This window comes from Pleuronectes platessa, chromosome 9, assembly GCF_947347685.1.
Source record: "Pleuronectes platessa chromosome 9, fPlePla1.1, whole genome shotgun sequence".
Taxonomy (NCBI): Eukaryota; Metazoa; Chordata; class Actinopteri; order Pleuronectiformes; family Pleuronectidae; genus Pleuronectes; species Pleuronectes platessa.
Window position 1 is genome coordinate 8,540,017 of NC_070634.1, and position 280,213 is coordinate 8,820,229.

Here is a 280,213-nt window from a genome sequence, read left to right on the forward strand (position 1 = left end):
ACAGATGAACAGAGATATAAAATCACGGGGTGGCAGCAGGCAGAGCGACTGAGACGGAGGTCAGGGAGGATGAGGAGGAGGAAGAGAGGGATGAACGGATTAGAGCGGTCGATACTTTGGCTACTCTCCCAGACTAAATCTGTTAATTCATTCCCCCTCCCAACGCCTGCCTCCTCCTTCACATACACTTGTTGCTCTGATTCTCCTGCAGGATTATGATGTTTTACTTTGACAAACTCTTTAACGTTAACATTTTTACTGTTTCACTTTTACAACTTTGCATTTGAAATAGGAATTTACTGGTTCTTCAGAATTTAGAAGTTATTCACAGGGCGATCTAAGAAATGTTCAGTGATAGATAAATTTTGCAGGCCAATGTCGCTGGGATTGGCCTAGCGATCTTACAGGATAAACGGTAGTGGTGGTTTCTCTATTTAGTTAAAAAAAAGTCTGTATATATTTTTTATTTTTTATCTACTTATTCTTTGGTATATGTTTAAAATATTTTTTTTCAACTAATCAATAAAAATAGTAGAATTGGGACTCATTCATGATGATGTAGTAAACTGTTGCATTAGGGAATAGGCTACACTCTGCAAGTACTTTTGATAGTTTAAATATATTTAAAGTGCTGCTGATTTATTTTTAATCAAGTAGAAAAGTTAACTTTTACTTTTACAACATTTTGTCAATTATGTTTACTTACGTAAAAAAGGTTTGAGTGTTTCCTCCACCACTGATGGATGGATGAATTGATGCATGGAGGGACGGATATATGGATGAAGATGAAGGGATGGATGCATGGAGGGATGGATGGATGGAGGGATGGATGGATGCATGGATGCATGGAGGGATGGATGGATGCATGGATGGATGCATAGATAGATGGAATGAGGCATCGATGGAGAGATAGATTGGCTGAATGGATGGATAAATAAAGTATAAAGTTTAGCTGAGATGCAGTAACTCTTCCTTCTTCACTGCTTACCGTCACACTCAAGTGTGTAGTGTGTATTCTCATTACTTGTATATGTTCAGGTGTGTATGCTGTTAATAAGAAAGTGTGTGTGTACAAGTTGCTTGAATGACTGTGAGTGTTTATTGGGGCTACAGCAGTAAGGTCTTTGGAACTGGTTTATTATTATCACAGTTAATTATATCTATGTCACAATCTGCCCCTCTGTGTGTCTGCATGTCTTATTTTGTCGTCACTGTGTTTTTGTTTGTACTTCCTGTTTTTTTTTTTTTTTTTAATTCTGATTCCCTGCACCGCCTCGATTAGTTTCTCCCTATTTTCCTGTCATGTGAATAGAATGCTACAGGGATGATGTATTTTTGTCTCCTAATCCAGAAGCATTACCCTGGACCCTTTTGACAAGTAAGCTCTTTGACAAGCACACTGTTTTGACACTTACAGATTTTCTTCTTTCATCTTTCAGTTCTTCAACTTGTGTGCTCGAAAACACACAAAAACCTTGTACACTTGTAGAATGGCTAGACTGAGCCACCAAACAGTTTCAAAATCAAGGCCCCCTGCTTTAACTTCGCCATAGATGTATACAATTTAGCAGACACATCCAATAGTCTCCTGGAGCCTTAATCTAAACCCAACAGGAAATCTGCCATTTTGAATCTACTGGTCAAATGTTGGTCTTTATTGCCATTTCCAGGCCTCACAGGCATTCTGATTGTCTTCCCATTTTGTCAGTCTAATCTTTTGACCTTGACAATGTTAAATTGCAAATGATTGAACAGCAGGTTCATGTTATGAAATATATACACATTTCTTTGATTATCAGTGAAACTGAATGGTAATAACCTGTACAATAAAGTGCTTTGAATTCAAAACTAAATATCTTCTATATAAATACAGACCATTTACCATTTAAAAAACAGGAAGCTGTTGGCCTCACATGTTTAGAAAAGAGACCTTTTTTCTGGAGTTTCGTCTCCTGTATTTTCAGTTCATTGGTGTTTTGGGATTTTGCTACTGCCAACTTTAATGCAGCTCAAGACTTCAAGTTCCTTTAGCACGACAGCTAGGCTCTGCAGTTTTGTTCTGAGCTCCTGTCACTTCCATTGCATTAAGTTGAACACATTTTTATATAATCATCCAAATCACCAATCGTTTGCTCAGCAATCACACTGTCCTCTGGAAATGTGTCATTTCCTGCTTTAGAATACATCGTTCTGAACCGCAGTTTTTTGCCATTCGATAAGAGATGCTGTAGATCTCATTCCCATAAACCAATTTTTTTAAATACTTCAATGCTACACCAGCTACTAACTGTAATTATGTGATATAGTTAGTGTCTATACTCCTGGTTAGCTGTAACTTGTAGCTGTACAGGCGTGTGTACATGTTGCTGTTAAAGCCACTCAGTCTAAAAAATAGAGCCATAAAGACACTCAAAAGTCCCCGCCCCCTGTCAAAGATTAGCCAGACAGTTTCCATGACGACCCAGCCGAACAGCTCACTTCTGACCTTTTGTCGGCATGGTTGTAATTGCATTAAATTACAGTGCATCTTTTCATTGTCTAGTTTCATGAGTCATTTCCCATGTGGCACCAATATGATCCAGCAGGCCTGCTGCGAGGTGTCACGTCCAAATATGCTTTCACAGCTTGTCCAGACTCTGACAGCCCTTTCTCACAGCATGGAGGACGGCGTTAAACACCCTCATTCAGGATCATCATGAACTGATGGCTGCACGAGTCACAGCGACCTTTTCTCTCTCGATCCCTCAACTCAGAGGGAGGAGGATTTGGATTTTAAAGGGGTATTGTGTGTGCACAGTCGTGCCCATTTCTCTGGACTGCCTGCATCCTTTTATTTTCACACATTTTTCTCCTCTACCCACACATGTTCTCTCCCCGGCTCCTCTCTTCCCTCGGCCTTTATGTGATCATGTTGCTTGGTAACAGCAGAAGAATGACGAGGAGAGTGGGATATGTTCGGGTGCTCCCTGTCTGATGTGATGTGTCTTTACATCAGCAGTACAGAAATACGGAAGAGCGTTGCCAAACTAAGAGCAGCATGAAACTTATTGTAACCTGTTTCTGTTCACGTTTCAGGTGTGAAGATGCAGAAGAATCTTTATCCTCATTAACTGAATTAACAGTACATCTTAACTTCTCTGTTTGTGTCTTCCCTGCATGAGTCTACCTCAGTCTACCATCCACCTTCTCTACTCATCTCATCTCATCTCATTATATGCCGAGCCACTGTCCATCCCTTTACTGGCTATACTAGCCCCATGCACAGACTTTACCACTTACATATTTTTATATACTTTATATATATATATATATATATATATTTTTTTTTTTATATATATATTTGTTTTTGTACTGTCCACTCCAGCAGCACAAGAACACTTTCCTGCTGGACACTGACACAATCATTGCATTCTGTACCATAGGGTCAGACCCATTCCTGTATCTGTAATATGTTCTCCCTATGTGATTTATGTAAGTGTCGGTGAGGTGTATAAGTGTAAAAGTGTATAAGCTACTGGATGACCTAAATTTCCCACGGGATTAATAAAGTATCTATCTATCTATCTATCTATCTATCTAATTAGTTTGTAGTTAAAAATAATGATGAGAGAGCTGGGCCGTAATGATCTTTCTTCCTTTAAGGAAGAAAGATCCTTGAGATGTTGAGATGCACCAGAGCAGCCGACTTACCTTCTTTGCATTGGGGCACAACCCATATGAAAGTAGTTCCACTTCAAGCCTATTTAAGCAAAAAAGGGGCTAAAAACCTGCTTTATCTTTGTGTTTATTGAAAAATGTATTCAACAATCTGTGTATCAAAAGTCTCTAAGCTTCATCTTCAGCAGCTGCTCTTCACAATTCATCAATAACAGTGGGCACATTCATTTCAAAGGAATATTATTACATGAGAGAACTCATCGCTGTAGATTCCACATTTCATTCGAGGCAGAGTGGGAGTAGAAGTTTAAACCCAACACTGAGGTTATATTTCACTGTGTTGTCATGAAGTCATTGTTGCAAAGCCTGCCAATGCACAGACTCTAATCTCTTCATAAATCAAAGTATGAGATGTTAAATGGCTCCAGGAGCGACTCAGTCTGGAGTGACTGGGCCGAGAGGGGATATTAAATCATCTCTTATCTGTAAAAATTCTGCGAATAATTCAATGTGAAATAGAAGCTGAATGACTCATTTGATCAATTTAAGTTCACACATTAAGAAACATCTGGGGGGGGAAAAATCAAAGTCTGTGGCAGAGATGCATTTTTTTTAAATGTGCGAACACACGTGTGTAACATTTAATGATCACAGCAATTACAGGAAACTGAAAATCCTCTTTAGTGTTTCCCCAGAGGCTGTCGGCTCAGTAATAGTCACTGAAAAACAGCCTCTCTCTGATTTCAGCAGCGTTCCCTCACGCCGTGGCTTTCCTCTAACTCGAATCTGAGTCATTACAGCATCTTTGGATAAAAGGTCACGGCACGGTTGCTAATGACAACCTGCGAGATTGCTGCTCTCCTCCAATCATGCTTGTATGTGTGTGTGTGTGTGTGTGTGTGTGTAGACCGGTGGCTGCCTGATTTGTAGGGATCAGTCGCCCCCTGCTGTTTCACACATTCTTTGCCGTGAATATATGTGGTTGCCATGTCAACTGGAGGGGACATTTCTGGAGTTAGGAAGTAAATTCAGCATCCACTTGTTTCCACTGAAATCAAACCAGTCAGTCAGATGCATGTACCTGTAAAATCATACTGGATTAACTGGTATGGACGGTGAACTAAGAGAAGATGATTTATTAGAAATAATTAAAACAATTGCAGTTGAACATGCATCAAATTTACTGTATTCAGACTGCAATAACATATTTGTGGTCACTAGTGGAATTCATCTCAAAACACCCACCTATCACCTGAGTCTAGAACTGCAACACAAAGCCGGAGTCACAGCTGTTTTTCCATTTGTGTTTTATTCATACAGTGAGGGTGCTCATACACACATCATTTTTTTTCTATAAAATATATTACTTTTCAGTTCTGAAAAGGAAAACTAGATATAAATCATCATCAAGTTTCATTTGATAAGAAGCAACTCATTTTCAAGTGCCAACCAAGGCGGTCGACTGTATCAGCAGTCAAAAATGCATCGCAGGTTTAAGAAATCACATTCTAAGAAACACAGGTTCTTTTTTCTTATGTCTAGCAAAGCCACAATGTTTGAGCGCTCGGCCCACTGTCTCCACCGACACTAAAGGCAATGATCATTTGGGTTTTCTAAAGAAGCAAATACTGTTAAAATACTGTAGCCACATAAGGGTTTTCACGTGAGAGGAAGGCAAAGACAGAAACACGGTCAGCGTGAAGCTGAAGCCGACATGAAGGATAAAAAGGGAGTGTTTCAACAGAAGCAAGTGACTGATGCTTAATGATTTCTGTCGCGCCGAGCTGTTAGGACGTCTTCTCTCCGGCTCTTCCCCCTCCTCACACGCTCCTCTGTATTTCCTCTTCGGGTGATATGCTCCGCGGCAGGTGAACTGCTCGGGCATCACAACAGCTCGCTGTGACCAGGTGCAGAGTTGATGCTGTCTGTGAAGTCAAACAGGACCATCACAAATAACACAAATAAATATTAGTTCCAATGAGTTACACAGATGAAATGTCTATAGTAAAGTTAGTTTTATACAAATAATCATTGTATTAAGTATTATTATTATTTTAGTATGTCTATTAATCTCTTTAGTCAATAACAATAAAAATTTTCCACGACAGTAACACATAGTCTGTTTACTACATGACTCACACGCTGTAACATCTGCTACACACACACACACACACAGACACACACACACACACACCCACACACACACACACACACACAAAGAAAACAGAAAGACGTGTACCAGACATGTCCAGTGACTTATTTCTGTTTTGGGGGAGTCTAGGTTTTTTCACAGGGGGTTTGCGATTTGGGGGCTTCTCAACATTATTAGGGCTTTCCCTGTCAGTGCCTGAGTTCAGTGAGGACAGAAAACATAGTTTGACAGTTAGACACACACAGATATAGTTGGTGAAAAAGTCCTGTTAGTTTCATGATAACCGTGCACAGAATAATGCAGGAGAAAACCGTTCCATCTGTACCTGCGTCACAGGACATGGCCTTTCTGTTCCTCTGTGGTTTCACTGGTGCCTGAGGTCGCAGCCCTTCTTCACCTGATCAAGAACATTCAGCAAAACAACATGTTTACATATAAAGAATAACAGATATTATGTTTTTTTCAAAATATGTTTTGTTGATATCTTCGATGTTTAGCATTAGCATGTATACTGTAAGTCATATGTAAATATAAAATGGTCCCTGACTTAACTGGAGCCAACACACACATCAACCCTTTAACAAGTCTTAACCATAGACTGTATAAAGATGGACAACCCATCTTCAATTCATCCCACTATTCAGAAATTCTTATGTTATAGCACATTCTGATTCTCAACCAGTCTCTTCTAGGTGATTGTGTGTATTGTGGCTGCAGGTACCTTGACTTGCAGCTCTGTCTGGGAGTCCATGAACTGGTTTAATAACAGGAGGCGGCACAGGAGGAGGAGGTAAGTTTCTCTCATTGGCTGATTCTTTTGGAAAAGTCACATATGAGGGCTGCTTGTCCGAAACATAAACAAACCACAAGAACATAGAGGACATAAGCAATTAGAAAACGTATTGTAACCAATGGATACTGCACAACAAAGAAAATTAAAAACAGCGAAAAATCACAAATCACAAATCATGACTTTAAAATACACACCTTTTCTGGAATCGGAGGAGGGTGACTCTCCAAATCTCGTCTTTTTTCAATGTCCTTCTTTTCCATCTTTCCAGGATCCCTCTCCACATCTCCTTCCTCCTCTGTACCTACAAATTAAAAAGGAGTTTTTCTTATGGGTTTACACATTGAGGCAAAACCTCTGTGACAGCACGTTAGCGCGGATGACAGTACCTGGTAGAGCTGGCAGAGCTGGGAGAGCGTCTGAGCTCTCCAGCCGATGTCTCTGCCTCAGCTTAGACATACTGGGTTTACTGCTTTGTGGCGGGGGATCAGGTTTAGATGCAGTGGGAGCAGCTCGACCTCCCCCTGCTCCTCCTATGCCTCCTCTCCATCCTTCTGTAAACCCTCCAACAGCATCAGGACACATGAGTCTGTCTCCCTGCGTTTCCTGCTGAGGCCACTCTGTCGCCTCTGTGGCTTTCGGAGCATCCGTTTCCTGTTTCGGTGACGGTGTCCTGTCCGATGGGTATGGCGGCAGCGGCCTTTGAGCCAATTGAAGCGTTTGCACTTGTCTGTCGGTCCTCCTGCTCTGCTGTCTGCCCTCAGTCCACTGATTGTCCAACTGTATGTCCATCGGCCTGTTCTCTGACCACGACCTGTCTAGTTGCCTCCCGCCCATCCACTGTCTTTCTATCTTTCTGTCAATCTGCCGCTGGGTGTGTCTGTCAACTGTCCACTGTCTGTCCACATGTCTGTTTGGATGTCTGCTCTCAGTCTTGTACCTGTCCGCTTGTCTGTCGGTCGCTCTCGCCTCTCCAAAAGTTATTTCTTGCAGCTTGTCGTCAGCCCGCTGTCTCTCTGCATGCTGTTCACTCTGCTCCGCTTCCAACCGCGGCTTGTCTACTTGCACCCCCTCCGTTGATCTCGGTTTGTCGTCCACCCAGTACTTGTCCGTCTCCAGCGGCAGATCGAACACAGCATCTGCTTCAGGTTTCTATCAAAACAAGAAAAGAAGAGGCAAGAGAACGAGTGCAAACTGTGAAAGACTTTCAGCACAGACAAAAAACAGAGGCGCGTCACACTGACTGTACCTCTCTGGGAGAATAGAAGGGGTGTTTGCTTCCTCCCACGCCTGGGTGAGGGATGCCCGGCACTGGGGTTGGACTCAGGACGAGGGTGCTTTTCCCGTGGTGATCGATCGTTTTCCCATCAGCCCCTTCACCAGGAGATCCAGCTCTGGCGGCGGACCTCGGAGGCTGCAGGAGTGTGTACACGTTCTCTGTGGCCGTTCTGAAAGTGGGAGTAAGACACTGAAGATGAAGGAGAAGATTTAAAACTAAAATATCACAAGCTTTGAGAGCAGTGCAATTATAAAAGTATCACTTTTCTGGTTAAAACTCTTACTGTCCTAATCTGTGTGACGTGCCGTGTGTTCATTTCTAATCATTTGGCTCACTATGGGATCCAGAGTCGGAGCCACCGGCTGCCACTGACATCTGTGTATACTCTGGTATCACCGGGCCTAGGCTTTGGCAGCTATCGGCCATTTACCGAATCAACAAAGAAACGAGGGAGATTTAGGTTGATATTTGTCCGAGTGCTTATGGAGTTCAGTGCTGTGGATTGTTTGAGAAAGAGAAAACCACAGAAGAACGGAAGGGACGCGAATGTGTCCTTTCTGATGAGCTGTTTCGTGATGATCTGGTTCATTGTGTTCGATGTTCAAGGCCACGCTTTTCTTAACATTATTGTTTTGCAGCAGCGGCAGATCGAATATTTTTCTAAATCAGGGGCCATAAAGGGGCCACAATTTACAAAAAGGGACCAATTATATGTACAACATCCTTGAACAACTCCTGATTCAGTCTGGTTCACATTTAAGTCATTCCTTGTTAACTGTTAGTTCTGTAGCTTTGAGCAAAGCCACAAATTGTCATATTTATTGTTAGTAAGTGACTAGTTTATGGCAAAACAGACAAGATTACATCAAGGATCATTTCAGCTGGCCACTACCCTGCACCTGTAGTGTACATCGTGTGTTGGTGTGCTTGCGTGTGGTCATATACAAACCCAGTGGGTGCTGTAGAAACAGTGTGACACCCATCTCCATAGCTCTCTGCTTCAGACTCCTGAGGCCCCTGAGTGGGCAGAGTTTGGTTGCGGTTCTTGCGGAAACTGAAGATGGCGAGCATGTTTCTCCTCTTCTTCCTCCGCAGAGAGTGAGCTTTGTGCAGAGATGAGAGCTGACTGAAAGAGGTGAGAGAGGTCGAGTGTCACACACACGGTCTGGTCCAGAGCAGCCATCGTGTGTGTGTCTGTGTGTGTCCACACATGAGTCATCTCTGTGTGGATGTGATATATCCATCACAGTCGTCTAAGTCGAGGGTTTATCCACTCTGCTTCTACACTATGAGCATGGAGGTTACATCTCTTGATTTAAAAGTGCACTTGTTTATATTATATAATAGATGCAATCCTATTAAAAATACTGAGATGAAAAATAAACACTCACCAAACTGCTGTAACTAGATTTTAAAGGGTCACCCTGTTGGCTCCACTTGTTGAAGCTCATTCATTCTAAAGTGAGTAGACTTTAAAATACTGCTGACTGACCAAACATTGATTTAAAAGCAGATTTACTACACATCTAATGAAATCCTGCATCAATGAACCAGTCAGGCCTAGTAAGAACCACACCAGCAGCTCCACCCGCACTAACCAGTGACTTAGTGTAGGTTTAAACTGAGGAGGACAGAATCAACTAAAACCTTCTAAATATAAATACGGTCTGGCCAAACAATCCAGACCTTGCCATGAGATTAATTCAAAGGGTGACAAAACTCAGGGGAAACAGCCTTCTTGAATTATGAAGAAAGATGAACTTGACAGAGCCAGTTAAAATAAGGCAAATGTAAAGATCTGTCAGAGCTCAGGGTTCTGACGCCAAATTAATGAATGAATTAATCAATGATTTATATGGTCTGAAATCAAACACTTCTATTGAAAATGAAACCCAAGGGAGTAAAAAATAATTAAACATGAATGCATCTTGTGTTTATTGTAAAATGTTGCTGTTCAGCTGAATCTTCTCTATTACATCCTTAAAAAAAAAAAGTGCTCAGTGTGATTGACTCTATGCGAAATTTTTCCCGATTTTCCAGACCTTTCCCTGCCCTTTTCCCTAGTAAAGACTGCAGTGAATGGAAGAGTGGCCCATGTGACAATACACCAGGGAAATGTCTGGAAAGATCACAGCGAGCAAGTGAGCATGCTGATGACATTTTTAAAACATGACAGGTGCAAAACAGAGAAAAACAAAACGATCGCAATATCTGAGGATGAAAGAGGAGCCATTTCCGCAGACTTTTCTTTTCTCCAAAGGACATACAGTTGTAAATGGCAACAATCATTTTAGAGGCAATAGTGGAACAACTCTCACCTATCAGGGAGCACTCTTTTAGTGTAGAAGTCAGGCAGTCCATCATCAAGAGGGCTGATTCCTCCATTTTCACTGCAGTGCTGCACACACACACACACACACACACACACACACACACACACACACACACACACACACACACACATTTAAGGCCCTTTTAGAGAGGTCAGATTACTCACAGCAGATTTCATTTGTAAATGTTCCATATGCAATAAAACAAATGGATTACATGACTTCAGTGAGATGACATAATCCAATTTCAGCCATCCACTTTGTATAGATTACCTCTGACACAGACAGGAACCACTGCCAGCAGGCACGGACATTAGGGAGTGGGAGAGTTATACACAGACAGACAGACAGTCAGAATGAGAGAGAGACAGACAGACAGAGAGGGAGACATACAGACAGACAGAGAGACGGACAGACAGACAGACAGACAGACAGACAGACAGACAGACAGAGAGAGGGACAGACAGAGACATAGACAGACTAACAGACAGAGAGAGAGAGACAGGATGATCAGCCTTACTGTCTCAGCGGGGACGTGTCCTCCTTTATGCCTGCGTGGCGGTCTTGGCCGAACCCGTGTCACATGAAGTAGTGGCAAGCCCTGTGTAGGTAGCTCTGACAGGCCCTCCCATGATGCCGAGCGGGACAGTGGCGATGAGTACGATGGCAGAGAGGGGGGTGGAGAGGAGCTGGAGTCGTCACACAGACCTGACAGCAAGGAAGAGGAATGAAAGGATTGCAGAGGATTTGAGTGCAAGAGACCGAGTATAGGCCCAGTGATGAAGACAAGATAGGGGAATTACAAGAAACCATAATATCCGCTTCAAAGTCAAAACAATCAGCGACCGCTCTGAGACGCAGTGACTCAGACTTGGCTCAGGCGAGATTAAAACAGCCATTAACAGACTTCTCAGATGGACTGATGGGAAACGGAAAAAATACGCTATAGAAACACACTAATGGGGCCCTGAAAGAGACAAGATGGGGTAAGAGTGAGACAGGAAAGAGGAACGGGAGGAGGATAAAAGGATAGACCGCACTACTTACTCAGTCTAGTGGAGACAGGTCGTATTCGTCTTGTTCTCGAGCTGTGCTTCTTAATGGCTATTGTGTCCTGGGAGAGAAAGAAATAAAAACGATATGAGAGTCGACTAAGACAGGCAAGCAGGAACAAGTAAACATGTCAACAAGACTCGCTTTAGGCAAATCAGAGTGGAGCTTTGTCAAATCGAGTCACTTTACTTTGTGAAACAATGCATGCTAAGTTAAGTGATCAACAAATTTCAAGCACAGGCTGACAAATGGAACATGTAAAAACAGAGAATGTAATATAACAAACACCCGCTGGGACATATAGTGGAAAGATGAAAAACACTGAAGAAACTGTATAATTTCCTCCAGGTCATGGGATGGCAGGAACAATTTATAATATGAGTTTTCCCAGTTGAAGGAAAAATAACAATTTGTTCATGAAAGCTAAGTTCATGCATATTGCTGTTCATCATCACTTGAAATCAATATCACGTGCAATATTTCAACATCTCTTCAAGTTCATGGGGTTTGATTTACCTATTCTTAGTTTTACTAAGAGATACAACAGGATATGATATTGTCAGCTTATCACTGAAAGTAAATATAAGTCATTTAAAGAGGATGCATGCAAAGCAAGAAAATAATGGGGCCTGAGACGTATCCTTGAGGGACTCCACAGAAGATACTAGCTGATGTTAACAATCAATTAAGAGTAATCAAGACCAACATCATGAGCTAAGAGCAGATTCAGATTGGTTTAATTCCCCAGAATATACAGTACTGTTAATTAAATACAGGAAAGGTAGATTTATCACATTTTCCCAGAAGACTTTACCCAGGTAATTGGTTTTCATATCAGATAAGAATTATTCAAATCTGTTTTGTAAAGTGTGGCTGATTGTATGAAACACAGCGTGAGCACCTGCTGTGAGAGACCCATAACACAGTTAACCAAAATGTTTGTTAAAAGAGATTTTGGAGGGCATAATATCAAGATCTACCAGGTGCTGGAGACACTTTTCAAATAAATCATAGAGATAAATTGGTTTTACTTGTGAATTAACAGTGTTATTCTGCAAAAAGAGCTGGGAAATAAATAAGTGCTCCGATAGATTCAGCTTTATGAAGAATGAAAATGTTTTAAATTCCACACAGGTTTCAGAGGAGACATCAAGGCTGGAGTCGTATGGGAGGGTAACGACTGAGCTGTTTGTGATGAAAAGGGCCCTGCAGGCTTTTGGCAGATTATTGAAATAGTGTCAGAGAAACTGTTTACTGCAGTTTTACTTGCTTTCTTGTAAATATTGAGCTGCTCTTTTAGTTTCTCCAGAGCTTTCCTATTAATTTGTTTTGTGGTTCACTTGGCTTTCATTCTAGCCAGAGTTGATACATTCAGATAAGAATGCTCATTCAATGTAATTGAATGAGCATGTTCCTGTCGGATTATTGTGTATCATGTAAACCAACTAATTTAACTTTAAGATATTAATAGAAACATCCTTTCCACCCTTCATTAGAAGCAGGTCTTAGACAATGTAAAGGAAGAAACTGACGATGAGAGTGATACAAGAAAATGAATGTCAGCACAACATGCATGTCACTTTAACAGTTTCAGAATGAAAACACCCACCAGCATTACCACAGGACCACACGCAAACAGCTTCTAAACTAAAGTATGTTTAGAACTGGTGCTGCACTTTTTCTGAGTGAAACTCACTATGCTGGTGCCAAGCTCCTCATCTGTGATGTCCAGAGAGTCTCTGTGTCTGTTCAATCTCCAACCGGCCCCGTCTTCACACATGCCATCCCACCGTTTAAGGTGTGATACCTGCCGTGTCTGAAACAGACAGAACTCTCAAAACCTTTTGACTCATTTACTTCGTATCTCACAAACATCTGTCCTTAGCGCTTTGTATTTACCAGGGTTTTATGGGTGGTGTAGAGCTCCTGAAGGATTTGGTCCACAATGGAGTTGGTGAGATAGGAAACGACTGACAGCTTCACTTCCCTGCAGGAGATTGGTTAGAGAAAGGGGGAGACAAGAGAGGAAAAGGTTTGGTAAAAGTGAGAGCAAATCAATAACCTGCTTATCAAATTCAGACTTATTGCTGCAATCCTTTACTGCTGCTCTCCCTCCTTTCCTTCTCCAGGTCAGCCTCTTACTCTAAAGCTCGGTGGATGTCTTGCGCTGCTCTTTCCATAAGCGCTGTCCGAATGGCAGATCGAGGGATGGACACGCGCTCTGATACGGACGAGAGAGGAGGACTCAATCTCTCCGCCGCAGAAGAAGATGAAGGACAGAGCTCGCGACACAGAGACACCATAGAGTCGACGATCACCTGCAATGGACGATGGTTATCAGACACTCACTCATCTGCTGTGGATCACAGAGTGAAAAGAAGCTGTTAGTTCTACCTGAAGCTCCTGATCTGCAGCTTTGGCAAGTTCACCAGCCAGAGAGTCCAGCCGCTGTCGCACCGGCCCGTCCACAGACAGCACATGAGCCAGCTCGCACAGTGAAGGGTAGAGCTAGCACCAGCGAACAGAGGATTAATTCAAATTCAGCGCAGCAGTAAAAGGAAAAAGCACGCTCACGCCTTTCATATCACTCACAGCGCGGGAACTCCTGGCCTCTTTAAGCACTTGTTTAGCAGCTTGAATCTCCTCCACTTCCCCGGCACCTCGTAACACACACACCTGCTGCTGCACACGCACACAGAGGCGCTCCATCACCTTGGAAACAGATGGGCAGGGAAAGGATATGAGTGCAAACGCACATGAAACATTAAATAAACGTACACAGAGGGCGCGCACACAGATTTGTGCTACCTGTTCGGCGGTGCTCGTAACCAGGCCTTGGTGCAGCCGCAGAGCCTGTCGCTGGGAGAAGCGCTGGGTCTGGTTGTTCCTCACCAGAGCGCGCTGGATCTACACACCAGGGAGGGAGAGGAGAGAGAGAATATGAGAAGGATATATGGATTAAAAAAATGATATGATGATGATGATGATGATGCAACCCGCAGATTGTAGCAGAGGGAAATCAATTAATCCATCCAACAAACCCTTACATTTAAATGATGTCTTCCAAATGAGGTTAGGAAGATTAACAGCAGATTAACGGATTCTTCCTTCACACCAGCAGAAGGCTTAACGCAGGAACACCCAGACCCGCCAAACTACATGTTTTATTTTAGTTTTTTATAGTTTGTGTTCCTTTACTTTAACCTGACCACTGACACTCTCTGTAAAGTAAGATTTGAGGTAAAATTAGGGAGCTCTATTCATTTCATAGAGCCTTAAAAAATCCAATTTGAAATACGGTTTGATGACACTTGAACAAGAACTTAGAACTCAAATCTGCCTAGAACTTTTTCTTTAACTTACTCCCTCTGGGTGTAAAGGGAAAGAAGCTGTTGGCTGCACATTAAATTTCCTTTTCATGCTGAGTAATTCTAAATATAAACATTGCTATTGTTTCTATATCCAAGAAACATGATTTTTTTCAAAAACTTTTGCAGAGAACTTCTCAGTACCTTGTTTTCTTAAAGAAACTGAAGGCTAAGATGACTCAGCCAATAGACCTACAATGGGACTGAGATAATTGTGGACAAGCTTTTAGGATCTGCACTGAGCTTCACTATGTTCTACAGTGGCAGGATTTTAGGGTAATATATATCTTTATTAAAAAGGTTGGGCTTTTAAGACATACTTCTTGTAGAGCCCAAGATTTGCTCAGTCTTTCATTTTGTTTTCTCTGTCAGAACCTTGAAAAATCTGCTCATGCATGTTCTTGATGATAGAAATGATGAAAAAAAATCTCCAACATCTTTGTTGAATTTGTTTGAATTCAACTTTTGTCTTCCTGAAATTGAAAACGTAAAAATGGCTCGTCTATGATGCCGACCTTCGTCAGTGCCTGCTCTGTCCTCTCGGGGGCGCTGCGGTACGCCTGGCTGATGTCACTTAGGGGTAGAGGCATGTATTGCAATGTGAAATTACTGAGAGAGGAAACAGAAGAAGAAGAAGAAGAAGAAGAAGAAGGAAGAAGAGGAGGTTGATTTATTGATGGAGACATAGAAAGACTAAAAGGAGAAAATAAAGTGGGTTACACAATCAAGAGTTAGTTTGGGTTAATATCCCCACTGGACAGAACCCATCCCAAAATATCCTGCCTAAGCCATGCAACGAGTGTGAGTAATACTTTGATCTGTGTAACCATGTCATCTTTAGCCTAAAGGTGAGTCTGGACCATTTTAGATAGTAGAGTGGGAAGCAACAATTTGCACAGCTCACGTTGCAAATTTTCCACGTGGTTCAATGTTCTAAACATTAATCTAACACATTCCCTTAAGTTCATTACAGCTCTTGCAGCTGGTGTATAAGGTATCTTCTTAATTAAAGCCTAGATTCCAGTGTATAAAATACACATCGATGATGCGTTCATGCTCTTACTGTTCAAGTGCTCGGGCCACGTCGAGAAATCCTGCGGCGGAGGTGTTGTTGCGATCCCAAGTCACACTCCTGCAGGAAAAAATCATCAGGTGAAATAAGCCCTCATATGGAGCAGACACTTACGTTACGCCGCAGAAATACCCTCCCTCTCTCAGTCCTGTCCTTCACCTGAGCGTGGTGTTGATCTGCAGCGCTTTGCTCAGCATCTTGGCTCCGATGTCGTCCATGTTGTTCCCGCTCAGGTCCACTTTTCTAAGGCAGGTGTTGCTGCCCAGGGCGTTGACCAGCATGGTGCCCCGGGAGCGCAGGCGCGAGTCGGACAGGGACAGAGACTGCAGGGCCTGGAGAGGGAGAGGGGGAAGTGAGCATGAAAGAGGCACATGTGTTTAAATGTGCCGTGGGGGAATTTAGGAATAAATGAGGCAGAGGGCGGGGGGGGTGGGGGGGGGGGGGTGGGGGGGATTGGGGGGCTGAGCGGTGTAGAGAAGAGGGAAAAACCAATGCGATAAAATGCAGTGAGGAAGCTTTACATGCTGTATGTATGAATTATTTACTGTGTGTGCATGTAGCGATAGAGACACCAGGCCCACAGGGATAACAGAGCAACAGTGACACATCTACTGTGAAATATAACACAAGACAGTGTCCAAGAAACCAGAGCAGAGGAGCAAGAGTAGGAAATTATCTTGTAACCTCATTTCTCTTCATTTAAAATACGGTTTGACATTATTTGGATGATTTGTTATGTAGCAAAGCCACTGATGACAAATGTGCATCTCACAGTATGTTTTTATTGGATCACTCACACATTCCTCATCCTGTATGAGTTGAACCAGCTTCTGCAGGACCTCATCCAGAACCCTGCAGAAACAAACCATGAAGACAAACACCGAGACAACGCTGTGTGAGCCAGCACGACTAATTACCTCCTGCTAGTGAGCTGTCCGCCCGAGGAGCGGCAGCCGTTTGAAAAAATTTAAGAAAAAAAAAATCGAGCTGGCACATTTGGTGCATGCACACTCGTGTTTCAGCACACACACACACACACACACACACACACACACACACACACACACACACACAACTGCAGTTAAAGCTGAGTAACAAAAAAAACATCAGCACCTGTGTTTGATGTTGAAGTTCTTGCCCAGATGAAGGTTTTTGAGGGAAGGATGTCTGGAGAGTGCTGGGATCACTGTGAGCAAGTCTGCATCCAGACCTGTCAACACACACACACACAAACACATACACACAGATATATAATGCTCAACATGACGTGATCCATTAACAACCCACTCACAGGGTCACAGTGAGATGTGCTGCATTGTGCCACTGTACCATTGTCTGAGATATCCAGAGTGGCGATGGAGGAGACCCGGGGGAAGAATTCCTGGATAACAGCAGCTCCTGCAGTCCTCAGCTGGCGAGAGAGAGACAGTAAAAAAAAGCTAACATGTGCACAGACAATGAGTCAACAATTATGGGTGTCTTTTCTATGTCTCTGCAGGCAGACTAAAGGTTTCTAAAGGTTTCTAAAGGTTTGTTGAGCAGTAAGTGCTTGGCGTGTGATCTTCAGCGGCTCGGCTCAGTGGTAGAGAAAAACACTTTGTCTTCTTATTAGCTTCACTAATACAAATAAAGATACACAGTTAGAACAAATCCCCAAAGCGAGCCTGAGCTGTTTCTGCATAAAAACCGGAGCAGAGTGGAGCTTTGAAACAACTTAATCAGCCCACTTAGTAAAATTAGAATATTCAAACAATTTCAGATTAAAAGTATTGGGCAGTTAAACCAGACATTTCTCCAGAATTTTCCATAAACATTTCACTACATTCAACAGGTGCTGCTACTAAACCACAGGCGGTAGTGGTGGAGTGAAACTCAATAGGTACATTCACTCAAGAACTGTACATTAGTCAGAAGTTTTATACGATGTTGCCACAATAACTTTACTTACTTACTTAATCACACTTTATTAAGTATGAATGATAACGTAAGACTACTCAACCGATTTTGACAACACTAGGTGGAAAGGTGGGGCACAGGTCAGGGAGGAACCCATTCAAATCGTGTGCAGATCCAGATCAGGGGCTGGATCCAGGAAGTTGTTTTTCGCTTTCTTTAAAATTGTGTGTTTTTCAACATTTTAATTGATTTCTCAAAGAATAGTTGAATACAGGTTTAGGGGACTGATATTTATGTCTTTCATGTTACATATAATGATTTGATCCAAGTTGTGCAAGGCTAAGCTCATGATTTGGGTGTCGTTTAACTGTGATAAATGAAAATAAATATATTTAAATGTTACCACTATCACTAGGGAGAAAAACACAGTCCTTTAACTTGAACTTCAAGTCGAAGTGAAAAGAGCTCCAGGGATGATCTCTCACCTCACAGCCACTGATGTCCAGATGAAGGTCGTTGATATGAGGGTTGGAGGTTAACCCTGCGAGGAGAGCCCTGTTGAGACAGGAAGTGGAGAAAGTGTGTGTCACCTTGGGAGAGGGCAATAATCACCTTGTTGACTCAGCTGAATATGTCTAAATCAAGCATGGAGTGTGGAGGTGTGTACTTAAAAGGGAGCAGATATGTAGTGGTCATAAGATGCAACACTGAAAGTACCTCAGAACATCAGAGGGCAGCTTCATAGAGGCCAGGCTGACGTGAGTGAGGCTGAAGGCCGAGCTGAAGAACTGACGGAACAACGGCAGCGTGTCCTTCACTTTCCTATTGGATTGACAAAAAAATAGAACGACATGAAAGAGAGGAGGCACAGGAGTGAAAAGATAAAAGAGAGTTGTTAGAGGGGACGTGCCCGGCCACACAAAAGAGATGAAGTCACAGTGTTTGGGTAAATATGAGAGCTGGGGCTGAGCACAGAGCACCGACACAGAAAGAGAAATGAAGAGAATATGGCTTTGGTGTAAGTGGGGTCAAATGATAGATAGCTCCGCTTTAATATTCATGAGTCTTATCTATGCAGGCGGCGGCGAGAGTTGTGGTTTTAAACGGCCGTGGACACACCCACAGATAGGAAGTACAATGTTTCAATGATTGCCACAAAGCTCATTTCTGATTTCCCATTAAGCAGGCGATGAAGATAATGACAGACAAAAACAAAAAAAGAACGAGGGAGGGAGACAGAGAGAAAGGATCAGGCTTTTAAGATGAAAGAAAAGAAGATGTGTCTTTCTAGATGTGGATTTGTCACAGGGTTTATTTTTCAGAGACTCTTAAAAGATATGACTAACCTGTGGGAGAAGGAATTTTTGGAGAGATTCAGAAAGGAGAGATCAGCGCAGCACCCCCTCAGAAGAGCCCCAAATAGCTGCATTAGACACAGGGTGGAGACGGTTAATCTTGCACACAGAGAGAGAAATGCATTTCTTTTTTAACATGGAACAGCAACATTTGATCATAACCCCAAAGCCGTTGAAAACACTCACTGAGTCTACGGAGCAATCCGTGCCTGACAGATCCAAATGGACCAGGCAGTTGGGCTGCGACAAGAAGAGATACAAGTTCTGCAAACAGAGACAGAGGGAAAGAAAGAAAGCAGCATCGTCGTGAGCAGGAAAAGTGGGGTAAAAATGGAAAGGCATGTGTGTGTGTCTTTTCCAGATGGGGTGTGTTTTTTCTGACCGAGGCATCCTCCCCCGAGAGGACACCGGGGTTCTTGCTCAGGTCCAGGTGCAGGAGAGAGTTGGAGTACTCGTCACTGGAGCACAGAGCCTGAGAGAGAGACACCACTCCTGAGAGAGAAAGAGAGAGAGAGAGAGAGGGAGAGGGGGAGAGAGGGAGAGAGGAGAGGAGGTGGGATGGGTAAAAGGGGAAAAAAGAGAGTGAGAGTGAGACAGGGATAGAGGAGTAAGTTGTACAATATTAAACGACAGAGAGCCCTTTCAAAACATTTTGTGCCTTTTCATTATTCATACACATCTGTGTAGATGTGATGGGAAGCGGAGCATCGTATCTGCCTGCTTCAATCTAATATTTAAATTCTAAACTGGGTGCATGGTAAGTTGAGACAATGACAGGAGGCACGCAGCCTGCAGGGCAGAACGAGACATCGTGAGTCAACGTGGAGGCACAGTCGTTTCCAAAGCACATGATGCAGAGCACAGAATTATCTGGGGCTTTGTGGGTCTTCGTATTCTCTAACCTCCAGTGTCTTCCGCTCTGAGCGCTGATAGGCGAATGAACTCATTTCCACGTGATGTTTGTGAATTAGTGTCTTGTGTTGTAGCAAATCCTGCAAACTCTCTTTTCTATTGAGCGACAGAGAGTGAAAACAGAGAGGGAAGAGGAGGGCGAGGGGCTCAAACCTTTGGAGGTGAGTGAGGTCTTGGAGAGGTTGAGCAGGCGGAGTCCCTTGCTGAGGCGACACACCTGCTGTATTAAGTTGGACACACCTGCAGAACGTGCACAAAGAGGTTTAAACACTGAGCTACAGAAACATTAGATACTTGGAAACGAGACAAGGAACCAATCACTTGTGTTTTTGCGTGATCTTTTCATTCACCCGTCACTAAGACATGTAATTTCCTGTTCTGTTGCAGCCTCTACTCTACAGCAACTAACTCTGCCAAGCTCTGCCAAGGAGGCTGTGGTGTCATCAGCGTTTGTTTGTTTGTCTGTCATTTCCCAGGACAACAGAAAAACTACTAAATGGATTACCAGGAAATTATTCTATCTTTGTTTAACATTGCAAAATATGTTTTTTCCAGTCTTTTATTTGTGACCCTTGATGAAAACATTATTGGGTGTGCTGGATCCAAATTCAAATGTGGATCTAGTGGATTTCAATGTGGTTTCACATGGGGTGTAGGTTTTATCAGCCACTGTATGTTAACACATTGGTCTAGAAACCTGTCACTACCAACTTAATTACTATGATGCTTGATTTAATGTAAGGGGCCTTGACAGAGGTTTAGGCTCTATTGAATGTCATTTTAGTTTTCTTAGAGATGCTAGGGACTGGTTAAATGCTGAAGTACCAAAGCAGAACACACTATTTCAAAACTAAACCTTTTTATTTTGTATTTATTAGTGTGGGACTATTTGCTTCTGATGGTTTGCATCGGACTATCTTTGGCTGTTCTGAGACAGTTTGAGAGACAGATGAGTTTTTAGTATCACCAGCAGTGAGAGTTAATTGGTAACATGCGGTCACAATATGGAAACTGATGATTGGAAACTGAAATATTAAAAAAGATTTTTTGTGTGTTTATGATCTTTTGTATAACAAAATAAACATTTAAAAACTATTAAGATTTAACAAGGTAGGATTTAGATCCACTAGTAGTCAGTAAAAGCAGGACTTTCTTCTACAGCTTGTGAGATGTAATGTGTGTGTCATGAGACAGAGAAATAGACCTGACCCTCAGGTTAAAATCAGCCACAATAATCTACAAGAGAGAGAGAGAGAAGCTGATGCTTGATTGTACCTTGGTTGTCCAGTGAGTTGTGGGCCAAGTTGAGCGAGTGGATGACAGAGGCAGGGTTCTCTGAAAGAGCAGCTGACATCTTCTGTGGGAAATCTCTGTGAAGTGGAACCACAGTTACACACCGACAGGAAAAACATACATTCTTTATTAGTATAAATTATTCTGCTGATTATTTCAAGTTAGTATGAGTGAAAGTTCCCATCACAAGTTCTGACAGCCAAAAGTCACGTCTTCAAATGTCTGCTTGTGAAAAAATATTTAATCTGCAAAAGTGTAAGACAAGGAGAGGCAGTTTTCACATTTGAAAAAAAGGAACCATTACAGCGATCTAACAATTTGAGTGAGTATCAGTCTGATGTATCTCAAATCAGTATTGGATCACTGCGTCCGGAGATTTAGCTTTGCCCTTTCAGTTTCAAAAGAAAAATGTCAAGATTGAAGCAGCAGAGGCTGAAATACCATCAGGATCATTTATCAGACGACAGAAAGTTCCCTTCAGGAGCCTCAGAAAATGTTTCCCCGATGTTCTAACCGGGTAATGTTACAGCTTAGACAATCAAACTGAGGCTAATCCATACCACTAGGTTTTCATCTGAAAACAGAATTTTCAAAACAAAAATGTTCTCAGTTGTGGCTGCTTATCATTTTTAATCCACCGCTCAAGTACACAGGGCAAGCACGTGTCAGTGTTCACAGGAATTGCTAGAATAACAGCTTGTCAACTACACATATAGGCAGTTGCATTATTGTAAAATGCAGAATTTAACTGCACAATAGCTGTAATTTATTATCCATGTCACGCTACACATGTAGCCAAGGCTAATGCTGGCTAAACGTCTCTGTTTCTGCTCGTCCAGACTAACACGCAGACCCAGGAGGACTCTGGAGTAGTGAGGACTCCAGACGTATCTGTAGCAGAGTTGATGCATTTTCAAACGAAAACATAGTAGCCCGAGCGTCATTGGTGGAGTGAACCTTTAAGATAACATTTTTTACAGAAGATTGAAAGAAGTTGCAAGAGGAATCAAAACTTACGATTTGAGCCCTGCGTTCTCCAGAGTGATCTCCTCCAGGCTGGATGATTTGCTGACTGTATGCAGGACCTGCTCTGTGACCTCTGACCCCTGAGGGGAAAAAAAAAAACTCAAACAAAAACCGCTTTTCCTTAAAGGCTTCACCTGTTATTCAGCAGACACAGTACAGCAATCGAGAGAAGCTCATACGTACTATGCGCAAGTCTTTGCAGTACAGCTTAGTAAACCAGGTGTTATACGCCATTGATGCGACAATAACTGCTAAATCCCTGGAAAAGATAGAATCGTGAGGTAGATGAGGTCAGATATTGTGGAGGTGACGGAGTCCGGCTGCCTGTCGTCCCTCACCTGCTCTCCAGGTGGCTGAAGTCCAGCAGGTTAAACTCCCGGTTGTCCTGGGAGTGATAGATGGTGTCCACGTCCTGGGGGCAACAGTACACATGAGCATGTTTGACACAGTGTGTGACCCCCCCACCCCCTCTCATGTCGTGTACAGCGCAGTATGTAAACACTCAAAAGCACTCAGAGGGAAACAGACTCAGTCCCCCTGCTCTTACCCACTGCACTTCCTCCTTGCAGCTGATGCCATTATAGTCGCACAGAGCGGCGTAGGTCTCCGAGAAGCCTCCTGAGAGAAGTGGGCGCCCGGAGGATAAAAACAGAAGACAGAGAGAGAGAGAGAGAGAGAGAGAGAGAGAGAAAGAGAGAGACAAATAATCAGAGCTGATGTGAACAGCTGCTTCCTGCAGCTATAAGAGGAAAGAAAAGAGTGCAACAAGCAGACAGGAATATTTGTCCAAATTAACAGTCTTTTATTTGTGTGACAGAGCTTTTTAAAAAGAACATCTGGAAGAGCATTTGTGAACTGAGTGAGCCGACATCCTCTTCAGTCTGACAACTGGTATGGATATGTTTGTATCTGTATCTGTGTGTGTGTGTGTGTGTGTGTGTGTGTGTGTGTGTGTGTGTGTGTGTGTATGTGTGTGTGTGTTTGTGAATGTGAATGCATGTGTGCAGATTCCCATGTTTGAAGATGATGTCTCTTTTACCACAGGCCCTCTGGGTTTCCACTGAAGTCTCGGAGCTGGGTGAATACTTCCTGCTGCCTTCAGAAAGGTCACTGTCAGAATGACAGATGGACGGGCTGCACGGATAAAAGAAACACAGACACTGTAAAGAATCATTTCTCCTCTGATAATTGCACCAATAAAGGTCACTCCTCTTCAAAGCTTCTGATAACAGATAAATGAACATATACTCAAATTTTCTCCTGTGAGACGGTGGCACTTACGCAAAAATGGAGTTGTTGAATATTCGAGAAAGGGCGTAATTAATATGGCTGACCACATGATTGACATGTTCCCGTGATTCAAACCTCAGGCAGAAGCTGGACTTATCAGTGTCGATGATGACCTGCACAGAATAGTGAAATGTTAAAACAAAAAGGCAAGACAGCTCACCGCAACACAATATTTACACACAACAAAACTGCAGCACTTGCACTCTAATACCTCCAAATTTTACTTATTTTACATTTTACAAAAAAAAAACTGATAGAATTCAAGATAATATAATATTGTATTCATTATAATATGCAAGTAATGCACAGATTAGAAGTAGAAACAAGAACCAAAAACCTCCATATCAATCGGGCTTTAATTTTGATTACACTACTTCAAATTCTTCATTTAGAGTCATTACACATAAAATAAATTTGGTGTAAGCAATGTCCCGACCATTCAGAATGAGCCGGACACTTCTAGGCACTTATCATTATAGCAAAATGCCTTGAATTGTCCCACTCTTGTGGTTAGGGATGTACAATACCTGGGACACTTGTAGGCACTTAACATTATAGCAAAAATGCCTAGAAATGTCCCGACCAATCAGAATGAGCCGGACACTTCTAGGCACTTGTCATTGAGGCAAAATGCCTAGAAATGTCCCACTCTTGTGGTTAGGGATCTGCAATACGTGGGACACTTGTAGGCACTTAACATTATAGCAAAAATGCTAGGAAATGTCCGGACCAATCAGAAAGAGGCGGACACTTCTAGGCACTTATCATTGAGGCAAAATGCCTAGAAATTTCCCATTATTGGTGTAAGGGAAGTACAATACGTGGGACACTTGTAGGCACTTAATATTATAGAAAAATGCCTAGAAATGTCCCACTCTTGGTGTAAGGGAAGTACTATATGTGGGACACTTGTAGGTACTTTACATTAAATGTTTCTTATAATCAATTTAAAAGCCTTAATGATGTAGCAGCTCCATTATACAAACGTACAGCATATCAATTAGCTCTAACAGTGGGGCAGTGTTATTGTGAAAACTCACCTGGTGATCAGGGTGTGAATTCAGAGCTCGAATCTCCAGGAAGTTGAAGGTGGATTCGACCTGTTGTCAAGGATACAGTGGGCAGGGTGTCAGTCAGCGTTGTGACAGAGAAGCTTCAAACTGAACATGGACCTCAGAGAGGTGAGAACAGAAGTACCTTAGCGGGAACCTTCGGAGCCAGGAAATAGAGACGCCATGTTGTGAGGACCTAAAAAAAGGGAATGAAACAAACCAAATGAAGATCGTGACAAAGTTCATTTGCAATCATATCCCACTGTGGAGAGAAAATAGTCCCAGTAGTTTCCATGGTAATGATGAATGGGAAATAAGTAAGGAGTCCTGTCAGTATTCACGTATCGATTCAGCTGAAAGCCCTTCATGTTAGAGACAATTTTTTTTTAAACATTAATAGATTAGCATACACGCTGAGAAATGAAGGCATGTTGTGACGTTTGAATCCCAATCTTAGACTAAAGATGTTAATTCATTAGCACTCCATTACTTCTGCTGAGGGCAAACATGAAAGTGGCTCATTTATCTACTAATTTCACAAATCTCTGTCTGTCTGTACACATTCATCTTATCAGCTTGTGGCAGGAAGTGCAGTGTTGAATTTGTTGCTATTTGTACACTGGATTTGTTAAATATTAATAGACTTTGAATTAACAGGCGACCAGCGCAATTTACAATATCAATCACGACAAAGGGCTCTTTCATGACAACAACCAGATTCTCCAGTTCGGGGTTCTTTTCATTGAACAGCTCTTTGTGCAGCAGCGGCGGTGCAGCTTCAGGGTTCTGAGGTCCAGCAGCAGGTCACTTTTACAGTTTCACAAAGAAATCTACAACCAGCATCACCACCCGCCAAAAACCGACAGCCCAGGTTTAGAACTGCACAAGTTTATATACAGTAACCTGTGCAGTGTGTCTTTTATATGAGCTGCAAATTCTATATAGTTAGATGTATCTGTCTCTACATTTTCACAATATTTGTTCCAAAAGCAGAGAAGCAGATCATGATAGGTCAGGATGCCACATTGGCATTATTTAATATTATGGGTAATTGTGACAAAAGTTTATTTTTGCATCCTCATCTGAACGAACACACAAAGCACATGTGCCTGTACCCACTTATTCTTTGGCATGGAAACATTTGTGTCGTGCAGCTGTTGGATAAATCTGTCGCTGATTCTTCTTCCTGAGCGGCAAAGTTTTTTGTGGCAAACACGCCCAGAAAAAAAGTGATCGGCCGCGAGTCTCTCCATCGAAGCAAACAAAAACAGGTGTATCTCTGCCATTTCTCCTGTTCTCCACCAGCCACTGAGAACTGCCCTCTGTTCTTTTCCTTCTCCTCTTCTGCTCTATCACTCCCAATAATTTACTCCATTGTCTCTAAAACGCTCCTTGAGGGCAACCCCTCACACACACACACCACCTTCACGTGTCTCTCCTAAATGTAAAAGCACTAATTCAATTACAGCTCTTCCACTCCACTGTTGTGTTTTTTTTGGGAGACACAAGCTTGACTCAGGCCTGTCAGAACAACACGATGACAGCCACTTACACCCACACAGCAAGTGAGGTGTCTGACACAGTCACTCACAATGTGCATGGGAAATGGAGAGAGGGAGAGAGGGAGAGAGGGAGAGTGGGAGAGAGGGAGAGAGGGAGGAAGATCTGCCCCGTCTGAAGGACTAGTTTAAAAACGACCAGATTGCATCGCATTACATTGTTGAGTCGGGTTGAGGGCGCTGGTTAACAGACAGTGTTCGAGTAAACAGGAGTAAATCTTGGAGATGCAGCGGGAGAGAGAGCAAAAGAGACTTGTTGAAGTATCCCACATCAGAGAGCGACCACACGCACGTCCTGATTAAGTAGCGTATAATATGCATGAGCGCTGGAACAGGACACATATTCTAATCTCCTCTGGTTTGACAGTTTGGGCAAAGCCTTTGTGAGTGAGTGAGATAAGTTCCCGTGACCTGCAGAACCGTGAATCACAACCTCAAACAAGCTCCAGTCAACTCCTTAATTCTGACCCTGATCTCTCTGCGAAACACCAAAACAAAACCTCAACACATTTAAGCTCAGCTTTTCCCAAAAAGTGCTAAGCCGGGGCGTTTGATCAAAATCCAATCTATCTCGCCGGCGCCTGTGCGCGCCCAGCAGGAAAGATAACTCTGGCTCTCCAGTTCAGCTTTTAAAGAGGAAGCAGCAAATGAGATATGGATTGGAGAGAGATTATTGGAAAAGATGTTTCTGGCAGATAGACATATCAAAGTGTCTGAAAATCAAAGTCTGTACATGCAGAAACTCTCCTAACTGCCTGTCCTTGCCACACGATGAATCATTAAAGCATTCATCGAGGCAAAGCACAGCTTTGCCAAGGCGAAGACGGGGGAAAGCGGGAGGTGCAAGTCAAGTCGCGAGTCTTTTAAACAGTGTAAAAGCAAGTCTGGGCTTTGAATGAGAGCGTCCTCACACAGACATGGTTTTAAAGGAGCACTCAATCAATACAGCCTGCTGTATATATGCAGCCTGTGTGGATGAACCCCCGCAGACACAGGGTGTGTGTTTGCTTGTACAAACGCTGGCATTGATCTCCAGGGTCCAGTGTAATTTCTGGTCCATAGTGGAAGAACTCATTGCCCCAGATTCTTTCCAGATAGCTGGCTGAGCCTCACTCACTCACATTGACTTTATATCTCTGTCCCATATTCTCTGATGAAAGCACCCCTGAATCAAAGGCTGTGAGCGGCTCAGCGCCCCACTGCCTCCACAGTGGGACTTGCAGACACAGAGGAATCCACAGCCGCTCCCACAGATACTGTCTATCCAGTATTCTATCCTGACAAGCCACCAGCAGCAGTGGGGCAGCAGCAGTCGTAAAGCAGCTGACCGCAGAATCCAAGACATCCACTCTCACTGTTTAATCATGGAGAGCTCCTGTCTCTGCTGTCATGGATATCATCACTAGGCTGAGATCCATTTACACTGCAAATGGGGCTAACATCAAACACAAGTGTACATACATGATGAATGGAATGCATCAGAATGCTTAGGAAGCGGGAATAATGTGTTCGGCTCCCTCAGCAACCCACTGTGTGAAACAGAGGCCGGTTAAAGGAGAGCGGGCTGAACGCAGACACTCACCAGTATCCTGTCCTCCGTTTTGCCGTTTTTGGTGTCAAGCTTAATGCCACAAACAAACTTGATAGATGATTTATCGATAATCTTCCTGATGCTTTCTGTGAATGAAAACCAGGACACAGAGACACACAGTATAAAGTTAGAAAAACACACACGAATAGGGAGTCATACAGCAACATATTAAATGTGCAACATTAACATTAAAGAAGGAAGGAAGGCTTTAGCTCACTAAAGAGATTTTTGTTTTGAAATGAAATCTTTTGAAAGGGAAAACTAACCCTGAAATGCAGGTTTTAAAAGAAATCTTTAATATGTAAATCAAATGTGCACATAAAAACAACTATTATGAACATAGTCATGTGCACGTATCATCCGAAGTTGATGACATATGGAATAACAACAAAGACAAGCGAGCAGAGGAGAGAAGGTCAACACCTCGTTAAGTTAAGTGCAGACATCGACTCTTAATGTCTCAGAGTCTGGACTAAATATTAACTTATCTGTTTCACAAACACAATTTGGTGACAGTGGATTGTATGTCCAGAGCAGCAGCAGCTCATGCTCTTACAGTACCAACCGAATAATGATTCAGTAAATCTTTTTCTGAATATGCTGCATATTTGCTCTGTAGGACATGAAAGCTCCAGAGCAAGAGTGTCGCTAGATGTTCACTGCATTGGCTTAATATTGTAACGAACAAAACCTTACAAGCTTAACACATTTAAATGAATCAAATCACACCTTGACCTTTGTGTGGATATGAGCTTGTAACTTCATCTCAAACTAATAACTGAGGAATATATCTGACTCATATGAACAGACTCCTCCTGACATTTCACTTGATGAAATAATCCACTTACCTCTGAACCTGTATTTATCCTATCATAAATGAATGACATTCCTTTGATATGCAAATTAATATTATCAGCATGTAACATAGAAGCAGGGTTTATGGTCCAGAACACATTCAGAGTGACGGTACCCGGAATTCATGCATTGATAAACAATTTGACAATTGAAACATGAGAACACTCATCTCAGCTCACCGTGATGGAATTAAAAAGCAACGGTAGCTAGTGGTGTCACCATAATAATCCCACAATATGCTCCCGTCTTTTTCTTTTGACACGTTTGAGCAACAGATGATTCACGGAGAGCGGTTCCTGTCAAACAGCATCACTGTGGCGGCTGTGACCCCGGACTTGTATATACAGCACGTAACTGCTGCAGAGGAGGAAGTGTCTCATAGAGTGAGAACACACGGCGCCAACACACATATCACAGAAACATACAGTCACTGGCAGGAAATACCTGATTCAGCCTCTCCATTACTGGGCCTGCACTGCATCCCGACTGACAAGTTTATGAGCAAAATCGATAAACCAAAGCCTGGACAGTGGAGTTTGGCTCTAGAGTTGATACAGTCTCACTGGATAGTAAAGCAAGTCGTCCTGTTTATGGAGAGGTACTTATACATATATACATACATATTTTAGGGGCACAAAAGTCTTTGAGATGGCAAATTTCAAATTTACCTACGTGCTGTTCCTACCAGTATTTTTATTTGATGCTACTTATTTATTCTACTTGTGATGCATTATGTATATCTGCCTTCCTTGTCATATGAATTGTTTTAGATTAAATCTATGAGCACCCCTTTACTCAACTAACAGAGCTAAAGTGCTTCTTCCACTATTGTTGAAAAGGTAAAGCGGCTGAGGTAAAGTGGGTGGTCAACTAAGCAGAGGTTCAGTGGTTTGATCCCCGGATCCTCCATTCTGCATTCTGAAGTGTCCTTGGGCAAGACACTGAATCCCAAATTGCCCCTGTGTCGGCTGTGTGTGGCTAATGTGTGATAGAGAACATGCTGCACATAGATGCACTGTATGAATGGTTGAATGGGTGAATGGAGAACTGTACTGTGAAGCGCTTTCATTGCTCATCAAGACTTAATACATCATGAATAAGTCATTTACAATGCAGTTATATCTTAGTGAAGCTAAGTGTGAAGTTAGATGAGATGAAGCTTTGGTTTGCTTTCCAAAACCTTGAAACACCATTATCCATCCATCCATTATCTATACTGCTTATCCACACGTTGGGCAGAGAGACGGGGCACATCCAGGACCAATCTGTCCACTCATGGACTGAGGGAGGAAGCCAGACTCCCCGGAGCAAACCCACGCAGACACAGGGAGACCATGCCCACTTGCTGTGAGGCAACAGTGCTAACCACCACACCACCATGCTGCCCAACACATCTTCCAAAAAGTATCTTTTTTTCTTTTTCCTTCGAGATCGCTGTCTGCTGTTCATCCCTCCGGAATCTGACGGCCAAAGACTGAGGCACAGACAAAAACATTAAACCGGCAATAACCATCCACTGCATCCAGGGAAGAGGTCTAGACCCCAGACTCATTCAGGTGACCTTGTGTGGCCTGCAGGCCTCCGGGGCCACAGCGGCCCCTGACCCGCTCAGTCAGGGGGGAGAGACAGAGCGGGAAGGAAGTGCAGCTGCCCGGCAGGTGACTGAATGAAGAAGCAGGGATTCCACTGGATTAATCATCACAGTGCGCCTAATAGAGCCATTAGGAGTAATTAACACAGCAGCAGAGTCCCTGCCACCCTGAGCATGTGTGCACTGGATTTCTCTGTGCGTGAGTGTCTGTGCGCATGCACGGCACTCCATTCATCTCTGTGAAAGACTCCAAAATGTGTGAGATATTGCTGTTTGAGAAAATAAAATAAATATTTGTGCATTCAGTCGGCTTTTTCTTGCCCTTGTATTTTTGTTGGCAGGAGACTGAACATCTGCCTCTGTCTGTGTCTCCTCACTTTCACATGCACACATGCACGTAAGAAGTGCAGAAACAAAATGATAGTGAATGGTGGAGAACAAGGAAAAGAAAAAGAAGAATTAATGTGTGAAAGAGGAAATACGTGAAAGGAGCAAGAGTACACAGCATCATCTCCACAACGCCCCTCTCCCCCTCTGGCCTAAGGCTGCCTGTGGTTTCTCTTCGCCTGATCCAGCCTGAGGCGCAGATGTAAAGCCTCGTACTGTATATCACAACGCACAGTAATGAATCACATGCACATTTAATTGGACATGCACATGCACGGAGGGGAGGAGGAGCAAAGCTCCGGGACAGCATGGGGAAGGTGCAGCTAATGACAATGATCCAATGCGTCTGTTCGGTCGCAGGCTCCGCCGCCCGACGCGCGGAGGAGAAGCATCCCGAGCCTGAGCTCACACACCCCGGTCACAGCCCCGCAACGAGACCCGGAGCAGAAACGCTCACACTCTCTCACACACACACACACACACACACACACACACGCAAACACACACGCACACACACAAACACACACAAACACACACACACACACACACACACACACACACACACACACACACACAAGCGAGCCGCGGTGTTTTGACCCACCTGAGATATCTTTGCTCACACTGACGAAACCAGAGGCAGTGATCTCTTTAGAAGCCATGTCTGCTCCTCTATCCTATAGCCACCCCTCCTCCACCTCCTCCTCCTGATGCTGCTGCTCTTCTCCACCTCCCTCTCTCTCTCACACACACAGGGATGGACAGGAGGGATGCTCTTGCTCTCTCTCTCTCCCCCCCTTCGCTGTCGTTGCAGAGGAGCCGACAGCCCGACGCGCTTCCTGGAACAGACCCCTTGGATGCTGGGGAGGCTGCCTGGATGTGGGGGAGGAGGAGGAGGGAAGGAGGGAAGGAGGGATGGAGGCAGGGATGAGGTGGGGAAGTGGGCGGGGATCGCTCTCAGGGACCTGCTGGCAGCTGTAGTTGTAACTTACCTGAGAAAACGGAGCTCAACCCAAACCACAGAGGATGTGGTTTTGCTCTAAAAGGAATAAAAAGTTGACAAGGTGCAATGAACACTGAAACTGATGCTGCTTCAGTACTGTTACCAAAAATAGTTTATTATGCTAGATTATAAGATTAATATTTAGGTCCTAACAGAAATGTTTGAACTAACACTGCTCATCTGAAAGATACTGTTGCGAGGATATGTGAGAATGAAGAGGTTTGCACTGAGGTATTTTTTTTTCAATACTTCACGACAACAAGCCTGATGAGTTATTTAACAGCATTAACCATATATCCGTCAAAACAGCTACACATCACCAAAACACCAACACAACAGTCCCATGAGCCCCTGCGACATGTTGTCCAATCAGACCAACCGGCTTACTGATCACTACAATACTTTCAACAACTTTATAAGGGCTAATATTTCTACTTAAATCACCAATGAACAGTAGGACAATAGATATAAAGATGGACGACACGTCTCCACTTCTTCCTATACTATCCAGAGAAGAAGCCAAGATATCCTGGATATGAACGCTGCCATCTTGCATATTTGGAGTCTAACTCAGTGGTTCTAAAAGTGAGGGGGGGGGCACTCTCCAGGGGGGGCGCAATGTCACAGACGACCTGTTACTGGTTAGTGAAAGCTCCCTCAGTGGCGAAATGCTAGGGGCTGGACTTACACAAACAAATCAAATACTGTTTCGTTCCTGATCCACCAATCAAAAGAGGAGTGGTATCATTTGAACGCGAGTTGCACGTACGCTTCCGAGTATAAAAGTAACTGCAGGCATGGTCAGCGCTCACCCTCACTGAGACGACACCCTGCAGAGTTTGTGCGATTGCTCTTGTTTCCTCTATCATTCAGATATTCATTGCTTTATAAACAGTCTTTTTAAAGAATCACTCCTTCCTTAGTAATACCTTCCTGCACTTGCAGCAGGCCTATTCGTAGCCTAATCTAAGGAGTAATTTGCTCCACAGTCTTTTTTAGAAAGCTCATAGCTCCAAGAGCTAGCCTTCTAGCTAGCTAACTTCTTCCAACTGCAAATAGCCCTTTTCTCCTTAACACCTACCTTTACATCTTCAATCATCCACCATGTTGCAACAAATAAAACACCAGCACTTGAATACTATTCTGTGCTGTCCCTGTCTACATTGTGTACTGTTCGTTTTGTTAGGAACCATCGCCTAGCACAGCCTTATTCATTATTCGTGTGCAAGTCGCTCACAGCCACACATACAAACACACTCACAAGACCATGACGTTGCAATTAGAACTTTATTAACATCACACACACTGTATCAGCAAACAAACACAACTATGGACAAGTTTCTGATTCGTAAAAGTCAGGCAATCGATGCGCCAGTTGCGAAGAAGCCAAAGCTTCGCAAATATGACGAGAGCTATTTGCAGTTTGGTGTCACTGTCACGACTGCGCAAAGTCCTCAGTGTGTTTTGTGTGCCGAGGTGCTGGCAAATGACAGCATGAAGCCATGCAAATTAAAAAGGCACCTCGACACCAAACACCCCGACTTGAAAGAGAAGCCTGTGGACTTCTTTAAAAGGTAAACGTGATGGCCTCCAGCAACAACAATGCACCATCTCCAAGCATAGCACTTCCCCAAGCTATCCATCTATCAATATATTGTGGTGTAGTTGAGGGCGAGCAGCGCGGGGGGGGGGGGGCAACTATCCCTAACCAGCTTTGGGGGGGCCCATCTTGCAAAAGTTTTAGAACCCCTTGTCTAACTGATACATGTGCTGGACGAATCACATGTCACTGAGTGACGTTTTTTTTCACCCTGTTATGATAAATAACCAGCACTTCAACAAACATCAGTCTGATGAGAACGATCCAAAATGACAGAAACCATCTCTGATTAATTTGACGTGTGCTTTGAATGTATTCTTTGGTCCATGTCCTGTATATTAACAAGGAGTAGGTGGGATTTATGATATATACTGCAGCCAGCCATCAGGTGGTGATAGAGACACGTTTCCACATTTCGCAAGCTGTTATGTCGTCTATCTTTATCTAGAGTCGATGAGTGGGAGTGATGGTTACAGTACTAATAGTTTAAAGAGGGACTTTGTCGGCCCTACACACATAATGTGTAGATATGTGTCGTCAATGTTACGGTTTAAGTAAGGTTCGGACCCCAAAGCAGACACGGAGTGGGAGTTGATAGGTAGTGGAACAAAGTTTATTGCTTGTGAGGCAGGAGTTGGCTGGAGAGGCAGGGTGCTGGCTGGCTTGAAGGTCCTGGCAGGTTGGAGGACGAAGAGCCGAGCAGGAAGGCACACAAGCGTTCTGGAGCAAAAAGCGTGTAACGGTTAGAATAATTCCAGGTGAAGCGAAAGTGGAGCGTACAGGCTGCGACTAGCTACCATAGAAGACGGAATAATCTGCCGTCGAAGTGACGAGACGACCAGGCTTATATTGCAGGGATGATTATGGGGATTGAGGCAGGTGTGCCTCATCCTGCTGCAGTCACCAACCAGCCACGCCCCCTGCCACACACAACACACAGGGAGAACACAGAAAGGCAGGAGACGACACAGCAACAAACTATAAACACAACAACACAATCACCACAGTACCCCCCCCTCAAGGGACGCCCCCTGGCGGCCGACCCGGCTTGTCCGGGAAACGTTCATTAAAGTCATTCAAAATAGACGGGTCCATGATGAGGGAACGAGAAATCCACTGTCTCTCCTCTGGACCGTAACCCTCCCAGTCCACGAGGTATTGGTAGCCTCGACCACGCTGGCGTACGTCCAACACCCTATTAACTGTGTACGCCGGGTGGTCATCAATGTCAAGGGGGGGTGGGGGGAGCTCTGCAGGAGGGTTTAGTGGACTGGTGGACACTGGCTTGAGGAGAAAGACATGAAAAGTGGGGTGAATCCTTAGCGACAGGGGGAGTTTGAGTCTTATAGCAGAAGGGTTAATGATCCGGTCAACCTCGAATGGCCCAATATACCTTGGTGTCAGTTTACGGGACTCAGTCTGGAGGGGCAGATCCCGGGATGATAACCAGACCATCTGTCCCGGCTGGTAGTCCGGGGCCGGGGTGCGGTGCCGATCACGGAGATGTTCCTCCACGGATGGCACTGCCACGCCAGTCTCCTGAGAAGGGAACAGAGGAGGCTGGAAACCATTAGCTGCCATGAAAGGAGACACACCTGTGGCGGAGCAGACCAGGGAGTTGTGAGCATATTCAATCCAGGCGAGGTGTGTGGCCAAGGAAGCAGGATGTCGAGCAGTGACACAACGCAGGGCCGCCCCAGATCCTGGTTTGCCCGTTCCGTCTGGCCGTTGGACTGAGGATGGTACCCCGATGAAAGGCTGGCTGACGCCTCCAACGCCTGGCAGAACGCCCTCCACGTTCTGGCGGAAAACTGCGGACCCCTATCAGAGACGATATCCATAGGGATGCCATGAAGGCGGAAGACGTGGGTAACCAGCAGATTGGCAGTTTCCAGTGCGGAAGGTAGCTTGGAAAGAGGGACGAAGTGGGCTGCCTTGGAGAACCGGTCAACCACGGTCAGTATCACGGTGTTGCCTTCCGAGGGAGGTAAGCCAGTGACGAAGTCGACCGCCACATGCGACCAAGGGCGGTGAGGGATGGGAAGGGGGCGCAGCAATCCGGCGGGGGCTTGATGTGAGGCTTTGCTCCGGGCGCAGACGGAACAGGCAGCAACGAATTCCCTGGTATCCGTTGTCATGGAAGGCCACCAGAACCGTTGTTGCAGGAGGGCCAGTGTTCTACGAAAACCAGGGTGGCAGGCGATCCGGGAGGTGTGTCCCCATTGCAGGACAGGAGATCTCACCACCTCAGGAACAAACAACCTGTCCGGAGGACAACCCTGTTGAACCGGCGGGTGCGGCTGGTCCCTCTGGGCCCCCTGGACCACACCCTCGATCTCCCACCCAGCTGCTTCAACCACACAGGCAGATGGCAAGATGGTGCTTCCAGCGGTGTCCTCAACCGGGAGAGCAAACTGGCGTGACAGCGCGTCCGGTTTGACGTTCTTGGATCCTGGGCGATAGGTGAGGGTGAATTGAAACCGCCCCAGGAACAAGGCCCACCGGGCCTGGCGTGAGTTGAGCCTCCGAGCCGATCTGAGGTAGGAGAGGTTCTTGTGATCCGACCACACAATGAAAGGATGAGTGGATCCCTCAAGCCAGTGCCTCCACTCCTGCAGAGCCAGGACGACCGCCAGCAGCTCCCGATTCCCCACGTCATAGTTCCTCTCTGCTGGAGAGAGCTGGCGGGAGAAAAAAGCACACGGGTGCTGCTTCTGATCAGCCGAGGAGCGCTGTGAAAGAACAGCTCCCACCCCGGAGTCAGAAGCATCCACCTCCACAATAAACTGTAGCGCGGGGTCAGGGTGAATAAGGACAGGTGCAGAAGAAAATAACAATTTCAATTTAGCAAATGAAGCCTCGGCCACAGGGGACCACACAAATGGCACTTTAACAGAAGTTAATTGCGTAAGGGGTGTGGCAACTCTGCTATAGTTCCGGATAAACCTGCGGTAGAAATTAGCAAACCCGAGAAACCTCTGTAGCTGCTTCCTTGATGTGGGAGTAGGCCAGTCGGCCACTGCCATAACCTTGGCAGGGTCGGTCTTGATTTGCCCCTTCTCCACAATGAAACCCAAAAAACTAACAGAAGACACATGAAACTCACACTTCTCCGCCTTAACATATAAACGATTCTCCAGGAGTCGTTTAAGGACTAAACTAACATGTTGCACATGCTCCTGGAGATTGCGAGAGAAAATCAAAATATCGTCTAAATAAACAAACACAAAACAGTTCAACATGTCCCGTAGCACGTCATTAATAAGGTTTTGGAAAACCGCAGGTGCATTTGTGAGACCAAAGGGCATCACCAAGTATTCGAAATGTCCCAGAGGTGTGTTAAACCCAGTCTTCCACTCGTCTCCTTTCTTGATTCTTACTAGGTGATAAGCGTTTCGAAGACCCAACTTCGTAAAGATAGAGGCCTCATGAAGGGGTCCGAACGCCGAGTCTATAAGCGGAAGGGGGTATCTGTTCTTAACAGTAATGTCATTGAGACCCCGAAAGTCAATACAGGGGCGCAGCGACTTCTCCTTCTTTTCTACAATAAAAAAACCCGCCCCTAGCGGAGAAGACTAAGATCGAATTAGTCCAGTGGCCAAGGAGTCAGTAATATATGTCTCCATGGCCACTCTTTCTGGCTTAGATCAATTATACAATTTACTGGAAGAATAAGGAGCGTCTGGAATTAAGTCAATGGAGCAGTCATAAGGTCTGTGAGGGGGAAGAGAAAGAGCGCGGTCCTTGCTAAACACCTCCCGGAGGTGATGATAGACTGAGGGCACAGAGCTGACGTCCACTGGTTTGGGGGGTGACGGTGTTGAAGACATGGTTGACGGGATGGCGGAATGTAAACAATGAGAATGACAGAAAAGACTCCAGTTGAAAATGGAGACGGAGGACCAGTCAATCTGTGGGTTATGCAACTTCAACCAAGGAAGCCCTAGCACTATAGGGGAAGCCGGAGAAGGAATTAGAAAAAAAGAAATAATCTCCCGGTGGTTACCGGATAGCATCAGGTTAACAGGCGCCGTGCGGTGGTTGACCTGAGCTAACAGCCTGCCATCTAAAGCAAAAACCCTCTTAGGGTGAGAAAGAAGCTGGCAGGGGATCTTTGCCTGAGAAGCAAAACTAGAGTCGATAAATTTGTCATCGGCCCCTGAGTCCACTAAAATGGACAGGGAACGGGAGGACTGATCCCACGAAACAGTCCCCTTAACAGTCAAACGGGAAGGAGATGAACAAACAGAGGACAGGCTCACCAACGCTCCTCCAGTGATCGGTGAGCCCCCCCCTTTTAGCAGAAGCAGGCAGTGCATTTGCAGGTGTCCGTCCTGCCCGCAGTAAAGGCAGAGACCATGGCGCTGGCGACGTTGACGCTCCCGTGGAGTGAGTCTGGTCCTTCCTAGCTGCATGGGTTCATCGGGACCGGAGGACGGAAAAGCGGTCCGGGAAAGCCTCCTGTCGGGACATGAAGGAGTAGATGGAGGAGGCACAAGCCCCCACTGAGGGGGATTCATACTCTGAATCATGGGAGGGGTGAGACTAACTTTCCCTAATCTCTCCCTGCGCCGCTCGTGGAGACGAGAATCTAAACGAATAGCTAAAGAAATTAACTCGTCTAGTGAGGAGGTCTCATCCCGAGCGGCCAATTCGTCCCTCAACTCCTCTCTTAAGAAAAACTCCCTGCAACGCTCTTTCATCCCACCCGGCCAGAACGCTTTTGTGCCTTCCTGCTCGGCTCTTCGTCCTCCAACCTGCCAGGACCTTCAAGCCAGCCAGCACCCTGCCTCTCCAGCCAACTCCTGCCTCACAAGCAATAAACTTTGTTCCACTACCCATCAACTCCCACTCCGTGTCTGCAGAGGCCACAAATATGGCAATCCTTCCCATATTTGTTGAAATATTTCAGACTGGAGCAAAGTAATGTGCCACTCGCAGGACAATAATTAAACTGACTGTGGTTTGTGGTTCTCATCGTTTCATTTAACGAAACTTTAATTGACTGTATCTGATTGGACTATACTGAATAAAATGAATTATCGCCAAAGAGGAGAAAAGAAGCATCAACAGCATGTGCTGGAAAGAAGAGCAGGATATAAATAGAGCAGAACAGGGGATAATAAAATACAACAAGCACTAAAACAAGTAGATGGATTTAGCATGAGCAGGACGCATGAAGCAGACAGAAGTCAAAGCAAAGAAAAAGGGGAAAGTGAATAAGTACTTTCGCAATAGTAGAACATTTTTGTGAGGTCACAAGTGATTTAGTTTTTTATGGGGAAGGAGTAGAACTCATTACAGTCTGGTTTGAAATCTGCCTATTACTCTATTCTGTGGTCTGATTGCTCCGCCTATTAACTGCTGGACAGAGGAAGGAAAAGCCTCCACCAAGATGACCATCTCTGTCTGTAATTTACTATGTTTGTCAGATAAAACTCCTCCTCAGGGCTATTACTCTCCGTTTCATAGTTTCCATGTAAAACCTGCTCTGGACTTCTGAAATAGAGGCTACATCCCTTTCAGTGCTGGACATCTCCAAATCAACTATTGTCACATTCTCTTTAAAAGAAAAAGAAGAGGAGTGGCACATTTAACCTTGGATTTTAAAGTTTCATCAGAATGAACATCATCTTTTTGTCTTCACTGCTGGGTGAGTACCACAGATAAAATGTGACTTACTGACGAGGCCTCTACTGAAAGAAAAGAAGAAAATCCAGGTTTCTTATATAAAAACATGTGTCTACATTAAGTTGTCAGAGCTAACGTCAACTCAAAGCTGTGCTCTGTTATTTGATGCATTTGTGTGGTGAGCTGAGTTATAATTTTACTGGGCTTTTACTGAGCAGCTGGGAGATTCAAAAGGTGAAACAATTTTAAATGATGTGCACCAGCCAGGATGTGAACAAGGCTCATGTAAATGATTTGGACAGGTCTGTCAAATCACCGTGATGACTGCTCCCTCCACGACAGCCATGAGTTATGTCGATGTTAACTGTACGACTGTACTGTGTGGATGTGTGTGAGTGTGAATGAAAATACAGGAAAATGTGTGCACATTCCTTTTGTTCCCATGGGGATGATAGCCGTCTAAACAGTCTCATTAAGGACTAGGAAATTCTCCTCTCTGTTGCACTGTGTGGCAGTAACATTACCGTGTGTGTGTGTGTGTGTGTGTGTGTGTGTTGGCTCGGATGGTATGTGACTTCAAAGCATCATAGACTGCTAGTATGTAGGGATTAACTCTTATTTTTTTTACTTTATATTGTTTTGGTTATATAATCCAAACTCAGCGGTGAACCATGACTGACTTTCTGCTGGAGGCTCAAAACCATCAGAGCCGGCTGTGGTGTTACTTCTTCTTTACTACTAAAATCAATCCTTGTGAGTCCTCCTCAAAGTCAGTTTTTTTATGTTTGGGTGCTGGGAGTTGTGTGCAGAGCTGTTTTTAAGCCGAGTGAAGTTAGAAAATGTTGTGTTCATCCTACCTGGTACCTTTAATGAGGGCATTGTGCGTCATTGACTGTTTTTTTCCCACAATCTTCAGACCCAAGTTCACAATTTTTCAAAATTAAGCTCTGTAATTCAGCTCGATATAAAACATTACAGCAACAATATGAACGTAGTGCTTTTACTTTGAAATAATAAATGCAAATTATCAAAATGATCTATTGGTTATTTGAACCAAGATTGACTCAGTTGTCAAACACTGCAGTATATTATCCGAGAAGATGTAAGGGTCGACATTTTCATCTCAGTCCAAGATGTATTTTTCTCCTGATGGCCACATATTAGACTGAACATTCTTCAAACACAATGTCACAGATGTGGCAGAATGTGATGATATGAGTTGTGTTTGTGTAAAATAATTTCTCTGTGTTTCAGGTGTAGTTCCCCATGTTGCTGCATTTAAAGGTACTGGCAGACATGATGAATCAGGGTCCACCTGTCTGACACACAGATACAGTACTAGTATTTGACACCGGCATGCAAAAGCCCATAATGTAGCCTCCCCTGTTCCTGCAGGATCTCTGGAGGCCAGTGTCTCTGTGAAGCCTCCAGGGCCAAACATCTACCTGGGTGAGAGTGTGCTCCTGCAGTGCACAGTGGAGTCCCTCGCTGCTTTCGTGAAGAGCTACCGGTGGTTCAGGTCCAAACCACACAGGGCTGCCACCCCCAGGCACCTGGTCTCTGGTGACAGCTACTTCATCACAGCGGTAACACAGGAGTACGCCGACAGGTACTGGTGCCAAGCCGAGTGTCGGGAGAACCGGACTGAGTTTGAGCTAAAGGCCCGGCTGGTCTCGCTCGGAGTGTCAGGTGAGCAGCAGCCACGACTGCAGCCTCTGCAGCCAACATCAGGTTTCTGCTTTGCACAGGACAAATCAGATGAGTACAGAGGTTGTGTATTCTCAAACTGACTAATGCAGAGACACATAGAGGCTCTTATTTTCCTCAAAACAGCCTCTGTCACTCCTCCCTATCATGGGTAAAAACCTGGTTTATACTATTTCTAATTGATCAGAAAATTGTCAGAAGATTTTTCAAAAATGTGTTTATTCATTTAAGCTTATTTTGGCTTCATGACTGATTGTGTTTAGCAACAATACAATGTTGAAAACCCCTTTGAGGGTCCCTGGAGCGAACCCTAGCTGACATTAGGTGAGAGGGTACACCCCGGACAGGTCAATCTCAAAATGTAAAACTGTCAAAAATAATGTACATTAATTATCAATAGGATATCTTCATCAGTCATAAATTTTTTTTGCCAAACATTGAATCCAAAAACAGACACAACTCTCACTGGAGTACATGATTTATTACAAAATGTTGCTGATTTGTATCTGTATATTTGTATGTCTCTTTACTATTCAGAGGTTTGTTTTTGGCATAACATGCAATAAACCAATCAGAGAGCCATCTACCATTACCTTTAAAAGTATTAGTGTCCTTGCACCAGCAAGGTTATTATAAGGGCAAGTCATCATATTTTACTACCTTTTATTACTCAATGTATTGACATTGAGTAATTTTATAATAATGAGACATATTGATGTCTCATTATTATAAAATCTTATGTCATCACTGTGAGATGTGAAGCCCTTCTCCTGCTTTAACAACAGTGAGCAGGACACAGCTGTTGCCGAGGAGCAAACAAAAGCATGCTAACATTAGATACATTGATGGTTTTATGTTGTTCATGTAGGAATTAAATAGGCAATCTGACCCCTACTGGAGAAATTCATGTTGACTGGGTTTGACAGATTATCACATGAGAAGGGGTGTTTCCTAAATGTATACTTGTTAGTGAAGTGTAGGCACAGGTGATTTTAGAGACTACAGTCGAGCAAGTATGGAGATTAGAGTGCAGCTGAAGGCAAATCACATTAAGTGAGAGCACAAGTTTCACAGACAGCGGAGATTTACAGTTAAAACTACAAGGGCATTCGGTGGAGCGCACCTCCGCCAAGGCCCATCAGTCCCCTTAAATTCAATCAAGCTGCTACACTCACTCATAGATATTAGTGCCATAAATGTGCCAGATCTTTTTTCTTCAAGATTGCTCCCTTGGAAAATGGTGAAAGTGTTGAAAAACGTAGAATCTCAAAATGTTACAGGAAGATCCAAATATAATGGCTTCTTCTATGACTCAAACCAAATTGTTCCACCAAGTTCCCTGCAAATCTGTTGGGTTGTTCTTGTGTTATTTTCCTTACAAACAAACAGACAGGGGTGAAAACATGACCTCTGACCTCGGCAGAGGTAACAATGGCAGACACATCCATGGATTGCTTTCATATGAATTTACTCATCCCTGATTGGTTGTCCAAACTTTCTGCCTATGCCAAACACATCTCTGTTTTTGTGTTGTTTCTGACATTTTGTCAAGATATGTGGCTATTTCAGTTATTGGTCAGATTGACCATTCGTCAAACCAGGATACGTCTGAAAAGCCTCAATCTCAGACTGTTTCTGTTGCTTCTCTCATCTTCTCTCCTCTTTTCTTTTTCTCTCTATCAACCTCTGTCCTAGAGTTGCCCCCTCCCTCGCTCTCTCTGACTCCTGACACCAGACAGATGTTCAGTGGGGAGTGTTTCACTCTGCAGTGCCTCACATCTCAGACTAACTCCTCAGGGTGGAAGCTGGTGCATTTCTCTCCTGACCTAAAAGCAGGGACCTCAAACCTCACCGTTCACTATTCACCACCAGGAGGTAGCATGAGCCCTTACAAGTCTGAAGCATTTGTGCTCACTGCTGCCAGTGGGACCAGTGGAGTGTACTGGTGTGAGGGCGCCAGGGGCCCCAGCAACGCAGTCAACATTACAGTAAGCTGTGAGTCTTGTGTAACAGAGAAGTTTCAGGACAAACTCAGGAAGAAACCACCGACTTCTGTGTAGCACTGAGGATTAAATAGGACTGTATTTAATACAAAGGTAACATAAAAGAAGTAGGAGTTCAATCTTGCCTTCTATTTTTCTCCCACAGATGGCGACATCATTCTGAAGACCCAAGCCTCCCCTGTGTTTACGGGTGACGATGTCACCTTGTGTTGTCAGTATCAGAGCGGCGAACACAAACAAACCAGCTTCTTTAAAAACGGAGCATTGATTGACTCTAACAGTTCGTCCGGTTCAGACCGAGTCATAAAGATGACTCTTAAGAATGTGACACGGGAAGATGAAGGCTTCTACAGGTGTGCGTCCCACGACAGACAGCTGCAGAGTCCAGAGAGCTGGTTATCAGTGAGACCGGACAGAGGTCAGCTGAACATCATCACTCTGCTGTGTGTTCTATAGAAGTGGATCAGTGTCACATATCAATTGTTGTGTCTTTTAGGAAACTTCACATCAGAGGAGACTCCAGCCTCCACTGGTATTTTTCTTATTTATATACATCTACTTGGTTTGGAGGAAATACTCAATATTAATCAACACATTTTCCATTATTGAGTGAATCCTTTTGGTTGCCAGGTTCTCCTCCTGCTCTGTCTTTTCATCAAGGTATAATTTCATCAGGAAGATCCCTCAGGATCTAATGAGATGAAAGAAACTAGAATGGAACTCAGTAGAGCGCATATTCACCAAGGCCCAGCAGTCCCCTTAAATACAATCAAGCCGCACCAAATTTCACACACTCATAGATATCGGTCTTCTACATGCGGCAGATTTTATTCATTAAGGTCCAAGAATTATTCCCTTGGAAAACGTTTTAAAAGCACAATGTTAAAGAAAGAGATAAAAAATGGCTAGATCAGCTTAATACCAAAACACAGTGGGTCCTTTCCTGACACTTACCACATCTGTCCGCCAAGTTGATTGGAAATCCAATTGTTGTTGTTATTATAACAGTTTTTATTTATTTAAACAAGTATTATGTCGTCTTGATCAGGGTCCTGGAAATGGATCATTGCTTCATGTGGGATTCTACTTCTGATCGTCATTCCTTTGACTGTTTGGCTCGTTTGTCACTACAGGTTAGTATTTATAAAATCTTCATCCGTCTTGACTTCCTACTTTCTACTGCATGAACGACAAGCCCAACAGGTGGTGAAGTAAATGATTCACTGCCTGTTTTCTTTTCTTTTTTTTTATTTTCTTGAAGGTACCAGAAGTTCTGCACTTGGAGCTGCTGGCCAGTTTCCAAACAGGAAGTTCCAGCAGGGGTGCTTCCTGCGACCAAGCTGGATGTGACGGAGGTGCAGTGGGACCTGTCCTGGATGGAGATGTCCAACCTGTTGGAAAAGGATTCTTATTGTGGCACTTAAAGGGAAACTCTCTTCTGAAGCCCAGAGAAAGTATTAACTACAGGGTCAAACCTATGAGAAAGCTCAGTCAGTGCTGCAATTTGTAGTATTTGATGGTCACATGTCAAAATAGTGCTGCCTGATAAATTTTTTAATTGAATTAAATGAGATGTTTAGTATTTATAAGTATGACTACATTTGCTGATGGTGCAGTTTGGATAGCTTCCAATACAAATGTTATCGTTTCATCTGTCACATTTGTCAATGTCAATACTTTTGCATATTTAAACGTCCCTCCTTTGAGTACATTTTGAAACTAAGAATCGTATTAGTTATATCTTATTATCTAATCATTAATATAATTGACTGTTCTAAATCATTTTACATGTATCATTTCTCCTGTGTTTGTTCGAGGTTCCATGTTGTTTGCTCCCTTTGAATCATTATTTGCTATTTCTTGTCGTCTGAAGTTATAAAAGTCATAGAAATCGTCGTGCTTGTTTTATATATTTTAAGGCAGAACAAACAACTACCAAGAAACTAAAAACAATTATAAAGATTAACCAAAAAAATACAATTTGACACAAATCCACTGCAAACAGACAAAAAAAAGACTAAGAGACACAACACAAGTCTGAAGTGGCACAAAATGGCTACAGAGAGACACACAAAAGTACTACAAACAGACAAGAAATGTAGAAAGAGAGAGAAAGAAAGAAATACTCTACATATATATTCTATATGCACATGATAATATATTTCCATTCACCTGATTGAGTAAAATAGATTTTTTAAATTTCACAATTTACTTCGATAATTTAGGCTCTGGATTTAAATGCAACATTTTTTTTGGAGAGACCCGAAACCATTATGTGTCTGTCAAGATAATTAAGACGCATGCCACACTGCATTAATCCTCATATAATACACTGTTTATCATTTAAATGAAGCACATTACTGTAAAATAAATACATGTGCATGCCTTTAGAAGCCTGCATCTTTGGTAGTAATTTAATGCAGTTGATTTTATTTTCAGTTCTTCTCTTTATTAGATTATAGGATGAAAAGGAACCTGAGAAGAATAGTTTTTTCCACTTTGTTTGATAAGCAGGGGTTTAAAGAAAAAAACACAGCTATTTCTAATAATGTTGAAGATATTGGCTGTGTCAGGGATTACATCTCTTTGCGAGGACTTCACTCTTATAATGAGTGATATAAGTCACAGTATGAGCAACAAAGTAAAGACTCAAGATCATCCAGTGCTACTGTGTGCACACAGTTTGCTAAAATACAGTATAAATATGACATGGATTTTCAGGAAAGCATTTGGTCTGAGTTACCAGAGGAGCAGAGAGGTGACGTGAGGTGCAAGACAGAGAGCAACATTAATATTACAGCCCTGCACTGTAAGACACGCTGAAGAAGAATCTGTCAAAACATCAGGTCAGAATTTTATCTCATAAAAAACTTCTCTTACATAATGAATGGTGTGTTATGTTGACAAAGAAATGAAGTACAAAAGGGTACTCCTACACTTCTTGTTATCTTTGTACAATAATACAAATTTCTAAAGAACATCTGCAGCAGACATTGGTTCTTTATTGTCGTTGATATGCTGTTCATATAAAGTTCATATATTCCAAAAGCCTCTATAGCAGGCAAACCAGTTAGGCCTCATTGATAGACCATTATAGCTGCCAATTTGTTGCATTTTGCATTAATAGATCACTACAAACAGTACACGTCTTCTTAAATAGACCTAAAATCGACTTTAGACAGAAAGATGTTAAGGATCTCCAGTACTAAGAATCTAAAACAGTAAAAATTAACTCTGAGATGTTTTTGAAATCTGACCTTCAAAATCATATTCTCATGCCATGTGTAAGGTAGGGCAGTCGGTGGATGAACAGAATGTGTATCCATTCATTGTTGAGGAAGATATCAGGAAGTCCTACAGACAAACATTGTTGTGCATTTTAAAGAACAAAGTATTTTCATGTGAGAGAACAAGCATTTCAATGAAAACTAGGGCTGCGCAAAATGATCAAAATCTCATATCCTCATGTAGAAGTCATTTCATATCCAGTTAGTCATATGTATTGTAATTGGTCATCCGTCTCCGTGATTCTTTAGGTTTTGTTTGAGCTCTGAGCTGTGTTACTCTCATCCATAGACACCTATGAAGGTATTTTCTGCTGCAAAACACCTGTGCAAAGGAATTTGTGGTTGTAGAAAATTGTCTTTTCTTAAATGTTCTCCATACAGTGTGACATGAACCTCTTGGTAAAATAAATTTAAACTATTTAAGTCTGAATTTCGTTTGGAAATATCTTCGGTTGTATAATGTTCACATGTTCGTTTGTGATGAAATACTGCGGCTAAGAGTTACACGACGAAATGAACAATAGAGAATGAAATGAAACAAAATACATTTTCTACCATCACACAATGTGTATGTGTATGTATGTATACATGCATATGTATATGTATATAAACATATATGTAAGTATATATTGTATATATATATATATATATATATATATATATGTGTATATGTGTATATATGTGTATATGTGTATATATATATATATATATATATATATATATATATATATATATATATATATATATATATATATATACACATTAATACTAAGACAAGAAGGTGATAAGACAGGAGCCATTAAAAAATCAGATGCTGCAATTAAAAGTCCACCAAAATGAAACATCCTGTCTTTATTTACCGAAATAAATGATCGCAAAACTTCCTCATCAGTAGGTGGTTCTATCACCATAGCAACCAGATGCTAAGATTTGAAATAGAAGATTATTTTGATTGACAGGGACACTCTCTCAATACCTCCTTTGATGCTTTGATGAACAGCATCAAAGTTGGTATTTTGATAGGAGACCTCTGATTGGCTGTTGATTGCTTTAAATACTGTTAAAGTTTAAGGCAGTTGCTATTGCACTCTGACCTTGACTGAGGTAAGTCATGTCTCACTCTCTCTCTGTATTTACCCAGCATGCTAACCAATACAATTCAGGCTCATTATTCAAGTTTGAAATGAAACCACTGTATAATATGAAGCTGCTGCTGTTACATTTTGATAATGTGCTGTTTTCTGTTGCTTTTATGACAAATGTGAAAATATTGTTGCTGGCTTCTTTTTTGTTTTCTGCTGCTTATCTTAATGGGTGATATGTGATAACGTGATGCTAAGTAGCGTTAGGTCGCCGAGGCCAGGCAGAGCGAGGCATTGTGGACAAAACACCTGTAGCACCAGGAAATGTTCCCATTTCACATCTTATTCTACCAAACGATGTGTTTTGTAACATTGGGAAGATTAACCCTGGTGTTTAACTTTAGTGTTTAAGACAAAGTAAAAAAACAACAACTTCCATCACTGCCAATCAAATTAAGATTCAAATTCAAATCAAAGGTGATTGATGAGGGAAGTTTTATTTTAAAAAAATGTTTACTGGTGATTATTTGGTTAATGTGTAGTTTGAATGTGTTGAAGGACAAGTTGACGGAAGCTTACGTTAATGCTAGGAGCACATTACATGAGGTGTGTAGCTCCTTTAAGGAAAAAAACAATCCCTGTCCTTTGGGTCTAATGTTATTTCAGAGAAACCTTTTCTGGAAGGAGCATCAACTCGCATAACTTGCTCACACGGTCCCATTTTTTTACTCTCACAAATTTCAAATATATCTGTGTGTCCGGCTAAGTCTTGGAATTCTCACGATGTCTTTATTTCACAGATAGGACTTATAGTTTCTGAATTATAGTTGTTTGAGTGGTGCACTCAGAGTTTAGATTTCTCTCTTCCCAGTGAGGAGGGAACAGGTGCATTCAGTTGAGTTTCCATGGCAACCAGATACACACACATAGCAGGAGGGGAGTCTCTCTCTCTCTCTCTCTCTCTCTCTCTCTCTCTCTCTCTCTCTCTCTCTCTCTCTCTCTCTCTCTCTCTCTCTCTCTCTCTCGCGCTTAAACCAGCCAGTCTGTCTCTCTCCCTCTCTCTCCTTCTCTCTGCGTGTGTCTATCTGTGTCAATTGTTTTATATTGAATGTTTGATAGATCAAATTCACCTAAATCTTACACACTATTTCATCCTGTCACCTGCAGACAAAAGCCATTTGACTTCAAGATCCAGACAAGAACGAAAACTTATTCTGAAAATAGTGCATCCACTGTTCCAACAGCTTCATCAAAAGATAGATCTACTCTCTGCTGTAAACCATGGAGAAACCAGATATTCTGAAGATCCTCAATGACGAACTCCTCACAGCCTACAGGAAGATTAATGCTCTTAAGGATGAGGTGTGGCAGCTGGAAAACCAGCTTCAAGACAGAGATGATTTCATAAAGATGGCGGTGGAGAAGGAGAAGGAGAAGGAGAAAGAGAAGGAGAAGGAGAAGGAGAAGGAGAAGGAGAAGGAGAAGGAGAAGGAGACGGAGACGGAGACGGAGACGGAGACGGAGAAGGAGAAGGATAATGAGATCCAGGCTCTGAAGGAGAAGGTGGAGCAGCTGGAAAACCAGCTGAAAGAAAAAGATGATGTCATAACAAAGGAGGTCAAGAAACGGCGCGCTCGCCTCAGGGCCTATCTTGACTGCTTGGCTGAGCTCACTGTCTGTCAGGCCAAGGTTAAGCTTATGGAAGCAAGGCTGCACCAGGAGCCACCTCAGCCTGATACAGGATGTAGCAGTGAGATGGAGGTGGAGAAGGAGAAGGAGAAGGAGAAGGAGAAGGAGAAGGAGAAAGAGAAGGAGAAGGAGAAAGAGAAGGAGAAAGAGAAAGAGAAAGAGAAGGAGAAAGAGAAGGAGAAGGAGAAGGAAAAAGAGAAGGAGAAAGAGAAGGAGAAGGAGAAAGAGAAGGAGAAGGAGAAGGAGAAGGAGAAGGAGAAGGAGAAGGAGAAAGAGAAAGAGAAGGAGAAGGAGAAAGAGAAAGAGAAGGAGAAAGACAAGGACAAGGAGAAGGACAAGGGGGAGGACAAGGAGAAGGAGAAAGAGAAGGAGAAGGAGAAAGAGAAGGAGAAGGAGAAGGAGAAGGAGAAAGAGAAGGAGAAGGAGAAGGAGAAGGAGAAAGAGAAGGAGAAGGAGAAAGAGAAAGAGAAGGAGAAAGAGAAAGAGAAGGAGAAAGACAAGGACAAGGAGAAGGACAAGGGGGAGGACAAGGAGAAGGAGAAGGAGAAGGAGAAACTTGTGACGATCTACAATGTCGAAATCCTCCGAGCCAACAGGAAGATGTTGGCTCTTAAGGATGCGGTGTGGCAGCTGGAAAACCAGCTTAAAGACAGAGATGATGTCATTACGATGGCGGTGGAGAAGGAGAAGGAGAAGGAGAAAGAGAAAGAGAAGGAGAAGGAGAAGGAGAAGGAGATTAAGATTGAGACCCAGACCGAGAGGGAGATGGAGACGGAGAAGGAGAATGAGATCCAGGCTCTGAAGGAGAAAGTGGAGCAGCTGGAAAACCATCTGAAAGAAAAAGATGATGTCATAACGAAGGAGGTCAAGAAAGGGCGCGCTCGCCTCAGGGCCTATCTTGACTGCTTGGTTGATCTCACTGACTGTCAGGCCAAGGCTAAAATTCTGGAAGCAAGTCTGCACCAGGAGCCTGCACAAGGAGCCTGAGACAAGAAGGAGCAGTGAGGTGGAGGTCAACAAGGGGAAGGAGAAGGAGAACCAGAACGAGAAGGTGCTCGCTTCAGGGCCGAAAGGAGACGAAACTGCAGCAGGAGACAACACCAACTATGGGACTGAGCTGCAGAAAGGAGGAGGCTGAGATGAGCTGGAGGAGAGAGAAGAGGTGGAGAAGCCCCCGCCCTCACCCTTTTCCTACTCCTCAAAACAAACCCCTCCCCTGTCCCCCTTTGTACATATTTGAAATGATCTAATGATGTGTTGTAAATATGTTAAACTTTTTGAATAAATATAACTAGTACAGTAACATCTTCCTCTGTCTTTCTGAATATAGATACAGGATTCATTGATCAATTAACACAGTGTTGGAGTGAAACAAATCAGTGTGATTCATTTAGTTTGCTACTATTCATACGAACACAGCACAGCAACAAGAGACAAACACTGTTTCTTAACTTTTTTACATTTGGTCAAATCTATATATTAATTATGACAACAATACAATAATAATACTATCATCTTATCTGAGGGCCCACCCATCACACGGACCACGCCCATCTGACACGCACACAAACTCACGCACACACACATGCACACACACACATGCACACACACACACACACACACACACACACACACGCACACACACACACATACATGTACACACACAAGCATTCACACACACACACACACACACACACACACACAAACACACACACACACAAGTCATTATAATTTATATATTTACTGTATAAATACACATTTATTTCAATTTATTTATGGTTGAGGTCACTATCAGATCAGAAGACGTGTTCATGGCACTGAAGTCAATGTAAAATGATTTAATTTATATAATCAATTTGTAAATTAATTATATTACAGTATGGATGTGGTGGTCTAACTATAAATACACTTCATTTTCATTAAATCGTATATATTTGATGTAATTAGTGATTTTATTTTCAAATTGTTGATTTAACGATTAAATCGTTTTTCCAATTGCACCTAAAAACTTTTTAGTTTTTCTGGTAATGATACACCTGTGTATTGATTTTTTTGAAGATCGGTCAATGTGAACACGTTCCGGGGGTCTCGGGGGGGAACCATTGAGCAATTTTGCGACGCCCATTGAAAATTCCTCCAGAATAAGTAATTTTTCACCACTTTCTAACTTTCTGAAAATGTTGGTAAGAATTTGAGCGTGTTAAAGCCCTCAAAAAGCCAATTCATTTGCCTGAATAATAATAATAATAATAATAATAATCATTACAATTTCAGTAGGGCCTCCCCCTGTCAGTGCTCGGGCCATAAATATCCATATTTATATGCCAGTTTAAATGTTGCACTTCAAAGTATTCACACTATGTAACGTACGTTGCAATATTTTGGGATAATGAGGAGGAAAGAAGCATCGATCTCATTTCAAATATTCACACCTTTATTGGTGATGTGATGTGTGATATCAAATGATGTCCAACTCATCAAACTGTTGTAAACAATATTAATTTAAAGACTTTATTTCAAAATGTAGTTAAACTAACAGCAAGTTTTTATTATCACTGACAGGAAAACTGTCCATTTAGTCTTCGGAAAAAATGTATTGATTTCAGATAATAGTCTTTTTTCGCAGGATGTTGTTTTGAAGAGTGAGTGAGCCCTTTGGACTAATCTGCATCATCTTCACTGGTGGCTGCATTGCTTCACATACTCAATAACGTATAGTTATAAATATTTATAGTTAAATAAAAATAATACAGATATATTTATTTATTTTATTCCTCTACACTTCTGAATGCAATATATTCCAGACAAAGATTATCAGGTTTCTTCTTCCTTATCAGTAGAACTCGACCCCAACAGTTTCTTGTACAAAGACATGAATAAATATAATTCCTATCAGAATCTGAATCAGAATCAGAATTATTTTTATTACCATGTATATTTGCACATACAGGAAATTGCCTTGGTGTGGTTGGTGCACTGTACAAACAACAATATAAAAACAACAATAGAACAACAATATATACAGTAAGAGAGTTATGGGCATGTGCGGTTCTAAGGTGCATAGATTGGTGATAGTGCCAATAATATATAGTTATAAATTATGTGAGGGGGGGGGGGGGGTCAGCAGAGTCAGTGTGATGCAGGGGGCTTGTTTGTGAGCCCCACTGCCATAGGGAAAAAACTGTTCAGGGGACGCAAGGTTTTAGTCCTGATGGCCCGGAACCTTTTACGGATGGGAGTCTCTGGAATAGGCGGTGACCGGGATGGGTAGGATCAGCAATGATCTTGCCTTCTCTCTTACTGGTCCTGGAGTGGAACAGGTCTAGGAGAGCCGGCAGGTCGCAGCCGATGACCTTCTCGGCTGACCGAATGATCCGCTGCAGTCTGCCGTTGTCCTTGGCAGTGGAGGCAGCAAACCAGACGGTGATAGATGTGGTGAGGATGGACTCAATGATGGCTGTGTAGAACTCAATCAATACTTTCTGCGGCATGTTGAATTTCTTCAGTTGCCGCAGGAAGAACATCCTCTGCTGAGCCTTCTTGATGGTGGAGGTGACATTCTCCGCCCATCTCAGGTCCTGTGCAATTATAGTCCCCAGGAATCTAAAAAGACTCCACTGTTTTAACTGGGGAGTCGCACATGGTGAGGGGGCGGTTTGGGCTGGGCTCCTCCTGAAGTCTGCTACCATCTCTACAGTTTTCAAAGCGTTCAGCTCCAAGTGGTTCTGGCTGCACCAGGAAGCCAGGCTGTTAACTTCCTCTCTGTAGGCGGCCTCGTCCCCATTGGAGATGAGTCCAATAAGGGTTGTGTCGTCAGCTAACTTCAGGAGTTTGACAGAGGGATGGCTGGAGGTGCAGTTGTTGGTGTAGAGGGAGAAGAGTAGAGGAGAGACCGTGTGGGGCTCCAGTGCTGATGGTCTCAGAGACAAGCTTTCCCAGCCTCACGCGTTGCTTCCTGTCGGTCAGGAAGTTAGTGATCCACCTGCAGGTGGGCTCAGGCACGCTCAGCTGTGTCAGCTTGTCCCGGAGAAGAGCTGGGGAGATTGTGTTGAATGCGGAGCTGAAGTATCCAATGCAAACGTACAGATCTTGTGAAACTAAGCATTTTAGCTTCAGTTGCTCTATTTTTGTATTGTTACAGCATGATCATGCAGAGATATTGGCAAAGACCACAGCAAAGGGCCGTGTCAGAACGAAACCTCCATATATAACTCGCTCGCTCTACAAGGCTGATTCTTTAAGTGGATGAATTAAGTGTTGATAGTGTTTTTAGAGGTAGAAAGAATATTATAAGCTCCTTTTGTTAATAATTAATGAGCCCATAAGTAAACAAAATAGATAGTTTGCTGTTTTATTTATTCCTGAACTATATATAAGTCTTATAGGTCTTTTAGATTTCTCATCACATTTTCTGTTTCAGTTGCATGTTTTTTAATCGCACAGCACAATTGACAGGAGGTGTTTGTGAGTCATGCTCATCTTCTTTCCCTCTCGCTTCTTTCAATCTGCCTCAAAAGTTGTTTGTTGTGGTTCAGGGTCATTCTAAAACTGTTCCAGCTTGTGTCTGCTATTCTTCAGACCACGAAGATGATTAATAAAGTTAAAAATAATTTTCCACAAAAACCCTGGAGGACATCCAAAGCACAGGTTTAGAAGTGCTCTCCTCTCATGTCAGTCATCTGAAGCACAGGAGACGTTGGATGTGAAAACCTTGTTACTTTAGTGCTGCTGATCTTCTCACCTTAAAAGACAGATTGTATTTTCTGACTCTGAAAGTCTCCTGAGCAATGTCGACATAACAAAATGCGTCATCCTCAAGCCAGGCAACGTCTTTCAAAAAGTTACTTAAAACATGACATTTGGGGTAAAGCTGACATTTTTCATTTCTGCAGGTCAAGTCTTCAAATGCTCTTCAGAGAACAATGATGTCGTCACGCTGCTGGAGGTCAGACTCATCCTGACTGGAGGAAGGTAGGCCAGCAGGAGTTAGTCTGCAAATCACCAAAGAGAGAAAGGAAAAGTTTGAGAACCAGATAAGCTCAGTCTGTGAAATTGTGGTGGGCAGGATGGTAATGGTAAATGGTTTTGTATTTATATAGCGCTTTTCTAGTCTTCAGGACCACTTAAAGCTCTTTACAGTACAGTGTTACATTCACCCATTCACACACACATTCATACAGTGCATCTATTTGCAGCACTTTTTTCAGCACACGCTGAAACACGACCGGGATTTGAACCTTTTTGCTGTGAGGACAACATAGCTAACAAGCACACCACCGTGCTGCCACAGGGAGCAGCTATCACATGTTTAATAACAAGGATGAAAATGATTCCTTTCAAGCCTCAGTACTGCTGGAGAAAACAGATGAAATGTTGTGTCACATCATAGAGAGTGAGTGTGAGGTAGATGAACAGACTATCACCATCAATAAAGAGAAGAAACAAGAGGTGGCTGAAAAAGAACGACAACAAATAAAAACATTGATTCCACTCAATCACACGCCTCCTATATTGTGTGGTTCTGAATCATTGTCTCAAGGCTTTAGTTTGACATTTTGCCCGCCTGCTCTGGATCAGAGTTCAGTCAATCAATCAAATTCAAATCAAATCCAACCCTCAGCCCCTGAACAAACAAGCATTCTGTGGACCTCGGCCCTGCTTCACCCCTTGTGAAACCGCAGACAAGGAACCTTGGAGTAATATTAGACTCTGCATTCAAATGTGACAAACAATTAAAATCTGTTATTCCCAAATTCAAGCCCTATAGCAGAGGCTCTAAAGTAATGATATAGTAATCCATGCTTTTATTACTGCCAGCCTTGACTAATTCAACTCCCTGTACATGGGAGTCAGTCAGGTTTCCCTCTCACAACTGCAGTATGTGCAGAATGCTGATGCGAGGCTGCTGACTGGCTGAGCATATCTCCCCTGAACTCGCCTTCCCCCCACTGGCTCCCTGTCAGTTTTAGGGTTCATTATAAAACTGCACTATTTATTTATATTGCTCTTAATGGATTGGCTCCCTCTTTCCTGTCTGAACCTTGATTTCCCCATAACCCACCAAGGTCACTCGGGTCCTCTGACCAGTCGCTGCTGGTCGCCCCTTGGGCTTGGGGGGGGAAACTCCACCACAGAATTGCCCCCTCCATCGAGATATTCAAAGCACACAGACCCACCTCTCCTCTTTGCTGTTTGACTCCTATTTAATAGTTATTTTGAATTCCTCATTGTTTTTGTCTGGATCTCTGCCTGTGTGTGAGTGTGTTTTGTAAACCACAAAAAATGTACCTTTATGGGTGTTTATCAATATTTATGCTACGCTGGCCTGAGCTAACATGGCTACATCAGATGTGAGGGTCATCAAAGTCTCAGTGATTTAACTCTGCTCTGCTGATTTCTTTAAGCTTCAAATATGTAGCCTCATAAACAGCAATAAATAAACATTGGAATATGAAATTTGATGGAATTTATAGAGAAGATATATAATAGGAGAAGGCTTTACAAACAAAAAATAACATGAACTAAATAGTATATCATATTTTAACATTTCTAACAATTATTTTACAGACAATGCTCTGACATAATTAGTAATAACGAATGACTTCATAAGCATATGCAAATTAATAATTCTCTCTAATAATGACAATAATAATAACCTTCACAATGATTAATTAAAAGATCAATTAATACAATTTAGTTTGACAATTTGCCTGTGGATCAAGCTTGAATTAGGGGAGGGAATATCTGTTCAACTTAATTAAACTTAATTTAATTTGATTACTTATTTTAATTTGCATAGTGTTGTGGTGTTAAAACACTGCCTATCCACTGCGGACCATAACGAGCTTGGGTCCTATCTTGTGAGGATAATTATCTCGGGAAAACCTTTGTAGGTGCTCTTGTTGGCCTTTGCAGGGATAAGCTGGTAAAAGTGAATAACTATTGTTGACACATCAGGTTGGTTGATGGGCTTCACTTAGCAATCAGAGAACGACAGGTGAGGTTATTCTCCATCTTCTCCTCCAGTCATCTCATTTTCTATCTTTACTGTGATTCTTGTTGGGAATCACCTGAAGCTCGACCTTCTGTCACACACAAGTGTCCATGTTCCTGCAGACTGTGTCTCAGTGTTTCAGTTGAGTGTATTTTAACCTAAACTCCAATCTCGCAAAATCTACGAGTTATAATTTCACATTTGTTGCACACTTTAGTTATTTGGGGGAAAATGTTCATCCGTATGTATGAATGTATGAAGACACAGCCTCTAATTACAGTGTTCATAACAACTGAGAAAGAGGCAGTGTTGTGCTTCAAATTCTTGATGTATATCGAGAAGAAAACTGCTTTACTGATGCCTTCTAATTACTATTCGTCTGTTAGCTAATGTATTGAATTACATTTTAATTATTGTATTCTATTGTATTGTGTTCTATTCTATTCTATTTTATTATATCTAATTTCATCTATCTTCTTGTCTGTATGTACATCTTAATATATGTTAATGTTATTGTAATTATTATTATATCTGTCCACATTGTGTGCTATTGAATATCACTAAAACGTTTTTAGTTTTTCTGCTGCTGTTTGTTACCTCCACCACTAGAGGGCTACACGCCTCCGAGGGTAGCAGCGGGCGACACTCAGTGACGTAGATCTCCAGAGCCGGAAGAGGACAATTTGTAGTTGTTATGAATCAGTGTATAAAAGCAACCACAAGCCACGAAGAGAACCAGGTGCGTGTCTCACACGATGAACAGTGCGCCGCTCGGTGTTTACCTGGAACCACACACGTTGTATATCTCATGTAATGTGTTGTCTATGTGTTTATACACGTTCTCTACCGCTGGTGACTGGTGTGTTTTTGAATGAGCTGTGAATGAGCCCAGCCCTGTGATGCCTGCTGACCACGGTGCTAGTTAGCGAGCTAACTACACTCAGCCTGTGTGTTTGACTGAATTCACACACATAAGGATGCTGAGCTCATATTGACTTGTCATAACTGCAGCGGCTGTTTGTCTATGTGTGTGTGTCTCTGTGTGTGTGTGTCATGTTAACGATACCAGGCCTGACCTTTCATCCACCTGCTTAAACAGATCTTTGAAGAAGTAACTCTTACCGACCGAGAAGATGGTAAGGACGTGTTTCATGTATTCATTAGCATGTTGTTACACTGTGCACTTGGTGTAATGAGTGATTCATTCCAGCCTCCCAGCAGCAGACTAACCTGTACCTGCTGTACCCGCCTTCCACAGCATGGACGAGTGAAGATCAAATCTACAGCCCAGCAGGAGGAGGAGAAGAGAAAGGAGCGAGAGAAGAAGCTGAAGGTTTACGTGGCCGTGCGAGATGCCTGTTTTTCTAAGGTCTGTCAGAAAGATGCACTTTTTAATCCTGGTGATATTTAATCCCTGTTAACAGATTCTTCATGAGAAAATGCAGAAACTGTAGAAGAGACTTAGGTGATATTCTGCTTTTCTCACTGTAAACAATTCAAGTGAAAAGATCAAAACCAGCAGTAAAGCTTTGGATCAGAGTTGCTCTCGGCCTCCCTAGAATTACAGAGTAAGCCCATGTGAAAATAATGTCATCAAAATTCACGAGTGGGTGTGGATGCAGTTTCCAGCATGTGACTGATGCTAAACAAACAAACAAGAAAAATAATACAAATGTATCCGGATGAAAACAGGAGATGTACACGTAGAAGACGCAGAGGAAGATGATGACTTGGAAAGACAATGAGATTTGAGAGCTTTTGGTGATAAGGGCTGTTGCCAGTGTCGATGTGGAAAAACAAATGATTTCCACGACATGATTTATATCTCATATTCTGTCTCCTGTATGCTCTACCCAGAAACAACCCTGGTATAAATGACTAATGGCGTCTTCCTGTTGTGCACATCTATGAAAATAACAATCTCCTACTCCGTTCTTCTTATGTGAACGTCCAGAGAATGTCTGAACCAAATTGTCTACACAGTTAAAGTTTGATATATATTACCACCCTGTGGCTTATTTTTGGTTCAGTCCAACAACCATTACCCTGTAACTGAAATATTCATTAGTTCAGTCTCACTAATCAGCTCAGTTAGGCCTACTTAATGCAATGTTACTCCTGTTTGAGTAATGTTTGCCAAAAACTACAGTTTTTACACAGCTGTTGCTGAAAGGAACTAAACCTTTTTAAAGTAAAAACTATACAGTATATCTTTGATATCAGAGAACAAGTGAGCCTGGAGCTGATCCAGAGTATAGGGAATTCATAAACACTTCACATTGTTTGTCTTACCCTTTTAAGTTGAGTTTGTTTAACATAAGAAAAACAGTCTTTTTAATATATGATAGTAAAAGTGTAGTTTCACAGAGTTAGTTTCACAGTAGTTATTTTCTTGAGCTCACTTCTCTTTTGTCCTTTTACCTGATTGTCTGCCACTGCTTATACATCCTCACATTCTCCTGTGTGACAGAGGAAGGAGGGTATCTGGGATGATGAAGCTCTCCAGCTGACCCAGCAGCTGCTGTCATCCAACCCAGACTTTGCAACCCTCTGGAACTACAGAAGAGAAATCCTAATGCACCTGGAGACTGTGAAGTAAAGTCACTGCCAGTTATTCTATCACTTGTAGATTTAGACTTTAACATTTGACCGTTTTTGATGTCAAAACTCTCAGATTTTACAGGAGAATAATGGTTTTGTTTCTCGATTTCCACTCCAGGGACGAGGATGAAGTGCAAAAGATTTACGTGGCCGAGCTGTCGTTTTTAGAGTCTTGTCTGAAGATTAACCCGAAGTCGTACGGCAGTTGGTACCACAGGGAGTGGGTCTCGCTCCGCTTGCCTCGACCGGATTGGGCCAGGGAGCTGAGCCTGTGTGATCGCTGCCTCAGCCTGGACGATCGCAACTGTGAGTAAACGAGAAGAAAAAGTCGGTTAATACAGATTCAGTCACTTTCCCTTTTTCTGTCAAGTTGAAGACTTATGCTAAAATAGTGTAAAGCTGATTACATGTTACCTGTTACCTAATCTGCCAAAGGCGTTTCAACTAAGTACTGAGGAAAGACTCTGAATATTTTCATCAATGTGATATTTCAGTTTTTCCTTTTCAAGAAATTTGCCAACATTTCCAAAACAACATTTTTGCTTTGTCATTGTAGGATATTATGTGAAAAATTTATGAGGGGGAAACATGATATAAACAAATTTAGCAAAAAGCTACAACATTACTAAACGTGACACATGTTTGGATACTTTCTTAATGCATTTTATGTTACATCCTGACATATATCCATCCTTTAAATGCTCTCTGTTGCATCATATTCTCTTTTTTTGGACCAGTCCATTGTTGGGATTATCGCAGGATGGTTGTTAAGATGTCTGCCGTGCCCGTGGATCAGGAGTTGCAGTTCACCGATCGTCTCATCGGCTCTAACTTTTCCAACTACTCCAGCTGGCACTATCGCAGCACCTTGCTGCCGCTCCTCCACCCGGTGTCTCCTGAGCCCTCGTCACCGTGCCGCAAGCCCCCTCCCACCTCCTCTCCACCTTCTCCGCAAACCCACTCCCATCGCGTCTGTGAAGAGCAGCTTCTCAAAGGTAAGTGTGACCACAATGCAACAATGGCAACAGACGTGGGCAGTTTGAGGATTTACAATGACTGTAGATAGCAGCACTTTGTATGTGAGGACCGATGTGTAATCAAACACATTCAGCATCTGTATCAAATTTTTTCAGAATATGAACTTGTACAGAACGCTTTCTTCACCGACCCCAATGACCAGAGTGCTTGGTTCTACTATCGGTGGCTGCTAGGCAGAGGTATGTCTGTCTGAGGTTGTGTCTGGTTGTACAAATATGGATTAAAGTACAAACCACTGTCCCAGTACATAGAGTTATGTGCTCTGCTTGATCAGGAACATTTATCAAACAGGTTTCTGTCTCTTTAACAGCCGAACGAGAGGAGATGATAAGCTGCGTGTACGTCAGTCGGGATGAGGAGAGAGTTGCTGTTGCCTTCTCCAGGCCTGTTAATGTGAGTCTGTTCATTAATGCAAACGTTATATTTGTAAATTAATGTAAGTTGAAGACTTATGTTTTCATTTCATGGGGAGACTTATAGTGTGAGTCATTAAATTATACAAACCTAATGTAGAAATAGCTTTCTTTACTGACAGTTTTTTAAGATTTCTACCTGCGCCAAGGAGGTTATTTTCACACCTGTTTTTTGCTGGTTGTATTGTATGTTAGCTAGATTATGTAGGTCAGGGGTGTCCAAACTACGGCCCACGGGCCATCTGCGGCCCGCCATCCATTTTAAATTGGCCTGCCTGAAAAAAATTTAACCTAACAATTTAGCAGCACTTAAATGGCACTTACTTTTAGCACTTTGTAGTTTTGCTCTATTTTTGAAGAAATTGTACTTTCTTGATTCTTGTTGTTCAGGGTTTGTACCCTCGGGTACCCTTGAATGCATTGATTGTGAATCGCATTGGATTAAAGTATCAGCTAAATTAATTGTAATGTAATGGACTATGGTAGCCTGGATGCCAGACGAATTTAGCCCCGCCCACAACATTTGAGGTCGGGAAGTTCGGTCTGGAGTCGCTCCGTTGGGGAGAAATTATGCCCGGTTCGAATTCGACCGGACCAATCAGATTGTCAGGGCGGGCTTTATATGATGATTGACAGATAACAGTATCAGACAGATCAACGGTAACGTAATGAACTACGTCAGCAAAGAGCGCTTGGGTTGACTTTGTTTTCCACAAACATGCCTGCCGCTGGAGAGCTGAGATGTGTAGATGGTGCCATTGAGTCTGTTTTAGGAGACATCGACAGCGCATTAATTTTGAAAGAGGAACAGAGAAACGCGATCAAGGCATTTGTAGATCGAAAAGATGTTTTTGCTGTCCTTCCTACGGGATTCGGAAAAAGTTTAATCTATCAGCTGGCCCCGATGGTCGCGAAGAAGATGGGACAAGGGAATGTCGCGTTCCAACCGTGTTATTAAGTTCTTACAGGACCGACAAATGCGATACGATTTGTTTTGATGAGTTGTGGAGCTGTAATCCTAAAAGGAGAACTTGTTCGTACGTGCATTCACCTTTACTGTAACTCACTGCTACACCTGCCACTTTATGCATACTGTTTTATTCTGTTATTTTGTGTTGGGCTTATTTTGGGTTAGGGTTACATTAACTGTTTCTCTTAATTTTTTTTACAACCCCGGCATAAATCGTTTTTATTGATCTTCTTCTACTTCTTCCAGCGTGCGTGCAGTTGAATTCTGTTGACAACAACTATGCATCGCTTTACATGCATCACATACTACGTTGCTCTGATTGGTTGTAGGTCTATCCAATTGAGCGAAGAGGAATTTTATTTCCTGGTTTGGTTGAAACACGCCCCATAATCACAGCCCAATGGAGCGGTATCAGACTCACATTCTGACTAGAATTGTGAGTATGACAACGTCAGGCTACGACTGTGGCCCACTAAATTGTACTTCTCAGTTTAGACACTAGGTGGGGCCCAACTCACCCCTGACCTGCCAGCTGTCCCTCAGAGCGGCCACGCCCCGACCTGAGCCACGCAATTGAGGCGCACTGTCAACAGTCCGCTCCAGGGCAGGGGGGCGTGGCGGCGTGAGTGGCCCAGACCTTCGAATTTTTTTCTGTATGTGACCCTCGGGATAAAAAGTTTGGACACCCCTGATGTAGGTACTACTGTGTGGATTATACGAAACTCAGTGGAAGGGTGCAGTATGGGTCAGGGTAGAACCCATTACATTTTGTTGCAGATCCAGGAATTTTCAAAATTTTTCTTTAACATTGTATGGTTCATCATTTGCACTGATTTCAAAAGGAATAATAAATGGAAAATCTGCCACATGAATAATCAGCCTCATATAGGAGACTGATATCTAAGTGTGTAAATATGGTGCAGCTGGATTGAATTTATGGGGACTACTGGGACTTGGCAGATGTATGCGCACTACTGAGTGCCATTATAGTATGACTCTGGTATAGTTCAGCACAGATGATTACAAACAAATCTACAGATGATTTTGGAGCTGATCAGTCCACGTCAGTGAAGATATGGTTAGAATTCTTTTTTTTAGACGATATCTCCCAAAAAGAATTGATTAGAGAGACAAACTGAATGCAATTATTCCATATCATGTGATGCGTTGGAATGAAGTCAGAAAAAGGCATCATCATTCATAGGTCAAAAATGGTATCTCTGCATTCTTTAAGTCTAAAGATATGACTGAAAGCTCATATAGATTGGAAAGTAATTTAAGAACATAGACGTGACATTATCACTATAAAATCTGAAAATGACATAATATTTTGTAATGAATTAACTTTTTCTGATGTCATGAAATGGCTTTATCAGTTTTTTTGCTGCTGTGTTCTGTGTGGAGAATTTCTGAAAACACAAACCTGTATTGAGGAGAAATACACTGGTGTGATGTGCATGTGGTGCCTCGCTGTGAGTCAGAAACCTTTCTCTCCGCCTTTTGTCTGTCAGGCGCTGTCGGTGGGACTGCTGCTGGTCCTTGACGGTCAGCCCCAGAGGGTGGAGTGGAGGAGTGTGCACCCCCGCTTTAAACACAGCCCTGTCTGGGTATCCTTTTCTAGTTTGACTCAGAGTTGACAGGTTACCCCCACAGGTGTTACTGCTGACTGTCACAGTGTGCCACTTATTTAACATTCAGTTCTTTTCATTCTACAAATACCATAAACTGAAAACGTGCTGTGGAGGTGCACCACAAGTTTCCTCCTCAAACTTGGATAAGTGTACAGTGGTGGAATTTGTTGTTGCCTCGAAATGAGCTCTGTGATTTTTGTCGTGTCTTGTCATGGCACATTGACACAGACAACACGGTGTATTCAGTGTATACAAAGATATTTCTAAAGGTAATATAGGACAGTGGGTTGTAAGTTTTTCAACTGTATCACATCATAGATCGCTAAGTTTTGATGGAAATGGATCTGTGTACAAGTGAGCTCAATTGCTGTGATTTCATCCGTTCATCTCTAAGGCAAAATCTGATTATGTAATCAAAACATTTCTAATTGTAAAAAAAAAAAAAAAAGGTTGATTCAGTAGTTTTTCAAAATAGAATCAAAGTGCTTATTGTTCAATTCTGATGCTACTGGTTAAAGGCTACTATGCTGTTTAAATTAATATTTAGCTACTCCATTTACAATGTGATATTATATATATTTTTTTTTTAGGGTGTAATTTGTATGGGAATGAAACTCCTATTAACTTCTGAAACAATCGGTTTGTTTTTAGCCTTAACACTGGCACAGATTTGTGATTTTGCTCCTGGAACGATAAGTGACATCAGTAACGAACACAATCTGACCGTGCACTGGACTGAAAAACCCACTCGCAGGGACTGTGCTCTCTACACAGGTCAGAAATATCATTTAAACCTAATGTCGTCCTCCACCAGTTCCTGGATTATACAAATATACTGTATTTCCCAAATCTTTATTGAAGTCTCTTTATTTTATCTTCCTCAGGTCGAACTGAGAGTTATTGTCGGGACTCTGCTACGGATCAGGAACTCTTTAGGTAAAGTCTTAGCAGCACATTGTCTATCTTTATTTTTTGAAAGAGTAAGAACTGACCGAGTTGTTTCTCTGTAGGAGTGAGCTGTCAGTAGAGAAAACCTCAGTGTTACAGTCAGAGCTACACTCGTGCAATCAGCTACAAGAACTGGAACCGCTCAATAAGTGTAAGTGCTTTTAAAACCATTCCGTCCTCGAGGCAAAATGATGTAATTTGCTGTTTTTTCACGTTGCAATTGAACCGCTCTCTCCCACACAGGGTGCTTACTGACCATTATCCTCCTGATGAGGGCGCTAGACCCTCTGGGATACGAGAAGGAGACGCTTGATCATTTCCAAACACTGAGAGTGAGCACCGCCCCTGCAGAGTCTGTGGTACTGAGCTGAAAAAAGGTGTCAAGTGACTGAATGATGTTTTTGTTTTCTCCTGCAGGATGTTGATACCATGCGCTCTGAGTATTACAGTGACCTGTGCAGCAAGTTCATGATCGAAAACACCATCATGAAAATGGAGTATGCTGAAGTGCGCGTCTTCAGCATCTCGGACAAGGTTGAGAATAATGACTACAAGTTCGAATCCTGACATGGAGTAATGTTATCCTGACCCGCCTGTCTTTTTTTATTTGAACAGAAACTGACCACCTTGTGCCATCTGGACCAGTTGTTATTGGTCACCCATATCAATCTGTCCTCGAATCAGCTGCAGCGCTTGCCTCTTGAGTTCGCTATGTTGCAGTGTCTCGAGGTGATAATCCAATTGTCTCTCCTACATGGACAGTGTTTCTTCTTTTGTGTGTGTCCAACCCTTGTAAGATAACAACAAGAAGGATTCATATTGACTTTTGTTTGTGTAATGACATGACTTCTTCACGCTTGCAGGTCTTAGAGGCTGATAACAACTCCTTAGAAAACCTGGAGGGCCTGTATCACCTTCCTAAACTGGAGGAAGTCTCATTGAAGAATAACAGTATCCTTTCAAATCCAACGTTCAGATTCTCGAGTCTGTTTGTTGGAGAACGTCCTGTTCTTGATCTGTGTCGATCCTGCAGCAAAGGACTCATACGCACAAACATTTCAATGCTCCCCTCACTGTGAACTAGTGACTCAAGAAATGTGTGAATCAGCTGCAAAACACCCCCGGTGGACTGCGGGCTCATGACAGCGTAAGGAACACACACTATACACAAGGATGGTGTTTACTGAGTACAGCAAATTGTTGCACTAACCAGCTCAATGCACAAATAATTCGTTTTTAACCTGAAACTTTACTTATGGATTGGGTAGAAAAATAAAATAAAATCGGCGCTGCAATCTCACAAAGCAAACAGCCCAATTAAGACTGGAAGAGACACTTAACAACTCATCATCGATGCACAATTCTTCCCCTTCATGCTTCACTTCCCCTGACACGCACAAGGGAAATTAATGAAGCCAGCAAGTTTTGAAACCGACACTGGTTTTTCTTACTTCTAATGACAGTTCAATCAGTTTCAGTACATTCCTGTCTAAATTTAGGCTTCCATTTTTTGTATTTAGAAAGATTAATTAATATCCCGGTGTCACATTTGACATGTGGCTCTTACTTTTACACATATTTGAAATATGTGACTCATAGCTCCTTCTATTCATTGCTACTGACATTATTCACCCCCAGCACGCAGGAAATCTTTTTCATTAACCCAACTACACAGAAATCTCGACACTGGCAGATCTTCAGCCGCTGGCCTCCTGCCCCAAGCTGAAGTGCCTCGATCTCCGTGGCAACCCCGTCACTCAGATCGCCAACCTGGAGTCAGAGTTGTCCGAGCTGCTGCCTTCAGTCACAGACCTGCTGCTCTGATCAGGCAGAGAGCGGGAGTCACTGCCACCTTCCTCCTGTCTTTCAACTGTCCTTCACTTTATCAAGTGTTTGTTTGTGAAAGAGCAAGTGGGTGTTTGTTTTTATTTTGTTCAAGTGTCTCGTGGCTCTGTGTGTTCCTGTCAATCACTGTGACCTCGAGGGTCTGAGAGCCTCATGCTTCACAGCGTGTGTCACAAACACCCGAACTGGATTGTCTAGAATAATGTGTGAGTGCTTGATAACCAATGTTGCTTTCTTCAATTGTGTGTGCGTACAGATGTCTTTAACTTAAGCAACCCACCCAGATGCATGCAGAAACAGTAATAAATAAAACGGCCTGTATGGATTGGCATGCAGCGATGCTGGCTTATTGCTTGATTAGCTTTAAAACTGTCGAATTAGTGAAAAAAAGCTATTAACTGATCATCAGAGCACTGCATAGTAGTTCTTAAGCAAATTTTTTTTAAAGGTTGTGTAATTTATGACAATATACTGTTGCACAGTATGTCACAGATCCACTAATAAAACAGCACACATTGTGTCACTGCCTTCCATAAGTTTCCTTTGTGGTTTTTATGCCTCAGTAATGACTTTTAGTTTTTTGGTTGTCGTCCGTTCCTCCTTTTTCTCTGGCCGTCCATCTCGTTCTCAAAAAAAAACAGATGCCTCATGGGAAACTGTTTAGATTTTGCACAAATGTTCACTGGGACCTAATGAACTGATGTTGGTCAAAGGTGAAGGTCACTGTGACCTTTGTGTTTAAAAAATTTCAAAAAAATGTCTGTGGTTTTGCCAGAAATATTCACTTGAAATCAAAGATGAACTGACCAGGTTTCAGTGGCCAAAGGTCAATGTCATGTTGATTTATTATAAAAACAACTGGAGGTAATTTCATTGTATGTCACTTTTGAGACTCTGCTGGTCGAGCCCATACTGTTTAAAACCACAATTTTGTATCTATGACAAAATGCCTAATAGGATATAACGATGAAGTGATGACATTTTATGACGTAATATATCCCAAAAGTCGCCTTGAGCGTGACAATGTTCTACTGAGAAACGTCTCTGGTCGTGATTTAAACCTGAATCTGTGGAACAGAAGGAGAGATTGTGACCAAATCTCCTGCAGGTCCACTGGTTGACGGAGGCAAACAACTGCGAGACGGCCATTCTTGTTCTGTTGTGAAAGAAAAATGAATGATGGATGTTAGAAGGTGTGTCGCCTCAATAGACCTTTAGTTACAACACTGTCTTTGTTGAATAGATGTGTACATACATATATGGGTCTGTGTGTGTGTGAGAGAGAGAGAAAGAGATATGTATGAATCAGGTGGATGTTTGATCTACCCTGTTGTCATGGAGAAACAAACAGGAAAACACATAAAATGGAATTTGGAAAAAGTCACACCACACAACATTACACAAAAAGAAAAACATTAATTGAGTTCATTAGAAAAAACTCATTTGCAATAGACAGAACAGCGATGAGAGCATATCAGCAGAGTTTGACTATCACTGACATGTCACGTTGGAGACTGTGTAATTAGGGCTCTGTTTTCCATTTACAATGGCACCACAAAAAAATGTATCTAATACTCTACTTCTGACTTGACACGTCTTTATTACCCACTGAATTTCTGCAGTTTAATTAGTCAGCATTGGTTCAGAGCTGACCTGTCACACAGTTTAGAAACTGGGTGAAAACCCACTCAACCAGTCTGTGTGGAATGAAATGATTCAGTGATGTAACCCTTGTCTTATCTATCGACGAGATTTTAGACAAAGACAGTTTGAAACCCACTCCCTCACAGAGACTTAGACCTTCCCAGGACCAAGGTGTGGATCATCCCACACACACAAACATTGGGTGAAACAACCTGTGACCAAATCCCTCACTCCATTGTCTAAATGCCTTCAAATATTCTCCTAAAACAACATTTGGACATGTCACATAAGGAAACGCACAGGGCGTGAACGATAGTTAATTCGTCATGGCAGAATTTCCTGTAGCAGTTTCAGTGTCCCGATGTGTGTGCATGCTGTCACGCTGCCATGTCTTACTGGGACACTTGAATAGAAAAGATGAATAAATAAATGTATTATTGAACTAGAAAGGCACTTAGAGCAAATACCTCTGCAAAGACCAAATGATCCTTCACACTTATAAAAATGTGTATTATCCTATAAACATTAAACAACAATTTTGAAAAATTGCCAGATGTTGCAATGTTGAAGAAAGTTAAAACAAAATTCCCGGATCTTTCTCTTCCCCCCCCCCCCCCCCCCCCCCCTGTGGCCCCATCCCTCCACTATATTTGGAGGAAATTGGTTTAGTAATAGTGCTAAAAAATAAAGCAACAAATAGACAAGTAGACACAAGTGAAACTGAGGTCACTCCTCCACTAAGGCCCCACAGTCCCCTCACATACCACATTTGTATTCACTGGATCCAGATTTCTATTTGGATCTGCAGCAACTTGCACTCTCTCTTAAAAACCAGCCTCCTAAACCTGCTTGATGCATGAATTCCTCTGTGAGGAAAAATAAGCCTGGATCAAAACCCAAATTTAAGAGTTTCTCTCCTGAGAAACAGCAGGTTTCATGACAGTCCGTCCGGTGGTTTCTGCAGCCGACAAACAAAGACAGACTAATACCTCCTCGTCGGAACTGAACTGAAATGGCCCACGGTAGAAGAGCGCATACAAACAAATGTTCCAGATTTTTTGCTATCATTCATTACCTGTTAAAATGTGAAAAAACTATCTTATAAAATCTCTGGCTCCATCCCTGAATCTGGATGGGTTTTTCCTTGGCGCAATGACAATGACAACATGAAACCTTTGCTGGAGGGAATCAAGGAGAAGCCTGGATTATAAGCTTAGACTTGGACTACAATCATTTTTCTGGGATATTTACAACTAGCAGTCAGACAACTTGATTGACTGGAGCTGGTATCACAAATATGGGGTTTAATATTCACTTACTGCACTAAAATAAGATACAGCATAGAACACCTGGGGAGGAAGTGTACGTTTGCCCTACCCTTAAGTGACTTAAGCGGACCTGCCTTGTGTCTGTGCAGAAGGAAGGCGTGTCCTCTCCGTCTTAGCTCACAAGTATTTAAAGGAGGCCCGAACTTGCAGCAGCGAACAGAAGAATAATTCCTCCAGTCTGCACTGTCTCGTTCCGTCTGCCATTCAACCAAGTGAGTTGGAATTAGCTGTTTCACATCTTGTCTGTATATACCGATCGTTAAGCCTTCGATCAATATGACTTTAAGTTGTTATGTAGAGTATTTAGTGACACTGTACCAATTTTTGTTTTTTGCCAAAGTGATTTCCTTGATGGATAGGATAACAAGACTGTTGTAAATGTAGCTCTGCAACAATGTCTTGCCTCAAAACCAGGATGCTGCATTCAATAGTGTTGAGTTCTAACAGTCAATTCATGCACGATTAAATCTGACTTTGTTTTTATTGGGTTTGAATAGATATGCATGACAAAGCGGTACAGTATTCAATCTGTTGGGAATCCCCTGATTCGAGTGGAGGGGATTCCTGAGGGCCGATAAATATTCTATGGGATTACGTAACAAAGTCAGCAAATCAGAAATGGGACTATGTTTTCATTCTGATGTAAACTAGACGTCTGTGAGGGCCCTTTTGTTTCTGTCTCAGTGGAGCAGCCTCAGCTGCCATGAGGAAAGCAGGTCATGAGTGTATCTGTGAGATGTTTACCGGATCATCACCCTCCTGGAGGAAATGATCCAACTGTGGTCGACAGCACTTGTGTGTATGTGCTGCTGATGTCATGCAGGCAAACTTACACTCCACTTTATTTGACCTCGGACCAAATTCCCTCGGCCTTTAAACACATGCATGTAGGATTTAATCGTGCACTGTATATATGGGCTCACGCTGCGTGTTGCACACAATCCGTCAGACTGAGGCACACAGGCCGGTGGGAGTCAGAGAAAAATTGTGCGTTGAGTTGTTAGAATGTGACATAGCAGATGATGGAGTGATGAGAGTCTAGTGTCATAGCGGGTTCAGCTGTCAGGAGTCATATCATCCGCAATGTGTCAGAGTCTCACTCTCGCTGCTGTGCACACTTGGTGAGGGTTGCACCAACTCATCTAGTTTACAGCGCAGTGCACACTGTTGATGTTTGGAACAGATTATTGGGAGGAGGATTGTTGGTCTGTGTGGGCGCCTCGCTTTTTGAGATATACTGCAATCACACTGTAACCTCAACCTTATGGAGAGTAGTTCCACACGTTCTTTCTCCTCAGCCCCTCCCTGTGGTTCTGGCACCGGGGCAGGTGTGATAGTGGATTTTCATTTTCACTTTAATGTTTTGGGAGGGTCCCACCCTGCAGTCACAGCCCACTGAGGATTCCCAGTTATAATAGTTGTGATGAAGGCTAAAGCAGTAACACATGTTGTCAAACCATTTTATTTGGTGGTGGAATGGTTTTTAGGACGAATGTTGATCAGTTGGTCCAACACGCAGATTTGGCTTATTGGCCATAGGTATATGAATGTGAGTGTGATTGGTTATTTGGATGTATAATATAAAATAATATGTTGGTCCTGTGATACACTGGTGACGCTTTCAGGCTGGAACCTGCCTCCAGCCAAATCTCAGCTGGGATTGGCTCCAGCTCCCCCCACGGCCCTCAAAGGACCGTGGGGCGAAACACGGTCCTTTGTTTCCCCCCCACGGAAACAAAGAAACTAATATTTAACAGTTTTTAAATATCTTTAAAAACTATTTAAAGATATTCAGGTTTACATTTTTTTTAAAACAGACCAAAGTGGAAACACTCTTATCTATCATATCGTCTATCGTATAACTCAAAACTAGAAAAGGGACTTAAACGATCAATCAATTTTTAAAATAATGTTACAAGTAAATTCCTTCACAAAGTCATTGTAGCTGCTAACGTTAACATTGCTAAACTGAGGAGTGAAGCAGGTGCACCTGCCAAAAAACATTAGCATTGTCACTGTGACCATGTAAGGATGCTAATGTTGTAGCACATAGCGAGCATGCAGCTGCCTCTTTATTTTAGTAAACTCTATGTTGCAGACTAGATTATTATTATAAACCCAGTCTTAGCTGCTAAAACACTGAGACAAACTTTAGCACATTGAACTACTGACTGTCATATGGAAGAAGACCAAAAGAAAGTAAATAGAAAACTACACGATTTGAAGTTAGTATTTAGTGCACACCCAGTAGAGGTTAGTGTGTTTATCAGGTTGATATTTACATATTTTCGTTGCACCTGTTTCTGTTCAGCTCTTGTCTGTCAGCAGTCACGACGCACAATCCTGAGCAGGGAGGAGGCACTTCCTCACGACAGTATCGCACATTGACATTGGCACAGTATGAATAAGTGGTGACCGCACTGGCCCTGTTCAGACATGGCGTTTTCACCCGTCATTGATGATCCGATCACAAGTGGACAGCTCACAGTGCAGGCGTGGATGCAGCCAATCACTCGGTCATGGGATCGGTGTTGCTTCCTTGAACAGTCACTGGTTCTGAGGAATGTGGGAGGGGCTGACAGTGGTTTGTTGGCATTCCTGAAAGGTGGAATTGATCGTAGAAAGATTCAAACCAAAGTTGTTGCGGAAATCACATGAGAAATGTGACTCCAGCCTCCGGGGTCAAGAGGCGACGAAGCCTGGAGCTTTGAGCTTCTACCCAAAGAGATGATTTTATTCATAGCACAGTTGTAAATCATGTGTTGACTTCCTGGATGCTCTCAATGACTCATAAATCAGACTGTAATTCAGCATCGGTGAATCAGCTCCAGATGAGTCCTGATGATATCACAGAGGCGAAGCATCCTTCCTGCTTCCTGCCACCAGGGTTGGCTCTGAATGTGTACAGGATGAGGATGACCAATTCAGAATACATGTACAACTTGTTCTGTGAAGGATAAAATTTGTATTGATAAATATGTCCTATTCCTGATGCGACAGAACTGTGCAAGTCATGTGAGGAATATTAATGCGACACTATACAACCAATTTTTTTCTCTCCTCTTGTCTATTCATATAAATCAGTGAGGGGTACCTGAGAGTAATTCTAAAGTTGTCAGTTTTCATAAACCAACAACATGACAAAATTAGAAATTAGAATTAGAATAAAAAAGTGTATATATATATATATGTTGCTTTTATAACCAGACAACATCAGTTGCACTTACAAAATCAGGCTTCTCTTCACTGGCCATTTGTTTCTTTTAGAGTCGATTCTAATATTTCCAAGGCTACCTATTAGATTTGTTGTTGCCCGATGTCCTTCCCTGCTCCCTCAGAACACAAGCATCACTCCTGGTTGTCGCTGGACTGATAAACTAAGAGGACAGAGTCTCTGTCAAGGCCCTTCTAGACTTAAAATGACCTGTCTGAGGAGATCACAGCTGCAAACTCTACCTCATCTTTTAAAACCCTGTTGAAAACCCAACTATTTAAAGTTGCTTTTAGTTGATTTAACCCTGACATTTTAAGTCACTTTGCCTTGACTTTGTTTTATTCTCTATGCTTTTAATCAGATAAAACAGTTTTTTTGGTATTGATGATTAATTACAATTTAGTAAATGATAAATTACCTATCAAACTGTTTTAAGTAGCTAAAGGGGATGTAGTGGAAATAGCTAAATTGATAAATGTTTGAAATGGAACAGAAAAAATGAAGGTCATAATGTTTTCGCAGTAGTAAGAATTTCTCTCAGTTTCAAGGATAAAGACGGAATAAAATTGTCTCCCTCTCAATCTAATTCTCAAAAATAAAAATATGGTGTTCATGGTCATCTCTGTGCTGTCAGTCCACATTTGGAGCATGTATTGATAGGACAGATTTAAAGTGATGCTACACTCAGCGCTACCATTTACACAAAGCTTGTATCAAGGAATTGAACTTGGAGATTAGTTTACTGCTTTACTTTATAACATCTGACACACAGCCAGCCATCAGATGTGCTAAATATTTTAATTAATTTTACAGGCAGCTGCATGTTAAAAATTGTGATAATCTTTTCGGATAACAGTGAATAATCTATGACAAAACTTTCCATTTCCTAAATGTGACCGTCTGCTTGTCAGGATGCCTGTTGAAACACATTCAATCCGAGACAGAGGCGCAGTGGGTCGCTTTCCATCTGTCACTCTCGGCTTAGATGGCGAAGAAGAGGAAGAACAACCCGAGGAAGACCATGTCCAGACAGATAATGCATGTCTGCAGTGGCTGCGGAAGGTCTGTCCGTGCTGCTGTCCAAAACCAAAGGACGATGACATCACCGACACTGTGGTCACAGGGATTGATGAGCCGGACAAGGAGGACGGGGTGGATGACGAGAAATCTGTGACAGGCGACAGTGAGCTTGATGGTAACTGGCATCTCGGAGGGCTCACAATCATGTTATCACACAATATAAATGCCAGGCCTGCGATAACACTTCCCTCCCCGTGTCGTTGTTTTCACAGAACTCCTCCTCAAAGTGCGAGCGATAGACCTGATGAAAAGCAAAACGGGAGTGATCCGCACCGAGCATCACACAAATCTCTACCAGAGTGAGAACTTTATTATCCGCAGAGGGCAGACCTTCCAGATGTGGATTACCCTGTCACGACCGTTTGACTCTAGCACTGACAAACTTCACCTTGAGCTCAAAACAGGTTAGTTCCTGGCAGAAACTGTGCACTGCCACACCTCACCTCGTCTGTCAGTATCACATCATCCTGGACGTTAGGATAACATTATAAAAACAGATGGTTTCAGAATGTACCAGGTCCAACAGTCCCATTGAATTCAATCAAGCTGCACCAAATTTCCCAAGTACACACAGTTCAGTTCACTTAATGGGTCTGAGTTCAGTTTGTACCTGCCATATACCACATCGGGCCGCCAAGTGTATCAGAAAGAAACCTTATAATATATAGATATATAGATATAGATAAACAGCTAGGAGCGAAAACCTGCTTGTAAGAACAAAATAGATGAAGATTAGATGGGAAACAGCCATGTATTTGAATACTCACACAGTGTATGAACTTCCAACATGACTGGCCTCTAATCGTGAGGCCTTGTGTGAAACTGGATGGGCACGATCAAGTGTGACAGCAGCACTTTCACATGCTTCCCTGACCCTTTGGGAAATCCTCTGCATAGCTGCACACGATGAGTGAGGGCTCCTCTGTCTGGGCAGGGATGGAGGAGGAATGGGTTCAGAGCTGGAACAAACGTGATGTGCCACCAACGAGTTTTTACTCTAATGCTCACGCCGCGAGCTGTTTGGAGGACACAGATTGATTCAGGGAAATTGGGCAAGAGGTTTAGATGCTATTGCTATGGTAACCGCTCTGGTTGCTAAGCTCCAGGTAGAGTGTTTTATAGATGCCTCTGTCGTGAGCTAACTAAAAAAAAGTCAAATCTATACAGACAATTCACCGTCAACACCCGCCGCCACCAACTGTCTGAGCCTCAGTCTGCCAGCTGTTCACCCTCTCTTCAATTCTGCCTCTTCTCCTCCCCTCCGTCCTTTTGTGTGGAGCGCTGTGAGGCGGGCGATATAGATCCAACAATTACCGCCGTGTGCGATAAAAAGTCAAGCTTTTGGAGGATAATTACAATGTCTATTTGACATAAAAGCTATGCATTACATTATTAATAGGCATGACAATGTTACCCTTTCTTTATTGCCTACTATTGAGGGGGGAAATGTATAGTTTAATATATGATTCTCAAAGTCACAAAGATAGACCCAGCCTCCCTTTGCCTCTTTATGGTTTACTTTAGAGAAAAATAAATGTTGTTTCAGATTACGACGTGCACAATGTTATGTAATTACAAAAAATAAGACCAATCATGAATAATCTTCAGCCATCTGTCATACCAGCAATTAGCAGAAGGACAATAGCAGCTGCAGATAATGAAAGCTTTTATGCTATTGAAAATCACGCCACTGCTCTGTATGGTGAGTAAATCCTTTCAAAACAACCTGTCAAATAGGAAAGTGCTGTTTTTCTCCTCTCGTGTCTCAGTTCAGACCTTGTTTTTCATTTGTACCGACACGGCTCTGAACTCAGTCCAAACAATGCTTTCTGAGAAGTGAGCCCCACGACACGAAAACTAATCACAGCTTGATCAGTTTAACAGCTGCAGAGCGACTAAGGTTAGGTTTCTTCAGGTGAACGACCCTGATGTTCAGAGAAACAAAAACCCGGCTCAAACACTCCATTGAGGCTTTAGGGTGTTCAAGGAGAGTAGTCTGACATCTAGGAGCTAGGCTTGGCTAGGCAATTTGTCATATGAAGATATAGATCCCATACTTACATTTGTGGGCTAAATACACAGATAAACATACAGCCAGCAGCTAGCTTAGCATAACATAACTGGCCTTGCTCTGTCTAAAGTTACCAACACTGTTAAAGCTCATGGAACGTGTTTGTTTGATACGTACGAACACCAAAGGTAAAAAAAGATACATTCAGACATGCACTGAACTCCAGATAATATCCTGAAATGTATGTTAGAACGAAACAATATCTGAGTTTGATGGTCCAGATAATTGCGGAGTTCCTCCTCATGTCTGACGGCACCTTAATTAACATTTCAGTATCTTGTTTGTTTGATTCATGCAATACACAGAGAGTTTTTGGTTTTATGGGCGGTTGTTTATTTCAGATTTCTTGGCCCGTAGCAGTGTCCTCCTGGATGCAACTAATATTTATCTTCTTATCTAAATGTCAGAAAGCATCATCCTCTGGGGACGATGAATACCTCCAGCAAATATTTAAGAATTAATATTATAAACACAGACAGTATCAACTGCGCTGCTTCACCGTCACCAGATGTCTCAGACTGCTGTGCTTGAGTCTCCGGTGGGTTTTTGGTTTCTTGGTCAGTGTAATCCAATGGCTTATTTGTTTCTCTTCACAATGGCCTTTTCTCTAAATTAAAGAGGGCAGGCTCTGGTTCCAGTTGTCACACAAAATCAGCAGTCCGTCTATCAGAATGCACCTCTCATGGTGAAATCGCAGCATTGTGACTTCTGTTATTTCTAAACACAACAACAAATAAAGACAAGGTCATACCCACAGAGGATAAATGCCAGGGTGGGTTGCGGTTATCCACATTCACTTAAAAGGCGACAAACAATTTGCCATTGTCTCCTGTCTCCTTGACAATGGCTTTGTCACCTATGCTTTCACAGAAGTCTATTCTGACACAAATTGCTCAACACAAAAGGTCTTTAACTTGCAGCCCTGATAATCTGCATACAAGCTTGTTGAAGACAATTTTTGCTGTGTAGCATCTGAATATTCCACAGTAAATAGTTCTCTTCAGTTGCAATAACCCTGAAGAGCATGGTTATCAAACGTCGTTTTAATCTAGTGTCAATGGATCATGGGAGACCAATGAAAAGGTTGTATTTCATTCAATTATTTGTGTGGTGCATCAACACTTTCACTAAGCTCTGTATTCTACATAGTTGACCAAAAGATAAATTTCAACACAAATATTGGTGTCATTATTAACTAAATTAAAGGATAGATTTTAAAATCCCTAAATTTTTTGATTTACTTGCATCAAAACCCTTCAGGGTCATCTGGTCCATGTCCCAGAATCAAACAAGAGCAGGGTGAAGCCACTTTACATGTTTTAAAGATTCCCTGAATATCTGAGATATGCCAACACTGTCAGGCGTAGTGAGATCAAGGCTTAAAACATTCTTGTTTGCTCTAACTTAACAAAGATTGCATATTTTTCCTCTTTTCAATGTTAATCATTCATTGTCCCAATTTTCTCTGTTTTATTTGTGTTTTAATATTAGTTTAATGTCTTCTTATTGATTTATTGTATATGTATTTCCATGCCTTTGTGAAACACTTTGAATAGCTTCATCTCTAAAGGCTCATCTTTAAGAAACTGGTCTTACCTTGCCTTAGAGGGGAGTGTTCAGTCGTTTCGCTGCTAAGCAACATTCTCATAAGTTTCATACGATTTGGAAAATGGTGAGTTTCTTGACTATAGAGTACACTGTGTTTGGTAGTTTCCTTCACACGTCAGGATTGTTCACGGCACACAGTGCAGGAACACCGAGGCTGAACTGCTGCCAAAGCAAAGATTCCATTTATAGTATGAGATCCGATGCTGTCATGACCTGTTTTGTGCGTGTGTGTGTGCGTGTGTGTGTGTGTGTGTGTGTGTGTGTGTGTGTGTGTGTGTTTGGTGTGTGTGTGTGTGTGTGTGTGTGTGTTTGGTGTGTGTGTGTGTGTTTGTGTGTGTGTGTGTCTGTGTGTGTGTGTGAATGTGAAAAGCTTGTCAGGACAGTACCCTCTGGATTCTTTGTATTTGGTTTCTGGTTCTTCAAACAGTGATTGAACTGTGAGGTGCTCAGCTTCTATTTGGGAAAATACTTCCACATGCTGTATATTCTCTTGTGCTGTGTGTCAACAGTGTCTCTTCTCTCCTCCACAGGGCCACTGCCAACAGTGTCAAAGGGAACCCATGTCATCATCCCATTGGTGGAAGGGTTAGAGGACGGTCGTTGGGAAGCAGCCATTGTAGAACAGGATGATGAGAGGATAAAACTGTCAGTAAATTCTCCACCCACAGCGGTCATTGGCCGGTATCAACTCACAGTGGAAACGACCAACTCACACGGCCAGGCCGTTTCCACACACAACCCTGCTAATGACATTTACATGTTGTTCAACCCCTGGTGTGAAGGTAAACAAATAAAAGAAGATATTTTTGAGCTTCAGATGGATCACTGAAAATCATTTTACAAAATGATATGATACACTTTATATGACCTACTAGGTATGATATACTAGATACTAAAAACAGAAAACGTTAAAGGATAAAACATAAAAAACGTAGACATAAAACCATGTTATTTTGTGTTTATTTGATTCATACAAAACAACTAAAGTTGACTCAAAACTGCCCAGAACAAAGGAATAGTCCAGTGAAATGTTATTTTCACTCTTTAATTTAACATTCAAACAAAATATAACATGTTATTCAATGAGGGTAAGAGATGGTGGTAGGTAGATATGTTATCGCTGAGTGCCAAGTTAATTGTTTCCTGCAGTTTTTTGTTTTTGTGCTAAGCTGAGATATCAAGCCTTATAATAAATGAGCATGACATGACAGTGATATCAATCTTTCCAATTGTCTTAAAGATAGGCTTGGTAAGTTGTTTCTCAAAGAATTTTTATTATTGGCTGAAATCCTCTTCATGTCCTGATAGCCATCGATAGATTAATATGTGTGTGGCCCTCCTACGACTATAATAAACACGACCAATCAGTTCATTCGGTCTGAATGAATGATGACCAACTCTAGCTTTAATCATTTCCTTTAATAAAATAAACCATTAAAATTATACTCAAGCAACATACTTGTCACTTTCACGTTCTTAACCTTGACAATACTAGAACAGTGTTCACAATCAAGTGTAGGAGGCAAATACATGATGAAACACTCAATAAGACATATCTACTTCATAACAATTTAAATACAGTACTCACATTTCCCCGTCTGCTCAGAATGATTCCCTGTTATTTCCATTTGAAAGCTGTACTTTCTCGCTCTCTGTCAGATGACCCAGTGTTCATGGATTCTGAACAGGAGCGGCAGGAGTACGTCCTGAACCAAAACGGACTTATCTACTATGGCACAGAGAATCAAATTGGAATGAGGACCTGGAACTATGGGCAGGTGAGTGAGCTGTGGTGTCTACCCAACTGAAGAGCAGAGACTGACTTGCTTTACTCACCTATACCATCTGTTTTTCTCTGTTTGGGGTTTAGTTGGACGATGGGATCCTTGCTGCCTGCCTTTATGTCCTGGAAAAGAGTGGAACGCCTCCATCTGGTTGGGGCGACCCGGTTAATGTAGTGCGAATTATATCAGCCATGGTGAGACTGCGCCGATTCCTTTTTCATATTCACCTGATCTGTAAAAACTGGAGCAAACAAGCAAAGTAGATCCACAAATAAAAGTCTCTACTTGCAAACAGCTCAATGTGGTCAGACCATAGACTGTTTATGAAGATGGACGACATGACGGGTTCCCCAAAAATGATCCAAAGCATCCTGATTGCCCCTAAGTGACTGGCTGCAGTCTAGATCATAAACCCGTGGGTCATGGGTATGTTGTGTCGCTCTGTTGGTCCAGATCAAAATATCTCAATAATTATGGGATGGACTGGCAAGAGCAGAAACCCAACAGAAACCCCAAATTCATTTTGCTCCTTTTAGTTTCCTCTATTGCCGCAGAAAGGTCCAGATTTCTTTCTGGGAAATGTCTCTGTATCCCTGTAGACCTGTACATCACATCAAGAATATTATATATCTACATCATTTCAAGATGATTCATCCTCAGACCTATTCTAGTAACACCATCTCTCACTAATCCTGTGAAATATCTCAACATCACACACTAAACTTCTGTTACTTTGTTCATGTTCCTGTCAGAGAAGAACGTATAGTATTTTGTTAGCGTTTGTTTGCAGACAGTGAAGCCCGTTGTTTGTGTAAATAGAGAGTGGCCGAGTATCTACACAAATGGAGCGGTTGTTTATTGATCCAGTCTGAGCACTTAGATATAAAAAAAAAAAAAAAACTTAAAAACTTAATTTATCCAGATTAATTCCCCTGATGACGGCGGTGTCGTGGAGGGAAACTGGTCTGGAAACTATAACGGTGGGAACAGTCCGACGATGTGGAGTGGAAGTGTGGAGATCCTGAAGCAATACCAGACCAGCAGCGGAACTCCCGTTAAGTTTGGCCAGTGCTGGGTGTTTGCTGGCGTATTCACTACAGGTGAGCTCATTGTCTGGACTTTGATTTTCTTATCACGGGTTAGTCTGACACGTGTTTGACCCGTGTTGTCTTGTCACTTAGTGTTACGGTGTTTGGGCATCCCCAGTCGAACTGTGACCAACTACAGCTCAGCTCACGACACAGACGTCTCCTTGACGACAGACGTGTACTTGGATGAGAACCTGGACCCTTTAGCTCACCTGAATGCCGACTCCATCTGGTGTGTTCTGCCATTGCTACACATGACAAATGTTTACTCAGCATGACACACACAGCACTCTGCAAGGTTTCTGCAGGTTTAACATTGTAGATTTTACTTCACACTTTTAAGAGTTTTTTACTACGATGAGTGAAATTTAAGACGATAGCTCCGAAGTAATATCCCTCCAATTTCAGGATTACTTACACTTCACCTAATGCAAAGATAAAGGAGCCCTTTGAAATGCTTCATTTTCTCACATACTACAGACATGGCCAGAAGGGATTCCCTAGTCTTTCCCACAGCCAAGCTGAGAACTCTCCTATCAGTCATCAGGTTCACATTAGTCTTGTTTGTAGTTTTGTTACTGCATGACAATATCTGTGTCTTTGAGAAAGAATTACACACACACAGACATTTCAAACGGCAAAACATTTCTATACATACATGAATTTTAAAGCACATGGGAGGTAGTGTTAAATGAAAGATAATTAAGCCTACGTAAACATATTCCAAATGCAGTACGTGTTTTTAACGACTTTCCAGGTCTAAAAAGTCTTTAACAATTTAAGACTCTGCAGAAACCCTGCTCTGGTTTATCAAGACTGACTTTCGGCTCTTTCCCTGAAGGAACTTCCACGTGTGGAACGACTGCTGGATGGCTCGTCCAGACTTGCCTCTGGGAAACGGAGGCTGGCAAGCTGTGGACTCCACGCCTCAGGAGACCAGCCAGGGAACCTTCCGCTGCGGCCCCGCTTCTCTCACTGCTGTGCGCAATGGTCAGGTCTACCTCAAACATGACTGTCCGTTTGTGTTTGCTGAGGTTTGTGGAATACAAAATGTCTCTTTATCCAGCACTTCAGAAATTCTGTACTACACTTTCATGAAAAGGAATGCAAAAGAATCAAAGATTTTAAAACACAGTTATTCCTCAGATACAAGAGCTGTTATGAGCGACTAGACATGAGCTCTACTGGTGTTACTAATATTCTTGATTTGTGTTTGTACACTCTGCGTGTGCCGTGTACTAATAATGAGCCATATGGTAGACATCAGAAGATGCCTGACAGTTTTCCATCTGTTATCTAATTATCTCTCTGTGTTTCTCCCCTCTGCGCACCTTCAGGTTAACAGTGATAAGATCTACTGGCAAAGGAACATCGATGGGACCTTCACTCAAATCTACAGTGAGAAAAAGACTGTGGGCCACAAGATCAGCACCAAGGCCGTTGGTTCTGATGAACGCAGTGACATCACACACCTTTACAAGCATCCAGAGGGTATCATACCACACAAATGCACACATTCAAATTTTGTATTAGCTTGACAAGTTCATACTTCATTGCTTTTTTAATTAACTTCTTGTCATTCTCAGGCACAGAGGCAGAACGCATTGCTGTGGGAACCGCGTGTCGCTACGGCTCCAAGGCCCTGGCCTACTCCTCTCCCACAGCAGAGGACGTCACTGTAGAAGTGACCATGGATGGTGAAGGCCCTAAAATGGGAGGAGATGCAGAGCTGACAATCACGTTGCGAAACAGTAGCTCAGAGCAGCGGAGGATCATCCTGCACGGCCAGGTGGCAGTCATGTACTACACCGGCGTCCACAAGGCCACGATCAGGAAGGACGTTACAGAAGTATATATGCTGCCCAATGAGGGTGAGTGGATGGGTTTCGGTGGCTTTCAGGAAGAACATGGAGGTTGTGGCATTAAAGGCTCAAATGTTCTAAAAACTGTTAATCTGTGATTGTATTTACACAGTAGAATTCTTCAAACGTAAATCAAAATCAAATAAAGAAAATTCCTCGATACTGCTCCTGTGTTGTCATCCAAGTGTCCGGAAGCCCAGACATACAAATGTGACTCAACATTAGATCATTTACAGCATGATTTTAGTCAAAATGTCAGTTGTGATCCACACGTGAACGCAGCTCAAAGAGTATATCAGACGACATTTAGGTTCAAAACACGTTGTAAGTGACGCTGTCTCGAGTTGAATGTGAATGTCGGGGCTATCAGACACTTGGATGAAACCACAGGAGCATTATGGAGGCATTTTCTGTAAATGTGTTATTTTTATACGTTTGATGAAGAGTAAGAGGACGAATACATTTTGACATGAAGTAATTCAGAAAAGTACATATAGATTAAAAGCTATATATTTAAATATATGTATCATTGCAACATCACTTCAACACTCAACACAATGAGTTACTTCCTGTTTACAGTGAATGTTTTGGAGTGGTCCCTGGAGTACAAAGACTACAAGGACCAGCTGATAGACCAGGCCGCCCTGATGCTGACGCTGTCCGGCAGAGTCAAAGAGACACAGCAGGTCCTGGCCACTCAGTTCACATTTCGGCTCAGGACTCCAAACCTCATCATAAAGGTCGGCCAATCAGCTGAACAGGAACCAATTTCCGGTAAAATGACGGAAAAATGTCATTTCAAGCCTGACATTGTTTTCTCTCTGTGTTTTGTTTTCACTCAGCCGGTAGGGAAGGCCGTGGTAGGGGAGAAGATGGCAGTGACCATTTCATTTACAAACCCACTACCACAGGTGCTGAGAGCAGTGAAATTCCACCTGGAAGGACAGGGCCTCCTAACTGCTCGGAAGGTTATTTACGGGTGAGGAGAGAAATGCACCTTACATTGTTATCTCTTTTTCCCCCGAACTACCTCGTCTGTCTTTCTGTTTTCTGACTGCCGCTGTCATTTCCTGTCCTACCCTCAGGGATATTGGTAGCCATGCCTCCGTGTCGCTCACCGAGCACTTCGTCCCCACCCTGCCCGGGCCGAGGAAATTACTGGCTTCGTTGGACTGCAGGCAGCTCACTCAGGTTCACGGTGTGACAGAGATCACCGTGGAGTAAAACAGCAATGCTGCTCTATAACGATTTAAAATCATTGTGGCATTTGTGGGATTTTATCTCAGAAGAATCAGAAGCTTTTATATTATGTGAAGACCAGTATTAGCCCACATCAACTTCTTTGCAATGTTATGTGGACAATCCTGTGACACTGTTTTACACTGTGCATGTGCATAAGGGGCACAGTTGCACAGCATGGCAGCTTAAAAGAAAGACAAAAAACTGCCTATTTTTTCAGGTCAATTGTTTTATTTATATATACCATATATTTATTTTGTTTACATTGCCATGTGTGACAGTAAGACAATTTTTTTCTAAATATCCAAATACTGCTGCGAATGTCTGTGCACTATTCAAATGCAAACAATTACAAATTGATCCTAGAGTCAGGTGACTTATTTATCTAACAAGTTTTTTTTTATAAGTGTCCCTGTGTCGTTGAATTCGTGGTTTCCAAGGAATCGACAGTGGTTGCTCTGCCATCATAGAGGGTGAACAGTGAAATATAAGAGTGATGACCAGTTAATTTGGCCAATTTCTGTGTGGTGGTAAGTAAGAAGTTGTTTGAACAGTGTAGTGAGTTCAGTCAGACACCAGGACAAAAAGAGGGGCCTGTTGACTCTAAACCTCAGAGCAGAGTGGATGCAGATGCAAAAGAGGAATAACTTAAAGCTAAAGCAGAACAGCAACCACATATGATCACCTTGTTAAAGGTTCCGTGCTTGAAATTTAGAGGCATCTAGTGGTGAAGTTGCAGAATTTAACCAACTGAACAACAACCCTCTCCTCCCCCTCCCCCTTGTGGTCGTCAGGTAACATATACATTTGAAAGTTCCTTTGAAGCAAATGTCGCTTTGGCTGTTCTGGGCTTCTGTAGAAACATGGCAGAGCAACGTGGAAGAGGATCGGCTCTAGATGTAGATATGAAGGGCTCATACTCAGGGTGATAACTCACAAATGCACCAAAGCCTGAGCTTCAGTGCTAAAATGAAACCTACACAAGGGTATTCAGCTTCCTTGTGGACAGCCACTCAACGGACAGGGTGCTGAACGTGTTCTTCTTTACCAAGCTTAATCAGTGTTTGGCAAGGTGTTACACTATAAGTAACATGTTAGCTTATTTGACATGGATTATATTTACTCTTTTGTTTGTATTGATGTTGAGGATCCAGTTAAAATATTTAGCAGTCGTTGGGATTTGGCTGCTGACCCTGTGCTTTATTGTGTTATTTATACACCTTGCTGCTACCTGTCCATTGTACTTTTGTATGTTGCACTGTTATTTTGTAAATCAAACATTTTGTATTATTGTAATGCTGTTGTGTCATGTATGTGCTTTTGGTTCTTTTTGGGAATAGGCAAAGGCCAATGTCCACTGATGTCGACAATAAAGTTGCTCCATTTATGTATCTATCTATTTTGGTTCATGTAGAGTCAGGTTTTTTTCAAAAGGTTTACTTTAGGCGTTCAACTGCTAAGACCAGCTACTGGCAGTTATTGTGTAATTGGTGTGTGTGTCACAGGACGGACATTTACATGATATGACATTGCCATGTTTTGTTTTGGCTCTGCTGTTGTAAGTTCAGTAACACAAGTAGATGGTGTGAAGTGAAGATGAATAAATAATGGTTCAGGTGATCGGCAGACAAAGGGATCCCATTAGGATGCAGCATGGCAGTCCTTGCTGATCCGTCTGTCAATAAGTGAATTGTAGGAGAGCTCAACTCTGATTTTATTACCTCCCTCCTGACTCAAAGGTGTTTTATTTGGGAATAAAATCAATGCCAGTACTTTTGGGGTTCAGCCGATAAGGCTAAAGAGATGGAGTGCAGTTTCATCATACAGATTAGTAGAAGAAGCTCTTCGGTATTGTGGGAGAAATTAAACAAGAAGTTATGAGAGTGGGAGGTGGGTGTCATGGGGGCTTTAAAATATTTCAGGGGAGGCACTGAGAATGGAGGTGAAAAAATGTTACATTATCTATTACAACATTAGTTATGAAAATGAGATGACGTATGAAATGTGTGGGATTCGTTTAGAGAGATGCAGTAATTTGGGGAAAAGGTTCCTCTGAAAAATATATTAGGACATCACTTTTTGATGTACTTTATGTATACCGCAGATAGAAGTTATTTCACACTACAGTATTAGACTCTTTGCTCAGTTGTTGAGTTTTTATGGGACCAAACATCAGAATCTGTCTCATAACATATACTGTATGGCATCTTGTTTCTCATTTCTTCTCTTTTTGGTTAGTATGTATTTTTCTATCTTATTTTTTATTTAGTATGTATTAAATAGAATAAAATTTTAATTGAATCCCTCTCCCCACTAGAACAGGTTATTTCCAAATCAGGTCTGAGGACTGCTGAGAAGGGGAAACTTCTAAATTCTGAAACGTGAAAAATTTGCGATAAATCTGAAATGAGCGACTATTATATTAAGAAAAACGAGTAATGCAAAAACAAAATAACAAAAAATTAAGGATATAACAATTACTAAAAAAGCATATTAGCTTACCTGCAATCCCGCATCGCATGACAACTCCAACAATACAAATTTGAAAAGAAAGTATGGGGAAAGCAGTTTTTTAGCTTTTTTAATCTTGTTTTTGTTTGTTTCTCATTGCATTTTCCTTTCCTCCCCTTTGGCTATTTATTTTAGATTTTTTTTACCTGGCTCTACACCTGTGCGCGCGTGCACACACAAACACACACACACACACACACACACACACACACACACACATACACACACACACACACACGCACACGCACACACACACACACACACACACAAACATACACAAACTCTTGTTTATTTCATGCTGCTGTCACATTGTATATATAGTCTCATGTTTTCCCCCTTATGTTAATTGTGCCAGCCAATTGTCTAAGGTCTGCAATGGCATTTCTCTCCTGTATGTAACATTTCATCAAATAGAAAGGGAAATAAAATCCCAAACGTAAGCAGCAACAAATTGAATGAAAATAGAAAAGTAAACCAAGGTGGCATGAGATTCTGGCCTTTGTCTGAGGGAGGGCTCATAGTCTCTGCAGTAAACCATTTCTTTTTAAAGAGGAAAGTCCAAAACAAATTAAAGACTGAACTGGAGTTGTCTCATTCATCCAAAATGGGAAAAGGGGTTTGGTTCTTTTGCCACAAGCCATTCTGCCTCTGCTGCCACCAATGTCAGGTGACTGACAGGTCAAAAGAAGCAGTATTTTCATGAAGCCTCCACAGCTCCCTCTGTCATTACATGTTTTATTTAAGACTGCTGCTTTGCAAGTAGTGGCAAAGAGCCAAAGACATTTGTTTAGACACAGTGGTGCTGTTGGAGTTTCAGTCACACAATGTTTCTGTTTCAACTGGTTTAAAACAAAAACATACAGACACATGATTGTGTTGGTGTATAATCGTGCGAAAGTGAGATGGTAATCAGTCCATCTACCCACATGACTCGCATGGATGTTGACAACATCGGCCACTCCACCTCCAGTACAGTGTGCTATTGTGTGCATGCTACTGTGAGATGATGTCAACATTTGAATTTAGAGTAAATTACAAAAGTTTTAATGAGATGGACTTTATGGATCCACACCAGTAACTGCTGTGTTGAGCTTTATCTTGGCACAGTCCTTTTTCAGGAATTCTCCCTCGTATCTGTTGAGTAGTGTCTGACACTCCTGAGCGGTGGTGTCACACACTGCTCATGTGGTGCGTGTTAAATGATGTGAAGACTTTGACTTTGGTGTTTTGCATAATGAAGCTCCATTTGAACTGTTGTTTCTGAAACTTAAAGCAGCCCAGTTTTGATGTAATACAAAAAGCTGATGAGAGATGGCTCCCACTGAGCTCAGATGAGGCTGTGACGAATGGTGGTTGCTCTGATTGAATCAGTTTTATAAAGGAGAAAAGTCACATTAGCTCCACAGTTAGATGTCAAAGCTCCTAGGGATTTTGTTTGAAAATAGTTTCTAACCATTTTTAATGAAAATATATCAAACAAATATCCAGAGCTTCTTTCAATTATCTTGTTTTGTTGATTCATCTGTTTTGTCTTTGTCCATCAAATCTACATGAAGTGCTCTGTTCTGCTGATTGTCTTTTTTCATAAAAACTAGATATTTAATAACAATACTATCAATATCTTTTATTCAATATGTTAATCATTTTATTAACTTTGTTTAAACAATTATTTATTTTCAAAAGACATTAAATGATGTCTGGCTTTGAATCAAAGTTATAGAGCTAACAGTATTCAATGAATGACTGATTGTGCCCTTTACTGATTCAGGAAGTGTGCATGGATGTTTGACAAATAATTGGACCTGTGACGCTCAGTCATTTAGGTTTCTGGTTTTCTGTCTTGTGTTTTCTATTTCCTGTTTTATTTTGTAGCCTTGCTCTCACTGTCTTGTTTCAGCTTCTCGGTGTCTCACTTCCTGTCTGTGATTGTGATCTCCAATCCTCATGTGTTTCACCTGGTGTAATTGCCCCGGCCTTCCTGCTTTGTATTTAAGCCTCTGTTTCCCTTTGTCTGGTGTCGGGTTGTACTCGTTGTTTTCTCCACACGTCGTAAGAGATGGTTTGTTTGTTCCTGCTGTTTTGTCCAGCTTCTCCTGCTTCCTCGTTCCTTGTTCTCCGTGCACCTTGTCGCCAGTGTAACTTTTGTTAGTATTGTTTTTGTCTTATTTAAGACCTTTTTGGATATTAAATCCCCTTTTGTTATAATCTCTGCATCCTGGGTCCATCTCCTCCTTCAAACCGTAACAGGACCCTATGTAATAATTTGTGGTTCCTGATTTAGAAAAATCCTCGATTCGCCAGTGGCCCAATTTGATGTACACACAACAGAAAGATATTCAATTTATGACATAAAACAAAGACAAGAAATCCAGGAACTTAGTTCATTACTAAAGAGAATATATATATTAAGGTGCTCTGCAATAACATCCTGCATGCGTCTATTAGTGTTTCCCAGATTGTGTGCAGATATTCTGTGACGGGACGACACAGACTGCATATGAAAAGAAGATTGCGCGTACTTTGATCAGGTCGGATTTTTATCGTGGCCACTGGCTTATCTTTACGTGTGATGTTTTTCAGGAGTAATAAATCAATTTACTCATGACATTGTTATTTGTTCTGAGTCTATCAGTGGCACTTTGTTCGGCAATTTCACTCCAAATTGTCTTTTATATTGAACTTCAGCAAAGACTGTTAAACTTGAACCTCTGTGGTGTCTGCACTGTGGTGTCTGTACATCACTGACTGCACAGGGGATTTCAAGTGAAGCTGGAGTCAGAGTCATTTGCAATAAAAGATATCCACCATGCATTTTCAGAAATAGATTGGGTCAGTGTTTATAAGGAGCCTGATGTATTTCCTGTTGCTATTTATCCAACACCCATGGAGTCACTGAAAGGTTTTATCTTTTGGGCTGTAGGACACATGTATAATTTTTTGTCAAGCCTGTTTCTTTGTCATATCAAGCCAGTGTTGCTCTTCTACAACTGTTCACAACCTCAGGCATCATATTTACCAGATCACATGAAAGAAGAGATATGGACCTCACCTCAGTGGCTCTTACATAGACAAGCAGAGTAGCAGGCAGTAGCCATAGGTTTTGTAAGTCTAATAGATATGAAATACCAAGGTGGTGATATTATTATTGAGAGGTGGCCCATTGCATCTGAACCCAGTGTTACTGAGGTGGGTCAGTGTGTGTCGTCCTATGGGTTGAACGATTGAAGGAGTGAGTAAATGAGTGAATTACACGGAAACCTAACATCCTGTTGTCATAGATAGGGTTAGGGTTGTTATTGATAATTTAGAGCAGTTGTTGATGATGGAGTGTGTGAGACTGATTTAAGCCTAAATAACAGAGAACACACAATCCTAAAACATGATGGAAGTGAAACAATGCAGACATTAAACCAAATTTTGTGTGGATTTTAACCTTTTATATGTTGTTGACTTTAACCTTTTATATTTTGAGTGGTTGACACTTCTAAAGGCCACCAGAAACAAAATAATATATATAATGCAAACAAGCAACCGAGGATACTCTCCCAGCCTCAGCCTTAAAAATCTAATATCCGACACATCAGGTTGGTACAGCCCCACTCATCTGTATCTCACAAGGCCACAACAAATAAATTTGCATTGACTGACACATCAGCAACTTCTAAGGAAAGTAGAGCAAAAAGACTTCAAAGACCAAACTGAGTTAGACTGTCACCAGCTTGTCTCGCTCTTACTGTTGCATCATTTCCTACTTCAAGCTTCTGCACTAACTGCAGTTTATTCCCCCATGCAGCTTGCACGTTAGCTTCATCACCGACCCGCAATGAATCCTGGGATAGGTAGGACAGAGAGGGAGCCGCTCGTTGGATCCTTCATTGTCTAGGAATGGAAGAACAGGATTTGTCAGCCGTGTTTGAGGAAGCCTTTAAAATGGTACAAGCTAATCCGCTTTGACACCATTGATCTTCAAATGCAGCGGATGAAGGACGTGAGCCATGAATTGGGACACAGCTACGGTGCCGCTCAAAGACAACTTGGTTATAAGACACTGATGCACACTCAAGATGCACAGTATGATATGCCAATGTCCTACACGTTTATATAGGTATGTACATAAGCTGGTTCGAGTCTGAATTTTCAATGTTTCAAAATAAAAAAATCCTGCCTCTAAATCAGAATACATTAATGCCCATTTAAACGCCCCTTAAAGAAATTACGTTAAAAAGTTAAGCTTCCCCATTCTCTGCATATATAACATAAAGTATTTGCATTAGAGGCATTGACTGTAATTTGCATGAGCCTTTGTAATTTGTCCCCTTCCTCTAGTGATGGATACATCCAGTGACACTTTGTGGTTTTATACCGCACTATGATGCCTCAGTCAGTCTCAGACCACTGACTACAGGGACATTTTCACCACAGTATATGGCGGGGAAAAAAGGTCAAACTGATATTGTAATAGTTTCCTGGGCTCATAAAAGAAGTCTGATTCAATTCAAATTCAGGCCAACATAAATCTTGAGACACATATTGTTTTGTCCTCAGCCTGATGTTGTTTGTGCCAGAACGCGGAGGTTGAACCCCTGTCAATATTGCAATATGCTCTTCACTGATAAAATTGAATGTTAACACACACAGCCAAACAGCAACAGTTATGCTTCGATTAGCTGGCTCTGGAATCAATACAGCCCATTCAAGGATTGTGGTTTTCTTTTTCACGCTATTCTAAACAGGTGTTTATTGACAGTGACGTCCTTTGGTGACCACCTGCTCCAGGAACCCCAGCTTGGGGCGGATGTTGTATTCAAATTCATGTTTGCTCAGCTCGCTTATCTGGTTCCTTCATTTCAATTAGAGCTCATCTTGGAGCAGAGATTTTCTCTCCACTAGCCGAGCCGTGCACTTTACGTGCTGTGCTCGCCCTGTCACCTCATACTAAGCAACGAGAAGCTGCAGTGGGTTGTGGTTGTGGAGAAGCAGGGGTGTTCTGTATTAATGATGTTTTCTGTTGCACTCCTTCGGGTGTTGCACCTGCTTCGCCGACAGGAGGCACTTTTTTCTGCAGCGGTTACACGGTGAGAGCACAGGATATGTTTTTAAGGGTCAGGGCTGTCAGAGCCGCAATACAAAGATGCCCCAAGCTACTGTTTGGCTGTGTAATACATTTTTGAATTCTGCCCAATATGAGGTCCCTGCAGATAACACATGAAAAGACTGGATTCAGGGAGCACATGTATCAAAGCACCATTCAGCTGTTTCATCTCAAGAGGACGTGACCTGCTGCTGGCTGCTGTAAACTCTGCAGACATAACATAGGTCTGTCAGCATGTCACATCTCACATCATCCTGTCAAATAAAGATAAAAAACTTACTGAATCACTGCGCCCTTGAAGATCAGAATAGTTTTATAGGGAGATCTAAATATTAAATTCCCTGACTGGTTTACAGTGAAGAAAGAGACTGCAGCCTCGAATCATACCACTAGTAGAGAAAAGAACAGGCACACACACACACACACACACACACAAACACACACACACACACACACACACACACACACACACACACACACACACACACACACACACACACACACAAATCAGATATTACCTTGAATTAGAGACTGACTCTAACTTTAACGATAGTTGCTACTGGCCTAACCTTAACCCTCACGCTAACCTTAACCTAAACCTAACCTGAAAACATGAATTTATTTTTTTGGTCATTAGAAAGACAATTTCCCATTATATCACTATCTAAACCGATTGAGTAATAACTGAACCACACAAACACAGGTCCCATCTTATTGGGACATTGCATTGACTTTCATTCATTGTGGAAAGCCTAAATAAACTCCTTATTCCTAACCTTAACTATGACCAATTCACATTTTAACACTAACATTATCCAGGAGCTCAGAAATTATGTTTTGGATCATTAGGACCAAGCTCTGGATCCTCTGAGGTCTACAGGTCCTGACAAGGTCAGTATTAATGCTGGAAAAGGTCCCACTGAGATAAATTAGTACGAGAACTTTCTTTCTCACGAACACAGACTGCAGACAGCTGCCAATGTGGTCTGACCACAGATGCCAGTTTATGATGATTCTGAACAAGCTGTGAAGCAACACTTCAGGCTCAAACAACAAAACAACAAACATGAGGGATGCTTCAATATGTCGGAGGTTAAGAGCACTTAAGTAACAAATACTGTGCTTCTCTCCTGGAACTTTATTTATGGAAAAAATGCCTTTAACAATAATAATGATAATCTTTATTTATAGAGCACTTATCAAAACATAGTTACAAAGTGCTTCACAAATCAAAGCAATCAGATAAAACACAAAGATGAAAGAACCAATCAAATTGAGTAAGAAACAGTAAAAGTCAGCTCATGTAGTGCCTAGTAGGTAACTAAAAGCACCTTAAAATCAATTTTAAAACATACTGGTAGCCAGTGTAAAGAGACTTACAGGGTGATATGTTCAAACCTGTTAGTTCTGGTTAAAACCTAGCAGCTGAGTTCTGTGCAGTAGCAGCCATTGTTTGGCTATTCAAGCATGTAAAAAGGCTGTTGCTGTAAACCAGGCATGATGAGATAAAAGAGTGTCAAATTATTTCAGTAATGTTTAATGTTATTAAATGTTAAACCACAGACATTTATTGTGTAAATCTGCAGTTGCCCTCGGCTTTACAGAGCTTTATGGTGAGCAGATCACTATTCAGCTGTCCAACTCGCAACTTTAAAGTTTTGGTTTCCTCTACCTGCTCAGCACCAAACAGCACGTAGACACAATTAGTGACAACCTGGTGAACATGGAGCAATTCCCAGTCGAGGAGCCGGATATATTACAAGGAGTTTGAGACCAATAACCGAGTGAACACTGGACTGAACCTACACCAGATGACAGGATACATGACTCTAAATGAATGTTGCTCTGTAACTGCTGGATGTGTAAATCAAACTGTTTGCCAACAAACACAGGTCTTTTTAATTTACTAGAGAGCAGAAGAAACAAGCCGTAAACACAACACTGACATAAGTTGAATGTGTTGGCAAACAGTCAGATACATCCAGCAGTCACCTAGCAGTGAGTTTAAAGATCCAGTGTGTAAGATTTAGGAGAAAGGGATCTATTGGCAGACATTTTATATGTAATAATCATAGTGATGTTTTCATGTTTGTGTTTTATCTAAATTGTAAGGACTGTTGTTTTCTTCACTCTAGAATGAGCCCTTTATATTACATTACATTTAATTAAGCTGACGCTTTTATCCAAAGCGACTTACAATAGGTGCATTCAACCGTGAGGGTACAAACCCAGAACAATAACAATCAGCTATTGAAATATTTATATTTACATTTGGAGAGGGTCACCTCTACGAAGGCCCCCATGTATTTTACAGTAGCCCAGTCAGGACAAACTAAACACCTTTTGAGTTTAAACGACACAGGTTCTCTTTCATGTTTGGAAGGGGAGGTTGAAGTGAGGGGTGCTCAGCTGCAACATGCAACTTCACCGCTAAATTCTGCACAGTGAACCTTTAAGTAAACTGCAAAGCTCCATTGAGCTAAAGTTGAATTTGTGGATAATTCTCTGTGGATTCATCACTATGATCAAACCTTTCGGGAAAAAAAGTGATCATGTAATCCGTTGTTAATTTGTTGTCATCAGTGCATATTTCCATCTTACTCTTTGCTGCACCAAAAAATAAGAACACAAATAAACTGTGTGTCTTTTTGTTTTCATTTGATGATGTATTCATGCAGATCCTCCATTCATCAGTCAACTTAAATGCAGATTTAAAAACACTTATAAGGCCACTGAGAAAATACATCAATGCTTCGTGCTCAGATGAAACGTGACAATCAGAAGGCTGCATCGGTTGTGATTTCGACCCTGTTGTGTTTGCAGTCGGAGCAGGTGTGTCCTCCTCCTCAGTGTGTGACTCCTCAGAACAGATGCCAGGCAGTGGGAAGAGAAGTGCCTCAACAACCTTAATGGCATCAGTGTATTCATGCCAGCCAGATTACTTTTCTGTCCACTCAACATGGGCGAGCTGTCTTTTTTTCTTTTTTTTTTTCTGTCACTGCTCACTTCTGTTTGGTGAATTAGCATATAAAACAAGGTCAAATGTAATCAGGCTAAATGGAGAAGTTTGTCATGACAGCATCTCGGTGAGTGAGAAGTGACAGATGAGTGAAACAAGTGAATGTAGGGCACAGACACATCCTTCTGAGTCCTGAGTCCCGAGCTCACCTCTGGATGGGAGCATTAGAGAGAATGATGCAGTAACTGCCATGACTTTTTGTAATACATTTTCATGATCTTCATAGCATTATTTTTTTGTTGTGGTCAGCGGCTGCAGCCCAACTCAATATGTCTTGGGGTGAGAGACCTTTGACACTCTTGTATTCACACTCATATCATTTTTTTACGAGTGACCACTGCAGTAGTGGTTTTATATTATTACACAGAGTTAGCTGCTTATACAACATAATTACATGTCAATGTTCAACTTTAGTTGTTCATCGAAACCCCGGCTGTGATACTGTGACGTTTGCTAAAGCTTCAGAATGACCTAGTTTTACTCTTTCAGGTGAACTTTGAATTTAATTATTGAGGACAAAGGTTGTCAAACACAGAACTATGGAACAAACCAAGTCATTATATACCTGGATACTAATCAAAATAAGCAAACATTTAAGGTAAACTTTTTTTTTAATCCAAGCATTTTAACATTGCTGTCCTCTATGTTCCGCCTAGTTCAGAGATCAGCACTGACTACAAACTGACTAGTACTGGTCTCTACACAGTGTAAAGCTGGGACACAGTAGAGAGCAGGAGGCAGTAATGAGGTGGAACCAAAGGCTCACCCTGCACCACCAGGTTATCAAATCAACATGTCAGATCAGCATGTTCTCTGTCTGAGTAAAAGAAACACAAATGGCAAATCAATAGAACATCAGTTTGTGCTGCAGATGCCAGTTTTACAATGTCTTATTTGTTCTTGAATGAGCAGGCTCCGGGAAAATGAAATATTAATGCCACACACATCAGCAGTTTATGTTATAGCTTTGGCTTTGTTTAGACACTGCTTGGCTATCACACTCATTACTTTACTGTTTGTGTATCTGTGCTCACGGGCAGTTAAGTCAAAATTTAGAAACAGGATCCGTCTGAAATACAGAGCAGAGAGCATTAGGAGCATTACATTAAAGGATCACCTTGCTTGAGCTCTCAAATCCAAACTCCCATTGAACCTGATCCATCGTAAATTGTGCCCCATTCAGGAAAAATTACTTTCAGTGAAGAGCGGAGCCAGGTGTCGCACCTGGTTGGGAGATAAAAGTGGCAGAACTCATTTTGTAAGTATTAGTATGATGGTACTGCTGATGGTAATGTCTTGGTGAACTTACGACCTAATGGTTCAAGAAGTAAGGGTCGGGCCCCACTGGGGGGTTACGCGATATGTTGGGCACAGAAAGGTTTAAAAAAAAACTGTTACAAATGGTGTGTTTTAGTCATCACACACACACAAAAAAGAAGGAATTACTTGCAAATAGAAATATATGTCCTGTCACTTGATTTTATTCGTCCTCTCATAATCCCTAATGTGGTCATTACAGAGTAGTGATAGATATTGGTGTGTGCCTGCGAACGCAGCACCAGAGGAGGATACCTGAGGACATTTAAGATAAAAACTTGGTGTAAATGAAACCGTTTCGAGTCAAAATGAATGTCGGGGCTTCTAGACATTGGATGACCCCACAGGAGCAGTAGGGAGCATTTTATGTTTTTTTCTGTTGCATATATGTTTGAAGAAGTGATCACCATTAACTTAAATTGGATTGGATTTGGCTGCAACGCTCTTTACCCCTGAATCTCCTAAAGAGTTTTGTTGACTCAAACACTTCACCCACCCCTCCGTCTGCACAGTGGTGAGTAGATAATGAGTGGATCAAATATTTTGGTGAACTATCCCTTGAAGATTTACATGATAATTCTCTGTAGCACTGATTTATTTTCATATAATGGAAAAGTGACTCATCATATCTTGTTAGTGGTAATATTATGTGAACTGAGGTCTGTGCTGGTAAACAAATATTTGAGAGTGACTTTCCACCGATGTCATAGAAAAGACAAATGGGATGTTTCCTGTCTGTGTCCTCTCAATGGACGTCACTCAGTCTGACATCGTGTCACTAATAACAGCAGAGGAAAACAAACCCTGTTCCTGGGAAACTGTTCTGACATTAAACTGTTTACTCAGAAACCTAAAAGGCAAACCTGGAGTAGAAACGCCAAGAATGAGAAATGCACAATTTTACTTCGACAAGGACAAGATGTTTGACTAATTAGACAGAAACAAAAACTACCAAATTGCTTGTATTTAAGACTGTCTAGTTGGGAGAATATTCCACATGGCATTTCAATTCTTTTGTTTCGTGTAAATGACCAGGTTTTTGCCTCTCTATAAAACAATCTTCTCTTTGACACAAAACAGAAGAAGCAGAGATCAGTGTGTTGGCCCTCCAGTGCTCGAGGATCTCATCTGTGTTTTGTGCTCAACAGAAATTTGGTTCCATAACAATCATTAACTGTCACTACATCCCAGGGCAATCCAAATGTGAACTAGAAGGATGTGAACTGCTTCCAATTTCCGTTTAGAAAGGCTGTGAATATTGGTTGTCAGGCATCCCACAGCGCTCACAAACAGTGTCAATACACCGCTGAGCATTTTGTTTTCTATTTGCAAGTCCACCTGTTTCTCTGCACAGGTCACTTACACCCGGTCTATTCATCTCATCCTCAGCTAACCTTTTCAGAAATGCCTTCACATTGACTGTTTTTGGGGGAGAGGGAGGGTGACACTTGAGCTCCTCAGCTGAGAAGTCCTTTTCCCATTTGTGTCTCATTTGTCTTACATTTTTTGGAACTGTTTAGGAAAATTATTTTCAGTTGTCAGCAGTGACTCCACACCCACAATAACTGCTATATTTAAACAAGCGTTATTAAATGGGGTCAGTGGCAGAGCAATACCACCAAATAGACAAAGAAATCTAATTTTTATTCTCAATTTAATCTCAAGAGTTCCTGGAGAGAGAACTGAAAGATGGCTGGGGAGAAAAAATGTCATTCTCTAGATGGTGTTTGAATAGAAGGAACTTTGTTTAAACAAAAGCCACTTAATGTGGTGTGTTTTATCCACAGTCAGAAGTGGAGATGGAAAGTCTGATGATGGGAGTGTTTCCAAAGTGTTACCATGATGCGGCTCACAGATGTCACTAAATGCTTGGAAGGTACCGATCTGCTGCATCTATCCCTTTGTTCAAAATGGCTGAACCCATGAACCTGCCATATAAACAATATGCATACGCTGCATGCTTTGAATTTCTCTTTGCGTACTGTATTCATGACTGTACTTGACTTAAGACATAAGGTTGCATATGTTGGCAGGAAGAAGTCAAAATAATCTCGTAAATATAACTCCTTTCAACACCATAACTTGAGCTTCAGCATGTGTCCCAGGGTTCAACAGTCTCCAAGGGTCTGTTTTCCCTCAAGTAAATTGTCCCACATTATTCCCACAGCACAGAACAACAGTGTCGTTTCCTGGCGGCCTCAAATCCCTGAGGATGCTTTTCCGAACATATTCCGATTTTGCTCATCTGTGCTGTAAATATGTACCAAAGGTCAAAGCCCTACAGTTCTGACATGCCTTTCATTTATCTTGAACTTGTTATCAGATAATAAAAAGCTTGACTGCATTCTTAAAAACAAGATCTGCATCGATGAGTCTTTTGTGAAGGCTTGGCCTCTGAAGTTTCTTCTGTGTTCAATAGTAGCAGCTGAGTGTGATACGTACAGTAAAATATTCCTCTCCGACCAATCAGCTCACGTGAACCATCTCATGTCAGTCTTATCCTGTCCGTTCGCATCACAGCAACCAGAACCAATTTACTTAATAAAAAAACGTTAGGCTTTGTTTATACTTGGTATTAAAATCTTTCTCTAGAAACTTGACTACAAGTGGACGGGTCTGAGTGCGTCAGTTCACACCTGGTATTAAAGTGCATCTCCACGTGTCTCGAGTGACTACTTGATTGTATCCTACGTCAGAACTCTATATGCAAATAAACATGCAAGTCAATTCGGTTTGTGAATACCAAATGATGTTTTTCTAGAAAGTCTGAGTAAGACAGACAGGTCCACCCGCAATGTGTTTATGAGAGAGAGAGAGAGAGAGAGAGAGAGAGAGAGAGAGAGAGAGAGAGAGAGAGAGAGAGAGCGAGAGAGAGAGAGAGAGAGAGAGAGAGAAAGAGAGAGAGAGAGAGCCTAATTGGCCCACATGCGTCCCAGTCCATCTCAGGATGCAGTCTGAGTGACTGGATCGCAAATGGGTCCTCATAGCAACTTGGGAGCGTTCACACCTAAACTTGAAGCTGTCCACTTGTGATTGGATCATCCAAGACTCCTGTTCTGAACAAGGCCTTCACAGCGTTAGTTCAACATTTTGACAAATAAGCTTTGTTGTAAGAGTTAGATGAGATGATTGATAGCGCTGTTGTAATCATCCGATCAATATGTAGCTACAGCAGTCTGTTGGCATAAAGACTTGAAGCTGTTATCTTGGTTCTTTTGAGCTTTGACACGTTAGGACAAGACGTTAGGACATTTTTCTGTGTGTCTTACCGGGGTAGAGCAATCAGATTCACTTGTCCTTGGCCAATATATTGACTGTTCGCCATAAGCTAAATTTCTGTTCAGCTCAAAACTCGCCACAAACTCTTTTGCTTGTCTCTGTATTTGTTGTTTGAAGTGTCTGCATCACTTTGGGCAAATATGCGTCTTATTTCAATTCAGACACGACACAGCTATAAAGTAACTGTGTGATCGCAGTTAGACTTTGTTACATTAAGAGAGTCAGGGGGCTATTCTTCTGTTTCAAGTATTAACTCTAAGGGAGGCTAATGATCTCCTACTTGCAGCTTACGTTTCACTTTACAGACATGTTAGCATTTTTCATCTTTCTTTCTTTGGTTTATTTCCCAAACTGTCAAACTTTATTCAACACAACCTGAATTCCAAACTCTACCAATAATGCACAGTTACAAAACCTGTGGGCGGTCGTTTTTATTATTTTATTGGCTGCTTACACCGACACATTCATAGCCTTGATACAAAGTAGTAAAGTAGTAGTTCAGGTGATACAAACCAGTCAAGTCATTGAATAAATACTAAAGAACACATCCATCTAGCTTGGCACAGATATATTGTACAAAAGTTTTTATGCTACCCTCATGTAGTAGTGCTGTACATCTTAAACATCAACAAGAAATTAAGTGCAGATACAGTATTGGCAGAAAACAGATGATTCACCCTTCCACTCACTTGCTTTTCAGATAAAATGATAGAAAACATCACTGTGGTAAAAAGTATACTCAGTATTCAGTGAACAAATACAGGTTAACCTGTTCAGCTGCTCTGAACTTCAAGGCCTCCACATTTGTCAATGTACCAAGTTCTATTGCTGCATGATGAAAAACTTGATATGGAAAACAATTAGGAAAGGGCCTTCCTTTTCAAATGAATTGCAATGAATGCACATCTCTAAAGTGAAAGTATTTCATGTGCAGGGGTGTAATGAAACTTTATAAACGAATTGAAGACTACAAAATTCCTCCTTCACGTCAAATGAATATGAAGTGGAGTTGAAAGATTTTCTTGCAACAGCAGCACTGTGAAAAAACGGATGTTAGCTCGCGCTGTTGTATCCCTTTGCTGTTTGAATTCTCAGACAGACTGCAATTTAAGAACCTGGCATGATCCAGTTTTTGTATAACATCTTAGACTAAATTATGGTAATCACCCTCTGTCGGGCTCTATAATATAAAGCCTTCAGCACATAAAGAGCTCAGTGGTGACAAATCTAAACCCCAACATTCCTTTGAGTCCTGTTTGCAGAGATTGTCTGGGAAGGTTGAAAATGAAAATCATTGGCGTACTTTAATCAAGGACAATTCCACTTTTAAAGGTGCAACATAGGCCACTGATTTACCCTTTATAAAGAAAATCATATCTGCAGTTACATTTCCTCACACTACATCTTAACATATTGCTATCACATGTTCTCTGACAGTCCTCACTCAAATGTAAACATTTGTCTTTTTTTGAAAACTGGATTTTTTTTCTGATGGAAGAACAGTACATGGATTTTTACAGTGTTTGACCCACAACAGTTACTGCATTCATTAAGCATGGAAGTGTAGTTGAGTCAACTAACAAGACTGAACTTCAATCTGAGGCTGCACTGATTGTCTCTTAGGACACAGTATCTTTGAGAAAGCCCTTCGAAAGCTGCTGTGGCACAGAGGATACAAGAACGGGTTAATGGCTGAGTTCAACCACAGGAGCCAGAATGTTATCTCGTACCAGTGCTTTGCCACACATTCGCCACTACAAGCAGCACGGATGATCATTAGTAGAGTGTAGGGAGCCCAGCAGATCCCAAATATGCAGACTATAATGGCCAAAGATTTGGCAATCTTTTTGTCTCTGGAAAGGCGAGATCCCTGTGTCCTACGACCAGGCACCAAGCCGGAGGCTGTCTGCTGAAACATCCTGGAGTTTCTCCTGTTTGGAGAGCACTTCTCCCTCTGCGTGAATATCTGACTGGTATTTGGCTCTCCACACAAAAGGACGTCATCGTCCTCGATGACTGCAGAGATGGCAGTGGGCTCGCTGGACGACACCTTTCGAGTTTTGACAAAAAACACAGACCAGGCTCCTCCGTCGCAGGACTTCTTACTGTTATTCTGAGTCTTGGTGTCGTCCTCGGCACAGGCGCCTCCGTTCTTGTTCCTGCGATGGATGTTTAGGTAAATGCTGAGGTTGAAAAAAGCCACCGACACGAAGGGGGTGAAGAACTCGAAGGTTGAAGCACAGAGCAGAAAGTACCAAGTGTGATAAAACTCTGCGTAGCACTCGTGGGGCGAGACGATGCTCTGGCCGAAGATTTCCTCCCAGAAGATGATGGCAGGGCCGTAGATGAGGAAGGCCAACACCCACACCGCCACCATCTTGAGCACAGCCCGGCGGGTCATATTTCGTTGTGCTCTGTATTTAACCTGTGCCAAAAGAGAAGTGTGACTTAGAACGGATACACTATGAACACAATTCTTCTGCTATTTACATAAATAGAGGCTCATGTACAGTTTTATCAATTTGACAAATGCACTTGCTTCTGCTCTGAGTGTCTTGTTCAGATGAAGCCCTGTTTGTATTGTGCTCTGAGTGGCAGGGAGACGCTGTAAGTGAAACCGACACATGAGCCTCTTATATATTCGGGCTGAGAGCCACATTGATCAGGAGTGTGAAAGAGACATCTGGTTTCTCCAAATCCACTCCTCCCTCGTCATCACCCCGTCGCTCATTCTGTTTTCACTTACTCTATTTTCACTTCACCTCTCCTCAGTCTAATCTATCATTGAGCAGGTCTCCTCTATATCTCTCCCCATTTTGTTGTTGTAGGTTTTCACCTCCCCTTTGCCAGAAACCATAAAATGTCTCTCTGCATTGGCAACAGCTGGGTATGTCAGCGTGAGACAATGAAGTTGCAAATTAGCCTTGAAACCAGACCAATCAGCAAGCTCATGTTTATTCGTGCCCACAGATGGGTCCGTACCACCCACTTTTCTATCTGTCCTGAGACAGGCCAGGCCAATCACTACCATTTATCTAAAATAGGGCGGGTTTGGTCAGTTTGACTGACAGATGAGCACTGCTAATGTATTTTCGTTAACATCAAGATGGCTGCTGGTGACATGGGTGGGGGTTGCGGGTGAGGAGGGGGGGGGGGGGGCGTGGAATCCACTATCAGGCAGTGATAAACAAAGTGTATGGTATATTTTCCTCTAAATCAAGAACAAACAACTGCTGTGTCACTGGTTTTTGATATGACCTACAGGTACATGTGTCTGCCATACTACGCAGAGAATCCTGCAATAGTTCATTCATTTTTCTTTGCATCCCATTATTAATTGGTCTGATTGTTTCTAGTTCTGCTATGTGACTTAGTTTTAAGTCATTAAAAATCCAATGACGCCACTTCATAATAAAATATAGATTCTGGCCCCAGTCTCGAGGAGTCATTCCAAAAGCACAGCCTCAATTCCATTTTCCATTTTCTTTAAATTACTGAAAGCCCGCTCACTATTGATCAAAGATTATTCCATAAATAAATAATATTTCCTACGAAGCTCCTGAGATTAAAACATAAATCAAAAGAGGGCAAAAGTAAAAACAAGTACAGAGATTTATATTTCAAATACTGCTTAGTAAGCAGCCAGATAAGGTTATTCTTCTGTTTAAGTGAGCTCGGTCACAATTAGTAAATTAAAGATAACAAAGGCTGTGAGACTATAAATATGTATCACATTAAATAAAGCTCAAATGATCATGTTGTCTGGCGGATCTTCAGATTGAATCTCAGGAACAAATTAATAAGTGATGATCAATATTGTACATACAGTCCATTGGGTCCGATGCAAACAAATTATGATGATGGAATATTAAGGATGATTTTACAGTAAAAGCGTCATACAAAGCAACAAATATCTGGTTGTTCTTGTTTCTGTTTAAAAGGAGCAAAGGAGTATTGCAGCCATTTAGTCTTCCACTTTCACCTAAAGGTGGGAGGGCTCACCGATGAATGATTGAAATCAAAGCAGCAGAGGCTGAGGTATCCCACCTAAATGTTGGTCTGCAGTTTGAGTCAAGCTCCCAAATCCCTACATCCCAAACTCTATTTCCCATAAAGCAGTTCAACAGCATTTTTCATTTGACAACCCGAATCTCCCACGCCTTACACCTCTTACAAGATGATAAGGAAAGAAAGCCTCAGTCCTGAACATCAGCACTGATGCTTTTAGACACGCAGTGAACGCCAGACTTTCTCCTGAAATCCTAGGGGATGAGACAGTGGCTCCAGACATTCTCCAGCCTTTTTCCTGTCAGACCCCGAGTAAAATGTCCAGAGAATGTCCCAGTGAACACGTGAGAATACAGCGGGGAGATGTTCCGAAAATTCTAGTGAAAGAGAAGATGACGTTTCCGGAACGCAACAGATGCGAAAATGGACAAAACAAAGAGAACACATTTCATTGTTCATTCCTTAAAACGCTTGAACGGCTTAAAACGGTCTTAAAACAGCCTATAACGTTACCAAGGTACATTTTTCGAACTCTAACTATGTCTGATATTACACTCTCATTCTGATATTCACTAATTCCTATGATACACACTTAATAGTTTGACCATCAGCTAGCAATAAATGTTGATTTTGGAAATGTGTAAATCCTCATCATTTTGGTTTATCACTTTTTCTATTACATTTTTTAAGACACTGTGTCTTAAGGCTGTGAACACACTCAGAATTGGCACAATAAAATAAAATGGTGGACAGTGACAGTAATGCACTTCTAGTAATTGAGTGGTACTCTTACACTAACATTTGCATGTTAATACAAAGGAGAGGCCCATTAAAATGTTAATGTCCATACAGGTGGACTACTGAGTTAAATGCTCATGTTTGCATTGACAATATTTACCGACCAGATTAACCACACAAAGAAAATTATTGATTGAAGCCACACACTCTTAAAGGGGTAGTTCACCCAAAAATGAAAATTCCCTCATTATCTACTCACCACTATGCCGTTTGAAGAAATGGTCACCATTTACTTCAATTATATTGGATTTGGATGCAACACTGATTACCCCTACAACTCCAAAAGTGTTTTGTGGACTCAAACACTTCACACACCCCTCCATCGGTATAGTGGTGAGTAGATAATGAGTGAGTTTTCATTTTTGGGTGAACTATCCCTTCAGGAGGTACACATCTGTGAATGTAAATGGAAAGGAAACATTTTAGAATTGACTGTGTCAGTATGTCAGTTACCTCTGTGTGTGTGTGTGTGTGTGTGTGTGTGTGTGTGTGTGTGTGTGTGTGTGTGTGTGTGTGTGTGTGTGTGTGTGTGTGTTAATGAGCACCTTCAAAGCCTGTACTTACAGCCCTTGTGACTGACAGGAAGCGGTCATAACTTATGAGGACAATGTTGAAGACTGATGCGGTGCAGAGCAGGTAGTCCATGACCAGCCACACCTTGCAGAGCCCCTTACCCAGCATCCATCGACCCGTCAGGTTGTACGGGATGTACACCGGGATACAGAAGGCACCTGGAACACACACAAACACACACACCAGACACACACACACACACACACACACACACACACACACACACACACACACACACACACACACACACACACACACACACACACACACACACACACACACACACACACACACACACACACACACACACACACTCTGCATGATGATCCAATTCCAGAACGAATCAAGTATGAACAGTCAAACCTCTCCAGACTGTGTGGATGTGATACCTGTGCAATTTGACAAAAAAATGACAGTGAGTGAAGACCAATGCAGTGTGCATTGATAGTTGCCTTGAAGAGGAGGCTGTAATTCATCCAATGGTGCAGGTTGAAGAGCTGCACTCTCCAGAGGGGTGTGAGTGGCTGATTCTATATAAAATAGTGGCTATCTGCAAAAGCACTGTAGCATAAGGGCGGTAAGGTCATCCAGAACAAGCCACACTTGAACAGTGAATCACTATAATTACATGCAGGGAAAGGACAATACGTTGTGGTGGGTGTGCACAATAAGCATGTTAGTGGTGTTTCATTCACAGCCGGGAACAAAAGCAAGAAACTGAGGAGACACAAAGAGAGGAGGAAGATGCACCAATAACTCACCCACGAGAAAATCAGATATGGCGAGGTTCAGAAAGAAGTAGTTGCTCTGAGTCCTCAGGGTTTTGTCCACGATGAAAGCCATGATGACCAGCGCGTTCCCGGCCACCACCACCACGACCAGCGTCACCATGAGCACCGACAGGAGCACCACCAGGTAGCCCGGGAGCGCGGCGCCCGCCTCGGTCACCGCGGGAGTCAAGTTGCCGCTGGAGTTGGACTCCGGCATTTGCGCGCTCATTGTGAATTGAACGTGAAAACCATCGCAGAGCCTTTTCATCTCACGCACGGAAACAAGTGACAAGTCCGAGTGCAGACCGTGCGCTCCACTTTACCACAGGGTCACTCATGACTGAGGAGCTGCGGTTCAGTGAAGACACTTTTATCCAAATGTCCATTTTCAGTCCATTGGTAAGAGATGCAGAGACACGAGCTGGAGTTGAAAGCGTGTTGTTTGTCAATGAGTAATAAAAGGTGTATTCCTGTTCTTCTCTCAGCTCAGTGCGCGTCAAACAACTGACAGCTGAGTGCGGGTACCACCGAGATCACACTTTATTTTGTCTAAAGTGTCAAGACCGTTGGAGTAGAAAATAAGATCCATATCCGCTCACATTTTCAAAATAAAACGAATACTATAACGTCTGTGATGAGAGTGAAGCCTGTCAATAAAAAAAATGACACCTAAGAGGCAATTTATAATTTTTAAGTCATAAGGAATGATTTCTGATTACGATTTATTTAGATGCACATAAAACACAGACCCAATAATACACGTTTTGAGTATGTTAGTGCTTGAGCTCGTTGTTCTTCAGCCATAATGGAGTTTCAAGTGTTCATGCATTTGAGAATGACTCAAACCGTCCTAAATCATTTTAAAAATATTTTGCATTTGTTTCCCGAGACAAAGAGATGCGACAATTTCCGGTCTTCGTAAGGTGATTTCTGCGCGCTTGACAGTTTTGTGTCTTTGTGCCAGCGCAGCTACTGAAGTCTGCGATCAAAGCGCATGAAGTGGTCCAGACCTTTTCTATCCAGTCTATGGTCCAGACATTTTCATATCAAGTCTATGGTCCAGACCTTTTCTATCTAGAATATGGTCCAGACTATTTCATATCCAGTCTATGGTTCATACATTTTTATATACAGTCCATGGTCCGGTCGCATGAAGCAGACCGGGAGGAGAGGACCTGGGCTGCAGACTGCAGGTGTCTGCAAGCTGAAGGGCATCATCCGCACAAAGAGGTTTCAACCAAGCACCCCGGTTCACAGTCCTGATAAATTCACATGACAAAACTAGGGGATTACCTTCTTCTTCTTCCTTTGTTTTATGTTCTTGCAAGATTATATCAGTCCCCATCATTTAACCAATTTGTAATGATTAAGTGTTTCCTCAAGAAAGACTTACATCATAATGGTTCTTCCTGCAATTTCAAAAAGTTGCAGTTTTGTCTGAAGATCAGGGTCTGTCAGCCACTTGTGGTTCTGTTCTCCTGTCAGAAATCTATCTTCCTCACAGGGTTGAAATAAAAACTAAAATAGATAGAAAGCATCGTAAAAATAAGATGCAATATTGAGAAAAAATACCCTATAATGAATCTGAATCTCAAAACTACGGAATCATTCTTTTCTCAGTAAACAAGCTTCGGAGAATAAAATTGTTACTTCATAGTAAATTCTACTTGAATTACTTTTTCTGTTGTTTCTAGCATGTTTTTATTTTTTAGTTCTATCCCCTTTATGACACTTTTCTTTAATGTTTTATTTTATAACGTAACTGTTCCATTAATACCATGCTATCACAAGCTAATCATCTTAGGTCCTGAGCTGAGACCTCAGACTCGCATTCAGACTTGTATTTTGACAGAGTTCACTTTGTTTAAGTTGCTGCTTCTATTAGCAAAGAGCCTTGAGTAAGAATTTGGCTGCATGAGTTCTTCACAAGCCTATAATAAATATGATTAAGGGTTTAGATGATTGGTTCAGTGATGACAGGTTGTCAGGGAGAAACAACTCTGCTGAGCATATTAACTATAATTATTCTGAATGGCTGAAATGAGCAGGCGGCTTTATATATGGTCATGCAGGAAATTTAAGGACCTACTATTTTGTCATTCAGATAAATGGTCCTTCTTGAATCATGTTCTTGAAAGATACTAAACGCAGATAAAAGTCAAACAGTTTTTAACATCACAGCAAAATACAAAACAGTCTGGCTGTGGCGGAATAAATCAAAATGCCAACTGCACAGACGAACCCTGGTTATTTTTAGAGAGCCGTCGCCTGCTGCCTAAAGCCAACCCTGGAGTGGTTGATATGCAGATTTAGTCTTTTCAGGGACACCAATATGAAGTGCTGAGGTAAAACCCCACAGGAGCCACTGTGAGGAATATCTCAAATTAAACTGTGATTTTTTTTCTTGCAAGCTTTAGGTTGATGTTTAAGGCATAGGAGAAAACGGCGTGTGTGACTCTTTGTGTCAATAATACTCTAAGAGGCTCATTTGGTTGAACTGCTGTGTCTGATCATATTTCTTGGAAATGCTAAATGAATTGTGTTTGACTTTCATTAAGATGTAGATTCAGCTGAAGGGCAGGGATGGAATCAACACCATGACCAAACACACACTTTGAATCTCAAATTGATGTAGAAAAAATAATAATTTGTTTTCTCCTGAGCAAAGTCATTCACTCAGGTGTGTGATGGTTTTATTGTTTCTAATAATCGAGTGTGAGGCTAATGGATATGAAGAAACAGCACGAATCTGCTTACATTAGTTTGTGTAGAAATCCCCATTTGATTGTTTTAATTAAAAAAATGTACTGTAAACATTTAATTTCAAGGTTTGCTTGTCACAAAAGCTTTAATTTAAATACCACAGTTAATGCACCTGAGATAACAGTTTGACGTCTTATACCTTGAATAAATAAGTTGTAATAGCAAAGGATTGCTGTTTGGTTATCTATTAAGACGCACGTGAGCTAAATTAATGTAAAACTTTGTACAAATGTGATGGGTAAAAGTCTTTCTTCTTTTTTCTTTGCAAATTCATTTCGCCTTCTTGCTTTTGGGCTTTTTGGTCTTGGCTCCGGATCTGGTGGATTCATCCTGTGAAACAAGAGGAAAACATAAGCCATTGAACTGATTCATAATCATCTTAAATTAGCACCCCTTTTAATGTCAGCAAAGCCTTTTCCACGAGTAATATTTATATGGTGTTTTAAGCCCCTGACTCAATTTTGAACAGACACATTTTGCATGAGCTCCTGTTGTGTTTCCCCATCTTACAGAAATGACAGGGTAATGTAATTTGCTACGCACTGATTGGCCCGCACCATACTGTTTTAATGTATTCAAAAGATTGCAGCAAACACTGCATTAAGTACTCTTGTAAAAGATTCTCCTCTAATTATTACTGACAATACAGACTGCCAACGCGTAGAGCTCTCAACACATTAACAGCCTGTCTGGACAGAAAACAAGCATTCATGATAATCCTCTGACATACAGCAGGCTGACAAATGTTGAATGAGCCTCTTCATTAATTACATGGTTTGAATGTTTGAAGTTTTCCCACAGCTATAGTCAATAGGAGGTATCCTTGTTACTGCATCTAACAAACAAGTAAATTAACAGACAGCTACTTTTCCTTTTGTGAGGTCCTTTGTAAAACCAGTTCAGTTAGTTCCAATCCAAGTATTGAGAGATTTTTGTATATTTTTATGGCAAAAATATCCTACACTGTCTCTTCCACAGAATGATTGTACTGTTTGGAAATTGACCTTTATCTTGAATTGGCTGTTGTACAGTTTAATACAACAAACGTTTGTGTACAGTAATGACTGACAGGTTGAGACAGAATAGCAGCAACTCAAATGAAATAGAGTTTTATAAGAAAGTTCCATGTTTCCCTCAGCAACATGTCTTCATAGAAAACAATTTAAATCAAATAAGGATCAATTCTGGGTCCTATTTTGTTTCCCTGAATATACATCCTCCTTTCAAAAGTCTTGGATAGCGGTGTTTCTTTAAAAATGGTAATGTTGGTCTGTCAATTACCTAGGTCCATAAAGAAAAATCTTTAGGATAGATTTTAGAACCTAGTGGCCAAGAGTTTAAGGAAGGGAGCATGAACTGCAACAGCCGGGGTTTGTTTCCAGCTGCACACTTATCATCAATAGTGACATAAAAATACCTAAAACAATTCATTCTCAGGAAGAATCGAATGGAGAATTATTTTCCCCAATGGATGACACATGACTTTGGTGATCCCCTGGATTTACCTCTACTGCCACCAACAGGTTTCTTTAAGACATCTAAACGAGGATTGAATGGATTGCCATGACATCCAGGTGACCTCACAATAAGATTTGATCTAAAGTTAACCTTTTAAATATCAGATCAAGTGTTTAATCTTCTTAGGAGCACAGCAGAGAGATTCCTTCAGCCTGACATTTTAACGGCACTGTAATTGCATGCTTTCATTGATCACATCTTTTGGAGATATTTATCATGTCTGAATGTTTGCACACTATTTTTGACCTGTCAATCAAAAAGCTTCAGACCAACTCTAGTCAGCTTAGGCCAAAAATAAATGATCTGTTTGTTTTAGAATAACATCATACCCTCACTGCTACTTTGTTTTATTTATGAACCTGAAACAAGCCATTCAGCAGTGCTTGTGAGTCCCTCCATCCACAGGCAGTGGTGTCTAATTAGCTCTCACAGAGTCCAGGCTCGACATCCAGGAAAAGCCCTCGCTGTCAGGATGGGGATGAAATCTAGTGGCGATTTTTAGCGTGCCGTTGGTAGGGTTTTGAAGTTGGACACTCTTAGGAGTAGCTTTGCAGTACCTTTAATCTATCTGTGGCTGCGGCTCAAAGGTCCATCATGTTATCAATGGAATAACTTTGCAGAGCACAGAGACGACTTCAAAGCAGACTGGACCTAACTTCAGGCTGGTGAAAGCCAGGAGAGAGTGTTTGATCTCAAGAACATGTGGCAACCAGTCACTTCAAATGAACCAATATTCCTAATATGGCAGCTACTGGAAAGCTACTGTGGAAAAAATGCAAGACACTCTTTATCATCATAATAATATGTCTGTATATCCTGGAATTATGTACAGTCTGACAGGGTTGAGATAACTTATGACTTTCTTATTCTGCTTTGGACATCAGCAAGGCTGGGAAAAAACATTAATTTGCTGTCAGATATCTGGAGCAACATGCGTGTGTAATTCCATTAAATTACAAGATACCAGATGGTTTTTAGCCTCAGCATCAGAAATGTGAGGGAAAGTCAAAATTGACTGATGATATGTCAGAGGAAGATGACAGAGTAATATGTAAGAGGCCCAGAGAGTGTCTCACCATGGAGGCAGTGAATCCCTCCTCCACCAGGATGTTTCTAGCACAGTTGTTGATGTGTTTGAAGCGGTCAGGACCCAACAAAATGCCTCCATACCACCGAGACACGACCACCATGACATTACGCACATCCAGAATCTGTGGTGAGAAACACGTGGTACATGTGAAATGAGTGTGAATTTGAGGGAGCCAGAAAAGACACGCATACAGTGAATTGTGACACAACACCATTCCCTGACAGTCATTTTCAAGCACCCAAATATTTCACACCAGATGAATGTGGTGGATGAGTCTTCATTACATGTGTCTGACTCAGCTGCCAAAAAGATACAGTCAAAAACGTAAAAATATAATACTCCAACCAATACGAAATGTTAAAATAGGGAACCCAAAAAATACCATTCACATAATAGTTTAAAATATTTAAGCTTAAGTTGCCACAAAAGGAAGTTTAAGCTTGTGAACCAGTTGTGCACAGGCAGTCAGAAATATTGCAAAGACACCGGGCCCAGCACTGTGCCCTGGGGGAACCCCTGTGGGGAGGAAATGGATAAGGATGTTGGCCCATGCCATAACACATAGAAGGAGAGGTGAGAGATGAGACAGGATTCGGACCAAAGTCAAACAAGAGAGCATTTTGCCAGATATACCTACATTGAAGAGAAGAGAGTTTAGGATGCAGTGGTTGACAGTATCAAAGGCTGCTGATAGGTCCAGCATGATAAGAACTGAAGACTGAGCTGCAGCTTTTGCTGCCTCAAGGGCTGCTAGATTTGTTTAGGATTATCCTTTCTACTGAACATGTAAAGATTAAATTTACATTAATTTCATTAAAGTCCTGGGAAATATAAAATAGCCTGATTCACCAGACTACTCCTTTAACATAAAAAGAAGAACTCGGTTCTGCACTGCAACACACAAAAAGAGCAATCTGTCATTTTACAGGGGAACTCATCCACATCTGGCAGCTGACACTCTTAATCAGATCCTACTTTTATTCATCATCCACGAGCAGAAAGCGTAAAATCTAAATGAGGAAATGGGGAAAAAGCCTCACGGAGAAGAATAAGATTACGGAGAAAATTGGATGTAAATTGCTCAGTATGCTGAGTGTCACAAGGACAGGATTCATCAGTGTGTTGCTGGAGGGAGGAGCAGGAAGACAGCGGACCTGATGCTATCACTCAAGTTCCAGTTGATCAGTCAGCTGCAGAAAGTTACCTGATTAAACTACTGCTATATCTATATGTTTAAAAAAATGTTTGTCATATGTGGCTCAGTCTGAGGTTATGTTTCTTAGCTAATGCACATTGGTTTTTCTTATTGTTTTGAGAAGCACCAGTTTTCAAATGGAAATAAATTGATGAAATACTGATTCAAACCTGTAATTCTGAGTGTAACGCAACAAGCTATAAACACAACATTAGGTGAGTTCATTCAGCTTCGTTAGTAAACCGGTCAGTCAAACGTAAGTCCTATCTTTCCCATCTTTAGCTGTGTAGTTGCATATTCCTCTGCAAGTTTCCAAACGGAGTATGTACTTTCAAATTTTCAACATAAGTTTGATGCCTTTTTCCTCATTCATCAAAAATAAATGTAATTTGACAAATATGAGTCAAGACTGTGCAGTGTTTTCTAAGTTGCTGACTGTTTTGGAAGGGGACACTGTATTAGTCAAAGACAGCTTGAGACATCTGAATTCAGTGCAGCTCATCACAGCTTCTGACATCCACACCAAAAACACCAAGGCACTATTTCACACTGGTTTATTTCTCTAAAGAAGTCACACGGCTATAGAGGGCCGCCGCCATCTTATGAATGACTATGAACTTTAACTTCAGTCACAGATCGCGTCGGGGAAAGCTCTAACAAGACTCCGCACCCTGTGGTAATGAGCGTTACATAAAGTGCTACAACTCACTGCCGAGCTCTGATTACAGCAAACTTTTTTTTTGAGTCATAAACTTTGAAACAATAGAAGAATGTGGACAATTGCACGTTTTAGTGTGATGTGGGTGTGTGCGTGTGTATGTGTGTGTGTGTGTGTGTATGTGTGTGTGTGTGAATCATAGTGCCATCTGACAGCACAAGCAAGTTACAAGTGCGTCTTTGAAATGTGAAAGGAAAAGATTAGTAACTGTGTGAAATTATCATTGTGGGACAAAATCTCTCTGGAGAAGAACAGAGTGGCAGTTCACACCTTGTGTTACTCCCAGTGGTGTGAGCATTACTAGTGTGGTTACTTCCCTCTGTAAAACCATAAAGACTCAATCTCTGTGTGGCTATCTCTCTTAAGAACCTCTCCACATGAATCAATGTTTGTTTGTGGAAAATGGAATAACCCCCCAAAAAAATAAAAAAATATATAAGAGGTTTAATCATGAAATGTGCCTTTTTATTTATGACAATATGTGGAATAAAAATGAGACTGATGTAGCCTGCTGATATGATATGATATGCCATATGTTTTACACAGCTACGGTGTGTAATGATGATCCCTGTCTACCTTCCATGTTCCTCTACACCTCTGCGGCTCAGCCAGTTATTCTGACCTCTGGTTCCTGCTCTGTTTGCGTTGTTGGGATTTCACTATCATCCCCGCTTTCACACAGCAAGAATTTTTCATAAAGCTCACAAACGATTCAGAGTTGGAGCAGGGGAGGGCCACAGTGCAGTTTATGATATTTTCCATTTAAAACATTAAGTAGAAAAGTCATAACTTTTAACATTCGCGCAATGAATATACCAATGTCAATAAGAGGGTTATCTGCATGAGAAGTGAAGAAAACAAGGATCTGTTTATAATAAACATGCACTTATCTATAGTGATCAATTTGTCAAATGGGATCACTGTAAGTGGTTTCCACTTAAGCACTCAGTCATGCAAAACATAATTAACAGCTATTAGCCTTATTCATTTCCACACACATGTACTGCTGCTTTTCTGTCTGTGTTATCTCAGTAGGGATTTCATTTCAAATCTGCAAAGCTAAAGGGTTTCTCATCTATCGCAGCAATTTAGTGCTAATTAGTGAATGTTAGCTTGCTATTATGTTAGACTAAGCTGGCGAACTTGGTTACACATGCTTAACATGAGCAAGGTGGTATTGCTATTGTGAGGCATTGCGAGGATTTAACTCCAGACACCAACTTACATATATATAACATATTCCTAATATTCAGAGTTTGTTGAAACAGTTGCGACCATTTTGTAGCCTGCAGTTAGTGCGCTGTTGAACTGTTATCATTCCTGAAATCAGCGCCTTCTCTGATATAAATGAGCTGAACAAGACTTTAGAAACACCCGACACTGCAATGCAAGAGAGTCCAAAAGGGAGGATTCATTGCAGAACTGTTGTAATACAATATATTATAGTCATACCCAATGAACTACGAGTGTTTACAGAAAATATTATATTACATTCGTTATGCTTGTTTAATCTGCAGATTATTCAAGAATTCAAGGGACATTGTCATTTTATACTGAAAATAATTAATATAATATAACGTACAACTTCAAAAGTTTTACCACCAAAAATAGTCCAAATTTCTTTAAAATTATATATTTCCAATTCATTCAATAATTATTGAATAGAGCGGTTTCACTACATAACTTAAATATTTCCAATGTGAATAAACTATTTATATTCAAAACCAGCTTAGAATTACCATGTAGAATTGATCTGAGAAAGTAATTTCTTTTCACTTGTATTCACCCACATCTGCTGCTATTTTATAATCTAAAGATTTTGAAAATGAACCTAACAGTAATGACTTATTTAATCAATATATGAAAAATAATCATTAGTGAACCATGAGTTGGTTATTTAATTTGTTTGTGATATGTATAATGTGTAAAATGTACTATATATTTGTGTTTGTGATGTATATATGTATGTGATTTATATAAACATTTATGTATAAATATTAAAAACTTACTTTTTGTTTCAAGAACAAGTATTAAATTGTAGATGGAACTACCACAGACATCATGAAATTTAAGTTTTCTGCTGTGAAATGGTCCTTACTCATAACGTTTAAAATGCCAAATTATACAGACTATGAAAATGAACAAGCCAGCTCGAAACCTACAATTAAGGAGGCAGGAGCCAAAATAAAGTTGGATGCATGGGAGGAAATTTAACATCATGGTTGTAGTATTAACTTTGGGGGAAAAGCTTTGTGAGTGACAAATGATAACCTGCAGCAAGTGGAGCAATCTCCCCCCTGCGGCTGTCTCGCCGTCATCCTCGCAGTCCTGCAAGAAGCTGTTCTTGTCCTCGCAGAAAATCCTACAGCAGAGAGAATCACACCAGCTCGGCATTAGAGGGGAGAGCACTAAAACATTCTGGTCAGACTACGACACTGTGACACCGGCAGCCTCTTCATCAGAAAAGTTTTATTTAAGTGGTGGACTAAATGTCAACATCCACCTCCTATGAGTAATGACCACCCAGGCAGTGCATCTCGGCTCCACATCCACCTCATTAGACAGCACTAAAAAACCTCTCATGGGCAAAGGACAATACACACACCCAGCCACACACGGATAGACAAAGCCGGGACACACATCTGTCCACATAATACACAATACTGTCAGACAGCCTTCATTTTCTCTGGTGCTTTTTTGACCTTTAACTGCAGTAGTAATGTGGCCTTTAGAGAAGACAGCCAGGTCGGGAATCTCTACTTATCTAACTTTCTCTTCATTTAATGAGACACACTGTTAAACTAACCTGCAGATGTTAGCAAGATTTGAATTATAAAGCTATGGCATAAACTTCATATACAAATATATATACATATCTGACATTACTGACCTGTATGCATAAATGTTATGAGTGGCACTAGCAATCTTCTTGTTTTCATACAGCTTTTCCAGGACCATTTTAACCTGAAAGACACAGAACAATAAATATATTACAATACATGTCATTTAGCTGACGCTTTTGTCCAAAGCGATTTACATTTTTAGTACACTCAACATTTATGAGCGGCCATTTAGGGGTTCAGTATCTTGCCAAGGACACTACACCATGCAGGTGGGGAAGAGTGGGGATTGAACCGGCAACCTTCATGTTGGAGAACGCCCATTCTACCCCCTTGGCCACACCGCCCACAAATACAATGACATAATTTCACAGTCAAATGTTTCTTCAACCTTAGTGTGGATAAAAAAAAAAGCTGATTAAACAATTTTACCCAATGATCTACCTCAGCAGTGTTAAAAATAAAACCCTTTGTTACTGAAACCGAAACTGAAGATGAGGCTGTGTCTGTGCAGATGACCTTTGAGGTCAATGTGTTGTCTGACCTCAAACAGTATGAGTCAAATGTTTTTGTGGGAAAATACCATTTCGTGGGAATAAGGAGTTGGAAAAGCTGAAAACACATCTCAGTTTGTTTGTCTGTTAGTCAGCAGGACTACACAAAATAGTATTACTACGAAACTCGATGTAATGATGTGGTATGGGTAAAAAAAGAAGCCTTTAGATATTGGTGCCGATTCGGATCAGGGGGCAGATCCAGGAACCTTTTTTACATATTCTTTGACATTGTGAGGTATTTTTCTGTTTTTGTTGATTTCACAGAGAATAGTTCATGGATCTTAATGAAATATGTCAGAAAGGTTCATAAAAGTGATATTTATGAATTTTTGCAAATAAAATAGAGATCTCATTGTTGGGCCTTGGTAGAGATATGCACTGTTTGAGTGCCTTTCTAGTTTAAAAAGGTTTTGACAGTTTGAAACTCTTTCCTCATTTGCCTTTCCAATCTTTTACTGTTGACTCAGTAATTTGTTGTGCCACTACAAGAAGATTATTCAACTGAACATGTTGCATCTGTCACAGGTAGAACCAGATGAGCACCTGGAAAGAGCCATACCTCTGCCAAGGCCCTCATAGATTTGTCGGTTTATTTGTATCCATTCCAAACTGAATGAGTTCTTCCTCGGTTCACTAATCTTGCTAAAGAACTGGATGGTATTTTCCTCTTCAATCACCAGCCATGTACACACAGTTTTCAATGTCATATATACGTGAAGCTCTTCCTTAAAGCTGGCTTCATTCACTCAATTAAAAGTGTTAATATCATGCAGTATATTCATGTATTCCACATTTACAGTGTTCCTTTAAAGAAATACCTCACGACATGTTTTTGTGACCCAAATGAAGACATTATGAGTTAAGACATTTAGTTACAGTGGTCAACCACAAACCAGTGACTGGTCTTAATGTTTTGGTGGACTGTTGTTGTCTTGCTCTCAATTATATCTCCATCAACTGAGCACTTCCAGACGATTACAAGTCAAATATGTAAATCCTGGACGGGTCTCAGTTTCCTCACGTCATCTGCTCTGTTGTTGAGGACAACGAGGAAAATACTGTTAACATTTTTGTGCAAATGGCACTTCACAGCAGGTGGAAGCTCTAAAGAAGAGCTGGTGTGTTAGCAGAGAGCCAGAGGGGGAATAGCGTGCAGGCAGCAGCCAGATAATGTTTCAGTTTGGAAGATTGCAGAGGAAATTAACACATATGTATATATTTTATAATTATCCTCTACGAGAGCCTCGTCAAGGAATTTCAACTTCTACTTCATGTCTTAAGAACAATAAAGCAGAGTTTGAAACATTTATGCACACTGTAAGAGCTGAATCTATTTTTGCCCATGTCTACTATATCAATTCAAAGCAATCTTTGTGGAATTTTAAGGTTAATTGGAGATTAAAATTTAACTGGAAGGGATATTTGTCACTATATGTCAGCCCTGCAGTACACTGGCTCCCTGTCCAGGGTATACCCACCTTCACCCTATGTCAGCTGGGATTTGCTCTGGGCCCCAACCCCTGGGACCCCCGAAGGATAAGCGTGACGGAGAGATCAATGGATGGAAGGAAGGAAAGAAGGAAGACGGAAGGAGAGAAGGAGAGAAGGAAGGAAGGAAGGAAGGAAGGAAGGAAGGATAGATGGTTGGATGAAAAGAAGGAAGGAAGGATGGATGGATGGATGGACTTTACCTGTCTGGGAGTCACCACAGGTGCTAAGTGCGGCTGGAAGGTGCTGCGTCGGTCTGTGATGGTATTTCCATGTTTTATTGGAGGAACATCTTCATCTAAATGATCAAATTTAAAACATCATACCTGAGCTCTGTTAAATTTAGATCACTGAGTCCAAATAAACTAAATGAGTTGTACCGTTTGCATGATCTAGGAAGAGATGTGCATTTTCTGTGTTCAGTTTGAGAGTCCTGAAGTCAGGTAGGTCTTCATCATCCACGTCCTCTTCAGCCGTCATGTTCACCCGCTCTGGTTGATCCACTGAAGGAGATCAAGTAAAAAAATGTCAAGTCCCCAACCTGGTGCCTGTTTTCCCTGAGTTTTCTGCAGGCCAGACAGCTTGTCATTAAAATAACTCCTACTGTGCAAATTATTACCAAATTACCATTACATGACCTTAACACTGACAGTAAAGTGACTCTGACTGTGTGGAGAAGGATGAAAATGTAATAGCTGCAGTCGCTACACCGTTTGGTGAACACACAATATTCAGAATTCAGCATCATCAAGGTCTTAAGGTTTTCTGACAAAACATTAAATGATATGGTCAACTTGTAAGGAGGATGGCAAAGTGTTTAAGCTGTCATTACCCTTGGCCACTAGGTGGCAATGTGATGGAGACCTAATATTATCATGTAGATGTTTTTAGACTAAGACCCCATGATAAGCTTGATACAGATTTGACCAAGTAGGCCATTTATGGGGTACTTCCTGTTTCGTTAAAAAACACTGAAATTCGCAGCCATGGACATGCCAGAAAATGTAAAAAAAAATGTTTAGCAATTTTGCAATTCCTGAGGGCACTATGTAGTGAACACTTCATGTATACACGCAATATAATGGACTGTCTTATAAATGTGATTTCAGAAATCTCAAACAACAGCTGGACACTGTGCTTCTAAGCAAATGCTAATAAAACGGCAAATGGTACTGAAACGGGAGAAATACTGATCAGTGACTCTGCCTTTTAGTGTTGTGGCAGCAGGCAGCAGGATTGTTTACAGTGTGTAAGTCGGACTACTGAGCCCACGTTTCTCTTTATACTGGATGTTACCCAGGGCAACAGAGCGGCACGTTGATTTTTGTTCTTAAAGGTTTTTGGATAAGGGTATAATTCTTGCTAGTGATGGAGACATGTCCTCCTCATTCTAATTGTTTTCAGGTCTTAACTTTCTCTGAATATTGTTTTTTCTGTCTAATCAGCTCAGTCTAGACTAGACAAGATCTGACTGGATAAAGATTCTCTCGTCGGCTGTGGAAGCAGTTATTACTTTGCAGGTGAAGCAATACGATTAAGGCAAAGTGAGGATCCATTGCAGATGTTAATTTAGCCCAAAGTTTTACCTGTCAGGGGCCAAAGTAATGGTTGGTCTTGTATGCAGCCTGAAAGGAACAACACACAGAGCTCTATGTGTGAAGGAAAATAACACATCAATATCTGTTGTAAATAAACAGTGTATATACCCCTGCTCAATAAAATTAAGGGAACAGGTACACGTCACAGTATAACACCAAGTCAGGTAAACTTCAGGGATATCAATCTGTCCATTTAGGAAGCACAAGAAATTGTGAATCAATTTCACCTACTTTGGTGCAAATGAGAGTGACAACAGGTGCAATGGAGAGCCAAAAGAAAAACAACTGCCAAAAAGAACCCTAGAATTGGCAGGTCGGCCCCTGGTGTCCTGTTTTCTTTACAGATGAGAGCAAGTTCAAACTGAGCACAAGTGATCAGCCTGAAGTCTGGAGACGCTGTGGTGAATCTTACGCTCCCTGAATAATCCTCCAGCATGACTTTGGTTTGGTGGTGGATCAGTAATGGTCTGGGAAGGCATATGCTTGTATGGTCACACAGACCTCCATGTAATAGCCAACGGTACCCTGATAGCTGTTAGGTACTGGGATGAATGTCAGACCTTACACTGGTACAGTGGTTTCTTGGTTCCTCCTGGTGCAGGGCAATGCCTGGCTTCAGGTGGCCAGAGTGTATAGGCAGTTCCTGGATGATGAAAGCATTAATGCAATTGACTTGCCCACACATTCTCCTGAGCCAAATCCAATTGAGCACCTATGGGACGTCATGTATCGTGTGTCCCGCGTCGCCAAGTACCAGACCGACTGTACGCTGGTACCCTGATCAGGTCTGGGAGGAGATCCCCAAGGACAACATTCGCTGACTCATCAGGAGCATGGCCAGACATTGTTGGGAGTGCATACAGGCACATGGAGGCCATACACACTACTAGGTCACATTATGAGTTGCCGTGATGAAAGTCACACAAGTTGGATCAGCCTTTGATTTCAATTGTTGACTTTGATTTTCTTTGTGGTTTTGAATCAAGCCATCAGTGGGTTGATGATTTTGTTTTCCATTGACCTTTTTTGTGATATTATTATCACCAGACTTTTTAATACATGTTATTCACAACAAGGATGTGAGATTTACTCGGAAAGATCAAGCTAATACTAAGATGACTCTTAGAATAAGAAATGACATGATCAAAGTTGAACAGATGAGAACTCTAAGCTTGCCTTGATAAGGTGAATATAAATAGATATGCCTATATTGTTTATGCAGACATGTATAGACAAAGGTTTTGTTTTTTGTGGGTGTTTCTTTCACATCAAATAAAAGTGACCCTTCATATTTAGTTGAATATATATATAGCCTCTCTGATGTTTTTTGTTTACTCCGGTTTACTCCTTCCTGTTTACTCCTTTTCGTTTCTTTCTATGTGAAATGTGCTTATCAGCCTCATCGCCTCCAACTCACAACCTCTCTTTCTCCCTCTCTCCAACATGTCCCACTAATCTAAAAGGGAATAAGCCGTCAGACTCTCGCTGATCCAAGGAGCTGCGACTCGTCATATGTATTATCACACGAATTGCGGCGAGAGGAGGATTTATATCTAACAACAATAGGGAGGATAGTTCATAATTTTCAGTCTTGTTGTTCAAACAAGACCATCTGCCTCAATAGCAGATACTGCTGGGCTTGGATACAGAAAACCCAGACAGACCACCCACCCACCCACGGATCCCAGAAGACCTGATTCACGCTGAGATGAAGAAGATTTACTCTGGGTGTCCTTTACTCTTTTTAAACTTTAAAAGATTCTGCCGCGGTACCAGAAGGCATTACATAGATATCGATCTTAATTAGGACCAGTCACTCAAAGTTCCAAACAGATGGGTTTTTAAAATGTCCTTAAAGGACCTTGTGTTCATCTTTCCAGAGCTTAAAGCAAATCAAACAGTTGGATCACTAATGGAAGAGCATCTTAGCAGAAGATGGAGTGCACGAGGATGGGAAGAAGATTCATCTGGGCAAGACTTTATCTAATAATTGACTAGACGATGAACAGTGATTTTTATCAGAACCAAGTTGTTAACATGTACTGAAGTCATTGTGTAGTCTAGCACGTTGGAACGCACGCCACTGACAAGTCGCTAAACCCCGCCCCTGACCAAAGACTGTCAAAACACAGCTTAACAACCATGACTCAAAGAAGCAGGCCTATCAGGATTTAGATCTCTCCAAATCCTGTGTCACTGGCTCTACCTTGCATTTACAAGAAGTGTGCTACAATAAACAAACTGGAAAAAATGCATAAAAAATGCATCAAAAGTGTGTATGTGTGAGTGTGTGTGTTTGTGTGTGCACACACCTGCACATGCTTGATATGTAGACAACAATATATTTGTCCCTCCAGAGTTTCATAACAACATAAAGATTTCTAACTTCCATTTCCTCCAACAATGTCCTCTTCTGCGTTCTCACTGGCTCTGCCATGATGTACAAACAGAGAACGGGAAACTAACGTCTCTTACAGTTAGCTAGATTCTGGAAGTTTGAGGAAATGGCAGTGATGCAGTTCTCCTTATAATTAGTTTGTGTACTATAAAAAAATATTTTTGAAGCTTTTATTTTAAGGTTAAAAAAAAGACATTGTGCTGCTTTAAAATTATCTCATGCTGGCTAGCTACAGCTGATAAAATTAGCTAAAGACATAATATTGCGATTTCGTGGTTGACTAAAAATATGGCTTTTGTTAACTCTTATTTGTATAGCACTTATCTAACCAAGGTTATAAAGTGCTTAGACCAATATCTATCAATATCATAATTACGCTGAGGTGTCCTTGGGCAAGATACTGAACCCCAAATGGCCCCCTCTCATAGAAAAAAGGGCTGCACATAGATGCTCTGTATGAATGTGTGTGTGAATGGGTGAGACTAGAAAAGCTCTATATAAATACAGACCATTTACATTTACCTTATCATAACACATCACATACATGTTGTGCGTTAGCAACAGTCACTAAGGGAGGCCTAAAGCATACATTTCATTTGTCATCACCTGTTTCAGAGCTCTTGGGTTTCTTCACCAGGAATTCTCTAATGTTCTCCACCCACAGGTAGAGGATGCTCTCCCCTACATGCTCTCTGTTGAAAATTCAAACATCCATATTCCATATTACACAGACTGAAGAAAGACGGCACCGCAAGCAATAATGAAAAGCTTTTGTTGTGGCTAATATCACTCCACAGCACCTCCTCTTGAAGTCAGAAATTATGGGAAGCACTCACACATAGAGGTCTTCCAGGCTATTTGCCAATTTGGCCCTCTCAGGGCCTCGCAACCACGCCGCACTACAAAAGACCAGAACAAACAGAGGATTATTAAACAGGACAAGGAGTGGGTTGTTGAGTGGGATGTTGTTCTGTCAGTTGAGCAGATCAAGATTACATTTCAAAGGCAAATTGACTTACTTGATCTGGTAGATGGGGGGTGCTGCGCTCGGATAATCAGGTGGGAGAATTATCTGATCAATAAGAAAAGATCCATAACCTGGATTACAAATGAGCTACAAGGACTCACACTTGTGACTGTTAGGCAGGGTTTATTTCCACTACCTGCAAACATGCTGTCAGCTTTGGCTCCTCTAAGTCGTTGGATATTTTGATGCAAAATATTCTGGACGCTTCATCTATAACACACCATTCATCACCATATATGGACGACAGAGCCTCAACCTCCTCGATCTACATGGGAGGGAGAAAAAACACAGAACACACATCAATGTGAGTTAGTAGACTTTGAATAGGAATTAATCCATGATGTCATTTCAGCATTACTACCAAAACATTTTTTCCCTTTCTTTAACATGGTGAGATAAGCAATAATTTTATATATTTCATTCAATAAATCAATCAAATTGTATTTGTATAGCCCATATTCACAAATAACAATTGTCTCATAGGGCTTATAGGGATATTCGTGTTAAATTCCCAGGATATAATGCAGAGATCCTTATTAAACGTAGTAGTAGTAAAAGAGTGTTAATATCTATGGACAGGTGAAATTAATGATGTTTGCAGAAAATGTCTGTGTATACATGATGGATTATATCTGATTTCAATACATGTGTATAAGCGGCCAATGAGAAGTATACACTCTCTGAGTCTCCATCTACTGTATATTTGCATTACAAGATAGCAGAGACATTTCTAATTTCCTATAACTAAATGTATTAAAATTGATCAAAGCATTGAAGGCTCCTCTACTGTGCAAAGTTATATTTTTTGCATCCAAAGTGTGAGAAGAGTCTTTTGACACAAGTGTTGTGGAAATAAAACCTTTGTCTTTTAAAGACCACAGGTTAATCACTTTTTAGGAACATCTTATGCAGTGACCTGAATGTTATGTCAGTACATGAGAGGGACAAGCTTTGGCAAAGAACTACAACAAAGACTCAGTGTAGAATCACAGGTTAATTATGTGTCTGCGTGTGATGGTGTTAATCCCTGTCCATATTATATGACCTCTGTGAACCTGCACAGCATCACATGCATATGTGATAATTATTCCAGGCAACTTGGGAGGGACCTGCAGGGTGTGTGTGTGTGTGTGTGTGTGTGTGTGTGTGTGTGTGTGTGTGTGTGTGTGTGTGTGTGTGTGTGTGTGTATTAATGTGTGTACTCATTTTTGTTTCCTCTTTAGGATTTTTCCATCATAAACACTGACCTTGTCCGGACCAAAGACCTAATGAGGCAGAACACGATGTCTAAGGTCCTGGTTAGGGGTAAGATGTGGACTGTGGTTAGGTTAAGGTGAGGCTTAGGCATGAACCACATGGATCACAGCCAGTGTTACTGTCTGGCTGAGGATACTGGCACTGGTGAAGTGTTTGAGTCCACAAAACACTTTTGGGGTTTCAGGGGTGAACAGTGTAGCAGTTATTGACCTATCTTCAGAAGTAATAAAACAACAGAAAATAACATAACATGCCTCCACACTTCTCGTGTTGGTCATCAAATTGTCCACAAGCCTTGACATTAAAATTTGACTCGAAACGAGGTCTTTTGCACCGTGTTATAACCCTAACAGTCCAAAAGAGGTGCGAGCTTTTCGACGGTCCATGAATGCACCTTGTCAGAAGATATCAGGGGACATTTAAGCTAAAACATGATGTAAATGACACTGTTTCAAGTTGAATATGAATGTCGGAGCTTGCGGATTTTCTGTGTTTTTATTATGTATGAAGAAGGACTCACCCTCAGTTTTATGGACTCAAACATACCTAAATCGGCATAGTGGTGAGTAGATAATGGTTTGGGTGAACTATCCCTTTAACTTTACTAAATTCACTGTAATTAAAATATATTCTCACTCTTTCTTACTTTATATTATCTATAACACTGCTCTTGCTGTCCTTCTCTTCCGACACTTGTTTTCATACCGTTGACCCTGTGTTATCTTACAATTTCAAAATAAAACTTGAAACTTGAACTAAGATTAGTGATTAGACTTTGGTTAGGCTGTCCATATTTATGCACGTCAATGCAAAGCCCTTACAAGGACAGCTTTACAAACGTTGAGTGTGTGTGATTCTCTTCATGATCTGTGCACAGTTGCTCATGCGTGTGCACTTTAATTAGAACATCACTCTGAATATCAAACATATAGTGAACAGATCTATTAGTGCAGTTGATTTCAAAGCTGTTGAGCGTTTGTCAGTGTGCTGGAACATTAGAGGTCCAGTGTGTAAGATTGAGGTGAAATGGATCTATTGGCAGAAACTGAATATAAAATAATCCTAGAGATGTTTTCACTAGTGTGTTTCATCCAAACTGTAGAAATTGTTTTCTTTACCCTCGAATGAGCACTTTATATTTACATCGGGAGTGGGACCTCTCTACAGAGGCCTCCATGTTCTTTACAGTAGCCCAGACTGGACAATCTAAACACCCTTTGAGTTTTTATGACAACTGTGGCTGCCACAGGTTGTCTTCCTTGTTTGGAAGGGGAGGTAGAGGTGAGGGGTATTCAGCAGCTACATGCAACTTCACCACTAAATTATACACACTGGACCTTTAAACCTTTATTAACGTGTCAGCTGCTGCACATCTGGTGCAGCTGCCAAAATCTGCTCTTTGCAGGACACATGAACACAACCTGTCAGTGTGTTTCTAACTTTATCACAGAGGTTGTCAAAGTAAAGGCAGCTTACTTGAGACTGTAGATCTCCGGCATTCTCTGGATCTATGACGTCATCAGCCATTACTTAACATTACGGGTATCAACTGTTTAAAAATTAAGGCTCCGTGATAAACAGAGCAGATGAAACTTGGAGCACACGAGCTTCAGGCTGAAGTCCAGTCTCTCTATGTTAAAACTGTAGACTGCTTCCAGGGCGGAAGAGGATTGGCTGCGTGTGCGATTTGACTTCCGGGTTCTGTGGGGTTTTCATCCAACAAATTACTTTGGCACAAATTTTAACATCAAAATGAACAAATTCATCACCGGTTTTCAGGTTTATTTTAAAAAACTCCACCTAGTTTATATGAGTTAATATGGATTGGATTCGATGAAAACCTTATTAGCGTTTGAAATAACGCTCTCGGCTTTTATTTTGAAAGGTACGGACGATTTGCCCAGGCGACTTCCGTTCCGCGGAGATCAGCTGATGTTAGTGTAAACAGATCAGAGAGAGAGTGTATGAGTGTGTGAGACTGGGACAGAGACAGCTGCAAGTGTTAGTAACACACGGTGCGTGTACATGTAGATGTGTGCGTGTGTGTTTGTGCGCGCGCGCGTGAGTGTGTGTGATGAGTCGTGTTCCAGCAGCAGGAAACAGCTCAGAGTCACTGCGCCCATCATCACATGAGAGACAGCTCCTCTGGATTCCACCTCTCTCACACACACAGAACTGGACGAGCTGAAGAAGTAAGTGAGTGTGTGTGTGTGTGTGTGTGTGTGTGTGTGTGTGTGTGTGTGTGTGTGTGTGTGTGTGTGTGTGTGTGTGTGTGTGTGTGTGTGTGTGTGTGTGTGTGTGTGTGTGTGTCTGTCAATCGATCATATCAGTCTGCTTCGTGTCACCAAGTCACCGCTGCTTTATGCAAAACCCTGTTTGTATTGAAACGCACGCAAAATACATACTAAACAATCATAGAGAGCTCATACACATAAACAAAGACAATACAAATGTCAAAGGGGGGATATATAACTAAACAAACACACACACACTAAGTTAATAGCAAATACTCATAGGTTCAGTGTGTATTGAAATGATTCTACACCGATAAAAATACTTACGATTACTTCAAACCAGACACCCTGGATCTCCTAAAGGAAGGAATATAACAACAATCTGCACATGTTCTTATAAAACGTCCTTGCTTTAAACAATGCATTCTCTGAAGTGATGATCATGAATAAACCATTCAAAACCAGGCTTGGGATTTCTCCATTTACTGCAATAAATACCATATTCATCCATATGGATATTCTCAATAACCATGTCAGGAACAGTTCAATTTAGATTATCCAAATAAAAAAAAAAACTGAGGGGAATGTTGGAGGTCGGAATGTTGTTTACTTCGAGTGTTAACAAATCTCTATTATCCGGCCAAAATCTGTTACAAACGGGTCACGTTACTTCTATGCAAAAACCTGTATTTACTGCAAGATGAGTTTATATCGTACATGAACTCTTCTGCTGTGAGGAAATATTTGAGATGAGACTGTTGTTCCTGCTCATGTCTGTTCTGCAAATATAAAAGTTGAGGGTGGAAGAAGTATTATATTTTAGATCCTTTGCTGAAGTTCTCAAAGTATCAGCTGAAAAATATTCAGCAAAAAAAGGCCTGAGACTGATGTGTTATTATATCTGTTAATACAGATGTGACTCTGTGTACATAGCATTTTATTGTTGCAGCTGTTTTATATATAGATTGATAGTTTATTCCAGTGTTTTCCAGCCGAGAGATCGGGCCCCTCCAGATGGCCCAGTTGAAATCTGGGGGCTTATTGATGGGAGGGGTTTGAAAATATTTCTTCATCCAACATATTTTTTTTAATCTTTGAACTCTTTGTTTTATTAATCTTAACTTTTTCTTGTTTTAATTGACTACTAAGTTAACAAAAAACTACGAAACAATGAATTGATGAGAAGAATATTTTCCTTTAATGCTCTGTCAGTTAATTAATTGATTGTTTCTAATACTGTCATACAAAGTTCATTATTGAAATATATTGATCTATCACCCCTTATTATTAACATAATAAGATAGCATGAAAAAAACATGACTTAAATAAACCCTTACATATGGTTATTAAAAGTGTGGGACATTTTTCGGCTGAAAATAAAACCATCAGAAATCAAGCGAGAGTCTAATAAGAAATGTGAGTAAACACTGTGATAAATGAATAAAAACTCATTTTAAATACTGACGATAGAAACATGAAAGAGAATGTTCCAATGTATAGAAACTGCATGTCTCAGGATTTCTAGATTTCTATCACTCAAGTAATCAGCAGAGAGACAGGTTGGGTAACTGTTAAAGTCACATGCTTTTCTACACAACCTGTTTCTGAGTCAGTCTATGTGTTTCTTCTCACAACATAATGACGGTTTGTGAGTTTTCATGTCTTGTCATTTCCCCTCCCTAATGGCCACGTGATGAACTGACACACTGCTTAAAGACGGCTTTCTCTCTTGTCTCTGCACGCCACAGTTTTGATTGAAAATACACCGCGTCATGTTGACTCAGGCTGTATGAGGGGGAAAGGGAGGGAGGACCTGTTCCTCTTAGTCAGTTCTGGTGACTGTCATCTTTTATAAGAACTCTCGTTTAAACGTTTCCTCTTTTCCTCACCATGTGACAAAAGAAACCCTTGTGATTCTTCCCTCATGTGTCCTACACAACAGAGGATGATGATTTCTTAACAAGCTTTTCCAGACTGAACACCGGGGAAGGTTTTTAAAGTGGCACACCTTTGATTTGACACATCAATTCAGTTTGTTTATTGCACTTAAGCTGTGATGTATTGACTGAGAGAATAACCCTGATGATGTCATGGTGATGTGAGGTCATCAGCATCACTTACGCTTGTGACTACATATCTTTAGCTGAAAGTCTGAGTTAGATACAACTAGGGCTGGAGTTTGAATGACATTGGTGTTTGCCAGACAGGGAGGTCTGATGAAAGACGTTATACAGGTGCATTGTGGGAAATAACGGATACAGTGTGTCCTCTCTTTAGATTATCTCAGGATGGCCCCTACTGCTTCAATTTTGACAATTATTTTTCACAACACAATTCCAGTTTTTTTAACTGTGATATAATCTTTATAGATTTTGTAAAGTGTTTCTTCTTGTCATTGTGAAATAATAATATAAAGTGCTTAAATGTTTGAAAATTATTTTCCTGCTTCTAATAAACCCACAGACTCATCAGCTTTCTCACCAGTGAGCTCCAACTGATAAGTAAGAAGCGTAAACCTCAAATACCTCCTGTGTTTCTTCTCAGAGACTCTGAGCGTGGGTCTTGTGAACTGGATCTTTTTGGATTATTGCTGACTCAAGAATTAGAAGCATCTTGTTGTTCCATTGCCTGTCTCCTCTGCAGGGGTCCATGGAGGAGCTGGAGCCTGAGGAGCAGTTCCTGCGCTGTGCCCGTAATGGAGACCTGCCGGGGATTCAGAAGCTCTTCATGTCCACGATCATGGAGGAGACGCGGATCAACATCAACTGCAAAGGTACGTGTACCACCTGAGAATGATACCGGTCACAGTCTGCTGGTATGATGCAGCATGTCGTGTTTTCTCAGGTAAGAGTAAGTCCAACCTGGGATGGACACCTCTTCACCTGGCTTGTTACTTTGGACACAAAGATGTAGTGGAGGAACTGCTTAAGGTAGAGACATGGAGGTTTTTAAATCTTCTCCAATCATGCTGTCGGTTTTAAATCACTGAATGGCTAACAGGTGTGTTGCTACACTCTGCAGGCGGGGGCAGATGTTAACTTGCCCAATAATATCGGAGACACGCCGCTGCACAAAGCCGCCTTCACAGGAAGAAAGGTATCTCAACGTGTTCTATTTGCATTCAGATTCTGAGTTTCCCTATAATCTTTGCATCTCTTTGTCGATTTTGTGGATGCATGTATTTACTAATCATTTGAGAAAAACAATCAATCAATCATTCAATCAATCACTTATTAATCAGGAGGTTGTCATGCTGCTGCTGCACTATGATGCCTGCGCTACTGTCATCAATGGGACAGCGCAGATTCCCAAAGATGTCACCCAGAATGCAGAGATCCGAGGCATGTTGGAAGGTGAGAGAGACCGATGGTTTTCTAAGAAAATTTCACTGAAGCACTTTGTTTGAAATCTCCATGTTGGATATTTTAAAAGAAGTTTTTTTGTATAAATTATGATGTTGTACTATTTTTCTTGTGCGCCTCGTGCTTGCACCGACACCAGCGGCTGAGCGAACAGAAGAGAGGAAACTGGAGGAGAAACTTTTGGATGCTGCACGAGAAGGAGACCTGACCACTCTAACTCAGCTGGTTAGTGCCAGACACTGACCCCGTTCAGACCTTGTATTAGCATCTGTCCTGAGGGATCCCATCACAAGTGGGCAGCATTCAGTTTAGCCCTGAACGCATCCAAATGCATCCTCAATTCATTCAGATGTGCTCTGAGAAGCATGTGGCCTCATTCTTTTCGCTGTATTAACATGATTGTGGCTAGGGTCAAATATGAAGGACTAACATCCTTTGACCTGCTTCATTTTAAACATACATCTACGCCTCTCAGTGTTCATAAGTTGATTTGTTTGTGGCAACATATCAACTCTGACCTTTTCAAAGTATTTCTTCACAGTTTTTCATAGTTTTTCACAGCACATCCCCTCCTGACTCTTCTATATCTCTACCTCTCTCTTACTCGCTCCCTCGTGCCAACACACACACACACACACACAGAAACGTTGTCATCTTACACATCTATAAACTCATACTGGATAAAAACAACATCTTTTGGTCTTTGGGAACAGAAATGACGGATGTGATTATTTGCATAGACAGCGGGGAAGCGAGATCTTTTGGTTCTTAAGTGGTTGCAGGAGACACATTTAATCAAGTGTGACCACATGAACTTAACGCTGGTCATTGTCATCAGGTCTCTCAGGACGGATTGTAACACAAGGTCTGAACAGGGCAGTGATTCCTGATTTAAAACTCCCAGAGATATGAAGTTTTAGTCTCAAACATGCACATTTATCTTTAATTTTCATCCAGTAATCAATTTGGGATCATTTCTGTGGTTTATGAGGTGAGGGAAAGCAGTTGTTTCTTTTGCCAAAATGACAGATGTATTCTTAAATATCTGCACATTTTCAGAAGTGATGACAATTGTGTGTGCTTAGTGTCTGTGTGGGTAGTCCTGCCTTCTCCCACAGTCCAACACAAGACATGTAGCCCGGGTTAGTTGGAGACTCCAACGGAGGGATGGTCGGCCAATCAGCTGGTTGGTCTATAGTCGACTACTCCCTTTGAACACAGGTGACAACAGCAGAATTGGCAATAAAACTTCATTAGGGAAAGCTCTTACAGGACGGCTCGCAAAATGAACAGTGGGGGTACAGTGTTGGAAAGACAGCTTGTGATCCCAGTGTGAGAAATTGAAAAGTCGTGCTCAGTTCTTCAGCAGAGTAATAAATACCTGCAGGACACTTGGGTCCAGACAACACATCTGTTTTCTCTTTCCTGTGTGATCGTTGCAGCTCAGCAGGAAGAAGCCTCCGGACATCAACTGCACCGATCTGCTGGGTAACACGCCGCTGCACTGTGCCGCCTATCGAGGCCAGAGGCAGTGCGCCCTGAAGCTGCTCAAGAACGGAGCAGGGCCCACCACCAGGAACAAGAAAGGTAACAGCCATCACTCAGAGTTGTCAGTTATTAATGACCCCTGTCTGTAAAGGATACAACTATATTTTTTCCATTCAAAGAACCATACCAACAATAAATTGATTCTAAAACGAGTATTGTTTGTGTAGCCAACACCTGACACGTCTAGTCTTCAGTGCTATGTAGCTTTCTTGTTGTACAAACATTATCAAAAGAAAACACATCAGTTAGCTGCACTGTTACACTGGGTGACCTGCTCTGCTATTACTATGACATAGAGACTTCATGTTTAGTCAATCACACATACATTCACCAGTGCATGGTGATCTACAGTATAAAATATTCCCCAACCGATGCATTATATATTGATGTTTGAGGAATATAAGATAAATACTCCAGGAAAACCCTAATCCTGCTTTTTTTATCAGTGCAAGAAAAATGTACTAACAGTGAGTATGTCAAAGGAACAAGCTGTGAAGTTTTTTTTTTAATATGTCATCCCCAGCCTTTTAAATATTGTTCAATCAAGCAGCACTTTTCCCATTTGTGCTAAACTCCAGCATGTCTGGTATGTCCATAACTTGCAGGCCAGACAGTGTTTGACCTGGCCAGCGATGCAGCAATGAAACAGGTCCTCAAGAGCAGTGTCCTTCGAGTAAGTGCTCAGCTGATAGTCGACTCCCTCTAATGACTCTGATTTTCTCTTTACCTTCCTTGTGTGTCTGCTTTGTGCGTTGCAGGGCATGACCCGCCATGTGAAGAAATACGAAGGACTCCTGTGGAAGGTAAGTCAGGGATCCAGGTTCTGTAGAGGTTAATTAGAATAGACTATATAAACAAACCACTAAAAGTTCATCTGTCACTGCCAGTCTTAAAGATTTACTGTATGAAAAGATAATCTTTAAAACATGTAGTTAAACAACACATTAATCCTTGCATGTTTTTGTGAACGTATCATACTATTATAAAATATGTCTTATTTTGAAGGTCAATCAGTGGGTTTGTTATTAGAAATATCACATGAAATACTAAACATAATGTGTATAAACTTTGTCCTCATACATGATGACATATAACGGTGGACGGATGTTGAGAAGTCATAAAAATGAACGAATGGCCTGTAGAATTGTTAAACATGCTGCATGTAGTGTGATATAACTACACGCCATACTCTTCAAGTTATCAACAGAAGGAACACGTCATATTTTAATTTACTGGGTAAATGCAAGTCCAATGTCTTTGGTCTTTTGTCTAACTTTGTGAGTCGGTTGTTTGTTGCTGTGAAGGTAGTCTACATTCAGCTTCACAAGGTTTTCTGCCAAAAACAGCTGCCTGCTGCGACACTGTGTTGAGAGTGAATCATAACTGATGAGTCAAAAGATGGAAAACCAAAACATTAATCAAAACAATTCTAAAACACTCAGAAGAGGTGATGGGACCTGCAGTGTAGCAACCATATAAGTAGACAAGTTTTGAATGGAAGCATATTGATTATTAAAAATCAACAATGAACTTATCCTGTATCCTGTTAGCAAGTGTTATTTAAAAGCATGTTCCTCTGTGCCACAGAGCTCAGCTGTTGTTTAAAGACTATTAAAATGATAAGTGAGCCACACTGTTACACTGGGGGACTTTCCCTCATTACAATGAAACACAGCCAGTTCATTTAGACTCAACCCACTCACTGTGTCCTGCGGAAATACCAGCGCAGTGAATCCACTGCTGAAAGTAGTCTCAGTTGTAATTACCACTTGGATGTTGACGTGCGTGCTGTTTAACAGTCAGAAACAGCCAATTATAGCGGCTTCCAAATGACTTGACGAGGGAATTGGGGACCCCTAAAAATCGACTCCAGTTGCACTTCCTGCTGTGCCAATCAGTGCAGATCTAGATCCAGTTTTATGTATGTGTGTGTGTGTCAACTTTCTATGTTTCAATATTTGCAATGTTTCTGAAGGCAGTGTGTGTAATTTGTGAACATACTCGATGCCCTTTAACGTGTTTTCTCATGTTCCTGTGCTCTCAGCCACTAGTGAAATCAATAGTAGAAATCAGTGAAAATCAGTCAATGATTTTTCTCCTCTGTGTCCTCCTGCAGAGCTCCAGGTTTTTTGGCTGGCGCTCCTACTGGGTCGTCCTTCAGGACGGCGTTTTGTCCTGGTACTCGAAACAGTAGGTGTCATCTCTCCCCTTGTTTGTAATCCTTAAAACAGGAAATTTCTCTGCAGTAGATAAATGGAGTGCTGTGCCCTTTTGTTTTGAACGGTGCAGGAGGTGACACATCAATGGGTTCAAAATAAAAAGCTTTTCTCTTTTATACTCCTGTTGGAAATATGTCGTCTGTCAACACAAAAAGTTTCCATACGACAAAAGAAAAGAACTCAGCAAAACAGCTCTTTTTATTCCTCTCATATAAAGGTCAGACGCAGCTTCTAACGTCAGAAGGCAAGGCTGCAAGGCCCTCACACACGCCCACTGTTTGGTGAGTCAGCAATTACAAACTGCATAATTCACTGTGTGGAAATTTGTGTTTTTGTTACTTTTCCACAACGATTTTTTTTTCTTATCCTCATTAACAGATCAGAGACAAAGATAACTGCTTTTTTACCCTCAAGTGCTTCGATGACAGCGTGCATCACTTCAAGGTGTCGCCTAAAAACGACCCGGAGGCAACGAGAAAAGTAAGTTTTATTTCTCTTCTGGCAGAAACCTCAATCTGTTACTCTTGTGGGTTGCTCTTATTATAATTTATTGATGGCTCAGAGATATGAGAAAAGTAAAGACTCCAAATTCATTATTTAAACTTTCTTGTGGAAGATTCCATGTGTGAAGCACCGATCACTGTTCCGTGTTAACAAATACAATCAGGTTTCTATTCTTCACCGTGTCATCTAGCTCAATGACGAAGCATCGAATCAGCTGAAGCAACATTTTGAAATCTCAAACAACAAAAACATTTAAGAGTTATTGATAATAATGTCAAGAAAGTTAAGAGTCACTTTATCGTCCCTCAACATGGTGAAACGCAGACTTTTCACTATCATATTATATCAAGATGGATGACATGACTGTTCCCCATTAGTGAAGTGTATCAATCACCACCTGGTGACGGTTTAAAGTAAAGTATATAAACCCTTCCTCTGCCATGTTAGTGGATGGGACACGGACAACACTAAAAACCTGAAAGAACGCGTCATATACATTGTTCTCAAAGGTTTCTGTTATTTTATGTAGTTCTGATTACATAGATGTTTGTGCAAGTATTTTTTTCCAGTAAGGGTTAGGGTTAGGGTTAGGGTTGGTTTTAATTACTTATTTGATGCTAACAAAATGCAATGAAACCTCATGATTGACAGCTGGGGCTGACTTGTGAACGGTCAAACATGTGTGTTGGCGGTAATCCAATATTGTAATAGCTCCCTCCTCTCAATAGATAATGTGGTTCCCAACAACTTTTGATTTCAAAATTTGTTTGCTTCATGTCTGGATAGTGGGAGGGAGTGTAGATGCATTGTCCATGTTTATATGCAGTCTATGATTCAAATAGACCGCTCATGCTTAAGGTCGTTTCCAAAGAATTGTTAATAACCAAAGTTAATGTGACCACTGTAGAGATACCAGCAACAATTTGTAATCTGAGAAATCAGAATCTAGTTTTATATGATGTGAGAATCATATGATGTGAGAATCTAAATATCTCAAAACCACTCTTTACGTTGCCAGGGTCACAGTTTGTTGACTTTATCACTTATGTGTTTAGTTTTCAGGAGAAAATGTGTAACTGTTTTCCAGGCCTGGATGGATGCACTGGAGGAGCACTCGGCTTACAGCACCCACTACTGCTCCCAGGAGCAGGGCAGCGAGGAGGAGGAGGAGGACGAGCAAGTGATCTCACTCGGAGCGTTAACAGACTCACTACAGGTGGCTGCGACCAAAAGTCCATAATTAACATGTCATAACATCGAATAGCATGAAGTTCCATTGTCACTGAAATAGAACCTCCCCTCCCTCGATCCTCCAACCCTCCACTACTTTAGTTAATTTGCATATCTCCTCTCGTCTCTATAACCAGGCAGCGGAGAGCAGCCAGAAGAGGCTGGAGAAGGAGGTGGCAGCTTTCCTGTCCATGGTGAAAAATGAGGCGCTGGCAGAAAGTAAAACCGGATATTTCATTGTCAATTACATTTTCTTTTGCACACTGAAGCACACACTTTAATAGTCTGCACCATCTGTTTCTGTTCGAGGTTTGCTGTGCTTGTGGTTTGTAGCTTCTCTGAGAGCATTGAACATACAACAACATATTGACATTTGCTTTAGTTTGCCTTGAAAATCTTTAATTTGTGTGTTTATCCCAACAGGCTTTCCACTTACTATTCTGCAGAAAATGCAAGAAATCTGTGAGGTGTCCAGTGAGACCAGTTCCAGTTTCGGCGTGTGTCTCAGCCTCTACTCCAGACAGGACGGAGTAAGTGTAATTTTCCTGATGACAGATTTTTGTCAGGGAGTTTTCTGCATAGAGAATTGTGAGGCGTCTGGCTCCATCAAATTTTGTTCCGTCTCCCAATAAAATGTTATTAGAGGGGAATCTGCTTATAGTGATCATGTTTGTCCAGGGCCAAATTTATCACTGTAAGTAATTGATTGTTATAAGAGAATTGCATGGCTTCTGTATACTAAGCAAGAAACTTGAGGGAAAGGTAATGCACGCACACACACACACACACACACACACACACACACACACACAAAAAGACGCCGCTGCTCATTTCTCTTACTCTCTCTCTCTCTCTCTCTCTCCCTGACACGCGACAGCCAAACACACACAAACAGTGTCATCAGACACATGTAAATTCAGACTGGGTCAAAATAATTTGTAAATTTAGGCTGATTTCAGTTGGTAGTTAATTACCGGTAGAGGCAGTAAAACCTTATTTAGGGTCAAAAACGTGTATGAAAAGACCTAGGCAGACTTATTGGAGCTGTGCATGGCTCCCATGGTGTCTGCCCATGAGACCTGGTTGAAGGTCAAAGGTCAAGGTCACTGTGACCTCATAAAGTAGATTTCTTTGACTCAAGAATGTCTCAAGAGAATCATCACGAAGTTACCAGACATATTCACTTAGAACGAGATATTAACTGATAGATTTGGGTGGTCAAAGGTCAAAGGTCAATGTCAGTGGCCTCATTAAAACACCAAGGTCACAGTGACCTCATATGAGGTAATTTGTTATATATTCGCAGGGTGGTTATTCTCGTTTCATTTTATGTTCTGCTCTTTTTAAATTATCAGCCCTAAGTCTTTTGCTGCAAACACAGTGGAATGAAGGTAAAATGAGTTTTCAAGTTTAAAAATATGTGATTCAACTGAACTGACCTTTGACTGACTATATAAATACTGTAATCAACAGGATCCGTAGTGTCTTTAACCCCCAGATTTTTATTCATATATTTGAAACAATAAGATGTAAAGAATAAAATATGTTTTGTTTGGAAAGCCTCAGCACATTCACTGACGAAAGTGGTTCATCTCAGTGCAGGGATGAAGCTGCAGGTCTTTGTGTGTGATTCAATGGATTTGATTGTAATTGATGGGCTCAGTGGATTCTTACATACCTCCAGAAAAAGTTGACATTAATTTGCAGCTAATGTAAAACTTCATTTATGAAGCACTTAATATATTGTTTAAATGGTTATTCACCACTTGAATGGCTTTACATAATAAGATGCATTTCAATTTATGTGCTGATGTGTGTAAATTTGTGAGTGGTTTTAAACCTAAAGTTCAAAGTTATTCATGGGTACTTGGAATTCTTTCAAGTGTTGTGTTGTGGAATTGCAGGACTATATGTGTTTATGGAGGTAAACACCGCTGTGGCAGCAGGGTTTTACTACACTGGGCTCGAGCCCAGCAGCACTCTGACTCACTTACTGTCACACACTGAAACACAATACATGCTCAATAGGAAAGAGAAAACTTGCCAAAACGTCTGTATTAAAATTTAGGAAATGTTGCGTTGTGATATTGACAATGTTGTGGTTTAGTAAATTTGTTTATTCAAAGTATATAGTGTTTATTAATGACATTAATGGACAGGAATATAGAGAATCAAGCTTTTCATTATAATGATGATCCAACTAAAAAGAACAGGAATTTCTTACAGCCATGTTAGCAGCTCTGTGGGGTCAAATTTTATTTGGATACATGCGAGTTGGCCGTTAAACATGTTTAATAATAATGTTTTTTAAAACATCAAAGAACTAAATAGAACCAAATTATAAGCAAACTGAATAAACATCAGTGTGATAACAACTAACTAAACTAACTAAAAAATTATTTAACATTTACTTTGATCATCACTTTCATCATAATCTTCATATCTTATCTCAATTCTTGAAGGCTGTTGCACAAAACTTATTTTCCCAACACTAAAGATCTAAGAGTGAGACGGTCACTTTTCTGAACCAGATGTTTATCTTATCAGAGTGAGAATTAGTCACTGTCTCCTCCCTGTTTAAACTGATCGGTGGTGCAGCTGCTGCCTTTGATGCACCGTGGCGATTGAGTGCAGCAATAAATACGCACTTGAATTGCTGGATGTGTAAATCAAGGATTTCCGCCTGCCTCAAGCTTGTCACATTCTGCATCTAAAACTGGAAATTACCATATTATTATAGACTATAGTAATACCAATACCACAGCCCGATTTTGTCAAATCACTAGGTGTTAAAAAAAAATCCATCCCAGTCATGATGTTTACACGGACCGACTCGTTTTCCCTTCACATTCTCGCAGCGCGGCCTCATCTCAGAAACAAGAGAGCTGAATTTTCTCTGGGATCTTTAGAGGAGACGGCGCGGCTGGTGTGCACGGAGGCTGCCAGAAAGCCACTTGAGTGTTCGCGGTTTAACACAGTCCAGCGCTTTCAGGGTTTACACCTGGGCAGCCGCCTCAGTCGCTCAGCTGCGCAGCCTTTTGAACTGAGATCCACAGATGCACAGCACACGATAAAAGACACACAGAATCTCCGAGCTCGCTATGAATAGGCCGGGACTCAATGGGAGTAACTCAAACTTATGCAGCATACATCTCAGTCTGCAGAAGATGCTCGGCAGTCTGAATTGAGCCGGGGGCACATTCTCTTTTCCCCCTGTGAGTCACTTCTAGCTCCCGCAGTGCTGCTTTGCACTTCAGGACCCCCTGTGGAGGGGTCAAGCAGCAGGAAGTTCCTCTTCAAAGTTCAGTTTAGTGCAACGATGGCCACCCTCCTTATGTGTCTTTGGAAGTCCAGAGCAAACGCTGCCTCATTAATGTTCTCAAACTGATATTTTCACATCAAGGTGAATAATATTCTGACAGGTGCAGCGGAAAAATGAGCACATCTTCTTATTATCAACAATGATGCCTCTTTTGTAATTAGAAGGTTTGCTTAATGGTTTATATCTGAGTCCATTACGTGTCATTCGATCCTCTTTCCTCCATGGGAATCATGTTCTCCGGCAGGCCATTTGAGATGTCAGCGTCATGGCAGCTGTACCCCATTACAGATAAACATGGCTTATCCCTCCCTGCTCCATCTCTGCCTCTCTCTCTCTCTCTCTCTCTCTCTCTCTCTCTCTCTCTCTCTCTCTCTCTCTCCCTCTGTCTCTCTCTCTGTGGGTCTGATAATGAGAGGACAGTGCAGACAGGAGGATCATGTGTATTTGCACACCCACTGTGACCACAGCTCGTCCAAGTCGGCAATATTCGTCTTCTGTTTGTAAAAAGAGTTGGAATAAGAATTTAAATTGCATTAAATCCAGTTTGAAATGATCAGAAAAAAAAAAAAGATAAAGTGAAGTTCAATGTGGTTTATGTTACTATGAGTAATTAGTTTATTTCTTTGTGTTACTGCGCGTGTGTGTGTGTGTGTGTCTGTATGTGTGTGTGCGTGTGTGTGTGGGGAGCTCAGGTGCGCAGTGTGAAATTGGAGCATGAGGTGGAGAAGAATAAGATCCTGTCTGAAGCGCTGCAGACTCTGGCCACGGAGCACCACGAACTTGAGCAATCCGTCGTCAACGGATCTTCGCCACGGAGCGCCCTCAGCGAGGATGAGTTCCACGACGCCGTGTCTGGTGAGTTGACAAGGGATCAAACGTAGTCGGGGGGGACGGAGGAGATTCTGTGACAAGCCCCCGCTCACACTCACTGCTCTGTCATTCACCTGTAGGACACTGGAATACTTTTTCCCGCCGGGGAATGTCTTTGGTATGTTTTCCACTCGTGACGTAAGCTCCAGGGATGTAACACTGTGTTGGAAAAAATAATTTTCACATGAATGCTTTGTTTTTGTTTTTGTGGTGATAAGACCTGCATGGTGTAAAAAAAAAAAAGTGCCTGACTGATGCTTGAGGATTTTTTTCTGAATGACTAGAAAACAGAAATGGTTGCACTTGCTGGACATGATTTTTGTGTTTTGTTCTACATTCAAAACTCACTGGTAAAGACAAAAACTTTAATCTAATTCGCTACAAATTACACAATACTTTCTCTGGCAACTGCAGCAGATGTAAGGAAGGGAACATGAAGATGTAAAGGCTCAAACAAAACCAGGACTGTTAAGGTAAATATGCAAAAATTAGGATCTAGTTGAAACAGCAATTCTCTATGTAGGATAATCATGAGGAGTCAAAGTATTATTCAGTCCTGTGTCAGCAGGTTTTAGCCTCTTTATCTCCTGCTGCTCTCTGTTTGAACATATACAGTATTTTGATGCAGCCAAATTCCCAATATATTAGTTTTCATTTACATTTGTCAGAAAACACAACTGAACCATTGAGTGAAACGCATCCCTTTAAGACTCCATGTTAACCAGCAGTCACTTCCAAGATGTTTCTAAGCTGCGTCTCCGCAGAGCTAAGATCCTGATGTTGTTACGACTTTGTCTGACACACAACTCAAAGACAAGGGCTCTGTTTTGTGATTTCAACCATATTTTCTTGTATGGTGGTCAAGCAAAACATTATTTTATTATATTTTATCTTAATTTCCCATTGTGTACAGCGTCCATCCGAGTATCAAGCTACCTCTGCTCCACCTCTGTGCAACTCACTGAACAGAGTAATAGAAAAGACGTTGTTGAAATACTGCAGATTCATTTTGAAACATAGCAGCCAATGACGGAACTTTTAACGCTTGGTTGGCTGACCATTGGTGGAACTTCAGGTAGTCACATGACATCCAGCTGACTGCTAGCGAAACAACATATTCCACTGACACTCAAAAAAGAAAATCGTGCCTTGAACATGTGATCACCAACTTCATGTTTGTCATGTTTGTGTTGACATTGGTTTTACTATCAAACTGTAAAAGTTACCCGCAGATAAAGCAATGTTCCCTCTTACAACAGGTAACTTTCTCTGAGACTCTGAAATTGTCTGCCCTCGCTTCCTTCTATGTCAAATGTCATTACATTTTCATTTCTCACTGAATCACCTCTGTGGGTTCACCTCTGTCAGAATCAGACTCGGAGATCTCCCTGAGCGGCTTCGAGACGGTGGCCAGTCATTCCTTTGACGAGGACGAAGAGGAGGACGAAGGCTCTGTCATGTTGAGCAGCCCGTGCGGCAGCCCCACCATCATGTTGCAGGAGGATCACCATAGCGACAAAGATGAGACTCAGCCCAATGGGATCACAAAGTACAGGTCAGATTTGCTGCATGTTTGCCAACACAGTTTCCTATGGACTGCTGAACCCCTTTGTTTTCATCTTCCTCTCATCAGAAGATCAACAAATGGCCTGACTGGTCATATTACACTGTTGTTGTTGTTGTTGTTGGTTTTGTATATTTGTATTGCTGTTGTGTATATAATGGTGATATCAGGATGGTTTTACATGCTCAGGTTTTTTCCACGTCACACTGTGAATAATTTAGAGTTAGGTAAGGTTAGAAACCTGGTAGAGGCAGGAGAAAAGTTGTATTGAAAGAGCGGAGCTGTGTGTTGGAGCTGTTAAATATTGATGAGGTCACAGTGTAATGCAGTAATCAGTCTGTAGTATGATCCCACGTTGGCAAATCCCTTCAGCAGATTTGGAGTGAAATAGAATTTGAGCCACTATGTTGTTAGATGTGTCTTTTTACATTACAAATATGGTTTCTGTTTGCGTTTCTCAGAATATTAGAGTAAATCAAACCAATAGGTCAAAGTCTGAATCTGTCCAAGTCAGGTGATACCTGTGCTGAATGCAGCTTTGTTCCAGTATCTACACACAAAACATGTTGATGACATTCACTTTAATAAGAAATGTCACTTGAACCCATTATATGTCGGGAAAATTTAGTCTCATGAAAATATGTTTTAAGAGCAGTAGCACAGAGTCACTGTATTATAGAGGTAATACACCTGTGTGTTAACGTGTGTGTTCTTTTAGGACCAGCTTACCTGCACCAATGTTTTCAAGAAATGACTTCAGCATTTGGAGTATTCTGAGGAACTGCATTGGAATGGTAAGAATCATGTTTTTATATGTTGTTTATAGGCACAGAATTACATGTCATTTAAAAATCTGCTTTGTTTTCATTGAACTAACTAGTTAACTTTCCACAAAAGAGAAGAACTTTGAGAGTGTTGTCTTTGGCGATATTTGTGTCTTTAAGTAAAATGGATGACAAATATTATTAGATTGTTGGTTTTGTGCAGAATTAACTTTTAGCTCAATACAGCCCATTGGGGCCACCAGTATGGCTGCAGTGTTTGCAGTGTGTAGAGTTCCTATAATTCCAGATTAGGTGTTAAAAGAGTTCAGGCACAATAATCCTATTATGTTCATTAATCCTTTATGTTAATATTATATTTCCAAAACTTTAGTTTTTTTCTTTTTACACCGGAGAAAAAAACAATAGATTCAACTCTACATTTACATTTACTCAGCCAGCAGAGGTCCAATGTGACACAAATGATGGGTCTTTTGAAGTCCACAATTCCCTTGAGCCTTGTCAACATTCAGCATGAATATGACATTTTCAAAGGATTTCTTTGTGAAGGGACTTAATATTCCCTTTTTAGTGAAACTCTTTCACTCCGTTCCTCTGACGTGTATTTCAGGAACTCTCCAAGATCACAATGCCGGTGATTTTCAACGAGCCGCTCAGCTTTCTGCAGCGTCTGACAGAGTACATGGAGCACACGTACCTCATCCACCAGGCCAACGCCGCCTCAGACTCCATTGAGAGGATGAAGGTTGTCCACTCTGTGACATCCTGGAAATATCATGTGCAAAATCACTGTAATTGTGTCAAATCCACTTTGCTGGTGAGCTCATGAATATGAGGGTGTGTGTGATGGTGTGTTTCTCTGCTGTCGGCAGTGTGTGGCTTCCTTTGCAGTGTCCGCTGTGGCCTCGCAGTGGGAGCGGACAGGTAAACCTTTCAACCCCTTGCTGGGAGAAACGTATGAACTGGTCAGGTAAGAGGGATTATACAGCTCATGTTTCAGCACTAATTGTGTAGCTACTTATTATATAATAAAATACATAAAATGAACTTAACAGATATAAAACTGTGGTCGTCTGTCGCCCTGATCTCCTAGAGAGGATCTGGGCTTCAGGCTCATTTCGGAGCAGGTCAGCCACCACCCACCGGTCAGTGCCTTCCACGCTGAGGGTCTGAAACAAGACTTTGTGTTTCACGGATCCATCTACCCCAAACTCAAGTTCTGGGGGAAGAGTGTGGAAGCTGAGCCCAGAGGGATCATCACGCTGGAGCTGCCCAAGTAAGAACCTGTGGCTGAGTAAGAAAATACTGAGCTTCATCATTTATCTTCTGTATGTAGTATGTATGGATGTCTGTAGACTTAAGGCTTATTCTGAATGAATTTTGACCTTATTCTGTTTTTAAAACTACTAACTGAGCTTACAGCAGCAAAAAAGACATTTGAACAAGTGGGAGTTAAGTTGTTTTCTCTCTAGTCACAATGAAGCCTACACATGGACAAATCCTACATGTTGTGTTCACAACATCATTGTGGGTCAGCTGTGGATCGAGCAGTACGGGAACGTAGAGGTGATCAACCACAGGTACGACAACGCAAATAAAATGTTTGTCTTGAATTGGGGGCTATTCTCTTCTAAAGATCATACGTTTGGAATAAGTTGCGAAAAAGCTGGATGAGGCAGATACAAATATTTTGAGGAAGTCAAGGTCGAGAACAGATCAGTGTTATGACTCAGCAGAAAGTGACAAATGTTGTAACAAGATTTTTTTTTTTTCTCTATTCACCCAGAACTGGAGAAAGGTGCTTCTTGAATTTTAAACCATGTGGCCTTTTCGGCAAAGAACTGCACAAGGTTGAAGGATATATTGTGGATAAAAGGTAAAGTTTACACCGATGCATCATGTTCAGAAATTATTTTGTATAAAAACTACTAATTTGGATAATCACAGGGCTATGACAACTTTATTGACGTAACTTGTGCCCTGACTGAGCTTTGGTCAGATTTCACAACACACTGTACCACATTGGAACAAAAAAGAGGAAGCCATGAGCGACAGAAAAGACAAGTTCTCCAGGGGACTATTGAAGGACTGACAGTTTGTGTCATACTGCTAATATGTCTCAATGTTTAATTACCCTAATTTGTAAATCAGGATTTACTCAGTTGAGTAGGTTGACTGTGGTCACCATACTGAGATCTTTTATAACTTCATAAGTGTGACATCAGAGTCCATTATATAAATAAAATCATTGATTAACAATATACACCCATTAAAATGTTCTAGTTTCCATCAAACCATCTCAGGAAGGACATGGGCTTCAGGGCAAAATGAAACAACTCAGGCGGCTGAGGAACATAAAGCTTAGTAGAGCTCAAACCTCCACCACGGCTCAACAGTCCCCTTATGAAACCAGATTTAAATTCACTAAATCAAGACTTTTATTTTGATCTGAACCCAATTTCACTCACTCATAAATACCAGTGCCTTAAACATGTCAGATTTATATCTTCAATATTCATGAATTATTCTCTGAGAAATCAAGGAAATGTCAAAATGAATGCCCTATCTCACATTGTTAAAGAAAGAATTCCGGGATGTATATGTATGTATGAATGTTTTATATGTATATGATTATGTTTTATTTTACTTTATGTGGTTTGGTTGTTCGTTTCGTGGTACGAAACAAGGTAAAAACAGAGAGGAGCAGATGGTTCAGTCAATCAACAAGCAGTTTCTGCCACGACAGAGCCGATGACTCAACATGAATGACTGGACACAAGCAGCGTGCGTAACCACGAGAGGAAGACACAACACGGCAGTGACAGGGAGCCACGTAACAACAACAGACGATGATTACAAGCAAAGAGAAAGAAAATTGTGTGTGTTCACTCGGCATGGGGTCTAAAATCACCCGAGCCTGTGAAGCGCGGCTTTTGAACTTCTACTTAAATGGGATTTTCAGAAACATCACCAGTGTGAAGCCACACATCAAAGTGCTCATTTCGATTTTTGGAGCTTTTAAATGCTCAGAAGTTTTAGTCCTTTTAATTTCTGAGGCTAAAGCCGACTGATTCTATTTTATCTAGTGTTTGTTCTCTGAGGTGATTTGTTTGAATATGTATTTTTTTTCATCACAGCAAAAAGAAGCTCTGTGCTCTCTATGGAAAATGGACAGAGTGTCTGTACGTTGTCGACCCGGCTGCCTTGAAAAATGACAAGAAGGGGGCGGAGGAGAAAAAAGGCAGCAAAGCGGTATAAACCAACTCTTCTTCATTTTGTGATTATTATTATGATTCATTGTGTGAGTTATGTAGTTGTATGACTTTGTTAATGGACAAAATGAAGGCCAATTGCTACAGATTAAATATAAACAAATGTACTTACTGACATCCATATTTCACATCAGACTATCAATAAATATAAAGTATTGCGCTGTAATAACTTAATTAATCAGTTAAAGAGCTTAAGTAATATGAAGACTTTTCAGGGCATCATTCATTCTGTTTGCAGGGTTGCAGTGAGGAGCAGGAGGAGACTCCTTCACGTGCTACAGACACTGTGGAAGTGATTCCTGGCAGCCAGCTGCTGTGGAGAATCGCACCCAGACCAACTAACTCTGTCCAGGTCGGACTCAGTCACGTGCACAAATAATCATACATGATGGAATAATGAAACTGTATTTCATTCGACTTGTCTAATCAAGTGCTTTACATGTAAATATTTAAAACATTATCCATTAAAACCAGTTCAAACTTTAAAATATTTTTAAAGAGGTTCCTGTTAAACTTGTTTTTTGCAATGATTAATAATCTCCTCAGGCAAATAGGTTTATTGGGGCCCTGATGTCCAAGTCCTGGTCACACTTATTTACCAATCTTAAACCATAAGCAAGTGATGGTTGGAAGATCTTAGATTATCCACATTATTACATATCATTTTAACATGCAGCATTTGATCTAATACCAGATGTACAGCTTTACGACCTTCGCCATGCAGCTGAATGAGCTGCGTAAGGAGATGGAGGGAGTCATTCCTCAGACAGACTGCAGGCTCAGACCGGACGTACGAGCCATGGAGAACGGCGACATCGGTAACAACTGTTGCTGGGACATAACATAAAATAATAATCTTACTGCAGTCTGAATATTATTATTATTATTTATACCACATAGATGTCGCCAGTGGGGAGAAGAAGAGGCTCGAGGAAAAACAGAGATCTGCTCGTAAAAGCCGCTCCAAGTCTGACGAGGAGTGGAAAACAAGGTAAGTCTGAGAGAGGAAGATTATCAATCTTATAGCTTTCTGATAATGAAGCTACAAACATGAGCTGGTTTACCAAGCTTGCTGTTAAAAACCATAAAACGGTTAAATGTGTTGTCTAGCATTGTTTTTTTTAACTCAAGTTTCGTACATATTTACAAAAATAGATATAGAATAATAGTGATCTTCAGAGGTGGATTATATTAACTTTTAAAAACGTCAGGTGAAATGTTTCCCTTTTATGCTAAGATATCCAGCAGCTGCTGGTATCTTAAATAGACAGATGAGTGTTATCAATATCCTCGTCTCACTCTCAGCAAGATAACTAATATCTACATTTCTTACAAATGTCATATAATAGTCTAAATGTTTTCTCTTCACAACAAATATTAAAGTGACAATGTTTTCAGCTCTGATTATCCTCTGTTTAAACTGCTTAGCACATCTGGCATTCATGAAATGTACTTTATCTGCATTTTTGCACTGCAGCTGAATGTAGTGTCTGTCATTAGAGGAGAAATATTATGCTCTGTTTTTCTTTCCTCTAGTGGGTTATAGGTATTTTGTGTATGTTAAAGGTCTGGGAAGTTGCAAGGGCCAGAGTCAGTTTTAAAGGGAGCTTCTCTCCCCTACAGAAAACACTGCCACTGAAACGCATAAAACACCTCGTCAGAAGTGGGAATCTGGACATCGCAAAGTCCTGCATTTGCACATCTAACGGCTAGTCTGGCATGCCCACTATCAAAGCCAGATAAAAGATATGTCTCAGTTCAGTAGCTGCTTCCTTTAGAGGCTGCATTTGAAGACTGATTGCATCACAACCATTTTGAACGCTACTTCAATTGTGGAATCCTTCCATCCCTAGAGAAACAAAGGCTCAAAAAGGTGAATCCCTACCGGCCCAACCTTTCCCAGGATTTATTTTGCTTCAGTTACTAACTGTTGTTCAAAGAGGTACTTGCACCAGAAAACTCTCTATCTTGATATACTGGGTATCACGCTTCAACTCAACTGAACAGCCAACGATACACATGTTAAAAAAACAAAGAGGCATTCAAACTATCTCGTTGTGTCCAATTGCAGCTCTGTTGCTTGGCAACAGCAGTAAGGGCGGAGGTGAGCTGGTGACACCGATCACAGAAATCCTCTGTAGATTAGACCATTTCAGTTTGGCCTTGACTGTCTGTGCGGCCCACGAAGAAGGCGGGCTTCGTGGGCTGGGTAGGCCACATCCTCTGTAGGGTGCAGTCCCTGAATTGAGACACAGCAACAGCGTCAGCCGACATTTCCTACACAAGCTTCGAACAGCGGGCCTTATCAAGCCCAGAGCCTTAAAGAGACAGGAGCTAAATCCAAGTGTTTCAGACAGTGACTGAAAAGAGGAGCTGCAGCATTGGACCGTGTGAGGACAGTGATGTGTTTTCTGAACATTAACCCAAGTTAAAATGATGAACCTGAATTTGAGCATATTGTGTCTCATTTAATGCAGCATTTTATCATTGTTACATTCTTAACTGCTTTGAAAGGTTCAAGCGTAATCTCCATTTTCTCTCCACTCGTCTTGATTTACCGTTGCATCCTCTCTCTGATGATTCTAGGAGTCCTGCCCTGGGCCCGAGGTTAGAGCTGCTTGTTGTTTCACTGATGTGTCTGACATGTTTGAAGTGATTGTGTGTTTTTCCCAGGTCTTCTTCCTGTTCTCCTGCTTTCTGTTAAGATAGAACAGAGAATCACAGATTTTAGAGACTCACAGTTTGGAGACAGTTGTGATTGATCTGCTCTCCCCTCCACTAGCATGGCAGCTCCACTTACTGGCACTATATGGAATTACTCAAACACCAAAGGAGTCCTCCTCCTAAATAATTCCCCTCCCTGCTTTAATGCACTAGATATATAACAACCCAACAAATAATTTTTGTTAAAAGCAAACCTGCATGCCTGACCTCCCTCACTGTGTGTTATTTGTTGAATTATGGTTTTGTGGCTGCGGTCACTGAATGTCAGTGTTCTTCTGCTGTGTTTTCAGGTGGTTTCAACAAGGTCAAAACCCTCACATCAGCTCCCAGGACTGGCTCTTTTCTGGTGGATACTGGGACAGGAAATACAGCCAGCTCCCAGACATTTACTAATGGACCTTTCCTGCACACTGCACAGTGTCCTCTGTACAGAGCAGCATTAACTGTTTTTAATGAAAAGAGCTATAATAACTACAAGTAATATGCAAACAATCTACTTAAACTGTGTGGCCTTAATCTGCTTTCTAGTAGTGAAACGGCTTTAAATGTCAATGACCAATATTTAGACTTTGTGAAAGGTAAGTTTGACAGTGTAGCATTTGTATTTATACTGAGAGAAGATGATGGACTCACAGTGGAGAGGTGCTAATGCACAGGTGTGTGCATATCAGCTGTCGTCTTTTAAAATGTTCAGACTCTAAATGTGAAACATATGTACATACATCACACAAACCGTCAGTGACCTCATTCATATTTCCTCTCACAAGACCACTTACAGTTAATTTAATGTGATGTTAAAGGTGTCAGTCATCTCTCCTTATGTATTTTACCTTATCAAACAATTAGGTGTATAAAACATACGTAAGAAAAACTACAGTATAATTTCTATATCACTACTACACATGAATTATGACTTTAAGAATTGACTGGCACATGTTTCGGTTGTTTTTATCATTTTGTCCACTGAGGCCTTCAACTGTGATGCTCCTTACACACATGAAAGAATTGACTTTTATAAAGAGGTCTATTATAATGTTTTGCTGTAATGTAAAATCTGTGTATCATACAATCTGTCAGAGACTGAAACAAAGTTGGTTTGGGGTGATTAGGTCAAATGATGAAAAATCATCAAACATCAGTAAATCATCTCAGTGTATTCATGTTTGTTTTTACTTTTTATGTTAGGTTTGACAGGAGCGCAGGACAAATTTCAGGAATCTGAAAATAAAGTGTGATCTGATCAAAAGCTTTCTGTAACAAGTTTTTTATTTTTTAAGCTGAGCTCAGACCTGCATCCAGCTATTAACCTGGACACTAGACAGACATGGTGTAATGAAGTGGAACACTTTGTCCCTCACCATACAGTTTACAAAATGTGTAATGCAACAAGTGAAATAAATGTGTAGCGTATTGGAGAAAGCCCTTGTGTATGTGCTAATGGAGTTTAATCAATTACATCAACATTTTCATGCTTTCTAAGCAGTTAGAAGCAGCATGGGGCTTCTGATAATGGAACAATAATTAAATGATAATATTAATGAATAAAACAAATGCTCAAGCATTAAAGGGGCAGTTTACTAATTCATATTTAGTAAATGCAGTTTACCTTTGCTTTATGCCGTTAGAGATGGAGCCTATAGAGATCAGCCTGAGGAAGCTACTACTGAGTTTGCTCAGCACAAGAATTTTAGTGTCGGCTTAACATTTGCAAATCCCATTGCCTAAGGATTAAGTTTTTTTAATCACTTGCAGTAACGGTAAGTGAAGAGTCAAGTGCTTTTTGTGGTGAAAAGGGAAGCAAGTGCAGCTGTTGTTGTCCTAGTGAAGTGAAGTGCAGACACTAAGTGGATCAAGGTATAGTTTGAACATTATCTATTTTTTTCTCCTCTCTGTTCAGAATGGACATTGTTAATATTTCTTCTAAAGGAGTCAAATTATACAGATCTCTAAAATAACCACAAAGAAATAAAAAAAAAGATGTAAATTTATGATAGAAGAAACTAAATGACCACAAACAATGTAACCACAAAGATACACAAAAACTATCCCCAAGAAAATAGATCAAGAAAGACACAAGGACATGAGAAAACAAGATGAACAAGGAGAACAATCCAAACAAGATAAAACAAACACAAAGATACTGGGTGCTGAGGAGACAATGTATTTAAACTATTTATTTATTTGTGACACCTATAATAAAGGACAACCTAACAAGATGCTCCATATTCTTCATTGTGATGTAGGTGACAGGTGTATCTTCTGCTTTCCCCCCTTTAAAATGACACACAACTTTTTTCTCATAATATTAAAGCATTTTTTCTCGCAAGAGTACGACTTAACTTTATTCTCAAAATGTCCGATTTTTTCCGTTTAATGGTTTTCGGCAAAGCTTGTATGACTTTAATGACAAGAGGTCACATCCATGAATACTTTGATCATGTCATTAGTCTTTAGGGCACCGATTGATGCTCACAGGATCATACACCCTGGATTCTTCTCCATATACAACAGGCTTTCCATTGATCTTCACATTTCGTAAGCAGCCCACAAATGGTGAGGACACGGGGACTCTGCTGTACTTTGTCGTCCCTGAACGGAGAAAAGAGAAGAAAAGATTCAGGTCAGGGTGATAGGATAACAGCTAATATTTGATGAAAGACATGCTGTGAGATGTTTGATGGATTTACCCCCAATGGAAAGTGAATCCAGTGTTGTTGAGTACGAGGCGGACGTGATAGCGACGCCTTTCTCCTCAGACATGGAGTCCACCACTAGTTTGACAACTTCACGCTGTTTGGACACTGATGGACAATAACCCAATTTTAAATTTAGAGCAGCTCAGATATGACCTGGTTTGTGTAATGTCATCATGTGAAGTCGTACCTGTGACCATGTGGAACTCTCCATCACAGAGACTTTCAGGAGGAGTCACAGAGACACTGACAGCTCCGTTTCCATCATTCACTCTGACCCCCACCTGGTGATAGACTGCAGTCAGTCAATGCAGTTTTGTTTTTCATCTCTGCCTGATCAACTGCCATTATACATTCTAAGAGTGGAGGTTTTACCTTGTTGTTCATTAAGAACACATTGAAGCTGGCCTCGTCACTTTGAGCGTAGAAAAGAAGACCTGTCAGGTATTGAGGACGCAGCTCGAAGGACAACCCAAAGTGGGAGCCAACATTGAAGTAATTATCTAAAACAGAAATATAATTTTTTAGATTTGGGTGTTTGATGTAAATTGCAATGAATCAGAATCTATTAAACACTACAAACCTAAGACAATGTGCCCACCGCCAAAGTACTCCCCATTTCCATTGGCCCATCGAAGCAGGGTAATGTTTTATGTCTCCCCTCGGGTTCTCCAACCGCGACATCATTCATTTTGAAATCCCGTATACAGCCAGTAACACTCTTCATGGGAATGTTGTGTCCCTGTGGGCGGAGAGGACATGGCCGTGTGTAAGTACAGGTGGGAGAATGTGTGATCAAACAGCTGCTGAGGTTTGATACAGACTTTTGTGGTTCTTCCTTTCAGATCACCTCCCAGGTACACAGGGTTGTGTAGGTCTAAAGACGATCCCTCATTGTTCGGTAGGCGACCATCGACCACACGGACTCCATCAACCAGCAGATGGAAGGTGCTCTTCTCCACACTGAACTCAACCTTCACGCACACAGACACACACAAATAATCTGTCACACAGGAAAAGTGACTCAGAAAAAGTTGTGAAACATCAAATAAGGTCAGGTATTACTCTTTGATGAATGAATTTTAAATCTTTAAAGGGTTCCCATATCCTAGAGAAGCTACCTTTATGTTCAGTCTGGATCAAACAAAACGAGTTATAGCAACTTCCTTATAAGTGTGAGAAATGGATATAGCAACGGGTTTTTTACTGTCTCTGACATAAACTTCCAACACTTGCATAGCCAGTCACCACTACAGTAGTAGCCCTGTGGCTTCTGATCAGGGAACAATAATTCAATTATAATATAAATGACTAAAACAAATGCTCCATGCAGCATTAAAGGGGAGGTTTACTAATTCATATTTAGTAAATGCAGTTTACCTTTGCTTTTTGCGTTTAGAGATGGAGCCTACGGATATCAGCCTGAGGAAGCTACTACTGAAGGTTTTTAGTGTCTGATTAATATTTGCATATCCCACTGCATAAGGATTAAGTGTTTTTAATCACTTGCAGTAACAGTAAGTGAAGAGTCAAGTGCTTTTGCCGTCTTGTGGTGAAAAGAGAAGCAAGTGTAGCTGTTGTTTTCATAGTGAAGTGAAGTGCAGACACTAAGTGGATCATTGTTAGAACATGATCTCTTTGTTCTCCTCTCTGTACAGCATGGACGGCCCATATTGTTAATATTTCTTCTAAAGGAATCAAATTATACAGATCTTTAAAATGATAAGAAAGACACACACACAAAAAAAAGATGTAAAATTATGACAGAGAAATTATATTACCACCACAAACGATGCGAAATTGTTCTACCTTGTAAATAAAGCAGTAAGCTAACTAATTGCTGGTTTTTCTGACCAATCTGGTGGATCATGTAACCCAGCCAGACACAACAATATTAGACGATATCGTAATAACATTAACTCTGTTCCGTTCTTTCTTTTCAAAATAGGGAAGTTTACACTGCAGTGAAACAAGCTGAACTCACACCACTCTGCATTACGTTCGCCAAATGTATTGTGCATGAAAATCCTTTTGTACAGCTTTCATTTTAAATAAATGTATTACCTTCACCCCTGTCTTTTTGTTTGTTTGTGAGTTTGCTTGTTTGATTGGATGCAAGATTGCACACAAACTAATCATTCAAATCCTTCAAATTAGTGTTAGGGTTTAAGGTTCCTGGTGGAAGGAATGTGGTATGAGTCAAGGAAGAACCTTTTTTTCCCCACTTTATTTAACATTACGAGATTTTACATTTTCACTGATTTCTCTGGGAATAATTATTGAATCTTGATGAAAAAAATGCATATTTATGGGAGCTCTATAAGTGCGTGCAAAGTGGTGAAGATTGAATTTAAGAGCCTTTGGCGGAGGTATGCACTCTACTGAGTCCCATTCTAGTCTAGAAATGTTAAATAATCATCTGGAGACAGAATGTTATCAACGTCTAGTTTCTTAGTAACTGTTACTAAGGGGGGAGGGGCTAGTGAAAGGTCAGTTACTCTGTGCCAGCTCCCGTCGTTGCTCTTCTGCTTGTGTTGGATGATTCTGTTTTGACCCAGGGACACCTTGATCTTGCCGTTGGCCATGTACAGAGCCAGCAGCGGCACGACTCCTCTCCCTGCCACGTGAAGGATCAGACCTTTGGATGATTTGGTCTTCACATCAAGAGAGAAGTGAGGCCTGAGACACAAGTGGAGCACAACAGTGGGGTAGCTCTCTCTTTACTGTTCATATGAATGAATAGATGGATGAGTTTATGAAACCCTAGCGAACAGTACCTGTGGTTAAGGTCCTGTTGTGGCAGAGTGTAACTTAGCCAGCTGTGATCATCATAGAGCTGGTGTTCACCACGCTGTGCACCTTGGTGGAAACACTGACTGCCTGCAGGAGCCTGACTCTGACAGGAAGTGGAGAAATAACCTGAATCACTATCATGTCCTGAAAGTAACATCAGTGTGGTGTTGTAAAAATGGTGCCTTGTTTTGCTCACAGGTTTGTATATCTCGTGCTTCTTCAGAACTGTTGCTGGTAAATGCTCGGGATTTGGTGATCTATGGAGACTGCACCGGCCAAGAGCGCTATCTCCCATGTGTGAAAATGAGCTGAGATCCACTGGTATAAAGCTCTGCTCAGGCCTGCGTCAAATTACAGATTTTTATAAATCATTACCCAAGGGGGAATTCTGGTACTTGTCAACCCTGGGCTATATTTTTTTTGCTTGGCAACAATATATCGGCAGTAACTCTCACTCAGGCAGTTCACACGGCCCCGAACAACGACAGAAGTCACAGCGATAACCAAACTATCTTCACTTCCTCTCAGCTTACGTATTCCATATGTCCGCAGCTTATACTAATTACAATGCATGCACTCTCCTTATAGGTCAAGAGCAAAAAGGGCTTGACAGGACATTACACTACATATTAAGCTGAAAGAGGAACAGACTCAATTTATGTCTAATATAGAAACTGTACTAATTCCCTTGCAACTGGGTGATGTAGCATGCAGTGCTAATATCACAGGTTTATAATGTTGAAGGTGGATATTTCTTGGACTGTCACAGTTGCCCCATCAGATTACATTGTAGCCGCTGCCACCGTGTCGTAGCTGCTTCCAAAGTTGATCTACTCGACTTGTTCAAAAAGTATTTGTGGGTATCATGCATTTAGACGTTCACATTTATAAACTTAGAGCCCAGGTAGAAAATTACCGGAATTCTCCTCCATTGCTGTCATAAGACAAAATGACACCACACAGCATAACAGCTATATAACAACCGTACCATTAAAAGAGTGGTAAAAGATTTATAATGTGTCCAAACCTCCTGGTGTAGAGATTAGCAATGCAGACTTTGAATTTCTTTCCTTGTGAGTTTTTATCCACTGGCCTGACGTGGTGTGGTCGCCCCTGAGTCACATTGACATTATCGATGCTGAGCTCCAACCTGAGAAAATCATGACAACTTCGGTAATGTGCTTTTTTATTTATTTAAATGAAGTAAAGGTACAACTGTGAACAAACGGAGGACACGACTTACCTTGTGGGTCTGCTCACTGCGGACAAGTAGTGCCAGTTTCCATCACTGTATCTTTCATCAGACTTCAGTGTTTGATTATTGCTGGTAAATATTACATAGCCATCATCTAGGGACAGCTGAAGGTCCTGGGTAGAGGTGGAGGCCTGTAGAAGATGAGAGAAGGCTAATAGAGTCATGTTGATCAGTTGATCCTCATTTAAATCTGACACTTGTGGGGAGAGCTGACCTGAGAGCTGCTCCGGAGAAGAGCAGCATGTCTGTGTGTGGTCCTGAAGCCCAGAGAGACCCTGACAGGCTGCTCGTCCCACACAGCCAGGAAATCCATGGACAGGGCTGAGTTCAGTGTCGCTGCACGGACACCCTGCACAAGCCAGAAACACACATAGTACATTCATATGTCTAAATGCTGCTCACTTAAGTACTTACAAAAAAAGATGTGGATAAAATGGTATGTCTTCTTCTATTTCATTTAATTTTTCACTTTTCACTTAAAAATGTAATTTACCTTACATTTAAGCTTTCTTATTCCCACTTAGGGTTGCAAAGGGGCGAAAAAAATTCTGTACATTTTCGGAAACTTTACGGAAACTTTCCATGGGAATATTGAGCTCGGGAATTTTGGGAATTTTGAAAAAAGAAAAAATAGACACAAATTAAACGCTGAGCAATAAAAACATTATTCAAAACTCTATTTTAAAGATGTATGGAATGCAGCACACGCTGCACGTTGAATTTCAACCCAACACTGTGCATTACTACATCCTGCACACTACAGCAGCATCGAGGCCTGCTTTAGTGTGCAGGACTAGTCAGGTAAGTTTCGACGATATTACTGGGGAAAACATATTAGCTTGCTGATTGAGGATTGTTCATCTGTTCATCTAGCCTATTTCTATTCATTTATCCATCAATTGTAAATCATTTTTATATCTTTAGCATTGCTTTAGTGTTTTTTACAAGCTTTTTTCTCATCTTATTCTACAGAACATTGCCACGTGCACTATCTCATGTGTGGAGACATTTCACCCCAGCCAATGTAGAAGGAAAGGCTGTGTACATTTGCAAATACTGTGCAAAGACCTAGGCTAAGAATGACACAAAGATGCAGAAGCATATAGTCAAGTGCCCAAAGTTTCCTCAGGGCTCAAATCAGCCTATGACTAAACAAAATGTCTATATTTATGTCTGTATATGACAAGGTAAATACAGTTAGTATAAATTACCCACAACATTTCCAGTTTATTCCGCTAATTCCCGTTAATTCCTGTATATTCCCGTATATTCCCGTTAATTCCCATGGAAAGTTTCCAACTTTGAATATTCCCGGAATTTTGAAACCCTATTCCCACTTCAAGATTCTTATTTTCAATACCAATCTTGATTCTGTGATAGAGGCTTTATTTTAAGGAGATGTTTTTTCAGTTTTTCTTAACTCTTTTGTCTTTTTCATCTGTTTTTTGTGAATGTAACAGTTCTGCAAAGTTAAAAAGCTGAAAGACTGCAGTGAAAGGAGCTAGTTAGTCCAGCTGATACTTCTGGGTTACCACAAACACACGCCTAGATAATAGTCTGGCTCGCCCCCTAACAAAGCCAGGTGAAGTGAGAGCGGGGCCAATATTTCCTACACACACTCGAAGCGGTTGACCAATCAGCACAGAACCGACTGGGGAGGAGCGTCTTAAAGGAAAGGGAGCTAGTGTTCAGACAGAGGCTGAAAAGAGGAGTTGCAGAACTGAACAGGATTAAAAAATTATATGTTTTCTTAACATTAGAGCACCTAAGCCTTTTCAAATGATATTACAAATTACAATTTTGAACCTGAATATGAACATAATATGTCTCCTTTAAGACAATGTTCAGTCAAATGCATTCAGCCGTGTATGGTGATCACCGTTTTTTGTCAGATTACCAGTAGTGAGACTGGACATCCAGCGGTGACACCCATCGTCCTGTTGGACTCGACAATGTCACCGTCTGCTGTCAGGTGATCCACACATCCTCTCAGTGGTGGAGCTGTGATGTTGTGCCTGAAATCCAAACACATCAAGGACAGAACCCAGTGTAAAGGACTAATCTGATGAGCTGAAGCTGTAAACACTGCATGTACAGAATCTGTTGTGTTACCTCAGCCTGAGCTGTGCTGGTAGACCCCCGACATAATAAGTCATGTAGTTTGTACGAATGTGATCCGTGGAGATCTGCTGTCGTCCGTAGTGCACAATAAATCGTTCTGCGGTAGTGATTGTAAAAAGTTGGTCCTGAGACAGGAGACATGTCTCTAAGTAGAGCAGTTTATACATAGAACAAATACATGCATTCAGAAAGTTTGCTTTGCTTAGTGTTCATTCCAGTGAGTAACTATTTTTAGATCCTCTTACAAAGAGAGACACTTTTTCAGCGCTCTGAGCTCTGAGCTGTTGACCTGCTTGTTGTCCTTGAAGCACCAGGAAGCCTCTCTCCGCAAACACACAGAAGAAAGACTCCTGCAACATAAAACACAAGATCAGTCTTTTTATAGACACTGAGCGTCGGAGCTGTGCAGCTGCAAATCTGTCAAATTCCATCATAGAGATCATACTTCATTTCCAATGTAGAATAACAAGGCGTCTGTCTCTCTGCTGTTTGTGTGAAACCTCAACACCCTTCTCTTCTTCTTTCCCGGCTCCTTCATGAACGCCATGCGGTAACCTGTTCCGTCATAGTAGTCTGACACCTCCGACTGTGGAATCCTATACCAATCAAAAATGACTTTCCTCGTCATTGCGACTTTAACAACAAACCTCTATAAACACAGTACATTTTTAAACCTTACTTAATATGAGGCTGCTTTGCCTCCATGTTGGCTGCGTGTTTGTAGTTGAACAGAGAGACAGGATGATCGTTGATGTAGGAGAGTTTCATGGCTCCTCTGTATCTGGGGTAACGCAGCTGCAGTGGAGGCTGGAGGAGTCAGAGCAACAGGGACTGAACATTTCAACATGACACTTCAATGAGAAGGATTTCATGACCTTGGATAGTTTTCTGTCAATGGTAGATTAATGATTGGTCCGCTTTTTGGTTAACTTGTCAAAACTCATATCGGGAACATTGCTCAAAGGTATTTCAGTCTCATTATTCTCCCACTGAACTGTTTTCTCAAAAAGACCAGTGAGGGACTTCTGTATTCAACTTCATCAGTGCTCTAGTAGTAAAAATGTGCACAGTTTTAATCTTATTATTTACTTATCATGTCAATATGTTCAGGTACATAGTCATTATTATTTGATACTAAATCTAAATTATAGGACAGAATAATCTCATTCTGACATACCAGGTCAAATATATGATATTGTCTGTTAAAATTATGAGACACTAATGCAAAGTATAAAATAGTTAAAAAACATACTTGATCCAAGCCTGATTTATTAAATAAAAATGATATACTGTACTAACCTAAATTGCATTTAAAAAAAATTAACATGAAGTGATGTCATTATATTATAACTTAAAGTTGCCTGATTCAGAATTTCAATCTAAAAAATATGTTTTTAGTTTTCAATAATAAGACTAATGCTGTCAAAATTATGAGATAGTGAGTCAAAATGTTCATACATATTTCTTTCTAGAAAGAGACTTCCCATGTATAAGGCTCTTTGGCACAGGCTTGTTTACTGGGTTTATTTTTTATATGAGATTTACCAGTTCTTACAGGTTGTCAGTCCAGTTCGATAAGGCCTTATGATTGTCCTTCTTCTGTTTCTGCCTGTGTAAGAAGTCAATCCATGCAGACATAATGAATTAACAGCTGTGTTATTACCGTAAAGTCGTCAGGATATCCACCCACGTAGAAAGCCACACTGTCTGGGTCCATGTTGAGGACAACACTCATCGTGTTTGGAAGGTTATGATAAGGAGCGAGGCTGACGGGCTTCTGTGATGTGAAGTTCTTTATGATGTTGACTTCAGCGTCTTGGTAAGCTCTGCAGGGAGAAAACCACAAAACTGATCACATGTCGAGGAAACTAAAGTGTGAGTTACTTTCCTCTCTTTCTAAAGGTCCTTCACGTACCTGTAGAAGATAATCCTGTCAAAGTCTGACGCGTTCACATTGGTGGTCGATGTTATTTTGTGCTTGGTTTCCACCTCGTGGACGACTCCACCCAACTTATAGACACAAATCACCAAGTTGTTTCTGATCGCCATCCCAATGTAGTCTCCAGAGGCCTGTAGATAAAATGAGACAAATAAAGATATAGATACTCTACAAAAGATCCAGACTTCCTGTGAAACACAAGGAGACACGCTCACGTTCTTGTTGCCAAAGTAGAGAACAAAGAGGTTGACATCTCGTTGTTTGTCCTGTCGTTGCTTTCGTCTGCGCTCGGGCTTGGAGGGTTTGGTTTGATGATGATTGAGAAGCAGGTCGACTGCTGTAAATGGTTTTATGTCTTCAAGGTTTCTCGGAGGATGAAGCTCAACGTGGCCTTTTCCATTAAAGGTCGTGGCAATGGAGAGCTGTAAGAAGATCCATGTAAAGATGAATGTATAACGAGAATAAATGCATCAAATATTATGTTTGTTTTTTGTACTGAGATAAGTCAAAAGACACTTTAAAGCTCCAAAGAGCTGATGGAAAAGAATCAGGTGATGCGTTTGCCATCAGTTCATATGAGTGATATCATTCACATACTTAGTTATTTGTTCCTTCGTCAATGTAAACAAATATTGATTTATGATTATAGTCTCTTTAAATCAAAGCTGACAGGTAAGAATATCAGATTCAAGGGGAAACCTCACCCTGTTAACAAAGTTTCTTGTCTCCTTTATAACGTCCTTGATTTTCAAGATGCTTTCTGTTATGTTGCCACTTGGAGGCGATTTCCACTTGAGAGCCTCAACTTGTCTGAGGTTATTCGTCAACACAGGGAGAGTGATTTTCAATTTCTTCACTGAAAGAGAGAGAAAATAAAACAAACTAATAATATAATTAAAAGGAAAAGGGTTCTGTTAGATTCTAATAACAGATTTTAACTGTTAAATACTCACATGATTGTTCTACATCAACTTTCATATTGTCCATATTGACACTGTTGCTGCTAAGAGTTATTCTTTCTACCTCCTGGCTGATGTTCCTCAGTCTATCAGTTAAATTTCTGACTGTGGAGTCGCACTCAGAGGACGCTGTTTTCGCCGAGTCTATCAGGAGTTTGGTGTCATCTGAAATTTAAAACACCATGATGATCTGCTGTGCTGCAGGTGCAGTGAATAAATGGCTCATTTCAAATGATCCACTGACCTCCTCTAATTGTTTTAAGGTCATCAGTGACGGCTGAGATACTCCTTCTCAGTGATCTTCTTTTCTCCTTTTGTTTCCTGACACGGTCTCTACCTGAGCTCACTGGAAGTGAAAGCTCTGTCCAAAAGAAATTAAACAGCATTTGTTTTTTGTGCTTTCAAATTAATATAACTCCTGTAACTTGTGACAAATTATGCTTTTTACACACTTTTCAGGTCACTCTGTGAGTAGTTGACTTCAGTTTGTAAACTATTTGAAGAATTTTTTAATCCTTCTGCCCTGTCGACCAGACTTGCCTTCTTCGCATCCTAGTTTACAGTAAGAGAGTCATATTAATATAAATTTCAATGAACATTATACAACTAAACATTTAATTAAACACGTCATGCAGGATGAATAACAACAGAGTTACCTTTAAAGCCTCATCAGCAGCCTCTCTGGACTGATTAGCTGCCATTTCTGCCTTTGGTGTTGTCTTTATGATGCCGATAAAACCTCCATCACTCAGCACTCTGAGCGGTTCATTGCTGTTAGTAGCATTTTGAAGCACTCTGCAATGCCTTATAATACATAATTTCAACATAAATACATTGTCTTTATGTTAATTATATCTACGCTCCTTTATTCTACCTTTTTTAACTCACTGTTGAAGTTCTGCTGCCTCTCTGTTAAGCTGCTCTGCTTGATCCTCGGCCTTGTTGACAATATCCACTTTGGTCTTAATTTGGAAGATGTTATTAAACTTCTTGACAAGTTCCCTCCTGGCACCATCCAGTTGACCTGCATGGTTCTCAAATTCCTGCAATTTGCACAATAAATTCAGTTCCTACAGTCAAAAAAACTAAAAAACTTGTCTTCTGGAGTCATGGTGGTAAAACATGGCAGCTTACTTTTTTTATTTCCTCAAGCAATAAGAAGACGTCTGTGATATTTTTCAGCAGATCTTTGGTCGTTTCAGTCACAGGAAGCTGTGAGTTATGCTCTCTTTCCGACTGAGATGAAAGACAAAATGATGATCAGAGACAGGACATACAAGACTACAGGACGTTATTGTGTACATCTGAAATAAATGCTACTATCATCGAGCGTTGCGTTTCACCTGCAGATGTTGTAGCGTAGTGTGACTCCTCAGGTTCAGGCTCCGCGTCCTGTTGACTCCGTCATCTGCCTCTGACAGCAGCTCAGCAAATTCCCTCAGAGACGAGGCGGAGACCATCAGAGAGTCTGACGTCCGACTCAGTGCAGGAGTTGTGAAGTTGTCGTGGATTAAGTTCAACACTAAGGGGAACAAACAGATTTTGGAACATATAATGGTTGGATATCGCCCAGTTCTGATAAGATGAAGAAGAGATTGTTCTCCTCTTCCTTTGGTTGTATCCTTACACAAATAGTTTGACATTGCAGGAAATAGTCTTAATGGTTTTCTTGCTGAAAGTTTGATGCTTAGTTTAGCATGAAAAGTGCAGAAGCTAAGACAATCCACCTATAAGTACCTTTACAGTTCGCTATTTAGTAAGGAATTGTCTTTCATTCCAGAGTCTCCTCTTATCGCACTGCAGCAACCTCAGAGTTATTACATGGTGATGTTTCGTAGTGTAGCCTGCACCTTTTAGCTTTTCCAGGATTTCCAACCCAAGCTTTAAAGAAGTTATTGCAACCGGCCAAGAAACAGTCCAGGGCCTTAAGTTGTTCACTATATCCCTCGACTTCTTGCCTTTATGCTAAGCTAGGCTAACCTGTTGCTGGCTGTAGCTTCAAATTCACCATGTGTCATTCTCATCCACTAACTCTCAACACTTTTCCCTAATAATTTCATACAGATCTTGACCTTTAAATGAAATTAGCTGGAATCTCTGGAACTTTTTATTAAAGGTTACTTCAGGCTGCTGCTTTTCTCTGTAACTCTCCTTTTTAAAGCACAAAGAAAAGTGTATATGCAGCCAAAGATTTTTTTTTCAAATGGTGGCTGGAATAAAATGATGAAGTGATTAACCAATCAGAAATGTTAGGAGCTGCAAACCCCATCCCAGCAGCTCCTGTACTTTAGGCAATCAGAGACTTCTCTCTGGGGTAAAAAAGGAAAATTATTAGTACTTTAATTTAGACCCTGACTAAGTTTCTCCAAAGGTTTGTAATTCCTGGGGAAAGTAAGTGCAATGGAAACCATTATGAAAAACAAAGCATGTACTTGTCTAGGGTTTCCGGCTTGAAGAATATACAGGAACTGTTCAGAGTGGGCTGACCTCTGTATAGTGGGCTGACCTCTGTATGGCGCCCTCTACTTTACATCATAGTGAAGATGAGTCGAGTGAAGGCAGACGTATTACACAAGTCTGTTTGCAAATGTCCCTGACACCAGTGGAGCATGAATCACATGTGTGATTTTTTGGCCCAAACACCAGTCTGAACCACCTCTGCACCATTTCAACAAATGACCTAAACGCAATTTCACTGCATTTGAACATTACCGGAAAATCATTAGAGAGATCATGTTTTACGTTTTCGTGCCTCCTCCTGCTCCCCGGCGGCGCTGCAGCCTCTCTGTCTCATTTCCTGCACGATGCGCTGAGCATCCACCGTCGTCCTGACTTTGTCGTTCTCAGAGAGAGTGATGGATCCTCCGGGCTTCACCTCAGACAGCAATTTGATCAAATCTGACAAACCACAATAACACAGATAACGGTGTTGATGATACATCACAGTGCAGAGGATTACTTTGACATAACCAATAATTCTGTTTCCTGAATAAGTCCCACAAAGACCTGGACACAAGTGACAAGGAAGATCCAACTGAATGACATCTTCATATTTACGTGATGTACCTTGTAATACTGTGAGGAGAGATTCAGCTTCAGGGAGAAGATCATCGTCCTTCAACTTGGTTTGATTCACAATCTTCAAAACCGTTTCCAGATCGGATTCAGGTCGAAGAATCTGAAAGTCAGTGATAGATTATAATGTGTCCAGATAATTTTCACTCTGCATCAAAAATAAGTTTTATGAGTTTTATTGTTTGTCGCTGAGATCTCTCTGACATGCGATGTAATCAGGTCATAAAAATACCTCCTGCAGTATTCAAACAATAATTTTAATTCACAAAATGATTTACCAAAGTTCAACTCCTAGTAGAGTTTCAATCTGTTTAACTGAGGAAAATTCACTTCATGCACCTTTTCAACCAGTTGACTCAAGTCGTCACCAACAACATTCACATCTGCATCCAGCTGTTCAACATCTGGTTCCAGGTGATCCACAGCAGTGTCCGAGCTCCCAAACTGAAGCTGGAAAACAGAGCAGAAATACTCAACATGGATTGTGTGACTAAATAGGTGTTTTTTAACGATAGCTCATTAAGCATAAAGATTCCCAATGGCTGCGTGTACGAGTACGTTGGTTTCAGAGATGTTAGTCTCCAGGTTGTTCAGCATTGAGTGTAAACCAAAAACAAGACGGTTGTTCTTCAGCTGCTGCTCCAGCCAAGTCAGACCATCGGCCATTTTCTCCAAGTCGGCCAATAAAGAATAAGTGCAACTGTCACAGTCTGTCGGTAAATAAGAATATTCTTAGATTAGTTTGTTTTGAGTGATTTTCTTTACAACTTGCCTGTGGAATTGATCACAGCAGCTGGGACCAGATGTTGTGTGTTGTATCAAAAGAATAGGATTTAGAAATATCCTTGACCAGTTGTAATGTATTTATTTATAATGTCTTCTATGGCTCTTACCAAAAAGAGAAACAATATCTTAGTAGTTGCATTATGGGAAATGAAGGATCCACTGTTTTTGAGTTGGATCCAGACTTGGGAGTAAAAGTCAAGATATCCCAGCCGGTAACTTGAATTTGACACTTTCATCTCTATTCTGTCTCATGAGCTCCCTGACACTAATACAACATCAAATCCAGTTTATCCCATGTAAACATAATAACTATATTTCTATTTGTAAATGAAAATGTATATTAACCTGCATTTGGAGGAAAACAAAGGTTGATAACATCCCCTCTGCTGCATGGCTTGCAGCTGCTTCCAGGCACCAATGGATTGCCGTAGTAACCATGTGCACATCTTAAAGAGAGGAAAAACGAGAAAGAAAATAATCTGCATTTTTCTACTTTTAGAGGCAGACCTGCATATTAAAATAGTGTATTGCAGTGGACAATAGGGGTTAGGATGCAGGTTTTGTCGCACCAAGGATCATAATGTTGAATTATAAACAGCGTTTGTGTTTGGTTGACCAGCAGACAAACCTCTCACATCTGGATCCACTGTAACCAGGTTTACACAAGCAGTCGACCACACCTGAGCCGATGTCCAGACAGGCCAACGCAAAGCTAGGACAGGATAAATAAGATGTCCATATTGATCCAGTAAAAACAATCAGCTGAGGTTTGTGTTGACGAAGGTAATAAAAAGAGACTGACTTGCTCCATGTAAAGGGACATGGACAGACACGGCAGGTCCTGTGGGATGGGTTTCCATAGTGACCCTCTTTACACCTTTCACAGCGGGCCCCAGTGGTGTTGGACTGACAGTTCTGGAGGTGCGTTAGATGAAACACAACTTGAGCAACATGCATTGGCAATGTGCCTGCAACTCCCACAACAAGTGTACTGTAAATTTGAATTAGTCACAGCGTGTATGTGCTTGCCAGCGTGCGTGCGTTTGTGCGTGCGTGTGTTTGTGTGTGTGTGTGTGTGTGTGTGTGTGTGTGTGTTTGTGTGTGAACACCTACCACACAGTTTCCTGTACTCTCATCACACTCTTTGGAGAGTCCACTGCAGCTGCATGCCACACACTGACCCCTGTTGGGCCCGGTCCATTCTCTGTAGAAGCCAGGGCCGCACTCCTGTACGGACACAGAGAGCTGAACAGTCAACAGTGTGGGGACAGTTAACACAAGACAACACCCCACCTGCACTCACTTGGTCTGCAGAAAACAGGGTGAGGCATGGAGACGGAGAGAAACACATGTGGACACAATGAAGAGCATGTGTGTGTTTGTTGGAAATAATAGACATATTCATGGCCACTTTGTACCCTGAATGGTTTGGACATGTAAAGCTGTAAAAACATATTTATACCTAGGATACAATAAATAGCATGTCTGATGGTGAGTGGTGTTTTCTAAAGATGACTGAGAAGCTGTATACTCTCTCAGCAGATAACAAAATTGAGTCTTTGCACCACAGCATGCACCCAGTTGTTTTACCGAGAAGAAGTAGAAAACCTGCTAAAACCACCATGATCAACAAAGACTTGTTTTACCTCAGTAATAGCTCCTGCTGTTTGGTTGCCGAAGAAAGGAGCGCAGAACTTTCTTGTGCCCTGTGTCCTCTGAAGGCCGGGAGTGCGTCTCTCATGCCGACACTTTGCTTGTTTCTGAGCCGAGGGATGAACCGGAGCAAAGCAAAGCAAAACCAAGCACACTGCACCACAACGTACAGATCTTTGCCAATGCATTGTTGTGTGTATCCAGTGATCCATGTGAGTCTAACACAGTCTGTCTCTTAAAAGTCCTCCTCCTCCTCTTCTGGTAAACTCTGCCGCAGCTGAACCTTGGAGCTTTTTATGTGAGATGCATGAAGAGAAGTTGGACTGTGAGAAACATAGAGTGTGAATGACTGTATTCACCCAGGCAGGTTCAAAGTTCGCCGAGGTGTGGTTGCACTGACATTAAGCAGCAGTGAATTGGTTGAACAATAAAGCGCTGACAGTCAACAGATTAAAGTGGTTATCACTTTATTGTCAGTCCATGAGTTAAAACATTCCAGTTCATCCAGTAAATAACAGATAGAAAATACAGTTCATATTGGCTGAAAAAAACATTTAGCTGCATTAAAATGAAAATATAGACACATTATTTTGTCCCCAACAGAATCAAGTTGAGGCCTAGATTTAAAATTTTATTTTTTTTAATCATCCACTATACCCTTCATCCCCTGCCCTTTCTATATATAATTTCTACAAATACAGGAGTTACTGTAAATAAAAAAAAGTTTTGCAGTCTGGAGATGTGGGTGTCCTCACAAACAGGACACCCACACTCTCTTAAATCAGTTGTTAATCCAAGACCATGTAACTTGTGTACCAGCCACTGACAGCAGTTAAAACCTGGTCAGAACAGATTGTGAAAAAAATGCACATGTGGTCACAGAATCTGGAAGTTTGGTGAACTTGCTGAGTTAAGCACTAATATGTCATCTAGTCCATGATAGGAATGAGGCTTTAGGAGCTTCTTCCTATTTTCCCACTTTTGTGCTTTGTTCTGTTTTGTTACATTTTGTCAGGATTGATCTTCACTTCATTAAGCAAAGAGTTTTTGACATGCTGTGCCTTTCTCTTACTTGAATACATTAATATTCTAAATTATATTTTCAACACGTTAGAGATAAAAACCTAACCAAACCTAAAATATGTTCATTCAGTTTGTACCATTGACTCCTGTTCAACCTCGGCTCCTCAGTGGAGCAGTTTATCCAATGGAGGAGGTCAAATAAAAGTGGACGGGGCATCGCAGCTAATAACCCATGATGGATTCCTCCATTTTGTACTCCCCAGCTCTCCTCTCCCTCCACAACACTCAGAGTTCAGCACTGTGCAGGATGCCTTTTTAAACATGTAGGTTAACTATATAAACCTCTGGATCAAATTTGAATAAAGTTACTCCCTTTTAAAAAACGTGCAACTTCAATATTTCTATTAAATGTGTTTTATATAATCCATTATTTTTCAGTATTCACACATGAGTTGATTGGTTTCCCAAATTCTAACGTGACTGGACCTTTGTGGGTTGATGCTAAATGTATTGTACTTAATTGTACTGAGCTAAAATGCTAAAACTTGTGTAAAAGTAGCACACATAGAGAGGTCACTAAAGTGTGCGAGCTCATTAATGTCTGACACAAATATAGGTTCACTAATATTAGCCTAAATTAGCCACCATGCAGGTCAAAGAAAAGTTCTAGTTGAAAGATCCCATAGTAAATAGAATAATTTTTTTATTTAACTTTTCCCTTATAAGTGTCGGAATGTGTAATTACTTGTGTCCACAGTTTATGCTGTCCAAAGATGGCCATAGTTTTGTTTTAATATTTATATTAATTTTCCATATTTGGTGAGTTTGACCTGTTAAAAAACATTTCAAAGACATATTGAATCTTGTGTTCGTCCCTGAGAGAAACGATGTGTTCACTGTACAAGGCTGACGTGGGTGTTTCCACAAAACAAGGTTCAGCAGAGAGTTTAGAAAGTATGGATGAATTGACACATGATATTAGCAGTATGAGCTAAATGTGTCTGAAGAACAAATTTTCTGTTAAATCTCGACTCTGAAGCATCTTATCAGAATCATATAATAGGGTACAGGGCATAACTTGCAATGCCACATGTGTTGCTGCCGTCCCGGACCATTCGCATGTAGCCGCCTTCACCCCAGCTGCTGCCCCAACTGTTAACATATAAATAAAAATCATATTACAAGAGTGACAGCAAATACTTGTACATTTAGTATCATAGAAAATATAGTCTTAAAAGTTTTTATTTAAAATGATCTTGTGTTACTCTGCTGTCAATGCACAGAGTTGTTCTGACCTGTTTTTTATGATCCAGTAGTCTTGTCCTCCGTCAGAGCCGTAACCCACCAGCAGAACAGCGTGACTCAGATTATTAGGGTTACAGGTCGGCTCATCGTATATTCCTAGGAGTTCAATTTAACAAACATATTATCAGACTGTTTGACCAGTAGGGGGCAGTAAAGATAAACTGCAAAGATGACATTTACATATCAATTTGATCAATATGGGGAACTCAGAATATCTTGTTTGAAACCTTCAGTGTTAACAAAGAACCTTTAGCTTTTATTGGAGTTGGTTTTCTGTTTATGATGGATACAAATGTTCACTCCCCTTTTACCAAGTCTTAGGAAAGCATCCACCAGTACAGCAGTGAGGCTGCGTACCCTAACAACTAGGGGGAAGATGCTAGCAGAGATATATACAGAGCTGGGTGGTTTTGTTACTACGAAAAAAATGCACGTATTTTTACTATGTACATATTTAATCAATTAAATATCTGACATTATGATTTTATATAAGAAAATCAACCTGAGCTGTAGAACAGGAAGCTTGCATGATCCGCATCAATGGCCACTGTGATTGGACCAATGGTTGCCACAGCGTCAGCCAGGGCCTGCTCGTCTCCTTTGGGTATGAACCTGTAGTCTTTGATATGAGCCACCGCACGTCTGCTGTCGTAATAACAGGGCTGAGTATCCTGTGGAGAGAAAATCAAAGTGAAATGTTGACAATGTGCTGGAATGAGACAGATTAGCTTTTTCGCTGTTCTGATGTAGACGCAGGCTGCAGCCTCACCACTGAGGTGTACGGGTAGGTGCTTGTCGACTGGAGCCCGTTGTTCACCACGTAGTCGTAGGCGTTGGCCATCCAGGCACCGTTGCAGCCGAAGGTGCCGTAAGCTTTGGAGCAGTCAACCAGGTTTTGCTCACTCAAGGAGACAAGCTGACCGGTTTTCTTGTAGATTTGTCCCTCGATAGCTCCCGTGGTGCTGAAGGCCCAGCAGGAGCCACAGTAACCCTGACGAGAGAATTCAAAATCACTTCCTGATTCGGTCTGGAAGAAAAAACTCTTTCTGTATGTGAACGTGCGAGAGTCTCACCTGATCTTTCACCTCAGTGACATAACCCATGTTCCTGTAGTCGACAAACCAAGCATCTAACTGCCGAGCATTAATGCGCAGTCGTCGAGCAGAGACCGTCTTCCCTCTGTGCACAAACTGGGCGTTTATCGCGGCACCTTGCAACACCTGAAATTCTTGTTGTGTCTAAGTACAGAGAACATATAGATGATTACTTTTCCAATTATTGATGTTCAGATATCAGATCGTCAATACAACATATCTATAATGCAAAAGGAACTTGTAAATGCTCTTGACTTGTGAAGTGCTTTTCTAATCTTGATGACTTTACAGTGTAGTTTTTACCACCGTGTATCTGTGTGCAGCACTGTCTCTGTCATACAATCAGTGTCTTGTACAAGGAAACTTCAGCATGCAGAATGGGGGAGACTAGGACCCACCGCCGACCCTGTGCTTGGTGGACAACCCACTCTGCCTCCACAGCCACCCTCAATAGTGGGGAAATGAACTTTGTTTCCAAAAATTTGATGAAAAGACAGAAACCACTCTTACAGAATTCACCAAGTTAGATACAGGCAGCTTTAACATGCAGGCTAGAAACTGGGGTAAAAGGCCAGCCTGGCCTTGTCCATAGGTCTAGATTAAATCTGTGAGTTATATGTTCATTAGAGTTGTTAATATGTGAATTTAGTTACTTTTGCATACACACAAATTTAGCCTATAATTTATCTCATAACAAGCGTTTCACTGTGACTTTGATTTGTTAGTTTGAGCAGAGATGATTTTAACGTAATGTGTAAAATACCAGTCCATACCAGGTCTCCATATTTATTCATAGCCATAGCGAACGGCCTGATTCCCATCAAGAAACCCTGATTATTGTCATTGATCTTCTGCTTGTTCTCCTCCCAGATCGCCCTCCTCTGCATTTCGTCCTGCATGATAACACAAAAAACACACATCAAGAGAGAACTCCTGTGACTCGCAATACATGTGAAGTCACGTCTGTCCTTGTGCTTTAAGATGAGGGGTCAGTCTCACCAGATCCTCGTAGGTTACGCCGTTGCTGCTCTTCCAGATCTCCCAGTCCGTCAGGATCCCCTCATCCGAGTCGGACGCCACACGCCTCGGGCTGCACAACAGGACAGAGAGCAGGGCTGCCCTCAGCAGGAAGCCGGACTGATGAGCTGAAAGGACAACAGATTTGTTGTTATCAGGTTGTCTGTAAATTGTTCAGTCATTCATATTACCCTCAGTGGAAAAACTGATGACTGGTTTCCCTTGTTTTCCATGTAAGATTTTAAAACGTCCTAAGCATCTTACCTGCATTGATGTGAGTCTGTTTTGTCCCCATGGTCCCGGAGAAACTCTGGACAGTGAAGCAGCCACAGCTTGGCTGTCGTCCGACCTTATAAAGCTTTACAATAAGTACAGCACATGCTTCCACTATACTTTTAGGGAATCCCTAAATCAACACCTGTGACTGCACCTGAGAAGGATATTAGTCAACAAAAATAAGATGCTTTCCCTACTCCTCCTCTGTAAGGCCTCATTATCATTTACAGATGGTCAAAGGTGCAATCTTGAAAATCCCTCAAATACCGGTTTATAATTGAACACAACACCTGACATATTACTTTCTAAAAGCAGAGGTGGAAAAAACACACAGACCCTTTATTATCGTAAAAATATTCCATTACAGTTAAAAGTTCTGCATCCAAAATTCTATTTGGGTGAAAGTGCAAAAAGGTTTTCACCAATTTGAATGTAGCTTGAAATGATTTTATATGTTAAGTTTATCATCCATTAGTTCCCAACGTGAAGGCAAACAAGTGGTCACAAGATAAAATGATTGGAAGGTGATTTATCGTAGAGGGAAGAAAAAATTCAGATAAAAAAATGTTTCATTTATTACCTCTGCCAATTAGAGGTTATGTCTTAAACAGGATTAGAAAAAAACGACTGAATGGATACCATTCATTTTAAAGGAAGGATGCGATATGTGTCAGAGAAGAACCAATTTAATCTTGGTGTGGATCCAAATCCGGGGGCAGATCCATGAATCATTGGACATTTAATAGTGAATGTATTCAAACCATTTGAGACATTTAAAGGGGTGAATCAACAACCCTTGAATGAGAGGCTCTATTTAGACACTGCAGGGTCACAAAATAAAGAAATATCCTTGTCCTTAAAAAAACGAATCAAAATTACCTTTTGAATGCCGATGGGCGCCAACATTGAGTCTGATTCTGTTGTTGGTTTCTTCCTCTTAAGAGAAAGTTCTCTCTCTCCACAGTCGCAAAGTGTTTGCTCATTGTAGGGACTGTTGGGATTCTCTATAATATATTTCGAAATCTTATCCTTACTATGTAAAGTGTCTTGAGATAATGCTTGTGTGATTTAGTGATGTAGTTAGTTAGTTATTTTATTGATACAGATAGACAGAAAACGTCCAAACAGTATATAAGGCATTCATTTATAAAGAAATAAACCATTTGTAGAGAAAAAACGATATTAAAAGGTAATACAGTCATTTCCGATGGTTTAATGGCACTCAAGTCAAGTAAGATAACCATGATTATTTTATCGATACATATACAGTATGTGCAATTTTACATTTTAAATATAACTTTAAATATATTTGAATCCAATAAGTAACAAATGCAGTTGTCACTTTAAACTTGATGGATGAATGTGCAATATAATAAGAACAACAACAACAACTATTATTATATAAATAATTTCATATAAATTACAATACACAATCACTACATATAAATAATACATGTTTATACAAATTGTACTAGAACATATGTATAAAGTAACATGGAAATACTTAAGCACAATAATAATAAATGTGTCACCATGGTTACTCTATCCCTCCCCCTGGCTCCACGCTGTCAGCTGATTGAGGTTGTGTTCGGTAGCGCCCCCTGGTGGTCGGCTGAGTGCAGCACTGACTGCAGAGGATGAGCTCAGCTGACTGTCTGTGTTGTTATTATGCCTCCGGACGGGCGCCGCCAACACCCAGACACAGTGCGACACAACAAGCTCAGCTCGGCGTCTAATGAGTGAGTGCGCAGGAAGAAACATGAGTCACGACTGAGGTCTGCGCCATGTCTGTCAAGGTAAAGCTGCGCTCTGCGTCCGTCCATCCTGCTGTGCACCGTGAGGGCCCGGCACAGAAAACACAGCTTCCTCTCAAACTGTTCTCTACATTCACTCAGATCATCATCATCATCATCAACTGTACATGACTGTGAGCTGAGGTTTAACTTGCTGTGTGTGTGTGTGTGTGTGTGTGTGTGTGTGTGTCTGTGGGCATGTCTATCTATAATTATGAGGGACAATTTTGGTTTAATGCTGTCATTGTGAGGACATTTTTGCTGGTCCTCACAAATTCAAAGGTTGTGTTGTGTTTTTGTGAGGGTTAAGACTTGGTTTGGAGTTAGGGGTAAAGTAGGAGTTTAGGTAAGTGTTAGGGCTAAGGTAAAAGTTAGGGCCAAGGTAAGGGTTCGTGCGAGGGTAAGGGGTAGGGCTAAGACAAGGGTAAGTGCTAAGATAATGGTTAATGCTAGGGTAAGGATTAGGGTTAAGGTAAGGGTTCATGCGAGGGTAGGGCTAAGACAAGGGTTAGTGCAAAGATAAGGGTTAATACTAGGGTAGGATTAGGGTTAAGGTAAGTGTGAAGTCTAAGGTAAGGGTTGGTGCGAGGAAAAGGGTTAAGGGTTAGGGGTAAAGTTTAGGGTTAAGGGAAAGATAAGCATTAGTCCGTGATCAATCAGTGTGTATTTGTGTGATACATTATGAGGACTTGTCTACCATATGGGGACAACAGCATGTCAGTATAATGTCAATCATTGCAATTTAAGGTGAAGATTGTTTTAAGTTCATGTTTAGGTTTAGGTTAGAGTTAGTCAAGTAGTAACTACATGGTTGAGGTTAGAGTAAGTCTCCAGGAATTCACTGTAAGTCAATGTAAGGTCCTCCTAAGTGATGGAGACACAACTCTGTGTGTGTGTGTGTGTATGTGTGTGTGGTATCAATAGAATATCTGAAGGCCTATTATGGCCTCTTGAATTGGCATCAAGCTGTAACCCAGCATGTGTGTGTTTGTGATGACTTGCCTTTCATTCATAACCGCTCTCTCCTCTTCTCTCTGTCTCTACTCTCCTGTCGGTGAGTATAATACCATAATGGTGGTTTGAGGTCAGTGTTTGTTGTGTGTATTTACTCCCCAGAAGGAAACACCCCTGTCTAATGCTGTGTTTTGGGCAGCGAGGAAGGGAAACCTGGCTCTGCTTCAGCTGCTGCTCAACAGCGGCCGTGTGGACGCAGACTGCAGAGACAGTGTACGAACGCTGCATGTCCTGGCTGCTCAGCTGCACGCTTTAACCATAGACAGAGGTGTGGTGTGTGTGTCTGTGTATGTGCATTACAGTTTAACGACCATAGTATGTTTTAAGTGGCAATGATAGAGGGTGAGCGTTCGTGTCAAGTTTGAAAATCTGCATGAATCTGTCACAGTCGCGTCGCCTCATTAAAGCAGTTTTCAGCGAGATGTCCTCAGAAATTATATCTCGTTTTGGCCTCTCTCTCTGCAGTACGGGACGACAGCGCTGATGGTGGCGTCGTACAGCGGCCATTATGAGTGTGTCAAAGAACTTATCATGCAAGGAGCCGACATCAACTACCAGAGAGAGGTATGATGGGAAAACAATCGTCAGCCCCGTGGGAACTATATAAGATTTTACCGGGGGTGAGAGTCACAGTGAATCTGAAGTAACCAGTCAACCCATTCAAGCTTGGTGCAGATACACCTTTCTTTAACATTTCAACAACAATGTTGTTGAACAATACAACACATGGGAATAATGCACAGATGTTGTTTTTACAACTGGGTAGGACTAGATTATATCACAATTACATAATTTAGGTTATAGACTGCTGCCTCGTTTGTAGGATCGTTCGCCTTTGCAGAGGTATGCAAGTGCCATTCTAGTTTGATAGTTGATTGTTGTAGTCCATATATAAATCCATTTCAACAAGCTGTTTAAAAATATGGAAAATCTTGCCAGGTGAAGGAATGACTATTTTTTTCTGGATGTCTTAAGCAGAAGTAGTTAGTCTCAAAATCACATGCATCAGGGAAACCAGGCTGATGATCCGTACAGCTAGTAAACAAGTTAGTAGTTGTATTGCCATCACCTTGTCTGAGGAGTATTATAATTTCACCAACTCACAGGGGCCACAAACCATGATTTTTTAAGTGGAGCTGTTTTATATCGACGAAAAATATCTAAACCTTGACTCATCTCACGAAACCGTTGTTGTTTCTTCTCTATCTGTCTCTAAAGGTCAGTCACATAGATAGGCTATGCTTTCCTCCAGTTTCTGTCTATCATCTTAAAGAGGACTCAGTATAATAACACAAATACGTGGATAATCGTCCGCTGACTTTACTCTATATGCTGTCATCCTTGGTTTGAGAGGCTTCACTAATAAGACAATGCAGATTAAGTGAAAAAGCATCCAGCTTAATTAACAGATTAGACCCAACAACAAATTTTCCAAAGCACAACACTGGGGTTGAGTTCCCATAGAATGACATCAGACGTATCTTTTTTTGTCGTCCTCTCCAGACCGGTTCTACCGCTCTGTTCTTCGCCTCCCAGCAGGGACACCGTGACGTGGTGAAGCTCCTCTTTGAGTTTGGTGCCTCCACTGAATTCCAGACAAAGGTATGCTACAGGGCACTACGACATGCGTCACTGTCTTTATACCGCTCAGTGCGGTGCTATCATCTCAGACTCAGGGCTTCATGTGGAGATAAAAAAACAAACTTCATGTGGAGATAAAGAAACAAAAACGATGCACAGAATACGCTGCCCAGGAGGCTTTGTCTACCTCTTCAGATTTATTCCCTCTGCAGCTCACATCTCGTTATTCTGCTGCTGAGTGCACTAAAATTTTCTTTTTCTTCTTATATGTCCTCAAATGTTTTGTGGCAGGACGGTGGCACTGCTCTCACCGCCGCCGCTCAGTATGGACACTCCAAGGTGGTGGACACGCTGCTGAGGAACGGAGCCAATGTTCACGACCAGCTGCATGTGAGCCGCTCTGGCCGCTGCGGCCTCTCTTTACTCTTCTCCTCTCTGTCTTAAAGCCGCCCTGTCTAGCAGTTGCACACAATGTCCCAGCAGCTGGAATCCAGCCTCTCAGGTTTCTGCATAGTGCTGAGTCAGATCCGGTTGGCATTCAGCAGGATTCCATTATGCAATGGAAAATAACCTGATAGCACAAACTTACATTATGAAATAGCATTAATTTGATCACTTGTCATGAATAAACCTTTATTTTTTAGTAACATTGTCACTCAGACAGGTTTTCAGCAGACAGGAGTACAGGAGACAATTATTACTTAGTTTACAAAAATATATTTTTATGTTTCAGGACGGTGCCACGCCTCTGTTCCTGGCTGCCCAGGAGGGTCATGTGACGGTGATACGTCAGTTGCTCACCTCTGGTGCCAAGGTCAATCAAGCGAGGGAGGTAAAGTCTCTCCCTCTTCAGTTCAAAACCCTGTCTGCCTGTCTCATCCCTCCATCCCTATTTTTCTTTTCTCTTCCTCCTCCTCATGTCGCTGCATCCCTCCTCCTTACCTGGGTCTTCTCCAGGATGGCACTGCCCCCCTGTGGATGGGGGCTCAGATGGGTCACAGTGAGGTGGTGAGGGTGCTGCTCTTGCGAGGTGCAGATCGAGATGCTGACAGACAAGTACGTTGTCCATTCAGATTCATTAAAGCACATAGAAATGCACACAAAGGGTTTGTTTTATTCATCTATATTTCCACGACAACTGAGAAAACATAATGACCTTATATCAAACCAGTAATTAGACCTTGAGTGTAGATTAATGCTCAATAACTTGAGATTTTGTCTTTTCTGTCTCCTGAGGATGGATCAACAGCGTTATTTAAAGCGGCTTTAAAAGGACATAGCAGTGTCATCGAGGAGCTACTCAAGTTTTCTCCTTCACTCAGCCTTCTCAAGGTAGAGGATCCTGTCGCAGCTCATGTCTCTTTTTATAGGAATATCCGAGATGTTCTGGATAAATAACAATATTTGATTTGAGTTAGATGAGAGAGTTGATACATCACTCATGTGTATACGCCAAATATAAAGCTCCAGTTATCATCTGATTGACTTAACCTAGCATAAAGACTGAAATGGGGAACCAGCTTGTTTGGCTTTGTCTGGGAATAATACAATCCATCTAGCAACAAGTTAACATTTTGTTGGTTCAGCCTGTACCAGAAAAGCTGTTTTCCCAAATGATCTATCCCAGCTAATCTAAAAGACTACTGGCTATAGCTTCCCATACAGTGTATAAACCATACTCTGTATATAAAAAATGGACAGCAAAGTATCTCAGAACATCTTACTGGTGATGTTATTTGGAGCCGGAGACTTGCTAGATCAGATGTATCCTAAAATCCAACACCGCTCCACAGGCTTTATGAATACATATGTTTTTTGTTGTCTCCAGAATGGCTCCACGGCCCTACATGCTGCTGTAATGGGGGGAAATCTGCGAACCGTTCTGCTGCTGCTCGGGGCCAACGCAGACCCCACACTGCCAAACAAAGTGAGGCCACAACATTTGTAGGGTGGGATAATAAACACAGAACATAAGTCATTTCAGCTCATTAACTTTTCCTCATGTGTGTTTTTACAGCAGAATGAACTCCCTGCTGATCTTACAAAGAGCGAGCGCATCCTTAAAGTTTTACGTCCGAGCATCTTAAACGGAGACAGCTGATAATAACCCAGACTCCTCCCTTCATGCCTGAACCACACTGATGTGACAACTCAGTGTCAAATCTACTCAAACTCAACATGTACTGTATGTGGTGCCTGCTTTTGATTGCTGTCATATGTCGAATAAACCTGGACTAAATATTAAGCAACACAATGTGCGACCAAAATGCATTTGTCGTCCCCATGCATTATCCTTTACACCGGTGTTCTACAGCAAATGCATATATTGTTGTTTACCTCCCAGGTGATGTTAGATTTTTAGATATTTTGCACACTATTTATTTGCCTTTTTAATAAATGCAATAAAGGGTAAATTTGTTAACTAATGCAGCAGTGACAGTGTGGCTTTATTTTTATTTTGAAAAGTCACATAGGTGTAAAAAGCCTTTACAGAGGGGAAATATACCATTAGAAATAATAAAACAAGGAGATGTTAGATGTTCTAGAAACAATTAAATTACCACAATGAAACTATGAGATGTAAATTATAAAGACAATACAATCAATAGCTGAACTATGAGATTTTACGTGTAGAAACTACAATTACAATAATAAAACAATGCGGTATTATTTAAACAATCAAATTACAATTATAAAGCAATTACATATTACATATTATAGAAACAACCAAATAACAATAATAAAACAATTAGATATAGCATATTATTGAGACCATAACATTACAGTACTAAAAAAGTTTGATATTACAGGTATAGAAACAATACAATTACAATAGTTAAACAAAGATATATTTATAAACATGCTGATGTGTTATGATGACTAATAGTCACTAGAGGTCAGTATTTCCCTGACACCTGAAACACCTGAAGGTTCGTTGGATTAATTTCTATTATTAATTAGAAATTCATTATAAATATCTATAATCTATGTAGTAAATTCAAATGACTCTGGTTGTTGTATCAAACACAATTAAATGTGTGTAAAAATAAAACCACAGCCGATGTTCAACCAGACAATAACACTGTCACGTCACGTGACCACTGCGGAAGTGCCAGTGGACCATTTTTTTCTAATGCGGAAGAGAAACAAAACCTCGCTCGATGTTTTCCGTCTGAACTTGTCCCAAAATGAAGGAATAAACATCGACAAACAGGAAGAAACGAGGGACGGTTTGTTTGCAGTTTAGACTTAAAGGACCGAACACACTCAGCGGAGCTAATGGCAGGAGGCAACTTACAGGTGAGTGGCAGAGTTTACTGCGTCAGACTGAGTCAAACTCTCCGGTTTCTGACTTTAAACTACGACTCAACCTACGTAGATACAAACGTCTTTACCTTGAAGATGAACGGAAGTCCTTACTACTGGTTTTAAACAAATAACCAATGGTTTAACTCATGTTATGTATTCATTTAGTACACTTACTAATGGTATGTGGGTTGCCAGATTGACACAAATCCCCTCTCAGTTTGATAACCATTTTAAAGTGGTGAGTACATTTACTCATGGGCCGAAGTTATACAAAGTTTGATGTTCATGAGTTCTTTCTTTGTCATTCAGCCATTTTAGTTGTACTCTCTTGTAAGGGAGCTTTTTCTAAATTCATTTAAAGTTGTAACTTATGGCTTTATTCGCATTATTACCATTATTCAAAGACTGACCAACATTAAGTACTTCTATAGCCAGACAGAGAGAAGGATTATCACTAACTTGCAGCATCATTTCTAACATTACTGCATGTGTAAATCATCCATTAACCATCAATCACACATTGACTACTCACTTACCTTGACAGAGTGCCTTATGAGAGACTTTTCGGTGACTTCTTCTCTCTCGTGTTGTTGACAGAAAGCTATCGATCTGGCCAACAAAGCTGCGCAGGAGGACAAAGCCAAGAACTACGAGGAAGCCCTCAGATGTTACCAGAATGCAATCCAGTACTTCCTCCATGTTGTCAAGTGTGAGGAACCTGATTTAAGCTTATCTTTCATTTCCTGACCATGACATTTATTTTATTCGAGTGCAGATTGATGGTACACATATGAAATGAGATGAATGAGGTACAGACAGTCTGTTGCAGACACGATGTTAATTGGCTGCCACATTGGTAATCTTATCAGCAGCAGTCAAATATGCCACAATGATGGAATAATACTTTAAGTATAAATAAACCAATTCATGAGTTACTCCACTGCCAAACGGAGGGAGTGAAATCATAATTGAAAATTGTGTTTTAAAGTGTTTAAAGACGTTATTTTTAAATCAGGCTGCAATTATCTATTTATTGTATAAAATGAGTCATTCATACAGTGTCTTTACAGCTGATTTATAAATCTTCTCCTTCTCTTCATCAAATCCCTGCAGCCACTTGAAGGCAGCAGGATATGTTGAGTAATCTGTTCCCTCTAATCTCGCCAGGGTGATGTCAATACTGAGCAATTGCTCCCAGTTGTCTACTTAATAACTTGTAAGATACACACGTTGGACTGGTCTGTGGTGACTCAGTATTCTGTTGTGTAAAGGGAAGATGTCACATTCCTGCAGCTCACCTCTCCTGCGCATCGTCGCCTCCCTTACAAATTTCTTTTCAGAATAAGTAGCGTTCATGATTTCCTCTTGAAACCATTTACCACGCAAATGCTGTTGCCTAGCAAAAAACATTTATGCCAGTCAAATGTATTTGCATAGCACATTTCAATAACAAGGCCATTGTGTGCTTCTCATAAAATATACAAGTCAATGTGTAAAATTGTTAATGACAATACAAAAATTAAGTATTTCAAAATAAAATAAAATGAATTATGTAGAGAATAAATTCAAAATAAGAATGCGTGTAAGAAATTACTATTATATTAATTTAACAAGAGGCTGTAGCAAAAAGGGAAATCCTTCAGCATCAAATTAAAAGAAATAAGAGTTGCAGCAGACCCGTGGCTCTATGGACTGTGTGTGTGTTTAGATCATGTTGCTCTACAACATCCACACAGTCGCACAGCTTCCTGGAGAAGACTCTGTCCCTCTGTTGAGCTTTTGTCGTCATGCATCAGTCAGTGGCACAGCTGTCAGGGTTAGACTCCAGTGAAGGGACTGGCTAAGAGTGAATTTATTGATCCTGACACCTTCCACTTGATATTAAGAGTCAGACAGACATTTCGCTGCACCTACATGAACATCAACAGCAGGTACACTTGATGCCCACACAGTCACACCTCGTATTAAAACAGGCCCTGTAATATGTTGTCGCTGCAGATGAGGCTCAGAGTGAACGAGCGAAGGAGAGCATCAGGGAAAAGTGTAAAGATTACCTGGACCGAGCCGAGCAGCTGAAGAACCACCTGAAGAAGCTGGAGAATAATCCTCCGGCTAAACCAGTCAAAGAGAACCACTCTGATGACAAAGGGTGAGACTCCTCAATACTTGTATACCCAATAATGTTCCCTGCAGTGTGCACAGAAAAGAATTACATTCCTTTTATTTCCACATTTTACAATTTAATTTGTCATTAACAATCAGAAGAATTGGCATGAATTCCTGGGGCAGTTTTTAGTCAGGTTTATAAGCGGTGTCCTGTGGAGCTTTCTGGTAAACAAAGTTGTGTTTATGTTCAGTGGTAGACGCCATTACACATTTGCAAAGATTTTTTAATTTTATTTTGAAACCTGCATTGTTTACATCCATGTTTACCTGCTCACGGTCATCTTCTTCCTCTGTACATCCAGTAAAACAAAATCTTTTGATGGCTGATCAACGTCAACAAATGTCACTGGCAAATAAATCCTTTAATGGGAGCTTTAGGTGTGCAGATTTTCTCTGTTTCAAACTTCCTGTGCACAAGATCAAACAAAGTTGAGTCCGATGCATAGAAACATTCCCCCACAGCACTAAATACGCTGTTTATTTATAAAGATCTTTGACTGGAACAACTCAATGAGATAAATAAAAAAACCATAGTTTTACGCATGTTGTTTATATTTATCTTTGAAGATATTTATTGTTGTTATTGTTGAAATTTAACACTGGCTCAATTTTCCCTATAATAAGTTTCAAAATACTTAACAGTCTTTTCTGTGAACCTACAACACAATAAACACATAAGTTCCTCTGTAGAAAAGTTGTAGGAGTTGTGGGACTTCTAAAAAAGTTTGGTTTAGTGTTTAAAAAAGGTCAATAAATCATGACTTTGGCTCTTTTCATTTAATCTCAGGAGTGAAAGTGATGACGGGGACAACCAAGAGAAAAAGAAGTTTCAAAATCAACTCTCAGGTGAATGATTGGTGTTATGTTTTCTTCTTTATTTGTTAGTTGGTTGGATTTCGAAAAGATGCTTGGCAGATAACTTTGTGTAACATTATGAGATGGGGTGTTTTTCATCATATCCATTGATTTCTCTGAGAATTATGTGAAAAAAAATCTGAATTACATGAAGAAATATCTTGAAATATTCTGGGATCTTATATCTTTGAGTGTGTGAAATAAATCATTTTCCACTGTTCCTAAACTATGTTTCTCAAACTCCTCTCATAGGTGCCATCGTCATGGAAAAGCCAAACATTAAGTGGGATGATGTAGCTGGACTGGAAGGAGCCAAAGAAGCCTTGAAGGAAGCCGTCATACTGCCCATCAAATTCCCTCATCTGTTCACAGGTGTCTAAACCTCCATCTTTAATCCTTGTATTTGACTGTGTTGATGTGAGTCGTATTCACTGACACAGGAACTTTTTTTGTAGGAAAGCGAACTCCTTGGCGGGGCATCCTTCTCTTTGGCCCTCCAGGAACAGGAAAATCCTACCTGGCCAAGGCGGTGGCCACAGAGGCCAACAACTCCACCTTCTTCTCCATCTCCTCCTCCGACCTCGTGTCCAAGTGGTTGGGGGAAAGTGAAAAGTAAGCACTGCGTTCTTTACATGATGATAACATAATGGGATATGAGAAGTTGAGCATCTGTTGCTTCTGCCCCGCTTGTCTCTTCAGGTTGGTAAAGAACCTGTTCTATTTGGCTCGAGAGCACAAACCATCCATTATTTTCATTGATGAGATCGACTCCCTCTGCGGCTCCAGGAGCGAGAACGAGAGCGAGGCCGCGCGCAGAATCAAGACAGAGTTCCTCGTTCAGATGCAGGGTGAGCGAGAGAACTGAAAATCTGATTTCAGAATCAAAAAACTGTATTTAGATTAGAAATGCATCAAATGTTGTTCTGTACCCAGGTGTTGGAAACAATAACGAGGGAGTCCTGGTTCTGGGAGCCACAAATATACCGTGGACATTGGACTCTGCTATTAGGAGAAGGTTAGTTTGATTCAATTCAGGTTTTAAGGAAGAGCAATCAGGATTTAAGAAATTAAACACTTGATAACATCTGAATCTCCCGTCTGTCTCAGATTTGAAAAGCGAATCTACATCCCTCTGCCTGAAGAGCATGCTCGCTCCTTCATGTTTAAACTGCATCTGGGATCCACCCCCAGCAACCTGACAGAAGCAGACTTCAACAGTCTGGGCCAGAAGACGGAAGGGTACTCTGGGGCTGACATCAGTGTTATCGTCAGGGACGCCCTCATGCAACCTGTCAGGAAGGTCCAGTCCGCCACTCACTTCAAAAAGGTAAAGACACAGCAACAGTTTGTCTCTGATTGTTTTCATAACTGTCCTGTTTCAAATCTTAGGGGAATCACGCTGGAACATGTTGTTCCAAAATAACGTCTCATCAGTAATTTTACAATCACAAAAGAATGAGAGTGGCCACTGATGATTAAAGATTAATGATCTATTAACCTATTGCTACACTGTTACATCAGCTACACGGCATTCCTCTGGAGGTCGTTAGGTCAAATTAAGAAAGAATGTAAATGATAGTCAGAGCTAGATGGATGATGTATATACTTGTATTTATTACCAATGGAATCCATGCATACCTGTATGTGAAGGTTTTTTTTTTTGGTCAGTTTTAAAGCTATTTTTTTTAAGGTTCAGTCTCACTACTCCTGAAGCTGTTTTCATTATTACCTGCTAAGCACCAATCAGCAGACAGACACAGTCAGCAACTAGGTGGAAACAAAGTGATAAATAACTTAGATTTATCAGGTGGACATGGAAAGGATTCTTTCCAACATTCTAATAATAAGAAAAAGTTACATTTATTTAAAATACAGTCAAGTTAACCTCAGTGTTGTGCTCGACCCGAAGCTGAAATGGGGTGTCTGCTCTGAATGTTTAAGCACTAAGGCACAGTAAAGAAACTGTCCCGTTTTTCTTTTGAATATCTTTTAATGTGCATTCCAAAGGGCTTCACTAATTCTACTGTGCTTTTATTGAAAGTGTTTAAATGTTCTGTATCATCTCTTGGTTTTTTAATGCTAATGAAGCCCAGATTGATGGGAAAACAGGAACAGAAGTCAGTAAGCTATTGGGATTAACATGACCGGGTATGGAAACTATATACTAAGAAAGAGTCATGAAGGACGAGGACAAGAATCATTGAGAGGATGCTTCTCACCTCCTTATTGAAACTGCTCCCATCTGAACGACGTTATTGCCCCCTCTTCTGACAAAATGCCCTGTGATTATGGCTGCAAACTTGTTTCTATACGGGGACAAATAAAGAATCTAACCTCAAAGTGCTTTAAAAATTAAGAATTGAAGCCAAACAATAGGAAACAAATAAAAGCAAGTTGAAGGCCTCACATCATTAGACATCAGAGCACAAATATTAGAATAAAAATGTTACAGATAAGGAGTAAAAACACAATTCAATAAATAATCCAAATTGTCATTAAGATGAGACATAAGATTTAAAAGGGAAAAAAAACGTTAAAGGTTAATCGTTAAAGATGTATTCAGACCCGAACAAGCACACTTACGGAATGATGTAAATTATATACAAGGTATGCAAAAAAGATATCAATTAAAACAATTATTTTGTCCTGCTCACCCTCAACTTCTTTTCTATCTGTCTACACTCACTAAGGTCCAGGGCTCATCATGGAACAGCCCGGATGTTGTGGAGCAAGATCTACTGACTCCGTGCTCGCCGGGAGATCCCAACGCCATAGAGATGACGTGGATGGACGTCCCTGGAGAAAAGCTTTCGGAGGCAGTTGTGTGCATGGTAAGAAAAAAAAGATTCAGGTAGCAAAGTGTGTGCGTGTAATTTTAACCAAAGAAGTATTCAAATTTTTACAAAAAATGTCTGTGCATGAGAATTCTTTACAAACATATTCCAACCTCTGCCGTCCTCTCCGTACAGGCGGACATGCTGAGGTCACTCACTACCATCAAGCCGACAGTGAACGAGCAGGACCTGGATAAGCTGAAGAAGTTTACGGAAGATTTTGGTCAAGAAGGGTAGCACTATCCACGCTCTGCTCGAGAGGCAGTTCACGATTATCTCTGTCAGTTAAGGTTTTGATTCATTCATTCATCTGTCTGGTCTATAGTAGGTTTCCTGGAGCTACATTATGAAAAAAAAAGTATATGTTTCTGTAAGATATGACAAAAATAATGCTTCAACAGCAAATGTTTGTTGTTGTTTGTGACAAATAAGATGATTCAATAATGAAATATAATCAATAAATCAAGTTTCAGCACATTTTATTACTCACATATCAATTGTTTACATCTTCGCATCTAAGGTTTTGTGTTTCTATTACTTGTTGATTTTATTTTTGAATTTCAAAAATTTAAGAGATAATCTCTTTATTTTTTACAGAAAACTTTCTGTCTTTAAATATATATATGGAGTCGATGGCTGTGCAACAGAGACTCTGGGAAAATGCACATTTCCAACACTACATACCTCTCACCATTGTCTAAGGAGGATTGTGCTCTACAGAAATAGTTTCAGGGTTGTTTTTTTGTGAAAAGGAACTTCTCCTATAACATTCAGAAAGTTTGCTCTCTTTAAAATATGTGGGTTACCCTTCACTGGTTATTCTATCTCAGACATGCAAGTTTAAAGGTTCAGTGTGTAAGATTGAGGTGAAAGGGATCTTTTGGCAGAAATTGAATATAAATATTGCGTTTCATCTAAATTGTACAACATGTGGTTTTATTTACCCTACAACGCACACTCTAATTTACATCTGGAACGGGTCCTCTCTATGGAGGCTGCCATGTATTTAACAGTAGCCCAGACTGGAGAAACCAAACACCTTTTGAGTTTTTATGACAACTGAAGGTTACAACACTGTGATGTTTGGAAGGAGGGGGTGAGGTGAGGGGTATTCAGCTGCAACATGCAACATCACCAATAGATGTCACTAGATTCTACACACTGAACCTTTAGGGGGTGTAATTATACACATCACGCAAAAGCAGCATCTATGAAAAATGTACGTACTCTGTAAAAAATAATAAAGGCTGTTTTCTGAAGTTTTCTGAAAGTGTCTATGCACATATTTTTTACACTTGCTGTGTTCTGAATTATTTCTATATCCCGTCTATTTGCTCACCCTGTTTTCAATGTGACCATCTAATGTGTCTTTATTTAAGAGTTTCTTCTGGTGTTTATTGAGGTCACTTATTGGTTACATGAATAAAGCGTAACATGCTCATTTGCACTTTTGTTCTCACATTTAAATAAACACAAAACAGGTGTCATTTTATTTTAAATGCAGGGTCAGTTATTTAATTAGTACATTTGATAAGATAAATACAATTTATTTTACATAAATTTATGACCTGTAGAAAAATGACACCAGTGTTACACTGCTAATACAATCTGATCATTTGTAAAACTGAAATCATTTGTCTCGTACATCTCGTCAGTTAGTGCCATTAGAAGATACCATGAAGATATGCAGCGTCTTGAAAAGCAGATCAAAGTGTTACACATTTGGCAAAGTTACTGTTTTTAATCGAATAAATAAACTCATCATTAGGATGAATAATGGAAATGAAAAATATTCAAGTCATTTAATGTAAAAATGTATAACTTATTGAAATGTGGCTATATCTCAAGGGACTGATCAACCTGATACGTATTTTGGGTAAATTGAAATGAAAAGAAAATACCACTTCACAAGAAATGAAAAGTTGGACTCGACAGCTGCCAATGAAAAATTAAGGACCATAAATAACACAAGCAAATATACATATGAGTCAACAGGAGTGACGTCCCTTTTCACTTTAAAGCACATAATGTAAAAGCCAGTGTTTCCTCATACAAACTTATTTGTGGTGAAGACAACATCATACGTCCATCTCGACCAATGTGCTACAGTGAAAGTGATTATTGCTTTGTGTGTGCGCGTGCATTCCTCCAAACACAACTCTCATCTCTGCCGCCACAAATAACCTCTGGAGCTGAGGAAACACTGCAAACTCCAAACATGAGTAAAACTAAATCAAATAGGGTACTGTAAACACAGAAAAACAAAACCTGCATGTAAAAATTCATGGTTATGCAGTTATATTTCTGCGAATATAAAGGACAAATGTGCTCCATGATACAGAAACATAGCTGACTGAGACGTCAGCTGAGAGGACCTAAAGTGTACATAGGAAGAGAAGCATCTTTCCTGCCATTCAAATAACTCTTAAAGTGAATAACTTGTATTTTTGGTTAAAAACATTCATATTGAGACAACACAGAGGGAGAGGGACACTGCCACACAGGGCGTAAGAGAAAGTGCTAACAGTATTTAATTTGTGTATAGGACATATAGGGAGTAGTTTGCCTGCCCATCACAATCATGCTTCATCGATGGAAGTAGCCAAACAGACATATTTCACTCCAACTCATGTAAGGGCACGTAGAAGAAGCCTAAGGCTGTGCAGACGGGGGGGGGGGTACAATGTGCTACTAGTTATAAGTTAGTCAAGATACTAAAAAACGGAGAAGAGAGAGCCGAGTGCCAAACCGGTGGCCGCTCCAGCGAGCATGCCCAAAGCTACATCTCCTCCGTCATCACGCTGGCGTTCCCGAATAATGACGTGGTTCCCTCCAGGAGCAGCATACCCACCTAGAAGGAAAAGAGCAAAGGGATGTCCCATTCATGTTTGCGGCGATGAGATTTAAAGTAGCTTAAATGAACTCTTTGCTCTTTTCTAATCAGAAGGTCCAGGTTTGATGTCATCAGTTCATCCAACAGCAGCCACATGTGCTACCTTTCATTCAGTGTAATGGTTTACATTTACACATGTGCTGACAAATATTTACCTTGGTACTGATAAGGATAAGCAACAGCATAGGGCTGCCCATCAGCAGAGTATACAATCTGGGTTGCATGTGGAGGAGGTGCAGCGTAGTCTCCATACGGGCCAGGAGCATAAGGCTGGTGAAAAAGACAAAGAAAGAAAGCTTTTAAAACTTCTCTATTCATTCTCTATCGGGTGGAAGTACCAACAAATGCAGTTCAGTGTATTTTAATTTACAGGTAAGTTCCCTAATATTTCTTATTTACTTTACCAGTAGATGGCAGTACACCCCAGCGTTGCATGTTTTTATGTAGTCTTTTTTTTACTTTCTAACAAAGTATATACAGCAATTTATTGTCATTTCCAGTGTAAAAATATGAATATAAAACAATCATATTATGCTAAGTACATTAACATAAATGCAGTTCATTTTTGGTTAAAATCCCTTTAAAGAGGCAAATAAAAAAGCATTTTACTATTTATAATTGTACTTTAGTTCCATAGCCGAGCTGGAAATGTAATCAAATATTCAACTCTGCCAAGGAGGTTATGTTTTCACCTCTGTCTCTTAGTTTGTTGGTTGGTTTTTATGTTTGCTTGTTTATAAGCAAGATTACACAAAACAATTTAATGGATTACCACAAAACTTAGGAAGGAATGATGCAATATGGGTCAGGGAAGAACCCATTACATTTTGGTATAGATCCTTATCAGGTTGGAAGAGCAAGGACTTGCTTTACTTTCATCAACATTGTGAGGGTGTCTTTTTTTGACAGTTTCAGTTTTTTCGAAAATATTTCAAATTATTATTGGCAAATTCAGATACAACTGATATCTAAGAGTGTGTGTAATTTGGTGCGGCTTGATTTAATTAGAGGGGACTCTACTGAGTGTTCCTTTAGTTTATATTAAAAAACACAATGCATAGTTACATTTTATCTATAAACAGTGACTTGATGTTAAAAAACAATTCTTGAATAATAACGATATTAAACAATATTAAATAAAATAAATATTGGGGGAAAATCGGGTTCACCATCCCAAAACAGAGTTGAACCAAACTACTGTTTAAAAACATGCATAAATAGTTGACATCTGTCATGCTTACGCTTATTACCTGAGGTGGGGGTGCATATTCTGAGTAGGGGGGTGGAGCAGATGCCATTACTTCCTGTGCATATCCGATCTGAGGAGAAGTGACCACCTTAAAATATAAAACAACAAAATCAGTCTTCCCTGAGGGTTGAGAATGTGCACTAACAAAACTGAGCCACATGACATTAAATCTAAACTGTATAGGATTCCAACTAAATAATTTGAAAAAAGTTCCCTGATGTTCGATTGAGGTTATAATTGTATTAAGATACTATGACAAATAAGAATATGAGAGTTGTCTGACAAAAGTAAGCAACAATTAGGAAAAATATCTTTGTCCACCAATCTTGCATTCTGAGCCTTAAACATGGAAATGTTAATAAAATGATATTTTCTAGCAGCTTGTGTCAGAGCTGATTTCTCTAAAAAAAAAATTAAAGAAATCTTCATATTCTGATAAAACAAAAGGCATAAACAGAGTAATTTGAGCCATGGCAGACACTTACTGCATTAATTCTGGCATCCTGAAGTGCCATGGTCCATGCCCTGCAGCAAAAGTGGAAACCATGTCATATTTTAATTACATTAATGCATGCGCTAAAAATTAAAACACAGAATACCTCAAACTAATACTTAACATCAACTTAGACAACAGAGACACAAAATACAGTGGCCAAGATAATTCAGCAAACTGATATTAAGACTCAGCATGCAAGTGTTGTCTTACAGAGCATCATCTGCACTGTCTGCACAGAGGCTGATGACCCGTCCATCTCTGCACACTATTTGGAGCAGAGCATCACGCATCTTCCCCTCCGGTGGGTTCAGCTCTGAGGGGGACAGACCATAGAGGGCGGCAGAGTTAAATGCATGAGCAGCTGGTGGTTGATACTGTAAATATGGAGCCACTAACAGGCCATGCAACCCATGATAAGTACCTTGACATGCTGCAGAGCTGCGAATGTTGATGCAGTCCACCCTCATGTGAATATCATCCTCCATGTCACGGCGTTGTTGATCATTGTAGAAGACGAGTCGTCCATCAGCCCACAAGTCAAACCAGTTTCTCTTCCACCGGCGCAGTATGGTACCTTAAATATGGTCACATTAAAACTGAATCTACCTATACTGAAACCTGAACCACACAGTATGTCACAGCTCCTCAACCATGTGGATCAGACGTTTGACTCTGTATGCACGGACACTCACTTTGCCGATGGAGCCAGCCACTCTTCACCATAGCCATCTTGGAAGCAACACCTACAACAATGCAAAATAAATACATAAGATACAGTATTTGTTATCTTAATGGAGCAATCTCCGGTCTTGGGACAGGGCGAGGCCGAGTCACACACACCTCGTGACTGTTCACGATGCTGGCCTCTGTCCACAAACACATTATCAGACCAAAACATAATCTCTGTGACAAGAAGTGAACAACAGTCTTGTTTCAAGTCAACACAGTAGCTATTCACGAGGTTGGAAACCCCCGTGGTTCTTCATTAGAGCATCAGTAGAGGTTAACGTAGATCACTGTCAATAGGAATTCAACTTCCTTCATAATCTTAATGATGTTCTGCTACTGCTAGCCTAGTGACTGGTGTTAGCTTCAAGTAACTGCAGAGCATGTGTGAATATGTCACCTTATTGGGTATCAATTTGAACGATTCGATACCCAATAAGGTTTGAACTGGTTTTGTACACCTGCTAATATAAGCACAACAACGTAGTAATAGTTTGTGTTTATATTATGGTACCAAAGCTAGCATTAGCCGAAGTTAGCTGGCGTTGTTGTGATGAGCACGTCAGTAGCAGGTTGATCCACTGGTTCAGTGCTAACTCGTTAGCTGAACACTAACTAACTGTTGGTGAACAGAGTGAGGGTCGCTTACTTACTCGCTTGTTATTGTGTTTGGAGAAAAGCTGAAACCTTTGTCGAAGACGCTGCAAACACGGATGTGAGATGTGAAAGAGAAACGACGATGCTACCCTCGGAGAGAAATAAAAAAGCCGATGACCCGAGAGGACTCGGTCCGTTCACTGCGGTTATTATCACGTCTAAAGTTCCCGTTATCCCCGCCCACGGAGCATCGTCACTCTGTCCCAGTCTCTGCGGGCAGAGGAGGGGGCGCTTGTTTGTTGTTGTTTGTATATACCTGAGGTGTCAGCTGACTGTGTTGGAGCAGCAGAAAGTGCGAGTTAAGGCGGAGAGGGAGCGCTCCTTTTATGTCACCTTACATCTCTTTGCCCTCACATGGTGGACGATCTTCGTGCAAACAGCTGTTCATCTCACTGAGGCGGGGTAGATCAGGGAAATCAAGCGCTATAGTAAGCATATAAGTTGGGATAAATGTTATCCGCAGTACATGCGAGTAGCTGAGTTGTATCGTGTGTATCTGTGTGTGTTTGTGCGCTGGATGGAAACTTATTCTGATTGTTTACAGCCTTATCTTTATCCCCGCCCACAGGGGAGGCCTGCAGACACAATCGAGTATCTCCAACCCACTGACCGGCGGGCGACCCAGGGTTAGAAAACAAGCCCGACAGCTCCCCAACCATATATCTATGTCCCAACAGCCAACACTCTGAGAGCTAACCGGAGCAGCGCGAAAGCTAAGTAGCTAACTTGAAATGGCGACGGCGATATATCTGGAACATTATCTTGACAGTGAGTAACCTTGGTCACACTGCGTTTTTATCGGAGTTCTCCACATGTTGCTCTTGTTTGAAGTTGCTTTAGTTTGACTGTATCGGAGACTTTTTCGCGGGGTGGGTCACTGACAGGTACAGGCGCACTGCGTTAGCAAGTAGCTCTTTGCTCACTGACGTTAGCTTGCTAGCTAAGTGATTAGCATCGTGGAATAAAGTTTGACAAACTCATGTGTGGTGATAAATTCACTCCGGGGCTAGGGCCATAACCATCAAGACCAGTGCTGCACAGTTAAAGTGGGTGGTGAGCCCGTGAGCGGATAATGTTTACTACTTGTTCTGTCACATTGGTGTAGCTACCAGCGAGATAACAGTGCGGTATAACATGTCAGCTTCAACTTTTTGAAACCGTGTCCATTTAAGTCAACATGGGTGTTTTGCATCAGGGTAGTGGACCGCCTTGTATTTGCAACCTGTTGGTTACCGCGTTTCATTTCCCCGTGTTCACGTAACCATTTACGCGCCGGGGCGGGGTCTGTGAAGTGCGTCACATTGTAACGTATACGAACTCGAACGGTAACGCCGAGGGAGAGTGGGTGATATCATTATAACGGTTTGATCACTGCCTACCACCCTACGTTTCCTTTTGAACTTAATAAAGTACTCTGAGAGCAGTAAATGCGCGTTCAACTCACAGCTAGCGTACGTTTTAAAACAGATACATGAATACAAAGTACAATATGCTGTTTATTTTTGTACCACACTTTTATTTTGTATCTGAGTTGATTCATCTATAGTTTGCAGTAATTTTTTTAATATTCTCCCTTCTTAAGACTTACTCTATTTTTTTTCCGTTTGTTAATCAACAGCATAGACTCAGTCTCATTTATTAAAAACAAGTAGGATTGATTTGATGTGGTCACCTTTGAGTTGAAATTATATATTACAAATAACTGCAAGTTTAACATTTAAAATCAGTTTAGGACAAGTAATAGTTGAATTGTAAAAGGAAACCTTGACACCACATGAGTTTATTGGGGGAATAAAGCGCATTGTATGTCCTCATTCCCTTCATCCTATTGTCAATCTCTTCCCTAGGTATTGAAAACTTACCATGTGAGCTACAGAGAAATTTTACTTTGATGCGGGACCTGGACAATAGGACAGAAGGTGAGCATTTAGTCAAGTTGTTCATTCAAATGGTTCATGGATTTTAAGCCCCTGCACAAGCTTTGTCTACCTGCACCATCCATCCAAATTTCTCCAGCACTATAATGATCTTGTTGTTCTGCAGAAAAGAAAGGAGAGATTGACAAACTGGCTCAAGAGTACATAGTGAATGTGAAGAACTTGGCATCAGAACAGAGAGTGGAACATCTGCAGAAGATCCAAAACGCCTACAGCAAGTGCAAAGAATTTAGCGATGACAAAGTCCAGCTCGCAATGCAGACATATGAAATGGTAAACAGATATACTGGTATACATAAGGTTTTATTAAGTCAGTATGTTGATTATAACACACACACATACAAACAATGTGTTGATTACTTTTTTATAATGTATTACAATTTGAAAACAAAACTATATACACAGTAAAGCTCTTATCCACTTGAAACCTTTTTTCCATAGGTGGACAAACATATCTGCAGACTGGATGCCGATCTGGCACGGTTCGAGAACGAGCTAAAGGAGAAACTGGAAGTGAGCGGCTATGAAAGTGCAGAAGGAAGAGCACTGAAAAGTTAGTGGGACAACTAAAGGCTTTTATTCTAAGACATTGCAAATCCAATGTATACACATATTAACGTATATATATATTTTTTTTTCATAGAAGGTGATTCCAAGGGACTAAGAGAGAAACGTGGATCCAGGGGAAGGGGAAGGAAAATATCTGATGACGATTCTCCCAAGAAGAAAAAGATGAAAAACAGGTAACATGTTGCTAGAGGCTCAGTCAGGCCAGGCTGTTTACTACATGTGAATCTGCGATGCTCATTTTATCGATCTGAAAAGCCTGTATCATTCACACAGTCACTGTTCATTCAGCCTGCAAATGATTCGGAATTATGTTGAACTCAAATCATGCTCTTTGCTCTATTGGTCTTTCAGCCCAGACTTGAGCGATGCTCTCCTGCCCATGCAGCCGTCAGACGTTTTGGACATGCCAGTCGATCCCAATGAGCCGACTTACTGCCTGTGCCATCAGGTGTCATATGGGGAGATGATTGGATGCGATAACCCAGATGTAGGTTTCCGTCATTTTTATCTTTTGCTAGAATTTAAACTAACATTAGGTATTATGACAACCTGCAATCATTATTTTATGTTTTTTTTTCAGTGTCCAATTGAGTGGTTTCACTTCGCATGTGTTGATCTCGCCACAAAACCCAAAGGAAAATGGTAAGACTACTTTAAGGTAGTTAAAAGCAGATAAACTGAGAGATGTTCATACAAAGATATTGCATTGAATCACTTGTTATTTTAATATGGATAACACCTGATTGTTCTGTGTAAACACATATTTCCTCTCCTCTCAAATCCCTCAGGTTTTGTCCAAGATGCACCCAAGACAAGAAGAAAAAATGAGATTTTTATTTTCAGAAAAACAGAAATGATGTATGTATTTTTTTGTAGATTAATAGTGTAATATATATATTTTACCTTCTATCAATCTCCATAGAAATGTTGAGTCATACATCTTATTTTTAAAAGCCCAATCCGGATTTGGAGTATAGCTCCATTTGTGGCAACATCATCCAGCCTGTACTGGCTTTACTTTGTTTTTTCGACTGGATTTTAAGAGATCCTTTTTCCATTAGCTTTCAAATAACTAATTAACCTACAGTATGCCTTTTTTGTGTACTTTTGGTAAATTGTTCGGGATAGTGTAGTTAAAATGCACAAATCATTGCCAATCAAACTCATTCTCATTAAGTCATATACTATATACATATATATTGTCATAACCAACATACTCAGAAATCCTGGATTGTGGCTTTAGTATACTTGAAATGTCCATTTTATAAATACCTATTTTTAAATACGTTAACAGCCTGCTGAGAATATAGTTTTAAACGCCTAAATCCACAGAAATAATGGTGGTAAAAGGAATTATGTTTTCTGTTACTACCTCCTTAGGGAATACATCAGCACCGCATCAATGACTGCAATTAATACTGATGTAAGAAATTGTGTTTTTAATTAGCTTAAACCAAACAAGCAAAGCAATGTAAATTAATTCTTTACTTATTTTCTAAAAGACCTGCGACATTTTTGAATGTATTGTGGTACTAATGGTCAGTCGGTCAGTGTCTTGTCAGCTGAATGAGGTATTTAAGCACTTTGAGTGAAATTTCCCCTGAAGAGGTTTGATACTGCAGGCTTGGTTTCTCATCTAACACTCGGCCATAGTACATCGCTTCAAACCATATATGGAAATCTATACATATGCCTAAAATATATATACATATATATATTTTGTGTATGATGAAACTATTTTATGGAAGCTGTGTTTTTTCCAAAGATATAATTGTTGTATTACATATAGGTGAACGCTCAAATTTTATTTAATAGGATTTTAGCATCTTCTTTAATATTCTACTGTGAATATCCCTCATATAGATGTAAGCCACAAATAAAAGAGCCAAAGTCTTTGTATTTTGTAAAATTCAGTATTTTATACCAAATAAATATTCACTATTATTTATGCAGCATCTTTCTTTGCAGTTTGAGACGGAACATGTGTGTGAATTGATCAAAGGGCATTCACAAACTTGGAAGGGTTTTTTCATCTAATCTATGAATTATGTACCTTTTTATAAGTGGTACATAAGCTTCCAGATTGCAACAAAGTACAAAAACTACTATTCAATACTATATATAACCTGTATAAATAGGGGATGGGAACAGTTAAAATTCATTATCAGACTCGTCATCCCAGCTGCACTTTTCTCGGGTGGACTTGTTGAACTCCACTTCCAGGTCATAGACGAAGTCAGCATCATCTTTGCGCCTTCGGTTTTTCTCAAACAGTTCGTCCATTTGGCCCTTCTTGCGAGCCAGCTCCTCGTCGTCCAGTTTGTTCAGGTCTTGGTCGGGGTCCAGCTGGAACGAGGCGAGGCTGTGCTCCAGGCTGTGGCCCTGCATGTGATCTCGCAGGATGATGTGAAGCTTCTCGAGCTGGCTCTGAGACACAGCCTCCAGGTAGTCCCTGTGCCGAGGGTTGTTCTTCAGCCTCTCAGCAGCCAGGCTGTAGTCTGGAGGTTGAGAAGAGGAGACATCAAGAGTTCAAACACTGGAAGGAACAGTTTAAAGGATTGGATAAACCTTCTATGGGGATAACCCCCGGTCCTCCAGCTTTGTAAATATTTAGTATGTTTTTGTTGTAGCTTGGTGCTGCAGTTTCCTATTGAAGGTGATATAAACAGGTTGCCTCAATGATGGAAGTCTCAAATGTTGTTTTTTATGCAGGGCTCCGGACGGTATAAAACCTCCTAAATGATATGATCCTTGCGCGTAACACGTTGTCTTATTGGTCCATGTTCCCACTGATCTACAGTCAATTGAATTACAACAGGGTCATTACAAACTATCAAATCTGGAGCCTTCAGGGTCCCTAGGATTTTTGAGTCTAGTGGTAACCCTCTGTGCCTGACTGGTAATAAAATGTAACAAGAAAATTCCTTTCTAGAACTTTTGAATGTGTGCAGCGGGCTTCCTGCCGGGTCCGAAGACATCACAGATTCATTTGAAATATGACCACTGACACTCGTTCCTTTGATGAAAGCTCCCATTAAATCCCCCCCGCTGTTTTTCACAATATACGAGCGTGCCGTTTGGCAAAAGTCACAGCAAACCATTTTCGCCCGAGCCACATGTTCTTTGCATGTACGGAATTTATGGCAGAAGAATAATAATGACGACACAATAAGAAGTTTGGGGAATAATAATATATTTGCATGCATTGGTTTACTGCACACATCACATAATATATTTTGATAGATAACACTGGGATTGCAACAGTTGTGAGGTGTAAGTTGCAAAATTAACATCTGGTTTTACCTGAATATTTTGAGAAGTTCCGTAAAGGTATTATTCTCTTTCGTATCTTTTGGGTTTCCGTGTGTTGATAAATTAAAACTACGGCGGGAGGAGAGAACTTCACTCCACATCGCTTTGCCTCGTAAAGCATCCCTGTGTACGTCTCCTACAAACTTGGTTTCAACTGTGTTTTAGCCAAATCAATAGCGCATTTTAACCATAATATCTAATAGTCCACAATAGCATTTAACGATTGAGCCTGAAGCAACAAACTAACTAAATCGTATGGATTGAGACGTAACCGTTGCCCGTCCCCAGCGTTGGTCGATGTCAAATCTTTCAGCCTTCAGCGAAGCCTGTTTACATTTAGAGTAGACAAAAAATGTAAGCACAGTTTCACTCAATGTGAATATTATCATCAAATACAAACAAATCTAAACAGATATTTGGGCTTAAAATTTGCCTAAGACCATTTCCCCGTGAATGTGTTAGTTATATTTTTAGTCAGGCACTAGCGCAGCTTCCCTGGAATTACCAAAGGTCCCTTCTTTATTTCTTTTCCGTAAACAGCTCTCACTTATTTCCGGGTTCGGGAGTCAAACATGCTATAATCTAGTCAGAAGCTTATGATCAATACTATAAATAGTGTGTAAATAGGTCATTGAAATTCGCCATTAATATTTGATGTATTTGATATTGCTCTCTGTGTTGACCTGGTTAGCGACGTGTCAATGTTCTATCGAACAGGGTAAGATATATTGTTACACTGCTCAACTGTTGATAAAACTTTGAACTCAGTTTTGGTAAATTAGGATAAACATGATGTTGACAGGAATTCTCACTGTGCATCAAGAATGAAGCACATAGTTTAATTAAGGAGTTAATGTTGATGATCATCTTCTTAGTCAATGCCTTGTCCAAGTAAACAAAAGAGTAAATCTGACTATCTCCGTCATAATTGTTTATAGGATATATAAAAAGTGCTCTCTCTCTCGTATTGTCATCTTCATCAATGTAACCTGCACATTTTTTACAGACACAAAGGATTGTGATCTTCTGAAGCTGTGGCTTGACTCCACATCAGTGTCAGTGGAGCTTAGTAAACAGGGTTTCCACAGGTAAATGCTGGGCGGTCTTAATACTGGTAGAACTATGTTCAAGGCTTATTGTGAGTGAAATGAGTAAATGAGTTTTGTCCTGTTTAGGGAGGTAATAACCACTGTTGAGCTCAGTCCTGCTCTGCTCAGTAGTGTCAGAGCTTTGCTGGTTTATCGATGGCCTCAAGGTGTCTTCATCGATCCGTACCAGCTCGCATCCCTGAGAGATCAAAGGGATTGGCAGGTGAAACTCATACACGGAAAATCGTGTTACCTTCGATAAATACCACACAACTTAACAGAAACTAGCAAATTGTGGATATAAATATGTCTAACCACATTCACCACGTTTGTTGCTTTTTGTAAGATATTGCTCAATTCAGCCATTGACCTCGAGGTGCCTGCTGAAAAGACTTCAGGATTTGTCAGCTATGTATTTCCAACACCTGATGATCCAATTCCCAGCCTGCTAAAAGTAACGATTCCAATACATGGCCGCTACCATGAGGCGTCTTCAGTTGGGAAAACATTTACATCGGTCGACATCCAACCTCCTGAGCTGCTGCTACGGGATGACAAATGTAAGTGGGTCATTTTTATACTGTGGGTCCATACGCTTTCGTTCTCAGAAACAAGTAATTCAAATGTTTTAACACTTAACTCCAGCTTGGAAATCAATATTTCAGCTCGTTGAGCAGTAAAAAATGCTAATAAAAAGTTATTAATAAAGTTTGACTATATGTCTATAACTTCATTATAAAGGCTCTACACATGTGTTGTTATTGACGGAGACAAAAATTGATAATGGTATAGTGTTAATCTAAAAGTATTTTTTTCTTCCAGGTTTGCAGCTTGACAACTTGGAGCCTTACACTGTTGTGGAGGCCCCCTGCACTGTAGACAACTCAAGCACTTGTTCATGGGTTAAAATCCAGCAGCATCAGGTGCTTCACTGAAAATCTTCTCAAAATGCTGCGTGTAAAAAAAAAGGTTCTAACTTTTTTTCATTAGACTAATTATCTATTGTTTCTTTTTTTCCCATTCAAAAATGTCTTATATCCTGCAGCGTGGCCCCGTGAGTTTACAGATCCCAGTAGGTGACCGGTCACTGGTGATGCCTGTGTGCGGTGGAACTCTTCTGGTCACAATGATCTGCTGTGTGGTTCTGTCCAGATACATGTGGAATCATCAAATTATGCAGCGATGATCAGCATACCTCAATTGTATACATAATTGTATAGTTTTGTCTGATTCTGGGAACATTATGATATTATTAGGATCATCAACGTCAAATAGGCATTAAGAGATGCATATTGGGGCCAGGTATAAAATAGTTTGTTTAACTTACAGTATTGTAACTACAACCTTTATGCTTATGTAAATTGTTTTTTATAAAGTGTTTTGAGATTCTGTGTTTAAACAGAGGAACATTACAGACGTACACAAGGCTGCTGTAAATAAATCAAGTACATGCATGTTCATGGATATCATTTTTGCCCCTTGTTTCCTTGTGTTTTCAAGTTTGCTCCAACACAGGTCAAATGTCACAATCACCTACAGAACAACAAAGGGATGAATGGGAAATATATATATTTTTTAGATCTACAGAATTAAATTTGACCCATTTAAACATATACACCATATATGGATATATTACATTGATATACCATTGAACTGGATGACTGATGACACAAATTTTATGCAATAAAAGTGTGTATCATGATTATCAAATTTCATAATTTCACACTACCACGCCTTGGTCCAGTTTGCATAAATGGCTAAGCAGGACCTGGGGTTTTATACTTTTATACTCCAGATAAAGTTGTATATTAACCAGCCTCTCCCTCACAGTGTAAATGAACTGGATGACCTAAAAGGCTTTCGAGCTAGTCAGTTTCCTGAGTGTGATGGTGTGTAGAGGTGTTGTCAGTTTTATCAGAGCAGACAGGCTGTGATATCTGCACTCAGATAGACACCAATCCTTTGAAACCCTCAGTACAGACGGAATAGGCTGCGGCAGGGCTGGGTCTGTAGTTCCGCTTCCCCGTCGCCATAGCGGAATTATCCAAGGGCCCAACAGATAGAAGAAAAGTTGAATTGTAAATAGTTGCAGTGGCGTGTCCTCTAGGTGATCTGTGCGCGGTGTGAGCCGGGCGGCGCCCACATGTTCCACAGGAGGTGCTTTTGACGGACTGACGGAGGTTCAACGGAGCGTCGAGGATCGTCCAGGAGTAAAGTTCTGTTCAAGTTTAGCTGGTGAGGAATCTCCGGTGAGCTCCGCTGCTCCTGCTCCGTTAGCCTGGCAATTAAAGCTCATCCGCGCTAGGTAGCATGCTAGCTACTTTACACTTGTGTTTTCTCAGCCATATCTTCACAATGTTAACTTCTTCAGGGAGGAAACTTCACTTTTAGCTACAACACCAGTTTGGTGTTAGCCGAGCGCTTAACGCTCCTCCATAAATATTGCAGAGGCTAATGTAGCTTATCGTGCTAACGCTAGCACACTTGTTGGCCAAGTGCTTCATGCTAGCATTAGCCTGCTAGCCGCCCCTAATGTTACACATTTGAAGGACACTTTTCAAGCTACAGGTGCCGATATACGAGGAAACAATTGACTAAACGGCAACGTGTGGCCTCGGTTCATTTTGGCAAGATGTAACATTGTTAGCTTTTCATTTCTGCATCTAATACAGTGAGAAGAGTAACTAATTATTCTCTTAGTTCATCTGGGCTCATCTTTGAGGGAAACTTGGCTAAATAGAAAGTAGTTAGCTAAAAAAAATAATTGTCAACATGTCTCAGACCAACACTGGACTCGGAAAAATCAAAGATGTTTCATGATGAGCTGTGTTTACTGTTGCAGCTCCTCCAACAACAACAGTGTCTCCTTTAAAAAGTCATTAGTAAAGATGTTTGTGGACATAGTGCACAAATAGACAAAGTAGACAAGACGGTGGAGGATTTAAAGCAGAGAAGTTGCACCTTGTGTCTGTGAAAGATAGAAACATGTTGTGTTGAGTGTAGCTCCTACAGTAGGAAGTAGCTCCTTAATATTACTCAGCATGCATGCTGTATTTGTTATCTTCTTACAATGTGTGTTGTCTTTGTCACATATTCTCCCAGGTACGACCTGGTGCTTCCTGTCCCTTCTGCACCTCCTCTCATTGTGCATGAGCACACCTGAGCCTCATGCGGATGTGAGCCCCACTCACTCCCCCTCTGTTTGCCGCCCTCTCCATCCTTGCCCTGTTGTGTTCCCTGGCCTGGTTAGCCCTGTGAGGCTCTCGAAAAACTTAAAACAATAATGTGTGATAACGGAGACCCTGAGGATAAACCTCCAGCCCCTCCAGTCAGAATGAGCAGCACCATCTTCAGCACCAGCTCTGGCAAAGACTCCCTTTCAGCCAACCACAGCTCTAAACCCCTGCCTTCTGTGCCTGAAGAAAGGAAACCTCGTAACAAGATCATCTCAATCTTCTCTGGGGCTGAAAAGGGTGAGATCAAGGATCGGGCACCACCGAAAGAAAACATTCTAACATGACGGTACTGTAGTGTTTTTTTTTTTTCAGTCTAAAGGTTGTTCTGCCACTTTCAGGTGCCCGAAAGAAAGACAAAGATAAAGAGCGTCCAGAGATCTCTCCACCTTCAGATTTTGAACACACCATACACGTTGGGTTTGATGCTGTCACAGGGGAGTTCACTGTGAGTTTTCCATGTTGGGATAATTTTTTTCCTTCCACTAACTTCTACTTTATGGTACACAATATTTTACCATTTTGATCCGCTTCTCATATATTTTTCAAACACAGGGTATGCCAGAGCAATGGGCTCGATTACTCCAGACCTCAAACATCACCAAGTCAGAGCAGAAGAAAAACCCTCAGGCCGTGCTAGACGTTCTTAAGTTCTATGACTCCACGGGCAACGGTCGCCAGAAGTACCTCAGCTTCTCATCCTCTGGTGAGTTAGATGGTAGATTTAGGTTCTGTTTGGTCCTTTACATCGTCACATGGAATAATGTAATGCATTTTTTGTTCAGTTGAGGATATTGATTGTGAGGTTGTTCTACTAAAACCAATAAATAAAAGACTTGTTTTTGTAGTTACATGTTAAATATTGCTTTAAATGTTACCTTCACGTTGTCAACAGGAATTTCATCGATCTTACCTTATGTAATACAGTGATTAAACTGGCAGTACAATGTGTTGCACTGGAAATGAAGTGCTAGTTTGATACGTGACCACGTATAGGTAAAAAACACTCCCTTTCTTTTTAAAAGCTCCTCTTTTTTTCATTCACAGAAAAAGACACATTCACCACAGGACCTCCGTCTGTAAGTATCGCACGACTTTTGAAAGGCACATGAATTCTATTGTTTGTTTTTTCATTCTGTTCTACTTTGAAGAAATTACAAACTTTCTTTTCCCGTTCTGAATTAGCCTGTGAAAAAAGGCAGTGAACCTTCATCTCCAAATATCAAAGACATTGATGATGATGACGATGATGAAACTCCTCCTCCTGTTGTGGCACCAAGACCAGAATACACCAAGAGTGTAAGTGACCTGCCATCAAAATAATTATGTTTGGGAATCAATGTAAAATGTACGAATTGCATTTTCTTAGGAGTTCTTTGTGTACTTATATTTATATATCAGTTTGGTTATTTTTGGGGTCTGTTTCATAGGTGTATACTCGCTCTGTCATTGACCCCATCCCTGCACCAAGCACGTGTCCGGATGGAGATTCTGCCTCCAAGGCTGCAGACAGACAGAAGAAGAAGAACAAGATGTCTGATGAGGAGATAATGGACAAACTGAGTAAACCTCCTTTGTCATATAAATATATTATAACAATACAGCAGTTTAAATGTCCCCTATCACATTGTTTGTCATTTTCATATATGCTTCATGTGATTTGTCTGTGGCTCATAGGAACCATCGTCAGCATTGGAGATCCCAAGAAGAAGTACACCAGATATGAAAAAATTGGGCAGGGGTGAGTGCATATTCAGCTGTTTTCAATATAACCTGCAATAGGATGTATGTTTCAGTAATGCCTTCATAAAATACTTAATTGTCTCAACAAGAACTATTTGGTCCCCAAGCCCTGGTTCTCTAATTTGCATGGCTTTGACTTTATTGAGTGTTAGGCCCCACTAAGGTATAACTTAAACTTCTTAATGCTGACAAAGCTTTTTTAAATTAAGTTTATATTTGATTTAGCGTTAAGCCAAGTCACTGTGCCAAGAACAAATATGTGAACCATTTGTAATTATCATCTGTTTTTTTGTATCACTTGATCGTATTTGAACTTTTGGAAAAAGCTGAGCATTTGGATTTACAGATGAAAACCAGTTTTGAGTGAAAGATTTTCCAGCATCATCAGTTTAAAGACACTGACTGTGATAGGCTTGTTTAATTTGCCATATCATTAAATGGTTCATAAGAAGGCTCTCTCTCTCTATTTATTTATAAATATATATGTATAGAAAAGGCACCCGAAAAGACAAGCCTTAAAATCATTGCAAAAAAAGTAATTTGCCACCTATGATTAGAAGTCACTGTATGAACACTTGTTCTTACAGTTTGTTGTACAACAGCTTCCTCACTTTTGGCCCAAGGTTTGTTCTAAAGCGACATGAATCCACATGTAAAGGTTCTTTGAGAATAAGAAATTAATCATATTGTGAAACTTCTCATAACCATGGGAAGGAGGTCTAAGAGCATCATTAGAATACTGCCATACTACAAAGAGTAAGCACAGCCATCCTTGAAAAATGATAGTGTACAGAAATTGACCATTTCCTTAATATTGTTAGCATTGAAACACAGATTCTGACTTAGCATATGTGTTATCTGAGGAAACTGGTGTTTCGGTGAGTTATCAGAAAGTGCAGAGGACAGGTAAATCTGTAGCACTACGGACGATGTAGGATGAAAACAATTAGTCGTGAACCGAATGGAAAAACTGTTGCCAAAGAAAGTGAAAAGAAGCCTCATGAATATAAGCATCATGACATACACTAGTCAGATGGTTACGTCACAGTGCTGACTATGAAACATTGAGGTGTGCTGATATGGGACTGCATGAGTACAAAAGGTAACAGGCAGATTTCATGTATAGACAGCACAGGGAAAGCAAGTTTGTGTAACAAAATACTGAATGAAAAGACTGTGTACTGACTTGTGTTGCAGGTTTTTATCAAAGTAAATGTTTTTCAGACTGATTGGCTTCAGTCTTCTTTAAACAGATATTTGTATTAAATTGGTAGGATCTGAAATTATTAGTGGTACACAAGGCATGCACTTTTTATAACCTGTGTGCAAAATTTACCGTCTTGAGAAAAACATTTTTTAAATTATAGTTCCCAAGTCAGTAACATTTCCAGTGTTGGAAAGGATACTATATTCTATATACGTATTCTGAATACTTGGATTACTTCCACATTGAATTGTATTTTATAAGTATTGGAATGCGGCGTTGTTATAGTCAGTGGAGCAGCAGCAGTTTAAGCTCTGTGTGTTAAGCTCCGGATGCGGCGGGCCAGTTGGATGTGCTGGAAGGGCAGCGTGCGGATCAGCAGCTCTGTAGATTCCCGTTCATGTCCGGGTGGTCGTGCAGCGGTATGGAGGCGCCGGGCCTCAGCAGGATCACCCCCATGCTGAACACCTCCGTCTCGCAGATGTGCATGTAGGTGACCGGGGGGCTCTGGAGCCTCGCCGCCCCGGAGCACTGCTTGCTTTTCCGGGGAGCGATTTTCAGGTCCGCCGCCCGCACAGCTGTCAGCAGCGGGATGAGCTCACTCTGTGAGTCCGCCACGTCGGCCGAAGACTTTAGGACCCTGTAGGTGATGCAGCCTTGCTTCGCTATCTTCTTGATCAGAGGAGTTTTGTGGTCCTGCGGCATTCTTGCTGCGGGTGAGGACAGCCGCCCAGTGCCCTACTCTCTTTCGCACGTTTTAATCGCGCACGTTGCGATTAGAAAATCGCGTTTTATCATATCGCGATTTTATCGCAAATGCAATTAATCGTTCAGCCCTAGTATACTCAGTTTAAATGAATACTAGCTACAAACAGAGGGTCATCTGTTTTGCGTGCAAACCTGGAACCTTTCTGTCCAGTAGATCTGCAGACATGCTTGAGTGGAGAGTTTGTTGAAATGTGCATTGAAGTAAACTGGTCTTGTCATTTTTCTGACAGGGCGTCAGGAACAGTATTCACAGCAATTGATGTTGCCACAGGACAGGAGGTAAGAAGTGATGGACAGTGTAACTTAACCAGCAACACAGTGACGTAATGTAGTGGATCTGATTGTGATACTTGAGTTACAGAGAGAATACGAACATACATACATTATTTTAGTGACACGGCAACTAGTGAGGACAAATCAAATTATGCAAGCTACATAAGAAACTCATTAACAATCTACACAATAGTTATTACTATACCAACTATTATGCAAGACCTACATACAAAGTGCTTAAATATAAAGTCACAGAATCAGACAAAGGTGATTTTAAAAATGTACACACATCAGAGCAGGAGATTATTTCATATTTATGAATTTGGTTCATTCAAACCATGTGATCTCTTACCCTGCCTTGCAACAGGTTGCCATTAAACAGATTAACCTACAAAAGCAGCCAAAGAAGGAGCTGATCATCAATGAGATTCTAGTGATGAAGGAGATGAAGAACCCCAACATCGTCAACTTTGTAGACAGGTAAGAGTCAGTGTGAACCCACAGCCTGACATTTAATGATGATATCATTTAAAGAAGTGATCACTTAAACAAGGTTGGATTTGATTTGGTCTGGATTGTAATGTTCTGTTACCTTCTTGATTGTTTGATGTGTATTTTGGTGTGCTTGTCAGTTTCCTTTTGGGGGAGGAGCTGTTTGTGGTGATGGAGTACCTGGCTGGTGGTTCGCTGACAGATGTGGTTACAGAGACCTGTATGGACGAGGCCCAGATAGCAGCTGTCTGTCGAGAGGTAAAGTTCTCTTTAAATGCAGGGTTTATATAAAAAAAAACTATAACTTAACTCTCAAAAAAGCTTTATGTTCAATAAACTATTTGCTCTTGTCTTCTCCATACCTGCAGTGTTTACAAGCATTGGAATTCCTACATGCGAACCAAGTCATCCACAGAGACATCAAAAGTGACAACGTGTTACTTGGCATGGACGGCTCCGTCAAATTAAGTAAGTGCTGCACAGCTCTCATCAGAACGCCTCATAAACTTTCAACACCTTGTCCCTTCACTGTGACGACGTATTAACTCTTCTGTACGACAGCCGATTTCGGCTTCTGTGCCCAGATCACTCCCGAGCAGAGCAAACGCAGCACCATGGTTGGGACGCCTTACTGGATGGCTCCTGAGGTGGTGACCCGGAAGGCTTATGGGCCTAAAGTAGACATTTGGTCACTGGGTATTATGGCCATTGAGATGGTCGAAGGAGAGCCTCCCTACCTGAATGAGAACCCACTTCGAGTGAGTAGACAGCGTTTTCCATCCTCTGAGTGTTGTAAGAGGAGGCAGCCAGAATGTGTTACTTACTTTAATCTTGGTTATATAACGTGCTCATTACCGGAACATCTCTCATTTAAAACACTTTGCAATGAGATATCTCGGTCTAGAAGCACAGTGTAATGTTTATAATCACTACAGATATGTTAGTGTTTTTATGTTGATATCAAGATCCAAAATGGTGAGTGACTAATAGAGGAGTCAATCTTCCTCTTCATCCCATTAGTATTTAATGTCAATTTTTTTTTTTATATTCTAAATGTTAATGTCATTTTTCATAACATTTTGCCTATTAGACGTGCCTCAAGCATGCTGCTCCTCTAGAGATTCGGGATATTCTTTCTTGGAATGAGCGTAAACAAAACCATATTGCACACAGCAGGCACATTCCCAGGTTGACACACACCCATGTGCGAGCAGCAGCAGATCAGCAATGCTGAGTCAGAGCAAACACATAATTCAGATATAATAAAAACACACATTTCAATAGTAGTTCAAATATACGCTTAAAAGTGCCCTTATAAGATATTATATTGGCTAAAACTTCATTAACAGAAGTTTAAATAATTATTTTGTCTGATTTATGCAATCATGTTTGTTGTGTATGATTTTGGGATGAGACATTACACACCTGTTAACTAAAAGAAAGACAGTGGTGGGTGGCCAGGTTTTAGTCTGGACGGACAGAAACAGAGATGTTTTGGAACGATGATGTACATACTCGCTCCCACAACTGCTTTCTAATTGGGTCTTTTTGGTGACAACGTAGAATTCGCTGGTTTGTCAGGCTTCTATCAAAGTATTGAACAACCTGATCTATAATTTGCCTTTTACAAGTCTCTTCATTGCAAAAACACTTAAAACCTGTCAGTACTTCATTGCCAACTTTTTGCAGCCCATTATCTTATCACATGCTTTATGTTGTTGGCTTTTGTAAGGTCAAAAGGCTTGACTGTTATTGAGCTCATTATTAAAAGATGGCCAATTTTAAGTGAATTGTTTCCTTTTACTAGATTTCACAGTTCTTTGTGTTTTCTCTCATCGTTCCCTTTGCCAGGCGTTATACCTGATCGCCACGAACGGCACACCCGAGCTTCAGAATCCCGAGAAGCTGTCACCAGTTTTCAGAGATTTCCTCAACCGATGCCTGGAAATGGATGTCGAGAAAAGAGGAGGAGGCAAAGAGTTGCTGCAGGTCATTAACTTTTCCTTTTACTGGATCTCTTTCATTTAAATCTACAATGGATTCATTAAGATAACACTTGAATTTACTCTATCTTCTCCCTCTCCTCCTCTTCTCCTCTTCTCCTGGTTGATTTTATTCCTGTTGTGCAGCATCCGTTCCTGAAGCTGGCGAAGCCTCTGTCCAGCCTCACGCCTCTCATCCTGGCAGCCAAGGAGGCCATGAAGGGCAATCATTAGCTGATGAAACTAGCTCCCATGCCTTCCCATGCTGTGCACAGATATGTGCCAACCATTTAGAATTTGTGCCAGACAATAGGCTGAGATTGACTTGCCGCTCTTGATGCACCAGCCTTACAAGCCCTGACAAACCTCACTGTGAAGAAGACCAAAAATATAGAGCACAACCCCACCGCTGTCCATATGAACTCTACTCTCACTCAGATGTCAGAAGACAAGTCAAACTCAAGTGCTTAGTTTCAGAGTCAGTAGTAGTTGTTTTTGTACAACAGATCACCTGGTGACATGTTAGGGCTAGGTTTGTATTTAACTTGGAATGAAGAAGACGCCTAGTTCAGTTTAGTTTTTTAATCAACTGCCTTAAACAAATGCAAAATGTTGCCTAATGTATTGTTGATTGGGTCAGTGCCTCTTTTCCCGTGATTTTTACTACCTTTGTAATTTAGCTTTTCAGCTTGTCGGTGTCTTAGTTTTTTTGATACTTGAATTTCATATGTGTCCCCTTCTTCCGTACTGGGTCTCATTCAAAGAACACTCTTGCTATTTCCACATCGACCCGTGTTTAATGGACATTTTCTCTCATCAATTTTATAGGAAACATTTCAGTGCATTTGCATCATGAACATTTGTCGTGTTTGTGTTGATAAGACTGATAGACCTTCTGTACCAGTTTTTCCCCTGTATCATTAGACTCCTGTTATCAGAGGTGCACCTTACAGGCAAATCAAATTGTTAGATTGACAGGGTTTATACTTTCTTCTCTATTGTTATTAAAAATTATTATTGTATGTTGAAATCTGTCCTTTGTGTTCTTCTGGACTAAACAAATTGCTTTCTCCATGTGTATATTGTGTACTTAATAATTACTTTGACAAAAAACAAAAACTATTGGCCTTATTCTGATTAGCTGTCGAAGGCTGGTAAAGGCCATTTGTTTTCTTTTTCTCATCTGAATGACTAACATCTTTGTCTGTGCACTCAAAATAAATGCATCTGTTCTTGCTTTTGTGTTCTGGGTGTGAACGTGAAAATAAATATAGACTAGTGTAAGCAGTGCTGTAGATAATTAACGGTTTGCCCTATCTGTACTCATGCCATACCATTTTTAAATGGAATTAAGAAGTGGTTTGATGAAAAATTTCTATTTTTGATTGGAATAAAACTATAACTATGCGGTTTAGTCATTTAGAATTGCTGAAATTGTGTGAAAATATTATAGGTAAGAAAGTTAAAGAAAAAGTATGATCTTGAGTAATATTTATCCGATGATGAATGTTGCTGATAAATCTTTATGGGCTTTGAGAGAAGAAAGGAAATAAAAACCATGGGAAGGCCATTATCTTGAAAGGTGACTATTCTGATACTTATAACAAGCTGATTCTCAACAGGTAGTGAGGATCCATATGTTTTATATGTGATTGACTGAACTCTTAAGTACCTTTATTTTGAAGTAGTATATCGACCATCGTTGAGATTTGTATTTGTGTGGGGCATTTATTGTGAAGGAGTCGCCCGGAAGTGTAGCGGTCACTGATATGAGCAGAGCTCAGGCTGCTGCTGTAGCTCGAACTGTGAAGTTTAAACAAGAGGACGATACGAAGCCTTTCTTTCTCTGATCATTTATTGTAATGGCATATCAGCTAAAAGACAGAGAAGCCTACCAGAGACTGAACTATCTGCACCAGGTAGGACATGAACTGTAAAGCTACTTGCTTACTACATGGCTAACGTGTTAGCCGGTAGCCACCTGGATGTTCACTCACTCACTCCTGGTTTTATCTCCACAGGCCGCTCACTGTGTTTTATCTCAAAACCCAGAGAATGTGGAGCTGGCTCGTTTCTACAGCTTCACCCAGAGAACCGTAGCGAGACGTCTGGTTCTCAGACAGTGAGTTCCATCCTTCTCTATATCACCCAGGGTGTTTGTGGTGCTGTTTCTAGTTTTATTTTGAAGGCACTTCAACTTCACGAGACTGTGACGCTGTTTTGTTTGTAGCATATTTTCAATTCCTTTTAGACCGTTTGATTTACAATAAAATATTTACAGGTTATTTTATCTTATGTGAGTTTCTGATATTGTATTTTCTTGATAATAAGGCTTAAACCCATCCTGAATTGATCCTAGTTGTATTAATTGTATCTGTACTTCAGCATATTCCTCTGTGTATTAATTCCACTAAAAAACTACTAAACAAAGAGGCACACTTTTGCACTGTACAACATGTTAATTCTATACAATAAAAACAAGCACTGTAGTTTATTTTTATTTATTTTTATTTTGTGTTTGTTCCATACTACCTAAAGCACCGAATATTTACTATCCTTTGCTGAAAATAGTCCCCAGCAAATCCACAGTTTACTCCTGCATGTGTAAAGTTCACATAAAAATACAACATCCAGCTTTATTGGTAATGATTGCACCTTTCCTAATGAAACAGCATATTTTTAAATCATTTGCATCTTTGTAAGAGCCAATGGATGAGAGCCACAGACTTGTTAGTCTAAGTCAGAACATTTTTAAAGAGGACAACTCAAGTCTTTTCAGGGGCATTGATGACCGTGATAAAAACCCGAAATACTGCCAGCTTTATTCTTTAATCAAGTTGCATCTCTCCAGCCATAAATGTGGTTTTCCATATGAGTTAATGTTTTCTTTTTATTGCAGAGATCCATCGGTGAAGAGGACAATATGCAAGAAGTGCTTCTCTTTACTTATCCCTGGTGTAACTGCTACAACAAGACAACAAAGTAAGTTTGCCATTGAGAGTTTACCATGTCATTACTGTAGTTTACATTTCCCATGTTTGTATTACATACCAAGTGTAATGACAGATCTTAGGTTTTTTAGCTAGTTTAGAGAAATAAATGTCTTATTAAGATTTGCTAATCTATTTTTTACTTTGTCTCCTAAGGGAAAAAACGCAAGACTCGCTTCACCGTGGTGACGTGTCTCAGCTGTGGCCAGAGCAAGAAGTTTCTGAATAATCCAGATTATTGTTTATGGGTGGATAACCCCAAGGCTCAGATGGATCAACAAAAACCACCAGGTGATGATTTTCAAATGAACACTACACACTATCATTACTATTACTATCACTGTGTAAATTGGCTTCACAAACATTTGAAATTAGAATGAAGCCACAAACTCATACTTTTGAACTTCCACTCAGGGAATTAATACTTTTTTGAATGTGTTGCACTTGGTACTGAATGTTTTCTTTTTATTCCCTCTTTGTCCACAGATTCAGGCCATTCTGCTCAACATCAGACAAAAAAAGACAAAAAAGCTGATGGGTCACAGGCCTCTAAATCCAGCGCCACCCAGAGTAAAGACGGCACATAACAGCAGTTACTCTCTTCTGACCTCGATATCTTGATGTCTGATATTGCTTTTTTTATAAAGTGTGTGCTGCTGTGTTGAACATGCACAATCAGATGAAGCTGCTGTATATTTTTCTAAATAACAACTCTTCACTTCTGTCATACCTTAATTTCATTCTGTTGATTTAGAGAATGTTTGGCTTCTGTACCATCTGTGGCTTGTGTAACTGCCTGTTGTGTCATTCTGATTGATGCCACCAAATGGTCTTGATTTCATTGAAAATAGCAGACAAAAACAGTGAAAGTATGTAAATTTGAGGTATTATTATTAGTAGTTTTTATTTCTATAATTTTAAATTCTGTAGATGCTTGTTAGGTTGAGATAAAAATATCTTGACTTTTATCGATCTACTAACTATTTTCCTAAAGTGCTGATTGCTGTTCTTTCACACTTTCTTCTTCTCTCCTTTGTCTCCTTTGGGCGCTCTGAAACGAGTTTTATTGGAGTAGAAAAGGTTCTTGGCAAAAATCCTTGGAATATGTCCCATGTACAAGAGCAGACCCAGGATCATGCCTACAACACAGACCAGTCACTGTTAGCAACATGTTCACTTTGTAGAACTGACACTGATATGCATGTATATTGAATTTAACTATAGTTTACCTGTGAGCGGGCCCAGCCAGTAGACCACCATGTACTCTGTGAGGGTAAATCCAGGGCAGTGGAAGGTGAGGCCGTAAGACAAAGATGGGTTTATATAAGCTGAGGTGAAGACGCTGGCTGCAAAAAGGAAAATCAAGTTTGTTAGTTGTTCTTCGTTTCATCGGTGAAACAAGGTTTTTTTTTTAATGTAAAAGAAGGGGGACAGAGAAAATAACTCCTATGAACACCTAAAATACAAACATTTAAAGCTCTGAGGGAAAAAGTGTATGATAAGAAAAGGACGATTTAATTTATAAGTTGGTTGTAAACAAATGATTGAAAACATTTTGTGTAATTATTTCTGAGTTTCACAATCTGACTTTGTCTGGAGAGTCAAAGTAAACTTCTGGTCTAATATTTTTTTCTATTCTCTGTTACCTTGTGGGTGCACAGACTCTGATCTCAAACTACTGCACATTTACTGAGCCAAAGCAGAGAAACCAATCTGATGGGTTTTTTTGTTTTTTTTGATAAATGTATATTTTTGTCTCTTCATTTTTCCTGCTCGCATTTCCCTTATTGATAAATAAAAAGTTTTGTTGTAAAAGGGAATTTTGAAGTGTCATTTTCGAGATGACTTCTCCAGGTCCAGCTCAAATTTACCTGTATGGGACAGGAATGTGAGGAGGACAGCAATCAGAGGGACCCGGATCAAGGCAGATCTGCGTCGCAGGTTTAGATGGACCAGGTGAAAGATACAAGCACAAACACACTCTGTAAAGAAACCCTGAAGCAAAGAGACCAGCAGGGACGTGCTGCACGACGAGGCCATCAGGTTTTTGATCATGTGCATGTCAGTCAGCTCCAGGCTCCAGTAGTACCCAGCAATATGGATTGCTAAATGTGCCCCGAGGAACTGGGAGACGACCGACAGCAGAGTGGGAAGAATGGAGGCCTCCAGCTGCAGGAACCTCAGCACAACCTGGTTAGGATTCCCTGATGCTCCACCACAGACCACACCGTGGGTCAGCAGCACCACAAACAGCATGGTCACGGTCACATCAGGACCCAAGCCCCCAGCCCACTGACCCACCTCTACTATGGTCTGCACCTCCAGCCAGCAGCCCACCAGCATGAAAGAGGAGGCAAACTCCAGAACGAAGCTCAACTGAGACCATTTTTTAAGAAGAGTCCGTACTAACGCTGCAAAAATCACCAAAGCCACAAAGTAGCCGAGAGATGCGTTCAGTCCAGACATGGCTCAGGTCAGATTGGTCCTCTGCTGCTGCTGTTTCTCCTCAAAAAGGATCAATGTTGGGTTTGATTCAACAACTGTGCTCTCTGTTTGACAACGTGGCACATGGAGGGAGACACCTTATCAGCGACACGTCAGGTTTTTCTCTCACAACCACCTGCCAAAATACACATGGGTCAGGTCATGAAGCTGGCCTTCATTCACTGGTCATTTATAATTAGAGCAAAGCTCAATGCTCCATCTCCTCTCTAGAAGATTGTAGTATACTGTGACCCCCCACCCCACCCCACCTCTTTGTATGAAAGGTTATTTATTAATAAAATTGCCCCTTTCTCAATCAAGCTAAACAGATCAAGAAAAATTATGGTAAATTAAAAGACCACTAACTTCCATTGCATTCATGATTAAAAGGGATGGTCGTCCAGCGAAAGGCAAAAACGGACTGTAACAGATTCATCTGAGTCTGCAGCGGTACACTTGTGGTTTTTTATCTTCAAATTGTGACAACTGCATATCCTGTGTTGCATGCAAACACAAGTGACTTTACGAGGAGTATCTGACATTAGTAACAGTCATGTTAAATAAGATATTACAGTGAATCTGTTCTGGTTGGAACTGATGGAGAGTGAGAGGATTTCCCAGGAAGAATGGGAGAAATGGCTCAAATCCAGCACAAAGCTTGTAGACGCTTAGCAAAAAAGACTCAAACCCCTGAATACTGCTGCTGAAAGGATAACGACAGAGTTCTGAATTATAGGGTCAAATATTTGTTTCCTTCGACACCTTGTGGTTGAACAGTTAACATTACATCAAAAACTGGTAAAAACAGAAGCAAAGATTGTGATTAGCTGAAAAATACAATATCAGCTCCTGCTGTACACTAATAAATCATAGACGTGTTTGGACTTCAAACACTTTTTTAAATGTTATGTAATGTTAAAAAAAACTATATATATATAGATATATATATATATATAGATATATATATATATCTATATATATATATACCACAATGTATACGCATGTAATATGTTTTAACATAGAATTTCAGTTATACAGCATTGTATTATCATATTTATTTAATAACTTGTTTTATGTATTGTATTATGTACAGTGTAAAGAATTCTTCAAGTATTTAATTGGACTTTTTAACAAGTGACATGGCACCGGTACCGTAACACCTCGAATAGACAAGCAGCGAGTGGCCTGACGGGGATTTTTAACAGATGAGGGTTCACTTGATCTCCGTAAATGTCTCCAATCCAGCTCCTGCTTTAAAGTTTGTAACAAGTGACCGAAGTGTGTTTGTGTTTTCAGCTCTGTGTGTGTGTACGTGAGAGGTAGCCAGGTGTTAGCTGCGCAGATACACTAGCATAAAAAGTTGGGTGCTATGATGTTCAGACCCTGAGGGGGCGGAAATTGTGAAACGTGTGTGTGCGCGCGCATGAGCGAGTGTGCGCGTGTGTGTGTGTGTGTGTGTGCGTGCGCGTGTGTGCGTGTGCGTGCGCGTGTGTAGCGGTGCCGTGATGGCATGGGAAGAGTCGACAGTCAGAGAGGAGTGAGAACTTGTCGGGGATGGCGGACAAACCTGTGTTCGTGAAGCTGTTCGCCGCCGGGTTTTACGGTGTCAGCTCGTTCTTCATCATCGTGGTGAATAAGAGCGTCCTCACTAACTACGGGTGAGCGGCTTTTATATCGGAGACGCTTCTATAACGGTTATTAGTGGAGAAGCTAACGTGTTAGCTAAGCTAGCTAGTGGAAGTTGGGTTGGCCGAAGTAGGGGAGCCAGACCCCGGTGGAGCTCCTTAGCTAACGGTAACTTTTTGGCTAGCGAGGACCCGTTTCAAAGTGCAATGTTTATTAGCAAGTTAGCAAGCTAATTGCCCCATAAGCTGCTAGTTTACGTTGTGCTCATCCTGTAAGGTTCACTGGGACTAACCGGGCTCTAACTGTTTTCAGGTTCCCTTCTTCAATATGTGTCGGCATTGGACAAGTAAGTTGAATGTTTCTCCCTCGTGCACATCAGCAAACACCACATTGAAAACAGGCAGAGCCACAAAGCCCTTCTCCATTGAACGTGTGTCTGTGTGCAGATGTTGGCCACAGTGGTCGTGCTGTGGGTGGGCAAGGCTGCGAAGGTGATCAGCTTCCCGGACTGCGATGAGAGTATACCTCGCAAGGTGAGACGACCCTGTTCCTCGGTTTTTTTGAATGAAGCATGTCCACTGCAGGCTTCCATAGATGTCTTCTTCAGCTGGACAGTTTGTCCCAAACTCAAATATATTCACTGTACCGTCGTGTAAGTCAAACTTTGAGCAGATGATGTATATAATACAACAGGGATGTACGTATAACAACATTTGAGACATTGATGCAGGATGCTTTTGTCATTTTGCTTTTGTCAAACAAATAAACTATTGGATTGTAGCCGTGTCTGATGCCTACATGTATTTTCCCCTTGATTTCCAGACATTTCCTCTACCTCTTCTTTATGTGGGAAATCAAATCACTGGGCTGTTTGTAACCAAAAGGCTAAAGTAAGTCTCCGCCGCTGCACTACCCAGGCTGGATGAGGCTCAAAGAATTTTTTTTTTTAGTGTCAATAACGATTGTTATCTATGTCCACCTCCACCAGTCTGCCGATGCTTACTGTCCTCAGGAGGTTCTCCATTTTATTCACATTGCTGGCAGAGGGATTTCTGCTCAAGTAAGACAACTCACATTCCCTGTCATTTAAACTGTGACTTTCTCCTTGACCTGTATCGTCGGCTTTCATTTGCTGCTCAAAGGGCTCAGATTGAATTTAATAGCTCTCCTGTCTCTGACCTTTGACAGGAAGAAATTCTCCAGGCCAGTCCAGCTGACAGTATTTACAATGATCCTCGGGGCGTTTATAGCCGCAAGGTAAGCTCTAATGCATCCAGGTGCCACAGCAGTTAACCAAAGCAGAATTACCTTCACTACAAAGGCTTCTCCTGTCGTGATATATGTGCCTACTTAAAAGATGTTGTCTTCAGGGTCATTAGACACATGTTGTATATCTGTAGTTAAAGGAGCTCTGCTGAAACAGATCATGCTCGCAGCTAAATTCTCAGTGACAGAAAACTTATTTACTCCCTGGATGCTTTTTTTCCCATCGTCTCCGCCCGCAGCGCTGACTTGTCCTTCGACCTGCAAGGCTACGTGGTCATTCTCCTGAACGACGTGCTGACTGCAGCCAATGGAGTCTATGTGAAACAAAAATTGGATGCAAAGGTATGAGGCAGCGGCACCGCCTGATGAATAGTAACCATTGTTGGGCAGGAGCTGTTTTTGGCCTTGGGCTGGTGTTGGTGAATTTGGAGAAAGTAAACTGTCCTTCAGTGTCGGGCTCAAAGGAACTCAATGTACACGGGGACCCTGAGCTGGTTCTCTTCACTCCTCATAAGTGTATTTAATTATTACATTGTTTAAACAGCCCTGCATCTTTGTGGCTCGTTTTTTCTTCCTCGTTTTATTGGCCTAGGTTTATTAGTCTGCTGTTCTAGACTTTCTAAGTGTTTGAGTATCATATCAGAGATGGCCTGTAGCTTGTTTTAGTCAGTCTTTAGTGTCACATAAGCAAACTGTTCAGCTCACATTACAGCAGAGGACGAACTGGATCCAGATTTAGTCTTCGATGTCTGTAGAGCACCATCTGCCAGCACTGAGCTAAACAGAGGTGTGTGTGTGTGTGTGTGTGTGTGTGTGTGTGTGTGTGTGTGTGTGTGTGTGTGTGTGTGTGTGTGTGTGTGTGTGTGTGTGTGTGTGTGTGTGTGTGTGTGTGTGTGTGTGTCATTGCGAGGGAGTCAAAGATGGATATACACGAAACAGTCAAATGAATTCAGATCAGAAACAGGACCTTGAAATTCCCCGAGAGTTTGAGGAAAAAAAAATTGCACCCTTGAATATTTTTCAGAATAGAGACGCATAGTATAGTCTATTTTATACCCTAATTTATATATATTTTGTGAGATTTTTCTTTTACTGTCTCTCAGCTCTTCAACTCATGAACAAGTCTCTGTCTCTTGCACAATATTTTGTTTTGCTGATCTGTGCAAGAAAATGCAAAAGGCCACATTGTTTGCTATTACTGTAACAGCTCAGTTGTGTTCACACCTTCCAGCCCTTGTTTTTTTCGGGGTGTGTGACCCTCTGTAAAGCCTGAGAGTTCTCACTATAGAAATTCTTACCATTGTCACACTAATAAACCCTGAACCGTGACTCAAACTATGCCATGTTGGGTCCTTGGATTTGAGGGAATTATGCAGGAGGTGGTTGAAAAGTCCTTGAATTGGATGTTTGAGAAGATGTGGGAACCCTATGAATGCAGAGGTTCCAGGTTGTAAAGTGGGCTGGCCCCGCATGGCATCCGTACGCTAGTTAGTGTAAAACAAACTGGGAGACTTGTGACTAACCCTCTGTTCTCGCTGTGCTAATTTTTTGTGTTCCTGTCGCTCCCTGTCCATCTGTTTCTATGCTCTCTCTCTCTCTCGCTCTCACAGGAGCTGGGGAAATATGGATTGTTGTACTACAATGCATTATTTATGATAATTCCCACTCTAATGTTTGCTCATGCGACTGGAGATGTGCAGAAGGTAAGTAGTTTGACTCTCCAGTTGTTTGGTGTGTCCCCTCTTTAAGTTCTGTGTCCAGTTATATTCATTAAAACAGCCAAACATCTTTTTTCAAGCAGAGACTAAACCATCAAGTCATGAGGTCATGGTCTTGGTGCTGGCCAGTTATTACAAAGTTTAATCCCAAATTGAAGTGAGAGCACATGTGAAGTCATGGGCGTCCACTGTAAATATGAGCTGTGTGTTTGTTGTGCAGTGTTGGCAGAGACCTTCTGGTCTGCCCAGCTGGGGCCCGGCAGCCAGAAAGGCACAAAGCTGCTATTATGCACCTAGTAGAGTTATTACAGCAGTGCCTCCAACTCCCCTAGCTTGAGCAACCACAGCAGAGATACACACTACTATCCTTTAAAGCTAATGGAAACTCTGTGTTGAATTTGTGTTACAACATCAACTCCCTAAAATGCGACTAACTTCTTTGTTCATTAAGTTTTTTTTCCCACTGAATCATCAGACAAGCACCGACCTGAATTTACAACCTGTTTAGTGTCACCCTTGTTTTTATGCTTCTTATGTGCATGTGTCTTCACTGCTAGTGCTAGTTCTCACAATGTCCCTCTCTTTTCAGGCGATTAAATATGAGGGTTGGTCCAACATGTTTTTCCTCACCCAGTTCATCCTGTCATGTATCATGGGGTAAGGCCAGATTATAATGTATGATGAGCATGTTTGCACACAAACAAGCAGGATTGTGTTCTGTACCCGAGTTGAACATCTGGATTGTGCCAAATTTCTCTTATATCAGTGGCTGAAGTCTACACTCTCAGCCATTGCAGCCATTGTGTAGTTCAAATGACCCCACATTGCAAAAAGATTGGGAAATCTGACTTCATGCTCCAACAGGTGTTGAATTGAGAAATATGATCACATTTTGTTTGGCAGGTTTGTCCTGATGTATTCCACTGTGCTCTGCACCCAGTACAACTCTGCCTTAACAACAACGATCGTGGGCTGCATCAAGGTGAGCTGCACGTCTGTGTGTCAAGTATTAGTCACAATCACATTACATGTCATTTAGCTGCCGCTTTTATTCAAAGCGACTTCCAACTAGCAAGGGGCCATTCACAAACTTTATTCATATTTTTCTCTTTGCAGAATGTCCTGGTGACATACATTGGGATGGTGTTCAGCGGAGACTACATTTTCTCTTGGACCAACTTCATAGGTTTAAATATCAGGTAGGAAATGGGCTCATTTGCTTAAGTTTGCTTCAAATGCTGAAAGTCTTATGTATGTATGTAGATGTATCATTTTTTTTTTCACCATGTTTAAAATGTAGTATAAATATGCAGGTTTCTTTCTATGGGGCTGGTTTTAAGACTGATGTGTTGTATCTGTACTCCTCCTAACAATAATCCAGACATTTGATATTGAAATCCAGTCTCAGATGAAATGTTTTACAATGCTTTGTTCTCCTGCCTCTCACTTCCTGTTTACTTAATGTTTGTGAAGTGTAACACAGTTGCTCTCTGTTTGTGTTTTGCAGTATTGCAGGCAGTATGGTGTACTCCTACATCACGTTCACAGAGGAGCAGACAACCAAACCAAGTGAAAGCAACAAGCTGGACATCAAAGGCAAGGTGGTCGTATGACAGAGACACTGGATTTAATTATTTTTATGCTGACGAACAGGAAAACTCTATTTTTAGTACGACTTTTATTTATGGACTCTTTTAAAAACAAAGCTGATGGGAACGGTTTGGTGGTGAAATCCTTCACCATGACTCCCCCTGCTGTTGCCATGCTTAGGAAACCCTCCTGTGGGATTGTGGGTTGATTTCTATTTTTTGATGTGGTTTTCTTTTTAAATATTTGTATTTTGATACTGTGCTTGCGAGTATTAAGAAGAAGGGAAACAGGGAAGCAGTGTTATTTATGTTAGAACATTTCTTGACAGTCCGACATACTGAACATTAAATGTTGGGATGATGTAAAGTTTCCTGAACACAGGAGCGAACAGCTGGGACGGCCGATTGTTAGAAGCATAGGTGTTTACTGATGAATCGTGGGAAAAGTATGTAACGCTTATTATAAAGGCACAATCCTGGTTTTTGCTGTTTACAAGAAATGTTACTATAGATGCCTTCTAAGAACAGAGATGCACTGGCACTGTCATTATCTGTTATTTCGGATTCACGTACTTTATATTTTTCTGAGTTTTGTGGATACACTGTTACAAGCGTGTTACGGAGGGTTAATGACAGTGATCAAACCTCGTCCTATAACCAAACAGAGTGGATGTGCAGTGGACTGTCGATTCCCATCATGGATTGTGACTTTTAATATTGTTCCTGCCTCCTCTTGGGAGATAATTTAAAGAGAACGGTTTACATTTTTCAGATTAACAGAATGTTTGTTGTGGATGTCAGTGATTCTCTCTATGCAGAATTAACAAACAAGGGGACCCATTTCTTTTCTTTTTGACACAGTGTTATCGCACTTTTAACTGAGGTAGCTCCTGCTGAACTGCCTCACCAACATTTATACGTTGAAATGAGATTATTGTACCTGAAATGTAAGTTTTAGGTTATTTCAAGAGAAACATGGTAATCTTAACCTTCAGTAGTCGGGTACGAGTGTTGTCTTTTCTTTATTTTTTACATTTTTATCTACATCATTTTATATTTATTACTTTTTTAGACTAATATTAATTTTTTATAGATGGTGTGACTTGTTAAGTGTGGATGCTGATCTCATCTCACAGTAACATTGCATTTTTAGCTGGAACAATGTGATGTATTTTTACATTAAAACAAAACTGTTGACACAATGGACTCTAATTTCTTGGTTGGGTGTTAGGATTTCTTAGTTTAATTCGATTTTTGTACTTTCTCAAATTCCTTGTAACACAAAAATGTACTTACTATTGATTACTGACATTTTTTCAGTAATCTATACAGTCTATAGAAAGTCTGTGTTTGCAGCTGATCATAAAGGAAAGGTCTCTCTGCAGTCATACGTGGCAAAGCATGACAAGGCCAAGGATCAAATCAAGCTGGCATGTATCTGACTAATTTTGTTTTAAAAACAAAATGATTTCAGTAACTTTCAACATATTCTGAGATATGTTTTTTTTCTTCTTTTTCTACCACTAAGAGGCACTAAAATTAAACATTTTTCTAATCTTACTAAGGCAAATGTAGAAATCAGACCATGTGAGCTGAAGATGTCTTATTAGGGCCGAGCACCGAAAGGTGGGAGGCCCTATTGAAATTGTAAGGTTTTTTGCTATTATTGTTATTTCCCTTTCGGGGGATTTTTCAGGGCCTAGACATGCTAAAAATATCATGAAACTTTGCAGGTAATTCCAGAACCATGGATATTTTTGTATTCTGGAGTAGTTTGAAATGAGCGCAACATTTTTCAAAATGCCTGTGCTCGGGCCCATTAGTGCTACAACATAACCCTTGTTTATAGTATTGCCTCACTTAGAAAAAGCAGCCGTAAACAGGGAGCACATGTGGACTCACTAATGAGCAGTATAAGACTGCAGAGGGCTAAATATCTTCACTTCTGAAACATGTGGACATCCTCAAAGAGACTTTAAGAGAAAACTATATTCAGATACAAAAACAGAATGGGCCATTGTGAGTTTACTAAGTAACATTTTTTTTTATGGCTAACATATAGACAAAAATTAAATTAAATTGGCAGAAGGTAGATTTGAGAACTTGTTTTTTTATGCAAAACATAGAACCACAGGTGAAAACATCTCAATATAAACCCACCACCATAACAGTTTTAACTATCTAATCTAACTATCTAATTATCTTTAACATCATTAAGAAACTTATGTGAGAATATCTAAAACTCCATATCCACAAAGAGCTTTTATGTTAATATGGATGTGTCCAAGGTTAATTAAATTATAATAGACAAACTGAGTGGAATTTAAAACAACCAAGTAATATTATTGCATTGTTATTGCCAGTAACGACAGATAATAAGCACCTTAATCAGTCCAGTCTGAAGTAACTATTAAAAAAAGAAGAGAGAGGAACAGAGTCCATACCCTGCCCAGATTAGAGCTGTTCAACTGTGTTGAAGTATTTTTCTACTTTGGTATAATAGACGTTTCTCACAGTCACAAACACAAACCAGAAGAACAGAGGTCACAGAGCTGCAGTATCACTTCAGGAGGAGGTTACAACAAGGAGGTGCTGTCAGAGCAGGACAACATGGTTTAAACGTGCACAGACACAACACAATATAAAACAAACAAACCACAGATTCAACAACAATGGACTTTGGCCAAAAAAGGCTCCGACACCTGAGAACATTATTGCAAGAGCACACTACCCATACTTGTATGAGTACAACTGAAGAAATGATTTAGCTTTAATAAAATATTGTCTTTATTATGCTCAGTGCATGAAGGTTTGTAAAATGAAGCACAAAATCCTTCACCAATATATATATATATAGTGTGTCTGATGTGATTTTGAAGATCATCCTGGGATGTTGACTGCTGAGAAGCCATTCAGGTTTTCAAACAGACTTTTGCCTGTGGTTCATTCCCTCTCAGCCACAAATGAAGGCTGAGCTCTCACAGCAGCATAAAGCTGCTGAATAAGGCTTTTTATTTTATTTGCATAGGTCCTATCTGAAGAAGCCCCTGGCTTAAAAAAATGTCTGTCTTCATGATGTTTTCTTTGGTAATGTTAAAATATACCAGAAGATGTAAAGAGTAGCGAAAGCACAGATACAGCCACAGGAGTGGTTGTGAGCTGCCAGAGCTCAGCCTCTCACGATAAAGGCATAAAATGAAGTGTTAGATCATAATGTAAAACTTTCAGACACCAATACATTATTTTTCTATTACATCAATCAAATCAATGGTGCCAGTGTGTTTTGTATGGATTGCAGATGTAATTATTTACTATATACTTTAAGTTTTTTACCTATTTATATACCAGCAGCAGCAGCAGCAGCCAGGAGAGATAAAGATAGTATCACTTTCAATCTTCTGGAAAGCCAGATAAACCTGTGACACAACACTGAGAGCAAGGTATAAAAACTCCACCCAAACAGGGAGAGCAGGACCAAGCAGCACAGCAGCAGTTTTATTACTTAAACATGTTCTGTTCCTTCGTTTAAAAAGCAGTTCAGTTCATTTGAGCCATTATCTGCCTGCATTGTCTCTGGGATTTTAAAAGCATTCCCTTTTATAGACTCCTTTAATGAACCATATTATCAAGGTAAATAAATTTAACAGTGAAAATAAATTGTAAGGCACCAGCCACCAGCCTCTCACTAGGTGAAAGATCAGTCATTAGGCTCATTGCAGGAAGTGATTTGTCTCCCTAGAACATGTCAGAGAGAAATTCAGCTTGACTGACTCTTTCTCTTTCAAAACTGATAAAGAAGTGGGAAAGAAATCTCTGCATGGAAGATAAATCCTTTCATTATTCTTCAAGATAGAAGAACATCGGGACCAACAGATTTTTTCAATCCATTTTCATTTTAAGGCAGATGTTGAGAGACAGACCTTACGTGTTAGATATACAACTTATGGCTTTGATACAATACTAGATTGGTAAGAAACGTTAACTACCAAGCGATGTTACAGTTCAGCTGCTGAGTGTCAGTTTTACAGCGTGGCGAGGTTCTCGGCCAAGTACCAGAGACTGTAGAAATTGCAGCCGATGCAGCAGAGGTTACAGAGGGAGGACAGCAGTCTGTACAGCCACAGGCGACTGCTGAGGTGTCTGTATTTGACATCCGACTCACACAGCTTGGCGTAAGCTTCACGGTTAGACGACAGGCCGATGTCCTGCCCTAGTCCGCACGCCTGCTCAATGAGGTGCATGTCTGCCATGATCTCCGATGTCATCTGACCAAACCACTGGGCGTTGACTGCCGCAACCGTCACCGACACAAAGAAGATGAAGATCTGGTGGGGAGAGAGCAGAAGTGCACGTTAATGTATGACCACAAATGCAGGTTAAGAGCAATGCGAGGATGTGGAAGACACTACACACCTGAAAGGATTCTCTGTCGTCCAGCATGTCGCTGGGGTGATACACGGCGTAGATGGTGAGGTTGAAGAAGGCACAAGCTGAACCCAGGTGGAGGTAGAACGGGACAAGGCGACTCTGAATAAACCCGTACGTGTGTCTGCTCAGGTGGCTGTCCATCACAAAGCCTGTGCAGAAATCACAGCAACTTATTAGCACTGCAGTAAATTTCCTGCAGAAAAACACTAATTCATTATGCCCAAAGAGTTGCTATAAAAATTTCCTGAAAATAACAAGGTTAAAGTTTCCATTTTTGATTTACAGCTGAAGTTAGTCATATCTGCATAGGTTTACTCAAATGTAAGTGCATACATCTTAATCCCATTATGATTATCAGAGATTATTTTGAAAATTTCTGGAACAAATTGCTTGGTGCATGCTCGACTTTGCCTGTTCCCTCTCTCAGGTGGGAAGATGACCATTATACAATTCTACCACAGCACTAACATGATACAAATATAAGATTTGTAGTTGAATATTGGCAGGAAGCTCAGATGTTGTATTGTACTGGACGTCAAGGGGTCATTTTCAGTTGATTACATACAGACGAAATTATGTAGAAAGGAACGTGAATGGCACATCTCTAAGTGCGGACACTCCTTAAATTATTACAAACTGCATAACTGTAATGACTGAGCTACAACAAAGGAAAAATCTGAGCTGGAATGTAGGTGAAAGGTGGCCAGCTTTACAGCTGTAAAGATCACTGAGGTCCTGTTCACATCTTGCACAGGGAGAAACTCCGTTCCAGACATAATTGAATACATATAAATACATGTGATTGTGCATATAGCATAACCACAAAACCTCTAACCAGTTCCCAGTCTCTCCCGGTCCCTCTCTATCAACCCCTCACTTGTTTCTTCCACCAAGTAGTTTATGTTTTCAGTGTTTGTTTGTTAGCAGAATTAAGCAAAACTACATAACTGATTACAATGAAATTGTCTTGGGAGGTGACCAAGGAAGAATCTATTAACAGGACTAAATTGCATTTTAATCATTAGGTCGACAGATGCTGATCCAGGTTGTTGGTTTTTTTTCACATTTTTGAGAATTTCTCAAGAAATAAAACAGTGATTTTTTATACAGTGTGTAATTGGTACCAACTTGAAATAAAGGTGACCCAAATCTGCATCCCCCAGTAGGTGGAGAGCAGCATCAGCTGCAGCAGCTTGACTGAGAACGTTGGGTCCTGGTCGGTGGACATGGTTCCTCCTCAGCCTCTCTCTTCTGTGGTCAGGACTCCACTGTATGCTGCAGCAGCAGCAGCAGCGTGTGGGGGGGGGGAACTAGCTATGCCTTGTTATGTGTTGTCTTGTAGTCTGGAGGGCTCTTGGTGCTCCACTTCAAAGCTTCTGCAAATACAACCAATCTGTCACAAGGAGAGTATAACAACATGTAACATTTTATGAGCAGTGACAGTGAGCTGCACCTTTCAGCCACTGCAGTCCCAGATGTGTGACGTGCAGACAGAAACACAGTCCACTCATCCATCCGCTTCAATGTGACAGATCATCATCTCAGCTCCCAAAAGCAATCAACAAACAGAAGCTGGCTGTTTGACCTCCCTCACTTTTATTAGTGCAGAAGAAAAGCGTTTGCAACAGATACTTCCGCATTGTTGTCAAGGAAACGGGGGCTGACGTCTTACCCGGCAAGAGAGAGAGAGAGAATTCCTGCAGTGTTTATACTCCTTAAGTCTACACACACACAGAAAGAGTTGCAGGACAATATCTCTCTCTCACTCACTCACTCACACACGCACGCACACACGCACGCACGCATGCGCGCGCGCGCACACACACACACACAAACAAACTCTCTCACACACACGGCAGTGATCTCTCTCACTCCCTGCACACACACACACGCGCGCACACACACAGGGGCGTCAACAAACCTTCAAAGTCACCTTTTGAAAGCCACCGACTCAGTAGTAAAATATGACCGTGTGGTTAATGGAACTTCACCGACTAGTTGCTAACAGCTAGCTAAGGTTAACCTCGAGTAAAGTTGGCTCGACTTGGAAAACTATTTCGGGCGTATTGTCCCTGTCCAACACCACGGAGCAGACATGTTTGACAGTGAGAAGTCAGAGGTCAGCCTACCTGTGGTAACAGAAGCAGGCGGTCGGAGATGTGACGGTGAAGCTAACTTCAGAAGCCGAGCTGCTAACTCACTGTACAAGCGGAGAAGAAGGAGGCGGAAACAGCAAGTGTCAGGATGTGCTGCAGAGTCGTCCACTCCACTGGTTCCCCTCAACTCTCAGGTAACACCTCCCTGCACGTGCTCCCTTTACGTAACCGTGAACTTCAATAAGGAGACTGGAAGCATCGGTGGGCGTTGCTGGGAGATGTAGTATGAAGTAGTATGTCTTCTACTAACTGTAAAGTCCTTCACTGGTATATCCTGGATAGTCAACTATGTCCTCATCCTGCAGAATGAGCCATTTCAGAATATATACAAATAATAAGTAATTTTTTAGATCAAGTACATCTGTCTTCATCTATCCAATAACTCGGTAGACCAGCATTTTTGGGGGGATCTGCACAAAATTTCACACTCATTAGTATCAGTCCTGATTTCATCAGGGTCCATAAATTATTCTCTGAGAAATAAAGGACAATGGGGAAACCATTCTTTAATGTACATTTTAAATCCAAAAGGGTCTGATACTGTTACATTCAATCGCTCAATGAGATGTTTTCTCATTTACATATCAAAATATAAGCCAATTTTTTACATTTTGTATCCTAGATTGGCTTGTTTGTATTCAAATACTTAAGAGGCAACCATGTTGTAGCCTAGTCTGGACAAACTAAACCCCCTTTGAGTTTTTTATGAAAACTGAAGGCTACCACAGGTTCTCTCTCATGTTTGGAAGAGGAGGGTGAGGTGAGGGGTATTCAGCTGCAACACGCAACTTCCCTACTAGATGTCACCTTAAAGACACAGTCTCTCGTTTTAGCTTGTTTGTACAAAGCTTAATTCCACCATAGAAAAGTCTGATATGTATCTTTGTGAAAAACAGCTTATTGCTTTTGAGGAAATGTCTTCCTATTGTGAGTTGCAGACATTGTCTCAGTGTCGAGCAGATTTACTAATTTTGTCGTAAACCTCGGGAAAAGCCTCTTTACAGCCCAGTTCCTCTCTCAGTCTGTGATACAGTTGTCCATCAAACATCTCCCAGAACTCCTCTCGGTCCATGTACACATCTGCATAGAGCATCTGGAACCTGCAGGAGTCACAAAGACATATAAAGAGTAGGTGTGTCAATGTAATAGCAATAGACTGTGATGTCAGCTTAGTTACAGATGCTAAATATCCCGTATCCCTTGACTCTTACCCATGCACATCTCTCACAAACTTTTCCAGCTGACGTGTTGTTGCTTTAGCTTCAAAGTTTGTGACTTTAGGTTCTCCGTAAGCCCCGATATCCACGTACAGCTCATCTTCTTCACCTTTGGGATGAACCATCCCTCTGCCTGAAGGCAACAGGAACGGACACAGCCACAGAGGGTAAACCTGAAAACACACACACACACACACACACACACACACACACACACACACACACACACACACACACACACACACACACACACACACACACACACACACACACACACACACACATTTCAATCAATTTGTCCTGAAAGCACAGAGTATTCAGAGGGTATGTCTATTCGCAAGTATTACTTTGATGTTCTCGTGGAAGCATGTGATGGCGTCCTGCAGATTCTTCATGGGCACCAGCATGTCCTGGACCACGTGGTGCTGTTCGTAAAGCTTCCTGATGGTCTCTCCCTGTGTGAGCTTCAACAGAGAGATCTTAGGAGGAACCATCCATCCGAAAACCCAGCGGAAGACCGGATTGTTACCGAATGGGATGATGTCCTGAAGAAAATACACAAGAAATGACACAAACGGGTTAAAAGAAGAAGCCAAAGAGTCTCTGTGTGATGCTGTGAGAATAGACTTTCCCTGAAACAAGTCCTCAGATAGTGGAATATAATAAATTTAAAAGAAAATAAGTTATCAAGCAAAAGTGTCTACGGATTTATTCTTAGAATCTCTGAAAATGAGAGAAGGTGCTGCTTGCTGTTTTACATTTTTTCTGCCTTTATATAATGGAATATTTAATATCTCTGAGCATAAGACTTTTAGTTAGACAACAGGAGTGATTCTAAGATGTCACTTCAGTCTCTGGGAACTTGTTTCACCTATATTGTCTAGATTCAACAGAAATGACAGTAGTTAATTCAAGAACTACTAAAAACCGATGAACATGTGTGTTTGAAAACGTGTAACTCATAATAATAGTTCTCATATAATGAGCAACTAAATATGAAGCTGTTTAAAAACAGTCACTGCTGAATACCCAAGAATTTATGCCGACAAAATGTTTTAGTTTTAAAATAATCAATTAGAATTTATGTGAAAATGAATTGTCCCAGTTTTAATTGCTAATAAAAAACTTTTTTTTTAAATAGTATTTTTCTAATTTTTCTACCATTTAATGTAACATATACGTAAAAGTTTGTAAATTATGTTTGACCTTCATGTGTCACTGATCCAACACATGCTCACTCCTCCTAAATTCCACCAGGGGGCAGCAGCAACTCACCAAGCAGTGCAAAATACTTTGTAGTGTCAATGATCAACACATCAGTGATGTCTATGACAAATTGTGGATTAATAATTTAATGAAAGCATTGCTCCAGCTTTCCTTTGCACCAGCCACAAGAACAAAACCCTTTCAAAAACAGAGAGCACCCAAAAGCCCAGCGCCAGCACCCTTAGATATCTGTCAAACCAATACCATGCATAATTCATCACTCCATTTACTGTTAGAGAACATAGAGGATGCCAAGCCCCTCTCACTAATGGCTAATGGTGTGTGTATATGTGAGTACAAAATGTGTGTTTTGTGACTACCTGAATCTCCCAGAAGATGCTGCGTGTGTGTCTGTGGTAGTACTGTCTCAGAGGAATGTACTCCACTCCAGTGTGGTCATTCTTCAGGTAGCTCTCCACGTGTTTGAAGAACCAGGGTTTAAAGTGCAGCCCGATTCTGTTGATCTGGTACAGAAGAGGAGAAAAGTGAAGTTACATTGATCACACATGTGAAAACCAAATTGACATTCACAATAATACGTAAAGGTGATGAGGCTTTCACAATTCTGGTCCCAGCACTAAGGACACTCTCCCTATAGATTCACAGTCTGCAGTTTATCTCGAAGCCTTTAAAAAAAAAAAAAAACTGAAAACCCATTTATTCACACTGGCTTTTGTCTCACCACGTGCACTGTTGTGTTTGAATCCATACATTTGTATTCATTGTTTTATATTATACTATACCTGTTCTAAACCTGCCTGTTATCTTGTCCTGTGTAAATGCTCTAGTCTGTCTAGAGCTACTACAGATTAATTCCTTGTCATTATAGCTGATGTTTTGTTTTGCACGGATCTTTTTTTATTAACAGTGTATGGTGCAGAGTAAAGTTAGAAAACTTTGTGTTTATCCTACCTGGTTCATCTGCAATGCAGATTTTATAGTGAATGTTTTACAAAACATGAAACTGAATTTGATTACTCTTCAAATGTAATATAAATTAAATTAAATAAAAGCTCTCCAATTCCGCTGGATGTAAAGCATTGCAGCAACAAATCTAACATTGTGCTTTTATTTTAAAGACAAACTGCCAAACAAAAGTTGACGATGAATGTTGTTCCATGACCGAGCTGTTTGTCTGTGTGTAAGTTGTTTATGGTGGAATCAAAATTATCAAAATGATCTGGTAGCGATTTTGACCCAGTTACAGACCACTGCTATATCTTACCCGACCTGGAAGAAGACATGTTGAACTGAAGACCCGGGTCCCCCCTTCCACTGACTGCCTTTTTATTCAATTTCTCCATATGTCCATATCACACCAAACTGGGAACTGCACTTACATGAGCAATTTCCAATACAAATGCTGTGTGTGTAGCCAATACGATGAATGGTTCGAAAGATATGCATTCCACATAGAGACCCTTGTGGTATTAGTAGGTAGATATATCTATTGTGTATAACGACTTCCTGATGTTATTTTATTCATGTAAAGCATATTGTGACTTAGGTCTGCATTAAATAAACTTTTCTTACTAACATACACATTACCTTATCAGGCTCTGCGTGGTCAGTCATGGTTCCTGTCATGATGACAGCGGTGTCCAGACTGTACTGGAGGCCCTCGACGAAGGTGTTCTGCTTGTTCTCCGACACTTCGGTGAAGCGCTTGCAGATGTTCTCCAGCCCTCTGACTGGCTCATAGGTCAGCTTCACCCACGACTTAGCCGGGACTATTTTGATTTCAGCTGCGACCAGGAATCCCAGAGTACCACAGGACCAAGGGACCGCGTGGAACAGGTCGGAGTTTTCCTCCTGTGTGACAGAAAAATAAATAAACAAGTACATGTATCTCCAAGAACAACCTGATCTAAAGCACACTTGCAATGATGTTTCTGTCTTCTGGTGTCTAGCAACCTCACAGCATCGACCACAACGAGGCAACTAATCTGTTTCCTCTAGCCAACAGTCTCCTTCCATTTATTCTGCTTCACAACATCACCACTAACCAGAGGGTCTCTCCCATTACGCATGCCTAAGTGTCTTTGGGTTGAAGTAGATGTTTAAATTTGATAATTGAGATGTTGAACAACCAGGATCATTAAGGTGGCTATGAAGCTGTTTTTCTTACAAACATGTTCATGTGACAGAGTCAACCATCACCAGAGCCGTGAGTAGATTGTTACATATTATATGACATATGAAAAAATAAATAAAATAGCAGAGCTGCAACTGCATCAAATCCACCAAACTGTGTAGAATTCTTCATATTTCATAGTTTCCTCATTGTAACTGATCTACAGTTCAACATTGCTCTTGAAGTTGCTGGTTCTGATTCTGACAGTTTAAGCTTTGACTATTGTCGAGGAGTTTTTTACCATCCTCACACATTGCTGTGTATACCACTATATATAGTATAACTTCTGTACACCATTGGGAGAGTGGGGCCTGTTTAGTTCCACACACACTCCCTTCTCTCTCCAAGCAGTACCAAAGGTCAGGTTATAGATAAAGGGCCAACCAACAGTGGATTATAATGTCTACACTCAGCGATGTTCATATCTAACTCAGGTAGAGACACCAGTGGCAAGACATAAGGACACAATGTGATTTAGGAATGAATACTCTAGGCTTAACTATTCAATAGGATGTGAACATCTACATGTAACATACAGACTGACAGCAATTCTAGACTTTCATGGGTTGTGCTGTTAGAATGGGTGACGCAAGTAGAGGGAGATATATGGGGATGTTGTGGGAGACATCTTCAGTCTTGGGGGTGACAATTGATTATGTAACTCTGTCAGCGTCTGTATATTGTTTCACCTTCTGGTCTCCTTGATGCATCAAGTCTACATTAAAACATTCTGCATAATACATCAGCTGCTGCCTGAGTTCATGGTGAGGCATGGGAATGACAGAGGCACCATTCTTCTGACTCCCAGACGGCATAGCATCAAATTTATTTGGAAGCTGCTTTTTGAAGTTTAAAAAAAGGGTTCATGGTGTTTTTCATTTTCATGAAACACATTTATGTTTTATACACCATAATCAACCACCAATGAATAAAAACAGTCACAAGGGATGTAATAGTTTCTCCTGCCGAGGCAGACAAGTCAAGTGCAGGTACTTTGTGACCGTGGTGATGACGTTATCATGGTGATCACACACACGCCCCCCTATACATACACACACACACACACACAGTGCTCACCTCAGTGCAGCGAACTAAACTGCCATCAGCTAGCACCAGTTCAAATGCCACACAGATGTGCTGAAACAGGCCGTAAATATGAGAGGACGACTCAATGCCTGTACCCATCACCAAACCACCTGCCAGAGAAGGGAGAGAATAAAACATGTGTTCTTTGAAATTTTATTTCTTTCCAGGTGAGAGTAACAGAGGGAGAACACATGAGCAGAAATCAGCGTTTGCCTACTGGGAACAACGGGATAAATGAGTGTACCACAGCCTGATGGGAAAACATTAGATTGTTGATGCACAGTTTATGGCATCAGGAAATCCATAATGAAACCCGATCCAGGGGTGCTTCCAACGCTGCAGCCATTTCCTCCCAGTTTCATCTTTTCAGCTCCAACATTAATCCTCTAATGTGGTTAGTGAAGTCTAAACAGGATACACAGATAGATGGAGGGGATGCAGGATCCAAGTCACTGAACAGTGGGCTGTGGAAATCATCAGTATGTCTCTATTTCTAGAAACCAGATGATGTCACTCGGGGCTGATTCCCCTGGAAATAACCCACATTGATTGTAACCTGGACAACTCACCCACAGTGAGGTCATCTAGCTCCGGCAGCACAGGCAAAGTCCAGCCAATAGAGTTGAGGCAAGCAGTTACCTGGCCCATGTTGGCCAGCGGCTCAACTCTCACCACCTAAAGAACAAAGACCACTGTGAGTGAGCCAGCATTTCTGATGATAATGACTTTGTAATTAATCATTCAGTACAATACAATGAGGGCGGAAACACAAGGAGTGTTAAACAAAGAGGTTATGCATTTAAAAACAAGATAATTGTGAATTCATTAACCAAAGTGTCCCTTCAGATAAAGTGGTTTAATGGCTGAAGACTTGTTTAAGACCGGGTATCATTTCCTTGTCTCTATTTCCCTGCTGAACCGAGGGTTCTGTGATTCCAGATGTCAGCATTTTCTGTATGTTGGTGGCTATGACGTTATTATGAGCAAAGTAGATGATGGACTAAACTTCATCAACACTAAGGGTCTATGGACATGCTAGTAGCTAAACACTTAACCCACGTTAACTGTCGTATTTTAGCAAGTTAGCATGCTAACATATGCTTATTAGCACTAAAGTACGGCCGAGTGGTCATCAATCAAAGTGTTGAAGAGGAAAAAGGAAAAAGTCAAGGTATCAAAGACATCATTAAGCTTCATCCTCTGTGAACCATGATGAGGTCAGAACGGTTCTTCCTCTGGAGAAAATGAATGTGTGCACAAGATTCGACGGAAATGTATCAAATACTGGAGATATTTATGTCGGACCAAATTGATGGACAAACATTGCTATCCCTGGAGCCCAGGGATTTAAGTTCCCATTGCTATTGTAGATTCAAATGTGGCCATGAATGAGATCAGTGTAAATAAATATATGATTTTGATTTCAGACAACAAAACCCACATTATTAGAATGTAATCCAGCTATTTATTGCTAAGGGTCACTTGGTTGAAAAAAATATGTTGGTGCAGCACTCCCAAAGCGAATGTTGGCTAGCATGGACAAAATAATAAACTGCTGCTCAGGTTGTTTGTCTCATGTCATGCTCTCTGAAGTGGGGTTAATAAACTGTGAATTCACTCTGGACTATAGAGTTGTATGATATGATCGTTCTGGCTCATGAAGCAGAGCTCTCTGCTCTAAGTAATAAGTTGGTAACGTAGAGGTTTCTGAAATAACCTCAAACTTACACATAAACATTGTAGGACTATATAATTGGATTTATGGTTACAGTTGATGTATGGTAATGAGCGGTCGAATGGGGCTGTGTATTACCTGGGTACAGTAATGGACAATCTGTTTTAGTTAGCTTGAGTTAAGGCTAATTAGGTTTATGGAAGTGTTTAATAAGTTAAATGAAACCAGCATATGGGATTCAAAGTGTCAACTTGCTAGATTTGCTTGAAGTTATGTTCCTGCTCTGTGTTTGAACAACCGCTCATGTCCTCAGGGTCTCATCATGGCAGCTATACTAATATATATTTACACAGAATGTTTGTTCATATAAGCAACCTCTGAGTATAGAGCTGAGAAATGTCTGCAGAATGAACTATGTAAGGACCGAGTGGGGGTCACAGTGAGTACAGATTAGTATATTTCCATTTAAACTAGGGATAGTAAAGTGATCTACTGGACTGTCCGCATGAGACTACGTATGTGCCCTGCATACAGTGAGTTTACACAATCAACCCTCCTTACTTTTAAACTTCACTTTATTCCCAGAAAACCTAAATCTAAGACGCACATTTTATCGAACCAGATCTTTTTGTATTGACTAAGAAGCTTGTGTTTTGGGAGTATAACTTTTTGTACAGAACATATTTTGATATATGACATAACAGGAAATGCACTTGTGTAATAAATAATGTTGGCTCACTGCAGTGGATTACAAGGACCTAAGCAATTGTTAATATTATTAGTTACTTTTCCTACTATGATGTGTCGAAATGTCTGTTATGAAAAACACAACGTGTGTGATTTATCGTACCTGCTTCTTTGTGTCCACCTCCAGAATGTCCATCATATTGATCATGATGTTTTTGTGTGTTTTCTTGTATTTGCCGACTCTGAGAGACACGGTGAGCCAGCCGGGCCGACCGGTGCACATGAAGGTCTTACTCCCCTCCTTCCTCCACTCACGCACCTGAAATGTGTCAAAACACACAGTACATGGAAAACATGATCTATTAATGGCCAGATGTTACGCGGAATGTATGACTCATTGTACTAGGCCAATTGAGAAGAGTTTCCTGGTATCAATGACTGAGATCAAAGGTCTTGGTAAGTTTTCTCTGACCTGTAGTGACATTTATTTACCTCTCTCCTACTGACCGAATCCTTTTAGGTATTAGGTGTCTGAGCTGGCTGCTCCAACCCCAGAGTTTTCTCAGTTTCTCAGCCGCTCCCTTTGTCTTTCTCACTGAGTCTGATACATTCAGTACCAAGACTTTAACTTTTTTTTCAGGGAATAGTTTAATCAGACTGGAAGTGCAGAGGAGCTGTACAGCCCCTTTCTGGGATTCAAATATATAGTTTTCATTGAAACAACTTCCTAGAAGGAGCTGTGCCACTGGCTAAACTTATCAATAAATCACCTTGACTAAACAGGACTTTTTTTTTTGGAAACTAATTTGCCCTCAATATTTTCAGATGCAATTTCAAACAATGGGATCTGTGATAATCAGGTTCCAATTACCTTTGAAGTACTGAACTTTTTTAAATTTAGTTTAAAAAGGTTTATTGAGTTTTGAGTGAACCGACCCATCACACACACACACACCATTTGATAAGACTTGGAACGGTTGGTTACATGTGAAAACTTCAAAATGTGTAATAATATGATATTAGTGATCAAGTGTGATGATGGCTAATATAGTGCAGATGATCGATATACTGAAATATCATCTGCATAAGAACATCAATAGTATGGTTGAATTTATTCTCATTCATACCTCTACATACATACTTACATAATCTCCCTTTCACTTGATGTTACAGTTGTAGCTTGTTTGCATGATGTTTGCTTTGTATTTAAAAGGCAACATTAGACTCCACACATGCGCACTGTCACGGCACGGCTCGCTCACCTGTCTCTGGATGTCTCGCACGCGCTGGTCGTGCAGTTTGGGCGCAGAGCACATCTTGAATATGAGCCACGTGCGCAAATAGTAATAGACATCGAATATGACGGACAGCGGCAGCAGGAACAAACAAACAAAGATCCACCTCTGGTGAACGATCACGTAGTCTAGACCTTTGACTCTGATCCACATCAGCAGCAACGCGACCAGTCCTCCCAGATACAGAAGCAGAGACATGTCGTCTGCTCGGTTCAGGACCACACTCCACACTGATAGACTGGGAGACTGGGAAACAGTTTCCAGGTGAGATACCTTTGACCACTGCTGCTTCTCCTGTGGCAGAACTCAACCCAGCCTCCAAAACCCACTCCACATCAGCCCTGCACCCTGATAGGTCGGCGACGCGAGGTGGCGGATCGGATACTTCCAATGCTCCCTCCTGGTTGGTCAAAACCGGCCAGCGGGCGGGCTCGCACGCGGAAGCTCCACGCTCATTGGTAGGAATCTAATTTTCGGGAGACGGGCTCTCTGATGTTAAACCAATCAGGATGCAGAGGTTGTCACGCCATAAAGCTGTTCTCATGGTTGTGTCTCTTCATTATCAGCCCTGGAGAAAGAGCAGAGGAGAATAGAAAGGAAGTCTGAGCAAAAAGGGACATATATTTCCTGGAAAGTTGCTTAAGAATCCAAACTTTATTCATATCAGCACATGATTACAAACAGATATGAATCTTGACTTTTAAATAGAAGCCACAAATAAACCATGATAGAGTCCAAGCGTTTGTTGGACTGATCTGATACAAACATTCATGGTTCCAAAGGACGATTTCTACCGAACTTTTCATTTACTTCTACCATCTATTCAAAAATGTTAATATGATCATGATCATGTCCATTGTTTTATGACTAAGGTGTACATTTGTTAGTCAGTGTCATAGACAGAAACTGAAAAGTCGAAGCACATTTGTATTTCCACGTTAACATCTGAGACTGCTGAGACTGACTTATGATAGGGGAAGTGCGAGACATTGCTGTTGCACCTCTACAACTGTGTCTCAATTCAGGGGCGGCATCCTCAGGAGGACGTGGTCTTCATGACCCACGAAGACCGCCTCCTTTGTTGGCCTTGCCGACCACAAAGGCCAAATAAAAAAAGACTGAAAGACGCTCTGGTCTTCAGAGGCTTTCTGTGATCGGCTTCACCATCTCGCTCCGCCCTTATTGCTGTTTCTTAGCAACAGAACTGAAGTTGAACACGACAAGAAAGTTTTAATTTCAATTGCTTTTTTTGACATGTCCTTTTAAGTTGAAGTCCAATACTTAATACAATACTGGCAGCATTAGGCTGGGAAGGGTCCAACAGATGGCATCTTTGTTTCAAATTAACAAATATTACCATTCAAACATTCTAAACTACAAAGGTGAACACAGTAAAATGTACACCTGCTAAGTATCAAAATATTTGTGAACATGGTAGTATGCTGGTGTTGGCATTAAGCTCAAAGCACAGTGTCTATAGAGACCGTATAAAAAGATAGACGACAGAACTGCTCCCCAAAAGTGAAGCCGAACTATCTGCAGTACAGGTCATGAACCCCACCTCTTTTTGGTCCACAGTAAATGAAGTTTTTAAATAGATGGTTTCTGTCATAATTTCTCCACACACTGACACTTTTAATGTTTTCACTTTTCCAAGTAAGATCACATTTTCAAGTTAACTGATGATAAAAAAAATTGGTGAAATGTCATGAATGACGGCCGAGTCTGACCTCGGATCGGTACAGCGTGTTGTTCAACATGACCTCGACACCACAGAAGCACCCCCCGATCACTGCTGCACGGACCTGATGATAAGTCAATGTGGTCAATCATGGCATCAAAATTGAAAGAGGAAATGCTAGTATCCATGATATTTTTGTTACCTTTTTGTCCAATGTGCCTTGGTTGACTAACTGACAAACCCAGATTCAACTTCATAAATAATACAAAGGACATGACCTCAGAGTTCTCAGTTGTAGCTCCATTCTGATTTAGAGCCTGCAAGATCACATCAAATCCAGTCGTGACAGACTAGCAAGTCTAACTAAATGTGTAAACTAAACGTTTATGGGTTAGTAAAATACTAATTAACCCTTTAACATTATTTGAAGGTGGTTCAAATTATATTATAAATTATAACACTTGTAGGGATATTTCAAGTATTGAAAACTGAGCATCTTTATTAGACACTTAGAATTGCAAAGAATCTTAAGTTATAATGAGAATTGTTTCATAATGTGGTCTTTCAAGACAAAACTGCCAAAACGTTGTATTTAGAATTTAGTAAACTAATAACACATCATATTTTGCTAAAGGGTAGATGCCTACATGTCACTGTATTTCAAAATGTCAAATAACAAATTATGTTTAAAGATATTAGAAAACTTTCTTTCCCTATCTCACACACACACTCTCACACACACACACACACACACACACACACACACACACACACACACACACACACACAACACAAATACAAATACAAACACACACACACACACACACACACACACACACACACACACACACACACACACACACATGCACGCACACACAGGGCTAAAGTGGTACCCTTCAGACACATTAGACAGAGGGAGGGTGGGGCCCCAGTAAAGATTTCTTAATGGTCTCTGCTGTCCTCTCGTCTATCTGCCCTGATGATAAACACACAGCTACTCCACATTGATGCGCATCAAAGCCTTATTTTTCATCATTTTCCAAGAAATCATCAATTCCATCTTTACTACTGGATCTGAGATGACTTTTTATCAGTATGGATGAAAATGATGGGAACATATTAAGATTTGGTGAGCTTTTCCCTGTCATAACAGGATTTCTGTAAGTGTGGAGTAAATCACTTGGATGTCTGGTGAGTGTCAGAGCGCATGGGAAGCGCACTGTGTGGGACTGTTGGTGTGTGAGTGACTCTATCCCAGCCATACCAGCCTGCACAGTAACCTCAGAAACAACCACGCTCCCGGAGGAGGATGCCTTCCCTGCACCACGGAGCTATCCTCATCGGAGCCTTCCTCATTGTGACCGGGGGATCCACAGCCTTCCTGGCCTCGGCCCAGAGCCGCCTGCAGGCTTTCTCCCTCTGCTGCGTGGTGCTGGGGGTGGTCATGCTTATCCTGGGGCTTTTCTGGGCAGTGAACAGTGCCGTTAACTACAACCACCGGGACTTCGACCCAGAGTGCCCACATTATCCATATGACAACCCCAACTTTGGCAGCCATCCCCTCTTCACACCCCCAGGGAGCCGCTTCCCAGAGTCCCAGTCAGTGTTTCTGCCCAGGTGGGTGAAAGATGCTAGTCTTTTACATAATGCTGCTTTTCACAGGTCAAGCTGAATTAGTAAGTGTGATCAATTTCATCCTAGAGGAAGAAATATAAGACTCAAACTTTTGGGGTTAGTGGAGATAAACACGGGATAACAATAATATCTAATCCATTCTACCTGTTTTGATCAAATCAAGGTTTCCTATATCAGTTTTCATTAATGTCCTCTGGGATAGAGCTTTACATGCACACAAATAACTGTAGGGGCTTGTACACAGAACATGGCCGCACCTTTTCCGATAATTCCTTCTGTCTTTTCAATCTTTTCCTTCTAGCTTGTCATCTTTGCAAATATACATAAGGACCTTTAAATCTAAACCCTGGAAAAACTGCGCTTGAATAATAGAAACTGATTAAAATACTGCCATCTAAATGTTAGACTAAAGCTCAACCGAATTGATGACTTGAATTTGTAGGAAGGAGCAGTTTAAGTAGTATGAAGAGTTGGAAATGTAAAAAAAAAAGGAACGCAGAATGGAAAAGTGTAGCATAAGCAGTGTATGGTCATTAACAAATGATGTGAAAGGATGTTCACAAATGATTTCACAGCCTGCAGTTGTAAATAACCTTATGAAATTGCATTTACAAATATGAATTAATGTTAATTTCTAAAATAAAAAATAAATCTTACAAATTATAGTTCATATGTGAATGAAAGTTGTTCTGCTGTAGAAATATTTTGGGCATATGTGAAAAGGTTTTGTGCACATTGACGTAACACAAAGTTTTTGTTGCAAAATGGAATTTGAAAGGGTTTCTTTGACCTTGACTTATGCTCCTTGTGTAGCTAGAGTGATCTCTCTAAGATACTGAATATATATTCTGTGGGGGGGGGGGGGGGGGGGGGGGGGGGGAACCATGACTCTTTCATGATTACTTAAAACAGGAAGTCAAAATGATCCTTGTTGGACTATAATTAAGATGGCAGCTCAAAGAATGATTCAACAATCTCCTTCAGAAGAATTACATCCCAGTGGTAGGAGAAACGTTTAACATCCTGCTCCACAACAAATTGTCTCCTCTCTGCGGAACTAACACATATTTTAGAGTATCTATGTCTACTGGTTCAACATAAAAAACGAATGAAAAGTGTCAAACTAAACAAGAAATATGAAACAGAGAAGATAAATCATGTTAATTTGTATGCATGGGGCCAATTTTTTTTTTAATTCTCCTCAGTACCATCTACTGTCAAAAACAAGTAGCTGCAGGAAGTGAGATAGGGAAGAACAGGAAGTAGTGTTCAGGGACTTCTTTGTCCTTTATTTTATGAATACTGACTTACTTTAAAGCACCTGTTCACATTGGTTGTCAGTTATTTTCTCCACTGTTGCAATAACAGGTATTGTTTAGTATTTACAAAAGTGCTTGTTTGTATTTGGCAGCACATTATTAGAAATAGATTAATATAATTTGGTTCTCCCTCCATTAATCATGTCAAGTACAACAACTTCTTTGTTTTTTGGAAGATTCAATGCTGGAAAATATAATTTTAGGTTGACTGTGTAGTTAAAAAAACAATGTTGTCCACAACAACCTGTTATACTAGCTGTTTCACCCTGTTTCTGTTTTTTTAATGCAAGACTAAACTAAATGATTGCTTGCATCATATTTAATGCACAAGCATTCTGAACGTGTATTTGCCAGCTGTTCCTCTTACTCAGTGGGATTCAAAAATGCTTTCACAATCCAGAGATTGAAACCATTGAAACATAACATGTCTGGTTAGATGTCTGCTAGTTACTTAAATAAACTGGTAAAATATCAGCAAATAAACCTTGCTTACACTAAAGTCATCGTTGCAGACCATTGCTGTCATAATAAGACTTTTATCAACCCTCACAGCCAACATATCTAATATAGCTCTGTGAAAGCCATGACAGGAATTATAAATATCAACGAACAGATCACACCCACCTGACATTTAGGATCTGATGTGTAGCATCTTCAACATGGTTTTATTTCACCTGTGTTCTTCCTGCCTCTGTTTTAGCAGGACGATGGAACGCCAAAGGCATGGAACTCCTGGCGAGGAGTTCGACTACCCTCCGATGGACTCTGGTGGTTTCAGTCCAACGCCTCACCCTCCTCATTGGCTGGGACCCCCGCCTCCCTATGAAGTTGCCATCAAGACCACGTGCAGCTCCACACACCTGCGGCGTGCATACTCAGACACGCACCTGGCGACAGAGCTGCTGTCTGGACGCTCAAGAGAGATCAGCTTTGAGGTGTGACGCTGGATGACGTGGACGCCACACCACTCTGTTCATCAGAACAAAAGATGATTGAACCAGAGACTGAGATCACTCAGGCTGTATGGAAACTGTATTTTGACAGCAACAAACGTATTCAAACAGTTGGAGCATGCTTCTTTCTTGGGTCCTAGCATGATTTCTGTAATAACAAAGCAGGTGTTAGCAAATATTCAAATATATGGTGAAAATAAAGATGTGTGGTCAAGGAGCCACCAATAGCTCTGTCTTAGGGAACATTATGCAAGTGTATAAAACAAACATTGCGACACAACTTGTACCAAGTTTGGTTGAGACCAGCTGGTTCTACAGAGTCGGGGCTAGAGGGATACAGCTAATAATTTGTCATATTGAGAACAGGCCTTTTTGTCTTTCACGCCCACCTACACCTCTAAACTGCACACATCGGATGGTAGTATTGAGAAAGATTTAAACTAGTGATCTGAACCATAAACTCAGTTTATATACTTATGTTAAAAATCAAGTTGGGTAATTTTCTCACAGAATTCTAGAGAAAATTACATCTTTAATCAACCAGTGGTAAAGACCTCTGCTGGAAATACAAGTTTCACAAACGTCTGCATTGGCTACACTCTCTGGTACCTGAGTCTATGACCATTTTATTATATACAGCCAAATTACAGACTTCAATGTGATGCATGGTCACACTGAAGAGGATTCATTTAATCAAACAGTTACGATATTATACACAAAAGATCAAAATTATTGTTAGATTCATCTGAATGTGGATAATGACTGTATTTAAAAAATATATATATTTGATGATCTCCTTGTATTTAATGATGAAAAAGTCAAACTACTACGACAGGCCTATTCTCAGTTATCATAATTATTTGTTCTTAATTAGAATTGAATTACAATTAATACGAAAACGAAGAAATGCTTTTTTAGTGCAGTAACCAAAGGGCTTTAAAAAGAATCTGACACTGATACAAAACTTGAGTTTTAAACTGAATTTGTGGTTTCACATGGAGCTTAAAACCAGCAAAAGTTTAGATAATGTTAATTTACCATATTTACGTGAATTTCGGGAAATTAGTTGCAATTGTAAGAGGAGCACAGACGAAATCCTGGCTTGAACTGGCTGCAGATTTTTTTTCTCTATTTCTAGTCTATATGCTGTGATCCTTGGGAATCCAGTGGGAGAAGCAAGAATGTCAGTTTTCCTCCCACCAGGATTAACATGCTCCACCACAGGATAGATGTGAAAATCCATTTTGGGCAGCACACCCAGCCTGTGGAGGACTTTCAGTTTGAGTGCCCCACATGTACTCATCAGTTTGTTGAAAGCAGCGGAACTATGACTCATCTGACCAGATGTTTTTCCACTCCACCGCCAGCCATTATTATCACAGCTTGACCTGTTGTAAGGATAGAATCTCAATGATTTAAAGGATCACATCAGTACTTTTACTGTTTTGTACATCTCTATGGTGCCTTTCTATCTCTCCAGACTCCCATTGATAACCATACTTGTCAATGCAATTTGCAAATGATATTGCAAACTTGGAAGTTGTTGAAAAAAAAAAAAAACTCTCAACATGGCTTGAGTAGGCCAACAAGGAAGTAGTCAAAATGTAAATATCTTTAACAAATACCTGCATCATATGAATGTAGCACAATGCAACAAAACAATAATCATTAATAATCAAAGAAATAAAGATGATGCAATAAACACTATGAAAGTTAAACTATCTTAGAGTAAGTCAGCTCGGAACCTCTGAAGGTCGATTTGGTCAGTTATTGAAAATAAGAAAAGAATTGCACCTAAAAAAGAAAATTGTTGGATCAGCTAAAGAAACTACAGTTATTTAATGGGAACATACAAATGAATTAACTTTATTCAACTTGAAGCTCGATATTTTATTTCATTTTTATTTTTTCGTTTTTTTAATGTAGAAAATGCATTAAAATCCTCAATAACTTTTTTCCTGGCTTACTCCCAAGCATTAGATTGTGTGTCATATATTATTAACAATTAAAAAAGATAAGCATATAAGGTTGATTAAAAATGTGTATAAAAATGCACAGTATATGTTATAGTCAGCCATCACACATTTACTGTATTGATTTTTTTGTGCAGAGGAAGAAGAGGAGTCCCTCAGCTTTCATTACCTCGACAATAAAATTCTGAAATGTAGAGGACCACAAATACACACACACACACACACACACCACTGCCAGAGGAGAGCAGATATTAATCATTTATAAACATCTGCTTTTTCCTGGGAAAGAGAAATTATCAAGGGAAAATCTTGTGAAATGTTGTTAACCCCTCTGATTATGTGTTTACATTACATTACATTACATTTTTTGCTGAAGCTTTTATCCAAAGTGACTTAAAATAAGTGCATTCAACCATGAGGGTACAAACCAAGAACAACAAGAATCAAGAAAGTATAATTTCTTCAAAAAAGAAAAACTACAAAGTTCTATAAGTGATGGCCATTTAAGTGCTACAAAATTGTTAGTTAAACATTTTATTCGAGGTATAGTCGGAAGAGGTGTATTTTTTGTTTGCGGCGGAAGATGTTTAGTCTTTCTGCTGTGCTGATGTCATTGGGTAGCTCATTCCACCATTTAGGAGCCAGGACAGAAAACAGTCGTGATTTTGATCAGTCTTGTCAAAGTTAACTTTCAGGTTGTGTGCGGACATCCACTAAGATGTCAGTCAGACAAACAGAGATTCATGCTGCTACCTGTGTTTCAGAGTGGGGAAAAGAGAGGATTAGTTGGGTGTCAGCATAGCTGTGGTATGAAAAGCCATGTGAGTGAATGACAGAGCAGAGAGAGTTGGTGTAGAGAAGAGGAAAGGACCCAGGACGGAACCTTGAGGGACCCCCGCAGTGAGAGACCATGTCCTCTCACAGCTCAGACACAGCTCCTCTCCTGTTTAATTGAATTAACTAACTTTATTTAATGAAACAGTGACATGGATAAAATATCTTAAGCAGCGAAATCTGCACTAGAGTAATATCAAATCCTCATCGTCAAACATCTGGACTCTGTGATTTGAGGCTACAATCCGTTGCTGGCTGGAGTGTCAAAATTACAGCCTAAAGTGGGCTGGAGTCTTGGAAAATGTGAATAAAATTATGCATAAATCTTTTTGAGATTTTTCATCTGACAAAATTGTGGAGCCATACAAATACTGTGTCTATGGCTTCAATATGCTACTATATAGCATAATATGGAGATCACCAAACAGTGCATTTAGTATCTGTTCTGTTGCTTTCAATCATGTCAAGTACATTTTTATGAATATTGTTGGGATTTTATCTTATTATGAGAAAGTGTAAAAAAAGATTCCCTCCTTAAATATCAAGACTATAAACCTTCCTATGAACCGTAATGCCCTGAAAGCAGCTTTTTGACACTCTTCCATGATATCAGGACTCGATATAATAAATCGCTCAGTTGTTTGCATCCTCAAATGTCTTGGTTCTCCAAAAACCTAAGATATGCACTTTACCATTGTAACAGGAGCAGACAAACCAGAATATATTCAGATTTAAGAAAGCTGATTAAAAATACTTAGGGATGAATTTATCCGTCAGTTAGTGATCGATCAATTATTGTAGCCTTACTACATATCTTAGTTAAGTTTTTACATCATGTAATGTTGAATGATGATGTGATTGATGAATCAAATTAACAGCAGAAGTGGTTCTAAAATCACATTGTTGGGGTTGGAACACAGAAGACGTGCTGATCATGTTTCACAAACCAAATCAACCCATTCCTGACTTTCATCAGATCATAAACCTTATACAGCTTTTATATTCTTTCCACAAATCTTAGTTTTATGCTAGTGTTTTTTTGTGGTGGGTTGATGGATTTTTTTATTAATACATTTAATTAATTAATCAAAGGATCTATGATCACAAAAGAGGAGTAATGGAAGTGGTAGAAAGGTTAAGGGCCATTCAAGGGTTAATTTGCAAGTCAAAGAGGCTGAAGGACATCTGAGGCTCTCAGGCAGAAAGTGAAGAGATTATGGGTGTTTGTGATTACAGATCTGTGAAGGCTACAGTCAGTTATTAAACTACTTCTCCTTTTCATTTACCTACTAAATATACAAATATTAGACTCTCTTGCTAACCATTCATCTTATCAGCTTCACACTTGGTAAGTGTGTTGTTAACGGCTCAAGGAAGAGTAGTTTTGGCTATGGTGCAATTTGGACCCATGATATGCTAAAGATTAATAAAATAGTATAAACAGCCTAAATGCCTGAATGTCTGCTGGTATCCTCCTCTTAGTTACTTCAGCTATCGGGAGTTCTCGTGATACTCCCAAGTTCTCACTGCAGCAGTAGGAGGAGGATAATAGAGAACATTTAGGCCAAACGGTGTAAATGATGCGTTTCGAGTTGAATGTAAATGTCGGGGCTTATGGACACATGGATGACACCACAGGAGCAGCACGGAGGCATTATTTAAATAATTGGTTACCATTTACTTCAGGTGTATTGGATTTGGGTGCGACACTGTTTAGCCCTGGGACTTCAAAAGTGTTTAGTGGACTCAAACACTTAACCCACCCCTGCATCAGCATATCGATGAGTAGATAATGAGTGCCTTTTCATTTTGGGTTGAACTATCCCTTTAATTGAAATTGAAAAGAGTAATTTTCTCAGTGAATGTTATACACTTCCATTCAAACTGAATTAATAGGTAGATTTAAATCACGGCTCCACACTCCGGATCAGTAGGTGGCGGTAATGTACCAATTACACTGGTTGCCACCGCCCTTAAAAAAATCCAAAAAAACGACGAAGAAGAGGCAGCGCGGGCGACAGCATATCTATGGGCGACAGGGCGGCGGGGAGGCGGACCATGAGCGAGGGGAGGCGGCGGCTCCGATCGCTGTCTGAGGCGCGCGCTGTCTCCCGGAGTTTGTTACTTCTTCATTTCTTCCAGGAAGCCGCATCACGACAACAGCTGAGGTCGATGGGAACGAGAAGAGAAATGAAGAAGTTCTCCGCTGATCGTCTCCTCACTTCCTCTCAGGTAGAGATGTCTGAAAACATGTTGCATTCACCCAGGAGTCACATCTGTTTCTCCATCTCACCTCCACTCCCTCCTCCTGGCTGCGCTGTCTCGCTCCTCTCTCCCCTCTCCCCTGCAGACCGCCGCGGAGGTGTAGGCGCAGCTTCAGCGGCGGAGGAGATGTCGCACCCCAAGAGGATGCTGCTGTTTCTAGGCGTTTTTCTGATGATTGTCGGGGGGGTCATGGTCCTGGGCGTGGCCCTGCCCTTTCAGTCCGCCCCGTTCTTCGTGGTCGGGGTCTTCCTGGGAATGGGGGGTCTGAGCCTGCTGGTCAGCGTGCTCTGCATGGCCATGCAGAACATCCAGGTGGCGGTGCCCGGACACTTCCTCCTTCACCCCCGCACAGGCACACGCTTCAGCCCGCCGCAGGCTCTGGCTATACAGAGGTGGTCCACTCAGTGCTCACCGTGTTGCATAAGACTAGTGACAGGGCTTTAGATACTTGGTCTCATAAGATGTTCGAATGTAGGTGGTCTAAGAAAGTTTGTGGGATGGTTCTCCACCCGGGGTTAGTGGCCCTCAGTGGAGTCCCAGGGTTAATTAGAGGGAGACAGAAGGATGTATGATGGGCTAAAAAAAGGCTTCAATAATAATAATAATAATAATAAAGTATTATAGCACCTTTCAAAACCCACTTATAAAGTGCCTTACAAGTTAAAAATGAGAAATTGAAGGCAAACAAAGAATGGGACACTAAGTAGATAAGTCATTTGAAGATCACAGCATTACAGCACAAATGCAAAAATAGAAAGGGTTACTAATAAAAAAAAAGGGTGATAAAATAAAACTGAAATTGTTCGTAAGATCAGAACTAAGAGAAATAGAATTTGTCTGTAAGATACATTTAAAAAGGGGTTTTCCAGGCAGATCTCCTCAGGGAGGTTGTTCAATAGAGTGGGGGCCCTGACAGAAAAGGTCCTCGTGCACAGCGGAGCATGTGAACTGTAACGTGGGACAGATAGACAGTCATTTAACAGTCCGTAAGTAAACCTGACGTCTAGCCTGAAACAGTGAAAGTTTATGTCTAACAATAGCCCAAGTGTAGCCTGGATGCCAGACGAACTTAGCCCCGCCCACAACAATTTGGTCGGGCAGTTCGGTCTGGAGTCGCTCCATTGGGAAAAAATTATGGCCTGACCGGGCCAATCAGATTGTCAGGGCGGGCTTTATACGATGATTGACAGATGATCAACGGTAACGTAATCAACCACGTCATCACAGTGCCCTCGGGTTGAATTCGTTTTCAACAAACATGCCTGCCGCTGGCGAGCTGAGATGTGTAGATGCTGCCATTGAGTCTGTTTTAGAAGACATCGACAGCGCATTCAGTTTGAAAGAGGAACACAGAACGTGGAGGCGACGCCAGAGCACCGCGCTAATCCCTATCGCCCGGCGCTTGGCTGTTCACAACGGACACTGAAGCGACGCTGAACCGCCGGGCAGCGCTAATAATATCACCCGTTGATCCAGTAGATCGCTGCACGGCTTTGTGCCGGTCACACCGGAGGCTGAAGCACCGCGCTGCGCCAAGGCTGCCTCGCGGTGCTTCAGCCTCCGGTGTGACCGGCACAAAGTTTTAACATGGGACTGGATGGGAGCCAGCTGTTATTTAAGGCTTGGCGCTGCGCTGAAGCGTCCGGTGTGAACCCAGTAAATAACTCACAATGCGTTGCTTAGCATACGTCACATACTACGTTGCTCTGATTGGTTGTAGGTCTATCCAATTGAGCGAAGAGGAATTTTACTTCCTGGTCAGTTGAAACACGCCCCATAATTTTTTCCCAATGGAGCGACTCCAGACCGAACTGCCCGACCAAAATGTTGTGGGCGGGGCTAAGTTCGTCTGGCATCCAGGCTAGCCCAAGTGCAGTCTAGCCAACAATTAGATTGAACGATCACATAAATTCATCTGATCGACACCAAAGTAATGTTTGAAAGATTCACATTTTACTGACATCTGCTAACAGATCCTAAAGCGACCAACTACCACAGGGAATTGTCTAAAAAAGTATCTTTTTGAGGGTCTATAGGCAAAGCAGTGCTTTGAGCTAAATCCTAAAAGTACTAATGTACTAAAAGTAATAATACTAACATAGTGATGGTTAGACGGTATGTTTATCAAATTCCCTTACTTAGTGTTGAGTGTTAGTATGCTAATATTAGTGAAAACTCACAAAAGGCTGCTGATATGAATATAAATAGTTTTAAAGGGATTTAGTGTTGAAACCAAAGTTTCAAGTTAAAGTTAAAGTTTTGATCTAACGATGCTAGATATGAAATTAAGGTATTAAAATTCATTCCAAGGGGGATTGAACAAGTTTGCACTTTGGATAACAGACTTTTTAAATACATCGTGGTTATCAAACAACTTTGCCATATTTTAAATCACAGGGTTAGGGTTAGACTGCCATTTCACATTGACTGTGTAGTAGCAATCGGAGTAACTAATTCAAACTAAACTTTCAGGAACATTAACGTCAATAATAAATTAACATAAATGTCAACAATCTTTGATAAAAACGTATATGATTCGTAGGTTGGCTATAAGTTTGGTGTTTTGGTCTCGTTCACTAACCCTGAGGAGATGGGGTATATGACATATACTGCAGCCAGCCACCAGGGGGAAATGAAGATGCTTTGGGTTCACTTTTGGGGAGCAGCCATGTGGTCCATAGTCACATACAGTTGTTATTTTAACATTCAAAGTGAGTAACCTCCAGCTTCACTTGTACGCACACATACGGACAAATTGCAGAGCTCACCATCCTGGGAGAAGAACTGACAAACACTGTGGTTGTTGAACAGATCTCTTGGACACACCATCATGTGTTAGGTTAAGAGCCAAGTTTGACAAAGAACAGAGGAGGGCTCCAGCAACTTGAAAAACACTGTGACACTAAGAATAGGAGAGCAGCAGATTTTGTGATTATGAGCTGATTGTAGAAGTAGGTCATGGAGAAAACAGCAGACACATGCATGTGGATGACAGACTCCCCCTGGCATCGTCTGAAGAGATCTGCGATAGCCTGCTCATTGGGACAAGACGTGTTCTGCTCATTGTTCCGGCCTTCGAAGAGAGCTGCCAGGAGCACTGCTTCCATCATCGAGAGCCTTTCTACCTCCACACACGGAGCTGACCAAACTCACAACAAGCAGCACACTCAAGACTGAACTAGCTTTTAAACCCAGAAAATGGACAAAGCATTTAAATGTTTGTTTTAGAATTAGAATAGTGAAATAAAATCCCCTCTGGGAAAATAAAAAGTGCAAGCTGGAGAATGAACCTTTAGTGGGAAATGTGAATGGACAAGCAGCTGAAGGGAGATTGTCAGCGGAGTGTGCAGGAAAGAAATGCAGCATAGTGAGCTGAAGTTGAAGCAGCCGGGATTCATCCATTTTATTTTGCTACAAAGAAATATTTAAACGTTATTTCCGGATGTGGACTTGTACGGCTGTGCCCATCTCGTAAACATTAAACACAATTTTTGCTTTTATATTTCTCATGAATGTAGATGGGTAGCTAGCTAGGCAGGAAGAGGGTGTCTCTATTTTTAAGCCTGTCTGCTTGGTTCTGATTATTTAACTATTTCTCTAAGTGCAACTGTCGTCAATGGACTCAAGTTTGAATCACTGGGTTAGGGTTAGGGTCAGGGACACACAACAGGTTTGGAACTATAGGACTGTAACAATAAGCATAGCCACTGTTCGTTTTTTTAGGGGGGGGTTTTCAAATGTTATTGAATCCCCAACATTTGGAACAGGAAAGAGAAGAACACTGAAGGACATGTTTACATAGTTAACAAAAATAACCAAAGAAGAGAAAAGAGGTGAGGATGTGTGTGTGTACGTGTCTCACACAGTCTCCACGTCCAGATTTCAATCCGTATACAGACAAAGTGGAGTTATAAGTCTGGTCAATAAGACTGTAAAAAAAAAAGTTAGAATTTAAAAGAGTTAAAGTATTCGATGAAATGTATTCCCAGAAAGGAGTCTCAGTTTAAGTGAAAAGAGATGAAAGGATATGACGTGTGGTTGCTGAAATGAGTGGAAGATTGGTGTTCTAAGTTACAGGGTAAATATTGTTACAAATTGATTATTGGCTGAGGTGTAAGTGCTTAAATTTGAGGGGTCAGGTGGACTGTAATCACTGAGAGGAGCTAATTGTCAGTTTATAAAAGCTGAAATGATTTGTAGTGTCAGTTAAAGTTGGTTTGAAGTAAGTAACTTCTCTTTGCTTTTCCTCGCCCTCAGGAGGTTGGATCGAATTCGTCGGGAGATGTCAGCGGACTCTGTCGGACAGAGACCGGAGCCTGAGCCCCCCCTCCCGTCCACCCCACCACCCTGGACTATGGAGCCGCCTCCGTCCTACGACACAGTGATGAAAAGCCAGGAGCAGAGGGAGCAGCTGTAGCCCCTGGTCGGACATCTTTACTTTGTGCCAGTGCCTTCTGTCTTCTCAGTGAGAACCTTTAACCAACTGTAATGGAACATTTATTACATTTCACAGCAAAGACAATTATCAATTCTGGTTCATACAATTCTACCTAGCTGCGGCTAGGGACCAGAGCACCCTGTCACTTAGTAAGACTGGGTCAATGGCCCAGAACAATGGAATCACATTTGATTTATACTAAATAAGCCCCTCCTTTCACAGAGGTAGAATGTTTATCCAATCAGCTCTCTGCGTGTTGTCTTCAGGCTTAGATTTGGTCACCTCCAATCTAAATGAAGGACCCCTTCAAAAGTCTCACTACACATCAACATCAGGCCTAGACTCCAAGTCTCTCTTAGACCCCCGTCTCTGCTGGATGACCCATGAAAGAGTCTAGGTGTGAAAACCTTTTGTCTCAGCAGAGGCACAGACGAATCTCTAACGAATACACATCTGAGTCTCCTAAGCTGACCCCCACATGTTGCAGTTCTTGAACCACACAGAAATACATCTCAGAATAACATTCCCATCTATAACTGTCATTCCTTGCATGAAACATAACTAAATATAAAATCTGCCATCACACCAACACTCGGTGCTATCGGTGAACTCGCTGCAATGGGCCTGTTGTGCCTTAACACAGCCAGGCTGATCCCAAGCACAAGCCAAGGAACAAGAAGAGACCACAGCTGGTTAAAGATGTACAAACTGAACCTCAGTGTGGCCGCCATGTCAACTACATGTGTGTTGTTGGGATTGTTGGTGGAAAGCATTGAAATGACCACTACAGCTGCTTCACTGATCACTAAGCGTCCGTGTTCAGACCAGCGTCGTGTAGCTTTCACAGCAAACTGAAGAGAAGCGTGCCAACAGATTGGCTCGGAGCCTCCTGTAGACAGCTCATTCTGATTTGTTTGGGGCTGCCTGAACTTATGTGATCTATTACTGTGGCTGCACTTCTCTTGGAACACAAGGTCTTTCCTCAAGGCTCCTCTTTGTATCTGCATTCTTTCCTGTCATAACGCTGCACACGATTCTTTGATGGCTTTCTCCAACGCAAGGTGCCTTAACCAGTGACAGCAGAATGTTAACAGTGTAGTTTTATTTATCTCCCTGCTTTGTTACCAGTATGTCCCCTGTTTGGTGTTGTGAAGTTACTATAAACTGACCCGAGCTCTCTTTGGGTGGTGTCGCTCTTAAAAATAATGATGGTGGATTGGATGGGTTGTTTATATTTAGGGGAGAAGCGATGTGGGGAAGGGTTACACTGTCCCATTTAAAATAATTTCCCAATCCAAACAAACACTAACTCAGTGCTGTGCAGCAGCTGAGTCGCGAGTGTCCTTGTTGCCTGCAGCTCGAGGCAAGGTGACCTATTAGGTAAACACACTCACCTGCAATTCTATACCTGACCTGACCCAGCTGTCTGCAGGCTGTAATAAGCAGCAGAGTGGAACCCTGGCTGCGTTTTCTCCACCCTCACCTTCAAGTCCTGACACAACAACACCAGATCTTTTCTCGCTGTAGCTTTAGCCAGCAGGCGCTTGCAGCGATGGTAGAGGGGAAGCCGTATCGGTACGGGCTGATAGTGGCAGGTCTGTGTGTGGTGGCCGTCGGCCTCTTCATCATGACTCAGGAGCGACCGCACGTCTATGCCACGATGTGTGTCCTGGGCGTCACCATGGTGTGTGTCGGGACTACGTGGAGCCTGTGCCAGTGCTATCCCAAGGTAGAGACACACTGTGTGTTAGAAATAATTAATCGTGTGAATGCTTTCAAGCCAGCAAAAATTGATTTGTTAATGGAGAGTGTTTGTTCAGGTCACTTTGGCTGCTCAGATTCAGGAGAAAAATCCAGAGGATCTAGTTTGTACTTCAGCTGAAGCAACAGAACAAAGGTACTGTTGCACATTCACAAACACTAATGGCCCACGGACAAGTGGGTGCTCACAAAATCTTCAATCGTCCTGTGGTCTGTCAGTGGTGGAGCTCAGACATCATCTAGCTGGTCAATATGGTGACAGCAGTAGGGTTATGTGTCTGAAGTGGGGGTCTGTACGAATACACTGTTGATACTAAGCTGTGTAATTTACAGGAAAATGATTGGTGATGTAAAGACAACAGAGCAGAGGAGGGACGTGAAGGAGAAAGTGAAGGAGAAGTGGAATAGAATAAAAAACAGCGAAATTCTCCTGTTAAACCCGTATGAATATTAATATGGACCAGGCATCTGCTCCAACTTTCTAGAAATGATGCCAAAATATCCTTGATACAATCTCTGCCATCTTGTGAGACAGGGTCTGTGCATCATGATGGTGGAGAGCCATAGTATCCAGGTCCCGCTGATACACATGGTCCACCAATCATGAGTCAGTCTTAGCTGTCAATCATCACGTTTAAAAAAAAAAGGAGCACTGTATTCACATCAGTGTGATAAGAAATACCTTAATGACAGAAACGATCTTTGAGAACAATTCAGTTGAAGTATACATTACATTTTTTAGTTCATGCCATGACCCATCCGCTAACATTGAGGAGGTAGGGATTATGATCTATACTGCAGCCAGCCACCAGGGGGCGATCAGGACACTTTGGCTTTACTTTGGAAGAGCAGTTATGTTGTCCATCTTTATATTCAGTCCGCGGTTGTAGCAGAAAAGGACAGATTACTTTGGAATATAAAGACAGAGAAAGTGAATAAGTAATACCCACTCACCACATGACAAAGACCATTAATTTTTCTTTGATTAAGTGGTTTTCAATTTTCTTCTGGCATGCCAGATGCCTATAAATGCCCGGCACCACATTTGGCACACATGAGGCAGCTCATACGTTTATTTTTAGTGAGACAAAGGTCAACACAACATCATCATCAAACTATTCTTGGTTTATTCTTCCTACATAAATCATGTTCACTCAGCTTAGTTCCACTCCATACTTCCCCCCAGTTATTGTTGCATTGCCAGTGGTTGAAAAAAAGTCTGAACCAAGCAGCTCCTCCTCATGTGAGTGTTTATGATCTCATGACTGCTGCTCAGCAACCAGATAAAGACGTGCATGATCAGCAAAACCTTGCCTCCAATTTAAGAAACAGTCAGAAAATTGGGACAAAATGCTGGAGCCCGACTGCTTTCATCTGTCCCCCTGGCCCCCTTCTTTTGATTTCATTTTAGGCATGCTGATGCTCTACCAGGTTTCTGTGACCAGAAGTCGAACAGCAGCAGACTGATGAGCCAGTGTCACAGCTGTCCCACACTGCACCTGGTCTGAGGCACTGCATGCTACCACACTGAAGTCTGCACGGAGATGAGGGGCTGCTGTTTGATGCAATTTTATGACCTGTTTAAATTTGTACAAATAATAGAAATAATAGTGATTCTTTATGAACTGTTTTCTACCGCTTATTGTCACTGTGACGTGCCCTAAGACATAAAAATACTCTGCTTGAAAAATAATTTGTCTTGGGTGGTATTTTGAGGTCTTGTGATGGACGGATGGTGTTGGATGTCCAGGGTGTACCCCCCCCCACCCCCTACGCCCAGTGTCAGCTGGTATCGATAATGGACGGATGGTATTTTGACAAAAAATTTTAATTGGCTATTTATGAATAGTTAAAAGTGTATGCTCCTTTTCCCTCACTGAAGCAAAATCATAAATTCGCAAATGTCTTATCATTCAAAAGTTGAGCATATGTGTGGTGGAGATTTAATATCACACCTGTTTATGTTCAATAATTAGACTAGAATGGCTCCAAGTTCAGCACATGACGAACTCTGCACCGTGAAATTCAAGCAGAGCTCTGAAGTAACAAAATGAAGAGTTGAGGAGGATGCAGATTAAATTGCACAGTAATTCCAGGAGATGGCAATATTTACTCTGAGAGAGAAAGGATCCAGAGGGACAGTGAGTGACTCTCTCTCTCACTCACACACCCACACACACACACACACACACCCACACACACAGGAGGGACATGATGGTCCTATTATTTTATGTGCTGCCTTCAAATGCACCTTGTGGGATTCTGGTGACAATGTTGCATATATGAAATCCTTGTCCAGCAGCCACAGAGACTTAGGTAACAGTAAAGCAAGGCAGCAGGTGGGTAATGTAATGTGAGACATGGAATATGGCAGAGGGAAAAGATTAGGAGCGCCATCATCTCTCTCTGGGGTAATCAATTGTCATGATTGCTATCCTATTTCTGAAAACATCAGCAAACACGTCACAACCTGTGAACTCTGAGATTTAAGAAAATTCCTATGTCAAGTTTCATAGGAGTCGGGTCCTTCACAGGGACAATACTCGTCAACTGGGTAAACAGAAAACTTAATAACAGCATTACACCGACACAACCGAACCTTGTTTTTACAGCAAATATATATATATATTTATTTATATAGACATACGCACATCTAAGCTCCCATGGTAACGCATTGGAAAGCACTTGTGCTTTTGACCATATAAAACCTGGACTCACATCAGTGGCTCAGTATTTCACTGTTATCAAGATAGTACTAAACACCTATATGGAAGAGTGCACAACATGCATAGTGCATGTTAACCACAGATGTGTTTCCTCTGCAGAGAAGTGTTCTCTCTTAAACAGAAATACCTGGACAGATTATATTGAAACTTCTTGAAAGGATGCACTATGAGCCCATGTTGGTGCAGAGCCCCATCCTGGAATTTATAACATTGATGAAAAAAATCTGACATATTCAAGGGGACTCAATTTCTTTTTCAACTGCCATATGGTAACAAATAGGACAAGAACCCTGTGATGATAAACAATCTGTAGCTGAGAAACAAAATGTGGCCTTAGCTTTAAGGCTTGTTTTAATTGCAGGAGACTGTGGGGTCCTGGTGGAGGATTGTGCTCTACTGAGAGTACTCCTGGTTAATTAAGAGATTAACAACCCTTTTGAACCATGCACCTGGGGCAAGAAGTCTTTTTCCTTTGTGTAACAGACAAAAGATCCACTCTGCATATAGGAAATAAAGCCTCTCCCCACAATGTTTCACTTACTGAAATCATCAAGATAAATCCATGATACCCCATCACGACATAACCAGGGATATTTCTCAGACTGGACAAAGCTGGTCGGGCTGGTTCATGTAAGTGTTTTCTCAGGTGGAGTATGATGAGTGACATTATGTGGACTAGTCTGTACAACTGAATGGCCCCTAAATCAGACTCTAAACCAGCACTCACCAGCCCACAAGGCCACAAGACTGAAGGTGACAGAGCTTTTGCTGACAGGGACCTTTTAACCCCCCTCCCCCCAAAAAAAAACCAATTGGCTTTCAAATGATTGTTTGTTTTACTTTCATAATTTTCTTTCGCTATTACTTTAAATGAAGTTGGATATTTGTATCTGCTGTCTTTGACTTTAAATGATATTGTTTTAATTTCGCTTTATGTATTTCATTTTTTGCTTTTGTGTGTTTTGTTTGTCCTCTTTGTGAAGCACAGGCTGTTTTGATTAGTGTTATATTATATTATTATGAATTATTATTATACTACATATTTAATTTATCATTATAACCAAGGTCTCGTTAAAAACGAATTATAGACACACATACGATCCCTGTTCATCCTCAGTGAGCAGAGACATGCAGCATTTGCTCAGGTATATCCTTGCACTGGCATGAATCTCACATTTTCCTCTTTAATTGCACTTTATAACACAGCACCTACAAATCAACATGAGCAGAGGAAGTGTTTTTCAGATTAACATGCAATAATCACAGGCAGGTCTGGGGGGGGGGGGGGGGGAGGGGGGGGCATGAAACATGACTCCTCCGCAGTAAGAGGTGTTTTTAACGGAGGAGAATCATTCGATACAAAAGCGGTGGCGTGAGCCCTGAGGACGTCACCAGTCTCCGCCTAGAATTATCAATTGTTCCATGTTCTTTTCATTCCCAAACATCAGAACAGATGCTGGAGGGTTTACTGGTCTCGAGACGCAGAGGACGCGCGGGGGAATCACACATCTGGACACATCAGTCTGAAATTAAAAGCTCTCATTTGGGGAAATATTGGGATTTAATAGTTTCCCCGATCATTTGAGTGAAGGTGCGAGGAACATGCGGCGCACCTCCGCCTGGACGTGGATTGGCTGGGCACTGTGTTTGTGCGCATCTTTGGCCGTGAGCGCACCGGACTTGACCGAGGACGATGAGCTGGTCCTGGATCTGACTCAGCGCGGACCCGGAGCCGAGCCCCCTGCCGAGCTCCTCAGGGGCAACAAGGTAAGAAGTGTGTGATGGGCGCTGAGCCGCATCCTCTCCACATGCACCGCCAACACTTATAACTTTAAATGTATGAATAAAGTTTAAAATCTTAATCTCTTTATTGTACAGATCCAGATCTTTATTAATGACGGGGCTACACATAAACTCCGTAATTATACATTTATTGTATCTTGAGGCTTTATAGCCTTTTAAAAGGTGTTGGATAAATGTGATCATCTTTGCCAAATGCTTGATCCAGATAAATAAGTTCATGTAGAAGAGAAAACCCATTGACCTTCATCTAAATATGAGCAAAGTATCCTTATTTATTAAAAATTAGGAAAAAACTATTCCAAAAAATAACAATAAATTATTTACTGTCCATGAGGCTCTTAAAAGATTATCTAAATATAATAATAAAGACAATAATAATAGATTTTTATACCTTAAAGTCAAAAAGTTCTTCAAACACAAAGACTTTAAATAGATGAGTCTTAAGCTGCTTTTTAAAAATGTCTACTTAGTCTACAGCAGGTTGAGTAAAATAGAAATCCAAAGAGCTGAAGTCTCCTCTGGTCTTTAATCTGCAGCGAGGAGCAGCCAATAGTCCCTGATCTGAGAAGCTCAGAGTCCTGCTGGTCTGATACAGATGCAGCAGTTATTTTATAAGCAGGAGAAAAATCTAAAGCTTGATATAATTTACCAGGATCTTGAACCTCTTGCAAGCATGTGTAGTGTCTCTTGTACACGCAATGCAAACAGAGCACCTGCACCTACTGTTCTCTCTTCTGTAATCCAGGCAGCATGGCGCATACCTGGTCACTACCTGGTCATGCTGCGTCCGGGGACGCACGAGTCTCAGCTCCAGAGGACCATCAGGAGGCTGATAGCCAAAGCGTCCAGGAGAGGTCACGTGCTGGAGATCCTGCAGACCTTCTCTGGAGCTCTGCACGGCTTCCTGGTCAAGATGAGCAGTGACGTCCTTCCCCTGGTAACTGCTTCCGCCTGAAAAAATGTGGTTTACCCAACTTTCCTTTAATATCAACAAAAGTTATTTATTTTGTCAAAAAATGTGTGTGGTTTTTCTGTGTACAACTTGTTTGAGGGTTTCATGTTATAAATTATTCATAAACGAAATAGTTTGACCTATTTGATCTACTGATTAAGGCAAAATAAGTAAAGACTGTAATTTCAAGTATTTTTTAGTGAAACAATCCTGAGAGATGGTTAAAGTGAACTATTTTAAAGATAGAAGGTAGAAAATGTTCCCACTTGGTTGGGAAAATGCTAAGAGATTAAATGGGTTTTGATGAGGATAATAGATCCCACAGAGCAAAAGCTTCCATACAATCCATAAGAGCCAGTAAATCTCTGGTGTAGTGAACAGGCTTGTAAGGTATTAGCAGATCAGCAAGGCTCGAAAGAAACAGCCCAAAATTCCGAAATCCAACTGACAGTTGACTATTCACACTGAAGGAATATGGTCTTCCAGCTTGGTAAAAGCCAGGCAGTGTTTGTCTGTTGTCTGCAGATACTTTGTCTCCTACGACCAAAATAAATGCTTTACAATAATTCAGTCTGGAGCAGATAAAGGATAGATGACCTTCTCTAAATCAGCGAATGTGAGAAACAAACCAATGTCGGTGCTATGCCTCACTTGTCTGAAGTAAAACGGCACGACATTAGTCAACTGCAAAAACAAGTGACAGCTCAAAGTCAAAAGAAAAGATAATGCGCGTGTGGTTTAACATCTAGATAGAGTACCCACTGAACTAAACATTAGATCGTTAGGTGCTGGGACACAGAGGGTAATGGTTGAGGCTTATGGTCATAACCCTATGCAATCATTTAACTACAATGTTGTTGTGACACATAGCATCATCAAAGTAATGTAAGTATGTTATCTTGGCTTAAGGCTGATGGGAGAATCCTGGGGATATATCTGTGGATGATATGTTCAGCAGATAGTTTGTAGATGGTGTATTAAAGGGGACCAAGAATAGATCCCTGAGGAATCCCACAAAATTATAGACAGACCAAATCATTCCAATAAGCCGTTTTCAGACATGATTTCTGGAGGATGTCCGCACAATTGGGTTCAGACTTTCCTCGGAGAACCCAGGAGAAGGTGTTCCGCAATGTCCCACTTTGATCTCTGTCAAAAACATCTATTGTCATTTATGTCTTTGCTTCGCACTCACAATCATCTTTGAATGTGCTCCTGTCAGGCTGTGAAGCTCCCCCATGTCCACTACATTGAGGAGGACTCATCTATCTTTGCCCAGAGTGCCCCCTGGAACCTTCAGAGGTTACTGCGGCCGCACGGTTTCACCTCGGAAAATGGAACATATCAACCTCCCAGTGAGTTTGTCTCTGTACCTGCCCAGTAAAAACACACACACCTGAAGTAATACTTATCCAAGCCACACACTGTCTCTGTCCCCTGCAGATGATGGAGGGAAGGCAGAGGTGTATTTGATGGATGGTCGTGTTCAGAGTTCTCACAGAGAGGTTCAGGGACGAGTGCTCATCACAGACTTCAACAACGTCCCTGAGGAGGACGGAGCCAGAGTTCATAGACAGGTTACACCCACACACGCAGGCACACACACGCAGGCAGGCAGGCGCACACACACACACACAACACACAACACACAACACACACACACACACACACACACACACACACACACACACACACACACACACACACACACACACACACACACACACACATCTATTTCACCATTTTGTCCAACCCTCTCTCCTCTATAGGCCAGTCAGTGTGACATTCACGGCACACACATAGCCGGGGTTGTGAGTGGGCTGGATTCGGGTGTTGCTCGAGGCGCTGGTATCAAGCTGGTCCGTGTGCTCAACTGTCAAGGGAAGGGCACGGTATCAGGAGCTCTGGCAGGTAGGACTCAGTCTGCCTGAGATACTCAACCTCACTAATCCCAGAAGCTCTTTGCATTCATGCCACTCACAGGAGTCATTACCTCGGCCAAGGATGCTATCATCTGTCTTCATCGGTGTTTGTGTGGTAGTTAGCAGGATTATGCAATCCCTTCTTAACCCATTTCCCAAAGAAGAAAGAAGGTACTTTTCACCCAAAGAAGTGCCCATTCAATTTGGTGGGAATCTTGATAAATGTGTGGATCAAGGATTTATCTTTCTTGAACACGATGAGATAGGACGTTAGCCTTTCGGAGGTATGCTCTCTCCAAATATCCTTCTGCTTTCACATGAAAGGTGATTACATGCAATCATTATTTTTCATAATGCAAATGGAGGGCCAATGCAGCGTTTCCACTTTTCTGCGGGGCATGTCTTCACTGAACATCCTTCTCTTGTCACATTCAGGTCTGGAGTTCATCCGAGCTACTTTACTGACCCGACCGGTGGAAGCAGTGGTTGTCCTGCTGCCTTTCATCGCTGGCTTCAGTCGTTCATTAAACGCAGCCTGTCGGGACATGGTGGCTCACGGTGCTGTGGTGGTCGCTGCTGCAGGCAATTACAGAGATGATGCCTGCCTCTACTCGCCTGCTTCAGAGCCTGAGGTCACACAATACTTCATTAAAGAACACAGTGGTGCCCTGCACACACCAGGTACACAACCTTTACTTCAACTTCTCTGCGTGTTCAGGTCATCACAGTCGGGGCAGTTAATGCAGAGGACCAGCTCATGTCACAGGGAGCAGGTGGCACTAACTTCGGCCGCTGTGTTGATTTATTTGCACCCGGCGATGACATCGTTAGTGCCAGCAGCGACTGCAGCACCTGCTTTACCACCAGAGGGGGCACATCCCAAGCTGCTGCTCACACCGCAGGTGTGTGCTCTCACGCACACGCACACGCACACACACACACACACACACAATTAACAAGAAACTAAAGGCAAAGCGATCAACCTTTGTAGTTGCAGTAAGTGCTCCTTATTTTGATTTGTGTGTCTGTGTAGGTGTAGCAGCAGTGATCCTTTCGTCCAATCAGAACATGTCCCCGGTGCAGGTCCTGCACACGATGCTGCGTTACTCCGTCAGCAACACGATCAACCTCCTCTCTCTGTCTGACACACATCGTCTCACTACTCCAAACCTGGTGGCAGCCATGCCTCCTACCAGCAGCACAACAAGTCAGTAACTCACAAAAAGGACAAACACAATGCACACAATATGTTGGTCTATCATTTACAATGTGTGTGCAGATGGGGAGCTTCTGTGTCGGTCCGTGTGGTCAGAGAGGTCAGGGGTTGCGAGCACCGACAGGGGTGTGAGTCGCTGTCGTCAGGGGGAGGAGATGGTGGGATGCAGCAGCTACGCTCCTGACGGTGTCCGTGTTGGAGAAACCATCGAGGTGAGTCCAAATAAACAGCATCAACTCTTAAATAACCGATTAAGATGCTGACATATCTCTGTCTTTGTGTTTAAGATGCACAGTGAGCAGATGGAGTGTGTTGCCTACAATGGTGCGAGGGGCAATGGTGTGTACGCTGTGGCCCGTTGTTGTGCGATAGGTGGTCTGCGGTGCCAGACCCACGCGAGTCCTGAGCCCGGCAAAGATGCTGAGTGTGTCGACCCACAGCACCACTTGACAGGTAAGTCTCATCTGCTGGAGTCTGACTGGGGATGTTGTTTTGTTGGGTGGAGTTTAAAGGGACAGTTCATCATTTTAGGAAATACATTCATCTATTTTCTTGCTGAATTATATGAAAAGATTGATACCACTTTCTAACATCTGTTAAACTAGGGGAAAAAGGTCATAGACCGGAAACAGGAAACAGCCTTGCTCTGTCCAAAAAACAATTAACAGGTTATATTGTGTTTGTTTATTTAACAATGACTTATGCTGCTTTTTCAGTTTTTCTTTCCTCTAGGGGTCTAGTATATATTTTTCCTGTAGTCATGTCATGTGACATCATAATGCCCAACATTAGCATAATTCAAGCATAGCAGCTAGTCTGAGTGGAGGCTGATCAATAGCCACAGAGGGAAGCAGCCGGCCAATCAGAGCAGAGAGTGCTATACCAGGAGGGGGGCCTTAAAGAAACAGGAGCTAAATCCAAGAGTTTTAGACAGAGGCTGAAAAGAGGAGCTTCAGCAATGGACACCATGAGGAAAGTGGTGCTATTTCTGAGTATTAGAGCATCTAAACCTTTTCAAGTGATGATAGAAATTAAAATGATGAACCTGAATATGAGCATTATATGTCTCAGTATATAAATCACAGCTCCCAGCTAGGAAATAGTCAACTACAGAACCCACAGTGAACACGCACCTTTTTGATGATACACTTTGTTTTTTGAGGGGATAACTATTCAGACAAAACACAGATGTGAGTGGGTTTTTTTCCAGTGGAAAGAAGCTTTATAATCTCTTACCTCCAGCTTAATATTTTGTGTTGCTCTTGACAAGGACAATGAGCATATTTTAACATATTTCTGACTAACTGTTCCTTTAAACCAGTCAACTATTGCAGAGTTAAAGATTTGTATCTCAACTATACTGAGCTGAATGCAAACTGCCATTTAAACCAAGTACCAGCTTCTGATGTAGCTGCATTTAGAACACCATGGTCAATTACCATGACAATCCCCCTGAGAGGAAAATTAACCCTCTGCCACTAAAAATAAAAAAGCGTGGTATTAAGAGCAGGGCTTTCTCACTTAACATTGTTCTCTTTAGTTGGTGCCATTGTGGAGGATGGATCAGTTCTTGTCTGAAAACGATAGTCGGTGTATAAAGACCTGAAAACCAAAGAACAGACAATCTTTTTGTTTGCTATTTAAACTCCACATGCGGCTGCTTCCTCTGTAGGTTGTTCCTCTTGGTCCCCTGCTGAGGTCTCGTCTTATTCCCGTCCACATCTCAGCGATCGGAGGCGCTGCGTTGCTAAAGACGGGGTGACGGCACACGCCGTGTGCTGCCACGCTCCATCCCTGGAGTGCCACCTGTTGGAGAACATATCAGCTGATAAAGACCACGTGAGTAATTTAGATATAAAGAGAATTAATGTGTTTGACAATAATGCTTAAACTTTACCCGTTCACATCTCTGCTGCTCTCACGCAGGTCCAGGTGTCCTGTCCCTCCGGTTGGACTCTGACGGACTGTAGAGCCGTCTCTCAGGCCTCTGCTGTCCTGGGGCCTGTTGCTAAGGGCAACAGTTGCAGTATCCGCGGTGCAGCAGCAGCTGACGGTGTAGCAGCCGTCGCCGTCTGCTGTCGCATAAGAGCAACAGAGGAGGCAGCCACAGCTCCACAATGAGCCGACCCAACTCCTCTGTGATGGCTTACACCTTGAAAACAGCTTAGCTTTATCTCTAGTAGTCTTGATGTCTTTATCGCTCATCAGCTGTGATGTCATTTAGACCCATGAACACACCTTCACACTCACGTGACTGATAAAACTTCCGTGAAAGTCATGAGCTGTGTCTTAATTTCAAAGGCTGTTTGAGCTATTGGATTAGAACGAACATGATATAACATATATTTACCATATACCATACATAGTTTGTAAAATTCAACCAAATATTTTTGTATCTTTTTACAAAACAAAATAAAGAGCTTATGAGTGTTTTTTTGGTTGATGATTTACTGCCTGTTTTCTCTTTACACAGTGATTTGAGGTAGAATAGATGGATTTAAGTGGTAGCTCTGTGTTTTATAGGACAGGATATAGTTGTATGGACCATACTGTATATATGAGCTAATGTGGAGCACTTTAACAGGTAAAGGCAAAACACAGACTCCAACCAAAGGATATCCCAGTAATCAGCCTGACATGAGGAGAATTTAGAACTTGAAGGATCATTATCAATGGCTCCGTTTGACAGTGAATCTGCATGGACTTTACCAGAGTGAAGCAGCTGAATGCACAGACTGAATCAGTCAGCACGTACTCTATCTCCTGAATGTAACAGAGGGCTGTGACTGCAGGTGGAGGAGGACGGCTCAGTCACAGCCCTGATTAGCAGCCTCCGTAATAAACATGTCGCTCTGTGCTCACGTTGTTTTGTGGTTTGTGACGGCAGCTGCACATGAAACAAGACGAGTAAATACTACTGAAGAGATATTCACAGATTCCCTGATATCTGGAGATGCTCTCAGACATGCACTGAACTCCGGACATTCTCCTGGAGCATCCAGAGGAGCTGTACGTGAGAACACAATCGTCCGAGTCAGTTGCCCCTGGCTCCAGTCCCATTATTTTACCAGGATCTGTACCACATGGCAGGATTTGTGCTTATTGAGGTAACTTAATAAGTTTAACCCTTGGTTTTTAGTCCTCGCCGACAAAATACCCGATGGTGTTGATGCTTTTCTATTAGTTTGAAAAGCATCAACTGCCAATTAGTTTGTTCTTGTTTGTTATTTGGCAAGATTACGCAAAAACTACTGGACGGAGCACTATGAAACTTGATGGAAGGATGTGTTATGGGTTTGGAAAGAACCTATTGAATTTTGGGGACTAGGATTATTTTTGTCGTTTTTGTTTATCAACATGTGAAATTCCCAAAAAACAACACATAGATCTTGATGGAAAAAAAAAACTCATTAAAAAGGACACATGTATGAGTGTGTGAAAATTGGTGAAATTTAAGGAGACTGTTCGGCCTCGGCAGAGGTACGAGTTGTACCGAGTGCAATTCCAGTTGTTACTGATTCACACAGATGGATGACTTCAGTGTGGGAGCACCACAGGGATATCCATCTAACTCTGGCAGCTGTGGTGCACTGATGAGTGGAATGAGGTTTGATTGGAGCAGCAAACATGATTAAAGCTACGCTGATGTGACTGATTCATGACAAACACCTCATCAGTGAAGGGATCCTTTTTTAACAAGAATATAAACAGGAGGTGTCAATGTATTGTCTGAACAATGGTATGGGATGAGGGGAAATCTTGTAGTCGACACATAAAAAGCTCAAATATTATTTGAAGCATCATGAAATAAAGCATGCAAACATCTGTAAACATACATAAAAACCATGTTTACAAAAGGTTGTGCATTCCAGTTTATTTTATATCAAATTTCCCCTTAATCAAACTCTGATGTACAAATTAAAACTGAGTTTTAACATGCAGTACAGAATCCTGTGATGGCAGCAGTGAATTTTCAAAATGACAGTAAAAACCCGTACAGATGTCAATCCCCACCCCCGCACGTACCCACCCCTTCCTGCATCCCAGGATTAAAATAGAAATTCAAAGCCTTATTTCCCTCTTTCTGTCTTGTCGTAGTTGTGGTGATGGGACGGGGGGGGGGGGGGGGCTAAACGGCTAAACCGAGGAGATACTTCCAGCTGTATGCGACTCTTGATGCCGTGGCTCGCTTGGCACAGATCGCATGCAGCGCCATCAGGCAGCACGTAACCAGCCACAGAGAAGGGGGATGGGGTATTCGGGGGGGGGGGGGGGGGGGGGGTTTAATGACAGGAAGTGCTAATGACCAAACTACACAGCAAACAACACAGGGGGATGTTTTTTTCCTTTCTGTCACACAGAAAAGACAAACTTCACCAACCACTTACTGCCACACATGCAAACGTGCCGGAGAGCACGACCGTGACATTCACATCAAGTGAGAGAGAGAGAGGAGAAATGGAGGGAGCCTCAGTGGATTGATCACGTGACGGCTACCGACAGAAACCCATTGGGCATGATCACTTCGTAAGGTCTTCACACTGTAAACATCGACCCGTTAAAGCTGAGAGCTAATGTGATAGGCTAGTTCCGGCTCAAGACTTCACAACGTCCGAGTGAAAGTGTGGCTTCCTTAAAACTACCCTAGCACGAATCAGTATCTACAAAGTGTCTCCGCGTGGGTGCAGAGTGAAAAGAAGCAGCATTTTGACTTCCACCGAAAAACTCAACATCCCGTCACCTGAACCCTGTTTTATTAAGATGAAACCTGCAGCCCCACCCCCCTCCCCCTCCCCCCAAAACACACACAGAATCACCAACCAACAAATACATTCCTACAGTCCTTCGTCACAACACACAGAGGGAAATCTTCCCTGTATCATTTTGGGACTGATGGGGATGAAGAAGCCCTGTTGCCTTCCTAAAGCAAGACCATTTGGTGTCACGGCGAGGACAGGTGTAGAAGACGTGAGCACACCTTCTCAGAGATGTGACGGTACAGTGTAACAGCTAGGACAAGGTAAGAGAGAGAGATAAAGAGAAAGAGCAAGAGAGAGAAAGAGAGAGACAGAGGGAGAGAGAGAGAGAGAGAGATCGGGAGGTTAAGGCACTTCAAGTCTCCCGATGATTGAGGGTGGCGACACACGGGTGTTGATCTTGAGGGAAACTAGAGCTACATTTGGGTTCGGCTTCTGTGTGTGTTTCCAAAAGGTCGACCAAAGCAAAGAAGGCAAAGCATAACGAAATCTCCACTGGAAAAAAAAATACAAAAAAAATACAAAATCAAACCTGATAAAGCAGAGGTATCAGTGAGGCGAGGAGGACCTGTTCTTTGTGATAGTGAGCGAAGTGAATAAGTGACACACGTTTGCATGTTTTTCACTAAAACATTTGTGTGTGTGTGTGTGTGTGTGTGTGTGTATGTATGTTTGTAACCTTGGCACCTAAAAAGACAAAACAATCTCCTGAGCTCCCACTCAGTTGGCACTGACGGCCCACCATGGCTGATCTGTGCACTTCCAGGACAGCGAATCTTGCATAAGGCTCGGGTCCCTAAACATCCTCTCCAGTATTCAATCCATCAAGAGTCAAAGACAAAGTGGCAAAGAAAATAAAACACAGCAATGAGAGGAGTAAAATCCAGGCTGTCTCTGTCTGTCAGCGAGAAGAGGAAGAAGAAGTGGAGGGAGAGTGCTGACCATGGCACTGCTTGTTTAAAGATTTGCTGAGGGCCTGGATCTGTCCAGTTTCCTGGACAGGACCGGCCCCGTACTGCGTCCCCGCGGCCACGCTGTGTGGTCACCAGGGGGGGTCAAAGGTTAAGTCACAGGCGGAGTGGCTTTGCTATCAGGGCATCCATGTGACTGCGTAAGTGGCACTGAAAATAAAAGTTGATAAAAGCAAAAAGAGGACGAGGGCACGAGCGTGTAGAGGCTCTAGAGGAACTGAGCAGCACTGCTCACAATAGACGGGGCTGGACTATAAAGTGCATGCTGAGCCCCACCCCCTCCCAAGTGCTCCTGTGTGGAGGTGTTCCTGTACAAGTACACGTTGGGTGCGTGTGTCTGCAAGTTCCTCTAGAGCAACTAACCTGACCTCTCGCATTTTGCATGGCTGTGGAGAAGAGCACAGGAGACTTTAAAATATTATCTTACACTGGAAATTACATCTATGGAACAAGTCTTTACAATATGAATATGTCTGTGTAGATACATTGGCAAATATGAGCAGAAAATTGTTAAAACACAACCAAAACCCATCCGACACCTTGCTGTCATTCTGAGTCAATGAATGAATAAAAGGATAAACTCAAGTCATCCGTTGATTGTGGAGGGTTTTTGCACTTCTCACTGTTTTCAACTCTGCTGCCCTTAATGATAATGCATCTCCATCATCGCCTCAGCGGCTCTAAAAGGAAGTAATTCATGATTTATTCATAGCTCCTTCGTTGCCGTGGCGACCGAGAGAGTAAGTGTTCTGATTGGCATGATGTGGAGTCCTAAATGTCCCGACCAATCAGAGGCAAAGTGCAGCCCTTTCGACTGGCTGCCCCGGAGCTGTGCCGCCGCCGCCGCTCCTTTGAAGGGATCCTGCTGGCTGGAGGCGCTATGGGTCAACGTCTTCTAGATCGCTCTTTGAATCGCCAAGCATCATGGGAGACTCTGACCCCTGGGAAAGAGACACAAGGACACGGTCAATATGAGGAGAAGAGAAGCATGTTCTGTTTCAATGAGAAAAAAGACCAAAACGTTAAATATCTATCTACCAGGGAGTGACAGCAGGATTATCATTTCAATGCATGACACTTGTTATAAGCCGTATTCATATCTGTTCCAGAACAGGTCTGACAGTCTTGTGTGGTGTGGGCATCATGACAGGCTCAGCAGGAGTCACAGAAGAATAGAGCAGCTGTTTATAGCTCTTGACAGAAACCACTGAGATGTTCCACTTATTTTGGCCTGAACTGCGCCTTGAAATGAGTCACAAAATACGCCCACTGTGCTGAGTGGCGGGCGTGCCCGGTGTGAGGGCTACCTGTCGGAGGCTGCGCTCGGCGTTTTCATTAGCTGGGCTGCCGTCAGAGCCGTTACTGCTGCCAGACTGCTCCTTCTCGTTCAACAACGCTGTAGCATAGGCCAAGGTATCCTGCAGAGTTTGACACACACACAAACACACAAGTGAGTAAGATTGAGAGCAGAGGAGAAAAAATAAACAGCAAGTGTGTACGTGTTTGTCTCTGTGTTTGATACTGGTGTTGGCGGAATCTAGGTGGTCATGTCATGCTGATATATAATATTACAGTAGTTCTGTGTGTGTTTGTTTGTGTGTACCTGTGCGGAGATAGTGCGTTGGAAGGTTTTGTTGGTGGATGTCTCATTGGAGACATTGCTCTGTGGAGTCCAGTAGTGTTCTGTCATCTGAGGGACAAAAACAAAAAGCACACAGGATTTAATAAATAGTATTTATCTACAGGAGCGATTCCTGAGCAGGAAGTGCTTCTAATATTTACAGGAGGTATGTGGAAAGATTGTGGAGATGCTCAAGTTTGTAAAAAAGGGGAAAGATTACTATTAACTACAGGCATGTTTGAGGCCACTTTTCCGCTGGTCAAAAAACCCACTAACATCTGACGTTAGTATGGAAATAGATACAATTGGCATTCAACAGGTTAAGACCCATGTGAACACACCAATTTCTTCTACTGGTTCTTTATTTCTGCAGTTTAGACTGTGCGATGCCTGTTCTGCATGACGTAATGACGCGCATGGAACTTCCGGGTGTTGGTGCAATCGACTTTCTTTTATTTATTTATTCAACCTGTGTACAGCTGCAAATGTTGGTGTAAAAGTGGTCTTAATTATGACAACAGTAGAACATGAATGCCTGTAAACAACAGAGGTGCCGTCTAAAAAAGTAAGTTATAGCTAAATCAGAAGTGGAGACTATTTCGTAAATATAATAAGAGCACAGACTAATGACATTGACAGATTTTCTCTATACGGAAAAGGTGGTTTTGCAATTCTCTCGACAGATACATGGTTCATCCAACGATTTATTGAGTATCTATTGTATCTAAGTGTCTGCTCAGTTTTCATCAGAGCCTTGTAATGTCTGTATAATGTCTTTGGCGAGTCAGGTTAGTTCAAATCTATTCACAGTTTGGAACCACCGACCAACCTGGTCTGATTTCAGCCTGGGATCTTTATAACAAATCATTTCCCATCTTTCTCTGTCAATCTGAAATATACCCAAAAAAGGCTCAAATATGAATCCTCTTGTATAACAAGTGAGACAACATTTTATAAGCTGACCTTTTTCTGTAGCCACTGCACTGCCCAGCTCCAGTGACCGGACAAGTCCTTGAAGTAATCCTTGGCTGGAGGACACCTGGTGGGAACATTTTTACAATCTTTTGAATTATGTTTACCTGTTAAAAAATTAAATTAAAAATGAATCACCCTCAATGAATCACATCTAAAGTTCTTATTCCTGCTCGACCCCGACCTCTGCCCTTTAACACAGTATGTACCGTACTCACTTCTGGGCTAATGTGACCAGGAACTTCACACACTGGTAGCAGCGTCTGCTGTCCATGTTGTTGCTCTGGTGCATCAAGGCTGGAAGAAGGAAACAGTTTTATATTTTTCATTAAATCTTTCTTGCCAAGTAGCATCGCAGTTTATTAACAGTATTTGAGTCCACTGGTCTCTGGTGTGCCTGCCATGGGCATGAGAGTGAAAACAACAACAACAAATGAAGACATACCTAACAGGCCTTTGTCTGACTCAAAAGCATATTTGAGTCTCTGGGTTTGCAGAGGGTCTTCCGCTACCTGAGGTGAAGATTTAACTGAGGTTAACAACAATAATCATAATAGCCATCATAGAACTATTAAATAATCAATAGTCGAAGGGGCATTGGTGACAGATGACCGTCACTCACCAGTAGCTCCTGGAGCATCTGAAAAATGTTCTTCAGTTCATGAGGTGGAGCCGTCTCCAGCTGAATCTGTGAGTAAGACACAATTAAGAATAATTAAGAATAATTAACAACATGTCTGTCAGCTGATTCTATGACATTTTTAAAGCTACATTTTTTTTTACCTTGAGTAGCTGCAGCACACCCAGAGAGAAGGGCTCATTACAGAACGAGCAGTAGGTCACCATTTCTATGAGGAGAGACATCGGGCCGGACAACTCACGCATGGCAAACATTACCTGGTAGATAGAAAATAAGTAGACGATCAACCAAATAGATTCAGAGCCAATCAATGTTTGTCCACAGAAACAAACGGCTTGATTCTTCTAGATTCCTTTGAATGGTTGTTCCCGTCTTCAGTGGAAGCTAATTTAAAGTATATTTCAATCAAATCCGAATAAGTTTAAAATCCTGTTCGTATGTTACCTCTAGAAGGTAAGGCTGTCCCTCTGGAGTGAAGAGCGAGGTCAGGATATCCGTGTGGAGGGGGAGGAGTGGGCTGGATGACGGGACGTTAATCACACGCAGCGTAAAACCACCTGGAGCTACGAGGGAAACAGGTGACAATAAAGAGTCAGACTGAGCTGAGCTGTACAAAAACCATCAGCTGCGCCAAGTGGGACTTTACATGACTGAGAAAAAGATTTAAATGTCTCACAGTGTGTCCGCTGTGGGCCGAGGTCAGACTGCAGGGTGAGGAGGGCCAGAGTGCTGTGGAGGTGAAGGAATTCCCGAGCCTGTGCTGGACTCCAGCGGCGGTTCTGTCACAGACAAATCAGTAACATTTAAGCCAATAAAAGCTTTTATAAGTCCTAATTGGACTTTAAATCCATTATTGCTAGTTTATAAAAAATTTGAACTAAAATAATGAACAATTCAAAACTAAATTAGCATTTTAACATTTTCTGGATCCTGACTTAACCAATATACAATGATTACAAAGACCACATTTTAAAGATTTAAATGACATTTTCAAATAGGACATTTTTTTCAATGATATATCTTTACACTTGCACAATGTGCAATTGTACCTGGTTATTCTGCCTGTTTGGTCCCAACAGGAACATGAGCATCCGGCGATAAGCGGAGTGTTTCAACAACAACTGACAAGGACCACAACCCTGAGAGAGTGAACACAAAGACAAAACTCTCAGTCATCCTGCTGTGATTTATTGTTTATACTTGGCTACCTGAAGAGAGTAGAATCAACTGAATCTGTGAATTTGTTTCCTACCCTCTGAGCAAAGTTACTGAAGAGGCTGAAGTACTGGGCACAGTTTTTCACATTCTCAGGGACATCTTTGTCCAGTAAGGAGAGCAGGGCGTCGGTCAAACCGTCCAATCCCGGGTCTCCAAAGTGAAGCGCGCACTCCAGGGTCTTTTCGAGGATGGCTGCGACGACCACCCTCACCTCCCTCATGCTGCACTCTAACAGACAAACCCTGAGGACGGTAGAATGAGGATATAATGATACATAAATAGGAATATTCATGTTTGAATACTTCTTCTAACTAATAACTGACACTAGTTAAAATTCAATAAAACAAATTATAAAAAGAGGTTCCTGTTTACATGTGTAAACAGCAGCATTATCAACAGAGCTTACACATCATCACACACCTGCAGCTGTGAAAAGTAAAACAGACCAACAGAAGCTTTTGCATTAATTACATAGACTGTTGCGACTGCTCATTGTCTAATTTAACCTGCCACTACTTCACAATGACTACATTTATTTTTAACCGTCTCATAAGAACATGAAAGACTTGTAGTTCTGGCTTGATTGTAGAGCTTTCAAAAACACATGGACCCATTGGTCACAGTCAGACAGTGCCGCTGCATCAGTGGCTCAGTGGACTTTCAAAAACATTCAATACATGTTTCCAATACATGGAGTTGGATCATGCTCAGCAGGTAGAGCCATGATCCAACTCCTCAGCACAGCCAACTAGTATCGTTCACCGTTTTTTTTTAAATCAAAAATGGCAACATGTCCACATGCTGAGTCTGGTGCTCAGTTTGTTAACTGTGACCAGACCTGCAGCACAGAACATCTGGTGATACAGATGGTACAGTTGTGGCAGGAATGCATGCCTGAAAATGTTAAATATAGTAATATATATATACGTTTAACTGTTAGTTATAAAGTAGATTAATTTCTCAGGATACTTTGCCAGATGACAGCTACATGGTTCATTTTAAACATCCCTGTGTGTAAATCATGAGTAGAATGAACAGAGGCCAGTAACTAAAGTGATAACAGTAAGTTAAAATCCTGAGAAGACTTTTTGGAGAGAGGCGATAATCTGTGGGAAAACGCTGAAGAGAAACAGCAGCCAGGTGTCACGTTAGAGAAACACTTGTTGCTTTGGCTTGGAGACACTGAGGGTGACACTGTGCAACACTCGTCTCTGTGGGAAGAGCCATGCGGTGTGTGAAGTGGGCCGGTCTGATGATGTTCGACAACCAATCATGTTTCAGGATCATATGATCACACCATGCCTAAACACAGTAGTGTGAGACACCACACCACACAGGCACATACACCATCCTCTGTCTCTACATGCTTACATTCCACAGAGTGACCTTCTCTCTCAGCCAATCAGCATCCAGAAAGTATATGATACGGCTGCTGTCAGTGCAGATGTAATTCAGATCCAGAGGCACGTGGTTTGTGTTTCTGTAATTAAACCATGTTACATGGAGCTAAGGACAGACTGGTGCTATTGCTTTCCACATTGTCAAGGGTCAGAGTGAGGTCAATATTGTAATCAGCAGGGCTGTAGTGGTAAAAAAAAAAGTAAACTATACTTTTTGGGAAGCTCTCTCAAGCCGTAAATAAAAAAGGTGGATAAACTTCAGTCACCCATATACATTACAGGCCGTGATATCTATAAAATTGAATAGAACTATATATCTAAAATGATGAAAGAGGCTTTACATAGAAAGGTAAATATTATATAGTGTTAATATACCACACATATACCTGTCGGCTAATAAACCAGACTGGTGAGTTGTTGTGTTTGCACTGGTTTGGATCGGTTGATCTGTGTAATACTGGACTCATTAGGCACAGAGATCTAAGGTCACAGATCTATAGAATCTATATCAGCTGATGAGTCATCATCATGGGACAAATAAATCTTTGTGGTCACTGAACACTCGTTTCCCTCCTCATCCTTATTCTCGCGCAATCCTCTTTGCCGATGAATCCATTACACACAAGTGTCAAAGCAGTATTTATATATTAAGAGCCACTGGACCGATAACTGGGATCAGTGGGATCCTAACCTCCTCTCTGGGAAATGGAAGTTTGAAAGTAAATTGTTTACATTTTTTAAGTGATCCCGAGTGTGCTCTGTGCACCTGATGTCACATTCACTGCAGTGATTTTACACACACACACACACGTGTCCCTGATGATACACGCATAGTGTTTGAAGATGTTATTAAAAAAGAATTAAGGACTCTGCAACTCCGCTGTTTAATGGTATCTAAACCTAATTTGCTGAAAGATGTTTAATATCTTTTTCAATTGAGGGATCTTTTTGGATGAGTTATGTTGTGTGAGCACAAATAACGGTGTTGTTTTGAATGTTAATGATGAAGTGGATTAATAATCTGCTTTAGTTCACCTCCTCATGTCTGCTTTGCTATTTTCCTGTCTCCAAAATGTTCACACGCCTGGGTCAAGTTTGTTTTTATAAATCCCAACGGTTGCGTGAGAAGTGGCATACGCATCTTTAAGGCCTCCTTTCATGGGTACGCAGCTGTCATGAATGAGGCCCCGTGTCATCAGAGCAATTACCAGAGGCTCTGTGCAGACCTGCTTGCACCCTCCAATTAGTTGTGATCGCTACAAGGGCACAGGTGACTGTGACAGCTTACTAGAAGGGTAGTATAATAAGACCATCTACACGCCTGTGGTTTCTGAAGCTGTCAATGTGCATGTCCATTATAGAGTACAAGTGAGGACTCTCAGGTACAGCTCAAGTATGTAAGTATGTGTACTTGAATGAGAGTGCAGATTTAATAGATGCAGCAGCTTTACCAGGGTGGAATTATTTGACCTCTACCAGAGAGTTGAATGTGTATTGATTAGAATAAAGGAGCGAATGCTGGGAGCGGCCAAGTCTGTGGTATTGCATATCCCTCGGTCAGGTAGAAAAATGCTGCAGGGATTAAATCTATGTCAGGGCCCCTACAAAAACATATATAAAAAAAAAAAAGCACCACTTCAATCACAGCATGGCACTCTTCAGGAACTGCATAAAACATCAAGACGTTATTGTGCACTGTTGTTTCTGCTGTTTGAGGAGCTGCTTGGAAAACGTAGTCTCACTAATACACAGACATTTGAGAAACCTTTTTTCAAACTGATGGATCAAGGACAGTGTCTTGGTTATTATCATTTATACGATCACTTGTATCAAGGGAGTATTTCACTGACCTGGTGATCTCACGTCCTTCTGGTCCAACTAGGTACTGCACCATCCACTGACACGCCTCACTGCTCTTATTCAGCAACATCTCTACTGTGGCCATCCACTCCTCCGTGTCCACCCTGCAGGAGATACAGGAGCAGTGCAGATATAACACTGATGCTCTCAGGGAGTATTCACTGATTCATTTTGATCTATGTTTGCATGTATGTATGTTTACATACCGGAGTTTCTTTTTGGTGTGCAGGTATGTGTGGAAGAGAAAGTGAACAGCCAGCTGGAGACTCTCTTTGGCCATGGGCTGGTAGTCAGGATGCTTCAGTTTTGTCTGTGATACACAAAAGTTTTTAGAAACCTCTTATTCAAAAGCCCTAAACTGATCGCTGATGTGCTTCCTGTATGATTCATACCTGCTAACTCTATATTGTGTAACATTGCTTTTACACTGTATAAAGTGATGATTTATCATTAATGCTGGGTTAAATTTTTTTATAATTTCTCTGATTAAAATAAATGTTCATTTAAATGATCTGATATCGATTCATAAAAAGGAGGAATCGATATCTTACTAAAGGCCTTTCCCATTAGTGACATGGGAGTGAGCGAGTCGCTTCTCTCATCTCATGTCTCTGAAGACGGAGCGAGACAGAGTTTGCACTCACACATACAGGCCCGTTATATAATCATATATTATGACGATAATAACATTTACACTGAAATATATCTCACTGACTCGATATTGAATTGATGAGCAGCGGACATTGAATCAAGACCTTGTGAATCGATTTTGGAAATCAGTGGTGATACCCAGCCCTCTTGTGTTGCACTGTGGTATATAAACCTTGTGTTAAATCCCTGTGCAGCTCTTCTATGCATTTATACATAATCAGGCACACAGACACATACCGCATTAACGGAGGTGAGCGAGAGAGTGAAGTTGAAGTAGTCGCTGTTGTAGACATCTCTGTTCCTCATGAATTTGAGATTTTCATCTCGCACCATCTACACAACAGACAAACGGTCAAATACGACCATGAGTAGTGAACATTTAAGGTGATTCACATGTAAAGGTGCTGTGGAGACAGTTAGGAGGTTTAACGTCACTTTACCTGATAGATGCTGGCAGGCATCTTCTCTACAAATAAGCCCTTCTTCTCTCCTTTGCGGACCAGACGGGTGAGGAGGGTGAGACGGTCATTGTTGGCCCGTGGGGGGCGAGGAGAGGACTGCGGGGAAACATCAGGAGAGGACGGGGCAGACCTAGGAAATACAAAACAACACGGCTGTAAAATAATAGCTGGTGCAGCATTTAGAGGTTATGGAACTGAAAAGTGCAATAACAATTACAGCTGAAAGGCTGTTGATAAGAGCAGCAAAGGTCCTGGCTGCTCTTATCAACAGCCTTTCAGCTGCAATTGTTTTTGTGCTAAACTGGTTCTAAATTCCCCATCAGTGGCACTAAGGCAACCATCAACTCTTTACTTTCTCATTCACATTATGGAAATGGTCAGTGACCCACAGAGAAGGTTTATCAGGTGAATATTTTACATGACAGCAAACTGACTCACAGTGTAAGGTCCTCTGCTTCTTGCCTCATGATGCTGACTCTACTTTTTTTGGGCAGGACCGGTGAGTTTTGGTCGCTGATCTTCTGATAGAATAACATGTAGGCGTTCCAGTATCTCCTCCGCACATCAGGGTACGGGTTGGCTATAAACGCACAAGGACATAAATCAAGATTCATCCATTTTGTGAATCATGAAAAAGCCATGTGTTTTATACACTGTTTATGCATTTTACTTACACTGGTCGTAGACTTTGGGGCGGTACTCTCCACCGAAGCACTCGTACTCCAGAGTTTCATCATTCATATCAAACTCCTCCACCACATTGTCGTTGAACTTGTACCAACGACCCCGGGCACTACCACTGCAAGACAAACACAGACGACGATAAACAGTGAGCAATGAAGGATGATTTGATAACTAAAAAGAAAAGGGGAATTTCCGGTTTAGCTTCAAATATGCACCTCCGAAAAGGTGATTCAGCAAAAATTTTATAATAAATAAATAGGCAGAAGGAAAATCAACTTATTTTTTCACATGATGTACATAAATCAGATACAGTATTTTTTTTCACTTGTCATTCAGTCATACAGTACACCTGATATATGTATATAAACTGAAAATGAAACAGTGTAGGTTTAAGTGCCATGAATACTATCTTCATGTCATTCTTGGGATATGTTTTGTTTACATGTATGCATTTGATTCATTTCCATTAATTCATTTTGTGCTGAGGACGCACAGAAGTAACTGCGTTAAGTTCCATGTTGAGCATGGACACTTCACAGAAGACATGTGAAACAGGTTAAGTACCAACACTGCTTAAAAGTTATCAAGTTAAAAGTGACGTTAAGTTGATACATTTTCAAGTGGACTCTTTCCCTCCTGGTTGTGTGCAGCCTGTGAAGTATGTTTGTTCACGTTTGTGTGTCGTGTATTTCTTATTCGTTTTCTACATCATTGATGTTATGCATTTGTGTTTCTTATACATTGTCATGCTGTTATTGAACAGTTCGATGATGGATTTGATGACGGTGAAGTGCAATAAAGACAAAGAAGGAATAAATACATTAGTAGCTGAAGAACCTCGATTTCATGTATTTCCTGGAGGGTGTGCTAGTAGGTGTTCTGACAGGATATAATGTCTACCTGTGGCCGTCCAGCCTGTCCCTGTCTGAAGCTCTGAACCTACATATATGTCGATCTAATTTAAAGAATATGTGACTCAAGAATGTGTCTAATATCCTGGAAAAAGATAAACATCCTGAGAACCAACTTTCTTTATTGTAATCTTAAACCGGGGTAGGAACAAGCCAGGGAGCGAGAGCTCAGTGCCAAATATTATGCCTGTGGTCGGTCTCTTTACATTCCCAGCTTCCAGATCCAGACATCTGGAGACGCTTACAAACTAAACTAGAAGCCCAAACAAAGTCTGATGCTGCGCTCATGTGCCCTAGGAGGTCCTCTTAACTCTGCCTGGAAAACTAGAGTAAAAGATGAATGTGTTCCACTAAACAGTGGTTACCCAACCAGTCTTTAGTGGAACTTTTTAGTGGAGCAGAAGCTGGAAAATACAATCCACCAAGCAGCTCTGCAAAGCACTAGCTATCCCTTTAAACACTGATTACAGCGTATCTTACCGCCTGTCTTTAATGAAGGAGTAGTAGTGTCCGGCATGTGCCTGACCGCTGTGGACAACAACTCCCACAAGCTCGTAGTTCTCAGAAATTGTGACTTTCTTTCTGGGCGACCCTCCTGACGTCCCATCTCCTCGCCCCTCGCCACCCTCTCCACTGCAGTCCTGACGAGCCATTCCAGAGACAGTGTAGGGCTCCATGTTCAACACCCAGGGGAACTGTTCACCAACAACAAATCGTACAGACCATTAATCATATTTGTATTTCATTTCAGGGCTTTAGTCTGCTGCAAAAAATTAACAGAAGTATGAGATTTTGGGATTAGAAATTCTCTGTACCCTAATCTGTTCATCGTATTTGATGGAGCGTCCGCTTTCCCAGTCGAAGCCAAAGCGCATGAGGTGAATGCAGAGAACGCTGGGTAGGGATTTGATACATGTCCTTTTCACTGTGGTTCTCTGTGTGGAGATGACCAAAAAGAAGAACCTTGTTAGATACATGTTAAATCAGTGAAGTAAAATAAAGAACGGGCAGAGCAATATATACAAACCTTCTCCTGGCATTTCTCACAGTAGTAGGCATTAGTACCCTCAAGCACCTCTCCTCTGACAAACTGGTCTAATGAGATCTCTAGACTCTGACATGAAGTTACTCCAAGGTTCAACGCCATGAAGGTTTCTTCACGCTCGTACCTGTGCAACAAAAGGTCAATGGTTAAGATAATCTTTGATGCCTCTCAAAATGAAACAATAAGAGTGAAAAATACAAATCTGACCTGTGTGGACAGTCTTTACAAATCTTCTGGTCAGAGAAGATTCCCTGAAATGTGTTTTTGAAGATCTGCTCTCGACCCATTTTCTGGTGTAAAGAATCATATCATCACATTATTACTGAGCTGTTGCACAGTAATCTTTATAAATTAAATTTGTGAAGAGCGTGTGTGTGAATTCTACCTTTAGATGCTCGTCCAGCTGGTCCACCAGGCTAGTGAAGAACTCGTAGGCATCCTGCTGTTCCCTCACATACAACTCCTTGTTCCACATCTTGAAGATCTGCAACAGACACAACATATTTACAACAGGGTAATTTTATATAGATAGACAGTCTAGATACCGAAAGAGACACACTGAACGATAAAAACTCTGATTAGTTCAAATAATAGATTCAATTTATCTGTTGACCACCATCAATTCTCATTTAGCATCGTATTGAATAATACCTGAAATAACAGTAAAGTAAGTGGTATTAGAATCATCGATGTTAAATTATAGAGCCGTTCACCTTCCAGAAGTTCTCAGGTATATAGTATTGCAGTTTGCTCTCCATCAGATGTCCAAACAAAGACTGCACCTGGTAGAAGACACTTTCCTCAGGCTGGTCTGTGTCATCCTCAATGGAGAGGAAAGCCTTAAAGCAAACACGTGCAGTCGCTGGAGTTAGATTCACTGTCTAGAACTTAAAGTGCACAAACGCTTTGATAAATACAGGAAGTAAACAAAATTTAGGAATCACGTACCTCTGCCAGACCTGGCTGCATGTAGAGCTGCTGGAACACAGCATTCATGTAACATGTGGCTCCTCCGTTCTTCAGCCCGACAAAACCTGAGACTGATCGGCTCTCTACAGGAGGCAGATACTGAGAAAGAGACCGGAGTTAGTTTGACATTTGAAGTATAGCGACTATAACGTTATATAGCAACTAATATTGTAAGAGATTAGTTACATCGAACTCCTTGCAGAGAGAAGGATCATACTGGTGATGCATGGACAGTAACTCTTTGGTGATGAGCCGGAGGTTTGAGAGAGAGCTGTCAGCCAGCATCACCAGCACCTCGTAGGCTGCCAGTCTGCTGCTGGCTGTGCTGCACCTGACCACACACACAGAAACATTTAGGAAGCGGTTTGCAGTGATCTGTCAATTAAATGGCAAAAACTTTTTCAAATCAATCACTTTTTCTTTTTTTTTTTTACAATGTCATGACATACTTGGGATGGAAGTCATGGCTGGGAGCTGGGGATGGTGTAGGGTTGGAGCTGTTAATAATGATGCGTGAGGCTCGAAACAGGAAGTCGTCCAACAACTGCTGGATGAGAGATGGACCTGGAAAACATACATTTGCACATTGCCATCATATATTAGAGTTTTTAATGTACAATGTTGTAAATGCATTTGGTATTTGCGTGTTCATTTGTGCTCACCAAGATGTTCCTTCTCATTGCCACAGAGTGAGAGCAAGGTCTTGATGAGGCGGAGGTGTCCAGCCAGGAGGACATTGTCTGCCTCGCTGGTCTCCATCTCAGAGCTCCAGCTGGGCTCAAAGTTGTCCAGCCAGGAGATCTCATCCTCCAGCATGGTGGCTGCGCTCACTTTTAATGCCTCCATCTCAGATGCTACAGCAGGTCAGACAGATGGAGCAAAAGGGTTGGGGTGGGGGGAGGGGGAGAAAGAGCAAAGGTAAGAGAGAGAAAAACAGTCACCTTTAGTTTCTGGATATAACAATTATGACATCTTCATATCCATGAACTGATAGAAGGGATTGAGGAGACATTTATTGGCTTACTGGTTAGGTCATCCAGAAGCTGACATCTTAGGTCAAAGTACTCAGTGCACTGGGACAGCAACCTGGGGGGAGAAAGCACCATCAACAAAAGACCCCAGTGAAAGTGTAAGTGATGTATGTCTTGTCTTTCTTGGCTTAAGTACCTCTGGTTGACTCCCCTCATGACTGATGTGGGACTCCACAGTGGCAGTTGAGCAGTGAGAATGACTGAGAGCACGAACAGGTTGGGTTTCTGGACTTCAGGGAAGCCTGAGGTGTCGGACTGGCTGAGAGTGTACAGCTGATCACAAGCCACACGTCGGATCTGACAGAGGAGGTGACAGAGAAAGCATGTGTGAGCACACACTGGAGTGGAAAGGATATATGCAGTATTTCTTATATGCAGTCTATTATGAGTTGTTTTACCTCTCCACTCGGAGATCCCAGCAGAACATCAATAATGAAATCATTGACGGAGGGAAGGTTGTAAAAAGAACCTGGAGAAACCAAGCAGAAGATTTTGTTATATTTTAGAACTCTGCAAACCACCTAAAGATGACCTATAGATAAATCTACACCATGTAGTATCCTAACACTGTATACTGGACCAACGATGTTCATTAATTATAGTATGTGTGGCGTGTGTGCACTCCTGTGTGAGTCTTACACAGCTGCTGACAGCGTAGCTGCAGACAGGTAACGAGCAGGGACAGAGCCTCGCGGGCGATGATGGTGTCTTTGATGGACACACTCTGCTGTCTGACACATATCCCTGCATGCAATGCGGTCGGGATGGTCTCCCCCTCACTGCTGGAGCTGCAGTTACTTCCTGCAAACAAACACAAACACACACACAGAAAACGTTTGTTTATCTTTCATTTCATTAGCTTTTGCTTTTAGCATAGCAAATGCTCGCAACTAAACATTGAATGTCACTTTAGGTGAGAAATCAGGAGTGAAGTTGTCCCGTTTGATACAAAACCTCCTGACTGTAAACATGTAGTTGATGCCACAACAAGTTCTCACTCCATAAATGTAGAAGGAATAATATGAAAAACATGAAAGGTTTTGAGTGCGTTTTCTGTCCCACCTGTACTGCTGACTCTGGTGCGAACTCCCTGTGGAAGAAGTGTTGTGTGGGTCTCTCTGATTGGCTGAGGGCTGCCAACCAGATCCAACCGGCCAGCTGCAGCTGCCCAGGTCAGACGCATGAAGCAGGCCACCGTGGAGGTGAAGTCACCCACCTCCATGGTCTTGATAAGAGACAGAACAAACAGTGTTCTTGAAAATACTCTACACATATATGATCAATGAGGATTTAGATCAGAGAGTGAGTTAGTCCAGTACCTGAATGGCCACACGAGCAGCAGGTATAATCTCCTCCACTCTTATGGACGAGCGCTCAGACAAAGACATCTGTCTGTAGGAGGACTTCTCTGGAGTTCCACAGAGAGACAGCTGCCGCCCTGCTCTTCCTGCATTACGAAACGGACGGGATGACAACGCCTCGCCATCTCTGATGACATCATCATCCAGTGCTGCAGGCATGCTCTGACCAACCAGAAGGAACCTGAAAATACAGCCAGGTAAGTATGGAAGTCTTGACAGAATATCCATCCTTGTGTATTTGTGTGTGTTCATGAGGCATTTTGAACCTGGCCAGCTGAAGACAGATTGAGTAGACTCCCTGTCTGGTCTCGTAGTCCACCTCTGATGGGATGGAGTCCCTTTGCATCACATTCACCACCAGACTGCAGAGCAATACACAGGGACATCACTTTCAGGATCGAAGAATATACTATATTTTTCTCTACTGTGTATCCTTTTAGTTGAAAGCATAGCTTATTATGTCAGCTGACATTACCCACAGTGGAACAGTTCTATTCTTTGTGCCATTACCTGAGACCTCCTGCTTTCAGGAAGTTCTCACAGAAGGACTTGCTGCTGGTTTTGGCCATCTCATCATCAGATGTGGGCATGAGCTTTGAACTCAACACCTTACACAAAGATAAGGAGTGGGAAAACAGATGTTATACTCACTTATCTAACATTAAAATTTGAAAATATGTGTTACATATGAATGAAGTGCTATGGATGTTCACATGTGTGCCTACCTCCAGGTTGTAGAGCACTCTGAAGGTGGACATGCCAGGTGCTGAGGATCTGAACAGTGTCTCCAATATAGTTGCAGCGCTGGGCTGGTGCTGCTGCTTGGAGGCCATGGATGGAGACCGAGAGCCTGTAGCCTGGCTGAGGGTGAACAGTGTCTTCTACAATAAAGACATCCAGGAATATTAGAAAATAATTGAGACGGATGGAGGAGAATCTAGGCATTGGCAAAGAACAAAATAGGAAGAAAATAGACCATGGAGGTTAAAGCATCTTAACAGACAGTTTGATGTACCTGGTGGCTCCAGACACTGGATTCTTTGGGAACAAAGTTGTCCAGAGCATCCTGCACATCTGGGTCAGTTGGGATCAACAGCAGCAGCTTCCTCACACGAAGGGTGATTCTGGGGATAACATAAATACATGCACTATGAAAAAGCTGTCTGAAGTCCTGCTATAGCCACTGCGTCACACTAGGTTAATAAAATCAGCTAATCAAGGCAAGAACATGTCTTTGAAAGTATTTGTTTTCAAAGACAGTTTGGTAGCTAGAATATGAATCTTAATTAAGACACTTATAGCATTTAAGATGGTTGAAGTACTTCCTGGGGAACATCTCACCTGGATTCATCAAGGTTAGCCAGCTGGTAAAGCATCTCAAACACATTACACACCAAAGCCATCACCACACCAGGCAGGGACTTCTCCTGGAGATGCCATAAACATAACATAAACATAAACACATTAGATCCAATCCAAACACTTGAGTGTGTCCTTATTCTAAAGACATGTCGGACATGGTACCTGCTCCAAGGCGTAGGCAGAGTTGAAGACGGCGGAGCTGGAACTGCTAGAAGCTGAGGCCGAGGACTCGGAGCTGCCAGATGGGGTACCAGTGCCGGAGCTCTTCACAGTCAGGCTTTGTTCATCGTTAAAACCAAGCTGTGACAGCAGCTTCTGGTCCCGATTCATGGTGAGCTAAAAGTCGGTGCAGGGGCAGTGACAGGTTGGAGTGAAAGAAAAAAAAACAGTAAGGAAGGTAGATGAAGGGTGCGTTTCCCCTGCGACACAAAAGATGCAGAGGGGCAACCCAGCAAAAACAAGAGGATATAGGACCCTGCTTAGAGGACTTAACTGTGCAGCCATTTATAGTTTGTACTGGCTTCAGGGGAATCACATGATTGGGAGAGGAGAAAAATGATTTGATGAAGGAGAGAGCTTAAATAGAATAAAAAAAAAATAATGGAGACTTACAAGACTTACCACACTATCATTGGCAAAGATCTGGACATTATCCACCGGACAGCTCAAGTGCTCAGATATCTTCCACCGGATACTTCCTATTGTCTCATTACTGTGGGTCTGCAGGACACAGACGTACACACAAACAGGCACAAGCAGTGAGCGGAGTTACTTCCTCTGTTGATTTTGTGTTACATAATTAATGTGTAAGAAGGAACTTGAGGGAAAAGTCTCACAATACCTCTAAGGTGAACGTGTCTTTGGTTGACTCATAGGTGATGTGAAGAGTGACAGGGTGTCCATTGTACGAGGCCCCATGAGGTAGAATAGTGCGAGGAACTGAGTACATGTCCTACAGAGAAACCCACAAAAATACTCAGCAACATAAAAATATTTAAGTATGTGAAAAGCAAGAGGTTTTTAGCTGATTTGCTACATAGATGTTGACAAGATTTTTTTTTTTTTTTTTAATTAAGTTGCTAGTGTTTTTGTGTAAGACACAAGAACATGTGCTATTTGTTTATGCCCTGGTTTAACAGACACATTTATTGTCAAATTAACAATGAGACCCTGAGTGGGAAGACTGCATGGCCTACCTCTATAGTGATGACGTAGCGCTCCGCCAATAGCAGCAGTCTTTCGATTATTACCAGCTTAGTAGATCTAGAGAAGAACACACAAAGAAGAGCATCAATAAGACTGAATAACAGGGGACAACTGTATTTTAAAGAAGAGATGTTAAATAAATGACTAAACACAAACTTGTTGTAATAGGGTTAGTAACTATGTTCTTACCCAAACCCCCCTCTGTACCTGGATGGTGATTGTACAGATGTGGCCACAGTCGGCATGGCGGTGGCTGTCAGCATCTTGGTTGCCCTAGTCACAGCATGTGTCAAAGTTGGACCACCCAGAGCCGAACTCGCTGCCTGAACAGAAAAAGGAAGAGAAATGTGTAATCAGGTTTTGATTTCTGCAAAACAACACAAAAACATGAACATATTCATCCACTTACCTCTAGTCTCTTGTAACAGTCAGCAATGAACTTCTTATGCAAATTTACAGAATCCTGCAATGGATGAAATGTTAACATTATATGTGAATCAGGTTGGTCACAGGAATTCAGTG

The 280,213-nt window shown here is 41.3% G+C and overlaps 24 protein-coding genes across 42 annotated transcripts in view; 14 read left to right on the forward strand and 10 right to left on the reverse strand.

The window, feature by feature from the left end:
• Window positions 1–5,105: 5,105 nt before the first annotated feature.
• Window positions 5,106–31,167, reverse strand: LOC128448334 (capping protein, Arp2/3 and myosin-I linker protein 3). Its single transcript, XM_053430931.1, has 40 exons — window positions 31,110–31,167; window positions 27,667–27,761; window positions 24,671–24,721; window positions 24,514–24,573; window positions 23,465–23,586; window positions 23,223–23,317; window positions 22,731–22,801; window positions 22,522–22,595; window positions 22,367–22,442; window positions 22,175–22,263; window positions 21,140–21,234; window positions 20,018–20,104; window positions 19,335–19,444; window positions 19,139–19,216; window positions 18,944–19,020; window positions 18,315–18,419; window positions 18,083–18,152; window positions 17,031–17,112; window positions 16,815–16,911; window positions 16,499–16,553; window positions 15,861–16,033; window positions 15,693–15,761; window positions 15,145–15,238; window positions 14,070–14,168; window positions 13,854–13,973; window positions 13,656–13,769; window positions 13,404–13,579; window positions 13,161–13,248; window positions 12,958–13,077; window positions 11,256–11,322; window positions 10,729–10,916; window positions 10,197–10,276; window positions 8,828–9,004; window positions 7,849–8,047; window positions 6,989–7,751; window positions 6,797–6,903; window positions 6,531–6,648; window positions 6,135–6,206; window positions 5,897–6,004; window positions 5,106–5,582 (listed from the first exon to the last, which is right to left on the reverse strand). The coding sequence occupies exons 1-40, from the start codon at window positions 31,165–31,167 to the stop codon at window positions 5,542–5,544; spliced, it is 4,620 nt and encodes a 1,539-aa protein (XP_053286906.1). The 3' UTR covers window positions 5,106–5,541.
• Window positions 31,168–37,858: 6,691 nt separating this feature from the next.
• On the forward strand, window positions 37,859–44,344 carry LOC128448627 (uncharacterized). 3 transcript variants are annotated; one of them, XM_053431367.1, is made up of 8 exons: window positions 37,865–38,761; window positions 39,994–40,023; window positions 40,135–40,428; window positions 42,142–42,441; window positions 42,595–42,867; window positions 42,946–42,981; window positions 43,498–43,582; window positions 43,711–44,344. In XM_053431367.1, exons 1-8 carry the CDS (start codon window positions 38,731–38,733, stop codon window positions 43,871–43,873), a joined length of 1,212 nt encoding a protein of 403 aa, XP_053287342.1. In that variant the 5' UTR covers window positions 37,865–38,730; the 3' UTR covers window positions 43,874–44,344. The 3 variants fall into 3 exon arrangements, with proteins under 3 accessions (XP_053287343.1, XP_053287344.1, XP_053287342.1); XM_053431368.1 differs by lacking the exon at window positions 42,946–42,981 and having other exon boundaries at window positions 37,859–38,761; XM_053431369.1 differs by lacking the exon at window positions 42,142–42,441 and having other exon boundaries at window positions 37,861–38,761.
• An 11,810-nt stretch (window positions 44,345–56,154) lies between these two features.
• On the forward strand, window positions 56,155–65,483 carry rabggta (Rab geranylgeranyltransferase subunit alpha). 2 transcript variants are annotated; one of them, XM_053431388.1, is made up of 17 exons: window positions 56,155–56,240; window positions 56,601–56,637; window positions 56,760–56,870; window positions 57,972–58,096; window positions 58,221–58,408; window positions 58,840–59,097; window positions 59,236–59,319; window positions 59,451–59,533; window positions 62,035–62,130; window positions 62,823–62,928; window positions 63,039–63,090; window positions 63,165–63,253; window positions 63,346–63,434; window positions 63,520–63,636; window positions 63,718–63,831; window positions 63,966–64,053; window positions 64,778–65,483. In XM_053431388.1, the coding sequence occupies exons 2-17, from the start codon at window positions 56,635–56,637 to the stop codon at window positions 64,924–64,926; spliced, it is 1,752 nt and encodes a 583-aa protein (XP_053287363.1). In that variant the 5' UTR covers window positions 56,155–56,240; window positions 56,601–56,634; the 3' UTR covers window positions 64,927–65,483. The 2 variants fall into 2 exon arrangements, with proteins under 2 accessions (XP_053287363.1, XP_053287364.1); XM_053431389.1 differs by having other exon boundaries at window positions 56,162–56,240; window positions 56,571–56,637.
• Window positions 65,484–68,017: 2,534 nt separating this feature from the next.
• Window positions 68,018–83,264, forward strand: LOC128448525 (protein-glutamine gamma-glutamyltransferase K). Its single transcript, XM_053431217.1, has 14 exons — window positions 68,018–68,131; window positions 72,045–72,328; window positions 72,426–72,617; window positions 76,423–76,674; window positions 77,552–77,670; window positions 77,763–77,870; window positions 78,599–78,776; window positions 78,858–78,996; window positions 79,606–79,798; window positions 80,102–80,255; window positions 80,351–80,635; window positions 81,206–81,366; window positions 81,469–81,605; window positions 81,712–83,264. Exons 2-14 carry the CDS (start codon window positions 72,046–72,048, stop codon window positions 81,848–81,850), a joined length of 2,340 nt encoding a protein of 779 aa, XP_053287192.1. The 5' UTR covers window positions 68,018–68,131; window position 72,045; the 3' UTR covers window positions 81,851–83,264.
• Window positions 83,265–97,503: 14,239 nt separating this feature from the next.
• Window positions 97,504–103,856, reverse strand: LOC128448645 (histamine H3 receptor). The gene is made up of 3 exons (XM_053431396.1): window positions 103,224–103,856; window positions 102,454–102,620; window positions 97,504–99,508 (listed from the first exon to the last, which is right to left on the reverse strand). The coding sequence occupies exons 1-3, from the start codon at window positions 103,498–103,500 to the stop codon at window positions 98,660–98,662; spliced, it is 1,293 nt and encodes a 430-aa protein (XP_053287371.1). The 5' UTR covers window positions 103,501–103,856; the 3' UTR covers window positions 97,504–98,659.
• Window positions 103,857–106,048: 2,192 nt separating this feature from the next.
• impact (impact RWD domain protein) lies at window positions 106,049–123,351 on the reverse strand. 2 transcript variants are annotated; one of them, XM_053430056.1, is made up of 12 exons: window positions 123,158–123,351; window positions 120,561–120,689; window positions 120,417–120,469; window positions 120,234–120,296; window positions 120,004–120,089; window positions 116,988–117,026; window positions 115,782–115,904; window positions 115,605–115,699; window positions 113,407–113,480; window positions 112,788–112,878; window positions 108,590–108,724; window positions 106,049–106,325 (listed from the first exon to the last, which is right to left on the reverse strand). In XM_053430056.1, the coding sequence occupies exons 1-12, from the start codon at window positions 123,206–123,208 to the stop codon at window positions 106,266–106,268; spliced, it is 999 nt and encodes a 332-aa protein (XP_053286031.1). In that variant the 5' UTR covers window positions 123,209–123,351; the 3' UTR covers window positions 106,049–106,265. The 2 variants fall into 2 exon arrangements, with proteins under 2 accessions (XP_053286031.1, XP_053286032.1); XM_053430057.1 differs by lacking the exon at window positions 116,988–117,026.
• A 254-nt stretch (window positions 123,352–123,605) lies between these two features.
• Window positions 123,606–146,558, forward strand: osbpl1a (oxysterol binding protein-like 1A). 2 transcript variants are annotated; one of them, XM_053430058.1, is made up of 29 exons: window positions 123,606–123,873; window positions 126,559–126,688; window positions 126,760–126,845; window positions 126,937–127,011; window positions 127,157–127,268; window positions 127,417–127,502; window positions 128,720–128,864; window positions 129,431–129,498; window positions 129,584–129,628; window positions 130,942–131,015; window positions 131,262–131,325; window positions 131,423–131,524; window positions 132,636–132,764; window positions 132,916–132,997; window positions 133,202–133,308; window positions 136,793–136,955; window positions 138,339–138,525; window positions 139,253–139,328; window positions 139,927–140,061; window positions 140,189–140,286; window positions 140,410–140,592; window positions 140,789–140,896; window positions 141,103–141,192; window positions 142,454–142,568; window positions 142,827–142,940; window positions 143,283–143,406; window positions 143,489–143,579; window positions 145,175–145,195; window positions 145,603–146,558. In XM_053430058.1, exons 1-29 carry the CDS (start codon window positions 123,811–123,813, stop codon window positions 145,703–145,705), a joined length of 2,976 nt encoding a protein of 991 aa, XP_053286033.1. In that variant the 5' UTR covers window positions 123,606–123,810; the 3' UTR covers window positions 145,706–146,558. The 2 variants fall into 2 exon arrangements, with proteins under 2 accessions (XP_053286033.1, XP_053286034.1); XM_053430059.1 differs by lacking the exon at window positions 145,175–145,195.
• An 18,103-nt stretch (window positions 146,559–164,661) lies between these two features.
• On the reverse strand, window positions 164,662–167,320 carry cts12 (cathepsin 12). The gene is made up of 8 exons (XM_053430150.1): window positions 167,290–167,320; window positions 167,008–167,153; window positions 166,782–166,901; window positions 165,988–166,152; window positions 165,684–165,905; window positions 165,417–165,585; window positions 164,905–165,010; window positions 164,662–164,761 (listed from the first exon to the last, which is right to left on the reverse strand). Exons 1-8 carry the CDS (start codon window positions 167,318–167,320, stop codon window positions 164,662–164,664), a joined length of 1,059 nt encoding a protein of 352 aa, XP_053286125.1.
• Window positions 167,321–168,926: 1,606 nt separating this feature from the next.
• Window positions 168,927–174,115, forward strand: ankrd29 (ankyrin repeat domain 29). 5 transcript variants are annotated; one of them, XM_053430153.1, is made up of 10 exons: window positions 168,927–169,228; window positions 170,211–170,321; window positions 170,574–170,672; window positions 171,612–171,710; window positions 171,981–172,079; window positions 172,423–172,521; window positions 172,647–172,745; window positions 172,926–173,021; window positions 173,518–173,616; window positions 173,707–174,115. In XM_053430153.1, the coding sequence occupies exons 1-10, from the start codon at window positions 169,223–169,225 to the stop codon at window positions 173,788–173,790; spliced, it is 891 nt and encodes a 296-aa protein (XP_053286128.1). In that variant the 5' UTR covers window positions 168,927–169,222; the 3' UTR covers window positions 173,791–174,115. The 5 variants fall into 5 exon arrangements, with proteins under 5 accessions (XP_053286128.1, XP_053286130.1, XP_053286126.1 ...); XM_053430155.1 differs by having other exon boundaries at window positions 168,927–169,097; window positions 170,211–170,376; XM_053430151.1 differs by having other exon boundaries at window positions 168,927–169,097.
• Window positions 174,116–174,791: 676 nt separating this feature from the next.
• LOC128447800 (vacuolar protein sorting-associated protein 4B) lies at window positions 174,792–182,117 on the forward strand. Its single transcript, XM_053430149.1, has 11 exons — window positions 174,792–174,989; window positions 175,596–175,707; window positions 176,997–177,147; window positions 177,952–178,010; window positions 178,272–178,391; window positions 178,475–178,631; window positions 178,719–178,867; window positions 178,953–179,034; window positions 179,127–179,346; window positions 180,710–180,850; window positions 180,989–182,117. Exons 1-11 carry the CDS (start codon window positions 174,969–174,971, stop codon window positions 181,088–181,090), a joined length of 1,314 nt encoding a protein of 437 aa, XP_053286124.1. The 5' UTR covers window positions 174,792–174,968; the 3' UTR covers window positions 181,091–182,117.
• A 223-nt stretch (window positions 182,118–182,340) lies between these two features.
• plekhb2 (pleckstrin homology domain containing, family B (evectins) member 2) lies at window positions 182,341–187,217 on the reverse strand. 2 transcript variants are annotated; one of them, XM_053430161.1, is made up of 8 exons: window positions 187,131–187,217; window positions 186,184–186,234; window positions 185,913–186,065; window positions 185,702–185,804; window positions 185,481–185,520; window positions 184,997–185,083; window positions 183,902–184,016; window positions 182,341–183,704 (listed from the first exon to the last, which is right to left on the reverse strand). In XM_053430161.1, the coding sequence occupies exons 2-8, from the start codon at window positions 186,218–186,220 to the stop codon at window positions 183,568–183,570; spliced, it is 672 nt and encodes a 223-aa protein (XP_053286136.1). In that variant the 5' UTR covers window positions 186,221–186,234; window positions 187,131–187,217; the 3' UTR covers window positions 182,341–183,567. The 2 variants fall into 2 exon arrangements, with proteins under 2 accessions (XP_053286136.1, XP_053286135.1); XM_053430160.1 differs by lacking the exon at window positions 187,131–187,217 and adding an exon at window positions 186,871–187,124.
• ing5a (inhibitor of growth family, member 5a) lies at window positions 187,159–191,325 on the forward strand. Its single transcript, XM_053430159.1, has 9 exons — window positions 187,159–187,302; window positions 187,443–187,642; window positions 188,722–188,793; window positions 188,918–189,084; window positions 189,253–189,364; window positions 189,455–189,554; window positions 189,733–189,868; window positions 189,962–190,023; window positions 190,170–191,325. The coding sequence occupies exons 2-9, from the start codon at window positions 187,606–187,608 to the stop codon at window positions 190,207–190,209; spliced, it is 726 nt and encodes a 241-aa protein (XP_053286134.1). The 5' UTR covers window positions 187,159–187,302; window positions 187,443–187,605; the 3' UTR covers window positions 190,210–191,325.
• On the reverse strand, window positions 190,230–193,021 carry cep19 (centrosomal protein 19). The gene is made up of 2 exons (XM_053430164.1): window positions 192,685–193,021; window positions 190,230–191,879 (listed from the first exon to the last, which is right to left on the reverse strand). The coding sequence occupies exons 1-2, from the start codon at window positions 192,812–192,814 to the stop codon at window positions 191,533–191,535; spliced, it is 477 nt and encodes a 158-aa protein (XP_053286139.1). The 5' UTR covers window positions 192,815–193,021; the 3' UTR covers window positions 190,230–191,532.
• A 191-nt stretch (window positions 193,022–193,212) lies between these two features.
• pigx (phosphatidylinositol glycan anchor biosynthesis, class X) lies at window positions 193,213–195,250 on the forward strand. The gene is made up of 6 exons (XM_053430158.1): window positions 193,213–193,411; window positions 193,700–193,781; window positions 193,869–194,004; window positions 194,128–194,341; window positions 194,604–194,704; window positions 194,827–195,250. Exons 1-6 carry the CDS (start codon window positions 193,348–193,350, stop codon window positions 194,965–194,967), a joined length of 738 nt encoding a protein of 245 aa, XP_053286133.1. The 5' UTR covers window positions 193,213–193,347; the 3' UTR covers window positions 194,968–195,250.
• A 407-nt stretch (window positions 195,251–195,657) lies between these two features.
• pak2b (p21 protein (Cdc42/Rac)-activated kinase 2b) lies at window positions 195,658–204,713 on the forward strand. Of its 2 annotated transcripts, none has more exons than XM_053430148.1 (15): window positions 195,658–196,030; window positions 196,884–197,254; window positions 197,356–197,462; window positions 197,570–197,720; window positions 198,062–198,093; window positions 198,200–198,313; window positions 198,445–198,577; window positions 198,692–198,755; window positions 200,960–201,008; window positions 201,370–201,482; window positions 201,635–201,752; window positions 201,863–201,962; window positions 202,056–202,252; window positions 203,346–203,483; window positions 203,624–204,713. In XM_053430148.1, exons 2-15 carry the CDS (start codon window positions 197,065–197,067, stop codon window positions 203,708–203,710), a joined length of 1,593 nt encoding a protein of 530 aa, XP_053286123.1. In that variant the 5' UTR covers window positions 195,658–196,030; window positions 196,884–197,064; the 3' UTR covers window positions 203,711–204,713. The 2 variants fall into 2 exon arrangements, with proteins under 2 accessions (XP_053286123.1, XP_053286121.1); XM_053430146.1 differs by having other exon boundaries at window positions 195,658–196,016.
• A 491-nt stretch (window positions 204,714–205,204) lies between these two features.
• On the forward strand, window positions 205,205–208,968 carry rpp21 (ribonuclease P 21 subunit). Of its 2 annotated transcripts, XM_053430163.1 has the most exons (5): window positions 205,205–205,395; window positions 205,498–205,598; window positions 206,376–206,458; window positions 206,623–206,757; window positions 206,953–208,968. In XM_053430163.1, the coding sequence occupies exons 1-5, from the start codon at window positions 205,339–205,341 to the stop codon at window positions 207,051–207,053; spliced, it is 477 nt and encodes a 158-aa protein (XP_053286138.1). In that variant the 5' UTR covers window positions 205,205–205,338; the 3' UTR covers window positions 207,054–208,968. The 2 variants fall into 2 exon arrangements, with proteins under 2 accessions (XP_053286138.1, XP_053286137.1); XM_053430162.1 differs by lacking the exons at window positions 205,205–205,395; window positions 205,498–205,598 and having other exon boundaries at window positions 206,058–206,458.
• Window positions 205,967–209,025, reverse strand: aqp12 (aquaporin 12). Its single transcript, XM_053430157.1, has 3 exons — window positions 208,338–209,025; window positions 207,696–207,812; window positions 205,967–207,605 (listed from the first exon to the last, which is right to left on the reverse strand). Exons 1-3 carry the CDS (start codon window positions 208,930–208,932, stop codon window positions 207,478–207,480), a joined length of 840 nt encoding a protein of 279 aa, XP_053286132.1. The 5' UTR covers window positions 208,933–209,025; the 3' UTR covers window positions 205,967–207,477.
• A 1,401-nt stretch (window positions 209,026–210,426) lies between these two features.
• On the forward strand, window positions 210,427–216,351 carry LOC128447796 (UDP-N-acetylglucosamine/UDP-glucose/GDP-mannose transporter). Of its 2 annotated transcripts, none has more exons than XM_053430141.1 (12): window positions 210,427–210,608; window positions 210,889–210,922; window positions 211,023–211,109; window positions 211,399–211,466; window positions 211,565–211,636; window positions 211,765–211,833; window positions 212,082–212,184; window positions 213,453–213,545; window positions 214,150–214,217; window positions 214,464–214,542; window positions 214,677–214,759; window positions 215,068–216,351. In XM_053430141.1, the coding sequence occupies exons 1-12, from the start codon at window positions 210,505–210,507 to the stop codon at window positions 215,171–215,173; spliced, it is 966 nt and encodes a 321-aa protein (XP_053286116.1). In that variant the 5' UTR covers window positions 210,427–210,504; the 3' UTR covers window positions 215,174–216,351. The 2 variants fall into 2 exon arrangements, with proteins under 2 accessions (XP_053286116.1, XP_053286117.1); XM_053430142.1 differs by lacking the exon at window positions 210,427–210,608 and adding an exon at window positions 210,627–210,744.
• An 805-nt stretch (window positions 216,352–217,156) lies between these two features.
• On the reverse strand, window positions 217,157–221,962 carry si:ch211-121a2.4 (transmembrane protein 205). Of its 2 annotated transcripts, none has more exons than XM_053430143.1 (4): window positions 221,707–221,962; window positions 220,706–220,953; window positions 219,563–219,726; window positions 217,157–219,474 (listed from the first exon to the last, which is right to left on the reverse strand). In XM_053430143.1, the coding sequence occupies exons 2-4, from the start codon at window positions 220,803–220,805 to the stop codon at window positions 219,172–219,174; spliced, it is 567 nt and encodes a 188-aa protein (XP_053286118.1). In that variant the 5' UTR covers window positions 220,806–220,953; window positions 221,707–221,962; the 3' UTR covers window positions 217,157–219,171. The 2 variants fall into 2 exon arrangements, with proteins under 2 accessions (XP_053286118.1, XP_053286119.1); XM_053430144.1 differs by lacking the exon at window positions 221,707–221,962 and adding an exon at window positions 221,031–221,347.
• Window positions 221,963–222,219: 257 nt separating this feature from the next.
• On the reverse strand, window positions 222,220–231,431 carry dhcr24 (24-dehydrocholesterol reductase). Its single transcript, XM_053430140.1, has 9 exons — window positions 231,061–231,431; window positions 229,962–230,117; window positions 228,006–228,111; window positions 227,428–227,546; window positions 225,765–226,028; window positions 224,537–224,680; window positions 223,298–223,495; window positions 222,945–223,123; window positions 222,220–222,833 (listed from the first exon to the last, which is right to left on the reverse strand). The coding sequence occupies exons 1-9, from the start codon at window positions 231,289–231,291 to the stop codon at window positions 222,680–222,682; spliced, it is 1,551 nt and encodes a 516-aa protein (XP_053286115.1). The 5' UTR covers window positions 231,292–231,431; the 3' UTR covers window positions 222,220–222,679.
• A 2,652-nt stretch (window positions 231,432–234,083) lies between these two features.
• On the forward strand, window positions 234,084–236,669 carry si:dkeyp-51f12.2 (uncharacterized protein LOC100151460 homolog). Its single transcript, XM_053429814.1, has 2 exons — window positions 234,084–234,391; window positions 236,432–236,669. Exons 1-2 carry the CDS (start codon window positions 234,084–234,086, stop codon window positions 236,667–236,669), a joined length of 546 nt encoding a protein of 181 aa, XP_053285789.1.
• Window positions 236,670–241,546: 4,877 nt separating this feature from the next.
• si:dkeyp-51f12.3 (uncharacterized protein LOC107988041 homolog) lies at window positions 241,547–246,259 on the forward strand. Its single transcript, XM_053431095.1, has 3 exons — window positions 241,547–241,720; window positions 241,839–242,145; window positions 246,011–246,259. Exons 2-3 carry the CDS (start codon window positions 241,880–241,882, stop codon window positions 246,168–246,170), a joined length of 426 nt encoding a protein of 141 aa, XP_053287070.1. The 5' UTR covers window positions 241,547–241,720; window positions 241,839–241,879; the 3' UTR covers window positions 246,171–246,259.
• Window positions 246,260–253,271: 7,012 nt separating this feature from the next.
• Window positions 253,272–259,428, forward strand: pcsk9 (proprotein convertase subtilisin/kexin type 9). Its single transcript, XM_053430904.1, has 11 exons — window positions 253,272–253,418; window positions 254,656–254,788; window positions 254,877–255,010; window positions 255,203–255,344; window positions 255,791–255,987; window positions 256,074–256,257; window positions 256,389–256,562; window positions 256,635–256,783; window positions 256,859–257,024; window positions 258,244–258,410; window positions 258,498–259,428. Exons 1-11 carry the CDS (start codon window positions 253,395–253,397, stop codon window positions 258,690–258,692), a joined length of 1,665 nt encoding a protein of 554 aa, XP_053286879.1. The 5' UTR covers window positions 253,272–253,394; the 3' UTR covers window positions 258,693–259,428.
• Window positions 259,429–260,837: 1,409 nt separating this feature from the next.
• The window catches only part of usp24 (ubiquitin specific peptidase 24), a 32,374-nt gene continuing 12,998 nt past the window's right edge, over window positions 260,838–280,213 (reverse strand). For 2 of the 5 annotated variants that reach the window (XM_053430110.1, XM_053430106.1), the window contains 45 exons: window positions 280,101–280,154; window positions 279,881–280,014; window positions 279,682–279,748; window positions 279,327–279,437; window positions 279,098–279,205; window positions 278,648–278,821; window positions 278,465–278,550; window positions 278,139–278,247; window positions 277,849–278,004; window positions 277,634–277,731; window positions 277,390–277,485; window positions 277,082–277,304; window positions 276,825–276,987; window positions 276,402–276,563; window positions 276,161–276,231; window positions 275,899–276,059; window positions 275,756–275,817; window positions 275,394–275,585; window positions 275,181–275,295; window positions 274,918–275,062; window positions 274,711–274,830; window positions 274,476–274,601; window positions 274,148–274,246; window positions 273,970–274,052; window positions 273,745–273,886; window positions 273,533–273,652; window positions 273,198–273,412; window positions 271,797–271,921; window positions 271,561–271,702; window positions 271,102–271,252; window positions 270,899–270,994; window positions 270,217–270,320; window positions 270,001–270,114; window positions 266,785–266,992; window positions 266,582–266,671; window positions 266,209–266,311; window positions 265,977–266,095; window positions 265,676–265,789; window positions 265,515–265,580; window positions 265,338–265,404; window positions 265,111–265,189; window positions 264,884–264,959; window positions 263,903–263,989; window positions 263,607–263,717; window positions 260,838–263,240 (listed from right to left, as the gene is read on the reverse strand). In XM_053430110.1, coding sequence (XP_053286085.1) covers window positions 263,178–263,240; window positions 263,607–263,717; window positions 263,903–263,989; window positions 264,884–264,959; window positions 265,111–265,189; window positions 265,338–265,404; window positions 265,515–265,580; window positions 265,676–265,789; window positions 265,977–266,095; window positions 266,209–266,311; window positions 266,582–266,671; window positions 266,785–266,992; window positions 270,001–270,114; window positions 270,217–270,320; window positions 270,899–270,994; window positions 271,102–271,252; window positions 271,561–271,702; window positions 271,797–271,921; window positions 273,198–273,412; window positions 273,533–273,652; window positions 273,745–273,886; window positions 273,970–274,052; window positions 274,148–274,246; window positions 274,476–274,601; window positions 274,711–274,830; window positions 274,918–275,062; window positions 275,181–275,295; window positions 275,394–275,585; window positions 275,756–275,817; window positions 275,899–276,059; window positions 276,161–276,231; window positions 276,402–276,563; window positions 276,825–276,987; window positions 277,082–277,304; window positions 277,390–277,485; window positions 277,634–277,731; window positions 277,849–278,004; window positions 278,139–278,247; window positions 278,465–278,550; window positions 278,648–278,821; window positions 279,098–279,205; window positions 279,327–279,437; window positions 279,682–279,748; window positions 279,881–280,014; window positions 280,101–280,154 — 5,307 coding nt within the window. In that variant the 3' untranslated portion in view covers window positions 260,838–263,177. The remainder of the gene's footprint in view (window positions 263,241–263,606; window positions 263,718–263,902; window positions 263,990–264,883; window positions 264,960–265,110; window positions 265,190–265,337; window positions 265,405–265,514; window positions 265,581–265,675; window positions 265,790–265,976; window positions 266,096–266,208; window positions 266,312–266,581; window positions 266,672–266,784; window positions 266,993–270,000; window positions 270,115–270,216; window positions 270,321–270,898; window positions 270,995–271,101; window positions 271,253–271,560; window positions 271,703–271,796; window positions 271,922–273,197; window positions 273,413–273,532; window positions 273,653–273,744; window positions 273,887–273,969; window positions 274,053–274,147; window positions 274,247–274,475; window positions 274,602–274,710; window positions 274,831–274,917; window positions 275,063–275,180; window positions 275,296–275,393; window positions 275,586–275,755; window positions 275,818–275,898; window positions 276,060–276,160; window positions 276,232–276,401; window positions 276,564–276,824; window positions 276,988–277,081; window positions 277,305–277,389; window positions 277,486–277,633; window positions 277,732–277,848; window positions 278,005–278,138; window positions 278,248–278,464; window positions 278,551–278,647; window positions 278,822–279,097; window positions 279,206–279,326; window positions 279,438–279,681; window positions 279,749–279,880; window positions 280,015–280,100; window positions 280,155–280,213) is intronic. The other 3 variants (XM_053430109.1, XM_053430108.1, XM_053430107.1) reach the window with 3 other exon arrangements.

Excerpts from the sequence above, each read along its gene's own strand:
- LOC128448645 (XM_053431396.1), bottom strand. The coding sequence starts at position 103,500 with ATGAAAAGGCTCTGCGATGGTTTTCACGTTCAATTCACAATGAGCGCG. Across the intron at positions 102,621-103,223 it reads CATATCTGATTTTCTCGTGG|GTGCCTTCTGTATCCCGGTG; the intron begins GTGAGTTATTGG and ends TGTGTGTTCCAG. Across the intron at positions 99,509-102,453 it reads TCCTGTCAGTCACAAGGGCT|GTTAAATACAGAGCACAACG; the intron begins GTAAGTACAGGC and ends CTTTTGGCACAG.
- osbpl1a (XM_053430058.1), top strand. The coding sequence starts at position 123,811 with ATGAGAGACAGCTCCTCTGGATTCCACCTCTCTCACACACACAGAACT. Across the intron at positions 128,865-129,430 it reads CACCACCAGGAACAAGAAAG|GCCAGACAGTGTTTGACCTG; the intron begins GTAACAGCCATC and ends CATAACTTGCAG. Across the intron at positions 131,016-131,261 it reads TTGTCCTGGTACTCGAAACA|GTCAGACGCAGCTTCTAACG; the intron begins GTAGGTGTCATC and ends TCTCATATAAAG.
- LOC128448525 (XM_053431217.1), top strand. The coding sequence starts at position 72,046 with ATGCCTGTTGAAACACATTCAATCCGAGACAGAGGCGCAGTGGGTCGC. Across the intron at positions 72,618-76,422 it reads TCACCTTGAGCTCAAAACAG|GGCCACTGCCAACAGTGTCA; the intron begins GTTAGTTCCTGG and ends TCTCCTCCACAG. Across the intron at positions 81,606-81,711 it reads GCTCGGAAGGTTATTTACGG|GGATATTGGTAGCCATGCCT; the intron begins GTGAGGAGAGAA and ends TCCTACCCTCAG.
- ankrd29 (XM_053430151.1), top strand. Across the intron at positions 170,673-171,611 it reads ACATCAACTACCAGAGAGAG|ACCGGTTCTACCGCTCTGTT; the intron begins GTATGATGGGAA and ends CGTCCTCTCCAG. Across the intron at positions 173,022-173,517 it reads CTTCACTCAGCCTTCTCAAG|AATGGCTCCACGGCCCTACA; the intron begins GTAGAGGATCCT and ends TGTTGTCTCCAG.
- LOC128447796 (XM_053430141.1), top strand. The coding sequence starts at position 210,505 with ATGGCGGACAAACCTGTGTTCGTGAAGCTGTTCGCCGCCGGGTTTTAC. Across the intron at positions 214,218-214,463 it reads ATCCTGTCATGTATCATGGG|GTTTGTCCTGATGTATTCCA; the intron begins GTAAGGCCAGAT and ends TTTGTTTGGCAG. Across the intron at positions 214,760-215,067 it reads TTCATAGGTTTAAATATCAG|TATTGCAGGCAGTATGGTGT; the intron begins GTAGGAAATGGG and ends TGTGTTTTGCAG.
- dhcr24 (XM_053430140.1), bottom strand. The coding sequence starts at position 231,291 with ATGTCTCTGCTTCTGTATCTGGGAGGACTGGTCGCGTTGCTGCTGATG. Across the intron at positions 230,118-231,060 it reads TGCGAGACATCCAGAGACAG|GTGCGTGAGTGGAGGAAGGA; the intron begins GTGAGCGAGCCG and ends GACACATTTCAG. Across the intron at positions 223,496-224,536 it reads GCATCTTCTGGGAGATTCAG|GACATCATCCCATTCGGTAA; the intron begins GTAGTCACAAAA and ends TATTTTCTTCAG.
- LOC128448334 (XM_053430931.1), bottom strand. The coding sequence starts at position 31,167 with ATGGCTTCTAAAGAGATCACTGCCTCTGGTTTCGTCAGTGTGAGCAAA. Across the intron at positions 18,420-18,943 it reads AAAAATTCCTTCTCCCACAG|GAAAGTGAAGGACACGCTGC; the intron begins GTTAGTCATATC and ends TCAATCCAATAG. Across the intron at positions 18,153-18,314 it reads CTGCCCTCTGATGTTCTGAG|GGCTCTCCTCGCAGGGTTAA; the intron begins GTACTTTCAGTG and ends CTGTCTCAACAG.
- si:dkeyp-51f12.3 (XM_053431095.1), top strand. The coding sequence starts at position 241,880 with ATGTCGCACCCCAAGAGGATGCTGCTGTTTCTAGGCGTTTTTCTGATG. Across the intron at positions 242,146-246,010 it reads CAGGCTCTGGCTATACAGAG|GAGGTTGGATCGAATTCGTC; the intron begins GTGGTCCACTCA and ends CCTCGCCCTCAG.
- pcsk9 (XM_053430904.1), top strand. The coding sequence starts at position 253,395 with ATGAGCAGTGACGTCCTTCCCCTG. Across the intron at positions 253,419-254,655 it reads GCAGTGACGTCCTTCCCCTG|GCTGTGAAGCTCCCCCATGT; the intron begins GTAACTGCTTCC and ends TGCTCCTGTCAG. Across the intron at positions 254,789-254,876 it reads TGGAACATATCAACCTCCCA|ATGATGGAGGGAAGGCAGAG; the intron begins GTGAGTTTGTCT and ends TGTCCCCTGCAG.
- cts12 (XM_053430150.1), bottom strand. The coding sequence starts at position 167,320 with ATGGGGACAAAACAGACTCACATCAATGCAG. Across the intron at positions 166,902-167,007 it reads GCGTAACCTACGAGGATCTG|GACGAAATGCAGAGGAGGGC; the intron begins GTGAGACTGACC and ends GTTATCATGCAG. Across the intron at positions 165,586-165,683 it reads CCTACCCGTACACCTCAGTG|GATACTCAGCCCTGTTATTA; the intron begins GTGAGGCTGCAG and ends TTCTCTCCACAG.
- impact (XM_053430056.1), bottom strand. The coding sequence starts at position 123,208 with ATGGCTGATGACGTCATAGATCCAGAGAATGCCGGAGATCTACAGTCT. Across the intron at positions 117,027-120,003 it reads ACCCAAGAGCTCTGAAACAG|GCTGCATACAAGACCAACCA; the intron begins GTGATGACAAAT and ends TGTTCCTTTCAG. Across the intron at positions 106,326-108,589 it reads AGGGATTCACTGCCTCCATG|GATGAATCCACCAGATCCGG; the intron begins GTGAGACACTCT and ends CTTGTTTCACAG.
- pak2b (XM_053430148.1), top strand. The coding sequence starts at position 197,065 with ATGTGTGATAACGGAGACCCTGAGGATAAACCTCCAGCCCCTCCAGTC. Across the intron at positions 201,483-201,634 it reads ATCGTCAACTTTGTAGACAG|TTTCCTTTTGGGGGAGGAGC; the intron begins GTAAGAGTCAGT and ends TGTGCTTGTCAG. Across the intron at positions 201,753-201,862 it reads TAGCAGCTGTCTGTCGAGAG|TGTTTACAAGCATTGGAATT; the intron begins GTAAAGTTCTCT and ends CCATACCTGCAG.
- rpp21 (XM_053430162.1), top strand. The coding sequence starts at position 206,185 with ATGGATGAGAGCCACAGACTTGTTAGTCTAAGTCAGAACATTTTTAAA. Across the intron at positions 206,459-206,622 it reads TGCTACAACAAGACAACAAA|GGAAAAAACGCAAGACTCGC; the intron begins GTAAGTTTGCCA and ends TTGTCTCCTAAG. Across the intron at positions 206,758-206,952 it reads GGATCAACAAAAACCACCAG|ATTCAGGCCATTCTGCTCAA; the intron begins GTGATGATTTTC and ends CTTTGTCCACAG.
- plekhb2 (XM_053430161.1), bottom strand. The coding sequence starts at position 186,220 with ATGGCTATGGTGAAGAGTGGCTGGCTCCATCGGCAAA. Across the intron at positions 186,066-186,183 it reads TGGCTGGCTCCATCGGCAAA|GTACCATACTGCGCCGGTGG; the intron begins GTGAGTGTCCGT and ends ACCATATTTAAG. Across the intron at positions 185,084-185,480 it reads AGGATGCCAGAATTAATGCA|GTGGTCACTTCTCCTCAGAT; the intron begins GTAAGTGTCTGC and ends TTATATTTTAAG.
- rabggta (XM_053431388.1), top strand. Across the intron at positions 62,131-62,822 it reads TTAAACACAGCCCTGTCTGG|ATTTGTGATTTTGCTCCTGG; the intron begins GTATCCTTTTCT and ends ACACTGGCACAG. Across the intron at positions 64,054-64,777 it reads AGTCTCATTGAAGAATAACA|AAATCTCGACACTGGCAGAT; the intron begins GTATCCTTTCAA and ends CCAACTACACAG.
- LOC128448627 (XM_053431367.1), top strand. The coding sequence starts at position 38,731 with ATGAACATCATCTTTTTGTCTTCACTGCTGG. Across the intron at positions 42,868-42,945 it reads ATCAGTGAGACCGGACAGAG|GAAACTTCACATCAGAGGAG; the intron begins GTCAGCTGAACA and ends TGTGTCTTTTAG. Across the intron at positions 43,583-43,710 it reads TGGCTCGTTTGTCACTACAG|GTACCAGAAGTTCTGCACTT; the intron begins GTTAGTATTTAT and ends ATTTTCTTGAAG.
- pigx (XM_053430158.1), top strand. The coding sequence starts at position 193,348 with ATGTATTTGATATTGCTCTCTGTGTTGACCTGGTTAGCGACGTGTCAA. Across the intron at positions 193,782-193,868 it reads AGTAAACAGGGTTTCCACAG|GGAGGTAATAACCACTGTTG; the intron begins GTAAATGCTGGG and ends TGTCCTGTTTAG. Across the intron at positions 194,705-194,826 it reads TTAAAATCCAGCAGCATCAG|CGTGGCCCCGTGAGTTTACA; the intron begins GTGCTTCACTGA and ends TATATCCTGCAG.
- aqp12 (XM_053430157.1), bottom strand. The coding sequence starts at position 208,932 with ATGTCTGGACTGAACGCATCTCTCGGCTACTTTGTGGCTTTGGTGATT. Across the intron at positions 207,813-208,337 it reads CACATTCCTGTCCCATACAG|CCAGCGTCTTCACCTCAGCT; the intron begins GTAAATTTGAGC and ends TCCTTTTTGCAG. Across the intron at positions 207,606-207,695 it reads CTGGCTGGGCCCGCTCACAG|GCATGATCCTGGGTCTGCTC; the intron begins GTAAACTATAGT and ends TCTGTGTTGTAG.
- si:ch211-121a2.4 (XM_053430143.1), bottom strand. The coding sequence starts at position 220,805 with ATGTCCACCGACCAGGACCCAACGTTCTCAGTCAAGCTGCTGCAGCTG. Across the intron at positions 219,727-220,705 it reads TTGGGTCACCTTTATTTCAA|GCTTTGTGATGGACAGCCAC; the intron begins GTTGGTACCAAT and ends ATTTCTGCACAG. Across the intron at positions 219,475-219,562 it reads ACGACAGAGAATCCTTTCAG|ATCTTCATCTTCTTTGTGTC; the intron begins GTGTGTAGTGTC and ends TCTCCCCACCAG.
- cep19 (XM_053430164.1), bottom strand. The coding sequence starts at position 192,814 with ATGCTTTACGAGGCAAAGCGATGTGGAGTGAAGTTCTCTCCTCCCGCC. Across the intron at positions 191,880-192,684 it reads GAACTTCTCAAAATATTCAG|ACTACAGCCTGGCTGCTGAG; the intron begins GTAAAACCAGAT and ends CTCAACCTCCAG.
- LOC128447800 (XM_053430149.1), top strand. The coding sequence starts at position 174,969 with ATGGCAGGAGGCAACTTACAG. Across the intron at positions 174,990-175,595 it reads TGGCAGGAGGCAACTTACAG|AAAGCTATCGATCTGGCCAA; the intron begins GTGAGTGGCAGA and ends TGTTGTTGACAG. Across the intron at positions 175,708-176,996 it reads CTTCCTCCATGTTGTCAAGT|ATGAGGCTCAGAGTGAACGA; the intron begins GTGAGGAACCTG and ends TTGTCGCTGCAG.
- si:dkeyp-51f12.2 (XM_053429814.1), top strand. The coding sequence starts at position 234,084 with ATGCCTTCCCTGCACCACGGAGCTATCCTCATCGGAGCCTTCCTCATT. Across the intron at positions 234,392-236,431 it reads CAGTCAGTGTTTCTGCCCAG|GACGATGGAACGCCAAAGGC; the intron begins GTGGGTGAAAGA and ends CTGTTTTAGCAG.
- ing5a (XM_053430159.1), top strand. The coding sequence starts at position 187,606 with ATGGCGACGGCGATATATCTGGAACATTATCTTGACA. Across the intron at positions 188,794-188,917 it reads CCTGGACAATAGGACAGAAG|AAAAGAAAGGAGAGATTGAC; the intron begins GTGAGCATTTAG and ends GTTGTTCTGCAG. Across the intron at positions 189,555-189,732 it reads AAGAAAAAGATGAAAAACAG|CCCAGACTTGAGCGATGCTC; the intron begins GTAACATGTTGC and ends TTGGTCTTTCAG.